General features: G+C 31.5%; 3 protein-coding genes and 1 non-coding gene across 9 annotated transcripts; 3 read left to right on the top strand and 1 right to left on the bottom strand.

Annotated features, from left to right (window-relative positions):
• The first annotated feature begins 120,689 nt into the window (after positions 1-120,689).
• On the top strand, positions 120,690-229,837 carry AstC-R2 (Allatostatin C receptor 2). Of its 3 annotated transcripts, none has more exons than XM_085958414.1 (2): positions 120,690-121,326; positions 228,068-229,837. In XM_085958414.1, the coding sequence occupies exon 2, from the start codon at positions 228,138-228,140 to the stop codon at positions 229,332-229,334; it is 1,197 nt and encodes a 398-aa protein (XP_085814540.1). In that variant the 5' UTR covers positions 120,690-121,326; positions 228,068-228,137; the 3' UTR covers positions 229,335-229,837. The 3 variants fall into 3 exon arrangements, with proteins under 3 accessions (XP_085814540.1, XP_085814542.1, XP_085814541.1); XM_085958416.1 differs by lacking the exon at positions 120,690-121,326 and adding an exon at positions 222,969-223,154; XM_085958415.1 differs by lacking the exon at positions 120,690-121,326 and adding an exon at positions 222,969-223,313.
• TRNAD-GUC (transfer RNA aspartic acid (anticodon GUC)) lies at positions 130,065-130,136 on the top strand. The gene has a single exon. It is a non-coding gene; the product is annotated as a tRNA-Asp (tRNA).
• A 14,183-nt stretch (positions 229,838-244,020) lies between the features above and the next one.
• On the top strand, positions 244,021-260,321 carry LOC147064514 (queuosine-tRNA galactosyltransferase-like). Of its 4 annotated transcripts, XM_085957546.1 has the most exons (9): positions 244,021-244,329; positions 246,911-247,136; positions 247,553-247,683; positions 249,648-249,811; positions 250,435-250,587; positions 252,557-252,839; positions 254,252-254,331; positions 256,541-257,096; positions 260,185-260,321. In XM_085957546.1, exons 1-9 carry the CDS (start codon positions 244,297-244,299, stop codon positions 260,263-260,265), a joined length of 1,707 nt encoding a protein of 568 aa, XP_085813672.1. In that variant the 5' UTR covers positions 244,021-244,296; the 3' UTR covers positions 260,266-260,321. The 4 variants fall into 4 exon arrangements, with proteins under 4 accessions (XP_085813672.1, XP_085813674.1, XP_085813675.1 ...); XM_085957548.1 differs by lacking the exons at positions 254,252-254,331; positions 256,541-257,096; XM_085957549.1 differs by lacking the exons at positions 254,252-254,331; positions 256,541-257,096; positions 260,185-260,321 and adding an exon at positions 258,203-258,908.
• LOC147064513 (uncharacterized) lies at positions 260,018-266,326 on the bottom strand. Its single transcript, XM_085957550.1, has 5 exons — positions 266,044-266,326; positions 263,590-264,165; positions 262,253-262,538; positions 261,790-261,895; positions 260,018-260,923 (listed from the first exon to the last, which is right to left on the bottom strand). Exons 1-5 carry the CDS (start codon positions 266,259-266,261, stop codon positions 260,790-260,792), a joined length of 1,320 nt encoding a protein of 439 aa, XP_085813676.1. The 5' UTR covers positions 266,262-266,326; the 3' UTR covers positions 260,018-260,789.
• Positions 266,327-266,806: the final 480 nt, after the last annotated feature.

Raw genomic sequence — 266,806 nt, 5'->3', positions numbered from 1 at the left:
GTGTAAATTAAACAAAAAATATTTTTGGCCGATTTCATCAACGTTATTTGTATATTATATAGAAATTTTATATTAACTATTGAAAAAAATTCCAATCCCGAGACCAGTCCCGGGATCATCAAATCGTAATCCTGAAATCCCAGGATCAAGATTTTGGCTCGGGATTGGATTCACTAGATGTCAACACACCACACATATAAACGTTCATGAATTTGAATTATTTTTACACTGACCAAATTATGCAGATTGTTTTAAAATTAGAATTCTAAATTTTAATTTAGCATTGCCAGTACAATTTAATGTAAGTATGGTTACCACCACTTAATGTTTTTAACGCATGATGAAAAAAAACACCGCGCAATTTTTTACGAAGATCAATTTACTATTCACAGCCAAAATAATGTTGACTTTAGGTTATATAAGTTAAATTTCGTGAATGAATGACATCTATGAAATATATAATTATAATTTTCTAGTTGAAATTCTGTGTGAATTTAAAAATCGAATGTTAAGCATACTTTTAGTAACTAACAAACGTTGCCCATTTCATTTTCAAAATTGTCTGACAAAGTATTGTGCAGACTGCATCCATCTAATCCTTTTAACTGATACAATATTTAGTGGATGGACGTATGCACTGTTCCAAGAACAGCGCGCTTTTGTGAACGGCTGACAGGAAAATTTATTACCTGCTCGTATTTTCAGCGTGTGATAAATAGAAGAAGCGTTACAAATTATCTTTGCGATGGTGTGGAAAAACCATCAATTAACCTCCCTTATAAATGATAATTCTTACTTGATTTCAACAAAAACTTTACATAACCAAACGGCAACCATACTTGTTAAAAACACTAAATATCATGCAAGGTACAACATCAGAAGATTTTATTAACACACTCTAATATTGCTGTATTTCTTATCTTTCACTGAGGTATTACATATTTTCCGATCGTATATATTTTTTTTAATTGGTATGGTTAAATCTCAGATTTAAGAATAAGATTAACTATTATTGTTTGTGGAAATCGATATCGACAGCTTAATCTGCAAACCAGCTAACTGCACTTTTGAAGAAACATGAGATTTTAATGGCATTTTATTATAAAGCATTTTTTCTATGCTCACACAAAATTTCAATCTCCTAAACATATAAATAAATGCGTTATCTTTATTCATACAAAACAGCCAACTGCAGATGCCAAATTTCCAATATCGTAAATGGAACAACTCGGCTCTTTATATAAATTTTATTTATAATATAAAAAGGAATGTAAAATAGTGTATTAATTCATGGTGCAGCTTATTTGTAAAAAAAAAATCCATGTGTATTTTTGAAATTATTGTTAAATCTCGCTCGATAGTTAAATTACCTATTAAGTTTTTTCTTCTCCTTTTTCTCCTTGCAGATTAAGCAGTCGATATAGATTTTTTTTATTCTTTAAATATTGTTTTTGAAAATAAAGATATCACAGTAAAACTTGAAACACGTCAATAGTATTACGAAATTTTCAGTTATATACTAAATTAAGTTCCTGGCTTTACACAAGGTCGCTTCATTGATCGATAGATAGACATGTTTATGTCTTACTCAAACAAAACAAAAATAATTATATTTTTCAATGTCAAAATAGTTATGCATTAATATGTCAAAATGAAATAATTCTCACAACAGTAAAGATCAAACAAAAGAACACTAATTTAAATTCGAACCCAAAATATTCAAACTTTATTTTATTATATGTGGTAAAAACAAACATGCTTTGTATTGTAAATACATATTTATAAATTGACGTTGAAAATACCTACATGAGTCTAAATCGAAGGTATGATGTATATCGTATCCGGAAATTTGTACGTAAATAGTTCACCACAGGACACTTATTTGTGCGCCGCAGTACGTGAAACATGAGTTCGTGTAACATTTAATCAAATGACGAGTTCTTCGTTGAACATTTCACCGTGGAGTATATTTGTACGTATGCTACAACATGTGGCGAATTTTATGAGATGTCTTTACTAGATTAGGTTAGGTTAGGGTTAATCTAATTGGAACAGTACTATTTGCAAACTATCGCCGCATTTTGTAAGATACGTACAAATGTATTCCACGGTGAAATGTTCAAAGAAGAACTCGTCATTTGATAAAATGTTATACGAACTCATGTTTCACGTACTGCGGCGCAATAATAAGTGTCCCACAATGAACTGCATACGTACAACTTACATGTAACCGATATATTTACATAGTATTCACATACCTAAGTGTTCTTATTAGGGAAGTCCAAAAGCATAAGGATTCTAATTTTGGGATTCTAAAAAAACTACGGTTTAGTAAAAAAAAAAACGCTAAAAATGTCACTTTATCTATTGTAAATTCTTTCGTTAAACCTATGTTTAACTTTATGTATGGTATAACTTTACTATAAATGTTTTTTTTTAATAAAATTCAACTCAGCCTTTGTTTTGTCTTGTCCAAAAAATGTTCTCAAAAATTCACTTTACTGGAACATATTATGGTAATGATATGCAATATAGTACAATATACCGAATAGAATGTAGCTGAGAATATACAGATAAATATTTTATTTAAGATACTTAGTTATTTTTTTCATTTCAAAAATATATTATCATCTTATTTATACATGTTTTATAATTTCACCGACCCCATAGACAATTAATATAATGGGAAATTTCACAGCTTGCTTCTGTTTCGATCTTTGTTGCTCTCTTTACCTTTTTCCATTAATTTAAAATTATATTTATACTATTGACATAGGTACTTAATAACTTAAAAGTGTTGTAATAATTTAAACAATTGATAAATGGTAATTTTAAAAATATCACCTTAGAATACCTACCTACCTAAAATACGTACGAAAACACATTCGAGCACATTTACGCAAATCCAGTGATTACAGATTCCATTACAGTCCCGCCGATCGTCCTATTTTTTTCAAAAAAAAAAATTTATAGTACCAACGTACGAGGGTGGGTCAATAATTCCTTAGAAAAAAGCATTAAAACAGGTTTTATTTTTGTATTTTTTTTTATTTCTCAACATAATTTCCTTGGAGCTCAATACACTTGGTTAGACGTTTCTCATTTTTTTTAAACCGTCAGAAAAATAAGTTTTCGGAAGGTCCTCAAAATAAGCATTTGTCCGATCGATGACTTCTTCATTTGAAAAAAAACGTTGTCCACTTAGCCATTTTTTTAAGTTTGGGAAAAGGAAAAAGTCACTGGGGGCTAAATCTGGCGAATACGGTGGGTGGTCGACCAATTCGAACTTCAATTCTTCAATTTTAGCCATTGATCGTAAACATGTGTGAACACGGGCATTGTCCTGATGAAAGAGGATTTTTTTTCCTGTTTAAATGAGGCCGTTTTTCTTCAATTTTGTTTTTTAGCTGGTCCAATAAAGATGCATAATAATCCCCTGTTATTGTTTTTCCTTTTTCCAAATAGTCAACGAAAATAATTTCACGTGCATCCCAAAATACAGTAGCCATAACTTTACCAGCTGATTTTACGGTTTTCGCCTTCTTTGGACATGGTTTGCCTTCGCAATCCACTGCTTTGACTGTTCTTTCGTCTCGGGAGTATAGTGGTGTATCCATGTTTCATCTACAGTCACAAAGCGACGAAAAAATTCATCCGGATTGCGTTGCATGAGCGACAACAGGGCTTTAGAGGCCACCACCCTACTGCGTTTATTGTCGACTGTGAGCAAACGCGGCACCCATCTTGCAGAAATATTTTTCATGCCCAATTTGTCATGTAAAATAGAAATGACGCTACCTTTTGAGATCCCTGTAACCTCAATTATCTCACTCAATTTTAATCTTCGGTCACTTAACACCATATCGTGGATTTTATTGATCATTTCTGGTGTAGTCACCTCTACAGGACGTCCTGAGCGTGGTTCATCCTTTGTTGATGTACGACCACGTTTAAATTCATTTAACCAGTTATAAATAGTTGCAAGTGAAGGAGCAGATATGCCGTGAACTAAATCCAACTCATTTTTTATTTCCTTTGCTGTTAACCCTTTTATATTAAAATGTTTAATAACAACTCTAAACTCAATTTTCTCCATTTTCCATTTTTCCATTTTCCACAAGCAATTTTTTTTTAAATGTACGAGAAACACACAACAACCCGACCAATCTCATTGAAACTTCGCAGCATACTGAATCGGTAGTGCCGCTGCATGAAAACAAACCGCTTGCAGTACTAGTCGCGCCACCTGTCGGCTTTTCTAAGGACTTATTGACCCACCCTCGTATATTATAATATATGATGTGTTTTCAAATTATGTATATTCAATATAAAGAGTGTTATATTCTCAAATCTTTTGATTTATTCGTTGAACAAAATAAATAATTTATTATTTTTTGTTGTTTTTAATTTTAATATAATAAATTAATTCATACAAAATAAGTATTAGTTGTATTTAAAAACAAAAGTTATGTATTTATTTAAAAAAATATATTTTCAATAATTCATTGACTATCGGTATTCCTTGTCATGTACATTTTAAAACACTTTTTAGTGTAACATATCTAATATATAAAAATGAATATTTGTTTGTTTGTTTGTTAGTATTGTATGCGCTGCCATACCGTTCATCCGATTGCGATAAAACTTTGTTAACTTATTGCTTGCACTTCCGCGAAGAGTATAAGCTATATCTTATATATAAAAATGAATGTCTGTCTGTCTGTATGCCTGTCTGTCTGTCTGTCTTTCTGTCTGTCCCGTATGCGTTCCTATACCATTCATCCGATTGCGATGAAATTTTGGTAAGTGGTTGTATGCACACCCGCAAAGGTTTCTGAATTATAAAAATCATCATCTTCTTCTTCTTCATCATTCTATTTTCTTTTATTCGTATGGTTCCTATACCATTCATCCGATTGCGACAAAACTTTCTTCAGTTATTGTACGCACACCTGCAAAGGTTTCTAAACTAGTGTTACATAAAATACAACGTTTGTTTGTTCCATGCAATTTTGATTTTTTTTACTGCATATTAATAACATTAATAACGTTTGCATATTTTGGATTCGATTTTAATTTAGTGGTCTTTTGTTTGACCTTTACTTCTATTAGAATTATTTTCATATTGTCATATTGTATAACACAGATATTTTAATATTAAAAAAATAATTACCTCTTATTATTTTTTAAATATCTTAGATAAATATAACCACAAAGCGACCCTGTGCGAAGCCGGGTACTTCAGCTAGTTATTTATAAAATCCTCCGTTACAGGAACGGCACTGGGTTTTATGATGCCGTATATTATGCGGTTGATTTATTTAATATTTACTAGTAAGAAATATTTTTTTTTTAAATAAAAACACACATAATATTAAATATTTTACATTAGTAACTCAGTTCTGAGTTCAGTTCAGTTCAGTTTACTATGTACTATACCTAACAGGGCTATTGATTAAAACCCTCAAATTGGTCTTCATTATTTTCTAGATTTTCACAAATTTACCGCCAATCATATTTACTAGGTACTTATATTCTCAATAAAGTTTTAAATGACAAATTTAATGTTTTTTTATTAATTGAGTGATGTATCGAATGTATATAAATATAAATATCCGACCATGTCTGATCCTAATAGGATCATATGGGCCTCCACAGAGTAGAGGTTTGGATTAACAGATGTTGTTTTTTACGAGAAATGGATGTCAGCCACTTGCTCAACCTATTAGGTCCATACCCTGACTCAGACACAAATTGAAAAACAACATGTGTACTTGCCAGACCCAGGATTCGAACCTGGGACCCACGGCGTGATAGTCCAACGCTTAAGCCGCGCGGCCACCGTGGGTGTAATATATACCTACTTATTAAACAAGTTTCTTAAATCTCTCTTTTAATTGACAAGAATCTTTTTACATTATCGTTATATTATAAAAATAAATGTATGTAGGTACATGTTATTTTAAGCACTCTCACGCTTTATGATAAATCCTCTCATGAAAATATCACAATATAAAATGAAATGACAGTCCGCTCTTCCTTTCACATAAATGCATTTACCACATGCACTTAGCTGTGTAAAATCGTTGACAAAGCTCTCATCCTAGCTGTGCTATGAGTATCCTTCTACAAGGCTTTTCTGTACTTCTGTTACTATACATATCTATGAGGAATTTCACCAGTTAGTTCGAACATGCTCTTTACACGGAATTCAATTCAATTATACTTCAAATATGCCAACAGTAGTATCATGTTACATTACATATCGTAAATGTAATATTCTACTAATAAATTCATTAGATACAGCAGATAAATGCTGAGAAACCAAATTCTATTGACTCTACCATTGCATAGTTTATAATAAATACTTTCAGTTATTTTAGTATACAAATCCATTACCTGTATAATATTAATATGTACACCGCTAACATTTACTTTTTTTTTATTAACGTTCACATTTACAAAATATTATGTGACAATTTTAGTATTTTAGAATTTTTAGATTTTCAACATTTGAAAGAAATACAATCACTTCAAGATCTTTAAAACAGGAAACGATTTTTTTAATACTGTCACGACACCACAAAAAAACGAAATTTACTATATTATACTTCAATACATTAGAATTATTTAATGTAAAAGTTTAATTTAAACGCAAAACTTTGCTTATATGGGAGATTATTATTATTTTGAACACACATAATTTTGAAAACACTTCTGAGCCAATAGAAAAATTCTTTTTGAAGAAAGGTGTCTTACTTTTTTCAAAAAGATTTTTTTATTGGCTATATTATTATATTAGAGTGTTTAAAAAATTATGTATATTCAATACTTAAAATGTTGCATTCTTAATTATTGTGAATTATTTGTTGAATAAAAGAAATAGTTAATTAAAAATATATTTTTTTTGTTTTGCCTCTTTAAACGGAACGAAAAAAAAATAACCAATTACTACGAAATTGAACATTTCTATAAAATCTATCGATCATTTGGTATTTTTAGCATATAAAAATAAACATACATATTATTGTCTTCACATAATATACTTTATCAAGTATAAGATGTGGGTAAGATTCTTGAGTTTATCAAATAAAATTATTGTCAATGTTGTGTAGTAAAAAGGAAGAACATGTATGGATAGATCATTTGAGAAACGGACAGCTAACTTCCAAATTAATTTATAGAAACTTTGGTGGAAATCAATTAGTATTTTTCATTATAAATTCCCGACAAATTTAATATTAAATTTAAATTTACACTGTGAGCAAAACACGACAAATGAAACATGAAATTTTCGAAAATAATAATTTCATCATGTGAGACGACGATATTTTAGGTATCAACGATATTATTATTTAATCACTATATTTACCCGATCATTATGAAAATGAACATATAATAGTACATATGCAATGCTTTCACTCTATATTATGTATTATAGGTCAAGAACGAACATTGGCATTTATGAGGGTAGTATAACCTTCTTCGTTTATGAAAATCTAATATTTATTTAGGCTTCGCTTGCACGTATATATACCAACTTTGCACACTAATTTAAAATATAGTAAACATATGCCCAGTTAACTAGATATATTACATACACATATACAGCATTATATCTAAAGTATATTTAACTAATCAAATGATATATCATTGTGTTTGGTAAATTAATTTGAATCATTTTAAAAACAAACATTATATATGGCACTGCAACATTTGAGTGATCATGTCCTATTGTATTTTTGTTCTATTCTGAACAATTCAGCTGCAAAACTTTCCAGTTTCTTCCACTTGACTGATGCAGAGCAGTCTTCATTTTCATATATCACGTGATCGTTTTCTCTTTAATAAAAAAATATATAGCCCCCAATTTTACCTTAAATCTTCTTTAATAGCCCAATATTCTTCTCAGGATTTAATACTCTCGAATATGTCAATCTTTCTCTCATCTTGTTTACTAAATGGCCGTCATTCTCAGCGATACGTTAATGCAGGGTGCAGGAAAATTTTATAAAGAGTGTTTGTTTTGCATTATTTTTGCGTTAATCGTGTCTAAAAGAATGTACATAATATGCAGTTGGCTATATCATAGTTCACCGTGAGATATTGAATGAACCAATGGTCAGATAACATTGAAATTAATTGCATGTCTAAATACTTAAAAATACGTAATAAAAATCACCAGAATACAATGAAAAGACAAAAGAAAATAGTAAGGTAAATTACTTAGAAATACAATCATATAGTTGTGAATTATTCAAAATGGTAATATGGTATATAGGTAGTCATGTCAAGATAATAATGACAGCGTTATTATCAAATATGTGATACCAATCAATGTCAGCAGGGCTTGAAATGAACCGAAGCGCACCGTAGCGCCGTTCCTGTTCGTGAAATCGGTAAAATTATCACTCCGTCTCGTGAAAAAAGTAATTTGACCGTCGTATGGCTAGTTAGCCATATAAAATAAAATCTGACCCACTTATTTTTATGAAAAACTCATCAAATTTGATAACTAGGTTAATATCTTCAGAAAACTGTCGAACGCTACGGTTCGTGATTATTTCTATTTCAATCACTGCGTCAGATTAATGTTTTTATTGAATATAAAATTGGAATATGACTATTTGCAGTGCTCCAAGAAGAACGCGTCATTTTTTAATATCGCCGCTATACGCAGTTCTCGCTATTCTCTTTCCGGTAGGATATCTCACGGTAAACTGTGATATGTACAATTTACATGTAACCCGAGGTAAAACAGACGACGAAATAAGTCGCTGAAAGACTTTTTCTCCAAATACATAATATAATTTTACAATAATTATGATAAAATTTTACTAAAAAAATGCAAAACCCAATAAAAAATAATACGGTGCTGAAAGTTCTGAGAAATACTAACAAGATAAAAAGAATTTTTTATATACTTACCACGTTTTTAAATTTTATATAAACTTGACAATTCTATGTATTAATAAAAACTTTTTATTGTACTTGACTAATTAAATATTATAGAATACAGAAATGTCATTTTGACATTTCATATTGATTTCCATAGTAACGCACGTATAGGTATATTAATAATTTAGAGGCTAGGACCCACTTAGCAACCAATAATAGTGGGTAGTAAATATTACTTTTAACATTTTTTTTCCGAAACATACAAAACAGAATTAACTGAAAATGAATTCAATTCTGCTTAAAGATGGCCAAAAGTATTAAAATAATGCATTGTCGTCGTGTTCTGATATATTCTAAGTTATAAACGTGTATAAGTTTCAAATGTCTAAATAGTCGGGAAATTAGTTAAAAATCTTGGACAAGCAAAAAAAAATTTGTACAGTACAGTTCGGTTATGAGGAATACAGCGGAAAACGCATTTTGAAAACACCCGATATACTAGATTATTTGTTAGTTTGGGTTAGGTTAAGTTGGGTTAGGTTAGGTTAGGTTTGGTTAGCTTTGGTTAGGTTAAACTAACAAATAATCCAGTATATCGGCTATTTTCAAAATGCGTTTGTCTCTGTATTCCTCATAACCGAAGTCTACCAAAATTTTTACTGCACAAGAAAAAATCTGTACCGGACAAACAAGAATACGAGCTAATAAAAACGTGGTAACAATATTGGATACAACCTATTTGCTTACTTTGAAAAATCTTTTATCTAGCAATTTGTGTGGCTAATGGACAGTAACGTTTACTCTACTTTTATATTAGAACTTTGCGCACCAAAATGTTACCGAACTATCGTAGAATGATTCCTACAACATGTTATTTAGTTCACCTTAGAGTAACTGTTTCACGTTTATCGGATGGATATAACGATAAAATGGATCGTTTACTGCTAAACGACTTTAACTTTTAGCCAAGAATAGCTTTACCTCTATGTTTCGTCAAAGTGAAAATATCTTATGGTTGAACGGTGACTCACCTATGCGTATTTAACAGATAATTTCCCATAACTTTTTGCACGCATTACAGTTTATTTATTCTTATACATTTTGTAAAATTCAAAATTACTTAATCATTCTGATTCAATATTAATATTAAATAAACATGCCACATTTTTTATGTAATCTCCTGGCGACGTAAACGTACAGCTGTAAAAATATACAATATAAATGTATTTAGTAATCTTGATTTTTTTATCCTTTAAATTAAAACATTCTGTCATCATTTTTAAATTTTTCGAGAATGCGCAGAATTTTTAGTCATGTTATTAATTATAATTACAATTAAACACATAAAAATGTAAGATATAAAGATAATGTGATGCTTTGCAAGATGTATCCCGTTTGATGAATCTGACAGACGATTGATACGATGTCACACAAGGTGACTTTATAATAATTGACAGTTATTGTCAATCATTGTAAATAGTCGTGCAATTTGCAATCATTTATGTATCAATAATCTAATTTTAAAATACATATATAACAAACGAAAAAGGTACCTATTTAAATTGTTTAATATTTAGACGGTATAGTACAGTCAAAGAAAGTTTATGGCATGCGTTTGAAGAGAACAAATAGGTACTTATAATAATGATAAATGACAAATCGCATTGTATACTAAATAGCAGTCAAATACTCTTTAAGAATAAGCATTACGTTTAATGTAAAGGTACTGTTCGGTTATCAGGAATACAGCGGAAAACACATTTTGAAAATAGCCGATAAACTAGATTATTTGTTAGGTTAACCTAACCAAACCTAACCTTATTTAACCTAACCCAACCTAACCTAACCTAAACTAACCCAAACTAACAAATAATCCAGTATATCGAGTATTTTCAAAATGTGTTTTCCGCTGTATTCCTGATAACCGAACAGTACCAATGTAAATATATAATTATATAGGGCGGTCTTTAGGCTTTTTGCCTAATATATAATATTATCGCACTAATCTCATCAAGCGGCGGGGGATGCCGCACCGCAAACCTCTGATTTTGATCGATTTGCAATGCTCGAGACTACTGCAGCGTGAGAATGCCTCGTCTGGTCGGAGCAATTCTGATGTCGATTTGTGCATAAAAAACCAAACTAATTAATACATTAACAAACAATAATTATATTAATTCATTTATATCCTCAACAATGGCTGCTTCAAGTAAGAAACAAAGACTTGGGGGATCTATTAGTGGCAATTCTGGCAGACAGTTTCAAAATTGATGGACCGAAATGTATGGTGTAATCGTAGTCGAAAAAAAAATCCCCATGAAAAACTGTTCGACACGTCAGACAGTTAGAAAATAATATTTGGGAAATTTTGGCACGCGTACGTAAAAAGGTTCGCCAACCCTGGTATATTAGTTATAGAAAACTATGATTACCATTTTTATTTTTCCAATATCTCTACGCAAACTTTTAGTATTTTGTTTAACATGGCTTTTAAATGACTTAATAACTAAGTAATCACATTAATATTTAGCGAATAGTAGCAAATAGTTAGTTGCTATTCACGTAAATCTTCTTTTAATTATTGTTGAGTTATCACTTCAACGCGAAGCATCTGCACGCTCTTTTATTTATACCTTTATGTTCATTGCTGAATGAATATTTGAATTGGCGATACGTTCTTCGCCACTAGCCATTGGGTCGTTACACTGAATTACATTAAAAAAGATACATTTTTCCTATAAAGGGGAGTCTTCAGAACCGGCCGTTCTAATAACCAGGCTACCGTAAATACAAACGGGTGGGGGAGATATATTTACAATAGTTTGCCGTTTAAATTGTTTCTTAATCTATATATTGATTAAAATATGGGATTCTTATTGTACAAATAAAATTGATGCAATCGGAAATTATTTTTATATGAAGATGGTTTTGTCTCATTGTAGAGTACTTGTTTTTAAAACTTTTTAATAATTCATTGTTGATCAAGCGTTCGTTCAATATTTAATTAGTTAGCAGGTATATATATTTTTATTAATATATACTTTAATTTCTATGGTTCAACGATACTATCCTTGTTTATTTATAATAATCGACTGTGTTTAGGAAAAAGGGCGTAACCCTCGATTTTTCGAAAAGTGTTTTTATGAGATATTAACAATGCATACACCTAGGCGGCTCTCGTGGTGCAGTGGGTAAGGCGCTGGCCTTCCGCCCGAGAGTTTTGGGTTTGATTCCCTATGAGGATACAATATTTATGTGTTTTTCTCAAAGCCTGGGTGTTTGTGATTGACCAAAATTACTAACAACCACCTTGTACGAAAAAGTAAAGAAATGGTTATTAATAATTCAAAAAAAAATGTATACAACTAAATATGCGTTCTTTAAAAAGAAAGTAAGCCTCAAATGCCAAATTATTATCTAAATTCTGGTTTTAATTGAGCTTTAATTAAGTTTTAATCGAAGGAAAAAAGCATTTACACTCAATTTTAATAAATTTTCTATAATAACTTCTTTAATTATTGTTAGATCGAAAAGATATTACACCAAATCATCAATCATCATGCACCCAATATATGTGCTTATTTAAAAAAATTAAAATATTAAACCAAATTATTCAAAAAACGTTTTTTGCCCCTTCTGTAAAATTTGTTCTGTGAGGGTTACGCCCTTTTTCCTAAACACGGTCGAAATTAGTATGGTTCTCAGAGAAATAGTTCACCAAATAACTGACACGTGTTTTTCGTAAACCTACACTCATTTTTAATATACAAACCATGGGATCGCATATAGATGACGTCACTTGATTTCGGTATTTGAACAGTCTTCCTTCCTTCATCATTTTTTTACATCTTTCTCTAAATTACGTCAGATTTTTGAACGCTCCTCCCCCATTCGTTAAAAATAAATTCATGTAACATTATCGACGTCAGTATAATTTTTTTAATTGAGTATGTATTTAATTTTTAGAAGAAAAATATATATTTTGTTGGATTCAAATCATTCAAATCACAAATCATCACATTATATCAGAATTATTTACCTCCACTCGACGATGTATCACCGATCTCTATAACGTTATTTTTACAGGTTAAAAAATAATAATATTATTCGCAAACATTTATTGTCCCACATACCGACACATTATTTTTTTAAATGAAACGTGGACATTAATTAATTAAAAATTTTAAAAATAAATTTCAACCTCAAAACATTTATCAACAAAGGGACGTAAATTATTTGTTTTGGACCATTGTGTGTATTTTACGTTTTTATATTGAGCTTTGACCGCTGACAAAATGAAACTTGACTGCGTAGTATATCAAAAATCTTTCCCTAAAATATCCACAGATGTTGTTAAATATGAGTTCGTATTCGTTCAATTGAACCGTTTGGGAATTTCAGAAAGCTCTTAAGAGCAAAATCTAAATGAAATAAATTAAACAATTTGAATATTAAATTATATCTCATCATAACCTTCCTCATTCATTTCAAAATTAATTAAACGTATTTTAGTTAGGGGTTCATGAATATTCTCTTTTCAAGCGTATTATTTATATCAACCTTTTAACTGTACAATTTATTTTGACTAAGAAAAAGCCAGCATAATAGATTGTATTTATACACAGAGTCGCACCAATGCTTTATACGTAACAAAGGGCAACGAAGATTATTTAGTAATTTATATTATTGTCATTGTTTCTAGAAGAATAAAATATGAAATAGGTCCTTCATGCAAAACTGTGGTCGTTATAAAAATAAATTATATTTCATTATAAATGTAGCAATTATTAATAATAGCACTAGAATTTAAAAAAAAAAACTCCATGTCAATTTTAAAACCTACTGTTATGATTTATATAATGACAGAAATGACGATGCTAATTCTATTTCGACCACTACATCTTTCATGGTACCATCTTTGGAAAGTCGACATTATCTTTCTGATCAGTATTTTCTTTACAAAATTATCAATGGTTTTGTTAACTCGCCAGACCTACTCGAAACGGCGGATTTCCACTGTCCATCAAGATTTACGCGAAACCGAGCTTTATACCATGTTGTCGTAGTGATTCAAATTATGCACAAAACTCCTTTATTCGGCGCTCTTCTTTAAATTACAATATGTCTTTCTCCACCGTTGATCCTTTTGTAGCTGTAGTATAGTAGCGATCAAATATCTATTGTTTAATGTATCAAATTATTCTGCAATAATATATTCCCAGCGAATCAATTTCCAGTAAACAAATCTTAGCTAGATCAGCAAGTTGATTGGCGATATTGGATACGGTATATTATTACAGCTACATATCACAGCACATTATATCATTACGGTGTATTAGCCGAATAATCATTTTTCATGGTATCATATTTTTTTACGACTATAATAATAAATAATATTTCACAAACTACTCGATTTAAAACGCTGAATCTATAATTAGTCCAATATGATTATGAACCAGAATTTAATGTTAATGTATTACTTTTTAGTGTATAAATAACGAAGAATAATTTATCTAAATATCACTCGAATCCAAGTACCTAGTTCGTAACTATCTCAGTAGATTATATGTACTATCATTGTATAATGTACTATTGTACCGATACGCTGCTAATAAATCTCACCCTGCTACATCGTAGACTTCATTATCATCATCCTCAACCCACACACCTCAACTCACCACCACAGTAGTGACCCAACACTTTCAATAATACATCTGTTTCGTTTAAACGCACTATCTCACAATACTTTAATAATCATCAGAACTGGCGTCGTCCGCTTCAATAAGACTGATACAAAGTATACATTTTATAGCTATTTATTTAAACCAACAAATTTTAAAGATAACGATATTTATCGAAGATATTATAAACAATATTAAACACAAAATTCTAAGAATTTCTCTGTTCAATAATAAGCCAAGTGATGAATTAACAGTTAAAACCATAAAAGGAAAAGAACTTATAATGTACTCGTAGTATCATATAATAGCTAATTGTATGACTATGTATTTCTTGTTAGATGGATCAAGCGTCATGCATGATAAAAAATTACCGTTCGCGCTATTAACACAACAACGCTTCATTTTACATAGTATCAAAAAATTACTCCCTAATATTTATCACAACATACATTAGGTATATTTAACCAGGGTCAATATAATCATTAACTAATAAAATTTTATCTGTATGTGCTATTCATTGTTGATTGCATAATCTTTTGTTTGAAAACAACATCGATAGGGTAATGGAATTATTTTAATTTCAGCATGTATTTGAACTTTCTATAGTATTTGAATCCCAGGTATCAAGTATGGAAAAATAAATTACTAATGTATTTTAATCATGATTTTTTTTATCAACTTTTCTTAAATCTAAAAAATATATATAATTAGTTGCACGAGGTATATTAGTAGTTATTAGGAAAACGATTAATGATTATAAATTTTATAAGTATGTTTATAATAATACTGATATATCAGAATAGTTACTTGACAATGCGATCAACCAGGAAACAGAAAATATTGAATGATTTTTCATTGACCACAAGACAAGAATATTAAATAAAGTGGGTAGGTATATATTAATATAATCTTGTTGCTAAATGACCTATGAATATATAATTGAAACTGAACACACTCATAAATGTAAGAAATTATGAATACTTAAATAATTAAGATGGTCTTCTAAATATTACAATAAATAAGTTAATAAAATGTGTAAGGGAAACTCGACTATGTTGTTTATAATAAATTATATACAATTTTCTACAAGTATTTGGCTTGGGATTTCAATTAACCTTGTATAAAACTCCAAATAGCTATAATGCTTTAGGTTTATAAAGAAACATACTATATGTATCTACATTAAATCAACTCTTGGAATATCAACGGCTATAAGGGACAAAAGTATTTTTTACGGAACAGGAAATACTAAAACATTAATCTTGATCTATCAGTCAAACGCAGGCAATTGCCATTGACCGTGGAAATAGCGTGACCTTGTGAATGCCCTATGCTCCGATACATCGCAAAAGGGCGAAAAAGAATGAAGGCAAGAGTTCGCCGTTTTAAGAATATTAATTTCCAAAACAATACAGCGATAATAATTTCTGTGATTAAAAGTATAATGTATTAATAATTAATATATTATGTGAAAAATATTTTAGTATTGCCATTTATTGAGATTTTTTGAGAGATTAAACGTTTATATAAAATTTTAATTAGAGCCCACGTACTTTCGAATACCTCAAAACTAATCCCACAACCATTACAAGCCCTGTCATCATAGTATGTGTAGTATCCCGGTTCGGCGGAGTATAGGTATTGAAGATGAAAGATGGTAGTAGTTGCAGTGACGTCCCTAAACAAAATGCCGCCCCTAGGCAGTGCCAGAATTAATACCGTTACATTTTATATACAGTACTTTTTATCATCCTTTCATGACTCCAATATCTAAAAAATGTGTTGTATGTTACATTACTAACAAGATATAGGTATACCACTTAATCTAATTTAAATGCCATCTCTGGTTCAATAGACAATATTGCGAGTCTACGGTTTCAGATAGGTACATTTAAATATACACTTGACAACTTCCAAATTCACGAGTGACTGGTAAATATATTTAGATAAATTTTAAATTAGGTATGCACGTGTTATTGCTGTTCACTAAGAACGTGAAGTCCAAGGACAACGTAAGTAAACTAGACATCGCGAACCCGACAAAAAAAAATACCTCATTAATAAATTTTGTTTCCAACCAGTGAGCTGAATTTTTTAATGGAAAGATATTTCCGTTATTACTAAGTTTAGGTAGCTATTTCTATATAGGTACTTAATGAATCTCCTCGATTTGCCACCCTTTGGGTAACTGACGCTCCCAAGCAACGCTCATTCTGCCTACCCCCATGGGACGTGACTGAGTAGTTGTTCGTGATGATGGAGGAGGCGAGAACTTATTTACTGTTTCAAATAACTACAAGGGCACAAACGATACAATATAATAAATATAACGTTAATTCGGTGCGATGTGTCTTTAGCAGAAACTTTTAATAAGATGTCCAATTGATTTTGACCCGCTATTTATTGACCGGCGCACTATGAAATAATATGTTAAAATTATTATGAAATAATATTAATTCGTAATGTTATGAAATTGCAGATCCGCTATCTCATAACATTACAAAATCTTATTATATTATATTGGTACTGACTGATTGTACGTGAAAAAAATGAATATTTAATAAATAATATTATAATTGAGTTCTGGGTTACAGGAATCTGATGACTTCCAGATTCCAAGGTGATATAAAGAAAGCTACATTCTCAAATATATTATTCAATGAATATATTTAATGTATATTATAGTTGGTAAAACATTTTGACCACACATTCCATTCTATTAGAGCGCATTTAAATTTCATAATATATAACTGGAAAAAGGTATTTTAAAAAATTTATTTCCATCAGTATAATATTAATAGCAAAAAGAAAGAGTTTTTCATCGTCTGCTATTTTTGTTGTAACATCATTACGTGCATCCTTATGAAGTTTTCTACAAGTTTATTTTAGAGCGCGTCCTGAAGAAATTTCTTCGATGCTTTTATTTTGAGACATATTTATTCATGAAACGATTATTTTCCGACTCCCTTTCCACAAGACACGCTCGTTTTTCACTCTCTTGAATCTCGTAGTGCACTTTTGCTCTTGAGACATTTTTGCTTGCTCTCGCGGGAGATGGTTTCCAATCCTGATATTCTAAAGAATTTGAAGTTATATGCACCTGTCAATTGCCTACGCTCTGACATCTTCTGGATCAGAACTATTTCCTCGTGTCAGGCCTATCAGGAAAAATTAACGACGGCCGCAAGCATAAACATGTTTAGTAATGTTGTTTGTGTTTTATTTTTATTCTCTCTTGTTTAAGATAATATTTTCTATATTATATTAGATAGGTATGCATTTTTATTTAAAATTTTCAATTTTAATCTCATTTTCTGAACGTTCTAATTTTTGTTTTTCTATGCCATTGTTTTCTAATAAATAAATTAATATTTTGGACGCTGAAGATGCACCTGGCGCGTAATGATCAGGCGGCCGATCGTTGTTTTTATTTTTTAAGTAATAACTGCCACTATGACGTTTATTAGCTTGTTTACCTACGTAAGGAATAATTATTGCAAATGGCCGACAACAATAAATTCGCTGCCTAGGCAACGAAACAATTCTAAACTATAATATTATTTTTCTATAATCGTCACGATTGCAGTATCAAACTGTGGCGTAAAGGTAATGCGTTCGGCTGATAACCGAACAATCGGTGGTTCGAATCCAATCGAGTGTGTTTTTCACGCGCCAAAAATACACTCTGATCTGATTTTACAAACGCGCCTAAAGAAGTATAACTTCAAAAATTGTATATGCTATACAGCTGTGTATCTTTCCATGATGATTTGCCAAACAATATTGAATCAAATGTCAATTTTGGTTGGAATCTCAGAATCTAATATGATCATAAGGTAATGATATGTATCGTTTTCTCTTATTTAGGTGCTGTCTTGTTTCGAAGGTTGGTGACCGAATTGCAGTAGGTACATCTCTCCAGCCCCTATTCCAGCCCAATATGATCAGATCACCAGTGTCTTTGAAATTAAGCCACTTAGGGAAGTTACTCAGCTATTTGAATCACGTTTCACTTATGTATCAGGTGCCTTATACCATTCCCAATGTTATAAGTTATAAGCTGGAGTAAATTGTATTTTTTACTGTGGAATATATGTATATACTGGGCGCTTTTGTGTTTGGTGATAAACTATAAATTCTATCGGTTTATTAGTTTATATTATACCATCTTAATTATAATCATCTCTTCAGAAATATTATATCGTTATGAAATTGAATTTTTCCACGTAAATACTATCTCAATCAATTTATTTAATTTAATCTCCACCATTTTTTTTTTAATAAAAATGTTATCAAATGTAATTTAATAAAAATTTTAAAATGTTATGATATTATTTTAATTAACTAGAAATAATAATCATGCTCATAATAAAAATAGGTAAAAGGACGTCATAACATAAGACGTAGGTAGTAAATCTTTTCATTACTAAAAAGGTAAGCTACTGATATTAACGTATCATACACGTTTTAGTAATTCCGCACGTTTTTCTAACATTTCGAACGAAACACATTATGACGAGATAAGCTTCCTTATCCATTAATTACTAGAGGCCTAAAAGTTGCGTTGATAACATTTATATTGAAAATATGATAATATTATATGCTACACACTATAACTACTAAACTACATTATCTATATATTATATATTAGAAACTTTTTAAATAGGTTAATAATGAAATTAAATTTTAAATATTATTTGTTCTATAATAATTTTATAATATCTGCACATAACTTGAAAAATACTCAGAAACATACGTATTTTTTTAGACTTATACGGGGCGTAAATGTGAACTCTGCCATTCTTGGTGGTGTTGGCTTGTGTGTCTCTGATAATTACCTTAGGAATCGAGGGCATCCGTTGTTTGTTCTCCCACGGTGCAGAACTAACCTGCCATTAGTAATGCCAATTGGGAGGGCAGTAACCATGTTTTATAAAATCGCTTCGGATATTGATATATTCCACTTACGTGAGGGTGAATTTAGGTGGACGCTGTTTTATAAGTTTTTAAGATAGAGTCTATCAATGTTCACTCTGTGTGCTTCCATCTACTTTTATTTTGTTACTTATTTTACTTATTTTCTTATTATATTTCTTATTTTATTTCTTATTCTCTGTATTTTTATTTTTAAAAATTATTAACACTTATTTAATGTCATGTCGTGAACGTTTTGAATTTATAATTTGTTATGTTCATTATATGTAAAATAAATAAATTTGATTTGATTTGATATAAAAAATGTTGTTGTATATTTTTAACAGGGTTAACAGGATTTGAACATACTACATAATATAACGCTTACGGGGTAAGACGTGAGACTTCTGACCACTATGATGCTACAAGGTCATCTATCTTTATTGTATTTGTATTTTCTAACAAATGCAATATCTCTAGTGATTTAAAATCCGTAAAATGTTTTTATTTAATTATATTTTAAAATATGTATCCATTGATATTGTTGATATTACAAATATTTGTAATTGAATATATAATTTTACATTTTACTATTTCACCATAGACCAATTTTAAAATGCAGCTACATTCAAAGCATGGAAGGCATATTTTTATGAAAGGCATACCTATAGAAATGCAATTTCAATGAAATCTTACAATGGAAATATTATTTACAAATACATAAAATTACAAATGGAAAATTGTGCTGCCTTTTTCAACTTCCGGAGCGACACCCTGAAGACTTAACAAGACGAATAAGATATGTTGATATATTATAAGGTTTCTCTATAATTTAAATATTTCTCATACTGTATAAAAATCAGCTGATATATAGCGTTGACGTCAGCAATATTATCTATCCACTTTTGATATAAAACGGTTAACGTAATATATATATATATGGATTTTACTAATTCCAATATGTACGATATTGGAATTAGTAAACCAAATACCTATATCAGATCGGTGTCTTTGATTATTTAGTGACACATATAAACCATGTTGTAAAACAGACTATTTTTTTATCAATTATATTATTAATTCTTTATTTTTTCAATGATTTCATCATCTGGAGGTAAAAAGATTATAATGTAATAGATAACATTTCTCAATAAATTTATAAATATCGTAATACTAAGTTGAATTTCATATGATGATCTCTACGTAAAACGGTAGGGGTATAAATTTAATATTAAATAATGCAGTCGCGAACAGTGGAGGTCAATTATTAATAGTGCACACTTAACATTGTCAGTAATATTTATTTGTTTTCAACCAACATGATACCAGGAAATTACGTAGAATTTACATTTAACAGAGTGATACAACCATAACAGCTTCACCTGCATTGTATTTTTTTTAAAAAGCTGCACAACTCCACACTTTTCACAGTAAAAATGTGCTCCGAAAAGATAAGAAATGTGGGTTCACTACCAAGCTCTTTGAGCTTGGACTTGTTACCTGTCCGACATGTCCACGCGGCGGAGAAAAACAGGATGCATTTCACATCCTCTGTGAATGTCCGAGAATGTGCTCCGAGAGGGAAGAGATGCTCAAGTCGGGTCCAACCAGCTGTTGAGCCTATCAGCCCATCCGACTTGGATGCCACATAGGCCAATTATTTTTTTCATGAATTTGCGGCGTCTTACTGCAGGCGTGAAGATCTCTTCTCATAACTTTTGCTGTCCGTTTTGATAGCTTCATTTATTGCTTTACTTAAACCAATTCTTTTCTTTTTTCGTAATTTCCATGTGCTTTTTGCACTTTGCTTTAGAGTAACTCTTTAAACTCAGACAAAGCTCACTTAGAGCGTGGCAGCCTCAATCTTGGGTATCTGCTCCCGGGACATTACCAGGCGAAAAAAACTGCACAGATGCCTCACATCGCTAACGTAATGTGCCTCGTGATACGCTCGACTAATCCCGAGTGTGGTGCGAGGCGGGTTGGTTGGAGGGTCCTTTTTTTTGGTACAACTGTGCTCCCACCAATTACCACTTTAGTCGAAGTGATGGATGAAAAATGCCTATAACACGTATCGAAAAATCAAATATCATATAATACTTACAACTTATCGTGGTTATAACGATCGAAATTGAAACTGAATTTAATCCGATCTCCTTTGTTACACATAATACCGCGGAGTCAGAACAGATGGAAAAATAAGATTACATTGATAACAAAATGTTTTGGAAGATAATGGAAATACTTCATCAAATATATTATAAGTTATATTTTCAATTAATAAATTCGTCGCTTTCGATAAGTTTGAATTACATACTTGCGAGATTGATATTGCGGTATTCATTAAATCTTTGAATCATTTATTCATAAAGATAACATTATTAATCCACTCTAATACATTAATAATTACGAGATAAAAAGAACTTTTTACATACCACGTTTTTAAATTTTCTGTTGAATCATATACAAATGACAATTCTATGGATTAATAATTTAGGACAAATAAGGCAATTGTCAACTAATCATTTTGTTGCTGTTTTGCAACAAACAAACAAATATAGAATACTGAAATGTCATTTTGATTTCCATAGTAACGCACGTATATATTAATAATTTAGTTGCTAGGACCACCCCCTTAGCAACCGATAATAGTGGATTGGATTACGGATTTCTTCCAAAATAACTTTTCATACAAAACAGAATTAACTGAAAAAAATATTTATTAATTTTACATCAGTTTCACATAAAAGTATTTGACTACTAAAAGTACTTTCATTCTAATTTTGTATTAAAACATTTGATGGAACGTTTTTAGTTAATTGATATCTAAGCAGAAAATATTTTACTTGCTTGATATCGATGATAAACACAATTGGCATATTTGTGATTGTTTATTTAAATATTCTCTAAATACCTGCACATGTTATGCTGAATGCGTGAATAATTATGATATTGAGAAGTTATTTTTGTTGATTTATTTTTTAATCAATCATTTCATAATAGAGCGTGTCTGACATTTTTTCTTTCATTGTCCTCGCATATTGTCAACCATGCGACTAAAATTCTAAACTATAAGAATTCGGCAACTTCATTCATTTAAGAGTTAGAGAGATAGAGTCAAGTTAAGAATCCAGTCCGTCAAACAAGTAAACGTACTGCTGAAAATATCGATGTTGTGAATCAGTGTGGATGAAAATCCAGAACAATCAATTACACGTCGTTCTAAAGTACTTGAACTTTCTTATGGCATTTCTTCTTCTTCTTATTGTGCCATCCCCTAGCGGAGGTCGGCCACCATCAAGGCCACGAAATGCGGCGCCGTCGTCTGCTACGCTTCCCATTGATCTTTCCTTGAATGACAAGTTGGGGAATGCTGTATTTTTGTCCTCTCATAATGTGGCCGAGGTATTGTAGTTTCCTGGTTTTGATACTACGTAGAACTTCTCGGTCCTTCCCCATTCGATTGAGAACTTCAACATTTGTCACCCGGTCAGTCCAAGGAATTTTGAGGATGCGCCTATACAGCCACATCTCGAAAGCTTCAAGTCTCCGTGACATCTCTTGGTTTAGCATCCATACTTCCATAGCATAGAAAAGAATTGAGAGAACATAACAACGTACCATACGCAGTCTCAGACCTAAGTTAAGATCTCGATTGCTAAGGAGGCGTCTCATTTTGAGAAAGGCGCTCCTTGCGATCTCAATTTTAGTTTTTATTTCCTGAGACTGGTCCCATTTCTCATTAACCCATGTACCTAAATATTTATAATGGGTCACACGTTCGATTGGTTTGCTGTTAATGACAAAACCTGTGTTGGTGTCTGGTGTCGCTATTTTTGATACTAGTGATAGTTTTGTTTTCTTGAGGTTCATTTTTTAACCATAAAAATTACTGACCTCATTAACCTTTTCTACCAGTTGATGTAAACTCTTTAAACTATTAGCAATCAGCACAGTATCATCGGCATATCGTATATTGTTAATATGTTTGCCATTAACCATAATACCCAACGATTCACCTTGTAAGGCTTCCTTGAAAATAGCTTCCGAGTACATGTTAAATAGCAAAGGTGACAATATACACCCCTGTCTTACACCGTGACGATTTTTTACCTCTCCACTGATTTCGTTTTCAATCTTAATATTCGCTGTTTGAATCCAATATAAGTTAGCTATCTACGCTACCTTACCTATGGAATATTTTTCATAAAAATTAACATTTTTAGACGTACGAAATACATTAACACAATAACTTAAATAGAATGACCATTTTATGTGCCGAAATTCTGCTGATTGGGCTTTAGAGCAACTTGAAACTGACCCATTATATCATGAAAAAATCATCTTCAGCGATGAACCTCATTTTTAGTTAAATTTCTTCGTAAATAACCACAATTGTTACATTTGGAGTACATAATGAAAACCCATATGCTATTCTTGAAACACCTTTATATCCACCATTAACAGTTTAGTGTAGTTTATGGTCTGGAGTTGTAATTAGACCGTATTTTTTTGAAAACGAAAATGGCAATGCAGTTAGGCCCGTTTCAGACGGGACACCGGTGTCGCGTTCGATATAATATAGCAAGCCTTTGTATTCGAATAAAAGGGTCTTTGTATTATGTTTATAAACGCCCCAGAGCTAATGAGTCAACGCATAATTTCGCGTTATAAATTAGAAGATAAAATAAAAACAAGTGTATCGGCGGCTTGAGAATGTAGCGGCCGACGGAAAAATGTACCGGACACGCGTTGACGGGGCATTCATAAACATAATACAAAGGCCCCTTTATACGAATACAAAGGCCTCCTATATTATATTGAGTGCGGCACGGGTGTCCCGTCTGAAACGGGCCTTACTGACAATAGAAAACGCTACAGAAACATAATTACTAGTTTTTCCTAGTATGAATTAGATGATTCGTATCTTGTCAATTTGTGGTTGCACCATCTTGGTGCAACATGTCATATAGTTTGTGACACAATCAACTTATTAAGAAAAAAAAATATATTTCAAATTTAATAACCCTTTATTTATTAACTCAAGTCCATTATTCAGCCCAATTTTCATTATTATACATTGGCTCCATCTTCTAAATTGTTCTTACAGATCTTTCACCCTGCCACATAACTGTCAACATGGCCAACAATAGTGCTAAGATATTGCCAACAAAATTTATTATTTTAATTCCCATATATTTTGATAAATCCGTAATATTTGTAATACACCATATAACCATATAAACAGCGCATGCTAATTATATTTTCAAACGTGTACCTACGCTTATTCCGTATGGCGTATGTTGAAAATTGCACGTATGACATCTTTTATCTAAAACACTGATCACTGTATTGTATTAACCTAACCTAACGTACTCGTATTATCATGAAAGAAAATTGTATGTTGTTTGTAAACATTCAGAGTATACTACTGCATTAATAACTAACTACACAATAATAGTTGTGCTTTAGTTAGACATATCCTACCAAAATAAAAATAAAAAATTAGAAAAAAATATCCTTCATCATATAACTACATAATATTTAACTCAAGTGAATCTAATATAATAATATTATCTGCCTGAAATAACTCCCTATGGGAACAAATTAGGTTTTATGTGAGATTTACTTGCTGATAGTGAAAAACAATATTGGTGTTGTGGAAATTTCAAATTTTGGTTGCATTATAGATACCGTCACAATGGCCCAACACCCCGGTTTATAATGTCATTATTCTTCGTTTTTTGTGTTCTTATCCGTGTGATTGTTAAAATAATTTTAAAACACTAACCCCGCCAATTTTCGTTGATTTGTAAACTGGGACTGATATGCAGCCACCATCTTAGCTAACCTTCCGTAAATTATTGAATGTGTGTTGTATTATTAAACTCTTAAATTACGTTGAAATTAATTTTTGGAGCCCGAACGTATATAAATATATTATGTGTTATAATATAACACTTAGTTTTCTGCCGCCCATTCTTACGTAATACAAAACCCAATAATTGGTCACCAAGCAACACAATATTTATGCATATTTTTTTTAATATTTAAATAAAACTTATATACATTCACTACCTACTGAATATATCATCATAATCAGCTTGAATCTATCCACTGCTAGATGAAGGCCTCTTCAAGCTGCTTCCACTTCACTCGGTCCTGTGCGTTGCGTTGCCACGTTCTTCCGCAGAACTTTATCATTTCATCGAGGCCAGCGGCCTCTAGGTCTACCTTGCGGACGTTTTGTACTTCTTGGATACCACTAGACGACTAGATTTGTCCAATAATTGTCTCTTCTTCGAGCTGTGTCCAGCCCATCTCCATTTAAGGCTTTTAATAAACTCTATTACATCTCAAACCCTTGTCTGCTTCCTTATCCACTCATTCCTCTTTTTGTCCTTTCGCGTTATGCCCAGCATGCACCTCTCCATACCACGTTGTGCTACTCTAAGTTTCTGGATCTCTCTTTTACTTAGGGTCCATGTTTTACACGCATATGTGGTCACGGGAAGCACATACTGGTTGCACACTTTGCGCTTTATGCATAGTGGAAGGACACTTTTGAAGACATTATTTAGGCGGCCAAAAGCACTCCAGCCTAGCTTTAATGATGATTCAATATATACTAGCTATCATATTTTTTTTATTAAATTATATCAACTTTACATAGAATAATCGTGTATTATTATTAACACTTTTCGACACAATACAATTTTCTTGCAATTTCCTACTCTTTTTTGTTGTTTACCACGCTTAGATTCGTGTAATAAATCATACGTTTTGAAATGGATAGGTGAACCGAAGGTATCTCAAAAGCAATAAATCAACCCGTCTGCTAGCCAATTTTTCATAAGCTTTACATATATTTTCATTTACAACTTTATTCGTGATCTCATACAAATCGTTCCAGCACAACGCTGCTTTTTTACACTTGAACTCATAAATAAACACATTGACTCTTTACGAAAAGTAATACTACAAATCACATTAAAACAGTCATTTTTCATTCTTTTTTTACATGATAATAAAATTATTATCAGATTTATTCGAACCTTTGGTAATTGGAGAACATCATTTTTTTTAATTCAGAGGTGTTATTTTAAAATATCTTTTATACTATACCTAAGTTTTTTTTAATCAATATTTTTTTAATTGTTATGATAATTCAGCAATTCTCACAGAACAGATAATAAATAGAATACCGATAGGCAATATTCAATACGCCGCATGTTGAAGCAGGCTTTTGAATGTGTGAATGTCCTACGAAAATGAAGCACGCATTATGCACGTGCAATAGTGTGTGTAATACACCAACATTAAATGAGCGGAAATGCATAAACCGAGAGCAGTTTTTAGTATTCGACGTAAAACGTATTCTTAACACGTGTGTAAGTTTAACCCGGATTCTTCCTTACTCGAGTCGGTTACCTGCTATCGCCTTACCCGTTGTGTATTTCAGTTCCCGTTATTTCTGAGTTCCCTGGCCATTTTCGTAATATTAATAAATTCTGATAATAAACATGAAAACAAAAGTATAAAAATGACTAAGTATAATAATAAATTATAGTTGCAAGAAAATATAAAATATGACAAATGAAGCAATAATAGAGATCCCAATTTACTTCTTTTTTTTAAATACTACTAGTCCCTTCTAAAATTCGCCTCCAAGAATCCCTGCCTTGCACAATTTCCATCCAGTTTTCTACTCACAATATTTTAAAGTCACGTTCGGCATTATCTATCCAACTTGTACAAGCTCTGCCAATACTTTGTCTTTCATCTAGTTTCCGAAATGTCAGTTGTTTGCCACGCGTGACTGATCCATCCTGTGTGTACGGCCCAACAATCTGAGACGTCTAATGCTAATAGTTTTGACGATTTACAGCTGATTCTTCTATAAATTCAATGCGCATAATTATATACAGTAGTCTAATATATAATCCACTGGGTTCTGATCCGGGCGATCCGGGTTTGATTTCCGGTGAGATCACAATACATTTGTGTGACTTTCTTAAAGTCTTAGTGCTTATGTGATTGTTTCACTTCTACTGCTCTAATCATGGTCCCCATAAGGCATGACGGGTCGGCTTCATAAGTAAGATAAACACACATCACAATTTTTCCCTAATGGGGAAAAAAGACGCCTGCGGCGCTATTTTATTTGCAGAGTCTTAAAATTTTAAAATGTCTATTTGTGTAATGCATTTTTTTATTACTGTATGTCAATATTCGCAAACCCATAATTCAAGTGGAGTTATTCAAAAATACAAAAAAATCACTAAAATACACCTAATATACATATATATTACCTGTAACGACATTTGGAAAACGATTCTGTAAAGCGTCTAACTGCCTTTAACTCTAGCGATGGGTAGGGGGCACTCCAAAGATCCTGGTCAGGGGGCCCCCTGCAAGATATGGAGACCATGGATGCAATGCTGTAGTATTAAAAAAGTTAATAAAAAATAATGCAATTTTTAATCCTCTGTCTGCATGATGTCGCGAGGTAAGTAGACCTAGAAGTAATTTGGTGAGAAAAGCCTTTTTTGATTAGTTTTCGAAAAACTATCTTGAAAAACTTCTCAAGAGTAAAAATGAGATTGAAGAATACATGGTGAGACCCCAAAAATACTTTTATTTATTTTTGAAAACCTTGTTTCATATAATATTCTTGAGTATGGATCCATTATCTGGAGTCCTTATGCAGTTTCCTATAACCTTGTTTTAGAGCGTGTTCAGAAAAAAATTCTTCAACATCTTTATTTTAATGTATATAATTATTTTCATTTTGATAGCTTCTCAAACGAGTATTTTCTGACTAACTTTCTTCAAGGCATGCTCGTCTTTCATTCTCTTGAAGCTCGTAGGTCACTTCTGCTCTTAAAGCATTTTTCCCTGCTCTCACAAGGTATAGTTTCCAATCCCGATATTCTGGTAAATTTAAATTTTTTGCACCCGTCAATTACATGCGTGGTCACAGCTATTACCTATTTTAGGTGAAAGCTGTTTCCTCGTGTGAGGCTCACCAGGCACCAATGGCGAGGGCTGTGCGGCTGGTCAATGCACTCCCTAGAGATGTAGACATTTTTAGCGATGCATTATGTATTCTGTTTTTAAAATTCTATTTTATTGTATAATTTGTATTTTTTTTTAATTATTGCTGTTTTTTTCTTCTCTAACGTGTTTTTTCTCTAGTTCATTTACTTGTACTTTTTATTCTGTCTTGAATTAATAATTTATTATGTGCTCAACGTGTCTTTTTTAAATAAATAAATAAAATACCTAGTATATTTTTTCACTGTATAATATATGCCATATCCTAAAAACTGTAGGTATTATAAAAGAGTAATAATATCATGAACGACTTCAATATTTGAACAAAATGTACGCATTCATCGATTTCAATCGCGTCTCATATTCTTCAATAAAACCAACATCGATCATAAAAGTATTGAAAGTTTTTCATTGCCTGGAAATGTTCATGACAAATCGTAATCCATTTTATCTCGAGTTGTCTTATGAGATATACCCGCCATACAACTTGAGACAATAGCTTGTTCTCAAACGTACGTAACCGCGTTCAGACAAAATGAACCGCAGACGTGGATGACTATTATTATTGATATTTAAGTCAATACATGTATGAATGTCTAGGGTCGTACTTACAAATGTATGGAGATTTATGAGAATATATTATGTCTTTATTAAAGCATAATACAGTCGCTATTTAAAATATTACGGTATATTTTTTAAAACACTTATTCGAAAATAGATATTTTTAATTTCACAAAAACTAAAACAAATCACTTTATTTTTCTATTTCTTTTGTCTTTGTCCTAGCGAACGGTGTTTTTATTATTCTTCACTCCCATGGTGAGGGGTGGAGGTAGACTGTTAAGATCTGACATTAATACATACTTATTTGTTTTCGTTGAACTAAGAATACAAATTGCACATGGTACTGGTTAGTTTTTAAAATTGAATTAAACCCTGCCTAAACCAAACCCTGCCTAAACCAAAGCCCACGGTGGCCGCGCGGCATAAGCGTTGGACTATCACGCCGTGGGTCCCAGGTTCGAATCCTGGGTCTGGCAAGTACACATATTGTTTTTCAATTTGTGTGTGAGTCAGGGTATGGACCTAATAGGTTGAGCAAGTGGCTGACATCCATTTCTTGTAAAAACAAAAATCTGTTAATACAAACCTCTACTCTGTAGAGGCCCATATGATCCTATTAGGATCGGACATGGTCAAAAAAAACCAAACCATAATAGTTTAGGAGTTAGTATGCTATTGGCGATCCGATAAAAATTGTACACATTTTTTCAGTCATACGTATTTATTTTCGTTGACTTAAGGCTATAGGACCTCAGCTGAGGCATGGTCTAAAAAGATCGTGACTAGGCGATGCGCAGAATGCGGGTCGCGGGTGCAAATGACGGAGGCCGAACGAATTATAATTTGTCATAAAAGTTCAACATGCGTTTTTTTATGTTATGTTTATTATTATATTCGTAATAATAATAGTATATTCATTGGCATGTTTTCTTTTTTAAGTACATACTTAAAGTTTTTTAGTCTTCTTTACACGATTTAAGAATATTTTCATCCGACGCCATGACAAAACGAATTGACGTGCAGACGCCTCAACTATCGCTCTCCGAATGACAACGCGGCCGTAATTTCGTTATACATACAGTTGAAGATTATTTGCCGTTTCACTTATGTACGCTCTTAAGAATACATTCAATATGGTGTTGGTTAGTTTTTTTTAATTCATGACCTGTTTGAACCAAACCATATTATTATATCTACAGAATAATATTATCTAACATTATATATGATTTATTGCCATAATTTTTAGATATTTTATAGACAGCCAAATATTTTTTGACTATTATCAATTATGGCTTGGTTACGCAGGGTTTAACTGAATTTTAAAAACTAACCATCATTCTCTGCAGCTTGTGGCAAACAAAACAGACAAAGTTCAGTGCGCACTATGTATGTCGGATTTTAATAGTCTATCTTCACCCTTCAACTCTTCTTCACGCCATCCCATAGCTTCCTACCTCCTGGATTTCTAACGAGGACTATTTTTGGTAATCATATCTCTGGCATTCGCTGTAGGTATTTGCCGACAACTTAACCTTACTTTACCTAACCTAGTTGCATTCGTCCCAGTATCACTGTAACTTGTTATATGACTAGCTCTGTGATTTTGTTTTATAATTCTTCTAGACTTTAGAATTGGCAGCAGCAAAAAGTAGGACTTGTTTACGGTAGATATTTTATATCACTAATTCCATATCATCATTTTTTCATGTATTATCTCTTATGTACGACTTAATTTATAAGACTGATTTCATCCGTTCAGTCAGATATATTTAACTGAAACGAAATAACATAATTTCACATGTACAATATTTAATAGTCTGTTTCAAAGTTAATTAAGTTACTATGATGTCCAAATTTATTTTTTGGATTTTAGAAAATTATTTGGATATTAATTATTCCTGAATAATTTCTGTAGTGAACAGAAACATATTATTAATAATTAATTATTAATAAAAAAAATTATTTGCATTGTTCAATGATCTAATCGAGGTTTGGAGTAAAGTAAATAAATATATTATATTTTGTATAAAAGCAATATTTTCATAACATTTATGATTTACCTATCATCTGGTGGCAAAATTACAAATTAAATAACCTTTTTGATATTGTATTTTTAGCAAGCATTTTCCACCCTCAGCGGAAGCACGTCTTCTCAAAGGAAATAATATGATTATAAAATACGTTGGTGCGCAATATTGTGTAACGCAAAATAGATTCTTTATATTACTTACGTTAGGTTAGAATCATTATTAAAAACATCAAATAAATTAGGTAGGATTCAAGCCTCACATCTTTCACTGTCCTGGTGAATGCCTTTTTTCCTTAAGCTATCTTATCTATAAGTATTGGGTTAAAATTATTCGCAGAGCTCAGCATCTGCACTTTGTATGTCTTTCCTATATGTCTGCCATCCACAAAATGAAAATGCGCTGGAATAGATTAAGGCCTCACTTGTGATTCTCTAGTAAAAATTGTTTATGGACAATGTGATTTTATGTTGATGACTGTGGTTTGGTGTCTGTATTATCATTTAAACTTTGCCATCATAAAATGTAATGAAAACTATAGAGTTTCAGTCAAGTTGATGTAATTAGCTTTCAGTCATGCAAAAAATGTTAATTCAAATATCATTACTATTGAATTCAAACCCATGAGTTTTGGGGCCCTGTAGTTCTTTAATGGTTTTTAGGTATCACTGTACGATATTTTTCATTGGTTCTTTTTACTCGCCATGTATCATATCCAGCCCAATTATATATCATCACTTTCCTTAACTCTATTACATCGCATAAGTAGTCTTATCATCCGTATCCATAGGTTTCTTTTGTAGTCTTTCTGCGTTATACTTAACATGCATATTTTCATACACAGCTAGTTTCTTAATCTATTTTACATTATGGGTTCATGTTTCATAATCATACGTGAAAACTGGTAGCGCACATTGGTTGAAAACTTTACGCTTTTGCTTCAGCGTAATTTATTATTTTATATTATTCAAGAAATATAAACATATTATTATAAACACGGAAATGGATATTTAATATTACCTACGACGAAATAATATTCAAATGGTGTTATATATCAAACAAATTAATTTTACAAAATTTCACATAAGTATCTTAGTAATACAAAATCTATTGAGAAATAATAATATTGTTATTTATTCAACAGATTTCTCACATATTTTGTACTGTGAAAGGGGCATCATAATTATTATCCTCGTAATCTATACTCGGATATCCTCTTGAGACATTTTGAGATGAACATGATATTAGATTTAAATTTTCACAATTATTTTAAGTAGGTATGTAAGAAATATTTCAAAGCTTTATTTGAAATAATAATATTTATTTATTTAATTTTAGTAATTATTTCGCTTAAGTGGTGATTTTACTTATACGGTGATCACATTGTATTTCAGGCAATGTCTTTAATTAACAGATCACCATCACCTTCGACGTTAAATCACTTACAAAATAATGCTACTGTTTTCTCTGCATTATGACTAAATACTGTCTTATCATTGCACAAAACATTGCAATATAAACTTTTTTATGTTTGCTGGTAGCTGTAAGGCGCTCTAAGCGTATTTGATCCTATTAAAACTTTTTAATTCGTTATAAAATCCTCATCGTAGCCTATACAGCCATGTATCGAAATTCTTTTATCTGATGGTACGTTCCTTTAACGTCCATATTTTGACTCCGTAAATAAATACGTATATAATGAAGTACACAGGTTCTTGCCTCAGTTGCAGAAGGAATGTTTCATATTTACCATTTCGAATCTGAACTTGATCTCGCGGCCTGAACTCTATGTCTATTTGAAGACGGCAATCGATATATTTTACTTATTCTGTCCTTTTTACTGGACCTTCTACAATTTATAGGCGGACATTTTCAAATCCTAAACCATAATCGCAATAAAGAAAGTTATTAAAAATTCGCTCTGATATATCTGTAGTTGCCATAATATGTATTAAAATATGAAAGTCATATCTAAAATATTGGTCTTTTTCTAACCAACTTAACAGAATATTATCTACTTAATCAATTATTCCTTTAACAACCTATTGAGTTCCCAAATTAAATTGAAAAAAATCAAAAAAAAGCAATGGACGGTTGCATTACAATGCATATACGATTCGAGTGGTGATTTTACCAGATAGATACTGATATGGAGGGGTTAATGTCAAAGGGTTTGTTTTGACTTTCATTTCAATCTGCAATTTGTTTTAATTTTATTTTTAAAGCATCAAATTATTCGGTAAGTATACATATATGCAAAAATAGCTTAATAAAAAATGGCAAGTATTTTATTAAAATAGTGGCAATTATTTAATCAATATGAAAGTATTTAAATAAGCATAGGGAATTGTTTATACACTTATTGATAATTATAAATATCTGTTTGTCAGAACAAAAATCTGCAGAAATAGCTTATTTAGCAGCTTTCATATCATGTTAAATCTAGTAAGATAGTATTCTTCTTGTTTGGCTCTCTAGAACAGGTTGTGCCTTGTCTATTACTACTAGAATATTATTTATTATTTTTCTCTATTATCTTATCCCCGTCCATCTGGTTGATGTTTCCATGGAATTATGTAAATATTGTAATATTATAAATAATATATAATTTAATACATAATCTTTATTAAATTATTAAATTCCTTAATTGTCACGAGGTTCATTCAATCATGATTCAATAATACCATTGAAAACTAATCCTACTTTCAATGGCATTAAGTAATCCAATTAATTGTATATTAGTACTTTCACACAACTAAAAATTATTCATATTTTATGAACATAATAGGTACATACTTAATATTATAACAATTGAAATACTAAATTCCTTGATGTTTTATTTTATATACTTACCACTTATTTTGAAACTCTCGTGCTTGCGGCGAATTACTATATATATTTTTTTAAATATGTAAAGAAAGGATTTTTCAATTAAGATAAGTGTCACATTATTATAGGTACATTATTGTTTTCGAAACTTCAATAGTTTTTTTTTGTAAAATTAAACAATACCTACTTATTGGCATTTTTATTCATACGAACTTCGTAATATTTGTAATAGAATACATGTTTGATCAATTATTAGTGTTGAATCTTTAATATGCGATAGAGGTTATTCGCCTTTCATGTATAAAATGTTCTTCTAGCTCTTTTTTCTGCACCTTTGCAACTTCTCAGTTGGTCTTCTATTAATAAATTTAATCATAAATAGTTTGTTTGAACCAGATATTCATGAATATTGCGTGCGAGCATAGACTAATATACTTTATATGCGAGGTTGGTAACCCTAAATTGCTGTGCGCCGATTGAATATTTTTTACTTCCCATACTATCAAAATAATAATGGATATGTGTTTAATCTATTGGCATGTCATGTCATTTACATAATGAATATTTATTTTTACAACTGATTTTTTAATGTTTTTAATTGATACAACTATATTTTACATTTAACATTAAATCTGGCGGTTTTATACCGATACTTTGAAATAAATACTTACCATTTAATAAAAATTCGGACCATTAATATTAAAAACGTTTTTTAAAGTATCTATTAATACTTGCTTCAAAAATTCACGCATTTATTAACAAACTAATGGATATCATAATTCACCATCATTTTCTTACATCCTTCAAAAGTCCTTTTATAACATTTAAATAATATGACAATATTCATTTACATTAATTAGTCCTAAAATACTCGTAGTATATTTATTTATTTAATCAAGAAAACAAAACCTTGTGAACATAACAAATCTAAATTCAAAACGTACACAACATCAGATTTACATTATAACAAATAGTACCCTCACAAGAGAGAAGAATATAATATTGAAAATAATAATAATAATAGCAAAAAAATCAAAACATCCTTAAGTACAGAAAAATAAAATTTTGAAAACAAAAAAACATACAATTTTATACAGAAAAACATAGTTTCAAAAACAAAATGCAAAGTACATCAATAAAAATGTATATGTCTTTATGGAGCGCATTTACTAATCTTTCACCCCTCGCTAATGGTGCCTGATAGGCTTGACACGAGGAAACGGTTCCGACCCAGAATAAATCATGACTGCGACCACGTAGATAATTGACAGCCGCATGTAAATTCAAATTCATTAGGACACCAGGATTGGAAACCATCCCTCGCGATAAGAGGCGAAAGTGTTTCAAGAGCACAAGAGACCTACGAGATTCGAGAGAGTGAAAAGTAAGCATGCCTTGAAAGGCAGTCGCAAAATAATCATTTGACAAATTATCGAAAAGAAAATAGTTAAATGTCTTAAAATAAAGACAACAAAGATTTTTTTTCTGGATGCATTCTAAAATAAGCTTATAGGAAACCTCATAAGGATACCAGATAATCGTGTGTATATATATATATATATCGTATCGTATATTATATAATATATTTTACTGACACCTAGAAATAATTTTGTGCCCGTTATCTCATTCATACAATTTTAATATGTAAAATAAAATTACTTTCTATAGTATAATTTTTTAAATTATTCAACATCATTGTCACTCTGAAAAACATCGCAAGGAAGTTTTACCAAAATTATCCACGTAGCAACTTCAAAATTCACTTCGGTTCAAAATGAAATTTTGCCAACAGTTGTATGCTCAATTTATTTCTTACAAAGGAAATTATGATGGACCACTTTGACATCGTTATTATTTTAATGAAAAACAACCTCATTCAAATTTTATTCAAATCAAAGCATATTTTAAGGGTCACCGTTGGAGCATCAAATTCGTTACGTCGCCTCATAAAAATATTTCATCTTACGAGTATCAAGGGCTTATCATAAGATAATTTTGTGCAAACTAAGTAAAATTCTGACTTCGTATTACCATAATAAATGATTTAATTGGCTTAATCAAAATCTTTGTGTATGCTTTAATGGAGTTTATTGAAATAATGTTTTCATCAACAATAGTATTTTCGAAAAATAAAAAAAATAATTGAATGCTGTTATTTTTATCCCAAATTTTGTTTCTTATCTTTATGATTATTGCATTGATTTTGATACAAGCAATAATAATACTAATGTAATAATACACATTGACTTCTCTCCAATACAATATATTATTCTTATGTTTTTTCTTTACAGTATAATTAATTCAAACAAATGCACTAATTAATATACCTAATATAGATTAGTGACTATTTTTTCCATTGCATTAATTTGTATATGTTATAAGATTATATTTAATTCAAATCAATGACATTATTAATGGACAACGCACTGAATACAATAGCTAGAAAGTAAATTCGCGCATAGCGACATTCGCACATGCATAGGTAGACGTCACGCAATTTTCATTATGCGATATCACGCATCGGAAATAGCAATATCACCTTTATTGTAATGGCATTAAAACAGATTATGCCATTCGGCAGACCCGACAAAAAAGTGAGTGTCATTTTTTTCCAGATGCTTTGTCCATAATAATTTCATTGCTTCAAATCAATAAAAATAAAAACAAATATTATAATTATTTTTGTGAAATCTCTCTAGTATTTTTTGATATTTATATAATACTAAGAGCAGTTTCAACTTGCGATGAATCGGTCACAAATAGTTTGATTTTATTAAGTATAAAATGAATTGATTAAAAATTACATTTATTATCAAATAGCATACGTTTACAAAATAATTACAAAACTCTGAATACTTTTTAGTGATGCTATAATTTTCATATAAAAATCAAAAGTATAATATTGCTTACTATTATTATATAGGTACATACTTATAAAAATGTAGGTATTATTTCGAATTAAAAAACACAATTGTAAATGGTTTTATTTTTAAATGTTAAACTTATCTGCCTATTCTGATGTCTCTTAGAATAAGAACGGTGAGGTTGGACTGTTACATGAACTGTCATGGTCCTTGTTTTGGTAAAATTAATATATTAACCTATATATATTTAATATATTTTAATTACCATTAAATATGTCATAAGTAAAAATAACGTAATCGTTATTAATGCTTTATAAAGCTTCATAATACGAATTACCAGATACCTACGATAAATGTCAGCTTTTACACACATATGTTGCCCTTTGTTTTGCATACCTACGGCTTGCGAATATAAAAAATGTTTTAGGTGGATATAAAGAAAAATGTAATTATAACTCTCCTGCATACGCTTTGTTTTCTAAATCTAAAGACAATTGCACCATATGACATTTTTTTAATCATCATATAATGAGTTTAAAATTTAAAATATACGTGTAGTAGCCAAAAAAGCATTCCAATTTACAAGAAAGTAATTTTTAAAAAAGTATTTTCTTTTGTTGTCATAGTACCTATTACATTTTTTACTACAAGTCTGCCAAACTTGATTCTAACTTCATCGCGGAATATTTCTTCCTGACGCACTTTTGTTAGATTGAGGATAAAATTCTTAATAATTTATCCTAATAAATAACTAATTTCGCCAAAACGTCCCTAACGGCCTTTTAGCTTAGTAGAGAAATGACAAATTCTTCTTGCACTGCGGTCACGACAAAATCATTTTGCAATGGTGTTAGTGACATTTGAAAGTAACGATATCAATTAATACCTAAATGAGTCGCATACACTGCCAGAAGAATTTGACACCATTCTATCTACAAATTATTATAATATAACTTAGGTACACACATTTTTCTTCTTATACATTGCTCAATAATTATTTTTAATACTAAATTCTAGTAGCTACATTATTTTTGGCTTTTTTACAATTCGGTAATTAAAGATGTTAAAATAGTCAATAAGAAATACCTAACACAATGTAATATATTATGTACATATCTTCTTTTCTATTATTTAAAAAAAAAATAGTATAAGACGTACTTAACACAAATATCACAGCTGATAAGTATACGATTACAATTATATACCTACATATTTAATTTTCATTTGATTAAATTTTATGTTTTTTTGAAATGCAAATACTTAAAAAAAGAGAAGAAACCCAATTAAATAGTCGACGAGATTCAATTTAAAAGTTGGTAGTTAATATTATATTTGTTTACTCAGAAATATTTGAAAAGATTTATTTTATGAAATCTTTTAAGCAAATCGGCGTATTAAAGGGAGACTTCACCCCATCTTTAGCATTAGGGGCATTAACAGCAGAATTTAGTGCTTATTTTTATTTTGCTGAAACCGAAAGATTTATTTCCTTTTTGTTTTTTTTTTATGTCTGCAGAGGAATTTAAAATGCTAATTTCTAAATACAAAAGTAATCAGTGATAATTAACGCAGAACCAAAAAATGTTTAATTGAAATTGCGTTAAAATACTTTTTCTTATTTTTATGACTTACGTAATCACCAATATTATATTTAATACTTACGTAATACAAACTAGATACTACGAGTAGGTATATTAACTTTTTATGAAAAATTTTAGTACTTCTTATATTTTACAGCGCACACACGATAATACATAATATGTCATAAATATCATATAACATACTATTTTTTATGTAAAATAAATTGGATAACCAATGATATTCAGCAAAACGAATACAGCGATATTCTAAAGAAATTTAAATTTTATTAGTTATTTATTGAAAACTCTAGAGCAACTAAATCAAATATCAACTATGTAATCTTGGTTGCATTCACAAACACAGGAATGATTAAGTTTGTAATTATTTCATTTCAAGTATATTATCAGCTAGTATATTTTTTATAAGAATAAATATTACAAAACATTATATTATATCATTTAAGTTTTATTGAAAAATGTCACTCTTACGATGGAAGAGTGGTAACGTGTCCGCTTATGAAGTCGTGAGTCTCAGGTCCTAATCCTGGGTCTGGCAAATTAGCATGTTTTTTTCGAATCCATCGCATGAATCTAATAGGTTGAGCAAGTCGCTGTACAAAACACAAAGATCTAAATCGGATTATTGAGCCAATGAAAAAGGAGACAAGTGGCACAGGGATGATTAATTTTGTAATAATTTTGATTATACAAGTATTTACGTAATATTTATTTCAATTAAACTGGATAGGTATACTTTGTATAAAACTACGTGTTACATAACATGGGTAATTTAACTGTTATTATAATTTATCACATTTTTTTATATAATGATGCCTATTTCATACTAGGTACCCGTAGCGAGGAGTGGAGGTAGGCTTTTAAGATTCGACATAAATAGTGCACACTAAACTTTGTCAGTGATATGTATTTGTTTTTATTGAACTAATTATACAATTTGCAGATGGTGCTCGTTAGTATTTCAATTTCAATGAAACCCTACCTAAAACAAACCATAATAGTTTAGGTATGCTATGGGTGATCCGACAAAAATAGTGCACACCTTATCAGTCATACTTATTTATTTTCGTTGAATTTAGAATACGTACATACGAATATTAAATATGGTGCTGGTTAGTTTTTTTTTTAATTTAATAGCCCTGCCAAACCAAACCACAATCGATTAAAAATATTCTTATAATAATATCTATAAAATATATAAAATGATGTATGCTTTAATGGTATTTTTGGCCATCATTTACTATGGCTTGGATTAGGGAGGACCTAATAGAATTTTAACTAACAAACACTATCTACATAATATTTTAGTATTAGTTCAATGAATACAAATACGTTTGACTGACAAAGTTTAGTGTATACTATGTATGTCGGACCTTAACAGCCTACCTCCACCCTTCGCCACTGTTATGTACATATACTGTCATCATCAATATCAGTGGGTGGGGTCGATCCACTACTGGATTAAGGTCTCCCCTATATATTTCCACTCTTCTGCCACGTACATCGATGAAAGTTTGATTTCGTCTCTTCAGCGGATTTTAGGGCGTTCTTGTAGTCTTTTAGTGTCTCGTGGGTACCATTGTATGACAACATTTGTCCAGCAGTTATCTACATGCCAAGCGATATTCAAAGTTATTTCCATTTAATTCGCTTATCAACCTTTATTACATCGCATAATCTTGTTTGCCTCCTTATACGTTGATTTATTTTGTGGCATTTCCACGTTATGCCTAACATTCACATTTCCATGCCACGCTGCGCTACTAATTTCTAGATTTCTCTTACATTAAAGGTAAACGTTTCACACGTATACATGAGTAATCTCGTCATCACCGTCAGCGAAGGGAAACAAAGAGTCGCATTCAAATTGCCAATAATCCTGAATACTTTACCCTTTGCAAAACCCTGCGTAAAAACATACAAAAGGATTTGCGTAGATTTCATATGAAACTGGTTTAGGCAAATTATATAGGCAGGTGGAAGCTTGGGCAAAAACAAACAACGTCTGGCAATAGGGAGAAGAGAATTAGAGGCACTAAAAGCGCAAGATGTAACTATTGTGAGAAACTGGAATCACTTCTTGGGTAGAATGGTAGAATTTTATAGCACTCTCTATAATGACGAATAGAAATGCGACTTATAATGTCTGTAGTAAGATGGCAATCCCCAATATGTCCCTTTTTTAAATTGTTTAGGAGGGTAATTTTAAACTTTGACGGGCTCTAAAAATCAGAGCTTAAATTTTGAAAGCCTTACTTTATTGTTAAATTTGTATAAAATAGTTGTTTGCAGAGGGATATTTTTTAAATTAACTATAGAACAAATGCTGAAATTTTTCAAATATCTCCAGGCTTTCATGACATATCATATTTTACCATCTAATTAAGGTGGCAAAACATGATATGTGTCGCTGAGTTTATAGCGTTTCAAAACGCGCTATAACACTTTTTCATTATGTTGAGAAAATCAATAAAAACTTTTTGAACTAAAAAGGTTTTTGTATGTTTTAGTGGTGTTATAGCGAGTATTGATAGACGCATTGATTTTGTTTCATAAATGACAGTTAATCGTAGCGGATTTTGAAAGAGGCGATAAAATTTTCATGTAGAAATTTTAATAACGAATCCATCGATATATATATCTTAATTATTTCAAAAAAGTATTATAACGGGTTTTGAAACTAAACGACACATATGTCATTGATATTGATCAAATTACATAGTTGTTTATTTTATTTTTAAGTTGTTTTTAAGGTTTTTTTAAAAAGAAAGAAGATTGCATGTTCTGACAAACATATAATTTTATTGTAATAAAAAAAAAACATTGTATAACGCGGAAGACACAAAGTTTACAATTGTTTTACATTAAACATCACCACTGGTTGGATCTAAATCTTCTAACTCGTTAAACCCTGGAGCCTCTTCCGTTGCGGGTAGCTTTACAGGGTAGTGAGTACAGGCTTAGAGACATATCGTATTCTTCCAAATTGAGAATTACAAAAATGGTGACCAAATATGATATATTATCATACATGTCATAAATTGCCTTTTTATCTGGGATAAAAGTGTAAAAATGTAGGAAGCTAAAATAAGTCACGTCATGACATATCATAGTTTTACATCTTAAGAAATTCAAATAATGGCCAAATCACATATTAACACAGATTATTTCTCCGAACATATAAGACCTAGACATACCATATTTTGACAGCTTGTAGATCTCACCTAGACGAGTCTGGTAGTATACATAACTCAATTTCCCAAAAAAACGGACATATTGGGTTATGCCATCTTACTACAGATGTATAACGTTAAACATCACTGAGAATTCAATAATTATATTGAATTTGATTCTAAAAAATCATTGATGTTGATAGAAACTACACAAATCATTTTGTAAAAATTGTTGGATAATAAATTCTAGGGACTGCAATACCGAATGAAATTACCAATATCGGTATTTCTTAATTTCCTATTAAATGTCGGTATTAAAACCAGTATTCGTGAAATACATAGAAGACAAAACAGAAGTATCTACCAATAAATATAGATATAAAAATCTCTTTAAATAATAATATTTTATATCAAAAATATCCAAACAAGTAGGTGCATATTTTATATTTAAACTTTTAAAAATAGGTACAGGTAAGAAATGGTAGAGTTGTTGATGTTTACAAATACCTAGTTGTTGAACTATTGGCAATGCCTTCATGATTATACAAACGAACAGTATTTAATACGTTCGGATATATCTACTTAAAAATACACCGGACAACTTCTAAAACCCGCAAACGACTGGCGAAAATATTTGGATAAATTTAAAATTACAGAAGCAGGTACCTACCCACCTTTAATGGAAGTGTATTTTGCAAATCTGCACGTGTCATTGCTAGTCAACAAGAAAATCGAAGAATAACGGAAGTAAACCAGACATCGCGAAACCCGACAAAAATTACAGCCTTATTAAACTTTTTATTTTAATGAATACATTTTGTTTACGATTTTCCGATTTTTAAAACCGGTATTTCAGTTTGAAAACATACTTGGATACCAATTTTGAAATGCCGGTATTACAATCCCTAAATTATTCAAATAAGTAAGCACGCAATTACATCTGATGAAATTCTACATATTGTATTGAATTTAAAATCTAAAATCTAAAGTATTGAATTCTTATACTTTGTAACTTGTTTCGATATAATGTTTGTTTTGTATAGATTATAATTATTTGGTACTTAATAACAATCCTTTAATGAATGTAAATTTCATAATAAATATTCTGTTTATTTTAAACATACCAATGATGCTGGTAAAAATTAATTCATTTCAGTTGTATTCATATATATTTTTTTTTGTGTAAAATGCGTGTGCAACTCTGTTTTTCTGCTACATTTTTCATTAATACAAAAATATTACATTGCATTATAACTGTTTTACTTTCGTATGTTGTTAACTCATAAAATTGTTTCGTCTTTACAAAGGATTTTTATGTAAATATCCGTTTACAGCGTGTGTCAAATTTTTTATTGCAAAAGGATTTCAAAAAATATTTCATAATTTTTCGTGCGTGTTTCTGACAAAACCACAATAGGTATTATCTAATTGAAATATTTCCATTTGATAAAAAAGTATTTTATAAAGTAATAAGTAATGCGAACATGCGTTTTATTTTTGTCGTTTTCCTTTGACCTTCTTTTGTCACAAAATGTCATATACATATTATATTAAATAACAATTCCATGTAAAGAATTAAGCTTTCAATATTAAGTTCATAAAGTGGTTAACATTGTGCAGAAGTGATGTTATTTATAATGATACCTTTTCGTAAACCCGATTTATACTTCTTTGACTACTTAATATAATGAATAACTATAATTTGTGTTAAAATCAATATTTATTGTAAGCTAATTTATTCACAGACAATGTTCTCCGTATACTTACTTATACACACTTCTCAAAATTGGTATGGTATCTTCAGTGAAATTATAATCTAATAAATAAAATATACAATATTTTTCCTACTAATAATAATTTTATTTTCTGATAAAAAAAATCACTAAGCAGCTGTATGTAGGTACAACTCGCAAAATTTGTGTTTATTACTACTTTTCTTTTTATTGTCAATATGCTATATCAGTTATCGTCCGTCTTCGATGAGTTCAATCATTTTAGCATGGATACATGCTTTTGTGTTGACCTTCCGGGCGGATTCGTTACAAAAAATTGCACAAGCGTAAGGAAAAATCACAAAAATAGCGCGGCCGCAAGAGACTCCAGCAGTGTTGCCATGTCTACTTAAGTTTCAGTAGATCTACTGATATATGTGTTTTACATAATTGTAAGTTAACTGATAATTATTTTAATAATAAACGTGAAATGATTTACGCCGTTTTTTGATGTGTGACACTTCTACATTGACAAAAAAAAACACTACCCAAGAGCGCCATTTTACCCACTAACATAATCATTGTTTATAAAAAATGAATATTATTAGTTATTCTTATTAGTCTTAAATCATATCTAATATACTACTTTTTCCAAAATCTACTGACATTTTAAGGAATCTACTGAATTTTTCAAAATCTACTGAAATTTTAAATTTTGACTTGGCAACACTGAACTCCAGTCTGCCGCGAACGGCGCTTCGAGAATGACGTGTAAACCCCCCCCCCACCCGCAATTTATTTTATTTTCTTTCAAATTTGGACAACCAGCATTCAGAGAAAGTAGGCAAAGCATGTTCCACGTTTAATAATTTTAGCCGTCAGGGTTTTTTTCACTATCTATCATCGCTTTGAATAAGTACGGAGTGCTGAGCTCCATCCATTCCCTGAGATTCTTATGCTAAGGTCTTTTTCTTCTTCCAAGGCCTTGCTTACTGGAGATCTTCCTTTCAATGAAAATATGCAGAAATTGATATCGTTCGGAATTTTGCATGATGCAGCGGTATCTATAACTGTCAGTTTGTTAGAATTTAATTAAAATAATGTATTAATGTTTTGTTTTTAAAAAAGTGAGAGAGATTTTCTTATGTTTGACTTGATTGATTTTTCCGTCGGTCATCTATATTCGTGACTTCACTTTACCCGTACCAACATACATCGAATACATGATGGACATAGTGCACAGCTCTCGGCATTTTTGATTTAGTCGGTTCATCTATTCATGTCCATCAGTTTATCATAGAGCCGGTTTCCAACTCATGGATTGTGACCCCCTGGGAATGCACAATGTGATTTCTAGAGGCTGACGAAACAAGTAGACAGCTGTTAACCAAAAAATATTGTTTTTTTTAATGTAAAAAATTATAAGTTTACATTTCGGTTCTTTAACACTGATGGAGAATATAATATGTTACGTTTAGCCACTCTTTTAAACGTCGAATTTCGAGACTCGGGAAATTGACATTCCAATAACTTTATTGGCAGAAAATCAGATAATTCGACTAACAATAGTAGCAAATACTTTCAATATTAAATTAATAAAAATGTAACAAACGTTCTATCGACAAACAAAAGTAGTAATTTCCGGTACAAAAGATATTAATTGATCATCAAAAACTTTGAAAATTTATAATATATTATGACAGTTATCAAACAGAATCTAGTAAAGTGAAGACAACTCATTTTTTAAGCTCAATAAAAAACAGTGTAATGTTGGACAATAAGTTTTAACAATATATATCAAAGTGAATATAAATGTGATTATTATACACATAAAAAACTATTACGTAAGAAAAAAATTGATGACGTCCACGAGACTCTCAACATTCGTCTCCTGCACCACACTACAAATGCCTCTAGTGATATGTGAATAGTTGGCTACTAGATATTTTCTATGCGATAGTATGACAATTCACAATACGCTGTACCATATCTTAATCTCTGAAAGCAAATACTTTTTACATCGTTATTTCAATTATTACAGTACAAGAAGTACTGTGAGTTTCGTAAAAAGAAAATTACTATAAACAAGATTGTATTATGAAACTAAGCCACTTTTTGTTTGTCATTATCTATATTTTTTCATTGTTTTCACATACATAAGAATATTGACAATGTTGTCAAAACCGAAACATCTAAAGCGTCGATGACATTGAGCTACTTTACAAGCTGCTAATCGGCGAGCTTAAAATCGGGCGAGTCAGTTAGTGCGATTGTGATGATGACACACAAAACTTTCCACTCGTTCAGAAGCCAACAAGCTAGCGAGTTGAAACCGTCATTTTTGGTACTATTTGATAGTACGTATTGAGTAGTCCGTTTTTTCACCGGTAGGTTCGCCACTATCGCTCTACTGCGCAGACGCAGATTGGCCCACACGCCATCGAGTAAACTAGCCCGGCTTTCAACTTTTCTCGGTATATTGTTTACAATCTGCTTGTTAGCTAGTCCGATGATGACACTGGGTGAGTTTACAAGCAGATTGTAAATTCGCGGCTTGTAGCTTGTAAGGTAGCTCAATGTCATCGAGCCCTTAGTAATCAGATAAATTAAAGAACTAAATTCTAAAATTGAATGTTGTGAAACAATTTGAAAATAGAATATATATATAAGTAATATAAATAATGAATGGATAATAATTAAATTACATGAATACATAATGTCTTTTCTGATTCTGATAGACCAGGCCCTCGCGACTGCGGCACCGTGACCTCCTCCCTTATCCTGTAACAATTCTATAACAGTAACATATTCGGTTCAGAGAGGCTTCTTAACATGGCACTAGACTGAAGGAAGTGGTCTAATCTTGTTCTTCCCTTATGCTTTGAGGTTGAATCGTGAGACGATAAAGTAAGCTAGCTTTGACTATTTTTAGTTAATTTGAGACATTTTTTGTTTAATAATACACACATCCGAAAACTACCCATGTTAATCTTGTATTTGCATACGAGTGCTATTTAACCACCCCGCTAAATCCACTTTTATTCTTAAGAGGTTTAACATCCCAACCCTTTCAAATTAATCGCAAAAGTTTTGCCTCGCACTGCTTTTACTAGCTATTATCATGAAGAATGTCCATTATCCGGAAAGTTGGAAATGATGCTTCCATGCTCTGGGCCACTTATTACCTACCAAGACAACTAAAAACCACCGCGATAACTTTGACTTATTGCATTCCGGAACAATTTCAAATTAAATACAAAAAGCCTTTAGGATTTTCTTTTTTTCCTTCACATTGGATGTAATACTTGTACACACATTATAGTATGATTCATAAAAAGGAAAATATTTCAATATTGATATACACGACAATATACTCATACCTCGTTTATTTACATATCACAAAATTTTCGAATTGTGTGCACAACCTTACCTAAGTGTATAAATGTTTATCTGTAATATCTATTTTAAAACCACCTTTTGGTTTACTTTATATTTTTTTTTATTTTGACGTACAAGTTTTTCGTTTATAATATCAATTGCACCAACACTATAAAATCACAAAAGTAAATAATTACAAGATAAAAAGAACTTTTTATATACCAGGTTTTTAAATTTTCTGTTGAATCATATAAACTTGATAATTATATGTATTAATAAAAACTTTTTATTGTACTTGCTAGAGATACTGAATAAATATTATACAATACAGAAATGTCATTTTGACATTTCATATTGATTTCATTGATATTAATAATTTAGTTGCTAGGACCCACTTAGCAACCAATAATAGTGGGTAGTAAATATTACTTTTAACGATTTTTTTCCGAAACATACAAAACAGAATTAACTGAAAATGAATTCAATTCTGCTTAAAGATGGCCAAAAGTATTAAAAGAATGCATTGTCGTCGTGTTCTGATATATTCTAAAAGTTTCAAATGTCTAGCTAGTCGGGAAGTTAGTTAAAAAATTTGTACTGCACAAGAAAAAATCTGTACCGGACAAACAAGAATACGAGCTAATAAAAACAAACGTGGTAAAAATGGCGACATCTTGAAAGATAAAGATACAATAAATTACAACAAGTGTTATTAATTTAAAAGTTATCATGCTATAACCAGAATTTTCATTTCCAGTATTTCAGGAACCTATTCATTTTTTGAGATAAGTTTTTACATGGTGAACCTAAGAGGAATATATTTTGCCAAATAATGAAGTTCGATTAAAAAAAATGGTTTGTTTATAAATAAAACCTTTGAAAGCCCTTCCAACCTTCCAACTTTCATTAGATTACGGGATCAAAAAAAATGTATAACTATTTATTATACAGAAATACATATAAAATACTAAATTATAAATCACTAAAATAGGGGGAAAATGTATTAATTAATCGCTGCAGAGCTGATCACTACAATCTTACAGGATCTTTAGCTCGGTTAGGTATAACAAACTACATGATCCTAAATGGTATGTAATGCGGAAGCAAAAACGAAGATATAAATCATGTTGTTCTGCAATTTCGACTTTATGACGGCCAATGACGAAGGTTCATTGAAAATATATTATCAATTAACACTTAATCTTGCGATGTTTATAGCTCAGCCAACATCAAAGAGTTCTTGTATATCTATATGTATTTGAGATAATGTAATCTGCGAGTATAAATTAAGATATCATACTTTTGAAAATAACGTGTAATATTATGTACCTACCTAAGTACCCATTATTAATAAAAAAAAAAAAATTTATAATCATTAATTTTATATAAATGTAATAATAGTATATAATAATTAATGTACAGGTAATAAGGCTCAGCTAATACTTCTATCTAATACTCCTTAATAAAAAAAAATATGAAAATGGCAATGAATTTGTTAAAATAAATTCGAATTATGTTCTTGCTAATATTCGAGGGAAATAATATTGGTTTTTATTTGAACCTGGGATGACGAGATTGAAAATATATTCATTCCCTTATCCCTATTACCAGCCTGTCAATGTAACCATAAAATTCTATCCCAATGCTGAAACCCACGGTGACAACGGGAAAATATACTACATTTTAATAAATTGCACAAAATACCTCACAGTAGGTAATATTTTAATCCACATTATGAAAACATACGTAAGTATGGATTATACTTTTTATTATAGATAATTTAGCGTAAATCAGAGTCAACTCATATTTACTGATGATTTACTAAAAAAATGTTATTTTCCTTTATAATTATATAGACAAATAAAAACTAAAATATTCTGTATGTAGAAAGGAAGTATATTGTAACATCGCGACCATTTTTTGTAACACATTTGAAAAATGAAAAATGTGTAGCATGTTTATGTTAATAGTTTTGAAACTTAAGTTAAGGAACATATTTAGTTAAAGAAAAATCATTGCCAAGTGGTTTATCCTGGATAATTTTTGTATAACATACTTTTACCGCCCACTACATCGAAAACTTTCACTAAAGCAAACAATGAGCCACTTTTAAACCAGTGAACGCTAACTTGGAAAAAAGCTTTTAAATTAAATTGAAGATAAAATTATTTAAAAAAAATGATTAAGAAAAAATGATAAAAGAAATAATCCCATATTTTATAATTTATCGTGGAAGATAATTCAATGCAAAGCAATATAGTTAAACAAATGAAAGCGGCCAATATTTTCTGTCTTTCTATTTTATTTATTCATTAATATTGCACACGAAGAAGCTATAAGTTATTTTTTTAAATTATTTTCACTATTTTCACCGATAGCATTATAAAAATTGTATGATCTTGTTAAGTTGAGTAGTTTCGATATAATATATCTGATATATTAACATCTAAATGTCCAGTAAATTATTTTAAAATTTATATTTTTTAAACCATTTTCTATCCTAAATAGATAATTATGGGCTTAATTAAATCTAGTTTTTTTTTTGTTTTTACAAGGATGTTAGCCGTTTGCCTAACCTATTAATCCCATACTCTTGGTTCAAACACACATTGAAAAACAAAGTTTTTTTTCTGGATTCGACCAACCCACGACATTATTAGGTGTGCAAATAAGCGATATTAACCTAATACCAACTTCAATGTAAGTTAAAAGGTGTTAAACTGAAAATTGAATACTTAACTTAGTTTCAAAACCTACCTACCGACGTTTTTTTTTAAATTTCGATGCGAAATTGTTCTCTATTTAAATATCTTCACAATAAATACCTATTTTTTTTATTCTCGTAACACACTCTAAATATACACGTAATATATTGTATTTAGTTTCAAAACCTACTCAAATCCAAAATGATTTAGTTTCTCAATACCGTAATATCCATACAACCAATAAGGTGAGGAACAAAAATTTTCTGTTTACATCGAATTAGTGTCAGATAAGAAAACTTCATGATACAGGATACATTATTTGCCTTCAAGATAATTTAAATCCACGTGGGAGATTCACCCTCAAAACCTACTCAAATTCTAACGTTGAATTGAAAAACCTATCTAATCACATTTTTAAACACTAAATAACTTTCACCTTAAGCCCGGCAGAAACGGTGTTATTATTAATTTCTTTCTTTCATTATGTAATTGATTTTATCTCATATTTTTTTAATATTTATAGCCTGATAGCTTGATATATATAATATTCAAACCTCAGGCAGATGTTAATATTTCATTAAAATTCTATAGTTGGTTTTTTCACGACCTGGTTTACACGTTCATCTAATTACTATTCTTGAATCTTTACGAAAGTAACATTATAAATAATTACAAGATAAAAAAGAACTTTTTGTATACCACGTTTTTAAATTTTCTGTTGAATCATAAACTTGACAATTATATGTATTAATAAATACTTTTTTTGTACTTGATAGAAATACTGAATAAGTATAGAATAGTGATTTCCGTAGTAACGCACGTATATATTAATAATTTAGTTGCTAGGACCCCCTTAGCAACCAATAATAGTGTTTTACTTTTTACGAATTTTTTCCGAAATAACTTTCCATACAAAACAGAATTAACTGAAAATTAAATCAATTCTGTTTAAAGATGGCTAAAAGTAAAGGATGCATTGTCATCGTGTTCCGATATATTCTAAAGTTTCAAATGTCTATCTAGTCGGGAAGTTACTTAAAAATCGATTGCAAGATTTGGACAAACAAGAAAATTTTGTACTGGACAAACAAGAATACGAGCTAATAAAAACGTGGTAATAAACAATCTCAAAATCTACCACAATTTTGTGAAAGTCACTCATAACCCGCTTTTTCTTGGTACATATTTCAAGATCGTTTCTCATTAGTTACGTCATTGTATAAGAATGAAAAAAATTGAAATATAGCATAGCAAATACGTGACATGGGTGTCATAATGGATAATAAGATGAATTTTAACGCACATATCAATGAAACTAACAATAAATCATTAAAATTACTAGGTTTTATTCTTCGGATCTCTAAACCATTCAGATCACCTGATGTTCTGAAGGTACTTTTCTTCTCATATGTTAGATCCATAGTTGAGTTTGCTTCTGTCGTGTGGAATCCACAGTACGTTACATACATAAATCGTCTCGAAGCGGTACCAAAGCGATTTCATAAGTACGTCAATTTTAGAGCTTACTGTTATGATTTATCTAATTCTATTTCGATCACTGCAACTTTTATGGTACCATCTTTGGAAAGTCGACGTTCTATATCTGATCAATATTTTCTTTTTAAAATTATCAATGGTTTTTTTGACTCGCCAAACCTACTCGAAAGGGTGGGTTTCCAATGTCCATCAAGATTTACGCGAAACCAAACTTTGTACCATATCAGTCGTAGCGGTTCTAATCATGCACAAATATTAAATTATGTAGAACGTTCTAATTATTCATATACATTAATTAATAGATAATAGTTTTTTTTTAAATGTGTTTTAACTAAATTATATCTTACATATTTCAAGTTCTTACTTCAATATTTTATATAATGGTATTTTTATATTTTTCTCCAGTAATACAAAATAAGTAAGTATACAAATATATAAAAAAGTTAAATAAGTGAACTACCTTACGATTAAAAATTCTTGACATTTATTCAAAACGTTTATCTCATGGAAAATAAATTTTGTGATTGGCGGACAGCTATCAGCTTCATAAAAAACACTTTGTGCTTTTTTCATTTTATTTGTAAGTCTTTCGAGCAAGACAGACAAATTGCCTCGCGTCAAGCGAAATCTCCGAAAGGCAGACGAATTTGTCTAAGCAACTGATATCCTTTATCAGCCTTAGCGGTTTTTTGTTCACTGGAATACCGAGCCACGAGTACTCCCTATTATTTAAAGAACACCGTGTCCAGGCATTATTTTAAATCAAGTTTTTTTTAGGCGCGGAAAGCTCGTTGAGACTTAACTTGAGTTCGGAAGCTCTTGTTAGAATACTGAGGTAAACATTGTTGTATTTCAACTACCTGAATAAGAAACATGTGTTGTAAAATATGCATAAATATATTTTTTTAAATGTATTAAATGTGGTTGTGTATTATATATTATTGATACTACGATAACCGACTTGGTAGAGAGACTGTCTATAAAACCATCGGTCGTGGGTTCGATCTCGCCGCTGGAAATAAATAATGGTCTTTTAACTGTGGGTTTGATTCAGTACATTGCCCAAGTGCAGGCTTTTCCAAACTTTTCCTGCAATGGAATACTTTGCAAATCCTTAAATTTTAACAGAACATCTTATTTTTACTTTGTATAGTACGTACATAATCATTGTTTTTAAATGGAAAAAAAAAACAAAAATTATTTAATACAAAACTATAAGAGAATGAAGTTCTTAGTGACATCGATGGTTTTGGGTCTTTGGATTGCAAATCTTCTTAATATCGGGCACAACATTAGAAAGTTGAATTCTTATATTTGGTATGGCATCAAGCATTCCTGCACTCTGAGTTCGTTGAAGCATAATAAGAAAATCCTACAATATGTCTTAGTAAACGAAAGTAAAACAATAATAGGTTGTTTTGACACACTTACTGTTCTGATAAATAAAATTCGCCTAGAAATCATTCAATGGGTGATCTTATATTTTTGTTTTAAATCAGAGTCACTGATTAAATCAATTAGATTTATGTAGTCACTTGCACTAACTGTCATATAAAATGGATTCCAAGCCCTGGAATTGTCCTTAATAGTTTTTGGAAAATTTTGCAAAATATTTGTTATGAAGTTATGTAAATATTCTTAAGAAACTTCTTTATCTACTTAACAATTTAATTCAATTAAGCATTCATATAAGTCGAAAAGATAGTCCTTCTCTCTAACTTGCCTGTCTATATGATGTCAAACATGTTTGAATCTGCCGTTGCACCATATAGAACCATTCCACGGTTTCGCGGAACACCTTTTCACGTCTCACGAAACATTGTTTGGGAAACCCTGCCCTAGTGGATTTGCTGAAAAAAAAAACTTTTAATGTAACCTTCACTTCATGAAGGCTCATATGTTTTGCTTACTAACGAAATGTTAATTCACGTATAATTGTGATTTATTTTTTTTGTACCATCACGTTTCGGAGTTTATCACTTTGTCGACTTCTAACCGGAACAATTCATTAACAACCCATTAAATTCATTTAATTATAAAAAAATATCTTATAATGTCGCAGTTTTTTTATTAATACAATTATTATCGTAAGTGACACTTTAATCACCGTTTCTAATGTTATCACACTATAGTCACTATACAATCGCGAAACCATTTTTCGACGACACAGACGGGTGGGACGTTTTCACATTGAACTATATTATTTATTGATTATTTGATTGCACCACAACACTATTTAAATATTTTAATTAGATCCATAGATATATATTACTTATTGCATTTTTATTGTTTCAAATATTATTTTTTCGGGTAATCAGAAGTATTTTAAGAATATTGAAGGCAATATTACTGCATATAGTAATATATTTTTTACGTTACCTTCCTAATTATTAGAATAATTAAAATTATTCGGACTCCATGAACCGGTTTTCAGTCCTTCAAATAATGACGATGCAATTGACTTAGATATGAATGAAATAAATAAGATGTTTCAAGAGATAAATAAATTGCATAGAGTCATATATTATTCTATATATATCCATGTTTATATATTTTGAATTATGCTGAGTTTATTTAATACAACAAAATATTTTTTCTACAAAAACTCAGACAAGATATACAGTTTACTGAATAAGTAATTAAAGTTATCTTTCAAAGTGAGTCAACTGCAGTCTTACTAGTAAGAAATACGTTTATTGAAATCTTTGTTTGCAGATTTTTTGCATAGTGGATTTCACAAAAAGGTTAAAATACTCTTTAACGCCTTTGGCTATTTGTACTCATTTAATTACTTTTTATTTTTTACCTTACTCTACTGCTAATACTAAATTGTATTTTTTTCAAAATAATGGTTTCTATTACCTATTAAGATAACTATCATTTGAATTAAAATATAGCTATACTAGTAAAATATCTATTTTATACTAAATATTAAAAATATTTTGACACTGACAAAATAATTTTAAAATACCAGAGCCAGCTGGTAATCGCCAACTGTTCAGCCAAGTCAAGCAGACAGCTTGGCACCCAACTACATTGTGGTGGCAACGCTTGAAATTTATGCACTTATGATTATATAAAAAAAATCGTTTTTTTTAGGTTTTTTTGTTATTTATAATACTCCGTTTACACGTGCATGGATGTACCATGCACAGTAAGAAAGTGTATGGGGAAACATATTGTATTATCCTGCAGTTGGCAAGATTGCGTGCATAAATCAAACAAGTTTTGAAGCTTCCGAATTGTGATGATTTATTACGCGCAAGTAAGATTATTTTCGATCTGCGCCTGCGTAGTAGAGCGATAGGGGCGTATAAAAAAACGAACTACTCGTTTTGAGCTTAACCGATTTTCCGAGATAGTAGTATAAAATGACAACCTCGCTTACTCTTGAAGAATGAGATTAGAGAGACAGTCAGCACCTTTAGGTGTAAACAGTTATTGTCATGGTAGTTTAAAATAAGCATGATTGCCGACAGTAATTCCATGCACGTGTACAGGCACTATAATCCTCAGATGGTCATATGGATTAATAATTGTCTTTAAACTTACTGTACAAAAATGATGTCAGCGCCGCAGGCATAAAACGCGTTTTAAATATTATCCATTCATCACAACATAATAGTGCAACAAGCTTCTTATATAAAATAAGATAATATTATAATTACTTTACGAAATGCAATATTCGTTTTTTCTACAAGATGGAGTGATAATTTTGGAGATTTCTCTATCCGGTGCGCTCCGCTCATTTCGAGCGCTAAGTGGTTGATTTTAATATAATTCTGAAATAAATCTAATAAAATAATAAGCGTTGACGGTTTTTCTTTTGAGACAGATTTTCGGTTAGCCCAGTCAGTTGGACATGTTTCTGATGTGTCACTTTTGCTTTTTACGATGATTTTATTTCTCGTACATTCAGATTGTTTCAGTATATTTATATATATATATATATAATTATATATATTTATCGCAGCAAAAATATGATGGATTGGATACACATCTAACAACAATATCTCATAAAAGGTTTTTAATTATAAATTCGATTTTATAGATACTCATTAAGGGAGATGGTATAGCGATGAAAGTCGAGATTGGAGGTTGCTCCGATGAATGGAGGAGCAAGTTTATTGCTGACGAGTAAATAACTACAATGGTGAAATGATAGGGCAAAGTTATGATACTGTTTCGAGGTCCGAAGCTAAGTGGACGAGAATGCTGTCCGGAGCGACTGATACGAAGACTACTGACTGGAAAGATTTAGACTGACTAACTCATCAACAACTATGACCCGTTATTTATATACATGAATATTCGGTAAATTGCTAGTCATTGCTGATATAGTTTGAAATTAAGGAATCTGCTGACTCTTGCACTTCGAGCGTTTTGACCCCATCGAAGAATGTCACGCATGTAGAATATGCTGACGGTAGATTGGATGATTTTGCGTTGACTTACTAATTTTTACTATAGTGTTGTAGTAATAATGCTGATAAGGATCACATTTCATTATCAATCAGAATAATAGTAGTATTATTAGAGATATGAAATTGTATTATCTTTAAATGATTTGTACATAGTACCTACATATTATTATTATTGCATCTTTTTAAATAATATGATAAATTATTCCACATTTGAATCTCTAATATATAATATTAGGTAATATTAGAAGGTTATGTACTTAAACTTAAATATGTGTATCATTTTAATGTAAAATGTAAAACACAAATAAATAAATCAATTTAAATGTGTATAAAAATCAGTAAATCTGATTGAGAAAGGTTTATCAAAATTCCAGGATTTCGTCTTGAATAATCTATTATAAAATGTTGCACACGTCATGTCAAAAATATATTTTCCATCTTGAAATGCATGGTAATAATATTTATATATTGAATAGAAAATCTATGTGCATACATAATATATTATTATGCACTCAATTTTCAGAATTCCGCAGATTTTTATTTGAATTTAGAACGCTGACTTATTCAATTTTTTAGTGAAACTTTTGAATATAATAAGTAAGTTATATGATTTCTTGCCAACTTAAAATATCTCTAAAATAGAACATACATAATTTGAAAACTTATCATGCCTATAAACACTAGAAAAAATCTAGTTGAATATAGAATGTTACATTCTTGAATCTTGTGTAATATTCGTTGAATAAAAGAAATAGATTATTAAAATAATATTATTGACTATGAAAGTAATCAAAAAAATACATTTTTAGTAGTTATATAATATTTTAAATTTCCATTTCCCAAATAGGACCTGAATGAAACTTATACTTTTCCGTTTTACTAGAGCCAAATGGTAAAAATATATAATTAATTATAATATTTTTGAAAGATTAAAACTGAGGTGGTTAGATAGAAGGAAGATGAGACATGGCCAGCATTCAATTGAATTGTAGTATATAATTTATGTTTGTTAGAAATTATTATTTTATTTTAGCATGTGAATTCTTAGTCTCTTAATGCAAAGTTGTTAAGATCTTCCATGTATTAAGTACCTACTTAAATAAAAAAAAAAATTCAGTATGTTGCTATTTAACACCATTTGGCACTTGGCGGAATTTACGAGTTTTAGAAAACTGCGTCGTTTCCGGAAGCTAACTGTTGACCTTCACGCCCCCTCGAGACGTCTCGGAAAAGTTGTTTTACTAACACAAAATATAATATATTACATTGTATTTTCTCTGAGTCGAAATGTTATCGGACAGAAACCTTACATTTTTTTTCGTTCAATCATAGCTTAGTGTTTATTCTACATGACAGACGAGATCCAGCTGTCTTGCGATTAGTAAACAATAATTAGAAGTGAAGAATCGCCCTAACGATATACAAATTATTTATACAGAATTTTTAGAAAATGTTACAGACGTGTCGTCGAGGAATTAAAATTTTCCATAGCATTGGGGATGATGGATGAGTTCAGTAAAGTTTTTCAACAGAATTTGGGGGTGAGCATAAATAACGGATCCTCGCTCAGATGTGATGAGGCGATATGACGGCAGTTCGCAGTCAAAGCATTAGTATAATTATTAAAAAAAAAAAAATGAAACGTTAGTTATAACTTAATGTATGTATATACCTACTAAAAATTGGAATATTTTGACATCAATGGCGTGTGGTCTATCATAGATGCTGTGTTTGCAGCCCATTTCTAAATTATTACAAGATTTTAAAATATTTATTATATCTTTAAAACATAAGAAATAACTAAAACTGATGTTAATCAAAATCATTGAATTAAGTTAATAGTTTAATAACATACTGTAGCTGTCAGTATATTATTGATCAAATATCTATTTTAATGTATCAAATTATTCGACCGCAATAATAAATTCCCAGCGACTCATATACCGGTAAACAACTGTTTATCTGTATCAGCAGATTAATTGGCGATATTAAATACGGTATCGCAATGGAAAATTAGTCTAATATCCATTCCCATAGTATCATATTATATTATGACTATAATAATAAATATAATTCACAGCTACTCGTATTTAAACCGCTGACTCGTTCAATATAATTACGTACTGGAATATAATGTTTAGGTATTACTTTCGACTGTATAAATTACAAATAATGATTTATCAAAACGTCACTCGAATATACGTTTCCAGTCTGTTACCATCGCTTTGCCTAACATCTGATTGTACCGCGATGCGGACCTCGGATCCGTACCTATCATAAGTTAAGTATTGTAACATAACCGCTGTAACATACTATTGTACCAACCGTTACGCCTAATAAAATTCATACTGCATACATCTTCGACTTCTTCATCATCATCCTTAATACTATAACCTATGACACATCGACGACTCCCAATGTGATCACACACCACATCGAATACAACACATTTAATAATATATTTGAGATACAAAACATCGAAAGACATAACGTTTATTTATCTGAAAGTCAATAAATAAAATAGTTATATTATGATTAGTGCTTTCAATCAGTTAACAAAAATCAAGTTTCCCAATAAACTCTTCTGCCGTCTGTCAGTGACCATAAAATTCGATCCGTAAACATAAAGCAATATTATTTATTACTATTCGATGTCAATGGCCATTCTCCTTCTTTTTCTCGTATAATTGTTAATTCGACTTTGGATTTTCTTGTATAGGAAGAAAAATTGCTTTTTTATTACATTTTTTATTGAAAGTTATTCGAGTTTTATGTTACAAATAGTATTGATTGGACTCAGTCTCTTGAAGTAGGTATCGACGAAGAAAAACTTCCAGTAATCTGTATTAATGGTGCTATTTACTTTTCGATATAACTTTTCCAGTTACTATTACTGGTCGTTGTCTTAAAAGGTTTATTTTAACATTGCATAAAATTTATAAATTTAATATAAAGTATTTTTTTTCAACTAAAAAACAAACATAAAACTTTTATTGAATACACATAATTCAGAAACATTTAAAAAAATCTATTAAATAAAACAAAATTAGGTACAGGTCAAATTCAAATCTGTATACATCGGATTGCGGTAAATGTTATTTACCAATAATTCACCCACCTGCAACATACCTAACTACGACGAAATTACTTAATACCTATCCAACTAAGTTGTTTATCAAACCTTCCATTAAATTCCGAATACGTTGCCATTGTTTACCCAGGATTGTCAACTTTACACCTCTTGAATGTAGAATTATTTATTTTTTTATTATCTTATGATTTATTATTAGAGTTTTGACAATATATAGATAAGCATATTGATTATATTATAAGTTATAGGAGGTTTTTACAAACATTTCAACTATTCATAATTTTTTTTTTAATCATGATCATGATTTACGGGCCCTTTTAATCAATTTTGTAATTAACTTGTTAATTTGCATTTGAAAAGTAATTAGCAAAAACACAATTTTGTGCGGCCCGTAAGCTATGGGTTAATAGGTAGATTACAAAGTTTTAACCTGCTTTATTGTATTAATTTATTATATAAGTTAGAATTAACTGTATTCGTTGTCAGTGTGTATTTACCTTTTGGTGAGTGCACATGGTGCTTTAAGATGCCGGAAGGCGAAACCTAGGATACACAAAAACCGATAGTCAATAATAACGCAATTTTAAGCATTTCATGTATGACCTACTAGTTTAAATTGTCGTAATTAGATAGGTGGCTCATAGCATAATTGGTCAATGCACAGATTGGCGCGACACCAATGTACGGGTTCAAATCCCGTCAAGTTTTGTATTTTTTTCAAATATGATTTTTCTAGTGGGTATATTATATCTGAGGTGTTTTCAAGTTATCTATGTTCAATATATTATATTATGGAATGTTACATTCTCAAAATCTTGTAAATTATTCATTGAATAAAAGAATGGTTTATTAAAACATTGAGTGTTTGAACAAATTGTCACACCGAAGATTTTAACACCTCGCCGACTATATGAAAATTTTTACAGTAATTCGACAAGACATTTCCATTGGCTTTATTTCAAACAATGACATTATTAATGGACAACGCACTCAGTACAGTAGCTAGCAAGTAAATATAGCGTAGCGACATTTGCACATGTATAGGTAGACGTCACGCAATTTCCGTTATGCGATATCACGCATCGGGAATTTATAGCAATATCACCTTTATTGTAATGGCGTCAGAACAGTATTTCTAGTGTAAATATTCATTTGAGCGAATCCGTTCGAACCGAACCATTCGGCAGACCCGACAAAGAGCATCGGGAATTTATAGCAATATCACCTTTATTGCAATGGCGTTAGAACAGATTATGCCATTCGGCAGACCAGACAAAAAAGTGAGTGTCATTTTTTTGTCTAGATGCTTCGTCCATATTAATGTCATTGATTTCAAACCATGCTTTCTTATTATATATAGGTGTAAAATCGGCCATTCTCCATTTTGTATTAATTCTCTAGAGTATTAATAATGGGCTATTCATAACGTATTAGCAATGACATGGCTTTGTAGCACTGGCAATAGACTTAATAATAACAATTATTAAGTTTATTCACCAATACTGTATCGTGCGGGATAGAACAAATAATTTATGTCTGTCAATACTTACTTAGATAACAAGTTGATTAAGGTTTGCTTTTATACACAAATGTATAATTAATGGTTATAATAATAACCCTGATCTATTTAAGTTATTTATTTGAACATGCTATATTTGAGATGGGGTGTACATTAGAATTATTTAATACACACTGTATGACCGTTCTCCTTCCTGCATATCGACTTCAAACGTACGTAAGTACATATAGATTCTAGTTGCTGTAAAATTTCCTAAATCACACTGTTATAAAAGCTTTGTTACAGCAGATGATGAACATATTTATTTAAGAGCATACATAAGTGAAACGGAAAATAATTTTCAACAGTAGGTGGAACGAAATTTCGCAGTCGTCGCCAATCGGAGACTGACAGTCGAGGTGTGAGCACGTCAATTTGTTTTGTGATGGCGTCGGAGGAATATATTCTTAAATCGTGTAAAGATGACTTAAAAGCGTTCCGCATGTACTTGAAAAAGAAAACATGTCAATGAATATACTATTATTATTACGAATATAATAATAAACATAACATTAAAAGGACGCATGTTGAATTTTTATGACAAATTATATTTTGTTCGGCTCGCGTCATTTGCACAATCCGCGCATCGCCTAGTCACGATCTTTTTAGACCATGCCTCAGCTGAAGTATAGCCTTAAATAATACGATATGTTAAATATTTCTTTTCGAGTGTTAATTTGACCAAAAACTAAAATATTTTATTACTTATAAAATTTTAGAATATTTCTAAGCATATATATTTTTTGAAGTACATCCACAATTAGTATCTAATAATATAATTATTAAAAATTTTCTACTCACCACTTGAATAAACTTGGTTAGTAAAATTCTAACATTTTATTTGAATTCTTTCACTAATCGTAGAGAAAAGTATGTGGCTTCTATCACAAAAATCTTACTAATAAATGTATTCTGAAGCAAAGCCAATATTTATACATTTATTCACAAACACCATGATGATTTAATACTGATTGGCTTATGTGCCACAAAATACAGTTGAATCAAAATACGAATTTTACAATAAGTACCTATAATATGTACTGAAAATGATAATACATAGAAATTAATTATGTAATAGAAAATTACAAATAAAATAAGTAATCAATCAATAGGTATAATCTATTACTCAAATGTTTAACAGAAATAGAAAAATTAAGTACTCTAAATAATCGATCAACATGAATGTTGCTACCCAAACAGATTAGCTGTTTAACTGTGCGATAGACAGCATCATCCAACATTATAATTCATACTACGATGGAATGTTTTAAAAACCATGACGTTACGAGTGATATTGGTGGGAACATGAAAATAACTACTTCTTAGTGTGGAATAATTATTGTAAATGAAACCACGAAGAAGTCGCGTGTAAGTACACCTTAAAAGAATAAAATATCTTTGGGTGGATAAACATTGTACCGTACACAAATAGAAAAAAACGTATGGAAAAAAATATACTAATTTATCATGCCGTAATAGTAAATTCATGTTTTAAAAAACTTAAGTAACATTGAAAAAGTTAGAAGACAACAGTCAATTGAATTTAATTTATTGAAATAATTAAAGAATACTATATAATAATATTGATTCAATTAACAGTTGCTCGATAAGGTGTATTATAAACCTATATAATTTGCAAACAGTTCTGAGAAATATATAATCAATAGAATAAATCTTTTTTTTTTTAAATACGACACCCATTGTGTGTTCAATAAAAAGAATGTTTCATTCTTAAATCTTGTAAAAAAAATAATAGTTGATTACACAATCACTGCTGACCTTTTAATTACCTTTTAATTACCACATTTAAATAACACGTTAATCATATCTAATGGCCAAGTACTCCAAACGTGCCAGTCGCGGTGTTAGCACTAAATGAGTTAAAAAGTATTAGCAAGTTCAAGTAAGTTACAACAAAAAATCTTGGAATGATCCGTGACGTTGGTTAATAATGGTAATTAATACTTACTTTGATTTTAAATACAAAAACCGATTGCCAATAATAACTCAATTTAGAAAGCACTTCAGAGAGTATTGTAAGAACCATTAGTTAAAATTCGTCGCAATTAGATAATATAGCACTGTGGTCAATGCGCGTGGGCGCGAATCCCGAAAGACGCAGGTTCGATTCTGGTGGGTGACGTATTTTTTTCATAAAAGATTTTTTCTATTAGTTATATATTTCGATATTTTCAATAAAAAAAATGTTACATTTATTCATTGAATAAAAAAAAAAGTTAATGTATTATAAATGTTAAGAGAAAAATAATCCTTTGGATGTCACATCGAAGACTTTGCATTCAAATAAATTATTTTAGATGTACTTTATGTTGTTTACTTATGCATAGTATTTTCTTATTGATATACTTAGATTTATTATGCCTTTACAGTTTTTGTTAATAAATTAAATTTCAATCCTCTGACTAAGGTGTGAAATAGACTTTAATCATACTTCATAATACATTTCTCTAGTGTTATAAAAATACAATAAAAGTATCCGTATAGTATTATATATTATAGTGTATGTAATAAAGAACTATTGGCGTTTACGTCTTCATCTTTTACCTGTTTCATAGAAGTCCCTTCGAGGGCGATTTATATTTTACGAGCACACTTTCAAGTTTTATTTTCCTGTCATTTCAAATAAATTTTGTGCTTCATTTGATGCTTTATTATGGAGGCCCGTTGCCATTTTTGATAGGCATTTATTTTATTGATATGTACATTTCTAGAAAAATATTTAACATATGGCCAGTTCTTTTTTATAGGATCCCAATAAATAATAACACATCTACCATAACTCGCCATCAAAATGGTATGTATAATTTATTTAGTGTTTTTATAATAGTTGGTATGTTGTATTTATTTTCAACATTATACGAAAAAATACTTACATCTATACTATAATTTGAAGAATATATTTGGATGTTAATAATATGTACCATCGCGTCCGTTTTTCTTTATGCAAATCCACACGCGCAGTCGGATTTAGACAATACAGAGTATACAGGACAGTAGACGGAGGGCAACAAGCCGGAGTGCGTGGTTGGAGTCTCGAATTTCAGATTTAACCCGTTGCAACCCCGGGACAGTTTTACGATTTTTGCGGAAAAAGGCCTTGAAACGCGGGAGTTAATGTTAGAACCCCCATTGTTTATTAAAAATACCGCTAAAATGTGTACATTTAAAAAAATTGGCTTTTATTTCAGCTCGATCGGAGGTCAAATGGAAAAGTTAGATGCAAATAATTGTGTTATTAGAATCTCTAATCGGTAGGGAGCCAACCGAACCGGCGTGGCGTGGGTAATGCAGTACTGCCACATTAGATCGGAGTGCTTCACTCACGGACAATTCTACATAGCGGAATCAAGAGTAGGGAGTAGAAAAAATCTATATATTTTGGCACCAAATGGAAAAGCCACAAATATTAAACATCGAAAAGCCCTGGAATGATGGATTGGATATTTATATTATATAGAAAAGCCTTAAAATAATAAATTGAATATGTACTACTTTTAAGATATTTAAATGCATACTGTATTGTGTTAAAAATAAAAAATCTCTGATATTATATTTTTTTACTTTTTTAAATTCAATCAATTACGTATTAAATTTAGAATTTTTATTTTCAAATATTAAACCATTCCACTCCTGGGCAGCGTCGGGTGATACTGCAAGTAAGTAAATAAATGTAAATCTTTTATGTTTTAAAAATAAAATTACTTTTATTTGTTAAATGTGTTTTACCCAACTTTTGCATGGTATTTATTCGCAATTCTTATCTAATCTAAGAAATCGGACGAACCAATTGTTTGTTTGAGCAAGTTTTACTACTAACGAATCACAGGAATGAACAGTATGTTATAATTTCGTAAATATTATGCTATGGTTAACTAATATAGCAGTTTTACTGTATTTCACACCATCTGTTTTATAGTGTTTAGTTAAAAACAAGCATTTTTTTTTAAATAAATGTCATGTGAACGCCTTGAAATAATAACTTCCAAATTTAAAATTAAAATAAACCTGGTACCTATGTTCTAAAAAACTTTTTTATACTAAAGTAACAAAAAAAACAAATGAACATTCTTCTTTATATTCAACATTAAAAGCAGGTCAAATTTGAATAAAGATAGCTAATTCGATTAAACGAAGCTTTTGTGTCTAGACATCTCTTGAGGACGCAAAATTTTTCAATTTCTCAGAAAACAAATTGTCCTACATATAATATATATAATTACTTATCATTTCATTATTCAAATATTATTAATTATATATAATAATATATTCATACCTACTTACTTATGTATATGATTTATCGGTGGCGAAGGGTGACTTTTGGAAAGAGGTAGGCTGTGGAGATCTGATAAAAAGAATACACTTGTCAGGTATACTTACGAGAAATAAGAAGATAATACGATATTACTACTAATGAATAGGTACACACTAATGACTACGACACACTAATTTAATGAAACTTCAAAAACTCACTGACGACATTAAATTAAGCGATCAGTTTAAATTGAGTACGTATTTTTTCAAAACATTTATACAAATCAAAAATCATTAGATAAAAATTCTTTTTACTTTTAAAAACAGTCTATATTTATTAATATTCGATTTAACACCATATAAATTATTTTTTTAAATTATCTAATTATTAATTGTTTAGTTTTAGGCTCTGCGATCGGAGCTCACCTTAGTTCATACAATTCGATAGACTGAGCGGGCTAAATTATTTGAAACATAATCCGACCTTTATTTACGTCAAGACAGATGGCGCGCTGTGGTATATTTTTTTTTAAATCTTTGCAGATTGTTTTGTAATTATTTCTGTAATACATTCCTATACATACGGCATCTCTCGTTGGCAAAATAAATTATTTTATAGAATGTATAATCATGTGATCATATTCAATTAAAAAATATTTTTCTTAAGAAGGTAGGCTTCAAATAATCGCCTAGTATGGAGTCTTCGCCACTTTGAGTTATCACTTATCAGGTAGGTATAATATAATATTTCCATTATGTTAGCTCGTTTCCGAAACTATTTAATTTCAAGATTATATTTGTTCATACTTATTCGATATCACATTATAATTTATTTACTGTTTTCAGATATTTTTAACATCCGTCAAATCTGTCTAAAACAGTTACGAAGAAGGCATATTCTGTCAAATAGACTCTTTATAACGGTATTACAGCCTAAATACAATAATATATTGACCATAAAAACTAACTTGTGGAATTTAATATAAATAATAGTAAAGGTAAAATGTTTGCATTTATAATAGACTGACAGAGGACGAAACGTACAGTATTTATTAGTATAAGTCGGTATCAAAGAAAAATTTAAAGGTAAACTATCAAAGGATGACGCCGCGTTTCGTGGCTTAATGAGTTCCGCGATAGGTACGAGTGAAGTCCACTGAACTGTCCCGGGTAGCATACGATAGACCGACGATTATTCTGGTGCTGGCTGACCTCCGACAGGGGATGTCACGAGATTAAGAAGTCTAATAGAGCATCAGCAATCATATTGGAAGCTCAAATATAATAGTATAATGCAAGTCTACGTCTTATCAAGATGACGTGACTTCGCAATAACACATTAAAATATCCTGTATCAACCGTGTCATTAGGGATTGCAATACCGAATGAATTTATCAATACCGGTATTTCGGTATTTATTATTGAATACCGGTACTCTTCAAAACATATAGAAAAAATAAGCACCTATCAATAAATATCACTATTAAAATATATTTAAACACAATTTCATAGCAACCTAAAGTACATACCTACATGTATTATGTTGACGTTTATAAATATGTATAGATTATAATATTTTAAGACTGCTAATTTTTACAAATATTATAAGTCCGGGTACAGGAAATCTTTCTCATATTCAACGTTTTTTGGATGTACTATCAACGTTGGATCAATAGTTATAGAATAATTGGAAATATTTGCAACGAATGTTTTCTTTTTCAAAATATTATATTATGTTAATTCATAGCGACAATTATATTAATATATTTAAAAGATTTTCTTTTAATGTTACTTAACTTTTATTGGTTTCAGTCAATATTTTCGTTTTGTACTGTAAAACTGTAATAATAAGAAATTTATACTATATTCTTGGTTTAAATACTTACTGCATTGTTTCTGTTATTTGAGATTTAACGTAATTGTTCACCAACTTTTGAAAAATTCATACTAAAATTGAAATATTGTTAGGTATATTAAGTTATTTGTATAACTTAAAATTATAGGAATATATTTTAAAGAGAAAATGTTTGTGCATTCTTGTAATCTAACTATAAAAATTTACCTTACATGAAATAATACATATCGTGCATTGTCCAATGCATAAGGCACTGGCTTCTCAACCGTGGATTTAGGAAATACATAATTCTCAATAAGGACAATACATACCTAGGTATATATAGCATGAGATATTCTAAAACTGTTTATTTTTGTAAATGTTTCACTATTAATATCTCTCTACTTAACTGCTATTAAACATCATGGCTGTTTCAGTTTAAAAAAAATAACTACTGTTATTGCTAGAACCAACTTATTGAATGATGCTAGCCACTTCCTCCCCTTTCGATAAAAAAATATAATATATAGTAAAATTTAATAGTGTTCTAAAATTCAATGTACGAGGGTGGGTCAATAATTCCTTTGAAAAAAGCATTAAAACAGTTTTTATTTTTGTATTTTTTTTTTATTTTTTAACATAATCTCCTTGGAGCTCAATACACTTGGTAAGACGTTTCTCAATTTTTTTTAAACCGTCAGACAAATAAGTTTTCGGAAGGTCTTCAAAATAAGCATTTGTCCGATCGATGACTTCTTCATTTGAAAAAAAAACTTGTCCACTTAGCCATTTTTTTAAGTTTGGGAAAAGGAAAAAGTCACTGGGGGCTAAATCTGGCGAATACGGTGGGTGGTCGACCAATTCGAACTTCAATTCTTCAATTTTAGCCATTGATCGTAAACATGTGTGAACACGGGCATTGTTCTGATGAAAGAGGATTTTTTTCCTGTTTAAATGAGGCCATTTTTCTTCAATTTCGTTTTTTAGCTGGTCCAATAAAGATGCATAATAATCCCCTGTTATTGTTTTTCCTTTTTCCAAATAGTCAACGAAAATAATTTCAGGTGCATCCCAAAATACAGTAGCCATAACCTTACCAGCTGATTTTACGGTTTTCGCCTTCTTTGGACATGGTTTGTCTTCGCAATCCACTGCTTTGACTGTTCTTTCGTCTCGGGAGTATAGTGGTGTATCCATGTTTCATCTACAGTCACAAAGCGACGAAAAAATTCATCCGGATTGCGTTGCATGAGCGACAACAGGGCTTTAGAGGCCACCACCCTATTGCGTTTATTGTCGACTGTGAGCAAACGCGGCACCCATCTTGCAGAAATATTTTTCATGCCCAATTTGTCATGTAAAATAGAAATGACGCTACCTTTTGAGATCCCTGTAACCTCAATTATCTCACTCAACTTTAATCTTCGGTCACTTAACACCATATCGTGGATTTTATTGATCATATCTGGTGTAGTCACCTCTACAGGACGTCCTGAGCGTGGTTCATCCTTTGTTGATGTACGACCACGCTTAAATTCATTTAACCAGTTATAAATAGTTGCAAGTGAAGGAGCAGATATGCCGTGAACTAAATCCAACTCATTTTTTATTTCCTTTGCTGTTAACCCTTTTATATTAAAATGTTTAATAACAGCTCTAAACTCAATTTTCTCCATTTTCCATTTTTCCATTTTCCACAAGCAAATTTTTTTTTTAAATGTACGAAAAACACACAACAACCCGACCAATCTGATTGAAACTTCGCAGCATACTGAATCGGTAGTGCCGCTGCATGAAAACAAACCGCTTACAGTACTAGTCGCGCCACTTGTCGGCTTTTCTAAGGACTTATTGACCCACCCTCGTATAACAATCAATTTTTTGTAACAAACTCAAGTAGGCATAGTCTGTGACATTTATCGAAAGTTCAATTATTTAGCTCATTCTGAAAATAAGAATTTATACAGTAATTCTACAATATTTATCTATATTGTTTTGGTATCTAATAATACTATCGTATTATGATAATTCTCATAACATTATATTGCAATCCATTATTACTTTCTCTTTGTGATTGCAGGAGAACATATTCGCTAAAAGGTGATATTTCGGAAAAATGCCACTCGTGAATCGAACGAGAGACTGCATTAAGACTGATCTATTTTTCTGTCTCTTCTAATGTAATTTTATTCGTTTTATTTTCCTCTCTTTTTTCTCCAGTAGCATTAATTCAAGGACGGAATAAATTCTTGCGAGATATCAATAGCCAATTTTCGTGACATTTTTTACGAACGCTAGGTTATGGATCGTATTTTAACAAAAATTGATCAAATTTATAAAAATTATGTACATATAAATATTTACAGAGTTTGCCCTGGAGAAAAAACAACGCCACTTATAAATAAAAATAATAATATGCATCATATGCTGTACGTTTCAATTATATTATATATTTTTGTTATAACATCTGCATAACAAATTTCTTAAATATTATTAAGATTCTCTATACATTACTTATATTTTGATGATTATAATAATAATTATTTTACAATTAGAATTTTTCGAGTAATTTTTTCGTTGCAATATTTTTATATCAATTTCCCTACTAACGATATTACTTATACGAACGGTACAATTTTTAGAAATCAAACAATACAGATTAGTTATAAATATTCTTTAAAAAAAATATCAACTCTATAACATCATTCGAATTGGTCTTAGATAATGAGAAAGTACCTAATCATTCGACTACTGATAAACAAACTGAGATATTATGTCACAGAAATTTAGCATATACTCAGTGATAATTTACAATAATTTATAATATGTATTTAATATTTTAACGTAAAGTGCATCGACGCATCCATTCTATACGCAAGGCTGCTATCAGCGGCTATCGATAGTAGTTTATCATATTTATATATTGAGGTATTATAATTATTACAATAAGTTAGCCGTCTAATATGTCAAAACTGTCTATCTCGCTCTAAAAGTAACACAGCCAAGAGAAGACAGACAGTAAACAAAATATTCTAAATTATTAACATAAAATAAAATAGTATGAAGCAATAAGCATTTACAATAACATTTTGTTATTTCTTTGTATTAAAGTATAGATGGATTTTTAAATGCTTTAAAATTAGTTGAAATACGTACCTACCTCAAAGAATGTAAACTTATCTTATATTTGATTACATATAAAATACTTGTATAAGAAAATTGTATAAGAAAAAATATGTGCCTCTTTATAAAATACAAGAAAATACTTTTAAAGTTATTCACTTTTGAAAATTTTATTACAAAGATTATACAATTTTCCAGTTTACAGCTCTATGAAGAAATTTATGAATCTCTTTATTGAGCATTTTAACTAAAGTCTGTGAACTAGAAGCTTTTGCCGTAGATAATTGAATTATTTTTAAATGGCCACATAAAAGGTTATCTTTTAAATCTTGACAAAGAAAAGTGTGACATTAAAAAAGAAAAAGTCAATCTCCTCTATCCCTTCAACAAAGCAATATTATAAAATGGTAATTAACAAGTGATTCATTTAAAAAAAGTATCAACATGATCGTAGTATTTTTGTGTTAATAGGTACTTATAATAATTAAAAACCAAATTATAGGAACACTAACTATATAAAATGTATTTATTATTAACAGTTAAAAAAAATACAGTTTCCATGTAAAAATCACACGTAGAATATATATTATTTTAAATGTATACTGCTATTTGAAATGCTAAGGCAAACTATTACCTATTTAGTTGTATACTTGTAGATTTCTTCTATATCGTGGTTATAAATAAATGTAAAATTATCATTGAACGCGATGTTGACAATAGCGTATTAGTAATGTAACGTGACTGGCAATATTTATAACCTAGATCTTCATTTAATATATAATTAATACATTCATATAAACATTAGGTAGTCTTTACATTACAAATATAATATGTCTCGATTATTAAAATGAGTGTTTTAAGTAATTCGATCAATCAAAACTAACGCATACCCTTAACAATTAAAAATATATAACCACATTTTCATATCCATAATTTGAAAGCACTTCGGAGAAATATAACCAAAAGAAAAAAACTTTTTTGAAGAAAATACGACACCCAGCAGGAATCGAACCTGCGTCTTTCGGTTTTTGCGTCAACGCGCATTGACCACAATGCTATAGGCATCTCATCCAATTGCAACGAATTTTAACTATTGTTTCAAATACTAGTATGAAAAATCGTATGTTCAATAAAAAGAATGTTATATTCTTAAATCTTATGAATTATTCGTTGAATAAAAAAATAGTTAATTAAATTTACCTATACTTATAAAACTTTATTTAGATACAAAGAAACATTCATCTCCTTTGAAATGATATATCTATAAATCCTGAGGATTGAAACTGTAGGTATATGAACGACATACTACATCGTAGAGGTGAATATTATTTTTAAGTTTAATATGATACTTGAATTAATAAACATACAATATTTACAAGCGCGCAGTTTAGCTATACCAAAACTAGCACTAAAGTATGTTGAGTGAGGGTTGTCATAATACCCCCCTCGTAGTGAAATGCTTTTATGATTAGTAAAACGCATAAAAAAATGTTGTTGTTGTAGCATCTAAGAAGGATCGTGACAGTATATAATATGGTTATGTGCATGAAAAGTGTTGACAGGTTGACGGAAAATTGTAAATAATAATATGTTTTTTTTTACAGTTGAAAGATTCTTTTTATGTATACACTCTGAATTTTATTGATAAATAAGTAGTTGATTAAAGATTATTAGCAAGTTCAAGTAAGTTACAACAAAAAAATTTATAAATTAAAGTAATACCTACTTTGATTTAAAATACAAAAGCCGATCGCCAATAGTATCTCAATTTGGAAAGCGCTTCAGTGAGTATTAAAAGCAATTAGTTAAAATTTGTCGCAATTAAGTATGACTCCTTTAGCATAGTAGTATATGTGCGTGGGCGCGATACCTGAGAGATGCAGATTCGATTCCTGCGGGTTGTTATAAATGTCAAAAATGATTTTTCTTTTGCTTATAATATATTTTCTCAGAAATGATTTCAAAATTATGTATATTCAAGTACTTAATTGACGTCTGATGATAATTATTATTAGTTTTTGTTAATAGATAGTATTAAAATGAATTTTATTTCATATTGCATTTCAGTAATAATTAACAATATGCAATTGATTTACAGTAAAACTTTGTACATTTAAACAATACTCTAATATTTGATTAACAACATGTAAAAGTAAGGTAAACTATAAAAAATAATCGCTCATGTGTTTAGAAGTGTTATCTGTACAACAAACATACAGCGCTTTTTTATTTTTCCTGGACGTGCGATAAAACCGTGAGCTCTCTACCTCTTTTTATTTGTTATTTTTCCTATAAGGTATTCCCCCGATGGCAAAAGATCAGTAAGTGGGTCTCCCTTACCAACCTAATAGGACTTTTTTCAACGAGATGGTTCAGCAATCTAATTTAGCAAGATATGCTCGCAGCGGCGGAAAGCATAGAAAATAATGTAATGAGATCTAGCAATGCACACTTTTCTGCTAAATAGGTAATACAAAATATCTTTAAAAAAAATATTCCCTTAGTGGAGTTTAGTCAATAATTTTATTTTTTTTATCATTCAATTGCCTAGTGCTCTAGTAGATCATAATAGTACACTATTGGTGGGTGTCCTATAATAATATCCATACTTATGTCATATCTTTCCTCATTGTAATAATAGTCAGATAAGTCAGCTGGGGCACGGTCTAAAACGATCGTGACTGCGCGACGCAAAGATTATGGAAACGACGCGTGCAGAACAAAACATAATTTGTCATAAAAATTCAATATGCGTCCATTTAGTGTTATGTTTATTGTTCTATTTGTAATAATAATAATATATTCCTTGAATTTTTTTCTTTTTCAAGTAAATGGGTAACGTTTTTTAGTCATCTTTACACGATTAAAGAATTAATTCCCTGGACGCCGTCACAAAACAAATTGACGTGTTCACAGCTTGACTTTCGCTCTCCGATTGGCAGCCAGTGCGAAATTTCGTCGCACCTATAGTTGAAAATTATTTGCCGTTTCACTTAAGGGGCCGCTGAAGAGCTCGCCGTTCAAATATAATTCAGTATAAAAAGGACCTCGGCGTCGTAACTACGTTAATTTAAATCGATCTTTTCGCAAAAATCACTAATCATCGGAGATTTTATTTCAAGAAATATTATTATTATTACTGATAATTTCTGCCGCGGAGCATTATTATTTTTTTAATGAACACCTGCTAGATGTAAAGCCGATCAGAAAACAGGGCTGTCAAAATAATATTAAGCATTCATATTTTTTAAATGTTAATTTCATCATAGTTTTTAATCAAACCTGTGCAAGTACGTACTGATAACTTGGGTGGATTTTGTAGCAAACATACTATTGATATATATACGGGTATATTATTATTATAACCCAATTCAAATTGAACATATGTTGATACTCAAATACTATTATAGTATGTTTATGATTTCGAGAAAATAATACGATGGTATAATTAATCCATATCAATTATTTGAAAACATTACATTCGCACTTTGCACAAAATTACAAACACATTCGAAGTTTGCCGCACACGTACAGACCACGTGATATTTGTTTACGCAAAATCGTCGCTTTTCAAAATGGCGAATTTGATTACCAGATTTTACTGCGATGAATCAGTATGTTCCTTTTTGTCTTTTTTTATTCGTAGGTTTGTTCACTATGTACACCGAGAAATTTCCATTTATAAACTCGGAAACGATTTTTACAGAAGAGTTTTGGAATATAATGCAACCAAAACTGGAAAAAATTCTATCATGGGTGTTGACTTCCTGAATTAGCTAACCCCAGGTCCATGCCACTACGTGAACCACAGTGGATATTAAGCCATTTCCACACTGGCAACAAGTTGCTGGCAACCTCATTAAATTTTACGATACTTACCATAATTGCTTAAGAAATTTTACGATAATTATCGTAAAATCTAACGAGGTTGCCAGCAAATTAACTTGTTGCCAGTGTGGACCCGGCATTAGATGCACAAAACTTAAATGATATATATTATAAATAAAAATTAAAAATTATTATGATTTATGTCTTAGTGTAATGTGAAATATGAGTCGGATCAGTCATAGAGCAAATTTATTGACACAAACAACTTTCACACGACCTTTTTATATTAACTAGTAGACCAGATATTATGGACCACATGTTAAAAAATCATATTTTCAATTCTCAAGGCCAATTCTGTAGAACGTCCTCTTAAGTATGCTCTTAATGATTTCATTAAACAGTAGTGTTTTAAACCATTTTTGCATTGAACGACAAAACTTAAGAAAATATTAAATACTATAGCCAACGTAACATAAATATTGTACACCCACGATGGCCGTTCTCTGAGCCGAGGCTTATAATGTGGTGGGTTCCGGGTTCGAATCCCGGTCTATTAAAAATTTACATATAACAAGTGACTAAAATCCATTTCCCGTAAAATAAAATATATTAAGAAATCTCTTAATATACTTAATCACTTGATATGCGACCCAGATGCACATATTATATTTAATAATTGTAGAACCGATTATTATATATATTATTGTAAAATATACAATCTCTATTTAAAAAATCGTCGATTACTCGAATACAATTTTTTAAAAACATATTTTAGTAAATAGCATGTAGTAAAGACTAAATTAATAAAAAAAAGACTTATTTAAAAAACTACAATAACCGTGAAATATAATGAAACTAAATATGGCTTCAAACGAAATGTTAGGGCCAAACCACACGGCGAGTGGCCAAACGATACGTGAGAGGCGTCATAATCAAGTGCTGTTTAGGCCCCTTGCACCGTGCGCACATCGCACGGCTTCTTGCAGTGTGCTGAACGAAATAGTTAAAAATACTTATTTTATGCCATTTTACTTTATTGACAATCCGTATGGACATCTATCTACAGAGGTTTTATGTACATTTTTTTGTGAAAACGGCACGAAAGTTTAATTTATAACATCACTGGATTTGCGGCTCTTGTGGTGCAGTGTGTAAGGAGCTGGCCTTCTACCCGAGAGTTCTGGGTTAGATTCTCGGTGAGAATACAATATGTATGTGTTTTTCTCAAAGCCTGGGTGTTTATGATTATTCAAAATTACTAACAACCACCTTGTACGGAAAAGCAAGGACATGGTTATTAATAACTCTAAAAAAAACATCACTGGATATTTTTTTGTCAAATTAAACCCCTACTATAGTAACACAATGGTTCAGATGCCTTACCGATTGATTAAGAGATATGTATTTGGTAACGCTTTTTGTAGTGGACTTTAATTTATTTTGATAAAATGATTGTGGTGGTGGATGTGAATGTTGGGGAGGGGGCTTGTTAGGATGCCAGGCACCGACCTTTTATGCTGTTGAGGCTGGCTCCATGGTCAGGTTGCACTATCACTTGGTCGTCACAGATAGCTTAGGTTATAAGTATAGGAGCGCACGGTTGATGAATGACAATTACCGGTATCACGGCTTGCCAGGTATTCAGAATTATCGCTTGTACTACGGTCACGCTATACCAAGTTGTCCCTGTTGTGGTCTACGAATAACTTTTGAATCAGTCTGTATGCGCTTTGAATTACTCGTGATGGTATAGCTTTAACGAGCCTTGACGCACCCGTTGTCTTGAGATAACTAGAGTTAACTGCCATGTTTTGTAATCACGGTCGACTGATGACCCGTAACTATTGGTCACCTGGACTTGCGACAATAACTGAGGATTTGAGTAGAAGTTGAGTAGGAGTAGAAGGGAAATATAGGGATGAGGAAGACCATAATTGACCCAACCAGTATCTTATCAATCAAAATTTCTGCTCCGTTAAGCAAATCCCTGGCAGAAGAAAAACTTCTCAAGAATTTCATATCGGTTTGAGCTCAGCATTCTACCCCTGCTTAGAACAGTGACAGACAGGAAATAAATAACGAAATTAGTTATCGACGCCCGATAAAGGATATGAAACAGTAAGAAGAAGATGAATTGATTATTTCGATATGATATTCATAGTCTTACACGGTTATCTTATTTTCATTGTTGTGCATTTTAATTAAAATTCAAAAGTTTTTTTCCATTTCAGCTTTCATAAAATCTAACTAACGAACGATTCTGTATGTAAGTAACCCTACCCTGTCTACGTAACATTATCTCAAACGTAGCTAGTACAATCTATTCATTTCTCAAACTTTCTGCTTGCTTAAGTATTGTTTTTGCGATAGTCTACCTTTTTCTAACTATATAGAGCACATAGCATCTTAGACCACACAGTATTTTTTTCTTCTATTTGTATCAGGTACGAAATTCAATAACCAATCTTCATATTTCCGATTCTTAAGAACTTCTGCAAACAATAATTTATTTTACCAGTAATATCATCGTATCATATTCAAACAACTCGATAAATAATCCGATCGAAAAATATTATTAATTTTCTTTCTAGCAATAACATTATCATTGAGTTTATTTAATAGATGAAATAAAATTTATGTAATACTGCGTAGTTGAAAAATTAGCAATTATTTCTATGTTTTTGAGGGGAAAATCCTTTGGAAAATTTAATAATTTGATTCGTAATTTTGCTTTATGCTTTGATGATACGTGTATATATCTAATAGTTATAATGCAAACATATATTATATGAGTGATTCACAAGCATAGTGAACCAAGTCCATTCTGGTTATTTTTGAGTAAGCTAGGTTCAAACATAAAAATTTACTATTTCTAATGCTGTAAGAAGGTATGATTATAATTCTAAAGTGTTTTTTTGAGTACATTTAAGTTATTATGTAAGGGAAATCATACCCTTAAAGAATAATAAATACTCAAAAAATATGTTTGAACCTAGCTCACTCAAAAATAACCACTCACATGTAACCATCGACATTTTTCACGCCCACAATGGCCGAGCGGCTTAAGCGTCGGCCTATAATGTCGTAGCTCCCAGATTTGAATCCTGGGTCTAATACGCATATTGATTTTCAATTAGTGTTTTCAGTCGGAGTATGGACCTAATAGATTGAGCAAGTGGCTGACATCAATTTCTCGTAAAAAAAAAAACAAAAATCTGTTAATATAAACCTCAACTCTGTGGAGGCCCATATGATTCTATTGGCATCTGACATGGTCAAAAGAAAAAAGATGATCAACATTGCTAACCCAATAGGATAGGATAGGTGATTAATAACATTATGGTGAAAAATACTTATTTTTTGGGATTAATAGAGTTGGTTTAACCAGAAATGACGCCATATAATGTTAGGTATTTTTTCACCACACCACCCCATTTTTTACATTTCATGACAAAATCTTTAATTACCTTTCTATTTTAAATTACATCTTGCTTTGGAGCTCTCTTCTTCAATTGGTTACGATAATTTTCATACCGATTTTTTATTCTCAAAAAAATATTAATATTTGTTTTTTTAGGTTTTTTATCGATACCCTTGCTATATCTTTCATCACAATTAAAAGATAACATTAATAATAATTTTTGATGTGGGAGTTTATGACGAAGTGAATAAAATTCGTATTTCAAATAATTGTCCTCTATAGTCGTAAATTGTCACTTACACCTTTTTGGCGGAGTAAATTAGATATATTTTTTAATCGACATTAAGCATCATTAGTGTGTTTGGTCATTAGACCAAAGGGGATGAACTACTCACTGTCAAAAAACTAACCGCCGGAGAAAAAATGTGTTTTGAGATAGGTACCTCTATATTACAGAGGTTCATGATATTCTCCATTTATAGATTTAATAGCGAAATTCCGTCATTCACTTTGAGGTTTATATATTATAAAAGTAATAACAGAAGCGAATTGTCGATACTTAGTCTTTTTTAATAATGTTGTTTACCTTGACACGTTAAAATAATTTAAATGCAATATAGAATACCTACAAGCTACAAGGTATTGTCATGAATAAGACGAATCGATCTATTCATTAGTACCTAATTAAATAAATTATGAAACTAGCAGTAACACATTTCGACTGCTTAATCTTCAAACCGGCTAACTCCATTTTGGCAAATTGTTCAGAGAGGAGAAAAAACTTAATAATTTAACTATCGAGCGGAATTTAACAATAATTCCAAAAATACACACGGAAATTATTTTTTTTACAATTAAGTTGCACTATGAATTAATGCATTCTTTTAGCTTCCCTTTTATATATAAATAGCGGAGATGTTCCATTTACGATATTGGAAATTTGGCACCTGCAGTTGGCTGTTGTGTGTGAAGAAACGATAACGCATGTATTTATAGGCTTAGAATTTTTTGTGAGGATAGAAAACATGCTTTATAACAAAACTCCATCAAAATCTCATTTTTGGTCAAAAGTGCAATTGGCTGGTTTGCAGATTAAGCAGTTGATTTCTGTATTACAAAATTATTGGGCATGTAATAGTAACTTATATTTATTTTTATTTGTATGAACATATTTGATTACCGCTTCACTTTTAATGAATCAGAAACATCAGTTTTTTTTTACAGAGAGATAATTTAAATAACCTAAATATATTCAGTTTATTCTGTTATCTTATTTCAAATAAAAGATAACAAAATGACACTAATTTTTCGACGTTATTGTATAGCGCAAATGTATTAAAGCATATTGATCACTGTTTAAGTACCTATGTGTAGTTCTTCTTATGTTTTCGTCCTGTTATAATCATTCAGCTCCGTCTAAGAAACAGTCTTTGTCAATTGTTAATCTGAGTGATCCGTTATAGATCATATTGTAATAAATATAAAAACGCATTACCTACCCCATACTGCTTCATATGTGAATGACAGTGGTATGGTGCGGGACATTCCAGTTGATTTGAATAAGCTCGTCTACTCCTCTCTAAGCAATAACAACACAGACATAGACCCCTCCAAACCAACCCACGCCGCACCACACTCGGTCTTAATCAAGCGTATCAAGAGGTCCTACCTTTGGATATGAAGCATCAGCAGTTTTTTACGCCTGATAATGTCTCAGGAACAGATACCCAAGACTAAGGTCGCCACACTCTTAAGTGAGTTTTGACTGAGTTGATTTAAGGTAATAAAAAGTGCCATATGTGAGAAAATCACGGAAACTAACATAAAAGAATATTAATCTAATTATAGATATAGTACAAAAACCAAGCTACGGACATACAAAAACTATGTGAAGAGATCTTCACGCCCGTAATAAGACGCTGCAATTTTTTAAATGCAATATAATTGGCTTTTGTGGCGACCAGGTTGGACGGCCCGATGTGGCCAACAGCTGGTTGGACCGACTTGAGCATCTCTTCCCTCTCGGAGCACATTCTCGAACATTCCCAGAGGATATGATTTGCATCGTGTAGTTCTCCGCCATATGGACATGTTGGCCGGGTAACAAGTCCAATTTTGTAGAGCTTGGCAGCGAATCCACCATGGCCAGTCAAAAACTGATTTGTGTAGTGGTCAGGAGTTTAGAGGGCTAAGAAATAACAGAAAATACTAAATGCATTTATTAAAAAAAAAAAAAAAAATCTTCGAGTATCAAATAGAAAGAATGTACTTAATTATTGGTATGTACATAACTTCAATATCCGGCTGGACATAAAAGTTTACATTGTTACATCTACACATGTCTGAAAATACTTCATATGATTTTAATATAATATATAATAATTATATAATTATGGTATTCTTATAAGTAACTACATACAATACAAAAAAGAATGTCTGGCATAACGAAGTCATTATTTTTGCCAAAGGCTTATTCATAGAAAGGTTCATAGTAGGGATTGCAATACCGTTATTTCAAAACCGGTATCCCAGGACTTTTCGATACCGTAATACCGGTTTTAAAAATCAGACAATACCGATATATTCGGTATTGAAAGTGGAAACAAAATGTATTAATTAACAGAAAAAGTTTAGCGGGACCGTATTTTTTTTGTCGGGTTACGCGATGTCTGATTTACTTCCGTTACCCTGCGAAATACCAACTACAGAATAGTAGGTTTCTACTTCCGTAATTTAAAATGTATCCAAATATTTGCGTCAGTTGCTCGTGGGTTTTAGAGGTTGTAAAATGTATTTTTAAGTAGATATATCTGAAATTCCGGTTAAATACTGTTCGTTTGTATAATCACGAAGAAAGTGCAAATAGTTCAACTACTAGGTATTTATAAACATCAGCATCTCTACCATTTCTTAATCTTACCTTTTTTTTAAAGTTTACATATAAAATATGTACCTACCTACTTAGATATTTTTGTTATAAAATATTTTAAAGAGATTTTTATAGTTATAGATATTAGTTGACTTCTGTTTTTTTTTCCATATACTACACGAATACCGGTATTAATACCAGTATTCAATAGGAAATACCGAAATACCGGTATTGCTATTTTCATTCGGTATTGCAATCCCTAGTTCATAGGTATAATATTTCAGATGGATTATATAAGTAATAGTTACTTTAAAAGTGAATTAATGTGCCTTATTAAATCGCTATGGTGGCAGACGTTGGATGATATTAAAATTAAATAAAAAGTAGAAAACGTTTAATATAAACTTTTGAAATTTATTTTCAGTCAAATTAGACTTCGGTTGATAAAATTTCGAACGTGAATCAGATACGTGCAATTTGGGTCATGCCTAAATAATATTATTCGTTCCGAGAAATATTTTCATTAATGTTCACTGAAGCGAAATAATATATATTTATGTGCCCCTTGCTTTCGGTAGCACATCACCAAGTGACTTAAGAAACACCTGTTATTTTCAGATCCACCGATGTCAAAATAAATCAAACGAAAAAAGTGAACTTTCAGAACATCGTATAATTTAAGTAAGCTTTGATATGGAAGCTCCAAAGGTCAACTAGTCAATAAAATGTACCTCAGTTCCAATTTGGTATTTTATAAAATATGTTACTCGCTCTAAATGTATGAATTTCTTTTCAAAGAAATCTCTCTTATGAAATGTTAATAAACTTGCAATCGTGGGTTACTTGGTAGTCAATTTTATAACATCTATATGCTTACTTGTTTGCAAGAATATATCGTCTCTGTTCTGGCAGAACACACTAACTGGAGAATACTAGTTTTGAGTAATTCGACTTTGAAGTTGTTAAAATGTTTGAAAAATGGTCTATCATGTGAGTTTATTAAGTAATCGTAAAAAGGATGACTTTAAAATAAAGACTTTATTTATTAAGAAGGTTTCCAGACGGTACAGTTTGAAATAAGAAACATTTTGGTATAACTAACTCAATATGTCATTTTTTCGAATTAGTGTTTTCTGTCAGAACAGTGACGATATTATATTTATACATCTAAAACTACGAACAAAAATATTTGTTAATATAATCGATATCCTCTTTCTTTGCAATTTCAGCTTACGTGAGAATCTTTCTATAATTATAATTGTCACGTTAAGCATTTCTTGAGTGTAGAATAATAAAAACGAGACATCGAACTTTGGCCCAGTGATTAGGGAACTACTGTCAAGTATATCCCTAGTTTTTTGTTATTTGATAAAAAAAAGACACAGAAAATGTATCTTAATTTATTAAATCGCATGATGGTTGCTATTATATATTATAAACATAATCTTTGTAAAATATACACACACATAATCAATAATTTAAACGTTATGTGAAAAAAATTAGTCGTTTTTATCTCTGTCGAACATAATATTAGTATTATGATAATGTGTCAGCCAGCTAAGAGTTGTTCGAGATTTTATTAAATATTTCAATAGTTTCTTACCTTGGATGGACATATCCAACTATGTGTATGTGTATATTATTTGATGAAACTATACAATTATATGTCATTAACACTATTAAAAAAACAAAATTTAAATTTCCCACACTCGATATCTACGAATTCGCAAGCAAACACGGTACCACTCAGCCATCCCGGGCATTAACGAAACGAAATATCTTTCCGCCAAAAAACAGATTCTCGTAATTCACAATATATACTGATTTATATGTTTAGTTTTCAATCATGCGTTCACTACCCTTTCTGTACCTGGTATCCCTAGGAAATATTTCATTAGCAGCCGCACCCCCCAAATGTTTTTTTTACCTCAACATCAATAGCTTTTTTGCCCAGAATAGGGGGTTTAATTTCATTTTTTCCTCGATACAATCAGTTTTCCACATAATTCCATTTAGAGTCCAAGTGCAGGATTTTTTTTTTCTTCGATGAATTCTTTCTGGCACTCTTACAGTCAATCAAATTTATTTATTTTACATACAATGAACATAACAAATTCAAAGCGTTCATGACATGATATAAAATAAGTGTTAACAATATTTTAAATAAAAATACAGAGAAACATGAGTTAATAATACAATATTTAATAAAATAAGAAATAAAATAAAATGACAAAAATAAAAGTAGATGGAAGCACACAGAGTTAACTATTGATAGACCCTATCTTAAAAACTTATAAAACAACGTCCACGTAAATCCACCTCATGTAAGTGGAATATATCAATATCCGAAGCGATTTCGTCAAACATGGTTATTGCCCTCCGAATTGGCATCACTAATGGCAAGTTAATTCTGCACCTTGGGAGAACAAACAACGGATGCCCTCAATTCCTAAGGTAATTATCAGAGACATACAAGCCAACACCACCGAGAATGGCAGAGTTCACATTTTCGCCGCGTATAACAAGGAAAAAATATGTAGCTAAATAAAGATCCCTTCTAAATTTTAAGCTACAGTATGTAAGCTTACCTAAGAGAAAGTCAGTCGGATAGATCCACTGATAATATACATACAGCCGAAAGTAACGGAGTCTGCAAAATTTCTTTTGGACTCTCTCCACCATACGGCCGTACTTAAACTGATGCGGGGGCCAAAACGATAGACCCACTCTCACGTCTACATCCCCTGTGGTACGTGCACCTCAGGTTGGAAGTCCTTGGAGTAAAACAGACGCCTTAATTGTTCATTAATCAATTCTGCATTAATTTTGTCAGTCAGTTTCGATTGATAGACCTTAGTATAATAAATTCTGAATAATTTTAAATAATAGTAGAAAGCAGGAAAATATATAATCTAATTTAGGTGAATCTTTTATATATCATTAAAATGCTTGTATTTAGACATATGACGCTCTGCATTATTGTGGCATAGTTGCGGAGATTCCCTCTCAAACAAAACAAGCTCTCCTTTACTCTACAAAAGTGCTACAAAAGCGAAATACCCTCCGATGGTCTCACACGATGAGAGACGTAGAACATGGGAATTAACCGGAGAATTTGACACAATCTTGTACCACAAAGTACACACATACTTGATAAATAATATGAGCCTAATGTGCTCATATTTTTTTACGATATAACTAAAACTCCCTTAATACACACATTCAAACGAGAAACCGCTAAATGAAAGGTATTCCCACATGTCTTATTAATTGACTTAAATGTATTATCTTATATTATATCAAAAATAATTTTGTTATACTAATCCCGCTTATGCTCTGAATAACATTATGCAAAATTCATTCGCAGAGCTATTACTGTATGCAAATTGCCTCATCACATAATATCTAATACAATATTTTCGACACTGACGTTGCTTAAATGAGACGAATTATTGATATGTAAATGAAACGATTTAAAATTAATCTCTGTGGACTTTTCAAGCTTTACTTTATTACTAATGGATATTGTGAGAATTTTTTTTATTGAGAATTAAAATTCTTTATTGAATAACTCGCAACATACGCTAAATAAATGATCACAATTCAAAGTGTTTAATTATCTCTAAAACTAGATCGACGACAACCATTTTTTTTTCATTTCCATTTTACGTGGAAACTGGAAGTGGTCATGAGGGCATCCCGACAAAACCGCCCGGACATTGACGCATTACCATTCTCTACATCATTTTAAATTACCTCCTTAATATCTTAATTTTGTACATATTTCACTTTCCGGGCGATGACTATTAAACATTAATCTACCAGTTCAACTGGTCTGCTTGGGAATAATTATTGATGTTAATATTATTTTGTCAACAATTAATTTTCTCTCCTTACGCTTGAGTAGTGGCTGAAACCTCGTGATTAAAGTCCTGGGTGCGGATTCAAATCCCGCATGTGCCAAAAATCACATGTTGTTTTTGATCCAGAGCAAAGACCCAATGGATTTGGCGAATGTTTAATAACCATACCTTATAAAATAATGATGACATACTTTGTGGTGATATAGGTATTTTACATTTCTTTCATTATATACAATAAATTTGAAGCAAAAATTTTACTACTTACTTTCAAAAATCTTACAAAATGTTCACATCTAAAATTCACCGTTGTCAATTTAATCCATTTAATAAAAAAAATACAATATTTTATTTATAGTTAGAGCTTTTTATTTTATTTATACGAAATATTAAGTATTAGTTATACTTTACTTTATAATATGATTCAATGCGTAATATGCCAATTCTATACTATTGTTTAAATAGTTACGTCAATATATTATATTGAAATACAATTAATTATTACTATGTAGGTAACCGTATGAATGCTCCATTGAAATCCATCGAATGAAGCATGGTGGCCGTATTATGTAACATTAAGTAAGTCGAAGCTGATATGGTTGCTTACATTTCTGTATTAATTAATGTAAATTCTGTATTATTGGTGGATAATTTAGAATCACAATATTCTAATTACTCAATATGTCATAAATAATATGTAAATGAAATATGCATGGTGTAATTTTGGCTATAAAATTGATAATAAATATTTGAATAAAATAGGGGCGAGAATGTGTGAATAAAAATATAAATTGTAGAAATTGCAAGTTAAAGGTAGAGCATGATTAGATTTAAGCGTGAATACTAAAATCGGATAATTGAATTATTCAGGGCCATGAGATCGCGCTGACAAATGTATGTGATTATCAGAGAACTAGCATCTATAAAATATGTAAAAAAAGGAATTTAAATAGACTGAGAAACTATGTATAAAAGAGACTTATAAGTGTGTGATAAAATTGAATTGATAAAAAGGGCGCCAAGTGCTGTCTAAGTGTGTACATAATTAAATACCATGTAAACAAAGAAAACACTAGATTTAGAGATAACAATAGTTTTTTATTATAGGCAAAAAAAACATTAAATTTATTTTGACAAGTATAACAATTGAAATTAAGGAGACTCGGTGATCTTTTTTATGCGAAGACATGCTATTCTACAAGAAACATTATAAATAAAAATAATAGGGTACTCATCTGCTCTGCATCCCTTCAAATTGTAGACACTGAATTTTAGAAATTAATGTTAATAAAAGTTCAATAAAAGTGAAAGAAAAACTGATTTTTATGTGTGGCCGGCGTCCCGTACCGGCCGTTCACAAAAAGTAAGTTAAGTTGAAAGATCCATCCAGTTGAGAAGTCAGGGTAAAAGTGAACGAGATCGATAAAGGTGCAACCCTCCTGTCCGCCAAAGTACAAGTAGGTATCAGCAACGGCCGCAGGGTGGGGGTTTGTGTGAAAGAGAATTGATCTTGCTTCCTCTTCTATCGGTGAGAATTTACCCACTCTCAAATTACGTATAGGTACGTATCTACAACGTGACAACACCCCTTTTCCACTCAAAGAAAAAAAAGATTGAACTCCTCCCAGGGTTTCTATTGGCAGTCAGCTGTTCATGGTGTGACTTATCGTGGTTGAATTTGCCCACGGCTCGTCAGCATCTCGACCATTGAAGTTCAGTTGCCTCTGCCAGAGTAGCTAAGTAGTAGACCATCGTGTGATACACTGACCCAAGATCAGTAGTGGAGAGCAGTTCCTCATCTTGCAGAGTGGTTTGTTCCAAGGGCTTGTCTTTCCTCGAAAATCTTTGAGCATCGTTTGAGAAAAACACTTCGCAACACAGGCGTTTTGTTCACTCTGGATTTTTTTCACTTAAGGAAATTTCGTTCCTTATTTTTTCACTAAAGGAAATTACGTTCCTTGTTTTCACTTTCACTGAATGTTTCTTCAAAGGTAAAATTGTCATTTTCACGTTGAAAAAAAAAAATCTTGATGTTGATGATAATGATAGCAAATACCAGAAAGTAAAATTGATCACGAAGTCTCAAAAAGTCTCAGAAAAAATAATAAAATTATACAGTAAATATACAAAAATTCAAAAACGTATGCTAAACAATACCAATACAATTTATACATGTTGTTAGTCTTCCAGCATAGCAAAAAAAATGGTTTTAAGTTTTCAAATAGAAAACATTTGCAAAAGATGATAAATGATTCGTCAATAATAAAAAGCTTTATGAAGAACAAGCAAAGATAAAATTAAAGCGTAGTAATAAGTTATCAAATAAATGAAAGAAAAAGATACATAAGCAATTTAAAATAACATCTATCAGTATGTCCATTTCCAAATTAAAAAACTACTAGCAAAAAGATACTATTTTTAATTCAGTCTTCAGTTTAATACCGTTACGTGATATCGAGAACAATAATTAATTTATCTTTAAGCTTGCCATAGTTTATGACATTCTCATTTAATCGAGTTGACATAGCTTTTTTTAAAAAAAGAGGAAAATATGTTTACAATTCAGTAAACTGATTTGACAAAATAGCTTACCTTTTAATGGTAATGCTTAGGTAAATACATTACATTAAGTAGACAATGTGATATTTAAAATAATACAAAATCTAGTATTGCACAAGCAACATCATAATAATAATGACTTATACAACATAAAAGTTTAAAGATGTAAAGTATCAAGTTACAATTCTTTGATAATATAAGTAATATTTTACAAAGAGAAATGCATAGATAAAGATAAGATAACTCTTGGGAAGTTGATTTAGTGAGATTTAGTGCAAAAAAATTGTGTTGGTATAAAAGAAAACAGAAAGCGACCAAGTCAATTATTGCGTTAAAGATTAGTTATTAATAACCAGTAGATCCTGCGATAAGCACATAAGGATAACAGGTGGAAAAAATAATAACATAAAAGATTGAAGCAGTACAATGAAATGCATAAAAAGAATACAAGCCACTGCCACAAATAAAATTTCTACTTCCCATGAATTTCTTAGTTGCTGGAATGGTGTTCACTTCAAGGTTTTCACTCAACGGTTATAATACTATCTCACTGTTTGTAAGCAGTCCGTACATTTATAATTTAAACTAAATACAATTGAAATTTCAGATCAGTATGCAGACTTTTCTGTTTATCCCATGAGGATACTAACCCAGCGTGATAATGCGTGGAAATCTTCTACGAAACGTTATTTAGAAAAATGATGCACTAAGAAATATCCAGTCACAAATCTGTCTACCATGATTTCTCTACATGAATCTACTAACAAATAATATTAGGCTTATTAGCGAACTAATAATAAAGAAAAATTACGATTACTCTTGACAAAAAAACAAAAATCTAATCAAAAAAACTCTGGCTTTAATGTCTGCTATTTGCGTTTCAATGCTCTCCTGATGCCACACCTCAACAATTCTTTCTTCAAGGGTACACTAAGTTTTATACAAGTCACATAACTGTGAATTATTGCTCATTGTATATCCATCAGAAGTTCCATGCACAAATCATTTGACATGTTACATGAGACAACCAAGGGTAGGTTCACATTTAATTCTAACTTAATTACTGCAAGGTAGAAGTGGACATCAAGCTTGCAAAGAAAAACAAAGAGACTTCTCTTATTACGACAAATATGCCCTTTCTTGGACTCATTTTTTTACTAACTAAAATTAACCTAATGTGAGACCATTCATGAACAAAAATGTGCGAGAATTACAAAATAAACGAATCTATTAAGAAATCATAATAAACGAGAGCTGCAACACAGCCACATCAAAAACTACATCGTAAGCTAGTGCGAAATTACTGTTAGATACCACCAACGATATCTATAGATAATTACTAATTTAAGTAAAATCCATAACAAAACAAAGAATTTACTCATGTTTCGAGAATTAAGCTAGACAAGCCAACCACTATGCTTTCATGCAAAGAAAACATTCTGAATTTAGAGCCCGTTACGTGACAAATTCATTCATAAGATCTGCTTCTTCTCAACCTTAAATAAGAATAGTAGTGCAATAGCTTATGAAACTCATGCCATAAGACTAATGACTAAATAGAGTGATTGGGTAAAGCTCCTCACTAAATGTTCCCGACCCAAATCAAAGTATCTGTGAGCGACACAGATAAACTACAAAGTAAAGGACCAATCCTAAATGTCCGCGACTTGGCAGTTAAAGAGAGTATGGAGATGTATGAAAATTAAAAGTTTTGCATAGCAATCATCCACAATAGAGTAAGATTGAAGAAAAACTAGACCTCTGAACTTATAGTCACTAACACTTACTTCCTATCAAATACAAGCTCAATTTTCATTTCACAAAATTAATTAATAATACTAAGAATAAAAAAAATATAACCCTAAAGTGAAACCAAACCATTTTGCAGATTGATTTAACAAATAAGATAGTCAAGTAACAATAAATTACAAGAAAAATTCTGTACACAGTACAGTTGTAAAGAGAAATAAAAAAAGAAAGAAAAAACATGTTTTAGTTTGAAAACTGAATTGTCCTTGCAAGCATTTGCGTAAAAGCCCTCATGACCACAACCTAGCAAAACTTAAGATTGAAGATGTTGAACGTCCTCAACCATAAAGTAATAGACACAATTAAAAAAAAACAGGATTGCATTTGGCTGTTGACCACTGGAATACTGCGACACAAATCTCTGCAAGCCGACTTGCTTTTCATCCAATAAAAGCTTTCAGTGTTGTAGTTGTGAACCTTGAATGAGATAAAACAATTATGTAGATTAAAATTATCACAACATATTGAAAGAATATTTGAAAACATATAATATAATTTGTAAGATTTTGTTTTAATCTTAATTTTGAACAAAAGAAATCTCGATATCAGATGAAACGTATAAGACTAAAAGATAAAACTAATTGGAAAAGAGAAAAAAAAGTAAATGTCATACGTCATTTAAGTATATTATTTACAATACAAAATTACAAAATCATCATACCTAATTTAAACACAAGTTTTATAGAGTAACAAATTTGTAAATATCAGTTTCGATATATAATAAGAGCATAATTAATCATGATTCATGAAAATTTGCAAAAAAAAAAAAATATATATGACATTAGAATCATTAACATAGATATAGATTGAAAAAAACTTAGTTTCTAGACATGCTAATGGATAGAATCACCCCCTTCGAGATGAATTTGAAAAAAAAAGAATGAGTTTGAGCAGAATATTTCCTCATTTCCAAACATTGAAAAAAAAACAAAGGTGTCATCAAATTGGGTCATATTTTCTATTGTCTTTGAGTGACAATGTTAATTCCAAGATTAATTAATGCAAATTAAGTGATTAGCTTACTCAAAAGTAAAATTATGTTGAAAAAAAAAGAAAGAAAATGGTAGCAATATTAACAAGCACAATTAAGTAGAATCTCAGCTTTTAAGAAAAAAAAAATAATGTAAAGTAGTTTGTCAAAATCATTTAAATTGTATTGTACAATTTTAATAAAAGTGAAATTTAAAAGTAATGTGCAATTAAAATAAGTTATATTTAGATTGAATGAAAAGATTAATAGTAATTTAAAAAATATTATGCTGATTTGGCAATATCTTTAATATGAAATTTCCCTATTGGTTTGAGATTTTTATCTCCAAGCAAGTAAATTAAAGGCGAAATTTTCTTTAAAACAACGTTTTCCACGAATCTCGGCGCCAATTTACTAGAAAAATAATTAGCTGCCGATGATTGCACAAAGTTCTTCCTGTATACAGTATCTCCTTTGCTGTATTGGATTGATTTCCTCCTGAGATTATAACGTTTGGCGTTTCTAAAGAAATTAGTAAATAATTCTTCCTGTACTATATCAAAAATAAATGGGAGTTCGAGTAATTTGTTAGTAAATTTATCTTGCTCGACCATGTTTGGTTGACCAGAAGTTGCATGAGTTGGTACATGGTGAGGAAAATGAAAGCGACCATCAAGAATGATGTCTCTTCCATGTAACAAAAAATAAGGGGAAAACTTAGTGGCAATATTTACTGTAGAATTCAGCGCTGTTTGTACATGAATCACATTTTCTGACCAAAGACGCTGATTCTTACCAACTAAAATGGCTAGAGAGGTATTTATGGTTTGATTATAGCGTTCCACTGTATTACTCTGTGGAGAGTAGAAGGCATTTAAGAACAATTTTGGAACGTTATATTTAGCTAAAAAAACTTTAAATTCTTTAGAGATGAATTGCTTACCATTATCCGCTAAAATACAAAAAGGTACGCCGTGCTTCAAAAAAATTTCAGACTCCATAAATTGAATGATAGGTTTTGAGGTTGCCTTTTTCAAAGCCTTTAACCAAACGTACTTTGAAAATACATCAACCACGGAAAGAATAAACATAGCTCCATCCATAGCTTTGGGGAAAGGTCCAATTAGATCAATCGACAGCGTTTGTAGCGGTCGATCTACTATTTTAGGATTTGTCATCAAACCTGAAGGTGGTTTGGTGCAATGTTTAAATTTCTTACAAATGCTACATTTACCAATGAAGTTAGTTACATCTTTAAAAATTCCGGGCCAATAATAGTATAAAGCAATTCTTTTAAACGTTTTATAGATACCTAGATGAGCTAAATTAACATCACAATGAAATTTATTAATTAAATCTATCCTGTCAGGAAACTTAACACATTCCTTCCAGTTTTCATCGCTAAGTGGAAGATCACCTGCTTTAAATCTGAAAAGCTTATTGTTAAAAATTTTAAAACGAGGGAACTTAAGAGGATTTGTACCACATCCTTCGAAGTTAAAGCCATACCAATCGTCTTCAGATTTTTTGTTTAGTGCTGCGACTTCCGCCAGCTCTAATCGCGACAAGACGTCTGGTACGGTGTTTAACCTACCCGGTCGGTGTTTAATATCAAAATCAAGCTGTAAAAGTTTAGTAGCCCAGCGCGCTAGCCTACCTGACGGATTATCTAAGCTAATGAGCCACTTCAAACTTGAGTGATCTGTGTAGATAGTAAAATGGCATCCATCAATATACTGTCTGAAATGGTGTACTGATTCTATAATAGACAATAACTCTCGTTCGGTTACTGTATAGTTACGTTGAGATTTTGATAGGGTTCTAGAGAAAAATGCAATCGGATGCTCGCCATCCTCAAAGTTTTGAGTCAGGACTGATCCAATACCGTATGCACTTGCGTCACAATGTAGAGAAAATTCCAATCCAAAATCTGGGCAAGACAAAACAGGTGCTGTAATTAGAGCCTGTTTCAGAGCCTCAAATGCTATTTGAGCCTCCGATGACCATTGAAAATTTGAGATGCCTTTCTTTTGTCCTGTTAAACGGGATAAAGGGGCAGATATAGAAGAAAAGTTATTAATAAAACGTCTATAATAAGAACATAAGCCTATAAATGATTTAATGTCCTTTGAAGATTTTGGAATTGGAAAATTCTTTACGCTCTCCAGCTTCACTGGATCACACTGAAGACCGCGCTCATTTACTACATAACCTAAAAATTTCAATTCAGATCTGCAAAATTCAGATTTTTTAAAGTTAATTGTCAATCCTGATGAGATAAATTTTTGAAGGACTCTTTCTAATAAAATTAAATGGTTATCAAAATTTTCCGAAACTATTAAAATATCATCTAAATAACAAAATACTCTTGACTCAAAATCCGGTCCAAAAAGACTATCTGAAAGACGCTGCATGACGTTACTACTGTTTCTGAGACCAAAAGCTAAAACATTGAATTCAAAAAGTCCCCGTCTGGGCACAACAAAAGCAGTCTTTTCACAAGACTCTGGTGACAAAGGTAATTGCCAGAAGGCTTTAGAGAGATCTATTGAAGAAATAAACTTTGCATCCCTAAGATGGTCCAGAATCTGCGAAATATACGGTAGAGGATAATTATCTGATTTTGTGACGCTGTTTAGTTTTCTGGAATCGAGACAAAGTCGTCCTGTTCCATCTTTTTTCGGTACAATTAAAATAGGATTTGACCAAGCAGAAATTGATGGCTTGACTACACCTAAGGCTAGCATTTCATCAAGCTCTTTTTCAACTAGCTGCTGCTTGACTGGTGACAAAGGGTAATAACGCTGTTTAATAGGCGGGCCAGTTGTTTCAATCTTATGTGAAACCAGATGAGTTCTACCTAGTCCGACCTTTTCAAAAGATATTGCATAAAATTTTTCCTTTAAATTTTCTAATTTAGTATGCTGAGTGTTGGTTAAAACAATTTTATTCAATGAGCAAACAGAGGAAACAGTATGTTTGTTATCCTGCTGTTGCAGTGATGAGAAAACATGAGGTGCAATACTGAAAATTTTCCAAAAATCTATACCTAGTATGAGCTCTGGATGAATGTTATTTACTACTACTAAAGATAAAATAAAAGTTATATTATTAAAGGTGACAGGTACCCGCAACTCTCCTTTCGCGAGTTGGGATCTACCGTCGACTGTTTTAATATACATACTAGAAGGTAATAATTTATAGCCTATTTTTAATAATTTTTCCGATTCTTTTTTACTAATGCAACTGACGGAGGCTCCCGTATCTAATAAACCTATCAACTTAACATTATTTACAAATATGTCTGCAAAAGGCCTTGGATCGTCATGATCACAAGGTAACATAGGGGCTAAATAAGAAAATTTATAAAAATCGGCGACTACTTTCAGCCACAATTTCCATTCGGCCTTTTGTTCGATTACGGTTGGGCGGCTTCCGAATGTTTGTGCTCGTTTTTTTGAGCTTGCGCGACCGTAGGTGTCGAGCAATTTGGGCACTTCGCTGTGATTGTCTTGCTTTTACGACAACGAAAACATAAAAGATGAGTAATAGTCCTGCAACTAGAATAGTGATGCCCTGTCTTTTGGCACTTCAAACAAATAATATTTGCTGCTTGAGTGGCGATCGGTTTGCTGGTATGCCTATTGGAAAAAGTTTTATTTGCTGTAGATGAGGGAATGCAGCTCTGTTGAACAGCCGCCACATTGCCTCTATGAGGTTTGGTTCTCGTATCCGCCTGCGCTGTAGTAGTTCCGGTGATACGATCCACGTTTTTGCAGCAAGCCGATAGTTCTGTAAACGACTTCACTTCCCGAGCTATGACTACCGCCTGGTATTTAGGCAGTAGGCCTTTCTGTATAAAAATTAACACCTCCTCGTCTGTGTACCTGGTTCCTAAGCGGTTGGCAATTTCCTGCATGCTAATAATGAAACTCGTAACTTTCTCATCGTTACGCTGCTTGCGAGTTTGAATTTTGTTCGCCAAGTCAGTGAGAATTGCCACATCCTCAAACTGTAAATATAAAGCCGCACGCAATTGCTGCCAGTTTTTAAATTGACCCTTCGTCATGCGAAACCACGTCAAAGCCTCTCCCTTCAACAAGTCAGGAAAGCACGCTAACAGCATGCTGTTAGGAGTGTTGCGACTCTCTAACAGCTCATCTATCCGCAGCACGAATTTGTGTACGGAAGATTCCCCATCGAATGAAACGTTATACGATTTGAGATAAGACTGGTAAAAATTGTGTGAGCACGCCTTTTGCTGAAATTCTGGATTGTCCTCTTGCGAGATATCTGAAACGATCTCCGTGTTCTTCTGTAGCTCCTCTCTAGCTGCAATAGAATCATTCCACGTTTGCGCCTGATCTTGCATCAGCGACAGTTTATCCGCTGGTTCCAGACCTCTCGCAATCAGAGCTGACCTGAGAGTGCTAGACTTCCATGACTCCGCCATGCTGATTGGAAGCTGTGCAACAGTATCCTCCATTGTTTAATAATAAAGTATACTTGAGTATGTAAAAACAATCAAACTGCTAGACAGGGAAACTACACACGAATGTGAGAACACGGGCGAAGACCACAACGAAAGTAGTTGAAAACAACGAAAAATAACTCACAACAACGAAAATGATTCACAACAATGAAAATAATTCACCACAATGAAAATAATTCACACCAATGAAAATAATTCACACTAAAAATAAATGACAACCCCTGTCAAATGGGAATACAATCGCCGAACTAAACTTAATATTGTAATAAGTAAATCTGAAAGAGTTAAATAAAAGCAAATATAGCTTGAAATGCTATCTATTGCGAAAAAAAAACAAGCTGTAAACAAAATAAAAACTAAGTTTCCAAAAAAAAACTATAAATCTGTAAAGCAATTGATGAACCTTCGACGCGTTTCTTGAAGATTGACACACTAAAAGTTAATTACTGCTGACCTATCAATAACAATGACATATGAACAATCAAATTTAAAAGAGACACTTAGCTTTTGCAAAAATCCTCTGCGATGTATTGAAGGTGGGCGAAATATGGTGATATCCGTCCTTTCTAAGTCAAGAAGAATGATGAAAATGATGTAACTTATTTCTGTAGCCCTCTTCGAGGTTTAATTTATCTGAAAAAATATCTAGGTTATTTCCTTTCTAAATTGACTAAAAAAATAAAAAAAGTGTGCTACTGTAATAATGTTATAGCATTATAGCTTCCCATTTGAGAAATAAACTAGAGCAAATTAAAAAATTAAATAAAATGCTTGTGTTTTAAATGATAGTTAATGAGTAAGCAAAGAAGAATAACTCATGACAATCATTGTAAGCAGAGTATAGTGGTTACAAAAAGTAGGTATAACCACTGCATAATATAATTATATTTTTGTAATAGTAATGAGAATGCTTGAAACTTTATACTGAGCAGTTTCTATTGAACAGTAGGTATATATAATATAACCATTAGCTTATTTTAAGTTACTAAAGTTTACAAAAAACAATTTAAAATCTACTAGGAATAATACAAAGGTTTATGTATTCACTAGGTAGGTAAAATTAATGTATTTTAAATGTAAAGACATTTGCTTAAAAGAATATTAATAAAACATTAACAAGAACTGGGTTTTGTAAAAGCCCATAACATCCATTAGGATCGAATATGGTCAAAAGAAAAACCGAATGCCTAAATAGGGGTAATTAAAAAAGATCTAAGTAAACAATATAATAAAATATCAGATACCTAGAACTAAGTGGTTCAAAACAATAAAAATGCAGCAAATTTCTCCGAACTGCAATAAAAAAAATACAAAACCAGAATGCTAAAAAATACCCGTAATAAAATCGAGGGTTTTAAACATTGAGTTAATGTGTTTCTGTGCAAAATAAACTGCATTTTAAATAAAAACACATCCGTTTCAAATATTTAGAGAAAGCAATAACAATAAAGTTGTAAAAGTCCCAAAACTAAATTGGGGTGCAATTAAGAGGGTCTAGAGCTAAATGTGACAATAGGCTAATAAAAATAAACCCACTACCTAGAAATGGTAAAGATTTTAAATAATAACAAATAAATGCGGTGAATTCAAAGAATTTTTCTCCGAAGTGCCGTAAATATAATTGGAAAGCAGATAAATAATATTATTTAAGTGAGAGATACAAAAACTAAACAATTGTTAAGTGTGGAAAAAAAACCAAGGGTAAAATACATAATGACGGTTTCAAATTACTCTGAAATGCATAAAGTAGGTAACGACCTTGTTTACTATTTTTCTATAATTCTATTTTGTCCCTGCCTAACTACTTGCAACAAAATGTTAAGAAGGTTTTATACCTGAAATGGGTTTTTGGAAGTAATAGGAATATACCTACATGAATGTTTTCATAACTACACATTTTGACAAAAATGACGGTTATTAAATTTTAACATTGCCTTAACAACAAAAACTTTATGAAAAAATAGAATGAGATCTACGGAAATAATTTACGCGGGAAAATAAATTCATATACCTACCTACGTAGTTTATCTAAAAAATTACAGTCGAAATAATAAGAGAAAAATAATCAAAATGAATTGACAATCCGCCATTACAACAAAGCTATCTAACTATGATATTATATTAATTAAAGTTTGCGATGACAATAATTCCTAATATAATTAAATGTAGACAAATCTACCACTAAATTGAAACTTACTAAAAAGCAAATTAGAAACATTTGTAACAAATTGGATATTTAAAAAAAAAACATATTAATACCTACTGATTATGCTCTATAATAGAATATCAGCAAGAAAAGATAAAAGACCATGAAATTAATTATGTTTATAACCTCATCTAATAGTTAATTGAGAAAAGACTAGGTCTAGTAGATATTCTTATCTGCAAATCACTAAACAATACCCTCACTGACGCTAGAATTGATTAAAATATTAATAACTAAGTTTTAATTGAAATTTTTAAATATTAAACTTATTCAAACAGAAGATTTATCTAATTTAATATGACATTCAATAATATAAAACAATCACTGATTTAAAATAATAACTAATAACCAGAAAAATAACCACCAAGCAGATTTTGCAATGAACAATGCCGCAAGCTATCTACAAACCATACACTTTTTATGAAAAATAATTACTGAAAAGAATATAAGTTCAAACATAAGATTAAAATAATAGTTCAAAAACTTACCAAAAATCAAACCACTTGTAGACACTAAGCACAATGGAAGCTAGTATAGAAAATATATTATAGAGTAGGTATAGATAGTATAACACAATTAACTTCTGAGATGTTGACACTTCGAAAAGTAAGACTGAAATGAAAGATGGGAACTGCCCCTTACCTAATATACAGTAAAAATGCAGTGCCATGTAGAGAAACTAAAAATCTAATTCGAAGCATCTACGGCCTCAACAAACAAAACTATATAAATTTCGCCAAATTATTGATATCCTCTATCAATATTTAATTGGATGTTAGAAAATAAACGAACAATGTAATTAATATAAATAATCAAGCGAAGATAATACAAAGCACTAACTTTAACATAACATGAATTAAGTATTTTTGGCTAAGAAAAAATATATAAACCTAGCATTATTTATAGAATTCAAACTAATGCATCTATAAAATAGTTTCTAACCAAAATTTGAGAAAACACAGAACCAAAAACTATGTTTAGATAGGATTTGCGGTCAAGCATTTCATTTTTCAACGGACATTCATGATATTCATAATTCTAACAATTCACTAAGAAAAAATACTATAACAGATTTAATAACTAGAGTCAAATGCCGTCGGACATGAAAATTTTCTGACTAACAAACCTAACAATATAGATTATAAGTCTCCTTCTAAACAACAATATTCCCAACAAAATTATATATACACTGTTCAAAAACTAATATGATGATAAAATGTAATAATGCATTAGTAAAAAAATACAACATAGAAAATATCTAAGCGAAAAAATTAGCACTGCTGAAATAAATATACAAAAATATAGATTACAAAATAACCTAACATAGTAATTAAAATATCTATCTCCGCAAGCCAAAGATCACGTATAATCCGTTTTATAAGAATGAAAGAAATAATTTAAGAGAATAAAACAATTGAGAAAGCCTCAATTAAATTAAATACAAGTTCCACTGAAAAATCACACACAATTGACAATCGATGTTAAAATAGTTCAACAATCGGTCCTAAGTTGTAGCGCCAATTGTAATTTGCGATAAAAATGGATTATAAAATATGTGGATAAAATAGAATACCATGTAAATAAAGAAAACACTAGATTTAGAGATAACAATAGTTGTTTATTATAGGCAAAAAAACATTAAATTTATTTTGACAAGTATAACAATTGAAATTTAGGAGACTCGGTGATCTTTTTTATGCGAAGACATGCTATTCTACAAAAAAACATTATAAATAAAAATAATAGGGTACTCATCTGCTCTGCATCCCTTCAAATTGTAGACACTGAATTTTAGAAATTAATGTTAATAAAAGTTCAATAAAAGTGAAAGAAAAACTGATTTTTATGTGGCCGGCGTCCGTCCGGCCATGTACAAAAAGTAGGTTAAGTTGAAAGATCCATCCAGTTGAGAAGTCAGGGTAAAAGTGAACGAGATCGATAAAGGTGCAACCCTCCTGTCCGCCAAAGTACAAGTAGGTATCAGCAACGGCCGCAGGGTGGGGGTTTGTGTGAAAGAGAATTGATCTTGCTTCCTCTTCTATCGGTGAGAATTTACCCACTCTCAAATTACGTATAGGTACGTATCTACAACGTGACAATGGGTTTTTGAATACTGCACATCTTCTGTCTGGTATAATAATTTATCGCGAATGCTAATATTACGGTAAAATTGACGCAAATAATTTTCAAGACAAAGATGGAATGGGGGAAATAATTACCACTCTTGATTAATGGTAATTCTCCGGCTTAATAAGGTGTAATTGTATGAAATAGAAGAAGATTTATAATTTACCATGCCTCCTTATAATTTATGACAGCCTGATAGATACTTAGCGAGTACTTAATAAAAAACAGTAAGTATTCAAAGGATATTTTTTATTTTCTTACTTTATATTGATTTTGTTTCTGCTTATGTAATAAATTTAAAAGTTATAATAATTCTAAGGCAAATATGTTACATAATATAGGGATTGCAATACCGGTATTTCAACAACGGTATTCAATTATTAATCGATACCGAAATAACGGTTTCAAAAATTCAAAATACCGCATTTTCGGTATGAAAAAAATCATACACGTGTATGTTTTTTGAAAATGAACTTAATGTTATTTTTTCATTACTTACTACTATTGTATATTAAATTTCTTCTTCTTCTTCTTCGAATTCGCTACAGCTCAAGTCGAGCCATGGCCTCCTCCACCGCCATCCTCCAGCCGGAATGGTCCTCAGCACGTCTTTTCCAGTTCATGATTTTAGCAGCTGGTTGGCATCTTTTGTAATGTTATCACCCCATCGTGTGCGTATATTAAATTTAGTGTATAAGATTAATGCTACCAAAACGCAAATATATTCACTGAAATCAACAAAAGTTAAATATTAGTAAAATTAAATGCCTTAATTATACTTATATAATTATCGCTGTCTAACATTATTTCGAAAAAGAAAACATTCGTGGCAAATATTTCCAATAATTATTCCATAACTATTGATACAACATTTATAGTGCATATAACAAACGTTGAATTTGAGAAAGATTATCTTGTACCTGGACTTAAGTATTTGTAAAAATTTTCAGTTCTAAAATATTATGATCTATACATATTTATAAAAGTGAACTTAATAAATGAAGGTAGGTTCTTTAATTTGCTATAAAATAATGTTTTCAATATATTATTAATAGTTGTATTTATTGATAGGTACTTTTTTTTACTATAATATTGTTTGACTAATACCGGTATTCAATAAGAAATAACGAAATACCGGTATTGATATATTCATTCGGTATTGAAATCCCTAGTTACATAATATAATACAGCATGAAGTTTCCTTTAAGGCTATACTTCAGCTGGGGCACGGTCTAAAACGATCGTGACTACGCAATGCGAAGATTGTGCAAATGACGCGTGCAGAACAAAACATAATTTCTCATAAAAAGTCAACATGTGTCCATTTAATTCTATTACTAATAATAGTAATATATTCATTGACATGTTTTCTTTTTAAGTAAATGGGTAACGTTTTTTAGTCATCTTTACACGATTTAAGAATTAATTCCCCCGTCGCCATCACAAAACAAATTGACGTGTTCACAGCTCGACTTTCGGTCTCCGATTGTCAGCCAGTCCGAAATTTCGTCGCACCTATAGTTGAAAATTATTTTCCGTTTCACTGAAGTACCGTCTTAACAATATAGCTGAAGCAAATGTCAGTTTGTCTTATTTTCCATTTGAAATGCAACAAATAAACTAGGTAGGTATGTTATTTTGATATTTAATTAGTAACACTATCGGCTCTAAATATTATTTTTTCGATGTATAAAGCCCAGTGGCGAAGACTCCATACAATGCGATTATTTAAAGCCTACCTTCAATACAATAAAAATATTTTTTAATTGCATATTGACTTATTTATATAATCACTTGATTATATTATAAAATCTATAAAATAATTTATTTTGCCAACGAGAGATGCCGTATGTGTAGGAATGTATTACAACATAGATAATAACAAAACGATCTGCAAAGGTTTTAAAAATATACCACAGCACGCCATCTGTCAAGGGCATCTGGCAAATAAAGGTCGGATTATGTTTCAAATAATTCTCAATTTTTTTCATAAGGACTTTACGTCACGTATCCCGCCCAGTCTATCGAATTGTATGAACTAAGGTAAGCTCCGATCGCAGAGCCTAAAACTAAATAATTAATAATTAGATAATTTAAAAAAATAATTCCTATTGTGTTTATTCGAATAATAATAAATAAAGATATGTTTTTAAAAATAAAAAAAACTTTTATCAAATGATCTTTGATGTGTATAAATGTTTTGAAAAAATACATACTTAATTTAAACTGATCGCTTAATTTTATGTCATCAGTGAGTTTTTGAAGTTTCATTAAATTAGTATGTCGCTCTCATTAGTGTGTACCTATTCATTAGTAGAAATATCGTATTATCTTCTTATTTCTCCTAAGTATACCTGATAAGTGTGTTCTTTTTATCAGATCTCCACAGCCTACCTCTTTCCAAAAGTCACCCTTCGCCACCGATAACTCATATACATTGGTAAGTAGGTATGAATATATTATTATATACTATATTAATAATATTTGAATAATGAAATGATAAGTAATTTCTATCTAATCTTTCCAAAAGTCACCTTTCTCCACTGATAAAGCCCAAAGGTGCCGTAAGACGAAACTCGTTTCAGTGAAACTAATTCAAATGCCAACTCTTTATCGAACATTGTCACGTTGTGGATACGTACCTATACGTAATTTGAGAGTAGGTAAATTCTCACCGATAGAAGAGGAAGCAAGAGCGATTCTCTTTCACACAAACCCCCACCCTGCGGCCGTTGCTGATACCTACTTGTACTTTGGCGGACAGGAGGGTCGCACCTTTATCGATCTCGTTCACTTTTACCCTGACTTCTCAACTGGATGGATCTTTCAACTTAACCTACTTTTTGTACATGGCCGGACGGACGCCGGCCACATAAAAATCAGTTTTTCTTTCACTTTATTGAACTTTTATTAACATTAATTTCCAAAATTCAGTGTCTACAATTTGAAGGGATGCAGAGCAGATGAGTACCCTATTATTTTTATTTATAATGTTTATTGTAGAATAGCATGTCTTCGCATAAAAAAGATCACCGAGTCTCCTTAATTTCAATTGTAATACTTGTCAAAATAAATTTAATGTTTTTTTTGCCTATAATAAACAACTATTGTTATCTCTAAATCTAGTGTTTTCTTTATTTACATGATATTTAATTATGTACACACTTAGACAGCACTTGGCGCCCTTTTTATCAATTCAATTTTATCACACACTTATAAGTCTCTTTTATACATAGTTTTCTTAGTCTATTTAAATTCCTTTTTTATTATATTCTATAGATGCTAGTTCTCAGATAATCGCATACATTGGTCAGCGCGATCTCATGGCCCTGAATAATTCAATTATCCGATTTTACTATTCACGCTTAAATCTAATTATGCTCTACCTTTAACTTGCAATTTCTACAATTTATATTTTTATTCACACATTCTCTCCTCTATTTTATTCAATATTTATTATCAATTTTATAGAATATTACAATTGGCGCTACAACTTAGGACCGATTGTTGAACTATTTTAACATCGATTGTCAATGGTGTGTGATTTTTCAGTGGAACTTGTATTTAATTTAATTGAGGCTTTGTCAATTGTTTTATTCTCTTAAATTATTTCTTTTATTCTTATAAAACGGATGATACGTGATCTTTGGCTTGCGGAGATAGATATTTTAATTACTATATTAGGTTATTTTGTAATCTATATTTTTGTGTATTTATTTCAGCAGTGCTAATTTTTTCGCTTAGATATTTTCTATGTTGTATTTTTTTACTAATGCATTATTACATTTTATCATCATATTAGTTTTTGAACAGTGTATATATAATTTTGTTGGGAATATTGTAGTTTAGAAGGAGACTTATAATCTATATTGTTAGGTTTGTTAGTCACAAAATTTTCATGTCCGACGGCATTTGACTCTAGTTATTAAATCTGTTATAGTATTTTTTCTTAGTGAATTGTTTGAATTATGAATTTTATGAAAGTCCGTTGACAGCAAATCCTATCTAAACATAGTTGTTTGTGGTGTTTTTTTTTTCAATTTTTGGTTAGAAACTGTTTTATAAATGCATTAGTTTGTATTCTATAAATAATGCTAGGTTTATATATTTTTTCTTAGCCAAAAATACTTAATTCATGTTATGTTAAAGTTAGTGCATTGTATTATCTTCGCTTGATTATTTATATTAATTACATTGTTCGTTTATTTTCTAACATCCAATTAAATATTGATAGAGGATATCAATAATTTAGCGAAATTCATATAGTTTTGTTTGTTGAGGCCGTAGATGCTTCGAACGCAGATTTTTAGTTACTCCACATGGCACTGCATTTTTACTGTATATTAGGTACGGGGCAGTTCGCATCTTTCATTTCAGTCTTATCTTTCGAAGTGTCAACATCTCAGAACTTAATTGTGTTATACTATCTATACCTACTCTTTAATATATTTTCTATACTAGCTTCCATTGTCCTTAGTGTCTACAAGTGGTTTGATTTTTGGTAAGTTTTTGAACTATTATTTTAATCTTATGTTTGAACTTTATATTCTTTTCAGTAATTATTTTTCATAAAAAGTGTATGGTTTGTAGATAGCTTGCGGCATTGTTCATTGCAAAATCTGCTAGGTGGTTATTTTTCTGGTTATTAGTTATTATTTTAAATCAGTGATTGTTTTATATTATTGAGTGTCATATGAAATTAGATAAATCTTCTGTTTGAATAAGTTTAATATTTAAAAGTTTCAATTAAAACTTAGTTATTAAAATTTTAATCAATTTTAGCGTCAGTGAGGGTATTGTTTAGTGATTTGCAGATAAGAATATCTACTAGACCTAGTCTTTTCTCAATTAAATATTAGATGAGGTTATAAACATAATTAATTTCATCGTCTATTATCTTTTCTTGCTGATATTCTATTATAGGGCATGATCAGTAGGTATTAATATTTTTTTTTTAAATATCCAATTTGTTACAAATGTTTCTAATTTGCTTTTTAGTAAGTTTCAATTTAGTGGTAGATGTGTCCACATTTAATTATATTAGGAATTAATATCATAGTTAGATAGCTTTGTTGTAATGGCGGATTGTCAATTCATTTTGATTATTTTTCACTTATTATTTCGACTGTAATTTTTTTAGCTAAACTACGTAGGTAGGTATATGAATTTATTTTCCCGCGTAAATTATTTCCGTAGATCTCATTCTATTTTTTCATAAAGTTTTTGTTGTTAAGGCAATGTTAAAATTTAATAACCGTCATTTTTGTCAAAATGTGTAGTTATGAAAACATTCATGTAGGTATATTCCTATTACTTCCAAAAACCCATTTCAGGTATAAAACCTTCTTAACATTTTGTTGCAAGTAGTTAGGCAGGGACAAGATAGAATTATAGAAATATAGTGAACAAGGTCGTTACCTACTTTATGCATTTCAGAGTAATTTGAAACCGTCATTATGTATTTTACCCTTGGTTTTTTTTCCACACTTAACAATTGTTTAGTTTTTGTATCTCTCACTTAAATAATATTATTTATCTGCTTTCCAATTATATTTACGGCACTTCGGAGAAAAATTCTTTGAATTCACCGCATTTATTTGTTATTGTTTAAAATCTTTACCATTTCTAGGTAGTGGGTTTATTTTTATTAGCCTATTGTCACATTTAGCTCTAGACCCTCTTAATTGCACCCCAATTTAGCTTTGGGACTTTTACAACTTTATTGTTATTGCTTTCTCTAAATATTTGAAACGGATGTGTTTTTATTTAAAATGCAGTTTATTTTGCACAGAAACACATTAACTCAAGGTTTAAAACCCTCGATTTTATTACGGGTATTTCTTAGCATTCTGGTTTTGTATTGTTTTTATTGCAGTTCGGAGAAATTTGCTGCATTTTTATTGTTTTGAACCACTTAGTTTTAGGTATCGATATTTTATTATATTGTTTACTTAGACTTTCTTTAATTACCCCTATTTAGGCATTCGGTTTTTCTTTTGACCATATCCGATCCTAATGGATGTTATCGGTTTTCACAAAACCCAGTTCTTGTAAATGCTTTATTAATATTATTTTAAACAAATGTCTTTACATTTAAAATACATTAATTTTACCTACCTAGTGTATATACATAAATCTTTGTATTATTCTGGTTGATTTCAAATTATTTTTTGTAAACTTTAGTAACTTAAAATAAGCTAATGGTTTATTATATATACCTACTGTTCAATAGAAACTGGTCAGTATAAAGTTTCAAGCATTCTCATTACTATTACAAAAATATAATTATATGCAGTGGTTATACCTACTTTTTGTAACCACTATACTCTGCTTACAATGATTGTCACGAGTTATTCTTCTTTGCTTACTCATTAACTATCATTTAAAACACAAGCATTTTATTTAATTTTTTAATTTGCTTATAGTTTATTTCTCAGATGGGAAGCTATATAATGCTACAACATTATTACTCGAGCACATCTTTTAATTTTTGTCAATTTAGAATGGAAATAACATGAATATTTTTTCAGATAATTATTATGCCGCGTGGGCATACATACCTACTGACTCGATTGCATCATATGGGATTCTGATGAACGCTTCAAAGAGGATTTAAAAAAAAAAAAAAAATCAAGATTGTCTTCTTCAATCTTGGGAGGACAATGTCTGGTCTTCGACATACCTTCTTCAATATATCACAGAGGATATAATTGAAAAGCTAAGTAACTGGTTAAATCATCACTATTTCTTTTCAGATGTTATAAATTCGTTGCCAGTGATTAACTTTCACTATGTTAATCTTTAAAATAAAATAGTCGCCGTTTTAATCTTAAACCTGGGATTCATCACTACTTCAACGACTATTAAAATAAATACTTACTGTAATTTTATTACGTCTGCTTAATTTTTTGAATATTTTCATCTTTTGATTAAATTCTATTACAAATTATTATTCGTCATCTTTCATACTTGACTTTGCTCATAATTTTACCATAATTATTCTTTCAATTTCAAGTATCGGAGATTATTTTATTTACACCTAAAGATTCGTAAATTTGACAATTTTACGTATTATTTAAATATTTTTTTAATTTTTATTGATTATCTCGATTTTTATTTTTCGACATTAATCGATTAGAACCTCGATATAATTTTTCAGTAATATTTCAATAATTCATTTTTTCTATCTAGATTTTCATCATTTCACGGCGATTTTCAATTGTCTAGGAGCGAGCTCAGTATTAACTTTCTTTTTCAGATTTTTTTATTTTCGCACATTTTCTTATATCTCTACAAGCTTATCTTGTATATTATTTTGTTTTTACTCTTTAGCACTCTCTGTGCAATTTTAATATTTTCACGTAAAATATGGTAGAGCTCAAATCGTAAAATTTGAAATAACTACTTGTTATTTGTTTATAAAAGTTATATACTTATAGATTAATATGAATGTCCACTCGTCACAAAGAGACATCATATACAGGAAGAACTTTGTGCAATCATCAGCAGCTAATTATTTTTCTAGCAAACTTGCTCCCAGATTCGTGGAAAACGTTGTTTTAAAGAAAATTTCGCCTTTAATCTACTTGCTTGGAGATAAAAATCTCAAACCAATAGGGAAATTTCATATTAAAGATATTGCCAAATCAGCATAATATTTTTCAAATTACTATTAATCTTTTCATTCAATCTAAATATAACTTATTTTAATTGCACACTACTTTTTTAAATTTCACTTTTATTAAAATTGTACAATACAATTTAAATGATTTTGACAAACTACCTTACATTTATTTTTCTTAAAACTGAGAACTTATTTGTGTGCTTGTTAATATTGCTACCCTTGTTTTTTCGTTTTACCAAAATACTTTTACTTTAACTTGGCAAATCACTAAATTTGCATTTATTAATCTTGGAATTAACATTGTCACTCAAAGACAATAGAAATTTTTTTTTTCAAACTCATTTCGAAGGGGGTGATTCTATCCATTAGCATGTCTAGAAACTAAGTTTTTTTCAATTTATACCTATGTTAATGATTCTAATGTCATATATTTTTTTTTTTTACAAATTTTCATGAATCATGATTAATTATGCTCTTATTATATATCGAAACTGATATTTACAAATTTGTTACTCTATAAAACTTGTGTTTAAATTAGGTATGATGATTTTGTAATTTTGTATTGTAAATAATATACTTAAATGACGTATGAATTACTTAAAATATTGCATTTAAGATAATACATTTACTTTTTTTTCTCTTTTCCAATTAGTTTTATCTTTTAGTATTATACGTTTCATCTGATATCGAGATTTCTTTTGTTCAAAATTAAGATTAAAACAAAATCTTACAAATTATATTATATGTTTTCAAATATTCTTTCAATATGTTGTGATAATTTTAATCTACATAATTGTTTTATCTCATTCAAGGTTCACAACTACAACACTGAAAGCTTTTATTGGATGAAAAGCAAGTCGGCTTGCAGAGATTTGTGTCGCAGTATTCCAGTGGTCAACAGCCAAATGCAATCCTGTTTTTTTTAATTGTGTCTATTACTTTATGGTTGAGGACGTTCAACATCTTCAATCTTAAGTTTTGCTAGGTTGTGGTCATGAGGGCTTTTACGCAAATGCTTGCAAGGACAATTCAGTTTTCAAACTAAAACATGTTTTTTCTTTCTTTTTTATTTCTCTTTACAACTGTACTGTGTACAGAAATTTTCTTGTAATTTATTGTTACTTGACTATCTTATTTGTTAAATCAATCTGAAAAATGGTTTGGTTTCACTTTAGGGTTATATATTTTTTATTTTTAGTATTATTAATTATTTTTGTGAAATGAAAATTGAGCTTGCATTTGTTAGTGTTGGTGGCTATAAGTTCGGAGGTCTAGTTTTTTTTCAATCTTACTCTATTGTGGATGATTGCTATGCAAAACTTTAATTTTCATACATCTCCATATTCTCTTTAACTGCGAAGTCGCGGACATTTAGGATTGGTCCTTTACTTTGTAGTTTATCTGTGTCGCTCACAGATACTTTGATTTGGGTCGGGAACATTTAGTGAGGAGCTTTACCCAATCACTCTATTTAGTCATTAGTCTTATGTCATGAGTTTCATAAGCTATTGCACTACTATTCTTATTTAAAGGTTGAGAAGAAGCAGATCCTATGAATGAATTTGTCACGTAACGGGCTCTAAATTCAGAATGTTATCTTTGCATGAAAGCATAGTGGTGGCTTGTTTAGCTTAATTCTCGAAACATGAGTAAATTCTTTGTTTTGTTATGGGTTTTACTTGAATTAGTAATTATCCATGGATATCGTTGGTGGTATTCAATAGTAATTTCGCACTAGCTCTTGATGTAGTTTTTGATGTAGCTATGTTGCAGCTCTCGTTTATTATGGTTTCTCAATAGATTCGTTTATTTCGCAATTCTCTCACATTTGTGTTCATGAATGGTCTCACATTAGGTTAATTTTAGTAAGTATGAAAGTGAGTCCAAGAAAGTATATATCTGTCGTTATAGAGAAGTCTCTTTGTTTTCCTTTGCAAGCTTGATGTCTACTTTGACTTTGCAGTAATTAAGTTAGTTTTTAAATTTTGAACTTACCCTTGGTAGTGTCATGTTAATGCCTTTATCATGTACATTGTATAAAACTTAGCGTAACTTTGAAGAAAGAACTGTTAAGGTGTGGCATCGAAGGAGCATAGAAACGCGAATAGAAGACATTAAAGCTAGATTTTTTGTTTAGATTTTTTTTTTTTTTCCAACAGTAATCGTAAATTATTATTATTAGTTCGCTAATAAGCCTAATATTATTTGTTAGTAGATTCATGTAGAGAAATTGTGGTAGGCAGATTTGTGACTGGATATTTCTTAGTGCATCATTTTTCTAAATAACGTTTCGTAGAAGATTTCCACGCATTATCACGCTGGGTTAGTATCCTCGTGGGATAAACAGAATAGTCTGCATACTGATCTGAAATTTCAATTGTATTTAGTTTAAATTATAAATGTACGGACTGCTTACAAACAGTGAGATAGTATATAACCGTTGAGTGAAAACCTTGAAGTGAACACCATTCCAGCAACTAAGAAATTCATGGGAAGTAGAAATTTTATTTGTGGCAGTGGCTTGTATTCTTTTTATGCATTTCATTGTATTGCTTGAATCTTTTATGTTATTATCTTTTCCACCTGTTATCCTTATGTGCTTATCGTAGGATCTACTGGTTATTAATAACTACTCTTTAACGCAATAATTGGCTTGGTCGCTTTCTGTTTTCTTTTATACCAACACAATTTTTTGCACTAAATCAACTTCCCAAGAGTTATCTTTATCTAAACTTATATATGCATTTCTCTTTGTAAAATATTACTTATATTATCAAAGAATTGTAACTTGATACTTTACATCTTTAAACTTTTATGTTGTATAAGTCATTATTATTATGATGTTGCTTGTGCAATACTAGATTTTGTATTATTTTAAATATCACATTGTCTACTTAATGTAATGTATTTACCTAAGCATTACCATTGAACGGTAAGCTATTTTGTCAAATCAGTTTACTAAATTGTAAACATATTTTCCTTTTTTTTTAAAAGCTATGTCAACTCGATTAAATGAGAATGTCATAAACTATGGCAAGCTTAAAGATAAATTAATTATTGTTCTCGATATCACGTAACGGTATTAAACTGAAGACTGAATTAAAAATAGTATTTTTTTTTTCTGGTAGTTTTTTGATTTGGAAATGGACATACTGATAGATGTTATTTTAAATTGCTTATGTATCTTTTTTCTTTCATTTATTGGATAACTTATTACTACGCTTTAATTTTTATCTTTGCTTGTTCTTCATAAAGCTTTTTATTATAGATGGATCATTTATTTTCATCATCTTTTACAAATGTTTTCTATTGAAAACTTCAAACAATTTTTTTTTTGCTTTGCTGGCAGACTTACAACCTATATAACATGTATTGGTATTGTTTAGCATAAGTTTTGAATTTATGTATATTTACTGTATAAGTTTATTATTATTTTTTCTGAGACTTTTTGAGACTTCGTGATCAATTTTACTTTCTGGTATTTGCTATCATTATCATCAACATCAAGATTTTTTTCTCAACGTGAAAATGACAATTTTACCTTTGAAGAAACATTCAGTGAAAGTGAAAACAAGGAACGTAATTTCCTTTAGTGAAAAAATAAGGAACGAAATTTCCTTAAGTGAAAAGAATCCAAAGTGAACAAAACGCCTGTGTTGCGAAGTGTTTTTCTCAAACGATGCTCAAAGATTTTCGAGGAAAGACAAACCCTTGGAACAAACCACTCTGCAAGATGAGGAACTGCTCTCCACTACTGATCTTGGGTCAGTGTATCACACGATGGTCTACTACTTAGCTACTCTGGCAGAGGCAACTGAACTTCAATGGTCGAGATGCTGACGAGCCGTGGGCAAATTCAACCACGATAAGTCACACCATGAACAGCTGACTGCCAATGGAAACCCTGGGAGGAGTTCAATCTTTTTTTTCTTTGAGTGGAAAAGGGGTGTTGTCACGTTGTGGATACGTACCTATACGTAATTTGAGAGTAGGTAAATTCTCACCGATAGAAGAGGAAGCAAGAGCGATTCTCTTTCACACAAACCCCCACCCTGCGGCCGTTGCTGATACCTACTTGTACTTTGGCGGACAGGAGGGTCGCACCTTTATCGATCTCGTTCACTTTTACCCTGACTTCTCAACTGGATGGATCTTTCAACTTAACCTACTTTTTGTACATGGCCGGACGGACGCCGGCCACATAAAAATCAGTTTTTCTTTCACTTTATTGAACTTTTATTAACATTAATTTCCAAAATTCAGTGTCTACAATTTGAAGGGATGCAGAGCAGATGAGTACCCTATTATTTTTATTTATAATGTTTATTGTAGAATAGCATGTCTTCGCATAAAAAAGATCACCGAGTCTCCTTAATTTCAATTGTAATACTTGTCAAAATAAATTTAATGTTTTTTTTGCCTATAATAAACAACTATTGTTATCTCTAAATCTAGTGTTTTCTTTATTTACATGATATTTAATTATGTACACACTTAGACAGCACTTGGCGCCCTTTTTATCAATTCAATTTTATCACACACTTATAAGTCTCTTTTATACATAGTTTTCTTAGTCTATTTAAATTCCTTTTTTATTATATTCTATAGATGCTAGTTCTCAGATAATCGCATACATTGGTCAGCGCGATCTCATGGCCCTGAATAATTCAATTATCCGATTTTACTATTCACGCTTAAATCTAATTATGCTCTACCTTTAACTTGCAATTTCTACAATTTATATTTTTATTCACACATTCTCTCCTCTATTTTATTCAATATTTATTATCAATTTTATAGAATATTACAACATTTATAATTTAGCTTGTAATAATATTATTAGTATTTCTGATGAAAAAAATATAATTAATTTTGTTTTTAAATTGTATCTTATGTATTATCATTTATATGCGTTTCATGTCTGAATTGTAAAATTTGTAAGATTGACTCGTAGCTGCCTTAATTAGTAGACCACGTATCGTTTTTTTTTTTTGCTTAAATTTCATAAATTCTATCTCTATAGACATAGACAAAGGTATTTTCAACATCTTTGTTAGATGGATATTATGTTATGGAATCTAACTGAAACATTAAACTTACAACCTTGTAATAATTATTATTTACTTGTATTTTAAGGCTGATTTGTCTATAATAACGGTTTAAATCAAAATTGAATTTAGAAATAATTATATAAATTTAAACAATTATTTTCACTAATGATTAATAATAATTAGTTACAGGTATATTTTCAGTATTAAATAAGATATTCGAATTTGTTGAAAACAGTAATAAACCAAGGAATTAATATTAAGTATAAAATATTATACTTACACAAAATTTTCAGTAACAGATATAATTAGAAGTATCTAATATTAATTAAAATAATACCAAAGGAATTAAGAGGACAGAAAATTATAAGCCGTGTCTTATAAATAATTATTATCGAATCAATTCGATAAACAAATATATTTAATAGCTAGTATTTTTCATAAAATGATTCAGCTTTAACTTGACTAAATTTGAAAAGATTTTTTTTAAATAACAGCAATGACAAAAAGACTAGGTAGCTTGGAAATGTTATCCCTTCAGCCTTCTCACAGTATAAAGCTCTTTTTGTATCACCTTTTCTCACAGTTGACAATAATTAAATTGTCACGATAGTTTAAAACAGCGGTCCCTAACCGATGGTCCGTGAGAGAATTTTGGTGGTCCGCAGAGTAATTTGAATATATTTGCAATTTTCATATTTATTAAAAAGTTTCAGTTTATTTTTATAATATTTTTTTTACAATTTTAGCCTTATTACGTCGTCAGCCCATATTCAATGTATTAAAGAAGAAATAAATTGAATAAAGTTTGCTGTTCGGGCTAAAATAAAATTCAAATATCGACAGACATAATTCTTGGAAACGCTACCATAATTTTGACGTTTATGTGAAACAGAAAGATGTCAACCTACAGATAAGACCGACAGAACTCTTCTTTGACAGCATTTACAGTTGCTCACTGACTCTTTCTGTTGTTACTATCTAAAGGACGAGTATCCCAGATACGTAAATACGTGGATAATAGATCCATTTACAGCGAAAATTGATAATTATAATTTTGACATAACATAAAAAGAAAGCCTTATTGATCTGTCATCTGACGATGGTCCAAAAATAAATTCCACTCGTCTGTATCTAGATCTCATTTTTGGCTTTTTCTTAAAAATGAGTACCGAGTGTTGAGTGAAAAGGCCTTAAAATATTTGATTCAATTTACAACTACATATTATGTGAAAAGAAATTCTCATCGTTTACGGCAATTAAAACCAAGTACGGCAGTCAGCTTGAAATACAAACGGCTCTCCGTGTTGCAGTTACGTCATCGGAACCAAGAATCCAACAGCTTGTTTCAAACAAGCAGCAACAAAGTTCACACTGATTATCTTTCCGTTAGCTGTAATTAATCTTATATTATGCACCTCTATGTCGACGTAGAATTAATATTAATTTAATAATAATAATTGTATTGATTCTTTTTTAATAAAATGAAATTTAAAATGTTTTTTTTTTGCATTCTTCGTAATGAATATCTGTGTTAATAAGTGTATCTATTATAATTCTTTTAGCATATTGACATATCGAATTTTTAACAAGTGTGGAAAAAATACGTGGTTGTGGTTCGCGGGATTGAAGATTTTCAAGATCGCTGGTTTAAAATACGCACTATTGCTGCCAGTAAATTCATGCACGTGTACAGGCGCTATAAGCCTATTTAAAAAAAATCTAATTTCCAACCACTCGTGATATCATTTCACGAAATTTTCATTTTCCTTTATTCCTGATGTTTTTTTCTGAGCGATCGTGATAATGTATTTTTTTCAGTGAGCGACATCAAATCCCAACAACAAAGCCCGACCTGTCTCTGACACACGCTGAAAGGCAGCCTTGTAAAATCCTTGTTAAATAATAAAGCGATATGGTGGTCATAAACCACCTTTGTAATATCAATCAACGGTATCCGGATTACGTTACAACCACACCAAATCTACGCTCATGATTTCACCTACTGGCTTACATAGCTCGCTAGCTAACTACACATACCTATTATAGTATGTATACAAACATAATATCTCCGTGGTTTTATTTTTATATTATCACATTTAAGGAACGTTTAACTTTAATTGAAGGGTTTAAAGTCTATAGGGTCTAAGTGCCAAAAATGTGAAACTGAGATATAACAAAAAAAAAACCATACATTTTTGAAAACTAAAGTTACAGACATCAGTATAATATGATAAGTTTATACCATTTTAAAGATAAAATAAACAAAGGAAGAATACAATATTTAAACATGGACAATATTGAAACGTTCTATGTAGAGGGGTATTTAGGGGCACATAGACCCCGCCCATATTTCAATGTATTTTTGTGACAAAAATGGTAGAGTTAGGAACTTAGTCCCTTCGGTATATCATTAGGTTTGGCAAATAGATTGTATTAAGTTAAGTCGGTCCAACCAGCTGTTGGGCCCATCGGGCCGTCGGACTTGGTTGCTACAAAGGCCAATTATCTTGCTTTTAAAAAAATTGCGGCGTCTTACTGCGGACGCGAAGATCTCTTCACATAAGTTTTGCTGTACGAATGATTAGCTTCGTTTGTTACATATACCTTAAACTTTTTATTTTTGTAATTTCCATGTGCTCTTCTTTCCGGCATTTCGCATTAAAGTAAATTCTTTTAAATCAGTCTAAGCTCACCTAGAGCGTAGCAACGTCAGTCTTAGGTATCTGTTCCCAGGACATTCCCAGTCATACATTAATTAGATGCTCCGCATCGCCACTGTAGGGTCCCGTGATACGCTCGATTAAGACCGAGTGTGGTGCGGGGCGGGTTTGGTTTGGAGGGATTAACTTCAATGTATTGAAGGAAAAAACTTGTTATAGAATCTTTTGGTACTTAAACCCTATAGACTTTCAACCATTCAATTGACATCGATATATTAATACAATGGACGCTAAAGACGCGCCTAGCACGTAACGATCAGGTGACCATTAGATATAATTAGCATGTTATTTAAATGTGGTAATTAATTAGTAATTACCCAGTCAGAGGTCAATGTGTCAATTTTTCCTAAATTATTGTCTAAAATATAGTAAATATCACCAAAAGTATGCTAACAACTTTGTCCCACAACCAATTTCTCTAATGAGTCCATATCGAAATTGGCCGCTTTCAAGTAATATTGTGACAGTTAACGGTAGCTCTATCTAGTCAGCCAATTTTGACCAGTCTTTTCTTTTGCGTTTTATATTACACATTACCTAGCAGACGGAGTCTACCAATCTTAATTGATTGACCTCAATATTACAGTATCGTCTTCTCCAAATCGTTGCCGTTCCCTATTTTTCTGCAAATGAGGTGGACATTTTTTCTTTTCAAAAATGTTTACGTTACTCATCTATTTCGTTAATGTTAATATCCAGAATCTCGACGCATATTTTAAATTAATTGTTCTCTGGCATGATTATTTTGTTAAAATTTTAAATTTTTTTCGGTTTAAATTTTTAATCCTGATGATACAATGTCAATATAAAATATTCGACTGTATCAAATTGTACTGTACATACACTGACGTCAAATTTTGTCTGTTTTTCCGTGCTGTGATAACGACGAGTTTATACAGTTTGTTTTGTTTTATATTATTTGTTCGCCCATTCAGTTGGCTGATGCTTCTAGTGGTGTGAATGAAATTTTTAACACCTAATTTCGCCGATTCTAATACAGCAATAGTACATAATTACGTAAATTTTAAAGCTTACTGTTATGATTTATCTAATTCTATTTCGACCACTGCAACTTTTATGGTACCATCTTTGGAAAGTCGACGTTCTATATCTGATCAATATTTTGTTTTTATAATTATCAATGGTTTTGTTGACTCGCCAAACCTACTCGAAAGGGTGGTTTCCATTGTCCATCAATATTTACGCGAAACCAAACTTTGTACCATATCAGTCGTAGCGGTTCTAATTATGCACAAAACTCTTTTATTCGGCGCTCTTGTTTAAATTATAATATGTATTTCTCCACCGTTGATCCTTTTAATAACTCACCTGTTTCATTTAAACGCGCTATCTCCAACATTTTGTATAAATAGATATATATATTTTTATGTTACCTTTTTTGTGTATAATTCAATTATTCATAATTCTTCCTCATTTTTAGCATGTAATTTTATTATGTAATTTCTTTATATTTATGTCATTCTTAATCTCTATCTTGTTAGGCTTAACTATATTATAATGTACCTATACATGGAAACTTTGCTGGTTGCAATAACTTTTCATTATTATATTTTTAATTTTTGTAATCAATATTTAACTGTTTGTTTCCTTAATAAATAAAATTAAAAATAATAATAATAATAACAATGAATATTAACTTTTGTAGTAAAAGTCAAGAATGGTATTGAGTACACACTATGGATATGTGTAGGTATGTTTTCCGGGTGCGGTTGACTGCGATTGGACCGATTGGGCCCAATTGGATGTCGCACCGAAAGTGACACAATAAAAAATAAAAAAATAAATAATTACAAGATAAAAAGAACTTTTTTTATATAACGTTTTTAAATTTTCTGTTGAATCATATAAACTTGACTTGACTAGCTTAAACGACCAAAAAAATTTGTACTTAATAGAAATACTGAATAAATATAGAATACTGAAATGTCATTTTGACATTTCATATTGATTTCCATAGTAACGCTCGTATATATTAATAATTTAGTTGCTAGGACCCCTTAGCAATCAATAAAAGTGTTTTATTTTTTACGGATTTCTTCCGAAATAACTTTTCATACAAAACAGAATTAACTGAAAATGACTTCACTTCTACTTAAATATAGCTAAAAGTATTAAAAGAATGCATTGGCATCGTATTCTGATATATTCTAAAAGTTTTAAATGTTTAGCTAGTCGGGAAGTTAGTTAAAAATCGATTGCAAGATTTGTACTGGGTAAACAACCACCGGACAAACAAGAATACGACCTAATAAAAACGTTGTAAAAATAATGAAACAATGTATTAAAGTTGTATCGGATATATTACACAATGAAGATTTCATATTCATAAATGAACGCAAATAAACTATTCACAATGATTAACATCCCTTTCACATCGTTAACCGTTTTGAAGATGAAAATAATATTCTTACCCCGTACCTAGGGGTCTCGCGCTGCTCTTCAATCAGGCCTTGCACTTATTAAGACCGGTGTTTACTTAGCTACTAGTTTTAAATTTCAAATTGTAAATACTTCGACATGTAATAATATTTGATGATAAAATCATGGACCATCAGTAAAAGAGTATGGCATGGATTTTGTAGTGTTGCATGCTGGGCACAACGATTAATGAGAAAAAAATAGAATAATTACATAAAAGATTACACATGGGTATACATTATAATGAAATTTACAGACCTAGTCATCTTAGTAGGAAACGTCCAAAAGAGGGCCCTAGATTGAGGAAATAAATAAATTTCCTTATGATAATGATAATAAAATGAATTTTTCAACTCATTTTATTCTGGGTATGCCATCAATACAAGCCTTGTTCACCCGAAGAGTGATTACTCTTCTAAAGCATTTCTTTTTACTTCTTCGTGGGTTCATTTACAATCCGTATATACTGGCAAATACTAATTTTCATGTTCCCACCAATATCACTCGTAACTCTACGGTCTTCATGATACCCCGCCGCAGGACGGATGTGACGTTTCATGAAGCTGTGTATCGTTCGATTAACTTATTTTATTTCACCATAAAGGTTGATTTATTTTTATTAACTATATCATGTTTGTGGACGTGTTAAATAGGTTAAATTTATAATTGCATTTATCATTTTACTTTAATATCTACACAAGCACATACTTTCTTTTCTACTTTCTTATTATATTGGTTGTTATTTGTGATTAGTCATTTTTATAATTTGTGATTATTATGTATTATGGCGCAATGGTCAATCGCTGTGATGCCATAAGACTATTTTCTTAATAAATAAATAAATAAATTAGAGTTATGAAATCACCTTGTAGATGCCTTCATCAACCACTGAATCCATCTAAGCCCAATGATGATGATATTTAATGGCACATTTTGTTCTTTTCCTTAAGATATTTTATATAACCAGGAAATTATTTTATGCCCGAGGAAAAATGTGAGCAATTTTTAAGGGTAAATTATTATTGTTCCAGTCGATAACTTATGTGAAGCGACCACGCCAACTTCATTGCATGAATAATGGTCGATGATACCGCCCATATACGACTCACATTGCCCCGGAAGGGATGACTGTCGGCCAGCTCATATAACCTTGCCCCTGAAGTCTTAACGCAAATGAAAAACTCGCAAGGCTTTGATCTCAGAATATTACAGTTACTATTAAGCACCAATTTCCTCAGAAACGAACCTACGTAATGTTAGCCTATTATAAAATAATGAACCTGGGAATATCACGAAAGCATTGTCTCAGTCACGTGGTGTTCATAAGGTTATTCTGAATTAAAATCGTTATACTCTCAAATTGCTTTATATGTCAATCGTATTCAAAGTTATGCGTAAACTTAAATTAATAAAACATTAGGTACTAATTTTTATCACTAAAACTATTAATCTTCTTTAAATATAGATTTGTTTTGATGTACTAGTAGGTATATAACGTTTTAACGTTGTTATTCGCTCATCTAGTGGTGTCTTAAGCCGGCTATACATTAGAGCAGGGGACAACAATATTTATTTATTTATTTATTTAGAAAAAACACATTGGGCACTTAACAAATTATTAAATTAAGACATTCACGACATGACAATTTTGAATAAAAAGTTAAGGTAAATCAACTCAGTAGAGAAAAAACAAAGCAAAAAATAATAAAATTAAAAAAAAACAATAATAATTCAAGAAAAATACAAATTAAACAATAAAATAGAATTTTAAAAATATATATGTAAATATATTGCATCGTTAAAATGTATATAGGGAGTGCATTGATCAGCCGCACAGCCCTCGCTATTAATTGCTACCTCGTGAGCCTGATATGAGGAAACAGCTTTCACCCAAAATAGGTCATGGCTACGCTGCGACCACGCATGTTATTGACGGGTGCATAAAAATTGAAATTTTCCAGAATATCAGGATTGGAAACTAGACCACGTGAGAGCAGGGAAAAATGCTTTAATAGCATAAGTTACATACGAGTTTCAAGAGAATGAAAGTCGAGCATGCCCTGAAGAAAGTTAGTCGGAAAATACTCGTTTGAGAAACTGTCAAAAGGAAAATATGTATATACATTAAAATAAAGATGTCTACGAAATTTCTTCTGAACACGCTCTATAAAAAGCTTATAGAAAACCTCATAAGGACTCCAGATAATCGACTCATATTCAAGAATACTCCGTACTAACGACAATGTAAAACATTTGGATACTTGAATGCCATGGTTTGTCTTATGGCAAATCCTAGAAGCTTGCTCGCACGCAATGCCGTAGAAGCGATGTGTGAGCAAAATGACAAACGTGAGTCAAACAATATGCCAAGATCTATTTTACATATTATAGTTAAAAATTAATATAATTGGAGATATTGGTTTCGTATAGTTAATATAGACACACTTGTCAGTATTAAATTCGAGTTTTTTTTTCGACCAAGTTCTAATTAGTTGAGATTATTTTGTAATATATGACAATCTAATTCGCTGCGAATTGTTCCATATAATTTTAAATCGTCTGCAAAGAGTCAGAGCTTGAAATGAAACGGAACGCACCGGAGCGCCGTTCCGGCTCGTGAAATTTGTAAAATTATCGCTCCGTCTCGTGGAAAAAATATGTTGACCGTCTGAGCTAGATAGGCCATAGAATAGAAAATCTGACACACTTATTTTTATAAAATACACATACGATTTGATGAATATGTAAATATCTTCAGAAAAATTGTCGAGCGCTCCGGTTCGTAAACTTTTCCATTTCGAGCGCTGCAAAGAGTAAAAACTGGATTCCATGTATAGCATTGACAATGTCATTAATGAATATAAGGAACATAATTGGGCCAAGATTTTGATCCTTGGAGAATACCTGAATAAGTTTCAAAGACGTCTGATACACGCTCCGCATACTCTACCATGTATGTATAATGCATAATATTATACTTGTTTATATTTTACTGATGTTAAATTTTAAACATCTTAATAGAAAATTTTTACATAGTTGTATGTGTACTTTTCGATTCAATACTACAGATAGTGACATGGAAGGGTTTATATTGGAGGATTTGTTTCAACTTAAATTAAAACCATTGATGACGGGGAATTGAATATTAAATATGATGTATGTTTTTCTTTTTACACATGGGCCATTAAATGTTGATGGAAGTAACCATTGATATACTACTGGATGAATCATATGCTTCTTAAAATGACGCCCGATTTTCAGCGACTCGGCCTTTGTTAAAACTTACTGAGTAAGCCCGGTCTAGCTTGCATCTTACTCTAACTAATAGTCAGCGCACGACGACTTGCTCTGTCTGTTTTGCGTTGCAGCCACCCTTATGTTCACTATTCCAAGAACGCAAATTTAGTTTTACAGCCAGGGCAATACGGGTGAAATTCAGGAATCAATGTTAACGGTCTTAACGCATTATACCTACAAGGAAATATTATAAGACGATATTCGTAATATCTTTTGTGGTACATTTTTAAAATGACACTTGTATGGGAACTGCTCATCTAGTAGTATATCAATGGAAGTAACAAAAACATATGTGAAAGTTCATGTGATAACAGTAATTGAAAATACTTCAAGGGTAGTTTGTCATTATTAGGGATGAAACACTATTTTATTTGTCTATGCTCCGGTTAATACTAATTACGCTAACGATGGCCGAGCAGCTTGCGCGTCGGCTTATAATGTCGTAGGTTCCAGTAGCAAATCCTGGGTCTGGAAAATTCACATCTTAAGATTTCCATGTTGTACCTAAGAGATTTTTGAATAATTCATGTTTTAATATTTTTTATATTTATTTTAAAAAACATCGATTTTTATAAAAATATAAATGTGTACCTATAACTCGAAATCCTTTTTATTTATATGAAATCTTATTTAGGTATGTCCCAATGTTGAAGCTCGATTTGTACAACAACTCTTAGGTACAACTTAGAAAACTTAATAAACTAAATTTTAATCATAAATTTAATATGACCCTAAAATATATTATGTAATAATAAGATGGGGTCCTTCGACAAATTCACAATTTATAAAAAAAATTACAATTTATTGTAAATTTATCTTTGACTTAAAATAAAAAAATATTTCTCTTTTTAATGTTTTCAGATACATCTATAATAGTTGAAATTGTAAATTTTCAAAAAAATAAAAATCGGTGTGTGTACCTGCGTATGTATACACGCGTGTGTAACGTGTGTGTACACGCGTTAGAAGTTATACTTCTTTGGCGTAACAAAATTTTTGATAAACTAGATTCTTTGACTAGCTCTGAATTATCTTGTTAAATTACACACTCAAGAAAAAGTACCGCTTATTGGAACGCCGTAGGTTTATTTCTATACACTTTAGCTTATATTACTAAATTATATAATGGTTTCTCGTTGTTTTTATTTTTAAAGTACCAACTGTCACTCTGACGTTTAATCGTTTGTTTACGTAAAGAATTGCCAATGGCCGAAAATAATAGATTCGCTGCCTAGGCAACGGAACAATTCTAAACTATAATATTATACTGTATAATCGTCACGATTTGCAGTATCATACTGTGGCGTAAAGGTAGTGCGTTCGGCTGACAACCGAACAATCGGTGGTTCAAATTCAATCGAATGCGTTTTTTTTTGTCGTTTGAAAAAATAAATTATGTGTTACATATCACACGCCAAAAATACACTCTGATCTGATTTCCCAAACGCGACAAAAGAAGCATAACTTCAAAAATATCTAAAATTGTAAGCTTCGTATTTTTCCACTAGGTGCTTATGATAGGTAAAGACATCGCCTTAACGATCGAGTATTTAAATAATTTTGTTCTTTTAGCACTTTTTGCTAGTCACCTTGGTGACATTTTATCTGCAATTGATAATATTACATTATATTTTCACCATTAGAAAAATATTATGATTCTTTAATAATTATAGTGTATTTAAAGAACATTTGTGACGCTAATTCTTTTTATCGTTTTTACGACTGACGGTTTGTATTCATTATTTTAGAATACAAGTTAATAAAAAGTAACTGACTATAATTAAGCTAAGTTCTCTCGAAAATTTTCCATTAATGTAATGATGCAAATTTTTCAGATCAATAACATGGGAAATAAAAAAAATGGGGAGAACGCCATGTAGAAACTTGTATTTTTATTTTTAAACTGTCTATGACGTAGGTACGATAGTGTTATTTTAATAACTAATAATTATTAAAGGGAAAGTTTATGTCATAAAGGCCTCATTAAACTAGTAGGTTGCCATTCGACCAAGCGTGGTTCGCACATGGCCGACTCACCTGCGGAGCGAAAGCTCTGCCATCTGAGGGCGGCAAAGCAGGCCGCCCACGGGCGATGCGATGTGGGCGGGCGGGGCGCCGGCCGTTTCCAGGGCGGGGATCTCGGGGATCATGCATATATACGCCGCCGCCGAACAAGTGGCCATCAGTACTCTCGCTGTCGCCGGCCGGAACAGACGTCCTTTTCCTCGCGCCCATTTTAAACTTTCCCAGCGTGCTTTCGCTACGAACTAACATGCGGTGAAAAGAAACTTTAAGCGCCCGATTAAATCTCCGCTAAGCTCATTAAATCATAATCTTAAAGCTCCGAATTTATGACTGTGAAATATACTTAAAAGTAAAAAGTGTATAAAGTTCACAAGAATTATTTCCACTTACTGTTTTATACAACAACAAAAAAGTTACTCTGTAAATTAATAGACATTTGAACGCTTTTTACAAATCGCTTAAGTTGAGAGACAGATTTTGTGCTGGGAAGATTTTAATGATATGCGTGAAAAAAAAACAAGTCGATCCTATTAAAAGTGTAAGCACGTGCCAAATATTTACGCTGCTGTGTGACAGTGATTAAGCTCAACATTATACGCGATTTGAATCAGCGTATGTAAAAACATTGCGTGTGCGAGCCATATATTTAAATGAGCAAGTCTGGCCTAGAAAGACAGAATTTATTTGCCCTCATCGATGTGTTGATTTGATGCTTCGCGGTCGACGTGAAATGAAAGCCATTTAGACGTCTCCGCCGCGACGCCTGTCAGTGGAAGGCGATCTGCACGCACGGCGGCGAGCCGGTACGCTGCCTCACTCCACGTCGGAACGTAAGTTTATAGGTTTTATAGCATAATGTTATAGCACTGGTAATAAATATTAGCCCGCCCTTTCCGCGGTGAGTAATGGACTTCATTGTTTCGTCGGTGCGACGGTTTTATGTTGCTCTAAACGCGCCGGATTAATTTGTTTTCCGTATAAATTTTAAGCCTTCGGAAATAAACCAAACAAGCGGCTTTCCGGAATGCCGTTAATCTTATTTCAATGAATTAATGCGACCGTTTTAATTAGTACACTCGCATTTGCAATATTGAATCACTTGATAACTTTACATTCGAAATGAATAAATTATATATGTACATCTACTTCATTGTCAAGTGAATAAAGATCGCCAATCATCAAGTCGCGAAACAGCGACGCTGGGCTCTTATGAAGTTCTTCAGCTATGATCTTTATCTTTTACCTGAACCTCGTTTAGTTCTCCCATTAATTTACTTACAGGAGAATGTATTTTACATCACGCAGCATGCGTCCAAAAGAATCCAGCTTCCTGCGCTATATATTGTGTAATAATAATTATAGTTCCAGCTGCTTTTTTACTTGCTTTAATATCATTTTTATTTATTTTTAATTGTCTTTGCACGATATTTTAAGCATATTTTTAGACACTTAAAACTCTTAAAACACAATACTTTTGATTGGAAAATGTGCTTTAAACATCATTAGCGTGTATTATTAAAAAATATTTATATCCCTTTGCAAAGCCCGACGGTCACTAAATGCAAAAAGACACAGTATTCAGGTCACTGTAAAACTACTCCCATTAATTAAATGGCATGCCGTGCGAAATTAATGCCACTGGTTTTACTAATTGAAGCAGTATTTGCCAACTACAAACTAATCTGTGTTGCCAGTAATGGGATGGATGTACTCAAACTTGTCAGTACTGTTTAGCAAATTTGCCGGAATAATTAGATTTTAGCTGATCACTACCCACTCCAAAAAGCTATATATCTATCAGGACTGTAGGAAAATGAATTTAATCAAAATGGTATTATATCATATGATAAGAGAGAAGGACATGCATTTTCTAACGTATGTTCATGCTATATTTTTACGTTCATAAAAAATACATATTTCTAGATAAATAAACACTCGTTTTCAACTGGAAAACTGTATTTTTCAATGAAAAGAATTAAACCCTTCTTCATCGTGTATTAATTGGTAATACAAAATAAATATAAATTACATACCATATATGGTAATTAATTTATTTAATTAGTGAACTACATCGTATTGTGATTACCCCTAAACCCGCGGATTGAAATCCCATGGCTAGATAAAATTCGTATATGGTAATATCATAAAGTAAGAGGCCATGAAGGTTTAGGGAGGATTGGGAACAAAAGGGAGCGAAGGTTAATGCCCATTCCTTGTAGAAAAAATACTAAAATTACTTCTGAGGACTTCAATGTAACAAATGATTTTTGTACCCTAGAATAAAATTTTCTTCATAATATACCTACATGAAATAATATTTTTTTAATAGTGTTAACTGTATATTTTTGGTGGGAAAATATTGTACAAAATAAAATAAAATACAGTTGACAATGTTTCAGTGAAGCGGACGAAACTAGGCCTAATTATTATTAAATTATTAAGTACTACATACATATTATTGTTTTATATTGTATTTAATAATAATTATTATAATGAATCTGTCGTAGCGACAAAAAAACACAATCTTGAAGCGGGAAAACTATCTCTTTTTTTATTCAACAAATTTATTATTCACAAGATTTTAGTCACATTCTTCGTTTGAAATTTATGATATATTAATTTAACTGGCATTTACGTAGTAGAACTCCATTATTTTGGTTTAGAAGCAATGTATTTTTGGTAATTTTACTTTAATTAATATAAAATTAACAAAAAAATATGATGATAAATATTATTATAATGAAAAATGCTTAATAAAATTCACAAATAGAGACAAAACATGTACTAATTAAAATAACCCGACTGTTAAAATCTTAAAGTTATATGAAAAATTGTATTGTTTGCAGTAAATATGTATATAAAGAGTTTCATCGCAATTTTATATTTTTCCAAGTAAGTATATATTTTTTAAATCAGAAATTTTTGTTATATTTATTGTTTTAATAAAAATATACTAATTTCTATAATAACCGTACAAAAATTAATCCCTGAAATCCCGGAATTTAACGATTTTCGATTTCGAGATGTTTTTATAAAGAAATCAAATGCGGTTTGATTGTAAAGCTTAACTATGATAAAATGAAAATATTATAATACGTATAATATCATGTTGAATTTTAAATGTAGTATTATTCAAAATGTGTCAAATTGAATTGCACAACCATACATTTTAATAATAAAGGTATTAGAAAATTCTAGGGGAAAACAATGTCCACGCCGCAAAATACATACTTGCAATGAATTAATTAAGTATTCATAAATGTGGCGGAAGCTAATACACCCGTGCAAATTTTTAATGCATTCGCATTTTTTATGCAAACACAGCACATTTATACTGATGTAATCTGTATGAAATACGATATGGTGCAAGTAAATCAGTTCACCCTTCATACTCTGTGTAATTTATTTCAATTAACTTTGTAATTAAGTGAACATTCTCCAGTTTCTTTCGAAAAATGTCAACCTGTATTGTAAGAGGGGTAAAATGAACTGTTTACACAAATTTGACACAGGTGTAATTAATACTATGGTTGGAAAACATCAAATTTAATTATACTACGAAAATATGTATTTTGTAAATTTTGCCTACCAGTAGCGTAGTTTCTTAAACACCCGTCTTTGATGATGTGGGTGCGGATTTGATCTCATGTTATAATGATTTTTTTTTATTCAATTTATGTTGATGTAGAATAAAGGCCTAATGGATTTGATGAATGACTAACAGCTTCTCTATGCCTATATGTGTATGTGCTTATAATATAATTTTGTTTAAAAGCGAATAATGATGGTTTACTTTAATTAATAAAAATTAAGTATATCGACTGTAGAGTGGAAAAAGGACGTAACCCTCAGTTATTTCAAAATAAGTTTTATTGGATAATGACGTTGTACACAACTAAATACACGCCATGTCCAAAGGATGTAAGCTGCAAACGCCAATTTATTATCTAAATTTAGCTATCAATTGAAGAAAAAGAAAGAAGTGAAGTGATAAAAACGACTTAACCATAATATTTTTTCGTTTTTTTTAATTATCCTAATAATTGATATCAGATTATGAATATAAAAACCAAATTATAAATTAATTATCATGTACTTTAAGGTTTTGTCTTTTTTGTATTTTAACTTGTCCGAAAACCATAACAAAAACGTTTCTGTGCCTCCTGTAAAATTTGATTTGTGTGGATTACGTCCTTTTTCCTTTCTACAGTTGATATGTTTAAAGAAATAGCAAACAATATACATAAATACGGGTACCTAGATGTCTAATTATAATGCATTTTCTTATAACTATATATTTATCTTGGATTGTCTATACTATAACACAATATAAAAAGACTTATTCAACATAACGCTCCAAATTCCAAATTCGAAAAATCATAAAAACAAAAAAAAAACAAATGATATTCTCATAAAAGTTTGACAGCTAATTCTTACAGTGTGGTAATAGCATATTTAGTGATTAAAATGTCGAGAAATTAGTGTGTTATCCAAGAGATTTAAGAGATATGGTGCTGTAACCTTCTGTAACATTAGAACATACACAATCAATTAAAAATATACATAATATTATTATGGATGAGAAAGAATCATCAGTTAAACGTTGCCGCTTGACAAATGAACGGGTTCAGCGATGGTGTGCTCGGAAAAGTCATTGCGCCAGGCTAATGAAGCAGCTTGCAGACAAATAATTGAGTCTGAAACACCAGAATATAGACAATAAGACAGAGCATATTCGTAAATGTATGCGAGAAAGGCAGACTGGTAGAAAACGTATCAGCCAAGTATCGAAACCACCTGGTAATATTTGCTAGACATTAATAGTCAAGTAAGGTAGTCAGATGCCAGTACAGTATGGTACCAATATACTATCGACACTATTACATCTAGGGATTTCAATACCAGTATTCCAGCATTTATCAATACCGAAATACCGGTTTTAAAAATTCACAATACAGGAACTTTCGGTATTAAGAAAGCACACTCGTTTACGTTTTTGAAAATGAATTATAAATTATGTGCTGCTAAAATGCAAATATATTGAGTGAATCCAACAGAGGTGAAAAAATAATAAAACAAATTTCAAATAGTTATATTATTTCTAACCTAACCTAATTGTCGCGATGAATTATCATAATATTATTTCGAAATATAAAACGTCCGTGACGAAAATGTTCAATTATTCTATAATTATTGAGCGTTAAATTTAAGAAACTTTTCCTGCAACCGGACTTATTTGCATTCAATATATTTAAATTATTTGTAAAAAATCACTAGTTCTACAATTATGATCAATACATATTTTGTAATTGTCAACATAATAAATGTAGGTATGCAGGTTTTTGCTATAAAATATTATTTTAAAAAGATTTTAATACCTATATTTATTTATAAGCACCTACTTCTTTTATTTTTGATGTTTAAGAAATACCGGTATTCAATAAGAAATACCGAAACACCGGTATTGACATTTTCATTCGGTATTGCAATCCTTAATTACATCTAATAAAATCCACAATGACGATGATGATGATAAAAATACATTTGGTAGTTTTTTCCATACTTTTATCTGGTGACGTAGGTGCAAATTTAACAATTAACACTAAATCGCCCTTCAGATTTAGTTTAGTATTCAAAACGTTGTGTCTGGAATACCAAAGAATATACGCGTTATCATGAGCGTTATCAGCTAATAATTAATAATATATACGTATGTAGTACCAAACCAGGAAAGCCTTACGAATAAATACAATAGATACTTGAGACATAGAGTTAGAATACATCCAATTAAATCAAAGTTATCAAAAATTATTTTTGACAAATTGCTTCCTTAATCAAACTATTTTTTATCTACTCCAGACCAGTTAAATTCATAAACATACACTGGTTAGGTAACAATGGCGAAAGATGGAGGTAGGTTGTTCAGATCCGACAGAAACTAAACTTTATCAGTCAAACGTATTTGTTTTCATTGTGTGTTAGTTTTTAAAATTCAATTAAACGCTGCCTAATCGAAGCAATGGTAGATAATAGTCAAAAAGTATTCGTTTATCTATAAAATATCTAAAATTATGTCATTACACCACACATAATTTTATATATTTTATAAATAGAAGAATATTTTTTTATCGATTATGGTATAGTTTAGGCAGGCCTAAATGAATTAAAAAAACTAATCAACACCATATTATGTAATACGTATTCTTAATTCAACAAAAAAACAAATAAGTATGTACTATTTTGGTCGGATCGCCCATAGCATACCTTATCTATTATGTTTTTGGTCTCGACAGGGTTTAATTGAAATTTGCAAATTGTCTTCTTAGTTCAATGAAAACAAATAAGTATTAGGTATTGACAAAGTTTAGTGTGCACTATTTATGTCGCATCTTAACAGCCTACCTCCACCCCTCGCCACTGTTAGGTAGTGTTATTTAATTGAGAATTCTACAAACAAATACGGCAGTTTCCATTTTCGTAAATTGTTGGTAAATCAAGAAAATGTTTTCTTCAATTTTCCTTATATACTAACTATATACCATTTTAAAATATTTTTTTCAGAAATTAAACTTAGGGTGGCGCATCAAAGAGTGAAATTTTAAATCTTTTCCTGCAATTAAGATATTGTTTTGTATGACAGTATGACAAGTAGACCACCCATCCTGCTGGAATCACTGCTGCTGCTGCTGGAAGTTTGAATCATGTCACGATAGCGATTTTCATTGACCGAAATTGTTTGACCATGCTCATATTCAAAAATATATGATACAATAAGCCCTCCACATCAAACAGTGACATGTTTTGGATGAATCGGCACTTTTTGAATTGCCCATATTCGGCAATTTTGCGTGCTTATACAGCCATTCAAGTGGAAATGCGCTTCGTCGCTGAAAAAGATTTTTTTTAATCCTCATCTACTTCAATGCGTCCCAATTACGAATTCACAAACTACGGCGCAGTTGATGATCAGCAGGCTTTATTTCTTGAATCAATTGAATTTTAAACAAAATCTTTTTGCAAAATTTGTTGTAGGTAACAAACGTCTAGAAATGTTTAATAATTGTTGCGAACGATGTCTAGTCGAAGTGCTTAGTTCATTTGCAACACAGTCTCTTACAGCATCAATATTTCTCCTTGACCTAACTTGCCGAACGATGCCGAATTACTGTTTGCTTGTTTTGAACATAACCACTTTCATTGAATTTCTCACATGATTTAACAGCGCGTATTTTCCGAAGCTGACGTTTTCACCATATTTATAATAAATTTTAATAATTTCTAAGCGTTCTGCAATCGTGTACTTCTGCATAATTAATTTATAGGTTATGTAGATTACGTATGTTCATTATAAATATTAAACATTTGACAGCTGAAAAATGGCGGCAAATTTAAAATTTAAGTTCTTATTGTGCCGCCCTATATAAGAAAAGAATGAGACATATATTATTGACTTTCCAACAATTTTTGAAAATGAAAACTGCCGTTTTTGTTTGTAGAGTCCTCAATTGTGTAGATTAAAAAAAGCATTTCTAATTATTATTTTTCACCGAAAGTTTGACTAGAATATACATGTTATTTATCTAAATTTAATTGATAAGAATACTCAAGTTTTCAGTAGATTATCTGTCTCTTATACCTAATGCATTCCTCTTTAAGTAACATACTTACTTTCTCCTATCACGCTCCAACATCAAAGCATAGGACAAGCACAAGGTCATGTCATTTTCATTAGTCCAATCTCACATCTTGCACCACTTGTCATGTCAGATCCACAATTATTACGATTTCCGATACAAGAAAATTTATATGATTATGCATAATGAAGTTTAATAACGTTTAATAACGAAGATTTAAGAATGTAACATTCTTTTTATTGAACATACATAATTTTGAAAACACTTTCGAGAAAATAAGTAGCCAATAAAAAACCCTTTTTTGAAAAAAATACGACACCCGGCAAGAATCGAACCTGCGTCTGTCGGGATTCGCGCACATGCATATAGACCACAATGCTATAGGTATTAGGTACAATATATAATTGCGACAAATGTGCGTATATGTATATATATACATACATTGGATTCAGATACACATCAGCCCAAAATTAAAATACAAGAATCTAGACGAAGGAATTCGAACCCATCATCGCTACACACCTGTCTCTTTTCACGCTATGCAGCAAAAAAACTTGACATTAAATGTATTACAATATTATGTTTAATATGGAATTATAATCGATAATAAATTGCCCTAAATAAATATTGGGTAATAAAACAAATACTCATTTAGTATACATTTAATTAATAGATTGCAACCAATATCTTCTGTTATCAGAATATTATGATGTTGATTTATTACAGTAATCAATCTCTTCTCGTATTTACTAAATAATTAGAGTAATGTAAAATGGATTTTTGATAATAAAGCATGCAATTGAATAAAATATTCTTTAGTTTGCAAGTAAACAAGTCCGGAAATTTGCAAGTAAACAGTTTACCGCAGGACACTTATTCGTGCGCCGCAGTACGTGAAACATGAGTTCGTGTAACATTTAATCAAATGACGAGTTCTTCGTTGAACATTTCACCGTGGAGTATATTTGTTCGCATGCTATAACATGTGGCGAATTTTATGAGATGTCTTTACTATGTTAGGTTTGGTTGGGTTTGGTTAGGGTTAATCTAATTGGAACAGTACTATTTGCAAACTATCGCCGCATTTTGTATGATAGGTACAAATGTATTCCATGGAGAAATGTTCAACGATGAACTCGTCATTTGATAAAATGTTATACGAACTCATGTTTCACGTACTGCGGCGCACGAACAAGTGTCCCACTGGCGTTATGCCTCAAAAGCCTGGATATTAATTTTTTCAAATGAATATCAATCGAACACAAAATTTTTGAAAAATAAAACTCTCCAATCTCTTGTCCAATCAGGAAGTGCAAAAATATTTTAGTAGAATATACATTGCTGAGATCTACGGTCTATTAAATAAATTCATAATATGCACCGTATATAAATGATAATTAACAGCAAAGAGAAATTATTATCGACTAAGCAAATAATATGATGCAGAATAAGAGGCCAGAAAACTTAGCTGGCTACAGTAACTGGCTATAGATAGACTATAGATATAAATGAGTACTGTATATCTGGATTATTGAACAGTAAAATACCTACCATAGAATTATAGGATTCATGGTCGTCTAAAGTCAGGTCGCGGCACTAAATTGCGATGTCTGATGGTAGTGCTAGTTGTTGGTTAACTTCAAATGCAATGCGGTAACTTGTTCACATTAAAAAAAATCTCACTTAATTTTTTTTACTAATTTATTATTATTACTATTTCTCTATATAATTATAAATTATCAATTCTCTATATTATTCTTAATTCTAATATAATCGGTAGGTATGTGACTGTTTTTTTGCATCAACTTATTTAATCAATATAATAAAAATATGTATTATGTTTTGTAAAAGTGAAAAAAAAAGTTAATAATAGTAATAAGTAAACTTAATATAAACACTTTTGGAGAAACTTTATTATGTCACGATAAATATATTCCTCGGTAGTATAGTGGTAAGTATCCCCGCCTGTCACGCGGGAGACCGGGGTTCGATTCCCCGCCGGGGAGATTTTTTTATACATTCTTTTTCTTTATTGTCACCTTCGTGACTGAGTATCACGATAACTGGAGAATGGTACTACAGGATATTCTGGATCGGTTTCTTTATCTTTTCCTAGCATCTGAAAGTTTTGTGGACTGGAGGGATGCCATTGATCTTTTAACGGCACACTCCTCAAAACGAAGGAACAATACGACACACCAATGGTTTGCGTCATCATATCGATACTTGTAGGTCTATTCTATACACAAGGCTGCTATTGGCGGCTATCGACGGTAGTTTATCATATCTATGTATTGAGGGAGTTAATTGTTACAATAAGTTAACCGTCTAATGATTTTAGGGTGCATTTTTCGTTTTAGTTATGTGATTTTAGGTACGCGTTCCTAATAGGTTTGGAAGTCTTTTGTAAAAAAAATCAGTTATGGGATAAATCACTATTGAGTGGTAAGTATCTAGTTTGTTTTACATTTGATGCGGTGCTTTTTGTTTTTTAGACTCTGTCTTTCATACTTTCATACTTTCTGACGAAGCGACTGCCTCGTATCGTCCGTAATTTTCTAAAAACACGTATCTCAATTTTTGTCTGTTTTGAGTTGTTTGGTGTAATGAATTTAGAATTTGAATACGCACATATTCCATCAACAAATATCTCAAAACATACTTTATAACATAATAGATTTAAGCAATTACAAAAACTCGTATCACAATAAAAGACTTTTATAAATATTAAAAACTCGTATCTTGGGTTACGTGTTTGTAAGTATACAAAATACTGAACTCCGACAGATGATTATACTGAAGCTCTTTCTCGTAAGTCAAGATACGTGTTTACTGCAGTAATATTCACAGTAAAGTTGCAACGCATTCTCGTATCTTCGACAATATGACTGATAGGTCGAAAGTATAGTGCGATAAATTGAAGAAACATAACATTTCTTTCATGAAAATATGTGTAACTATATAAATGAATATATCATAGAAGAAAAATTATTTCTAAATTAAAAACTGAGAGAATAAAGTTGTTATTTGCCTCTTCTGAAAAGTTTTGTTTTTTGAGATACGTGTTTGTAGAAAATTACGGACGATATGCCGCATAGCAAACCGCAACACGGTAATAATATTACAATGGAACTTCAAACTCTAACTAACTGATGGCTGAGCAGTAACGTATCGGCTTATAAATTTGTGGATCTCGGGTTCAAATCCCAGGTCTGAAAAATTCACATATTGTTTTTATAACCTGAACTTAATAGATTTATTAAGTGGCTAATATCTATTTCTAGGAAAATAAAATTGTTTCCAAACAGGATTATAGTGCCAATAAAAAAATATTTCGTTAATATTAATTAACGAACCTATTATTACTATTTTTTTTCAATATTTAATAATCACCATTTCCTACAAACTATTAGATTATATTCGAATTGTAGCAGTAACTAGCACTACGATAGAAATTCACAACTGCGTGCCGCGGCCTGACTATAGAAGGTCTTAGATGGATTCAGGTGGATAGGGTGTGCGGATGCCAAAATTTACTTGAGGATGTCGCACTTCCGATGATGACAAATATTACTTACAGAATACAGATACATTTGGCTATTATAATTAATTATATTTATTTAATAACATTTCCAAACACCCACCAGTAGTCTTGTCATTTTTTTATATTAGTTATTGGATGTAAAAATTCTTCTGACATTGCAGCCACGGCGAAATCACTTTGGATGAGTGTTAGTGTCATTTGAAAGTACGATACCAACACATTAATTAGACTTCTACACTGCCAGAAGAATCTGACACCATTCTATTGCATCAAAAAAATGCGGCGTCTTATTGCGGACGTGAAGATCTCTTCACGTAGTTTTCTTTGGCCGAATTGTTTAAGCTTCGTTTTTTGTATCTTATACTTCATTAAATTCATTCATCTGTGTCTTTCTCTCCCATGGCACTTTTTATTAATGTATGTTTTCAGTAAACTCAGTCAAAGCTCACTTGAGAGCGTGGCGACCTCAGTCTTGGGCATCTATTCCTGAGACATTTCCAGGCGTAAAAACTCCTGATGCTACACATCAAATGTAGGGCCTCGTGATACGATTAATTAAGACCGAGTGTGGTGCGGGCGGGTTGGTTTGGAGGGTCTATATTTGTGTTGACACCATTCTACCTACCTACATATAGATAATAATATCCTAATATATACAGGTACATTATTTTCACAAAACGATGATGATATAATAATTCAGTAATAAAGTATACGGTGATCAATCAAATAAGTTTAATTATACAATAATTAATATATTTTATTGATCTAAACTTAAAATAAATTACAAGATAAAAAGAACTTTTATATACTTACAACGTTTTTAAATTTTCTGTTGAACCATATAAACTTGACTTGACTAGCTTAAACGATCAAAAAAAAATGTACTTGACATGTCATATTGATTTCCATAGTAACGCTCGTATATATTAATAATTTAGTTGCTAGGACCCCAGACCTATAGCAACCAATAATGGTGTCGAAATAACTTTTCATACAAAACAGAATTAACTGAAAATGAATTCAATGGCTAAAAGTATTAAAATGGCATCGTGTTCTGATATATTCTAAAAGTTTCAAATGTCTGGCTAGTCGGGAAGTTAGTTAAAAATCGATTACAAGATTTGTACCGGACAAAGAACCACCAGACAACTAATAATACGAGCTAAGAAAAGCGTTGTAATGATTAACTACTTAACTTTTTTGTATCAATAATCGGATATCGAGCCACACGAACATTACTTGCGTAAATATTATTTCGTTTATTTTTTAGATTACGCCTTAAAATGCTGCGGAATTTATTCGTAAAATGTTATGACAAAATTGTTTTTTTTCCAGTCATCGTGATAAAAGTAGCTATTTATACATACATCTTTTCTGCCATACATTACACTTTATAATTAATTATAATTCAAACCATTAAAAGGCATAATGAACAAACTCTTTACAAAATAAATGATAAAACATATTTTATAAAAATTATCTTGGCATTTTATAACAGTTGTCATTTAAATGCGTCCGTAATGTAATAATGGTCGACCACCCGCCTCTTAATCCGTGAATCACGAGGACGACTCCTGCGTCTGAAAAATTCACACGTTTTTGTCGACATTTGCTTGGATCCAAAGTAAAGGTCAAATAGGTTAATCGATTGTCAATGTCACGTTTCAAAAGAACTCCATAAAAATTCCTCCACATGAGATGCCCAAAAACCATTCCGTTTTATGAACACAATAAAGAATCAAATCATTTTTTAATCACACTATGCTTCTTCTTATTGTGCCATAGCGGAGATCGGCCACCATCAAGGCGATCTTATCTTTGTCGTCTGCTACCCGGAACTGTTCAGTGGAGCTGCACTCGTACCAATCACGGAGGTTCTTAAGCCATGAAATGCGGCGCCGTCCTCTGCTACGCTTCCCATTGATCTTTCCTTGAATGACAAGTTGGGGAATGCTGTATTTTTGTCCTCTCATAATATGGCCGAGGTACTGTAGTTTCCTGGTTTTGGTACTACGTAGAACTTCTCGGTTCTTCCCCATTCGATTGAGAACTTCAACATTTGTCACCCGGTCAGTCCAAGGAATTTTAAGAATGCGTCTATACAGCCACATCTCGAAAGCTTCAAGTGAACACTTCAAGTCACTCTGTGCTAGTTAATACAAAAAAAAAAAAATATTAATAATGTAAATAATAATCATATAATACAGAATTATCACGAATATATCATGCATGGAATACGAGCTTATTTATAATACAAATAGTCTGGTTTGAATCTGCACTAGTAGTGATATTTTTTTTCCAGTACCTAATTAGGCCGGTGGTTAGGTTGAGGCAGACCGCCTGATTTCAGCGTTGCAAATTTCCACACACATTTTCGCGTGACATTTCACATTATGAATTTTCAAAGAGTAGGTATGTTCTGCCAATAAAAAAATTCGTTAATAATAAGTACCTATAGGATGTTTAATAAGTTTTATATTATAACATATATATTGGACATACATCATTTTGAAAACACTCATGAGAAAATATAGCCAATAGAAAAAATCTTTTTTTTTTGAAAAAGGTAAGACACCCGGCAGGAATCGAACCTGCGTCTCTTGGGTATCGCGCCCTATGCATTGCCACTATGCTACGACTATGCTTAATTGCGATTAATAGTTAAAATTTGTCACAATTAAGCGAGGCAGTCGTAGCATAGTGGTAATGCACAGGGAGCGATACCCAAGAGACGCAGGCTCGATTCCTGCTGGGTTTTTTACTTTTTTCAAAAAAATATTTTTTTCTATTGCCTATATTTTCTCATGAGTGTTTTCAAAATTATGTATTTTCAATAATTAGAATGGTACATTCTTAAAATCTCGTGAATTATTCGTTGAATAAAAGAAATAGTTAATTTATGTTGGGCTTTGAAAGCCCTTGAAAGCCTCGTAAAGTCACACAGAAAAAATAGCTAAGCACTATGAAAATCTGTTTATTTAATTATAAGCCACCTAAAGCCACGTCCAGAAAATTTTGAGTGTTATCTTTCGAGCCTTGAGGTGTTTATTTTCCCGTCACTGCTTTAATTGTATGCGCAGCTCGTCGAGAATAAATTACATAATTATTTATATTCCGAAATCTGTTTCAGTATCTGAAAATGGCCGAGACCGCGGTCTGACCGCAGGATTGACTGATTTAATTATCCTTTCTCAATTTTATTTTCCCCGGATAGGAATTCTGTGTGAAATTTTTCACGCCCCGCATTCTGTAGCGGTAATGGCATTAGGCAACATTACGTGTTTCGCAGATAGGCCGTCAAATTACGTTTAATTCCGCCAAAAAACCATTTGTTTTATCAACTTAACACTTCCTAAGGAAGCATATATACTTAACTCAATATTCAAAGCTCGCATCTGCTTACCAATCAAAGAAGGACTACACTAGATAAGTTGAAAAAACGGGTCTAGGACGATTCAGCGCTGGGACAACCGGGCGCCACACAATCAAATAAAATATTCGAAAATAAATAGACGTTCATGAATTATTGGTTCTTTTAAATATATATATATGTACTTAATATTATTGTTTATATTAAAATTTTATAATTATTTAAATATGTACACGTAAATAATGATATAATCGTGCATACCAACAGAGGCACCTAGGGAAAAATACGAAGCTTCCAATTTGAGACATTTTTTTGATAATTTACAATTTATTTATTAATATAATAAATATGTATCTAACCACATTAAAAAGAAAAATATTTTTTTAAAGTCAAAGATAAACTTACAATTGTAAAAAAAAATCTGAATTTGTTACATATTTATGTCCACAGTTACGTTATTATTACATTATATTGTATGATCATATTTATTATTAAAATTTACTTTATTAAGTTTTCAATTTTTTCTCATACAGATTTTTGACTAATTCATTGTTTTAATATTTTTTATATTTATTTAAAAAACATCGATTTTTATAAAAATATAAATGTTTATAACTCTAAATCCTTTTTATTTATATGAAATCTTATTTAGGTATGGTCCCAATATTGAAACTAGATTTGCTCCTTTTCATCTTCAGTAGGATTATTAAGATTTTTTTTCTTTCGCATCTTTGGTTTAAAACCAAATCAAATAATAATTCAATATAAATTAAAGTGGCACACGGCATTACTTACTACTGCGGTAGCTTCCGTTAGGCTTAGACAATCAAAATTGTCTAGGTATATTGTCTTTATTAGTTTGTTATTTTGTTTATAATATATAATCCGCTAAAAATACAAAGCAACTTGTCAGCTTCCGGCAATAGGTTAACCCTTGTACACATTTAAATACTGTTGATGCAAGCTGCGCCTTTTATAGATGTGAACGAAATTCGAGGCCTGTGTTATTAAACCAAACTCCTTTCTCTAAATGCGATTAAACCCTCTTAGGTCAGTCTGGCCACAGCCCGATCAATTCCTTATCGCCCAAAAGATATCACCTAATAAAGGTCGCAGGGATGTGACGTAACAGAAAAGAGGTTATTCTAGTCTTAGCATACAATAAAAACGCACAAAACCTGTCCGAATTCAATTTAGTTCGCATCTCTACAGGACTTTCAACGGTCGTGAAAGTGATGTAGGCTGGCGTCTGAGTATGACGTGTGTACAAGTAGACTGAACTTAACTACAAACCTACGCCCTTTCTCAATTATCTGTTAGTAAGTTGTTATAAATAATCTAGTTGTATTAGGTATATTATAATGACAGCATTGACCTTGTGAAAGTGAATAACTTTGACATTCAAGTCTAACTACATACTTACTGTGTATGCTATTACATCATTGTTTGGATAAATGCTTGGAACTTTGTTTATATAATATTGGCCTTGCGCAAAAACGTTTAAGAAAGCCTTTTTAGATATAGGCGATATTCTATGACAATGATCTAGGGCAGTGATGTTTAAACTGCGCCGCTGCGTCCTGAAGTACCAAAATAATAATAATTTCAGAAAATTTTTCCTACTTCTTTTTGTGACCTCTAAAGCTTCACAGTATAAAGTATTATTAGCGATATTAATACTGCCCTGATAATAAAAAGTCAGTGTTTTTGGTTTTAGTGAAATGAGAACCCAAGTGTTAATTTAATGTTTCTCTTATACCTAGTATATACAATTTTTGGATCGTTTTGACATAAATAGACAGTGTTTATTTAGATATTATGATAAAACAATCCAATAATTTTATATAATATAAAATAAAAAATGTAGTTTAAAACTTGGGTTCGAATTTCACTAAAACCAAACACACTGTCTTTTTACTTAGCAGTAGCACGTTATATTATGTCACCTTAACAAATAGCTTCAAAAATAATTTTAAGAAAATATTATGGAAAAGTTTTTCTGGATTCGAAATCTGATAGGAACGAGGGTAGGCAATGTTCTATATGGCTAAAAGATTAGACAATGCTTGCAGTTGTAAAATTAAGAAAGAAATGTAATTAATAAAATTTTGAAAGAAGATCCCGTGAAGAAAACATTTTTTACCTGCGATGCCAACGATCTACGTACCAGTGGCGTACCCAGGGGGGGGGCAAGGGGCCTTGCCCCCCCCCCCCCCAAAAACATTTAAATTGAAAGCCAATAGATTAGACAAATAAAAACACGGCAAAAAATTGATTTGAAATTCTCCAGCACCCTCTAGAAAAATTTCTTAGATTTTAATTTCTAACACAAAAATTTCGAAACACTATTGTCGGGTTTTTTTTAGAAACTCAATCTCTAATTCCGAAGTGGTGTAGGTCATGGCTGGGGAGGGCTGACAGGGCTCTAGCCTGGGGGCCTGGGCTGTGGGGGGCCTGGCGTGTCGGGTTGACCAGATAAGTGAGATAAACACACATCATAAATTAGCTTTAATAGTAAAAAAAGTCGCCTGCGGCGCTATTATACTTTATGGCCATAAACATTTTCAATTATATAATTGTGCAATATATTTTTTGATTATTATGTGTCGATACTCGACAGCTCTATTATTAAAGTGGATGTATTGAAAATCGCCAATAATTCTTATGTATAAGTACCCTTAATTTGAACTAAAACACAATTTGACACTGCCTTTAATCTTAACGGTAGGTAGGGGGCCCGCCAAATATCCTAGCATGAGGGCCCGTTTCAGGATATGGGGACCATGGTGTAGGTACACCGAGTGCAATAGACAACGAGAAATTAGGCTGTGAAGAAGAAAAAGAGCCTATAGGACTAATTTACGTTCTCCTCCTTGGGCCCCCCCCTAATAATAAATCCTGGGTGCGCCACTGCTACGTATATATCAGAATTTGCAATAATCTGTACATGCATATATCTAAAATAATGGAAAAAAGAGTAAAAGTATGACTTTTTATAAAATTTGAGGTTGAAAATAATATGGGGTGGCATTTTGAGTATTCTTAATAGCAGCGATAATTTTCCAAGGCTCTGGGCACCTATGTCCAGTTTGATTCAAATACCCCACCCTTAGACTATAGATACATCACCCCACCCATTCAAATAATTGGGATTTTTGGTTACTTGTAAATTGTACGTATTACATTTTACCATAGCTCGGTTCTGGAAAGAGATGGCCATATATCATTGAGATCCAAAAAATCACGTTATTCATAAATTATTGCAGAATTAATGTTTAAATAATTGTAATAGATACAATAAGGCCATTCATTTGATAACAATCGGTATTATATCCCCAATTCTTAAAGTTGTAGAATACTTGTAGTTTTTACTTAAATGTCAGGAATATGCGGCGATAATCATTAATAATTACAAGATAAAAAGAACTTTTTATATACAATGTTTTTAAATTTTCTGTTGAACCATATAAACTTGACTTGACTAGCTTGAACGATCAAAAATTCTAAAAGTTTCAAATGTCTAGCTAGTCGGGAAGTTAGCTAAAAATCGTTTGTAAGATTTGTACCAGACAAAGAACCGCCGGACAAATAAGCATACGAGCTATGGAAAACGTTGTAAAAATACGACTTACGAGCTATGCTAACTTGAAATGATTTTTTAATATGAAATTGAATCGTAATTACCATTATTATGAAACTTCGGTAAACGCATATATTATTATCCGTATCTAAAGGTCAAAGTATAAACAAACCACAATGTTCTACCAACTTACAGAATATTAATTTAAATCTAGGTTATTATAATTCAACCGCACTAACACACATAAATGACCCAGAACTCCTATCAATTTTGTTAAGTTGATATTTCTTCATATATATATAGAGTCATTCTTGTTATAGTCAATCTATTTGTAACAGAAACCTGACATTCCATAAAATATATTAAATTGCGCTTTCCCGAAAGTATTCATTATACGATAGACTGGTTCACGTGTAGGTACAGATCTAATGAAAGATAGTTGTGTATTATTTTTTACCGATCTATTGTAGATACATTTTTAACCAAAATGTAACGATGAATGGGTAAACATAAATATAAAACACCATAATAGCACCGTGAAATATGCTAACAGTATGCAGTATGTGAGCTAATGTTTACTTTATTCAGTTTCCGCTTCAGTTGTCACCACGTCAAGTCAGCCCTCGAAAAAGAATCCGATTTTTCAACTCGACGAAAGTTTACTTTCAGCTAGATACTATGTTTGAAAAAATAAAATAAATACCCTTGGTGAAATACTTATCCATTTAAAACACCTTTGTTTATATTACCACTCTATTGGAATGTATTCAAATATTTCTGTAATATTTACATAATTTTATAAGTGCGTCGATATTTTATGCGTATTCTAATTTACTTAATTATTAATTAAAATTATCTAATAATTTTATTCACCTCGTGTAAAAATTATGTAATACGAAACGTGTTTCGTGCATATAGCAACCATTATCAAGTATGATAAGTTTGCGATGTAATCAAGTTCGCTAAAAATCGCAAATGTAAATGGGCTGCACACATAGCTCGAAGAAGGGACAATCGCTGGACAAATCTAATCATCTAGTGGTACCCAAGAGGTACAAAGCGTCCGCAATGTAGACCTAGAGGCCGCTGGATCAATGGAATGGTTAAGTTCTGCGGGCGTACGTGGCAAAGGACCGAGAAAAGCGGAATCAGCTTGGAGAGGCGTTCATCCAGCAGCGAATAGATTCAGGCTGATGATGACGATGACGACGATGACGACGATGATGAAGATGCCCGTAGCTTAATTGAAAAAGCATACTGACGCGAATCCAGCAGATACAGGTTCAAGTCCAGTCGTATTTTTTTTCTACAAAATGATTTTTTCTAATGTGTATATGCATGAGATGGTTTCAAATTATGTATATTAAAATTAATTATGATTACTAGTCGTAGGTAGTTAATAAAAAACATATTATAACCAAGTAGGCGTTAAAATTTAAAAAAAATACAGATCACATTTTTTAACTATTCAACGAACAGTTTACAATATATTATGTACATTTGTAGAAAATATAGCATTCTTCACTTCCACAGTAACAGCTTTTCAAAGTCAACATGTTTTAGCACAGGTTTTGAAGCTGTTTGTCATAATTATAAAAACAAATATATTATTACCTAGGGTACAGCAGATGTCATTAGAAATAAAGTTATTGTTTTTTTTTTAACATAATGATAATGTCGAGAGATTGCCGGGTGTTGCCATTTCCTCAGTTTCCATTGCAGAATGATGTTCTCGTCAAAATATTTTACGGCTTTATTATCCTATAAATGAAGATATAAATCGCGACGACATTGACAGTTCATTTCTTTTTTTTTCTCACAATGCTCATAAAAACTGACAACAGTAAAAAAGTAATATCAGGAACATTCACTTTTAAAGCTATTTTTTCCACCCGTATTTTACGGTTACTGAAATGTAAAAATAATGACATTTTTTTTGAATGTCTGTTAAGATTGTTTCAACCCTAGTTGCTGTTTTTACTTGTCGATTTTCAATGGCTTCTTAAAACAGTTGTAATGGAAATAATACAGAATATTCCTTCGTCGAGAGAATTTGTAGAAAACCTTCTCTACATAGACGAACACTAAATAATGAATTATGAAAGTGTACATAAAAAAATACTGGTAATAATGACTAAAACCACAAATATCTTAACACAATTTTAGACTCACAGTCAATTTTATAAATTACTAGCTGAAGTACCCGGCTTCGCACAGGGTCGCTTCGTGGATACATTTATCTTAGATATTTAAAAAATAATAATAAGTAATTATCTTTTAAATATTAAAATATCTGTGTAATACAATGATGCAATATGAAAGTAATTCTAATAGGAGTAAAGGTCACTGACAAAAGTTTCATCGCAATCGGATGAATGGTATAGGAACGCATAAGAATAAAAGAAGAAGATGATTTTCTAATTCAGAAATCTTTGCGGGTGTGCGCACGATAACTCACCAAAGTTTCATTGCAATCGGATGAATGGTATAGGAACGCATACGAATAGAAGAAGAATATGGTCGTACTAATTCAGAAACCTTCGCGGGCGTTGGCACAATTACTGATGAAAGTTTTATTGCAATTGGATGAATGGAATATGAACCATACTAATAAAAGAAGATAGAATGAAGTAGAATAAGAAGAAGATGGTATAGGAATGCATACGGGACAGACAGACATTCATTTTTATATATAAGATATAGCCCATAACCTTCGCGCAAGTGGAAGCAATAAGTTGACAAAGTTTTATCGCAATCGGATGAACGGTATGGCAGTCCATAAAATACGAACAAACAAGCAAATATTGATTTTTATATATTTGATTAATTACGCAGATATTATCCTGAAATGTTATTTTTGTTGTGAATCGGTGGATTTGTTTAATAACTACATACAAATAGAAGAAATTCTTCTTCTATGACCATTTCCGCTCCTCATTTGGGGCATATGAACAGGTTTATTAATAATTGAAGGGTCAGAACAACAGGAGAGCAAAAAAAATTGTAGAATCTCTTTCTTGTAATTATGATTTTTTGTTCTTTTGATGTGATACTACACAATATGTGCTTATTTTTCAATGAGAAATAATAATCATTAGAACTTTTAAAGTATCTATCAGAAAAATATGTAATAGACATATGTCATTTTACTTAATTATTATGATGTTATTTGTAGAAACTCTTTTGTCAAATGATTTTTTTTTTGCTGAATTAAAAAAACTTTAACAGCTTTTAACTCGTGTTATGTGCTGTTTTTGAAAGTACGGTAAATGAGACAACATTTAAATAAAAAAAATGACATATAAATTTCAAATATGAAAAAAACTGACATATGTTGTTTTTGTAATCCATCCTTTAATTAGTTGAGTTAATATTTAATTGACGGAGTTTATTTTTACAACAGTTTTAATTAAAAAATACATAGGATTAAATTTAATTTTTTGGTTGATAGTAGTCATTTTGGCTGTATTTAAAAGTAGCGTTAACGAGTTGCCACTCCTCAGTTATATAAATTACGAAATCTTCCACCTCACTTCCCCAAGTAATTAATGTAAGTTTAATATTATAATGTTATAATTTGAGAGTTGCACATCACTATCAATTACTAAATTAATTATCTGACCGAGTGAGATGGAATATCTCGAGTCTCATCTGTCAACCCAGTCGGTTACTGCTCTGGATCAAATACACATTAAAAAACAACATGTCATTTTTATCGATGCGAGATTCGAACCCACTACTTCATCGTGGGTCAACACGATCAAGGTCAATGCTGTGGAATTATTATAACTATAACAAATACAAAATGATAATATAAAATAATAAATGATTATTTTGTAAAATGGAATTCTGCCAAGTAAGCGCTATATTAATATACGAATCTGTTTTCAGTTATTATTACTAATGAATGCCATTTTTTCTCTGATGTAAAAATAGGAGAATGCAATTATTATTTCAAAGCACTTAGTAGGTACTTAAAATAATCTGGGAGTTTTTTTTCTGTATTCGGATTATAATTTAAATCCTTTTGAAAGCTTTCAACTTGTTGCGAGATTATAAGTATATAATTAAACCGATCTTCAACAGTACTTTCCAGCTTTTATTATATTATTAATAATATTAATCATTTTTATAACCCCCCCCCCCCGACCATGTCCGATCGTAATAGGATCATATGGGCCTCCACAGGGTAGAGATTTGTATTAACAGATTTTGTTTTTTACGAGAAATGGATGTCAGCCACTTGCTCAACCTATTAGGTCCATACTCTGACTCACACACAAATTCAAAAACAATATATTGCGTACTTGCTAACTAAAAAGTATGTAACTTTAATAACTTATTATCATCGTTTTAATAGCATGGCTTTATTATTATGATTATTCCATATAATTACATAAAAAACCGAGAATTGTAATTCAAAAGGGCGTCGATGACGTAATAGTATGGCGGCAACAAATTTTTAAGTTAAATTATTCAGACTATCATTTTTAACGGCCTAAAAGTGCGTCAGCAAGACGTATATTTCCGTTACGAAATTGCAATTACTTTTGTCAGGGTAGTAAGCAAAAAATGACAAAACCAATAAAATTCTTTCTAAATATTCCAATGTATTTTTCTACTTCTGTCGTGTTCGTGCATGAGATGGACCATGACCTAGACCAGGGGTAGGCAAACCGCAGCCCGCGGGCCGCATGTGGCCCGCCGGGTATTTTTTTGCGGCCCGCCATCATTAATTGTACTTCTGATTACGAATAACTTTTTTATAATTTTTTATAAAAAAATTATCACCTGAATTTGAAAAAATGTACAACAGTTTCATTCTTCTCATTATTTTTTTTGGAATGTTTATTTTTCGTGATAATAAATAGTGTATATCTAAAAATGGTATTTTACTTGCGGCCCGCCGCTCATTTTGAATTCTTGAATTTGGCCCTCCATCCAAAAAGTTTGCCCCCCCCTGCCCTAGACTTTTCTTAATCATACCTTAGCCACTGTAGTGGGTAATGTATTAAAAACTAGACTAACTATCAAGCCTGTGGGATAAAAATATATTGAACCTGACTATTAAGAGAGTAAACTTACCAAATCTCAGTTTTTTATATTATATTTAAACTTTAAAAGTGTATTAGGTATATTAAAACTATGTATGGTGATAGTGATTTTTTGTAGAAATTGCACCTTTATAATAGACCAAAATTAAATAATAATTTTATCGGTTTGGTGGATAATGTTATTAACTAACGCCCTACCAAAAAAAGTTTAACTTTCCGAGGGAAATTTTGGGATGCTAATAATCAAATTCTAAATAATTAATTCAGATAAGTAAATTCATTTTTGTTACAATGTTGTTTACTCCCGTCTGTCGTAGCAACTATATAATATATTTAGTTTTACACTTGCAACTTACAACTTACAATATTGTGTAGTGAAAAAACTTCAATTAAAATAATTATAAAGGTATTATTTCATAATCTCACATTTTTTATTTATGGATGTCAGATTTTTGTCACAGTACATTGTGTTTTATATTTTGTATATTAAAGTGTAGTTTGTTAAGTTCTTTAGAAGGTGACAAAACTATTTTTAAATTAAATTGCAGATATTTAGGGAAAAAAAACGCCCTAAATAAGGAAAAAAATGTAACTGGCCAAATTATTGCTCGACCTGATATGCTGACAGTGCGAATTATCGCGGCCATAACAATAAAATGCGCGTGTAAACATTTGTATTATCACGTAAGTTGCAATAGCATTCATAAATCAAAAAAGTTCGGAAGCTTCTGAATTGTAACACTTGGGATTTGTTTGGTTTGACATCTACGCCTGCCCAGTAGAACGATTGTAGCAAACCTGCCGGTAAAAAGCGAACTACACCGCGCAGATTCGTTTTGAGGTTAACCAATTTTTACAACCTGTAAAATAGTACTATAACATGACTACATTGCGTCTCGCATACTCTTGAAGAATAAGATTGGCAAGACAATCCCCACTTTTACGTGTAAACAGTTATTATCGCGATAGTTTAAAATGCATACTATTGCTGCTAGTAAATCCATGCACGTATACAGGCACTATTAGTTTTGAAACTATTGTGCAGATTGGATACCATATAAGAAATTTTAAAATGTTAAGTAAATTAATTATCTATACTGTATATTAAAGTATTTCTTTATCTATGTACAATGTATCCATCGAACTATATTATTGACTACATAATTCACTGCATAAATTTTAATTGCATACATACTTACGCACAAAATATTTTAACACGATTTAAAAGTTTAAAAGTTTTCTTTAATGAAGAATCTTTGAATTTTATATCCGTCTTTATAAGATTAAAACGCAAAGAAATACGCCTAAGGCAATTCCTTTCAAATGGACATGTCGTCGTAAAACTTTTGAGCGCGAAATAAAAATCGCACCAGTAGGTGTAGGCACCTACTCCAATCACAGAGTGCTATCAAAATCACGTACTTAATTATTTTTTAACAAGTAATTCGTAATACCAGATGATAAGTAAGGTAATTTACAACTCAATTAACAAATATAATTATTATATTAATTAAAATGGAACAAAATATATCGAATTATTCACATAATTTGTCAACCATCAGTTTCGTCCGATTAAGTGCCGGCTAGACGCTCATGCTTAATCACAAGCTTACCTGCGCAAACCGGTTTGTATCGGGAAGCCCGTGTGTATGGTCGGGAAAACTGTAGCTCGCGCAAACCAAAAAGTATTTTGCCGTCTAGCCGTCGCATTAGAACTACATTGTCATCTCACGTGTATCCGAATGATTTTCTAACCCACGGGTAATCTACCCAACCCGTAATCGGCGACATCTAGGCCCTAGGGGGTCGCGCGGAGTTTTCTAGAAGCTTGACCACTATAGTGGAAAAGAAATTCTTATCCACGTATTAAAACTGTGAACTAACAATCCCCTCCAGTGCAGCTAATCGCACTTCTTTTTTCAAATGAAGAATTCATTTTACGCTCTCGTAGTATATGGATCTATCAATTTTCCTAATTTGAAGGTTTTTATAATAAAAGTACATCTAAAACTATCAGGAGTGATGTTAGAATTATTATTAGTAAACTTTGGTTTATTGCAAATAAGAAAGAGAGTCGCATCTAAAAGGAGAGCCGATACATTATTTAAACACGTCTTTAGCACACGTTGCCGCCATGACGGATACGTCACTGAGAAGTCTTCTATAAATATGTGACTACATCCTATTATCGCCGATTTATAGTTGTCGGACAGTAACTAATAAACTGATAATAATATTGACAATGTTTGACTAACTTTGAAAGAAATTTCATTTCGGGACATTAACCATCAATTAACCTCGTGTACCAAAAACTTGAGAATTGGGCGGAAACAGATTCAGTACACAACCAAGTAAAGTGCAACAAATGATACGATTAAATACACAAACAACACAGTGATTTACCGGTAGAAACGATACAAATTAGTCTTCAAAACGTGTACTTACTGACGTAAAACGTGTACGTAACCTAGAAAACATGTAATATTTGGCAGTCAATACACAAACGCTGTCAAAATAAATAAAACGCGATAATAGTTAATCCAAATGGAAAAGCAGTAACATGAAAAAATGTGATCATTGCGAAGTTATAGATAAAGAGTGAAATTTGATTATGCAAAGTATTATTTTATGATTATTATTTTTGTATTTTCTTCACTCTAACTAGTCCAACTAGTACTTCATTTGTACATGAGTTGCGGAAGACAGGGAAAAAATATCATTTCCTAACGTTAATATGGTAACTAATATTGTTCTTCTTCTTCTTCCACCCTGTCACGACCCAGCATTGGGGCGTAGGCAAAGCAGAAGTTCGCGCCACTTCCCTCGGTCCATCGCAAGGGTACGAAGTATTGCACTCTTTGGCGGCATCCAGAACACGTGTCCCGACCGCGTAAAGCGTCTCTTCTATAGTACATGTAGTATAGTTACATGGTACAAAAAAAAGAGTTGAAATACGACAGTAGTTATATTTAAATATTCTACATTTATACTCAAATACATTCTAAAACAGTGGTTCCCACGTGAAATTTAACTGCGGCCGCACAATTGACATTGAGAGTTCTATGGAAACGTCTGGTGGCCGCACCAAATTTCACTTTTGTTGTGGTTGAAATAATTAAAGCTAAATTTTATTTACTAATGGATCAATTTATTTATAGACAAGTCCATTTAATGAGATATTTGAACATTTTAGTACCTACATATCTATTTACTTAAAAATAATGCAAATGGAAATTCCTCAATACTCCTTTTTTCCAATGCGAGCCGCATGGCTACTTCTAAGTTTGAACATGTACCTAACCGAAAAAAAAAATATTTTTTTAAAAACGGTACATGTTCAAACACGCGCGTTACCATGATCTCACTCCCTACTTCATTTATCGTTTGTCAATGTATGGCTACGGCCGTATGTTGTAGCTTAGCCACTGGGAAATGCCGATAGAAATGGCGTATTTCAAAAAAATACTACCTTATTCTTAGGTCAATAATTATTATAAAGCAAACATTATTCGTAGGATGTTTATCACATTTGAATTGTCAAAGACATAGCTTATAATCTGTATCTTTAGAATTATCTTCAAATGTGTTAATCGTGCCCATTTTTTAATAATAAAATGCCTAATTCTTGTCAAATTTGGGATCAAAAAGATTATAAAATATTATTTTTTATCGTAAATATGTCACCATATAATGTTACCATTAATTTTACTAATGGTTTTGTAAATGCGTTTAAAAATTAATAAATCTAAAAAATCTTAACACCACTGCACATGGACGTACTGAAATATGACTATATTCTAAAACATTAGAGCGAGACGTTTAAAAGAATACTATTTTATGTAATAAAAATACTTTACGCAGTCATCAAATGTTTAAAATAAATATAAACGATAATAAGGCTTCAAAATTATATAAATAGATTATCTTCAACGTTTAAGGAATGTCCAGGGTTATGCTCTGAAAATACCATAAAAGCTCCATTTTGACCTACGCTGAGAATGTGGGCCCTTAACTCGCTTCAAACTTAGATAAGCGTTGTTATATGTATTTCAAAATAGTCCATGGTTTTATTTTAAGCATCAATTGTTTTACGATTGCTTTATTCACCGTTGTGTAATTACGTAAAGAAAACACAATATATTTCATCAAAATGGTTAATATATCCCTGCAATTCATTAATAAATACTGACTGCTTGAAAATAATCAAAGTTACTGTTGGTATTTGTATTCAAGGACTATCTCTGCACAAAGTTGCTTAATAAAATAACACAAGCCGATCTCCAAACAAAGTTGAGTAAATACAATAGTTCTGATAATGAAAATCTTATTAGATTACACCAGAACGATTCTATTTATCTCATGGCCAACATAGCCAAACTGTGTACATTTTAGCTACATTGGGCTGTGCAAATGCCAAGATAATAATCTTTCGATACGACCTCAGTGGAGTGTCTTGACTGGAAAAGTGACACGTTTTTTCGATTGCCTTAGTCAAATGTTTTTTTTTTTGTTCTTTTCTTATTCTCGTTAAGGAAACCCACGTACCTATTCAATAATAATAATTGAGATATCGATAGACTTTGATACGAATCGTGACCAAAAGAACTTGTACCTTTCACTGCCGAATATAGATATACTAACTTGTACCTTTGCCAAACATAGTACATCTGAATGTATTGAAATTTAATGACTTCTAAAATAACATGACTTTATGAAATATAATACGGTCCTTAAAAAAATAATGCTGTTCCATATAAGCACATCATTAGAAAAATTACAAATACTTTTGTCAACAAAACTTTCACTATTTTGTTTAGTTCGCATACTGAGACAATAGTATAAAAAATCACATAAAATAAACAAAATTCAAGGCTTGGTTTAATAAATAAATTGTTGTTACAGCAACTGGTAAAAAATACCGGTTCGTGAAATTTATCTAACTCTTTTTACTCGAAATAAAGATACTTAATCCAAATATAAATCCTAAATGTGAAACTGTGACAAATTATTTTCAACAGCATTATTAAATTAATGTATTTTATTAAAAACTATTTATACCATTCTTTACAATTTAAAATAAATGCGACAATTATTGTCATTGCGATCACTTAAAAATAATATTATATAGGACATAGGTATTGTTAAAAATAATTTCTATCAATACAATTTTGTATTAATATCTTTTACCACTGATTCGATGGTTACCGATTTGAATACCATGGAAGCGTCGAACTCTTGTTATATTATTGACATAGTACATGAAAATTAAAACCCCCACATAAATAATGAACCTACTGATAGACATGCTCATACAATTTAATTCATTCGTAAACAGATATACATATCAATGTGATTGAAAAAATATCTCAACCCAAATTTGCATTGGCACAAAGCTATGTGTATTTATAAGAATATTGTTCTATGCTGCTCACGCATCTGCAGATGTTAACATATTTTATTATATTATAAGACATGCTTATCGATAATGCTAAATCAAAAGTGAAAATTTGTATCTTTTTATGGTTTTATTGGTTTCATCATATATTATTCACCTACTACATAAGTAAAAAGATGCCGTTGTAACTTCGTCACGGAATAACTCTTGCTGTTTTTGCTTTGCTGTATGTAGTTGAAATTTCGACTCAACTCCCGTAGAGTAAGGGTGACTGCTACCCACGTTGGCTTGGTTGGTGGAGCGGCCGTGTCTGAAGTAGAGGTGAGTTGGAAATACTGTCACCAGTTTGTGTACTCAAGTCTCGGATGAAACTACGCATACTCAGTATGTGTGACCCAATAAACTTATTCCAAAAAACTTGGTACAAGTATATTTTAATTTATTGGTATTTAGCCTATGCATTCCAATGACATAATCTTATGTATGAACAATAGGTCATAAATTTAGTGTCGCAGCACATTCCCTTGGGAATATGATGAGATGATGCACAGGCTTGTTATGACCGCTCAAAACATGTTTAAAATTTAAAAATTAAACCTTTTTTAAATGTGTTTAAAATTTTATAGTAAATAGGACATTTCGAAAAGCCGAGCTCAGTGTATTTTTAGCGATTCTATTGAAGCCGATATTTTAAATACTAATATGGAGTTGGTTTTAATTCCAGTTGAGTATGAGACTTATGTCGCATAGGCACGCCAAACGCTCTATATAGTATTCCAAATACTAGTAAGTATTCTGGAACAAGTTTCGATTCTAAGTATTTTTTATACTGGTAGCAACTATACCTAGTCTTCAAAATCGACCAGTTTTCCCACTTCTAGTCTGAAACCATGGCTGGCCACAAAAAATGCATATTGATGTTCAATGTATTTACATGTATATTTCTTTTATAAATTTAAAAATAAAAAGGTTGACCAATAGCCAGATTTAATTTTGTATTAAATTTTACAATATTTTACCAAAACTGCTACAACTTTTTTATTATACAACGTTTAATTTCAAAATTTTGTTTAAATTGTAATTACTGAAATATTTCAAATTATATTTGTCTTAGAAAATATGTGTGTATAAACTTAAAGAAAATGACCAAGGACAAGCAACGCCGAATTGGCACCGATTGTCCATGATTCACTTGGTCAACAGCGGCATCAAATTACCACCTATTGTCTTACCTTCAATCTGTGGAGATCCATAATATGCTTTGTTCGGAGCAAACATGCTAATGTATTTGTATTACAAATTCTCGTTAATGCCTGTCATAGGTCAAAGGCAACTAACTTGTCCACTTTGATATTTAGATTTCGTATAATCATTTAATTTTATTACCATTAAGAGACTACAATGAAAATTACATTTTTAATAAGGGTATACCCATCACTTCCTGGGCCTAATGAATAATATCAGCATGTATGTAATGGACAAGATTGGCCAAATTGTAGATTAATAATAAATTTATTTCCGGCTTAAATCTATTCTAGTTGGTATATATTTGAAATAAGCCGTATTTTTCATTAGAGTCTACATTTTATTCGACAAATTACTTGTAACGGGTGTCTTTCAGGAGGTGTTTTAATGAAAGCTAAATTTTTAATACGGTTAGGTCAACACTGTCGACAACAGATCGATGTTTATGGCTCCGAAGCGGATGGGCGAGGCAGGCCAACGGCATTTCGCCTTTTTGCTGACATCGGTTTAATTAGTTGGCGACCGGCCTGTCATTCGCATTACGCAATTTGGATGGCGATAATTGATGACAGAATTTCTAATGAGCCAGCTTCTTAACGTCACCTTGCCCGCCATGGAACTTTAATACGCGCGGGAAAAAAGAACTCGATAAATTTTCAAATTACGTAGGTTAATTAAATCATCCGGTTTCAAACTGTTCGCATTATGATAATTTTTGATTATCAGATTAATACCTTTATTTAAACCGTACTCTGGCAATATGTGCGACAGACGGCTCTCGTGGTGCAGTGCGTAAAGCGCTGGCCTTCCACCCAGACTTCTGGTTGCGATTCCCGGTGAGGACACAATATGTATGTGATTTTCTCAAAGCCTGGATGTTTTTGAATGTTCAAAATTACAAACAACCACCTTGTGCGAAAAAACCAAGACATGGTTATTAATAATTCTAAAAAAAATTGTGAAATATGCATTATACAAGGGCGAACAGCACTCGAAATAGAAAGTTTTACGAACTGGACCGCACAATAATTTTCCGAAAATATTAACATTAAGATAGAGTTTAGTATCTAATTTCATGTACATTTTATAAAAATAAAAGTGTTCGATTTTTTGCGAGATAGCGTTTCTAGCTGAGACGTAAAATTATTTTTTTTACGAGACAGATCAATAATTTTTCAAATTTCATAAACCGGTACGTCGCTCCGGTCCATTTCGAGCCTTGAGGGCAACTGAACTAAAGAGAACGCTGAAAAAATCAGTTTTTACGTTATTTTTTCATTAAGGGGGTACATGCTCGTCGAAGGTCAAAATTGAGTTTTTATTGTATATTCAAACCATGATCCTGGACACTCCTTAAACGTTGTAGATGATCTATTTATATACTTTTAAAGCCTTATTATCCTTTATAGTTATTTTAAACATTTGATGACTGCATGAAGTATTTTTGTTACATAAAATAGTATTCTTTTAAGCCTCTCGCTCTAATGTTTTAGAATATAGTCATATTTCGGTACATAACTGTGCAGTGGTGTTAAGATTTTTTACATTTATTAATTTTTAAACGCATTTATAAAACCATTAGCATAATTTATTACGAGATAATTTATGTAAAATATTCACGATAAAAAATTATATTGATAATCTCTGTGATCCCAAATTTGACAAGAATTAGGCATTTTATTATTCAAAAATCGACAAGATTATCACATTTCAAGATGATTCTAAAGATATTTATTATAAGCTATGTCTTTGACCATTCAAGTGTGATAAACATCTTATGAATAATGATTGCTTTATAATAATTATTGACCTAAGAATAAGGTAGTGTTTTTTTGAAATACGCCATTTCTTTTGTCATTCCCCAGTGGTTAAGCTACAACATACGGCCGTAGCCATAAATTGACAAACTATAATTGAAGTAAAGAGTAAAATGATATTGACGCGCGTGTTTGAACATGTACCGTTTAAAAAAAAATAAAAATAAAATCGGTTAGGTACATGTTCAAACACGCGCGTTAACATAATTTTACTCCCTACTTTAATTATAGTTTGTCATTTTATGGCTACGGCCGTATGTTGTAGCTTAACCACTAGGGAATGACAAAAGAAATGGCGTATTTCAAAAAAACACTACCTTATTCTTAGGTCAATAATTATTATAAAGCAATCATTATTCATAAGGTTTTTATCACACTTAAATGGTCAAAAACATAGCTTATAATAAATGTCTTTAGAATCATCTTCAAATGTGTTAATCTTGCCGATTTTTTGAATAATAAAATGCCTAATTCTTGTCAAATTTGGGATCACAGAGATTATCAAAATAATTTTTTATCGTGAATATTTTACATAAATTATCTCGTAATAAATTATACTAATGGTTTTATAAATGCGTTTAAAAATTAATAAATGTAAAAAATCTTAACACCACTGCACAGTTCTGTACCGAAATATGACTATATTCTAAAACATTAGAGCGAGAGGTTTAAAAGAATACTATTTTATGTAACAAAAATACTTCATGCAGTCATCAAATGTTTAAAATAACTATAAAGGATAATAAGGCTTCAAAATTATATAAATAGATTATCTACAACGTTTAAGGAGTGTCCAGGATCATGGTTTGAAAATACAATAAAAACTCAATTTTGACCTTCGACGAGCATGTCCCCCCTTAAAGAATTACAATTTTTAACGGTTGATGACTGACACCCTTCAAAAACTATAATCACAGTCAATGATCTAGCAACAGAATACCATAAAATATAAATAACTATAGCAATATATCAAGTAAAAATAAATCATTTTAAATGAAGTTATCCAATTTGTAGCACGAGTGAAAAATTATACTTATAGATTTAAAATAAAATACTAATAATATATTCTGAACTAATTAAATCATAAACTCCATCCTCCTCCCATTCCATACCCAAATACTTGTGTATATGGTTGTATAGTTTTTTTTTTGTTTTTGCTTTAATGAACTTTACCTGAGACCAAGTTTGAGTTTTTTTTTTTTTTTTTTTTTTAATAGATACCTGACAGGTGGCTCTCGTGGTGCAGTTGGTAAGGCGCTCGCCTTCCACCCGAGAGTTCCTGGGTTCGATTCCCGGTCATGACAAAAACATTTATGTGTTTTTCTCAAAGCCTGGGTGTTTGTGATTGTTCAAAATTACTAACAACCACCTTGTACGAAAAAGCAAGGACATGGTTATTAATAATTCTAAAAAAAAAAAAAAAAAATAGATACCTGACATGTTAAACAGAATATTGTAGCTGCTACGTGTTCTACTAAAAACAATTTTAACTAAGTAATTATTTTTATCACGTCGTTTTTATATTTTAAGTTAGCAATCAACTATTCGTCAATTGTTATAAAAATAATATTTGATCAAATCGTGATAGTAAGGTCAAAGATAGAGAAAACAGTAGCGCGTGCGGTCCTTCAGAAATATTGAATATGGTAATAAAACGAAATATATTCCAAAAACTTCTCAAAACATGGCCGAGAAAATAATTCCTTAAATTACTTTATTATTTCTGAATGTATTTAAGCCTGCGAGAATCTGTTCTGTGACGATTTCTAGAATTCATGAATTGTAAAGCGTTCCTAGAATTCCTTACAAATCCTCTAGATGGCAATCACATTCGTCTCCATTTGACATTGCCATAACCCCAATGCAATTGTTGTACTTATCAAGGAAAGTCATATGAAATTTGTACTGAATAGTAGGTACTGAATAATATGAAAATCTGCAGAAAGAATAATGCAACCAGACTTTAGAAAATTAAAACACATTTATTTGAAATATGCAAATCTTCTTTCTCTTCCTGTTTTACCTTCAAGCTGCAATTCATTACCAGTTTTCCCAAGATATTACCAGAATGTAATAAATGATCTATGGTTCTTGAAAAATTCTTTATGCTAATCAGATATATGACTATTCGTATCAAAATTAGGTATGTATACCGACTCTTGGCATATAATATCGACATAATTATAATGATCGACGTAAGTTACAGATAAAAATTCGTAACTTTTCTTATAAGACATCAGATACAATACGCCATCATTAGTTCTGGTAATTGTATATTATATGTATCTACATCAGTATTTATTCAATATTACGTCTTATCCTTAAAATGAGTCAAATCAAAGGCAGCCAACTCTCATAAAAGAAACCTTTACACAACATCAGCAAAGGTTATGGACATGAATGTTAATAGGTCCCATTAACCAAATATAAAATATAACATAATATTATTTCAATTCGATGAAATGATATATCATTTTAATATTTTTTTAAGTATCAAACGCACGTATTTTATGTATTTTTCTCTTCCTTCTATAAATAAAAAATAGTCATCTCTTTTAGGTACAATATGCTATGATACCCAATTACAGTAGTTTAGCAGTGTCATAAAATTTCTTGAGATTTTTAATCACATAATATATTATGTATTGTGACTTCACCAAGAATCTATTCCGGAACCTACGAGAGTCATCTTGAAATTTGGATGAGACGGTTAGAACAAGTGATAAACAGCGACTAGTTGCATTTTAAATGGAGTCTCTCCAAGTCAAATGAATAAAAAAATATTATCAACTCCAAATCGTAGAGACAGACTTTCACTGGTCTTTCTTGACCGGACTCTTCATTTTTGTCATATAGCCTCGTACAATTTGGTCAAATCGAAGGTTGAAAAGGACGAGTCACGAGAAGCTCCTTAAATCCTATATTATATGGACGGACTAATTCAAAAATAAGATGGATTTTCTACAGTCGGTATGTGTCGCTTAATGACAAGAAAGGTAAAGCCAAATGGCAAAGAAGGCTGTCACATGGTCCCCGGTCTTAATAATCTTTCATTACATTTTTAAGGAGATTAGCTAAATAGTAATTATATTAATTATCAGCTTAATTTTAATTTCATAAAATGATACTTACATAAATTGTTATTTCACACCCAATATTAAACGTGTCTACAATCCTCATAGGAACCGTTTTATTGAAACAGCTGTGCAGTAGTTAGTAAAAAACTTCTTCGACATTAAATAATAACTTGCCCAAATTGAAACTGATGACCTCGTACTTCCCTTAATTTTCTAAAGCTATGCAAATATCTATCTAGCCGCACCTGTCGATCAAACATCGTATTTTTTACCCACAAACAATACCTACATAAATCTACAAAATTACGCTAATTTGTCAGTTTGGGGTGGGAGGCTGGTTGAATAGATTACGGAATAATCGTTCTATTATAACTGTCAAAATTGATAGACGAGAGAGATTATACACAAATTGTTTATCTATTAGGATACGTACGTGGTAAATTGTCGTAGAATTGATTTACTTTTTTAGTTTATTTATATTAACTTAGTTACTCCCTACGTCATGGGCCCCACAAGAGGGGGACTGACCGGGCTCTAGCCTGGGTACCCGGACTTAGAGGGGGCACTGCATGGCGGGTCGAATAGTTAAGTGAGAAAAATACACCAAATTGATCGAATAGTAAAAAAAGTTGCCTGCGGCGCTATTTTCCTTGATAATTATTAACATTTAAAAATATGTGACTGTGCGATGTAATCTGATGTAATGTGATGATTGATATAATTCAATGATGATTCACGTAGTATAGATTGTTACTTTATAATTATTTTAAGTGTGTTTCTTGACTTATAAAATGGCTATTTATCCAATATGGTAAAGGGTTGCATTTAACTTGGCTATCACAAAAGGATGTTGAGGATGCGATCAGTGCTTCATAATAATATGCCGAGTGCTGTCAACTCAATAATAATAAACTAGATTTATTTAAAAATCACTAAAAATACACGGAATACTCTTAACCCTGGGTCCCATGGAAACCACATAGAAAATCACACTGCCCCTAACCTTAACGATAAGTGGGGGGCGTCATAGATCCTGGCCTGGGGGCCCGCTACAGGGTACGTACTGCTGGATGAAGATCTCTCCATTGTGCCGGAATCACTATTTTTTTGTTGTCATGTAATTCTGATAAACTTGTTTATGTTATCAAATTTTAATATTTCTTTGGTACGATTTGATTTGATTTGTCCCAACAACAATATTATCTTCAGGTAATATGACCCATCAATCTCTAGTTAGAGAATTGAACACATTGTAATAAATATCTGTTTCAGTACTATTTTTTCTGTTTCCTTTGTATTTCCCGTGACATACGATACACAAATGTGAAATCTGTGACACATTCTGATAAAATTTGAGGGTGCCCCAGTACTCCAAACGTAGATCCACATACAACGAACAAAGACATAATAATTATAAGTTCCAAAACTTTAATAAAAGAGGAATAATAAATACACAATGTTTGTTCTTAATAATGAGCAAAACTTTTAACTTTAAGCACGTTATTGTTTAAACTTTAATTGTGCTCAGAATTATAATATAATATAATATATTATGGGAATGTTTCGTTATAAAATAAAATTAAAACAATCGCCAATTAATATCATAATATTTATTTACTATGGGTACAGTTCACAGAGAAGTATGAATATGAGAAGAAAGACAATATGAACCAAAGTGACGGTACTGAGACAGTGCTTCTGCTCAGACAATATCTCAATTAACATGCCGAAGGATTAGTTCACTCAGTAGGGATTTTTTCGATCTGCGCCTGCGCAGTAGATCGATATTGGCGAACCTGCCGGCAAAAAAACGAACTTTTGAGGTTAACCGATGTTCACTACCTGTCAAATAGTACTATAAAATGACAACATCGCGTCTCGCTTACTCTTTAATAATGGGATTGGAGAGACTGTCAGCACTTTTACGTGTAAGCAGTTATTATCACGATAGTTTAAAATACGCAATATTGCTGCCAGTAAATCCATGTACGTGTACACCAGGCGCTATTAATCACTGCAACCAGAAAGTGAGAGAGTAACGATAACTGAGTGAAACAAGGGTTATAATATCATAATCCAACGGCCAATCGTGGGCTTGCACCATATTTTGTGATTCGCATTTTGACGTAGTCGTACGCGCTACAGATGGTAGGTATATATCAAACAAATTCATTTTCCTTGACTAAAAGTTCATTATAAGTGTATAAATAACCCGTCAGTTTTCATCTCGATAGCTGTGGGGGGAATGGGACGACTGGCCTCCGGACAATTGGACGCCGCACTATCGTAGACACGTGTAGACGAGGTATTTTAATCAGTTTCTATCTACTACTTAGTAATTTGAATTCATTTTACTCTTAACATAATGTATTCTTTATCGCGGATTGAAAATTACCATGCCTAAGGCTTTATATAAAATAAAAAAACTCTTTTTTCGTTGGAACTTAAACAATTTCACGATTAAATCATTATTTACGTCTGCATATTTTCATTCTCACCAAATATTAAATCATAATTATAATCATTGAAATATAAATAATAATATTGAATATTTTTTTTTAAGTACCTATAAGTACCTAACGTCTATTTATTTTCGAATTTCGTGGCGTCCAGTTGTCCGGTGCCAAATCGTCCTAGACCCGCTGTGGGGGGCGGGTTCAAAATTGTTGTGTGCCAAAATTACCAAATTATTTTTTCAATGTATTTTTTAATGGATAGGGCAAAAGACTAACATCCATTCCTTGTAAAAATCTATTATTATACTTCTACCCTGTGGAATCCCATTTTATTTTATTTAAAATCCGTAAACATCTAACATCTTTATAATGTTATGGATTCTTCTGGATCATTTGGGTTATTCGCTGTATAGCCTTTATACTCAAGACTACCTTTCCTAGTTAAATTCACAGCTTATAACCTTTTACTGTTGACGTCGTTCTTTTTAATTTTAAAAAGATTTTCTTATTCCTTTGGGATTTTAAAGTGAATGTTGCCTGCCGGTAATGTCCCAAATACCAAACTTCAGGATCCTAAATACTGCGAATTTATTTCCAACCTAATTCGAATGAAACTTTGTGTAATAATAATAAAAGTCAAAGAGCTATATAAAATGTGTATTTATTTGCCTTATATTGGACTTTAAAGATACTGACCTCATTATTCTGTGAGACGTTATTGCAAAATTATCAACTCTGGGTTAAGAACTTTTCTTTAAAACCTACTATAATCTAAATATATCTTACTGTTTGAGTGATTATTTTTACAGTGTGATATTTTTAGATTTCTGTTTCGACTGACATACGAGTGTGCAACTTACTTAAATAATAATATTGTGTTCACTCGTATAGTGTATGTTACGCCGAATGTACGAAATTTACTATTACATGAAATGGGCAAAATTTTGGCTAATTCATGCAATTTTCAAGCCCGTTGCCTTATTCATGAATTAGGTAAATTAGCTGCCGAGTACGTGAATTCACCAGGGTATGGAATTCTTAAACTGTCAACATGACGGTAGAAAAGGTAAATTTAATACGGATGGTTTTATTAGTTATAATTGGACATAATATAATATTATTATTATTAGGTTAGGTTAGGTTAGGTTTTGTAATTCTGAATTCAACTTAATGTCCATTTTGAGGTTAATTAACAAGTGTCAACAAACTATCACAAACATACAATCGACTATTGAACGATTGATACCCAAGCACGAATCAAATCGCGAAAATACCTTTTAATAAAATTCTTCCGTTATCATATTATAGTTCTAGATTTTTTAGGGCATAGTAAATGGATATGAACGTCATTGTAGTTATTGATTGGTATATTTTTTATATTATAATCAATGACATTTGACATATTTGGTTAGTTTGATTAGTTGCAGAAAATACCACCGGAGCGCGACCATCTATTTTGACCATAGATAATATACGTAATTTTTGACCAATGAATGAGCATTTGACACATTTAGTTTAGTTGCAAAAAACACCACCGTAGCGCTACTATCTAATTTTTCCAATGCATGAACTAGGCAGAAAAATTACTGCCGAATTCACGCACTCGGCAGATATTTTGTCTAATTCATGAATAAGGCAACGGGCTTGCATTTTTCATGATTTAGGCCAAATTTTGTCCATTTCATGTAATAGTCAATTTCGCACATTCGGCGTAATATATACATATTCTTTTTAATACTATAACAGGCCATGACGCCCAATGATAATAGTTCGTAATATATGTGAAACAATTCCAAATACCCAGACTATTAAAATCACATAAATATATTGTGACTTCACCGGGAATCGTACCCAGAGCCCCTGGATGAAAGGTCAGCTGAGTTCATCTTCAATACTAATTCGATAATTTAGTTATTTAGAGTTAACAACGGATGATGTGTCTATATAATAATATAAATATATATGCTAGAAAAAAAAAACAATGTCATTCGATATATAGAACATCCACATAAAGCAAAAAGAAATTAGCATTATCTCTAATTTTCTAAGCCATGTCAAACTTCAAATTTCAATTACGCCATAACATGATTTCGAGACTTACCAACTTTTGGCAGTAACCCCACGAATGTGGACTCTATCTATATAGAATAACGTCTTTCACATTCCAATAATATTCTATATGCGTAGATATATTATATTAGTGGGGCTCCGACCCTTGACTACCTTAACCTGTCACCCGAACTCACATACAGAGTGTGAGCACCATCATCTTAAAAAGTAGATTGACAACACATATTTCCTTTTACATTTATATGACCAATTCTTGCTTTTTTTATTTACATTTTCAAAGAACATTTCGGCTCTGTTCTGGCAGAACACACTAACTGTAGAATACTAGTTTTGAGTAATTTGACTTTGAAGTTGTTAAAATGTTTGAAATGGTCTATTATGTGAGTATATTAAGTAATCGTAAAAGGGATGACGTTAAAATAAAGACTGTTTATTTATTAAGAAGGTTTCCAGACGGTAAAGTTTGAAATAAGGAACATTTTGGTATAACTAACTCAATATGTCATTTTTTCGAATTAGTGTCTTCTGCCAGAACAGTGACGATTTTATGGAGACCAATGTTATCAAACTGCCTCCAATCTGTCTTTGTGTATACGAAAAATAGGCGAAAGGCGGGACAGAAAAATGATAAAGATGTTTGCTTTTATTTTAATATTATAGAGTAGATAGATAAAAAAAATGAAGTAGGTAGGTATCACAAGCTTAATATATATTATAATAAAATGGGACGAGTGTAAAGCTGTATAAATAATAAAACATTAATCTATACATATATGCACCGATTGTTCACAAGGATGATTGTATGACCGTCTAATAAAACTTCCCAAAAATAGTCTCAATAAAACATCGTGGCCGTATGGCACGTGTTTTTATATCAGTTCTATTTTGAATTAATAATATCACGTTACGTTCAATCGTGCTGTCACTGACTGTTTAATTAAAGTCCATTGTATGTGATATATTGAAAGATCTGACGCAAATCTCTCACCATAATATATAAGGTACATGGCTTCCCTGAAAAGGCCTAAAAAACACAGGTACGAAGTAAAAGCTAAGTCTTCACTTATTGTAAACCACAAATATCTCACTGAATTGTAAAAAAAATTTGACGTATTAAGTGTGTAATTGTAGAATATACTATATTATAGTGTTTGATATTTTTTGGTAAATATATAATAAACCATCTGTAAAAACAAATATTTTGTAAACTATTTTTATTATTCAACAAATAATTCATAAAATTTGAAGCTGTAACTGTCCTTTATTGAACATATATAATTTTAAAAAACCTCAGCGCATCTATTCTATACACAAGACTACTATCGGCAGCTATCCAGGGTAGTTTTTCACATGTTTGTATCGAAGTATTATAATTGTTACAATAAGTTAGCCGTCTAAACAGTCAAGACTGTCTATTTCGCTCTAAAATTTACCTCGCCCAAGAGAGGTGCTATTAAAACATAGCACTTATTGTAACAATTCCATTTAACTTATTGTAATTGTTACAATAAGTGCTTATACTTCGATACAAAACTACCCTTGATAGCTGACGATAGCGACCGATAGCAGTCTTGTGAATAGAACAGATGCGCAGATATTATTAGCAAGTGAAAGTAACTTGTAACTAAATTTTAGAGACACAAAATTTAAAACACAAAGTCCGATTCCTAAAAATTTACGCAATTTATAAGGACTTCAAAATGTTAAAACTACTAATTAACTTCATCGTAATTAGATAGGACGCACAAAGCTCAATTGGTGAAGCACGTTGGCTTTTAAATTTTTTTTCTGTAAGTATATATTATTATTTATATTGTGAGATGTTTGGTTTTTTTGTATTATAATTTATTTGACACGATTTTTGCTTAAAATTTGACTCACTTCGCACACGCAACGCACAAAGAGCAGTGACGTCCCGTGGGGGTAGGCAGATTGAGCGTCGCTTGGGGGCGGCAGTTACTTGAAGGGCGGCAAATCGAGGAAAATTATTTGGAATATATAGAAATAGCTACCTAAACTTAGTTATAACGAAAATATCTTTCCATTAAAAAAATCAGCTCACTGGTTTTATCGGGTTTGCGATATCTAGTTTACTTCCGTTGCCCTTCGACGTACTTGGTGACCAGAAACGACACGTGCAGATCTGCGAATAATTAGTCTGATATTTTATTAGTATTGTATCCATACAACACATTTGTTAGATATTGGACTCATGAAAGGATGATAAAAATACTGTATAAAAAATGAGGCAGCTTTTTGGTACTGCCTAGGGGCGGCATTTTATCTAAGGACGCCACTGAAAAAGAGTTAGCCAGCCCTGGAAGGCTAGAATATATTATGAAAATATTTTTTTTATAAAATAACAGCAAATGTCACCCCAAAAACATGAAAATAATAATTTTGTCATTTTATTGTAGCTATACAGAGTAGATACAGTGTTTTTACCATACCCTGAATATTATCGTCCGGATACTGTGCATCCCCAAAAACCTCCACTTTTCTACGTCTTTAAACATACAATGTGACCTTAAATAGATACCGTAGAGTACTATATTATTTGCGAGTATAGTGCCAGAGTCATAGTCATAGTTTTTATTTACATGAAACATGTACCTAATATGATACAATGTTTTATAATATAAATTAATCAATTTAAGAGTGTAGTAGGTATAACTTCCAATTCTTGGCAAAAAGACATTGCCTTAATTTAAATAAAATACAATATAATATAATATTAATTTATTCCACGTAATTTTTTACATGGTTTCGGTAGATCAGTTGACAATGGCTTGAACATGATACGAGGGTGGGTCAATAATTCCTTAGAAAAAAGCATTAAAACAGTTTTTATTTTTGTATTTTTTTTTTATTTCTCAACATAATCTCCTTGGAGCTCAATACACTTGGTTAGACGTTTCTCAATTTTTTTTAAACCGTCAGAAAAATAAGTTTTCGGAAGGTCCTCAAAATAAGCATTTGTCCGATCGATGACTTCTTCATTTGCAAAAAAACCTTGTCCACTTAGCCATTTTTTTAAGTTTGGGAAAAGGAAAAAGTCACTGGGGGCTAAATCTGGCGAAAACAGTGGGTGGTCGACCAATTCGAACTTCAATTCTTCAATTTTAGCCATTGATCGTAAACATGTGTGAACACGGGCATTGTTCTGATGAAAGAGGATTTTTTTCCTGTTTAAATGAGGCCATTTTTCTTCAATTTCGTTTTTTAGCTGGTCCAATAAAGATGCATAATAATCCCCTGTTATTGTTTTTCCTTTTTCCAAATAGTCAACGAAAATAATTTCACGTGCATCCCAAAATACAGTAGCCATAACCTTATCAGCTGATTTTACGGTTTTCGCCTTCTTTGGACATGGTTTGTCTTCGCAATCCACTGCTTTGACTGTTCTTTCGTCTCGGGAGTATAGTGGTGTATCCATGTTTCATCTACAGTCACAAAGCGACGAAAAAATTCATCCGGATTGCGTTGCATGAGCGACAACAAGGCTTTAGAGGCCACCACCCTATTGCGTTTATTGTCGACTGTGAGCAAACGCGGCACCCATCTTGCAGAAATATTTTTCATGCCCAATTTGTCATGTAAAATAGAAATGACGCTACCTTTTGAGATCCCTGTAACCTCAATTATCTCACTCAACTTTAATCTTCGGTCACTTAACACCATATCGTGGATTTTATTGATCATTTCTGGTGTAGTCACCTCTACAGGACGTCCTGAGCGTGGTTCATCCTTTGTTGATGTACGACCACGTTTAAATTCATTTAACCAGTTATAAATAGTTGCAAGTGAAGGAGCAGATATGCCGTGAACTAAATCCAACTCATTTTTTATTTCCTTTGCTGTTAACCCTTTTATATTAAAATGTTTAATAACAGCTCTAAACTCAATTTTCTCCATTTTCCATTTTTCCATTTTCCACAAGCAAATTTTTTTTTTAAATGTACGAAAAACACACAACAACCCGACCAATCTGATTGAAACTTCGCAGCATACTGAATCGGTAGTGCCGCTGCATGAAAACAAACCGCTTACAGTACTAGTCGCGCCACTTGTCGGCTTTTCTAAGGATTTATTGACCCACCCTCGTATAATTATGTAGAATATGTATTACGAGTATAATACATACATATAATAAATGCAAAAAAAACATTAATACTATCGACCGAGGGTACTTTATGGAATTTAAAGTTTAATTCTAATTGATTAAAGCTTTTTTGCGACCCGGGTCTCGCCTTTTGGCAACGTCGGGTACCATGCGCACTCATCAATAGTAAACGCACATTGACAACGAATACCGTTAATTCCTATTTATATGATAAATAAATACAATAAAATAAAATAAAATAAAATAATGTAAAAACTTAATTGAGTTTTTATTGTATTTTCAAACCATGATCCTGGACACTCCTTAAACGTTGTAGATAATCTATTTATATAATTTTGAAGCCTTATTATCCTTTATATTTATTTTAAACATTCGATGACTGCATAAAGTATTTTCGTTACATAAAATAGTATTCTTTTAAACCTCTCGCTCTAATGTTTTAGAATATAGTCATATTTCGGTACATGAATGTGCAGTGGTGTTAAGATTTTTTACATTTATTAATTTTTAAACGCATTTATAAAACCATTAGTATAATTTATGATGAGATAATTTTAGTAAAATATTCACGATAAAAAATTATATTGATAATCTCTGTGATCCCAAATTTGACAAGAATTAGGCATTTTATTATTCAAAAAATCGGCAAGATTAACACATTTGAAGATGATTCTAAAGATACTTATTATAAGCTATGTCTTTGACCATTCAAGTGTGATAAACATCTTATGAATAATGATTGCTTTATAATAATTATTGACCTAAGAATAAGGTAGTGTTTTTTTGAAATATGCCATTTCTTTTGTCATTCCCTAGTGGTTAAGCTACAACATACGGCCGTAGCCATAAATTGACAAACTATAATTAAAGTAGGGAGTAAAATTATGTTAACGCGCGTCAATATCATTTTGAGACTTTATCGAGAGTGTATTGATGTTAATTTGCGTCATTTTTCACTTCAAATAAACGTATTTTGGGATGCCAAAGTATTTATGTAATAAATAAGAAATTTAAATTAAAATCTTCAAATAACTCCTTGACTATCAATTGCTTTTATGCCTGGATTAATTAAGTCTATATTTAAATTGAATACAATTGCTTATTAATATTATAAAATTATAAAAATAGTAAAATTATTATTTTTGCCCATCGAAATTGTATATACTATTTACTATGTATATAAATAATTAAAACCTCCTCTAATAATAGTATAATATTACCATACTGACTAAAGTTGATAAACTCAGATGGTCAGGCCACATAGCAAGAATGGACAGTACCTACCTACAATGCGATTTATTCTAGTGATTTATATTAGTATTGTTATAGTTGCCATCGTCAATTTAATTTATAGCAATCCTATTATATAATTTTCTCTGATTCTCTGTTCCTCTCAATGTGTCTTGTTTGTGGAAAAGCTATCGAATTTCGTCTTCAAATGGTCGCAGTTCACCTGGCACAAGATAGTGTCAGCAAAGATGCTGAAGGCTCAGATACATATGAGGCACAGATCCATGATAAGAGGAGATGGAGGATACTCTGAGAATACTACCAATGATGAATAAGTTCCAAAACATACATGATCTGTAATATTAGAAATTGCAATTGCGGACATAAGTACATTTGTAATCACGAGATACCAGACTAGTCGGGGATAAATTGAATGTTGGCACACAATACTATATTTCCACCAGTATATACTTTTTACATAATATTATTAGAGAAAATCTTTCAATACAACATCCACTCTATGGAGGCCTATATGACCTTCTTAGGATCGACATGTTTAAAATATATATTATGATATATATTATAAGGGAAAAAATCCGTACAAAAAATACATTTGGAGACTTTGCTTTATGTGATTGAATGGAAAAAAATTTATAGTAATGCCATGTAAAAACTAGATACCAGTCCCGCAATCTTAATGAAAACAAATACGTATATATGTTTCAAAACCTTTTCCGTAAAAAAATCCCCACTATCATGATAAAGGATAATATTTTCCACTTTATAGGGAAAACAATATTAGAAAAATTGACTCGTGAAATTCTAATTATCGTCAAGTCAGCGATTTTTTTAAAAATCTAAAATTATAATAACCTAAATCGCGATTTAAATATTGTTTATATTAGAAACTAATCATTTCTTATTATGTATTTTTTAGATGATGAAAATACGGTATTTTGACATTATAACACCAGGGATTTAGAAATAAATCAAGATTGCAAATATATATTATTTTGCCCCAAATAAATGGAGAAGAAAATATATATGAATCGTAAATTAAAATAACTATTTTCATTGTCCATGAGTTATGTGTTATTTTACGTGAGGAAACAATTTTTCCGCGGATGGGTCAAATGGAGATGGGTCTCAAACATAATGTGGTGTTCTCAGTAAAAGCATTTAAAAGTAAACCATTTAAATATAGATAAGATCATGCGAAAGCCCTTTTAAGGGTTTTTGTTAGTAAAAAGCTCGGCGTGGTTTCTTTATTCTACTTTAATGTTAAAAGGTATTTCCACCGGTAATACACTCGTAAACTTTAGTGTTTCTAATACGGACCAAAACATTTTCTTCTTATTTTTTTATATTTCTGACCTTACTAGATCTGTCCCGGATGTACACACAATTTCATAATGGAGGATCAAGTTACGTCAGAGATTTGGTCACAATCAAATTGAAAGGTTATCAGATTGTAATGGAAAACAAATATTTTCCTGTATCCGTAAAGGTTGGAAAAGAAAACATGTAAAAAAAGTATTGTTTAATAATAATATTTGCTTCCCACCAAGTTGTTTTTCATCAAAGATCAAACGTTAAGTATGCTAAGCTATTTGTTTATACTGTTAATATAATATATACTAATATATAACCACATGCAAACTTTAGTATAGAAATAATTAATTGTATACTGTCTTCGTACACCCTAAGTTAAATATATGAACGGAGATCGTAAGTATTAACTTTCAAGTTAATACTTAATTTCTTAGAACTCCAGTAGTACCAACCTAATATTCTTATATTCTCAGAATTTCGAGTGATTTTAAGTTTTCAAAGCTTATAGCACTGGATTCATTGAATATTTTAAACCACATAAAAGGGTAAAAACAACCATGGTTATCCATATTAATTCAAATTCAAATTTATTTATATGAAAGTAAATTACTATTTCTGAGTATGAACAACGTACATAGTAAGTTATATCAATATATCCATTCTTCCAAGCCATTGGGTTCTTCCATTACGACTGTTATATCAAACAAACATTACGTGTATTATATAAAATCATTTTCATTAATATAAAATCGAGCTTTAATACTGTAACCATGCAAGATTCGATATAGATAAAAATGATTTCAAGTTAGGTACATACATTTTTTTTAATAAAATTTTAAGTTTTTTTTAAATAATTATAAAACACATGAAAACTATTCATTTTTCAAATATATAACTTGAGAAAACTTAATGAACCTAATATTAAAATATGATAACTATAGCCAAAAAATAAAAATAAAATTAACGAATTTACATTTTATATGTTTCTTTTTAAATTATAAGTCGACACTTGACTTTAAATAATATTTTTTAATGTTTTTAAATACGTATCGAATAATTAAAATACTCTTAAACGTAAGTTATCAGTAAATTTTCAGCTTCGTATTTTTTCGCTAGGTGCCTCTGGTAAGCGAAGCATTCACCTTAACCTTAACGTGAATGCTATAAATGTAAAGATTCGATAGTTTGAGAGGGTATTAACGGAATGCAGACTATATGTTACAACAGGAGAGGTGTAAATACTGTCAGCGATAGCTACCACAGACAATATTCAACTGTGACGTATAGTTACCTTAAATTTAATATTTTTTGAAAATTTCATCGTTATAACTTTTAACACATTTTGTAGAATATATTTTGCATAGTCATTCATTTTATTTGTAATAAAAATCACGCGGTTAGAAATTATCCATTGAAGAGCAATATTTATTCAAATGATTATTCAAGAATGAAAATGTCGGTAAACATTTATGACTTTGATCGATGTTGCCATTTTGTTACGCGTTCATAATATGTCAAGGTGCTGACATGCCATCAAATCATCTTGGGGAAAAATCATTTTGTCAATTTTTGATAAAAAGCCCGCCAAATAAACCGATACATTCCAACCGATCCACAATGTCAAATTGCCTTTGGATAAAACTCCTTTGAGTGGTGACATGGTAATATCACATTTTTAGAGGACCTTACAAGAAATAACGTCCGCCCCAATCTATTTACATCAATATGGAAGAAACAGTTTTGTTTCATTGATTTTAAATTCATTGTATTCTTTTATATGTATTATATTTTATTATTAAACCTCGTCCTGTATTTCAACTATATACCGTATTTTCTATAAAAATATTTATAACAAGTACCAACAATTTAATATCATAATTATCTAAGCTACTTTCGATCCACTGTTGGACGAAAGCCTCTCCCTGATGTATATACTACTTTTTACAACGTTTTTATTAGGTCGTATTCTTGTTTTTCCGGTGGTTGTTTATCCAGTACAAATCTTGGAATCGATTTTAACTAACTTCCTGTCTAGCTAGACATTTAAAACTTTTAGAATATATCAGAAAACGATGCTAATGCATTCTTTTAATACTTTTAGCCATCTTTAAAAGTAGAATTGAATTCATTTTCAGTTAATTCTATTTTGTATGAAAAGTTATTTTGGAAGAAATCCGTAAAAAGTAAAACACTATTATTGGTTGCTAGGGGTCTGGGGTCCTTGCAACTAAATTATTAATATATACGTGCGTTAATATAGAAATCAATATGAAATGTCAAAATGACATTTCAGTATTCTATATTTATTCAGTATTTCTATCAAGTACAATTTTTTTTGATCGTTTAAGCTAGCCAAGTCAATTTTATATAATTCAACAGAAAATTTTAAAACGTTGTATATAAAATGATCTTTTTATCTTGTAATTATTAGTCACTAATCTTTCAATGCCACGTAGTTTCTCTATTTCTAAACTTAATTTAAAAAAATAATAAAAATATATATTTTTTAATAATATATAAACGTATCAGAACTAAATACAAATAAAAGTAAATATCAATGCTAAATAAAAATCATTTAAATGCGATGTTTATTCATAAGCATAACGTATCACTTCTATAAAAAACTGTAAATTTCTCAAACTGGAACAAATTGACAAAACTGGCCAAGTTTTCGGGACCCACTATCAAACCAGGATAATCTTGGTCAAATAAGGATGTATAATTAGTCTAGCTTCATGAATACGACATTATTTTTATTATCATTACTTTGCTGGCATACTGATATCAGTGCATGAATAATATTAAAATAAAACGGTAAAAACTAAATGCCATTTGTTTAACGCTTGCGCATTCTTACAGTGCTACTTTACAGTAGCGATTCGTGGCACATTACAAAGAGGCCATCCATAAACTGAAACCGTGGTTTAGAACCGTGTACCACACTAAACTTATAATTTCTGTTCATGGAAATATATTTTCACAAAGTATATTATAAACGGATACGATCAGATGCTTATACTTAATGGATGGCCTCAAAAGCTCGTATCGTATGCGATGTTTCGCGAATAGATAATTGCGGCGAATAATGAGTATAACCTACTTTAAAAATAGAGAATGGAAGGTAGACCATTCATCTTCTCGTCACATCAAAGCTTAAACGTGTGACATTGAATCTAACTCAGCTGAATAGTCTCAACCTGGCTTATCTCTTCTCCAAGCCAGCTGGATTTCGGAATCTTTGAAGGCCACCCACACGGGATAAACGATAGCGCGACAGGATGCTATCATGACATGGGAAATCGTCTTGTAGACGTTAGACTTATTATGCTCAATGTACAATGTACATAATATAGCTAATAGAGACAATAAAAAAATAACATGTAAATATAAAAAAAAATATTTGCGCTACAAACATAAAGTTGAATATACATTTTGTTATATGAGGGGATGTGGAACAGAAATATTCCCAATTAAAATGACATCAACTGTGAGTTTCCTCGTTATTCATGACACATTTATACTGATTAATTTAGTAAGCACCGCTAGTTCAATCTGGGCTCCATAAATTTCCTTGCGGATATGAAGCAAGCCATTTATTGTATTAGAAAATTTCTGCAAACAGGCCTTTCGCTTCCTGCGCAAAAGAAAACAATAAAATTACATGTCGACTTTTCACCGCTGAATTGTAAATATTCAGATTTTTGAGGTTGTATTTTTGGAGGCATAATAATAATTATTACCATAATTATTTTTATGACCACAATAATATCCCAAACCAGCCATAAAATGCAAAGCCATAATCATTAATGTTTTTTCAATAAATTACAGAAAAACATATTTTCTCTTTTGGAATATCTGGAATAATATATGTTTGTAATTGAGGTCACAAACTAAAAATATAGATACCTATTCCAGATATTTATCATTAAATTTTATAATAAATCTTCATCTTAGTTTTAATTTAAGACAAGCTTTTTTTTAAGCTTAAATTTAATATTATTAGAGTTTTGAGTCAATTCAAAATATAGCAATATGAATACAATCTAAAAATACACAAATTTGTGACAGTGAATAGCATCATTTTCTTTATGACAAAACATTTTTCTTATTCAGTTTTTTTTTATAATAACTAGGAGCGGAATGCAGAAACATTTGTCATAACTAAAATTTCCTTAGCAGAAAACACTATGCAGAAACACTGTCCTTAGTTAAGATCATTTTTATTGAAAATAATTCCATATTTAAAAATTCTCGTTAGGTAAATTAGGTAAATTATTTTATAATCGTTAAACGATGACAAAAATATGACAACTGCATTTTATAAATGCAATAACTATAAATACATATTAATATTTAATTATAATACTCTTATGTTTCCGTTATAAGTCATTATACGTGATTCCACAGGCACCACAAGTTTTTTTTTAACATGGTAACACTAGCATCAAGTGTCATTCTTCATCTGGTATTTTGTATTTCTGCGGGCTGGCGTATAAAAATAAAATAATATTCTGCAAGTACATGCCAAACGAATTAACACTCTCAATATCCATATTGAGATACATTGTCAAATGAATTTGAGTGTATGGACTGTGTTATAGACATGCGAATTTATTTTGACAGCAGCTGTCAGTGGTAAATGGTAATACAGAAGGGGGCGTGTTCATAACAAAAGTAGTCTATGGTTAAGGATTCCTTAACTCTATACTCAGGATTGTCTATAGTTAAGTCATCCTTTTCGGCGACTTATCCTTAGGAACGAAATCTTAGATTGTGCATTCCGCTCTAGGTACATAAAAAAATATTATTATTAACTGAACCGTGAATGGGTTATTAAATATACTTACTCTTCTCTTCTTCTTCCACGGTGCTAGATCCCGGGGTGGGATTTGGCCTCCTCCACAACCGCTCTCCACTCACTCCGGTCTCTCGCCACACTTCTCCAGTTACCGGGTCTTCCTATATGAAGCCAGTCCACTTCTACGGCGTCAGCCCATCTCCTTCTTGAACGGCATCTGGGTCTCCTCCGTTGGGGTAGCCATTTCGTCGTGATCCTTGGCACTCTAACTTCAGGCATTCTCTCCACATGTCAGGCCCATCGTAGTCTTTGGGACTTACAGTATCTTATGATTGTATTATGTACTTATGAGTGTATACCTACTTATCTTTCTGAAATTTATTAAAATGTATTGTTTAGTAGTTACAAAATTACAAATACCCACTCCAATATGCATAAAAAACAGTATAATTTAAATTGAAAAACGTAAATTGAAAGTCCAAATTATTTACCTTACTGCAATCTTCCAGAGTTCTTTTTAAGTGTCACAAAAGTTATCTCCTTAATCAATCAATTACAGTTATCCGGATTAAAAAAAAAGATTTCCGTTTGGTTTTCCATCGTATACTTTTGTTAAATTTTCAATTTTATTTTTTGAAATGCACCATTGAAATATTATTTCCGAACTCTTAATACATTTTTCACGCTTGTAAATCAACGTAAAGTTTTTATCACATAAAAGTTCCTTTAGAGAGCGGTTTTCTGACATTTTAATCTTGCAGCATGTCAAAGTGTAAGAGAAACATAACAAATGGGAAACTTTTTTCAATACAACATAAGACAATGCATTATTTCAGCGTTCATGTATTATCTCATAAATCTTTCCTCTTGTTTTTTCCATAAACATCTTTATTTTTATCGCCATAAGGACCACGACAACTCAGAGAAGTACCCGGCTTCTCCAAACAACTTTCTCGACCTACACGACCTATCTAATAGTGGCCATTTTATAGTTTAATATCCCAAACATATGTCTGTCATCGTAATGTGTATCCAGCCAAAAAAAAATTGTCTGCTTTTTTTCTGGCCAATGTCCTTTAGCAATTTAATAATCTACATGCATACTAATAACGTCAAAATTTAATAACAACTCCGCAGTCGAGGTGTTATATAAATTCTGTTAGTATGTATGGCTATCATTTGTGATTTTTGAATCAAGGCATCTTATTTTGATTCCTTGATCCAAAAAATAGTTCAATTAAAAATCAAAAATATTTTAATAAACAAACTTTCTACAATTACAGTCAGAATCTTAGTAATAATAAAATAATAATTCAAAATATATATCCGTTTAATAAATAATATAACTTTCACGAGTTCAAAAAACAAAAGCTTCTTTTAAGATTCTTGGAAAACACAATTATGAACGTACGTTTGTCATCCTTGGGATGATTTTAATTATATTCAAGCCACTTAGTTTGGGGGCTATTTTTATAGCAAATTAAATTATAATGTAATACACCAGAGTAAGTCCATTCCGTAATGAAAACCTTAGCTTTCCACAATTTTTATTTAAGTAGCTACTCACTTACCAAGTTCATACTGACATAAATGCTTGTCCACAAAATTATGAATCGGTACGGGGGTGTAGCAATTTTTTTATTTATTATTATTTTTATTATCAAAAATACGCTTTAAAATGCAGAACTAGTTTAATATATAGGTACATTTTGAACAAAATAATTTTTCACTCTGATATAACGTTGATGGTTTTGAAACATAGATAGACCATGAGCCCCAATGTTAGCAGTGTAGTGAAATATTGGGTTACTTAATAACAGAAGAAAAGCATTCAGAAACACCCAGGCTTTGAGAAAATCACATACATCTTGTGCTTTGCCAGCACCTTACAAACTGGACTGCGAAGACCGCGTCTACTTCTGCTTTAGGTAAGATTACCACAAATAACATTATCATAAGTAATAGATTTTGTATTTCCACCGTGTGTACTTCTTCCTTCTTTCCTCGATGTTTTGGGCTCGTTGCAGAGGCCCTTATCAAGAGATGTCTCTGACCCACTGATTCCAAACTGGACGCGCTAACATCTGCTCTGAAAAATTCATGTATTTCATGGTGTATCCAAGGCACTTGAAGCAAATTTATGTGAACTGATACATATTTAAAACTCGTGTTAGATATTAATTAAATGTTCATAAGAGATTCTCTTGATAATGGCCTCTGCAATGAGCCCAAAACGTCGAGGAAAGAAGGAAGAAGTATAAACGGTGGAAACCCAAAAATCATTTACGATAAAAAAAAAACAACCGTGAAAGTCTCAAACATTATAAAAATAACTTTGTTTTAAAACCATTACGGTTCGTCTTAGGTAAGCGCGTTCGGCGGCGCGTTGAGCGGCGCGCGCAACTCAAACATATAACCATATAAACGTATAACCAAAAAAAGACTTTGTCTACGAACATTCATTTTCACACACGGTTATACGTTAGAGTTGCGCGCGCCGCTCAACACACCGCCGACTTCGCCCACGTAAGACGCCCAGTTAATAAAGCCAATTTAATTAAAATTATATAATAATACATAATTACGTTTTTGGTATTTGAACAATTACAATCACTTGTCAACACTGTACTTAAACACGTTGTTAAAACTGTATAAAAAATATAGACGAGTCCTAAATACCTATTTGAAAACTAGAAAAATGATTATACGTTGAACATAATTTTATACATAATATTTATTTTATATAACCATTTTCCATACTGGAGATATTTTGAAATTGACGTTTGGTTTCAAAAACAAGCGAAAACTTTTATCTATGAAAATTCTTTTTTTCCGAATTCTTTGTTTTTCTCGCTACGCCAGCAAGTCATAAAACGTTAAGCAAAGTTTAATATGCGGTAGAATAATGTGAAATGCCAAATCATGCATAGATAGAGCATGTAGACATGTATTATCGACTTGTTGGCTATAAGAATAGCTTTCATCGGTTTATGTCGTCGCACTTTATTCTGTATTCCGATAATACAAAGGTTAAGTTTATATATCACGGTTAAAACACTCGTAATATCCAACCCCGTACAGTATGATTTATAGTTTATCTTTACGTCTCATAAAATAATATTATATTTTTAAAAGAAATTCATATTTAGATTTTTCCTTTAAAGTTCATTAAAAATGTAATTCATCTATGTAAAATTACTTCTAATTTTCCAGAAATATTTTTTAATAATATAAATTCAGAAACTTTTGACTTTGACAACTTTACTCCTTAAAATGGTTGTTTTCGGAATATTATAATATACTTAAGGCTATACCTCAGTTAAGGCATGGTCTAAAAAGATCGTGGCTAGGCGATGCGCGGATTGCGGGTCGCAAGTGCAAATGACGCATGCCAAACGAAATATAATTTGTCATATATATTCAACATGCGTCACGAGCGGAGCTGTTTGCCAGGGTCCGTCCTCACACGGGCCCAATTGGTCATGGAGATCTGGTAGCAACCGAGGCCAACTTTGCGGCATTTGAGAAATTTGCAGCGTCGTATGGGGAGCGGGATAGTCCCGACTCTTCTGTAGACTCATCCATTTCAATTCGTGACACTCAGTATGCGGGTACACAAAGCGCTTAACGTCAGCGGACAGCAGAGCCAGTCCAAAAAACAAAAATTTTCTTTCTTAGCTTTCTTCTTCAAGCACTACGGTGCATGGTTGCAGCATCAGTCCCGTGCGGCTCCGTCTCGGGACGGAATGAGCACTTAAAATCACTTCTTTCAGATACGTTTAAAGCGTCATAGAAAGCGGCCGTGCATATCCACGGTTGTGCATATATGACGGGTGGTGGTGAGCACTTTAACGTATGTTCTATTAGTAACAATAATAATATATTTATTGACATGTTTTCTTTTTCAAGTAAATAGGTAACGTTTTTAGTCGTCTTTACCCGATTTAAGAATTAATACCCCCGTCGCCATCACAAAACAAATTGACGTGCTGTCAGCTCGACTTTCGCTTTACGATTGCCAACCAGTCCGAAATTTCGTCGCACCTATATTTGAAAATTATTTGCGTTTCACTGAAGTACCGTCTTAATATTCATATATTAATTTCATTAAAATGTAATTCATTGATGTAAAATTACTTCTAATTTTCAAGAAATATTTTTTAATAATGTAAATTCAGAAACTTTTGACTTTGACAACTTCTTAAAATGGTTGTTTTCGGAATATTATAATATACTTAATGAAAAAGTTTTAATACCGAACAATCGTCATTAATTTTATAGTTAGTAGGTATAATACATTTTCAGATGTTTTAGATTATATTTGTCTTCAGTGATAATGTATTTATAAAACTAATAATATTAACTTTGATACTTGTCGGAAGTTAAATTTAAACTTTAGTTATCAGAGCTATGTACGAATCCACAGGAATCGATTTTAGCGACATAGGTTTCGACTTTTGGCACTTTTGAATACTTTCGGCATTTTTGTGATAGATTAGATTATTTTATGGTTTATATCTTCTTCTTCGTCGGGACCTCATGACTAAGGACCATGACCCAGATGATTTGACCGTTTGACAGCCATATCCAGGACTTTGTGGTTACATGTAAGTTGTACGAATGCAGTTCATCGTGGGACACTTATTCGTGCGCCGCAGTACGTGAAACATGAGTTCGTATAACATTTTATCAAATGACGAGTCTTCGTTGAACATTTCACCATGGAATACATTTGTACGTGTCTTACAAAATGCGGCGATAGTTTGCAAATAGTACTGTTCCAATTATATTAACCCTAACCTAACCTAGTAAAGACATTTCATAAAATTCATCACATGTTGTAGCATACTTACAAAAAAATATACTCCACGGTGAAATGTTCAACAAATATTACACAAACTCATGTTTGAGGTGCGTACTGCGGTGCACGAATAAGTGTCCTGCGCTGAACTGTTTACGTACAAATTTCCGGATACGGGACTAAGTTCCATCCCTTTCGACATTCAGCGGCACGCTGGATTCTTTATCAATGTAAAACATGTGGTCCTCTTGATTTGGTAAGTCAACATTATTCATAAATAAAGGAAAGCTCAGGCATAAGAAAGCCTCAGGTGTTAACTTCTTTAATAATTAGTTAGTAATGGGCTTTCTACTATTTCATATAATTCATTTATACTATGTTTGGCATCATGAGTATAACTGATGATATTGATGATTTTAAATGACATTGTGTATAGTAGATGGCTAATTTTAACTACCTTATTTGGTGAGACATGTCGCAGATTCTCGAATCAAAGCACATATCTGGGAAAATAAAAAATCTATGGATTTTTTGAACTACATGGCAAATGCTTGTGTGGGAATACAATACAAACCGTATAGGAAATTCGGTACCGTGTCTGCATGCAGTATAATAAATATCCTCGACCTTGCTACGATGGTATTATAGCAATCTACTCGCTGCAAAAATAGCTACTATAACAGTAAGCACAGCTATTGACGCTGGCCCGAGGAAAACTACATGAACGTATGCTTGACTTACGCTCCGAGGTATCAGTGTGATAAGATCAAATAGCTTAAAAAATATTGAATATTACCAGTAGTTAAACTTTCATTCTTTAAAATTTATTTAAATTTGTAGGTACCTACTTTTCTTGTTTCACCAAATTGTAAAATCCAATGGAAAGTTTGCCGAATATAAAAGGTATAATTCACATATTGACAAAATAATCATTTTAAAATTTGTTATAACCACGGACATCTGATGAAGGTACTAAATTTTATTCTCAATTTCAATTTACAATAATATCGTTTCATTATAATGATAATATATTTTACATAATTATGACACTTACATTTTTCCTATAAAGTCAACAGATTATGCACATAACTTCCAAAGATATTCCAAATTTTTCATTTTAGAACGTGATGCGGCACCTCGGCTCTTAACATTTTAGTAAAGTGTGAATTTTTTCCTCATAAAAATAAATCAAAAAAATTAGTAACTATGGCGTTTGCTTAGATTGTTTTGTCACGCGAATGTCCAAAGCACAGATCGCGAATGATTGATGCTTATTATAACTATAAAAATTCTGTGGACATATTTTCTGGCAAACATTTTCAATTTTCTCTCGTTTCAAATCTGTCGCGGTTTTGTCATTAACCCAAATCTCTATCCGCGTATAATATTTCTTGTCATTGTTTTGTTTTAAACTTTAAATAAATCATTAAAAAAATATTTCGCCAACACGTCTGGCATCTTTTGAAACACTGGCATTTAGACATTTTTGTTGTTTTGCGAAAACTTCGTCATTTCTAGACAATGTATATTCTTCTCGGTGAAAATAATTTTAAAATTAGTTCCTCAATTGATAAAATCACTCACTTTAAATTTTAAAATCCAGTTGACCTATTTCACTTTAACATTATAATGATAATAGCTATTTACTCCAGCTTCAATGACCAATGACAACGAATTTTTGACAGGGGTCTCAATTTCTTTTATGGAAATTAGGCTTCCAGATATTACACAATATGCCATATTATTTCCGTGTTTTATTCGATTTAATAATCACCAAAACCTTTGAAATTCAGTATTATTAAAACAAAAAAAAAATCATCTTCATTTTTGTCTCTACAACGCTTCCCGGAACAGAGGCGGATTTACTGGTAGGTACTAACTTTCGTGCGCGCAGGAGTATAATAAATGGTACTATGGTGACAAGGCATCTCAAATTAAAAAAAATATTGACTAAAAAAGCGTTCCGTAAATATGTTATTTCTCTTAACCATTTTTAACAAGTCCACAAAAAATCTTATATATTTCGACGTGGCAAGGATGGGTACCGCACTACCCCTAGTAAGATCATTTACTTTGCTTCCCTGGAGCTATAGCTACGACCACCAGTGTCTCCAGGTTATCCGGTCCACGTAGAACAATAATATAAAATACTGCAGAATGCTTCTCAAACATATTGTCGAGAACCGTTCCTTTATTTGTTGTCTCAGGGTGATTTTGACTGATGCTCCTGTGCTCAGTTCAATAAATACGAAGCATTCGGTGATAACACCACATTTTTATATAAAGATCCAATATTTATAATTATTTCACTGACGAGAGAGGTAATATAAGAAATAATAAAAAAATAGTTTTAATAATTTTAATTACAGATTTCGTTCACCTCAGAGGGACATTTTCAACTGATATAAAATACAATATACTTTTAAATTGTATTTTATATCAGTTGAAAATGTCCCTCAAAGGTGGACGAAACTGGTACCTACAATCATGTAATATAAAAAGTGAATTCAGTACAAAAAATAGTTTTTTATTAAAAATATTAATACAAAGCATTTCCACCATGAATTGAAAGTGAACACAATTAAAGAAATATGAATACATTGATCGAAAATACCGAATTACTCCGGACGCCAATTATAAATCGTGGTAGTAATATCATTACCCAGATAATAAATTACAAATGTGGTAACCATTTATTGATGGATTTTGAAACCTCAAATATGTAGTTCACGTATGGCTGCGAGATGTGGACCCTCAACATGAGGGATGTCCAAAGGCTAAGAGTCGCACAGCGAGGCATGGAGAGGTGTATGTTGGGGATCACGCGAAAGGACCGTAAGAGAAACGAATGGGTTAGGAAGCAGACAGGAGTAAGCGATGTAATAGATGTTGCCAAGCAGCTGAAATGGAGATGGGCGGGGCACATTAATCGTCGAAAGGACGGCCGCTGGACAAAAGTCATCCAGTGGTACCCAAGGGGCACGAAACGACCACAGGGTCGCCCTAAAACCCGATGGATTGACGAACTGATAAAGTTCGGCGGAAATACGCGGCAGCGAATGACACAGGACCGAGAGAGTTGGAAGATGCTTGGAGAGGCCTTCATCCAGCAGTGGATTGGCCCTGGCGTTTGATGATTAACAAAAATGATAATTAGATCAGTAGTATAGATCTTGCTGCAAACACCCGAGTTTTTAAGCAGACACAGCAGTCTTCGGTAATTGAGGTAATCGCGAAGAGACGCTTTACGTGGCTGGGACATGTGTTCCGGATGCCGCAAATTGTGCGACAATTCGTACCCTTATGGCACTGCCTCACCCTGCAGCGGTGCTACAAAAGCGATCTATGCGCTGTAGTTCTGGCATGGCGGGAGGCACAAGAGTTGGCGATGGACCGAGGGAAGTGGTGCGAACTTGTGTTTTCCCTATGCCCCAAAGCTGGGTCGTAATAGGGTGAAAGAAGAAGAAGTTTAATGGACCTATTGATCATACTCGGCTTAATTTTTTTCTTAAAAGAAAAGAAATTTTCTGAAATTTAATTATGGTCATTAAATTTGATACTTATTAAATATTAATTCAAATGATCACAACGACATTATTCTTGTCATTTTATTGAAAATGACGGCAACGCTAATAAATTTCAGCATTTGTTATTACTGAATATGTTTTTAAAGCACTTAAGGCAACAAATAGTCGTTCCCGCCAAATATTTTACTGAAGAATAAATTTAAAGGGTGCTGAAATAATGCTCGTGTAAAACACTCGCGTGTTTATCTTACATAGTCATTAAATTATATTTTATAACATGTTATACATTAGTCGGCTCTTATAAATCGTCATAATATTATTATACGTGTAAACACATTCTGACACTGTATATTTATTCTTATAACGACGAATATAAAGTAACGGCTTTTTAAGTAGATTTTTATAGTTTTTCTTGCCTTTCAATTAACATCGACTGCTTTTATTCAATATAACAAAAAAAATGTAAGAAACCTGTTAAAACTAATGTAATAACGAAACTTTTTTATATTTTTTCTTGCAAATTACCTATTAGGCAGGGGGGCAAACTGCAGCCATTAGAATAACTTTTTTATATATTTTTTTTAAATATTGACAATAGATTAAAATTTGATATTTTGTAAATGTATTATCTCAGTACGTCTTCCTTGCGTCTCGTCTCACACTATGTAACCACTATTTTCTACGGTGAACATCGATTTCAATAGATATTAATAGTGTGCCGACAGAGCTACAACTTGAGATTATTGATCTGCAGTGTGACACTGATTTAAGAGAATAATTCAGACAAATTCGACCAACATAAAGATTATGGAAGAAAAATCTTCGTTATTTTTAGATCAACCTATATAACGTGAACAAACATTTTCGATCATGAACCTCAATAAAAAATTCTTTACGATCAAATATCTTCGATGCCCATTTACAAGCAGTTTTGAGAATATCAACTATAAAATTAACACCTGAATTTTAAAAAAAAATGTACAACAGTTTCATTCTTCTCATTATTTTTTTTGTAATGTTTATTTTTCGTGATAATAAATAGTGTATATCTAAAAATGGTATTTTACTTGCGGCCCGCCGCTCATTTTGAATTCTTGAATTTGGCCCTCCATCCAAAAAGTTTGCCCCCCCCCCCTGTATTAGAGTTTCCAAGCCGGGTATAACCGAAACCGGATAACCGTTCATTCTAAAATAACCGTAAAACCGTTAATTTTACTTAGTTAGCCGTCTATATTATTGGTAGGTATAATATAGACCAAGAAACAGAAATAGATATATTTAAAAAAGAAATATCTACAATTTATTTTGCAGCGTGGTGTGACTATTGACAAAAATTAAATTATTACTTACTTAAATTATTTTAAAGCCTTCTAAATAACTAATTTATCTGTCCTTTCATTATTATGCTTACTAGTGTCCTGGCATAATAGCAATTAAGGCGATTAGTAATTTACCGAGAAGCAAATAATAAAACTACTTTTTGCAATGCAGACGTGGATTGCTGGCAAATAGCCACATGTAATTTTACTATTAGGTAAAATAAGCTTACCTTCCTCTCGTATTTCAAGCTCCCGGGTTCGATTCCTAGTATGGTCAAAATACATTTGTGTGATTTTCTCAAATCCTGGAACTTACGTGATTGTTTAAATTCTCCTATAACACTATATTATATATGTATATTATAATATTTCTTATTATGTTTAGTACCCAGATATTATGTTTTATAATAATAATTAATTTCAATTATATCAAAATTTAACTGAGTACCTAGGTAAAAAAATAATTACCTTTTTATAATAATACAATATTTCTTTGTGTTATTATTTAATTGAAAAATATTTAAACGGTAAATTATATAGTATTTTCACCCCCGTTTTGTATGCTCTGGTACCTACTCATTACGTTTCAGTATTATTTTCAGTTCTGATGCATGTTAATTCAAAGGACAAAAATAGCTGTCATGTCATAATATTTTTGTTTTTAGATGGAGAAGGAGATTGGGTGAGTTCTGGTATATTTTCTTCGACTTCTTCTTTTTCTTTACAAATTGGAAAACAGGCGATTCAGCTGCTTCTGACCTGTTTTATTGATTTATTTTTACATTTTTATTATATATTATTTTTATTATTTATTATAAATCCTGAATAATTTGTAGTAGTCATTACTACTAAATTGTATTTCTTTTATATTTCTTCTATTAACGATCATTCAAAAATTATGGTGATTTTAATGTTACTAATTTACAGTTTGAAGTATAGATAATACGATGAGCAGTAACGCTAACTGACCTAAATTATGTTGATGTCTGCCAGATGTACTTATAATATTTTTAACTTTCGTGGAACTTTTAATAAATTTTACCTCACAGAATAATTAATTTGAGTATCGCTGACTTACGCTAATGTCCACCGTTATTTATAGTAAATTGATAATTGCTCAGTTTGCACCATCGCAACTAAACTGCCACAATCCAAAAAACGTCAAATAGAGAAAATCAGCTTTGAAGTTTTTACCTTTCGCATTTTTGTACTGTGTTTTTGAAATATGTTTAGATATTGAATGAAGTTTTGACTTGAATTTGATGACTTAGATATATGAAATTTTCGATACATATACTATGAACGATAGACAATGAAACTTAGTAATTAACTCAAAACACGTAAATTTGGACTTGTGGCGGTTTAGTTGCGAGGGTGCGAGTTATGAATATTGCAAATTCGTGGTGACCGTGATAATTATACAAAACATTTAGAATTCAATACTAAGACCTCAGAAACAGACAATGAATATTCAACATGTGATATTAGGCATTTTGAAATATGCACAATACCTATACCAAATTTTAAGAATATTCAAACTGGTTCATATGCATTAACATAATGAGAAAATGTTCAGGCTTTATCACGAAAAACAAACAGTAAAATGGAAATTCTATCCAAATAATTTAGGCTAATACTCATCATTGGAATGGTATTATAACTATAGCTGTTGGTAAGTAAAGTGTCGCTAGATTTCAAAATCAGCCAAGTCCACCTTTAGGTATGTTTGACTTTTTTGTGAATTGCTGAAGAACTACTGCTTTCTAACATTTCTGCATTACCAAAATGTGGAATTTATTAATTTTAAATATTCTATACTCGAAATAATACATATAAGCTTTCACCCTTGTGACTGTGTATTTGAGAAAACAAAAAGCTGTTTTTCTCCTATTCATCTATTATGGACTTGGCTGAGTTTGAAATCTAGCGACACCAATTTGAAGTGCATAGTTGGTTAAATTTCATATAAGTATTTGTCGAAATATGTTATAAGTGCCGTTTAAATGTTTATACCAGAATTGTAGTAAGTAGGTACACTGTGTGGATGTTTCCTATTTTGTTTGCACTGAAAATTACGTAAAATTAATAACTACATGCGGATACTGGATAGTTACGCTATGTAGTTCGTCATTAAATTTGTTTGTTATGGTACAGGTACTAAAATAGCGTATGTGTTTTATTCAAAGACAGTCTTAATTAGATACGTATGTACTTACGATAAATTGATAAATTTAATAATGAAAATATTTTCTCTTCTCTACTTTGAAATTTTCCGTTGAATTATTTTATAATGAAATCAATACAGCTACACTTTTAAATGTAGATACTGGCAACATTGAGGTAAGTCGGCACAAAATATATTCAATATATTAAATTATTATTGATGAGTTTTCTTCCTTTCGCACAGCACCTTGACTAAAAAATCTTTCTCATTAAATTGACAATGTACGCATATATTAAAAAAAATAAACACTGACTTCAAGAAAAGAAGAAGTCTTAAGACATATTAATATTAAGGCTTGAAATAAAATTATGTTTTCAAAAAACTGTTCTTATATGCCAGGATGGCGAGTGCGTCGTCGCGATCGACCGGTCGATCGCGGACATAATAATAATATTGTACTATTTCTTGTTCAAACGAGTCAAAACTAATCTATATTGAGAAAGAGCTGCAGCTCTTAAAATCCGCCAGTTCTTATCTCTTCTCTTACATATCATTTATCAAGAAATACACTCATGCGAAAAGAACACAAGTGATGAGAACTTGGAAGAAATTCAGGAAAACATTAATAAAATAAATAATGTAAATTCCTATCCTTGCAATATGACGAGTCGGTAGATTACACGGATATTGCACAACTATGCGTTTTTATTCGATTGGTTTTTGAAGACATGTTTTGCTTCAGAAGAATTAATAACAGTTTTACCAATGGAGGAACGATACAAAAGAGAAGATATATTTAATGCATTTAAGTCGAATATTAATCGTACTCGACTTCCTATTTATAAACTAGTATCGGTAATGACTGATGGAGTTCCAGCTATGGTTGGGAATCATGTTGGGTTTATTACTTTATGCAAAAGTGAGGAAATAACAAAATTTCAACTTTCTGATTGCCTAGTGTCCATAAAGTTCAGCTATTTCTTTAGACATTCTATTTTTTCCAAAACTACAAGCATGGCTGGGATCACAATCCAATGACATAAAAATAAATAATTACAAGATAAAAAGAACTTTTTATATACCACGTTTTTAAATTTTCTGTTGAATCATATAAACTTAACAATTCTATGTATTAATAAAAACTTTTTATTGTACTTGATAGAAATACTGAACAAATATTATAGAATACAGAAATGTCATTTTGACATTTCATATTGATTTCCATAGTAACGCACGTATATATTAATAATTTAGTTGCTAGGACCCACTTATCAACCAATAATAGTGAGTAGTAAATATTACATTGAACGATTTTTTTCCTAAACATACAAAACAGAATTAACTAAAAATGAATTCAATTCTGCTTAAAAATGACCAAAAGTATTAAAAAAATGCATTGTCGTCGTGTTCTGATATATTCTAAAAGTTTCAAATGTCTAGCTAGTCGGGAAGTTAGTGGACTGTATATTGACTGCCTCACGAAAAGGGTTCATAACACAATATGTTATACAAGACATGGATGTAGGCCACTTACTCAATCTATTAACTAGATCCATTTTCTAAACAACATATTTTGAATTTGCTAAAATCGTAAACGTCTTTATAGGCATTACCACCCATCCACTGCGGGTGATGAACGAATATATTTACGTAATGTAATAGTATAAACAACAAATAAATTGTTAACTGTCTAGAATTCTAAAAACCCATGCTTAAAGATGATATATTTTCCCTAACAATGTTAAACGTTTCTTCGTATTGAAAGAAGTTGATATAGACACCTTCTGGAAATCTATTATTTGGTTTGCCCCTATTAACCCTTTTGCGGATAAATCAATTTTCACCCGATGAAACTGGCCATGTAATTGTTTAAGTCTGACTACATGCAAACTAATGCAAATTATTTTGCATGACGTCAGGACGTCTACCTTTGACTAGATTAACTTCAGCGTATTTTCGAAAGGCCATAAGAATCTAACAGTACCTAGTTAAGTGGGTTAAACTGAAAACAGATAATCCATTATGGATTTCATCACACACTAACTGTAGACTGTAGAGTAGGTATTGTAAAAATGTACGAGGAAAATTTCTGATTTTTATTGTGAATTAGCTATGTTCCATATGCATAATTAATAAGTCTAGTCCAAACCAATATAAATCTGCCCGTCCACAAATTTTAATTATCCCTTTGTAACTTTTGCTGCTACACAAATCCACATGCACAGATATTTTTTTTTATAATTCACCGCATGTCCACGTCTGAAAATATTATGTATATCAAATTAAATGTAGTTGTAGACAGTGCACATCGTATATATTTATGCGCTTTAATGAAAACAACATTCCACGATAGGTACTATGCCCGATGAAACCATAAATAAACTTGTTGTTTGTCAGTGCATTTTCAAATGTTTTCTATTAGCGGCATAATAATATTAAAAAGTTCATGGGCATTTGTATAAAAGAATATGCAATGGTTTTTGAAGTTATACTTATTTTGGGCGTTTGGTAGAGAGTAAAATTGAGAGCTGCGCGTGCACACCGTTACGAAAGTGAGCGACAGTATAAAGTTAGCTGCGAATCAGTCACCTGTATACAAACACAAGTTTGATAGTAGAATTGTTCCGTTACCTAGGCAACGAATTTATTATTGTCGGCCATTTGCCATTCCTTACGTAAACAAACGATTAAACGTCAGAGTGACAGTTGTTGTAAAAACAACGAGAAATAATTATATAATTTAGTATTGTAAGTTAAAGTGTATAGAAATAAACCAACGGCGATTCAATAAGCGGCCCTTTTTCTTGAGTGTGTAATTTAACAAGATAATTAAGAGCTAGTCGAATAATCCAGGTTATTACAAGTTTTGTTTTTGTTTTGTTACGTGAAATATGTATAACTGCTAACGCGCGTACATAGGTACACACACACACACACCGATTTTTTTTATAAAAAATGTTTGAAACATTTTTATTTGTTTGCGCGCAGATGTATATCGGATCGGTCTGGACAATGCATTATAATGTAATCATACACAAACAAGCGCAACGATGTTGTAAAACTTCTATTACGTTTACCATTCTTATCTATAACATTACAGATAAGTTATATTTACATACTTACCAGACAAAAAAAAACTAATACAATATTTGATTTCATTAATGCGTGTTACATTATTATTCTAATTTATGTATGAATGATGGAACATTTCTGAACAGGATGGGGATTGTAACATTGTTCCCTTCTCGTTTCGTCTCTGTTGAAAAAAAATACTCATTTGTATGAAAGTCATGAAACCCAACTTCTTTTTTTATCTGTAGGATAGGAATTATTGACAATTAATTATAACCTCTACAGGAGAAAACTTTTGAAAAGAGGTATACACATTCTTTTATAACGACAGTGGGGCCCCAGGTTTCGATACGTCACGGATCAGCTGATTGAACCAATTGAAGTGTAGTAGTTTTGTGATGGAATTATGAGAACTTCATTCTTTTCAATTTACTAAAAAAAATACTTTTCACACAACAATATTTGAAGAAACAATATAAGACAAAGATACTTTTTCGTCATACAAATCAATTTCCCGCCAAACCGGGTAAGTATTATTTTTGTTAATAATTGCAATCACTAGATAAATTAAAAAAGCTTGTCACCACAATAACGAGCTTCCATTATATTTATATAAGTAAAATGATTACGAGTTACAAACAAATTTATTTAGAATAAAATTTATGATTATATTTGGCGGAAAAGACAGAATTGGCGTTTCCGTGGTAGAACTCTACTACAATGTGTTTTAAACCACGTTTTATCCTTATTTTACAATAGTTTTCCCTTTACTGCATCATCTTGCATAATATATGCTACAGATTATATTTTAATTCTGTACTTATAATGACACCTATTTTTCCAATGACTAGTGATATTTTATTAATAATAAATTTTAAAAACTAACAAAGATAATACTAGCCCTGAATTATTATTATGTCAGTTTAAATTTGATATGTATTAAATTTGGATTTTACACTTTATTATCTGAATAAACCATTTTATTTTCGTTATTATAAAACTAAATACAGCAAAAAAAATATTTCCATTATCACCCACTTTCATATTATAATTTATAAATGTATATTTTTACGAAATATATTTTTATATGCACAATGTATCATAATAATATATGAAACGACCGGTTTTGTTTTAATTTATTAACTATTTTTTTTATTCTTAAACACCTATTTGAATGACAAAACATGTAGTACCTATAACTAAAAACAAAAAATCATGCATTCAACGGTTAAGACTTTAAACTTTGTTTTAAAACCATTATAATTCTACTGTGAAATAAATAATAAAAATTCTAGTAACATCTAATTAAATTAAAGTGTTAAAACTCCGTTACAATAGTTTTAAAAATCTAACAAAATAATAAGCAAACATTATAAATTATAAACTTTAACTCAACGAACGCACATTATTCATTATTTTTTTAAATTGTTATTTAAGGTTAAAATTGTATGTTTCATAATTCCGCCACTTGTGACTATTAATGTCAACACTTGGCCTTAACGATACGAATAGTTAGTTGCGAAATGTATAACTTAGTAAATGCATATTATTTTAATTTAATATAACATTGTAACAGTTATAATTAACAGATGTAGCGATAAGTGACGATAAGTGACGTACCTATGAATACATAACACCTGGTTTATTTTCATGATTAATCAATATTGTGGATAAGATATGATAAAACCAAAACAATATCGTAATAATATATTGTTTTTGCCCTGTACAAACGATATCTACACCCATTCTCATGTTATATTCAAATGATCTGTATCAACAATAGGGCCGACGACGAGGTCATGTGATAATTTCCAACCTCAATCAACTAAGGGTTAATCTCACGAAATTCTATTGTGATGTTGTTGAATTGAAAATTCCTTGTATTAATAATAACGTAGCCATTCGAAAATTTATTTTACGTCTGTTTATTCTCAGTCAGTACCTATCTTTGTTTATTATTCATCTCCGCCTAACATAATATGTTTAATTAATTATGCCAAATTTATATCACTAAAATAATAAACACTATTAATAATTTAAATATCTCGGTATCTGCAATACCTCAGACACATTAGAGAAAAATATTGTAACTAATTCCGGCGAATGTACAATTAAGCAACATATTATAAAATACAAAATTTGCAAAACAACTATGCATCCAAAATTAACGACTATAGGTAGGACTATAAGGTAATGGTCAATAGGTACTTACCTTAATTTCTAGGTGGCGATTTCAGTTGTAAGGAACTTTAATCGGCTAATAGGTTTTATTTAAATTATGTTTTCATTAATGAATAATACAAAAGATTTAGAAATGTGAATATTAAATGTGATGCAAATCGTGAATGTTCAATAGCGAATTTTACATGATTCGTTGAATAATCTAATTTATGTATCTTTCTATCGAGTAATTATATGGAAATGATAATTTATCATAAAATATGGTAAATGTGCCGCAGCTGCCGTCAGGAGATTCTATTTAGACCAAACCAAACCTAACCTAACCTAACATAACCTAACCTAATCTAACCTACCCCAACCTAATATTACCTAATATAATCTTAATTTGTGTTAGGCGGCTCTCGTGGTCCAGTGCGTAAGGCGCTTGCCTTCCACCCGAGAGTTCCTGGGTTCGATTCCCGGTAAGGACACACAATATTTAAGTGTTTTTCTCAAAGCCTGGGTGTTTGTGATTGTTCAAAATTACTAACAACCACCTTGTACGAAAAAGCAAGGACATGGTTATTAATAATTCAAAAAAATCTTAGTTTGTGATAATGATACATCAAAATGTATGAAAATTTCAAATTTTAAATTAACAATAAAATTATTGGATTGAAAAGCTTATGCGCCGACAGAAAAAGGTATTTATTATAATTGTCTACATGGGATAAACTCATGACGACATGCGGCACAATTACCTAAAATACTTATTTTATTCAACGAATAATTCATAAGATTTGAGAATGTTACATTCTACATATTGAACATGCATAACTTGAAAACACCTTAGACATATACCCACTAGAAAAAATCATATTTGAAAAAATACGACATCCGACGGGATTTGATACCGTATATCCACTGGTATCGCGCCAATATGCTCTAACCAATTAAGCTACGATAGATTAGTGGGCTCCAAAACGTACCATTGTTATAATCTCACAAGTATCTTATAAAATAATCACCCAAATGTGGATTTCAATCCAATGTGTCTTAATAGTATTTATCAAAAGATCTAATTAAATTTCAGTAAGCTTAGCAACACTGTGTTGAATGTTGTTTTGACGGGTCATAAAATACATATTGCAAGACGGGAAAAAATTAACCAACAAAATTATTGATTGTACAAAAATAGAAATAGTCTGAAAACTTAAATTAAAATATTTTACGTACCTACTTAGTAAAATAATAAAATTATGTCATGACAACATGTTTTATAAAAAATGCTCTTAAAAATCTGATAAAATATCATCAATAGTCTAACACCGGCGTCAGTTAATATTCTCAATAAATAAATATGTTATAATATAATATAAACTGAACAAATAGTATGTTGTTAATATTATTCCAAATGTTAAAAAATAAAGAAGCATTTAAATAACTGACATTTACACTCGAAATAAAGTATATAATATCTGTGTTGTATGTGCACTCTCAATACTTCGCTGCTCGAAATATTCAATGACGACAATGGGCTTTATAACTCGTTCATGAAAAATCCTTCTCAATATGTAAGACCGATTTTCATTCTATAAGAGCGCACTACAGTATAATAGGGGACTCGTATGACTTCTTTTCTTATATTATGAACAACTAAGGTTTTCTTTAAATGTTTTTTTACCACATATGTACACACATACTTCAGACACATAGTCGAACTTTTATTTGAGTGTATTCTTATTTGCGTAAAATGTTTGTAAAAAGAATAGTCTTTTGTCAATATACTTAGTGTTAAATATATGTTTTGAATCTGTCCATAAAAATACTCTATATTTCTTTATATCACATATTATATCGCACACTGAAATCTATAGGGTCATAACTGCAAAAAAAACCACAAATGACTTATAAATGCAGTTCGATAGAAAAAATCTATTTCTATCTAAATCTATGTTTTTTAATACTATATGGGAGTGCTCCGCAGCCTTTTCTCACCCACAGCACACTGAAGGTCTTCCCAGAATTTCGCGGCACACCACACTTTAAACAAGTATTACGCCAAAACATGGACTCCATGCCAGAATCTTTGGCGCCCCCCCCCCCTACCTATTGCTAAGATTAAAGACAGTGATACTTAAAAATATAATTTTTCAAAATGGTGTTCGAGGTAAAATTAATCGTATTGATCCTATGTTTAGCGATTTTTTGTATTTATTAATACATCTACTTGAATTATGGTTAGTTGTCAGGTTAACAATAATTATTTGTCGTGTATTGACACAATTATAATAATTGTATCCCACAATCGTATGTGTCAAAAATGAAAATGTCAGCGAAGTGAATCTGCAATTTTTCTGTTGCATGAGCAAATTTGTAATTTGCGTTTATCTCACTTATCTGCTTAACCTGCCACGCCCCCCTGAACTTGTCCCACCTTGCGGGGGACACGTACTAAAATTACATTACATACTTATTTGATAAATAATTAAATATACACAACACACGACGAAGAACTAAATGTACATATTCCTATGTATTATATTATCAATAAAATAACTAATTAAAATTAAAATGATCTTGTTTCAATGAACGTAAAAATTTTTAGCCTTAGTTTGTTAGCCTTGTCAGAAATACGAGGATATTCTTTATTAACCGAAATCCAGCAAATAGCATAGGCGCTTCTATGGAATTTTCGGCATTGGTTGCAAAAGGGTTTTTAATCCAGTCGTATTGATTGTATGAAAGTTATGATGGAATTTCTTTTTAAGCAAAGTTAAATGTTTTTGAGACGGATCCAAAATTAATTGCTTGTTTTCATTGGTGGTCTGGTAGGTCCTTTTGTACATTTGTAGAGATCCTTGTATTCTCCTTCTAATTTATCAGATCACGTCAATATATTTTCATTCTGACCTTGCATTGTTTTATTAAGTTCATGCAGGTGCTCAAATGTATTAATCAGCCATGTACGCAAATTTGGCTATTAAGTAAGCATTGTATAATATACAACATTATTTGTGTTTTTTTGTAACCAATGCGTCGCGGCACACCTAGCATCGTCTCGCGGCACACCGGTTGCGGAGCACTGCTATATGGCATTAACTGCTACTTGGAAGCAGTGGCCTCCTACACAAATGTGTCCATGGTTATTTTATATAAAAAAAAAAAATTAGAGCTATATAGAGGCATTATCTTACATGAGGCCCTTTTGCCTAAAAAATATTTCATCTTTGGTACAATATTTATTGTACTAGACCGCCGTATTTTTGAGCAGTCTACTGCAATTAATTAAATTGTAGTTAATTATTTAACATTCAAACTTAAATTACTCGAGATCATGTTATTTGCAGTTATGACCCTATAGATCTCAGTGTGCGATATGCTAGCTGGATATTTTATTTAATTAAAAAATGTTTTAAAACCTAATTTTCAAAATAACATAAAGGTTATAATATTATAATTTGTATTTTTTTTAAATAAAGATAAACAACTTGAACATCCATTAATAACAGCCAATCAATTTTATCCGGGTAAAAATTGTTATGTATTTTTTTAACAATCTGAGATTATAATTCCTGATCTTTTGTACATAATATATTTTTATATGTTAGATAATAATCATTAGTTTAACAATGGAGATTGCTGGTTTTGTATTACGAATATTTGGACTTAAGGAGCACACTCACTGGTGAGTTTAATTCGCAGCTGCAAATGTTTCGCATTGCTCAACCTATGATACTCGTATCGGCTTATAGGAAAAAGCAAACTAACGTGACCGTATTGCGCCTAGCAGCGAAAAATTCGGTGCAAATTTCTATAACGCAGACTGCTTTATTCGCAGCGCACAGATATCGCGATGCGAATAAAAATGGCGACGTCTGAGAAGCTTATCGAGTTGGTATATAATTATTGCATGCTTTACGATTTGTCGGATAGGGATTATAAAAATATTCATAAAAAGATGACATTGGGAGATAAATAATTAATGAAAGTTATCTGTATGTAGTCATATTATATGAAGACAATTAGTATTATGCTGAATATTGAACATTCTGTCTTCTGTCACTTTGATATTTGAGTACCTTGGTATCAAAGTGGGACATAAGCCATTTACAAAATTTTACAGGAGACTCACAAACATGTGTGAAAAGTGTCCGTTTTTCATATAACATACCAACTTTAAACTCAAAAATCTCTATGAAAACTACCGTTTTTGATACTTTTGGTGGATTTTTTGAAAAGAGCATCACTTGCACTACCATAATCAATTAAAACATGAATTTAGTGGGAGGTGGCGTTTGTCCCACTTTGATACCAAGGTACTCATTTGTATTTAGTCTATGACTTCAACCTGTACTGCCATCTCTTTTTTATAAAATTATAATATATTTAACGTGAAGTAGAAAAGTTATAGTAATTTTTTAATTTTTTTTTTATTGATATTAATTACTATTTAAAATCTGGCGCAGAAATAAAATAACTTAGTCTATGGCTGCAAAACTCACGCATCTGTATATAAATCTGTAATTGAAATTCACATCAAATACAAGCGCAATATTTTCGGTAGCAGTTGCGTTGCGAGACACCAGTGAGTGACTACCTTTAGTCATATTATTAATTGTGTCCAAAGTTTATGCGATGACTCATCCGTAACGTCAGTGGCTCATAAACTCATAAAACATAACACAACTACGATAAATTAATTGAAATTAATAATTTATTTTTCAGTATAAACAAGATCATAATATGTAATTACTTGTTATTTATTATTTATTACTTTCACGCACAATATAATAACTTTGATATGCATCATATAAATTATAAATAATCACATATTTTTTAATTATGTCGATGTCTGGGATATTCTGACAATTTGTTGAGTGAGTATCTAGTAAAAAAAGTGTATCAGGGGCCCGATTTCCTAACTATCGTCTCGTGTGGCACCAGACGACATGACGTAATTGTGACGTCAGCCAATACACGCTCGAGCGGGCGGCATGTAATACACGAGACGATAGTTAGGAAATCGGGCCCCAGTTCTGACACCGAGTCGGGTGTCTAGTCGAATGGTTGGTCTAATGTCAAGTTTAGTAAGACGTAAAATCGTATGTCTACGGCTCTAAAGTACCTACGTCAAATCAGATTGAAGAGCCCTTTATCCAGTAGTGGATTACTCCAGGCAGATTACTATGATATGTAGATTGTAGACCCTTCATTTTTTGTATATAACAGAACAATAAATATATCTATTGTATATATACTATTTATATTTATGTATCTAAGCATATTTTGTTGTAATAAACGAAAGAAATTGATACTAGCATATTTTTTTCTGTCAATTTTGCGTTTGATATTGCTATCGCAAAGTAAGCATATTATTAATAATACGAAGCCAATTTATATAACAGTAGAAAATATAGCATAATAGTTACAATAAAAACTAATACATACTTGCAAAAAACTTCATCGTCTGCTCCGTGATCGCCGACGATCAAATTATCCCATTTTTTATAACTCCTGGGTTTATTTGGTATAATATGTAATAGGTATATGAAAAACTGTTGCAAATGCGAAGAATAAATCGATTTTTAGACAAGCCATTGCGTTTAATATGACTTTTTATGTTTACAATAACTATATTTAAGGACTTTCGACGTATACAAAAATCATTTTATATCTGAACTTGTATAGTAAAAACTGTATAAATATATTAAACATGGCCCCCACAAGGGGGGACCAGCGTGGCGGGTTGCTGAGTTAAGTGAGTTAAACATACACCACAAATATTTTCTAATAGTTAAAAAAAAGTTGCCTGTGGCGAAATTTTAGTTGAAGAATATTTACATTTCAAACAGTGGCTGCACGATGCAATTTGATGGGATATGATGGTTGATATAATTAAATGATAATTCACGTACTTATAGAATTTTATTTTGTAATTATTTGTAATGTGTTTGCTGGAATATTTATCCACTCTTCGCCATGAAGAGTCGCATGCAGAGTCACCACAAAAGGGAGTCGCGGTCAGTACTTCGCAATAACTCAATAATTCAAGTGGATTTATTTGCAGCTTCAATATTGGGACCTTACCTAAATAAGATTTCAAGTTGTACACATTTATATTTTTATAAAAATCGATGTTTTTTAAAGTAAATATAAAAAATATGAAAACTATGAATAGTCAAAAATCTTTAAGGCAGTGCTCCGCAACCGGTGTGCCACGAGACGATGTTAGATGTGCCGCGGTGCAATAGCCAAATTTTCGTACATGGCTGGTAATATATTTGAGCACCTGCATGAACTTAATAAAACAATGCAAGGTCAGAATGAAAATATATTGACGTGCTCTGATAAATTAGAAGAAGTCAAAAATAAAATGGAACTTTGGCAGAAGGAGTAAAGACAAGGATCTCTACAAATGTTCCAAAGGAACTACCAAACCACCATTGAAAACAAGCAATTAATTTTGGATTCGTCTCAAAAACATTTAACTTTGCTGCAAAAGATATTTCATCAATATTTTCATACAATAAATGCGACAGGATTCGAAACCTTTTTGCAACCAATGCCGAAAATTCTATAGAAGCGAATTTGTGGAATTGATAAACGACGGGACGCTAAAACTGAAGTTCGCCGACTATTTTTCTGGATTTCGGTTAATAAAAAATATCTTCGGATTTCCGACAAGGCTATCGCAGTTCAGCTCCCACTTTCGAGTAAAAAAAAAGTCGCCTGCGGCGCTATTTTACTACGCTAATAAGTATTAATATTTTAAAACATGTGATTGTAGGACACAATTTATTATTATTTTATCAATACTCCACAAATAATTATTCCTAACCCGACAACTAACCATAATTATATAAATAGAATATAACCATACACAAAATCGCTTAACATAAAATCAATACCATTAATTTTATCTCGACCACTATTTGAAAAACGCTATTTTATCTTGGGCTGGGGTCCCCCTTCAGGATGTGGAGTCCATGTTTTGGTGTATAAATTGTTTTACGTGTGGTGTGCCGCAGAATTCTGGGACGACCTTTGGTGTGCCATGGGTTGGAAAACGTTGCGGAGCACTGCTCTAAGGTACAACATAGAAAACTTAATAAACTAAATTTTAATAATGAATATAACCATAAAATATAATATGTAATAATTAGATGAGGTCTTTTTAAAAATTCACATTTAATCATTTTTTACAATAATTGTAAGTGTATCTTTGACTTAAAATTAAAAATATTTTTCTTTTTAATGATATCTTTTTCAGATACATAAATACAGTTGAAATTGTAAATTATCAAAAAATGTCTCAAATTGCAAGCTTCGTATTTTTCCGCTAGGTGCCTCTGATAGGTAAAGCTTAATTATGTATTATGAAATATTAATATTCAATTTCATTAATTTTAATTTTAATTGACAAAATATTATTTAATAGATAATTCAATGCATTGGTAGATTATTTGTGTCACCTTTTGAATTTTGCTTTGATAAATGTGTTGTACAAAGATTATTTAGTTGAAAATGTCTCTCTGAGGCGGACGAAAGCGGTCCAGATTTTTTTTATTAAAAGTGAAAAGGTACCAAAAAAATGTTTGCGTTTTATTAAATTAAATTATATAATACAATGCATTTCCACCATGAATTGACAGTTAACACAATTAAAGAAGAAAAAACAGATGTATGCCTATTTTTACCACGTTTTTCTTAGCTCGTATTCTTGTTTGTCCGGTGGTTGTTTATCCAGTACAAATCTTGAAATCGATTTTTAACTAACTTCCCGACTAGCTAGACATTTGAAACTTTTAGAATATATCAGAACATGATGCCAATGCATTTTTTTAATACTTTTAGCCAGGGCTTTTTTTCCATTTAACGCGGTGGAACGGCGTTCCGGCACCTTTTTTCACGGTTTTATTTCAAAATCAATTAAACGAAAAAATATTTGCGCTTAAGTAATTACAATAATAATTCGTTAAAATGATAAAATAAGGTACAGGTGGAAGCCATTTTGAATGTTGGCGTGTTAGTGTTAGTGAAGTAACCGTATAGTTTAAATAGCAAACATGCGTATGTAACTAGCTTCATACGTATGCTGCGTATTATGATTTTGACAGTTTGACGTTTATCGCATGGCAGCATCTGCGTATATTGTTATTTACGTTTGTTTAGTCAGTTTGTGTTACGATTACGTGTTGTGCAACTATTTTATATATTATTTAGTGCAACCCCAAGTTTTAATATGAAAAAAATTTCCTGTTACTTCTCAACCACTGGCAGCGGCGCCGATTCCGCAAATAAAAAGCTCAAAACAGAAACGATGACAGAAGATATGGAAATATCGGTACATGTAGATGTTCCTGAATCATCTCTAGCTGATCTCGGGGATCAAGGTCGAACTCAAAACGATTGGCCAGACTGCTGGTCATTAGATCAAAAAAACGATTTTTGCTCAAAAAACGAATGGTTGAACGTACACAAAATGAAACTTGGCTGCACAATTTGCAGAAACGTTGGAACTCTTGGAACTGAAACGACAATGGGAATGAAAATATCCAAAGAATGGGCCAATAATGAAATCACGTATTCTGGGAAAGAGAGGAAGCTACAATTGGGGTCACTTCGAAAAAAAAATTTCGATCACAGAGGATCTATTGCACACAAAGCAGCGTTAAAAATCATTTCTGAAGCCAAAAAAAAGCAGATTGAAAATACTTTTTTAAAATCGTTATCTCGCGAAAAAGTAATAACAGCAAACATTTTTCGAACTGCATATAAAGTAGCTAAGGAAAATCAATCATTCAATATGTTTGAAAGTGAAATTAATCTCCAAGAACTAAATGGGATCGAAATGGGTCATATTCTCCATTCCACTAACGCATGTGTTAACATTGTAAATCATATATGTGATGAAATGAGAAAAAATGTTTTCAAAGAAATTGTTCAATCGAAAAATATAATTTCTTTGATAATTGATGAGTCTACCACCATAAGCCAAAAAACCACCCTCATTGTGTATGTTCGATGCTGTATCGAAAGTGTTGGAATGAATTCACCAATTAATTTGTTTTTGGATTTGATTGAACTTAAAGACGTAACGGCAAAAGGAATATTTGAATCATTACTCCAATCTCTTGATTTATATGGGATGACAGAAGAATATTTAAAAAAATATTTAGTTTCGGTTGCATGCGACGGCGCTGCTGTGATGTTAGGTTCTAAAAATGGAGTGAAAAAATTGCTGACAGAAAAATTTCCTTCAATTATAGTTTGGCATTGTACTAATCACAGATTAGAATTATCAGTAAGTGATGTTGTAAAAAAATTTTCAGGGATCAATAGATTCAAATCATTTATTGATAAACTTTATGTTTTATACCACGCGTCGCCGAAAAATAATAGAGAGTTGCATTTATGTGCAGAATCACTAGGCGTTGAGGTACTGAAAATCGTAAGAGTTTTAAGTACCCGATGGGTGGCATCTAGTTTTCGTTCAGTTTCGGCTGTGTGGAATAATTATGAATCCCTTGTGCGTCATTTTGAAGAAGCGATGAATGACCCTACAAGAGATAAAAATGACAAGTGTACTTACAGTGGCTTAAAGAACAAAATAACATCAACAGCATTTTTATTGGATCTAGCATTGATGTGCGACGCTCTCCAAGAATTGTCGGAACTTAGTTTGGACCTACAAAATCGCAATGTGAACCTTTACATTGCAAATCGAAAAATAAATGAACTCGTTCAAGTTTTTGAAGAAAGAAAACAGAATTTTGGACCCTATTATAAATGTGCTGCAGCTGCTATAAGCAATCTGCATTTTCGTGGAGTTTTACTTCACGAAAAAGTTTCTAAAAATGATCCTCCTATTGATCCGAAAATATTTTATTCCACGTTGAAAACGTCAATTGAAAAAAGGCTGCTAGATAATAAAGATGTTGAGTTTGCACTTTGGGCTCGCGTACTTGACCAAAAATATTGGCCTGAAGACATTGATAATCGGTTGACATTTGGAGAGATGGAAATTAGAAACATTTCGATCAGGCTACAACTAGATGAACGAGAAATGATTCGTGGATTTCGCGAATACATTCTCGAAAAGACATATTCTGAAAAACTCTTGCGTTTGGTATATGCTCTGAATTCTATTCCCATTTCTTCAAGTGAATGTGAACGGGGGTTTTCGCAAATGAATCTTATTATTACCCCAACAAGAGCTTCGTTAAACACTAAAACAGTTTCGGCACTCTTGTTCATCAAACTCGTGGGACCACCCTTGACACTTTTCGATCCTTCAAAATATGTTGATAGGTGGTTACTTAAAGGAAGACATTCGGCCTTAGACTCTAACACTAAGAAAAGGAATCGAGATGATGTATCAGACGAGAATTGGAAAAAACTTTGGAAATCACTCTAAACTTTTATTCAAGTTCATAAATAAATACATTACATATGTATTTACAATTATATTTTAAAGTTAGTCTTATTTAGTCTTATTTGTACAATATATTTCAAATATAATGTATGTATTTTATTGTTTCTGTAGCTTTGTTTTGACTAAAATAAAAAATTATCGTAAAAATCAACCTTTTTTTGTTCGCTTCGTGGCATAGCTCCTTTAAATTTCATTTAAGTGACATTTGAATATAATTTTATTTAGTAAAAAGCTTGACATGAAGTGAGTTCCGGCACCTTTTTTTTTAAAAAAAAGCCCTGCTTTTAGCCATCTTTAAGTAGAATTGATTTCATTTTCAGTTAATTCTGTTTTCGCGATTAAGAAACCGTAATCCAATCCAATATTATTGGTTGCTATGTCCTAGCAACTAAATAATTAATATATACGTATGTTACTATGGAAATCAAAATGACATTTCAGTATTCTATATTTGTTTGTTGCAAAATAGCAAAAAATGATTTGTTGACAATTGCCTTATTTGGCCTAAATTATCAATACATAGAATTGTCAAGTTTATTTATGATTCAACAGAAAATTTAAAAACGTGGTATATAAAAAGTTCTTTATATCTTGTAATTATTATTACATAAATTTAGTAACATTAAAAGTATATAATTAATTAGAAACTATAAATAATTAGGTGTTTACCATTGTATCTAAAACTTTGAGAGCATGAAAAGTTAAGATAGGTAACTAACATCACCTCGAAACTATACGAGACGCACATACCTACTATGTTTATATTTCCCGTTCAAGTGCGGTTTACCGGGCTTGTAAAATTATCATTCAAACTTGCAAACAAAGTTGCTGTAATTTATGTAATAATTGGATGCGAGGTTTCCTTGTTTTCATATTATTATAAACCCACGTTCGCCGAATATCGGTTATATACATTCATTGAATAGAGAGGAAATAATATTTTTGTTATATTATCTATGTATGTGTCTGAGCTTTCTTCCTTAAAACTGTCAACGTTAAAGTTATCAGGAAAAGGGGAAATCATTCATGTATATATTCATTGTAATTGAAAATTCATTATTGAAAATAGCACTATTATTTACGTAGACATCTGATTGTCGAACAAGCTAACTAAAATATATTTTTTTACAAAAGGTCAATGATTTGAGTTACCCCATCTCTACCCGCCACGTGGCCGCCTTGCATGATGCTATAAACGTGTCAGAATGAAAAGAGTTTAGTGCCACAATTCCTTGTCCCAAAGCGATGCTGCACGGGACTGATGTAGCAACCATGCACCGTAGTGCTTAAAGAAAGAGTTTTAGAAAATAAAAAGAATCTTGACTTGCTCTGCTGTCATTTATCTTTAATGACATGGAGTGTTCTCTGTACCCGTGTACTGAAACTCTGCCGAAACAGAGGAATTAGGAGTTGAAAGTGGTGAATCTCAGGAAGGATCGAAATTATTCCTTCCACCATATGAAGCAGCAAATTTTTCAAATGCCGCAAAGTTGGCCTTGGTTGATATCAAGTCGCCGTGGCGAATCGGGCCCATGTGTGAACGGACCCTGGCAAACGGCTCCGCTAGATCAGTATCAAAATTAATATATTCTTCTTCCTGGAACTCCAACCCATCCAGATATATCTAAAGTTGTTTTCCTCCAGTTTTGGACGCCGAAGGTCTTTAAATCCAACTAAACATTTTCCCTCCATCTTGTACAAGGTCGACCAGGTCTTTGTTTGCCTTCCGGCTTCCCGAAAGTCAGTTTCTAAAATTAATATAATACTTTCATATTAACTACGCCCGTCAGCGCACGCGATGGCCGAGCTGTAGTGTGTCGGCTTATAGAGTCGTAGATCTCATATTAGAATTCTGGATTCGGCAAATTCACATGTGTGTTTGGACCTAGACCATGTACGTAATTGAGCAAATGGCCTTTAAAAATATATTCGTTGGACACCCAATATCCACATCGGATTGTATAGAAAATAGAATATATTATTATTATATATAACAAGCTGAAGTACCCGGCTTCGCACAGGGTCGCTTCGTGGATACATTTATCATTATTAAAAATAATAATAAAACTATCCTTTTATTATTAAAATATCTGTGTAATACAATATGGCAACATGAAAATAATTCTAATAAGAGTAAAGGTCAAACAAAAGAATACTAAATTAAAATCGAATCCAAAATATGCAAACGTTATTAATAGTATTAATATGTAGTAAAAAATTCAAAATTGGATGGAACAAACAAACAACAAACTTTGCATTTTATATAATACTAACCTTCGCAGGTGTGCGAACAACAACTGACAAAAGTTTCACCGCAATCGGATGAATGGTATAAGAACGCATACGAATAGAAGAAGATAGAATAGAAGAAAAAGATGAAGAAAATTGTTGTACTAATTCAGAAACCTTGGCGGGTCTGGGCACAACAACTGACGAAAGTTTCATTGCAATCGGACGAATGGTATAGGAACCATACGAATAAAAGAATATATAATGAAGAAGAAGAAGAAGAAGAAGAAGAAGAAGAAGAAGATGGTTTTACTAATTCAGAAACCTTTGCGGGTGTTACCACAACAACTGACGAAGGTTTCATCGCAATCGGATGAATGGTATAGGAACCATATGGATAAAAGAAAATATAATGAAGAAGAAGAAGAAGAAGCAGATTTTTCTAATTCAGAAACCTTCGCGGATGTGCACACGAAATTTCATCGCAATCGGATGAATGGTATAAGAACGCATAGGACAGACAGACAGACTTTCATTTTTATGTATAAGATAATTATAGCCTATAATCTGCGCGCAAGTGCAAGAATTAGTTGACAACGTTTTATCGCAATCGGATGAACGGTATGGCAGCGCATAAAATACGAACAAACAAACAAACAAATATTGATTCTTATATTATAGATTTATAATATATTATAATATATAATATGTTCGGTATCAATATAATAATTAAATTCTACGTTGACACCCGTGCGTAATAGATAAAAACAATGCGGAAAAGTATATATAAATATGCTATCAATACTAATTTTATAGTTTGATTCAACGTGGTTACAAAAAACAAAAATAAAATTACATAAGTATTATATTTTGTCATAGCGATAAATTCTTTATTTATTTTGATGTATTCATTTCTAAATAATTTACAATTATTTAAGTACACGTCTTGTTAATTAGGTACCTATGTGAATTAAAAAAATTAAATAATAATATGTAGGTAGGTACTAATAAAAACTCCAGTATTCCAGTACGAATAATTTCATACCATTAGAATACTACAATTTATAAAATGACACTTGTTTCGTGCGTAACGTGACTTTCTCCACTGTTATGAGTTACTAGAAATCAGGCTGTCAACATTTTTGAATGTGACTATATGCTAGAAAAAAACTGCACTGTCACTATCTGTCAAAACTCAAACTATTGTAATTGTTTCCTACCATTTGTTTTCTTTCACGACCTTGCGTGTCAATTTATTTTTCAAATTTAGAATTTGCCTTCACGTGTATGTTTTCTCTAACCGTGTCCTTTTTAAAACGTCTTATTCCTATCTTGCTCTCTTTACCCATTTTTATATGTTTTTTTTTCTAATTCGTTACAGATAGATATATACATAAATATATATTGTAATAGTTTTTATTAACAATAAATTGTATTTACTATCGTCTCTGTTCTGGCAAAATACACTAACTGAAGAATACTAGTTTTCAGTAATTTGACTTTGGAGTTGTTAAAATGTTTGAAATGGTCTACCATATGAATTTATTAAGCAATCGTAAAATGATGACTTTAAAATAAAGACTGTTTATTTATTAAGAAGGTTTCCAGACGGTAAAGTTTGAAATAAGGAACATTTTGGTATAACTAATTCAATATGTCATTTTTTCGAATTAGTGTCTTCTGCCAGAACAGTGACGCTATTATTTATTGATAGAAGAACATCACCGGTAAAAAATAACAATAAGTATACTTATGTGGCTATCGTCAGATTCCTGTGACCCAGATCTCATTTTTAATATTATTTATTAAATATATTCATTTTCATGTAGAATCAGTCAGTATATAATATAATATGATTTCGTATGAGACAGCGGATCCGCAATTTATTGCATAATCATTTCAACATATTATTACATAGTCCGCTGGTCAATAAATAGAGGGTTATAATTGATTGGACATGCCACTCTATTATAAGTTCCCGTTAAAAACACATCGCACCGAATTGCCATTACGTTTATTATATTTTATCGATTGTACCCTTATAATTATTGAAAAAGTAAATAAACTCTCGCCTCCTCCATCATCACGAAGAACTACTCCCGTTGTTCATCTCCAATACCTATCCACCGCCGAAGTGGAATACTTAGACATATTATGACATTGTCTGTTTTATTTTATGATTGATAATAATATGGTGTCATGAAACCGGTCGTATATTTAATAAATAGAATGTGGATAAGTTCCTATATATAAAAATATTTAACAAGTATATTAATGAAAATTTGGTCACAGCTACACTGGTAAATAAATTGTAGGTAATTTTACTGTATGCTGTGTCAGTTGTGTATCTGCTACCTCCTGTGAGGGTACATAGTGACTGAAGATGCCAAAAACGCGGGGTCGCAAAAATCGATTCAAATGGAAAGGCACATAGTTTATATCAAATTATATTACCTTCAGTCGTTTAGTATTAGTTAATACCTATTATAATAGTAATCAGTTATTTTTTGAAATTTATAAAAAAAAGTGATAAGTACCTATATGGGTCTAGGATGATTCGGCGCCGGGACAACTGTACGAAATCGAATGAAATTCGGAAATAAATAGACGTTTGTGAATTATATGTGCTTTTAATATACTTATATATTATTTAATTTTTCCGACCATGTCCGATCCTAATAAGGTCATATGGGCCTCCAAAGTGGATGTTTCTATTAACAGATTTTGTTTTTACGAGAAATGGATGTCAGCCGCTTGCTCAACATATTGGGTCAGAATTGAAAAACAATATGTGTACTTACCAGACCAAGGATTCGAACTTGGGACGCACGACGCTATAGGGCGACCCTTAAGCCCCGCGACCATTTTGGGTATTACTTAATACTTGGTGAGAAATTAAATATTCATACGTAAATAATGATATAATTGTGCATATGTTTAAGCTCCAACGAGAAAAAGAGTTCTTTTATTACCACGTTTTTATTAGCTCGTATTCTTGTTTGTCCAGTACACATTTTTTCTTGTTTGTCCAGTCCTAGCAACTAAATTATTAATATATACGTGCGTTACTATGGAAATCAATATGAAATGTCAAAATGACATTTCAGTATTCTATATTTATTCAGTATTTCTGTCAAGTACAAAAAAAGAATTTATTAATACATAGTCAAGTTTATATGATTCCACAGAAAATTTAAAAACGTGGTATACAAAAAGTTATTTTATCTTATAATTATTTTTATATAATGCCTTAGGAATGATAATTCTCAATCCGTAATAAAAGAGCAAAATTAATTAAAATTACTAGTAGAAAAAACTGATTAAAATTCCTTCTCAACTTTCTGTATAAAATCGTAATAAACATCTATTTATTTCATTCGACAGTGCGGCGCCCAATTGTCCTGGCGCCCATTTGTCCCATCTCCATATATATATATATATATATATAATATGAAAGATGGTGAGGAAAATGGGTATCTTAGTGAGTTATCAATAATAGTAAATAAATAAGGTACGAGTATCTAATATTTATTAGATTGATTTTTTTAAACTCAGATTTTCCGTTAATCTTCAATTACTTAAACATAAAATCTTTTTTTGAATATATAACAATTAATTGGACCAGATCTGTGTTTCCCAGTCACACTGTCTTACATCTCCAATGGAGCAAGTAGTGTGAAAATATTTGGCATGTTTATTTTATTTTTCCTTGTTTACTGCATAGACCTTGTTGTAGGAAACTATTCTAGTAAATAATGTATTAGAAATAATGTAACACAGCAGAGTTGGGCTCGACCCAATCCAGGGATACGTACAATATACCTACTCGATATACTGCCGTATTATACGTGTGCAATAACATATATGAAAAATAATATAAATTATGACCAGCCGCTGTCACTCGGCGATAACGCAACCATACAGCGATCATAAGGTGTTGGATTAAATCCCAAATGTGCTATATTTTACGTATAGTACAGGTAGAAAAACCGAATTCGTATATATAATTATAGAGATGCATTTTCCTGTGTAATTCGTATACTTGAGACGATATTATATACGAAAAATCATGGTGGCAGCACCGGAAGTGGTCGTGGATCCAACTCTTCATCCCTAAAATTACAATGGGACTGCGTGAGTGCTTTATGTTCGTATATATATGAGAGACGGAATTTGACTTTGGCTGCAAGAATATGCATGGTGGCAGGGCCTGAAGTAAGAACACACTGTGTATGTGTACTAGTATTTTTAGATAAAATAAAGTACTATTTTTATCATAGGAATCTACATAATATTTTTTATAGGTAATACATTATATTTCCGAGACTTTAATTAGACAGGCTTTAATATATATTTGGGTCTCGATATAGGGTAAATCCAGTTTTGTCGTTATTAGAATTTTTCTTCGACCATGTCCACCTCTTAACTGGAGCATTTTGACATCATACGGCGCCTCCAATAATCTCAGTCGCTCCCCAATCTACTTGCGGCATGCCAGTATCCCATAGTTTCGCCGTATATACTATGTGCATAGCATAAGCTGCCTTCCACTATACTGAAATTCGATTAACTCCAATAACTACAATAATTCTAACAAGTTCTTTTCAGGCAGCACATGGCTGAGCCAGGTCCAACGTCGCCTTTCACTCTGATGGTGCGTGTTGAAAGGCTGCCTGGTGCACTATCTTAACTCCTCATTACTGATAAAGCACACATACTCAATATCTGTTGCAAATAACTGTTCTCGAACAGTATAAGGTTTTTTTTAGCCTTGTTTTATTAAATTCAATAAAAAATATGACCATTCAAAGTTTACACTAATATTCATATTAACCGAATGGATAGATAACAGTTTGTCCTATTTATTGATTTATCCACAAAGATTTGTAGTTGTCAATGACTCCGGGCCTTGTCAGCATTATTTTGACAGTGTAAGAATTAGCAAGTCATTTAAACTATCGTACAATCGTCGTATCAACAGTGAGCATATTCTATACGTGTGACATTATTTGGTGGGATCGAAACGAAGTGCAATAATGCAGAGACCAGCAGATTTCTCAATTACAAACTTCATCAACAATGACTCGCAATTTACCGAATATTCGTGCATATAATTAGCAGGTCATAGCTGATGAGTTAGTCAGTCTAAATACCTATTAGTATCAATCTTAATCTCAGTCCGATCAGTAAGCTTCATGTCAGTTGCTCCGCTCAGCATTCGATTCCACGGAGTTCGAACCTCGGAACATATCATAAGTATTCAGTGACGTCCCTAGACAAAATGCCGCCCCTAGGCAAGGCCAAAATGCCACCCCATTTTATGTCATCCTTGAATGACTCGAATATCAAAGTTGTCTGTTGTATGGATACAATATTAGGAAAATATAATTACCACTAAATCTAATTTTATTTAAATGCCATCTCTGCTTCAATAGACAATATTGCGAGTCCACGGTTTCAGATGGATTTAAAAATTCACCTGATAACATCAAAAACTCGCGAGTGACTGGCAAAAATATCTTTGGGTATATTTAAAATTAGGTAAGTATGTACCTACCTATAATTCAAATATAATTCTCAAATTTGCACTTGTCATTGCTGGTCATCAAGGGCCTTACGTCCAAGGAAAACTGAAGTAAACTTGACATCGCAAACCTGACAAAAAATACTGTCCTGTTAAACCATTTATGTTAATTAATACATTTTGTTTCCAACCAGTGAGTTGATTTTGTCAATGGAAAGATTTCCGTTATTACTAAGTTTTGGTAGCTATTTCTACGTATACCTCGTAATGATTTTCCTCAATTTGCCGCCCCCAAGCGACGCTCAATCTGCCTACCCCCACGGGACGTCGCTGTAAGTATTGTAACATAACGCTCTTCTATGATACTATTGTACCGACTGTTTACGCTGCAAATAAAACTTGCTCCTCCATCCATCGGAGCAACCACCAAATCTCGACTTCTCATCTCTCCTCCTGACGATTATCCATCTACACCTCCAGGTCATCCACAATCACAGCGGTCTCATCCACCAACAACAAAACCCCGCAAAATATTTAATAATATTAGTCAAAGAATACTATGAAGCCTGATTGTAAACTTAATTTATCAGTATTGTTGTGAAGTGTTTGTAATATCGTAATCTCATTTTGACGACTCGATTCATCAATCAAAGCAGACTTAACAGATAACAATGATAAAATAATTTATTAAACAATTCAATCGATGAACCTTCATATCTAATAGCATAGTAGAATGAGTATTTTCCGTAATATACTATATTATATATAACGCTACGTGCAATCTAAGGACAGACGTGATTTCATCATTCCGAATTCCATGAATATAAATTAGCATAGCATCTGAGATATTTAGTAATTGGTAAATTTTGAGATTTTTGTCGACATCAAAGAAATTTTCTGAGAAATCTATGTGTAGTATTTTGGGAACAATTATTTAGGAATGTTTTAGGAAACTTATGTACAGATTTTTTGTAATTGAGATCTAAAATATATAATCGAAGTTAAGTGCTCTATATATGACTTTACATCCAGGGACGGATTAACGTTTGTCAGGTCTCTGTACTATTATATATTTGTGGACCCAAAAACTACCTATTATTTTTAATGTTCATTTATAAAACGAGTATACTCTTTCGCCTATTTTTAGTATATTCAGAGATTTTAAATTCGGTACACATGTTGCTGGACATTATTATTCATAATAGTCTGTTTATACCGTATTTATAAGTATAGGACAAACAACTAAAGGTAAATTCTAACGTAGTAAGTATTAACTTGTAACAATAACTTAAGTTACCATTCAATTGGATATTGGATGGATAACACTATCCCTCCACGTGTTGCGGCATTCAAAGTTGACTACACAAAGTCTGATAAAGAGAATACATCATAATTTAGCTATACTTATATTCTTTATATGGCGGACTTCAAGCAAGCTGTAATTTATTATCTGGCATGAAGTTCCTAATCCCCCACCCACGATGGCCGCGCGGCTTAAGCGTCGGCCTATAATGTCGTGGGCCCCAGGTTCGAATCATGGGTCTGAGAAGTACACATATTGTTTTTCAATTTGTATATTAGTCAGAGTATGGACCTAATAGGTTGAGCAAGTGGCTGACATCTATTTCTCGTAAAAAAAAGCAAAATCTGTTAATACAAACCTCTACTCTGTGGAGGCCCATATGATCCTATTAGGATCGGACATAGTCGGAATCAACACATGTTCTAATTTAGTGACAATACATTTGATTCAAATTTGGTTTTCCAAACATCCCCATACAATTTTCATCCAACAAAGATTTTTTTGTTTTTGTTATTACAGATATGAAGTGATAAATTAAGTATTAAAATATATATTACCTACCATAATTAATTGAACATCTTATTTAGTAGAAATTGATACTTACATAGTATTGTTTCATCAAAATCTCTTATCTTTCTGATCACCTGGAAATTTACTTAGAATTAGTCTTCCGTCTTTTGGAAGTCTTTATATTTCTTCATGGTACCTAATGGGTTCAGTTTATTTATGAAACAAATGTCCATACCAATTTGAGGGGGCATATGTTGTAATATTATATATGTTAAACCCAGCACTACTTAACTAATATAAGTTATTTAAAAAATCTAATACGATGTTAAAATACCTATCTCACAAAATAGTGTGTAGGTACGCGTATTTTTAAACAAAACAAAAAACTGAAATCTGGCACACGTCTAAAAAGAAGATCACTTGTAAATTAAGAATATCTAAAAAAATCATAACTACCGCGATGCGAGGTGTACTATTAATTGATCTGGTTTTATTTTTTTTTATATTCATAAACAACAACAATACATTTTTATAATAATTATAATACAAACTTGTTCGGTCAGCTAAAATTAAAAGTATTTTTAGCGGATGTTATTTATATACTTACAAGACATGAAAGTATGCCAAATTTCAACATTCTAATTTGTTAAAAGATTTTTCATCATTTTTGTATATCTTTAATGGCTTCGTCTGGCCTTAATTTAATAGTAGGAAGTGTATTCATGTTGAATGTCACTCTTATAAAAAGGTGTACTTACTTACGCATTTCCATCTAAAAATAACGTAGCTCGATCAAACGTTACAATATCGTGTAAGAATGTCAAGAAAGAACAATGCCCTACTCCAAGAATTCAGAAACCCTTTGTATTTCGAGACGAAAATCAACAACCCTATCTATTTTAGTAGCTTTTTAATACCTTATAAAGATCAAGGAAATTTTCCCTTCATATTATATTTTTTTATTATTCGTCTATAAATGGGGTAGATCCATATGATGGCCTCCCATAGCTCCGTCCATCCAACCCTGTCGTACCACTTACGAATTACGGCTTCTAGTCAGTTTAAGACGGTACATCAGTGAAACGGAAAATAATTTTCAACAATAGGTGCGACGAAATTTTGGACTGGCTGGCAATCGGAGAGCGAATGTCGAGCTGTGAACACGTCAATTTGTTTTGTGATGGCGACGGGGGAATTAATTCTTAAATCGTGTAAAGATGACTATAAAACGTTACCCATTTACTTAAAAAAGAAAACATGTCAATGAATATATTATTATTATTAGTAATAGAACAATAAACATAACATTAAATGGACGCATGTTGACTTTTTATGACCAATTATGTTTTGTTCTGCACGCGTCATTTGCACAATCTTCGCGTCGCGTAGTCACGATCGTTTTAGACCGTGCCCCAGCTGAAGTATAGCCTTAATCGCCTAGCATAAATTTAAGGAATTTCTAACTATTTTTACAATACATATAGTGGCAACGAAAATAGATTCATGCTAAATGAATGACGTGTTAAATGTTAAATATTCTTATACTACATCCAATCGAATCACAGTGTTTTTTTCATAATTTTCATGATGGAAAAAATACATACTGGAATAGTCTTTTATTCAAATGCAAAAATTGAGTTTTTAATCATCTTTATATAATATTTACTTTATAATTTTACAATCAAAATGCTTGAAAAACTGTGATACAGAAGTTTTGTCCCACATTTGATCTCGATACAACACGACTCAAAGATTTTATAAATGTTTTAATATTATTACGTATATTATAATAATTATGCAATAATTACCATTTTTGACGATATTTAGATACTACATCTTTATTTTATTTGAAGCGGGTTTCTAAAAAAAAACATCTGACAGGTGGCACAAAAGTATTTGTATTTATTTTACTATTCACTGTAATGAATCGATCTTTCAAAAGAGTTATTTTTGTTTTATCCATTAGATGTTGGCTACACAAAAAGTGCTCCCGAAACGGTGCGATTATTTACGTTTCACTAAAGCTTGTATTGTGTAAAATTAAATTGTTTTTTTTTGTATGCTAAAAAATAAAGCAAATTGAAAAATTTGAAAAGACCCGGGAAACAAAGCAATATTTCAATGAAATGCGGTCATTTACGTGATCGATGTACTCAAAGATCACGCATTCGGAAAGGAAATGCTATCGACAAAGGTCAATCAATACTTATACCAGGCAACTTTATGAAATCCAATCTCTGTTTTTAAACATTTTTTATTATATTTATTAGACGCATTAGAATTAGAAATCAATGTTATTTTCAGATTGGCAACATTGTATTTAAAATTCGATTCAATTATCTATGGCTATTTGTGGCGGTACGAGTAAACTTTGAATGATAATATTTTTTCGTTATTTGGGTCAGTAACAACTAGGCCAAAGCAGTCACCCGGAAAGTGAAAGACGTGAGTATGAATCTCACTCTGACTAACTTTTTCTATATATTTTTTTTAATTTGTATGTTTATGAGGTATTTCTATATTGCGTTTTTTTTCAATAGTAAAAAATCTGTAGCTGATGAGATTAGCGCGATAAAAGTATATATTATGAGGCATAAAGCCTAAGGACCGACCTATGAAATTGTATATTTACATTAAACGTAATGCTTTTTCTTGAAGAGTATTTGACTGCTATTTTGTATGTAATGCGATTTGTCATTTATTATAAGTATTTTTTTCTCTTCAAACGCGCGCCATGCATTATCATTTCACGTGTCATTTGACTTATAACTGCCTTAACAACGTGCATAATAATTTGAAAATGGGTATATTGACCCTTCTGATAAATAAATAGGTTGTACACTACTGGTCAATAATAACAAGAAAATGAAGAAGACTACATATTATCAAGTTGAAAAAGGTCAACGGTCACATTGTCGACGGGAAGTAAATAAGATAGATAACTTGTTAATTAAGCAGATGAGTACATTTGTCCGAAAGCTCTGTTTGAATTATATCGAGAAAAATGTATCCATCCGTTTTACGATCGACAAAGTGGCGTGCTAACTTTATGGGCGGCGCTTGATAGCCCATAAAACGTTCAATTTTGACATCGGTTTCCTCAATCGAGAGACATCTCATGGCGGAGAAATTTTATTGTCTAGCTAGAAGAACGTATAGAATTTTATATCGACATTTCTGTGCCACACATATTCCAGTTCGTCAACGTCTTTCCTGTCAAGTGCTGCCCCATTTAAGCACATTTCCCCTAGATTGTTTATTCTCGTTATACTTAGTATGTTTCTCAGCCTTTGCTGTACAAGTGTACATGCAATATAATATTATAGTTGCCGTAAAAGAGAGAATAGATAAGTAGACACTTACGGAATCTGCTCAATCACACATATGCCTCAATCTACATATTATTAATAATTACAAGTATTGTTACACTTAATTTAATTTGGAGACGTTTGAATGATTATCTCGAAAATCCAAATTTCGAAGTGTGAAATCCCGAAAAAAAAAAATTTTATAATGGGTAAAAGGCATAAAATTATATCATCAAATTTAGTAGATCACATAAAAGAAGTTTAATATGACTATACGTCACACTATAACCGCCCCTAAAAGGCAAGTAAAATAACTAGGAGCAGTTTTTATATGATCGCATATTTATTTATACGTGAAAATGGATTCAACGATATAGTGGTAAAATGAATTCAATTCTACTTAAAGATGGCTAAAAGTAGTAAAAAATGCATTGACATCGTGTTCTGATATATTCTAAAAGTTTAAAATGTCTAGCTAGTTGGGAAGTTAGTTAAAAATCGATTGCAAGATTTATACCGGACAAAGAACCACCGGACAAATAAGAATACGAGCTAAGAAAAACGTTGTAATAATAATTATAATAAAGTTCATTAACATATATCTACCTCAATGATTCCTTAATCAAAATATTTACATGTATGTAACATGAAGATAATGTAGACAAAGCTTTTTTAATATTGATTTAAAATATTAATAAGATTTATTTAAGTAGGTATATGTCATATGTAACCTATAAGTTTGCTTGCTTTATTTTATGAGTTAAAATAATAATTTTGTTCTAGTTGCCGAGTAACTAAATTCTACCTTATTATTACCTGATATTATGAAACCGTTTTTAATTTTCTTTTATTTGAACGATTTGAAGTATTGAGCTGGAAAGGGTTAAAACGATAATTATCCAGAATTATTATTGAACTATATATAGTATTTGGGGACTAAGAAACCAAGTTAAAGGTTTCTTATCAGAAGATACATATTTGTTCATCGATACGTACCATTACCATCAAGGAATACGTTAAATTTTCATAATTATTTATTTTACTAATATGTATTTGGATAATCTTATGCAAAGCAATCATTGAATAAAGCATGTCCTTAGTGATTTTGTTATTTCCCTTGTGTTTATAATTTCCTGTCAAGTCCATTTCCACGTGCGACATGGACTCATTACATAATTACTATTGGGAAATCTCTCTCACTCAACCAATACTAATGATATAATAAACACAACTGACTTAGTGCTCTTTACTTTGAATAAAAAACATTATTAATAAAGTATTTCTTCAAAGAAATATCAGGCGGCTATTTCCTAATATAATTATGCATTAGAGGTGTTGATTCAAATTCAGTTAATATTAGCGGCTATATTGTGTAATTTTGTATCAAGATATTAACAGCCTGAAAAAACGTGAATCGGGTCGAAGGTTAGAGAGTCGAAGAATATAGGGAGATATCCAGGTGGATAGACCAAATCAAGATTGCCCAAGTTGTCAGATTGACGACAAACCTGCGTGCCGCTGAATACCGAAAAGTATCACACAAAGCTGTGGAGAAGGCTGTCAGATGACCAAATCATCAGTGTGACGATCCTCAATCATGAGTCCCGACAAAGAAGATTCCCAACTTAGGTACTAATTTTGATTCCTATACGGCATCTAGATCTTTCCAATTTTTAACTAACCTATTTGTATTGTATTGTATCTAAACAAATAGGCTTCCTCTATTTGACATATTATCATGAGGTTTTCCATTTATGAAAGTGTAAAAGTGTTCAATATGAATCATTCTTTTTGTTTACTTTTCCAAAAACTTATGAAGAAAAACCACGAAATAACTGAAATTACAATACGTCATAAATCGTCTGTAAAAAGCCGTAAACAATACTGAATAACGTAAAAAGTTTTTACGACAGTCAGAAAGTGTTCCACATCCTCATATTATATTGTATATATGATACACATGAAAAAAGGGCATCACAAGTTATAAGCAAACAAAAAATTCTATATTAAATTTCTTTCTATATACCTATACATTGTTTACTACATTTTCGGTTCAAATTATCAAACGATGCATATATTATAACATACGAAAGTATTTTTCGTCATACTAAGACAGATTTTTCTCTTATTTTTCTAATAATATCTTGGCATAAAACATCAAAGAGATCTCGACAATGTTTGATTTTTATTTTGCTACATATTATATAATATTAAATTTATATTGACTAATTCTGTAACAAGTCGTAATATGTTTGTAATTCTTCGCGAATATCACTTATTGTTATCGACGCCAAGATGGCAAGTCCTGCTGCCAATCCGGTGACGCAAAATCGTTCTAGTCTAACACTGGATTGATTTGAGCATTCTCTATTCTTCCTATTCACTAAAAAGCAGTCATTATTTATTTCATTACATCACCCACTGAGATAAAAAGCCTTCATACCTTTTGCGTATACTTTTTTAAATAATGATTCATATTAAAAATGAAATATCATAGAGTATTTTTGAATTCATAAAATAAAGCAGTTTTATTTTTAATTTATAGCTGACTTTTCCCTAAATTTGTAGTAAAATTTCAAATATCCATATCTTCCACATGAAAAACTTAAGAGAGGTGTAAAACTGCTTATAATGATTTTTTTAAATATAAACGTGACTACGTAAACAATTTTTTACAACTGAGAAATGAAATATTATATTCCTGTAGCAAAAAGAATATTTTTTTTAATTGAATAATATTATCGCGAAAACTAATAGAAATAAGAACAAGAGTTTTTTTTTAATTTTAAATTTAATAAATGAAAATAATTGTTAACATTGAAAATAGCTTTTGGGAAGAATTAATTTTGTTTTTATGTATATAATATATAGTTTATATTGTACCTAACTGAGGCATTAATTTACGATTGAATACAAGTATCTTAATTGGAGGTAGTGTCCATACTATTTACACAGATGTAACTTTAGTATATTATTATGCTTTTGTTCAAAGTCATTCGACTGTGTCTATACGTTTAAGAAACACTGTCATTGGCAGACTCGTAATTGGATAACCACGTAGACACATTGGGTCAATCGAAATGTATATTGCTTAAATTCCATCTGCTCATTCAATATAGATAGAGTATATAACGGAACACATTATTGGATAGATTTTTTTAATGATTGGAAAATGTTACTATTATTAATTTCATTGTAGAGTTGCAAGAAGTTTATTTTATTATTATTATTACAACGTTTTTATTAGCTCGTATTCTTGTTTGTCCGGTACAAATCTTGCAATTGATTTTAACTAACTTCCCGACTAGCTGGACATTTGAAACTTTTAGAATATATCAGAACACGATGCCAATGCATTCTTTTAATACGTTTAGCCATCTTTAAGCAGAATTGAATTCATTTTCAGTTAATTCAGGTTTGTATGAAAAGTTATTTCAGAAAAATCCGTAAAAAGTAAAAGACTATTATTGGTTTCTAAAGGGGTGGTCCTAGCAACTGAATTAATATATACGTGCGTTACTGTGGAAATCAAAACGAAATGTCAAAATGACATTTCAGTATTCTATACTTCTTTGTTTATTATTTACTTCATAATATCAAGTACAAGTTTGAGCATAATAATTCAATAGAAAATTTAAAAACGTTGTATATAAAAAGTTATTTTTATCTTGTAATTATTATTATTCATTTCATGAAGCTACCTACAATATCAAACTTTTTACAATCGAAATTAAAAATAAATACAAATAATTTATGCAATAATTCTTTACACATAAATTTTATCAAAACTTAAAATATGACTAATCATAAACATATTTTTGTAATATATTTTTGGGTTACCATCGTGTGTCTTTCCTTCGAGTTGCAAAGGTCATTCTCAAGGGATAATGTATTGAATTGTGCTCCTGCGGTGTACGAATGCGAACGCCGCTCTAAGTTTGTTCATAGCGATCCGTTTAAAATTTTCTCTTCACATCGGAACGGTTTCGACGTAACATAATATCAGGTTGGAATCTATCAACTATGAACAAAGATGAATTTATTGTATTGATGGAATTTTCAAACCGATAAATAAATAGTTATCTGAGTAATTATTCTGGAAACAGACGATAACGTCACCGACAGTTTAAAACACACATATATTATACAATAAGTATGTCAATAAAAAAAATAGTTAATTTAATAAATAGTTAGTAAAAAAATGTCGTGTGACTTGATGGTAACTTATATTCCATGGTATTTAAATTCAAATATATTTATTTTTACACAATTTTAAGGCGTTCACAACATGACATTTAAAAAATACAAATAAATAGTATTAAACCGGTATAAAGCACAAATAAATATATTATGCATTATTATAAAAACAGTGTAAAGAGTGAATAGGTACAAAAATTTACAAGGAAGTACACCGAATGAGCCATATTTTAAGAATTTATAAAACTGCGGCCACCTATACTCATCCTCACGTATGTGGAATATATCAATATCCGAAGCGATTTGGTTGAACTCCTTGAGTTATTGGGCTCACAATTGGCATCGTCAATGGTAGATTAGTTCTGCACCTTGAGCAAACGACCAACCGATGCTCTCGATTTCTAAGATAGTTATCAGAGACACACAGGTCAATACTATCAGTAATGACCGAGTTCTCAGTTACACCGCGTACTAGTCGGAAAAAATACGATACCATCTAGCGTTTAAACTACAGTATGTAAGCATACCTTAGAGATAGCGGAAATATTAACTTTCCCAGTGAATAATAATATAATATGTGCTTTGTTTATTATTTTTGCTTTCGTTCATCATTTTATAAATAGACTCAAAACACGAGCAAATATTGATACTCATTATTCTCTTTTGCCTGAGTACACCCAGTGTTCATAATATTATATACCCTGATTTTAGAACAGTGGAGTTTCACCTCACTTTTCCGGCGATATTAAATTATTATGTGCCAAATTTTTAATTTTAATTAAATCTTTCCAACTTCTTTGATTTTTTTATCCTTAGGCCGTGTGTAAATATCAGTTTAACTTTGTCGCGTAATAAAATGGTCAATAAAATGAATGTTTAAAACTCAATCAAAAATCACTGACAAATAAATTTAAAACTCACAGATGTGGGTTGCAGTATGCATAGTGTAAACTTGAGCTTAGGAACAAACATACATAAATTACGATCAATTTGATTCTAATCATTTTATTTTCCGATAATATTTGAGAAACCTTCTCGAAATTCTCGATTATTTTCATTGACATTTACAAGTTTAGTAATAATAAAAAAAATACTCCTCCAAATATTTACCCATTACATATTTGCTACGTTCGTCAAAGGTTAGAAGCTTTATGTGAGTTAAAGTTGTTTTGAATTCATTTTATATTTACTCAAAATACTTTTGGATACCATTCAAGAATATCTATGCCTATGTAGTTATGTACAATACGTTTTATATTAAATGTAGCTTTTTATTGAATGACATATTTTGTAAGGCTTTGTATACATAAGCATCTTGTCAATAATAATTCTATATACGCAGAACAAATAATCAAGTATGAAAAATTACTATGAGGCGGGTCAAAGGGCGGGCAGGAAAAGAATTTGAAATAAAGACTGAATTAATCTTACTTTTGGTTGAAAAGCTCAGCTGAGATAAAAGGCTAAAAAGGTGTGTCTAAACAGAACAAAATGAAAAGCCTTCTACCAGTGGTCACACCCTAATGGTGCCGGAGCGTTAAAATAACTGTGGTGCTTAAAAGCTTCTCTCCCAACCTAATTGTGTCGTATATTGGGAAATCCGGTTGATATGGGTGCTTTTCTATATTGGATTTCGGTGAATATGTTGAAAAAATAGAACCTTCAGGCAGTAATATGATGTTTTTATCTACATGAAAAGGTCGATTTTGACTAACAAGACATCATTAGTTTTACGTATTACGTACATGCAAATTTATGTCGATATTATTGTGCGTAGGCATCTTAAAAAATATTTACATTACTCTTCTTCAATGTTGTGTTATTTTATTCACAACATAATTACTTTCTTTACTTTCCAACGGCTGGTAACATCACAACGCCTCCTCAACAATAAACTTAAGTACCACGCTTATATAAGCAAAGCAAATTAAAAATATATGAAATATTTGCCTAAAATAAAGACAATAGCTACCTACCACTATGGCACCCACGTCCTGAAGCGGGCCCCCAGACTAGGATGTTTGGCGAAGCCCCCAACCTATCACTAAGGGTAAAGGCAGTGTGACACGCTACATTACCGTGTTCTATTGTGTACGCGGTAAAATTACCCCCGTTTCAGACGGGACACCGGTGTCGCGCTCGTATATAATAAGCAGGCCATTGTATTCGAATAAAGGAGCCTTTGTATTATATTTATGAACGCCCAGAGCTAATGAGTCAACGCATAATTTCGCTATATAAATTAGAAGATAAAACTGGCAGCGGTCATAAAAACATGTGTATCGGTGGCTTGAGAATGTAGCGGCCGACGGAAAAGTGTACCATACACGTTTTGACTCATTAGCTCGGGGCATTCATAAACATAATACAAAGACCCTTTTATTTGAATACAAAGGTCTCCTTATTATATACAAGCGCGACACCGGTGTCCCGTCTGAAACCGGCCTTAAGGTGTATTTTTTTACTTTTTTTTCTGTTAGAGCAAATTTGTGGTCAGTGTTTGTCTCACTCATCTGGTCGACTCGTCACGCCGGGCCCTTCCTGAACCCGGGCCCCTAGGCTAGAGCCCTGTCAAAAGTGCGTAAATTGTGCAAAAAGTGCGTAATAATTGTATAGACTACATTTTAGTAGATATGTGCTTAACTATAAGCATACTATTAAAGTTGAAATAAATGGCACGACCTACCAAATGTTTTATTTTTTGCTTGCTTGTATTGATCCAATATGAATACATAAATACACTCAATAAATAAACATCTTTGAATTAACCATTTCTTTTATTCAATGAATAATTCACAAGATTTTGAGAATGTAACATTCCATATATTGAACATACATAACTTGAAAACACCTCAGATATATACCCACTAGAAAAAATCATATTTGAAAACAAATACGAAACTCGACGAGATTTGAACCCGTATAACCATTGGTTAATGCATTTAATGCAACTTGGCGCGACATGGAAATTTCGAAAATTATTTCCGACGAAAATAATTACGTATATGTAATCAAAATAATACCAATCACTTTACTTACACACACGCATCACTAAAAAGGTATTTTGTTTTTCACTTGAAAAAAACAAAAATTTTACAGTTCATGCACTATTGAAAAATGATGTGAAAAATGTTTTGTTTTGGTACCTGTAAATTTGACTGTATTTAGGGTTTTTAAAAAATTTTGGCTCTCATGTTTTTTCAAATATTGCATATTGGTTAAAATAACAAAAAATATAACTATTGATAAATAATATTATAATCTCTTGTTTTTTAATGATTTGGGTTCTGTAGGTAGATACATAAGCTAGATAACATTAAGATCTTCGTTGTTTTTTAGGTTTGCATTTATCAACAAAAGAATAGTACAAAACAGGCATAATCTTCACTGTCTGGAAAGCCCACGAAAATACTCTTGGTATTCCTCTGGTATGTATTTAGCGTTGTCACTAAATCACGATATTTTAATTTAGAAATATGATTTCTTTGGATTCTTAATTATTATAGGTATATCTGGAACAATAACAGGAATTCTTTCTATATTTCGTCGTTAACCAACTACCATAAAATCATTTTCTTCAAATGATGTTTATATAAAAAGAGTCTCTCAAAATCATCTCTTCAAACGTGAAACCACGCCATATTGTATATGGGAACTATTTTACCACACAATGTTTTTTTGTAATATAAATTAAATGGTGCGTTGGGTTATCATATTTAGATGCGAATGATTTAAAAACCTGAAACGTCATTGATACAATGAATTTCCGCATTCTTTGACAAAATTACACCAGTCATTGAATGTGAAAATTCTCATCGTAGACAGTTTTTTTTTTGCTTTATTATGCTTTGGCCATGGTCCCCACATCCCGAACCGGGGCCCCATGCCAGGATGTTTGGCGTGCCCCTTTACCTATCACTGAGGTTAAGGGCAGTATGATGTTCTACAGTAGTATTCCCCATATTATCCCTAAATGATATTCCGTAGAATCCCAGGGTTTGGCGAGGTAAAATGAATGGTATTCTGTGTATTTTTTGTAATTTTCAAATAAATCCACTTGAATTATTGAGTTGTTGGCTTGGTTGGATCGCGACCCCCTTTCATGGTAACATATTAACATGCGACCCTTCTACATATTGGATAAATAGCCATTTATATTAGTCAGGAAACACACTACAGATAATTATAAAATAAAATTCCAAATGTGAATTATCATCAAATTTAGATAATTTATTATATCACATAAAATTGCATCACATACATACAAATATTATAAAATCTTGGGTCAAGTTGACGCTAAGGTACAGATTTGTATTTCGCGTTATACATATTTTTATTTATCTAAAAAATCAAAAAAATGAATTATTCAAAATCATTTGAATTTGTCCTGCACAAGAGAAAAACCAATAATCATAGGGTGAAAAACATAACCATAAAATAAAAATTAATAATAAGATGGTATCATTTCACAAATTCAAATTGTATGGTTATTTTATTAATATGTAGCTTTTAGGTGGAGAATTTATATTAAAAAGTTATAAAATAGTTGGGGTGCATCGAAAAGATTAACAGTAGGCATAATAAAAGAATGATTTAAAAAACGCCAAATATGAAATTTAATACAGTTCTAAAATCTAAAAAGTTTTTATGAATAAACACGGCATAAAATGAGAATCTCGTAAAATGAGTAATTTTTCAATTATTAGTAAACAAAAAAAGGTAGCCATTGTTTAGTGGAAAAAAAAATAAGCCCAAGCAGTACAGTGGTCATAATGCTATGTATTGTTTTTACATGCACTTCACAAGATAATTTTATTCATACAAAATATTATTTGGTAGTATGGGTGCCACTGGCACTGGAGACATATTTATAATTGCCGAAAAACTAATTAGAATTATTACAGTTCACACCTTCATCTGTCTTCTCCAATAGTATGTACATATCCCTGGTGTGGACGAATTATTTTTTTGCATGTACCTACTTACCTTAATAATTAAGGCACACCACACCGTACACCACTCATGTAAATCATTCATTAAGGTACAATACCTATCGTCTAAATCATTTCTAAATACTTTTATTCATGATTTTATCAAGATACCGACTAAAAAGATATTTTTCTTATCGATAGTCAAATTTCATTTTTCAAAGCAACAAACTCATTCCAAAATATATCAACTGTATCAACTTGGTTTTTTTTGTAAATGTTCAAATACTTATAATGTTAGTACACAAATTTTAATTTTATTTATTTTTCTAATATTATTATCTTGTAATTTACATTCAAATATAAAATGGTCTTAAAAACTCTCATCATAACAATACAACAGCTGTAAACATTAGTTGAACAAAGCTAGCTCTCAAGATAATTTGGCAACGTTGCATGAACGAACAAGTGTGTTGATCAAAATGATCAATGTAGAGACATTAAAAATAGATGATATTTTTTTGGGTATAAACATAATATTTATAGTTAAGTGATAGCTGACCATGTTTTAAATATAACGAAAAAGACAGCAAGTTGCTACCTCATCCATGTCATTATATATGACATGTGAAATAGTGATCGACGAAGGTCGTCTATTCACACATGAGCCGCTAAATGTGGTCGGATATAAATATATATATATATATATATATATATATGTATATATATATATATATATATATATAAGAGTATACTTTGCAGATTTTACTACACTGACACGCCTCTTTGGCTGATTATCTCGCATAAAATTAGATCAAATGATATTCACTTGTATTAAATTAATATATGTGGTATAGGACAGGATGGTTTATTTATAAAATATAACCACTTTTTTTAGTATTCATTCAGAGTTCACAGAGATTAATCAACAATAACAGAGAATACTTCAAACGGTACACAAAAAAAGGTTAACAAGATAAGATGACTCGCTCGACCAAATAATCAGATGAACTTGCCAAAGAATTACTTCAGTTCAGATAGGTATCACATTTTTGACAACTAGATAACCACAGTTATCACTAGAAACGAATTTCGATAGTTTAAGGTATTTAGTTTCAAATTAGAGGACATGTATGATCAAAAGGGTCAGAGCTAATCAGACTAAGCTGACTGGCTGTAAGATTGTGAGTAAAAATAACGGAGTTAACATAGGGTTAAATCCTATTTCGTCTACATAACGCTTGCGTCGTCCAGTCAATGGGCAGCGCCATCTGTGGGTCTCTTTTCGAAGTCACGCCGCTACAGTAGTAATAAATAAACAAAATAAAAATTTCATCTTAGAGCCGTAGTGCAAAGTTATGAACTGGCTGGCTACTCTACTTATCGTAGTATAATAGAGAAAAGTATTCAACTCAACATATCTATTGGATTTTCAAATGGATCACAAATTATTGTTATTCTTATCGATTGTACCTACGTAATTACCTATAAAATAAAGAATGTAATAAACGTCACTAAACCAATGATAATATGGTCATAGGCTCTAATTTTGCTCGGTAATGGTATAAATAACCTCTAAATAAATGTAGTTACACGGCAGTACCTCACGGTTACATGACAGCCAATCTTCTCGATCGACGAATTGATTTAGTTCAGCGAATATACGACGTGACGATAAAAAAAATTATATTATCGGAGCTATACGAGGATGCTTGCGTCTACCAGTAGATTGCGCCCGACTGACAATATTGATAAAAAAACATATTTTCGATAAAGAGTCTAATATCAGATAACGATTACACTGATCCTGGTCTGTATCTAAGGTGACCATCCGTATTTTAATTTTAAATGACAGTCCTTTAATTTAGCAAGGTGTCATGGAGATATATTTTTATTCTGAAACTATTATGCAGTTTAAATATAACTACGATTTTTTCCAACCCGAGAAAATATAGTGAAGGGCATATCTGGGGAAAATTATTTTGTGGAAATAAAGAAGGAGAAAAATAAATGGAAAATCTTTTTTTGACGAAATTTTTGTTATTGAAAGAGTGACCTGCATTTTAGACTGATTTTTTTGTAGAAAGCTTATTGCACTGAATAAAAAATGGGAGCTAAAAATTAGAGTAGAATAACAAAAAAAATCAATATGTCTTTTATTTTCACCTAAGAAATATGGTTACCGTATCTATATCTCGAAATAATATTGGTAGTGGGGGTGTGCGGTTTTAAATAATCACATCTAACACAAAAGTACCGATTTTTTATTTTTGTGCTCTATATAGACTGGTTGCTTTCAGAATAATTACGTTCAATTAAGATTAGATTATAGCCAACTCCTTTTGTCTGCTTACTTAAATGCGTTAATACTACGTTAATTATCTTTGTCATAACATATTAAAACATGCTACGATAAGTCCGTGGATGAATTCAAAATAGTGAAAAAAATTATAGTGGGTTTCGTAAATTTGTGAAAACTGTGTGCGAATGTGTTTCAAGGCTATATGAACGAACGACGTGCTGTCCTCTCGCTCAATCAACGCCCGCATAGTTCGCGCCCCTTTGCAGCCTACTTTGAATTTTAAAGCCAGTCTCAGGAATCCCCGTTATAAGTACACCTACCTACCACCTCTTTATACTCTCAAACAAGCCTTTTAAGTTTTAATTTAATAGTATAATAAAACTTGCGAAGGTCGCCGTCGTCACTTTCTTTGAACTTTTCAATCACGCGATAATTGTTCGTTTTTTATGCGTTTTTTATAGAAAAGTGAGTCATTTTTTCATGTTATTAAATTCCCTGTTTCAAATTCATTTATACCAATACTTCTAAAATATATTATTAGTTTATTTGACAAAATGGCTGTATCGCAGGTAGCACTCACTAATTCCTATTAGATGGAGAAAAAAATAAGAAAACTCCGGAACTCATAGGAGAAAAGGAAATTCACAGAAATTAAGTACGAGCTTATCATTAGGGATTGCAATACCGGTATTTCAAAACCGGTATCTCAGTATTTTTCGATACCGAAATACGGGTTTTAAAAATCAGATAATACCTATATATTCGGTATTGACAGTGGAATCAAAATGTATTAATTAACATTAAAAGCTTGACTCATTCGCTGCTGACTATATAATGAGATAACACCTTTAAAATGCACGTTAATTACATCGATCGGCCGCCTGGTCATTACGCGCATGTGCGTCTTCAGCGTCCAAAGTATTAACAGGACTGTGTTTTTTGTCAGGTTATGCGATGTCTCGCTTACTTCCGTGGCCCTTCATCGTCCTTGGTCACCATATTTTAAGGAGATTTTTACATAATATATAATATTTTACATAATATATATTATTTTACATTTATATTAATACCGAAATACCGGTGGAGGTATTTCCATTTCAATCCCTACTTATGATGGATCGAGTACAAAAGAAAATTTTGAGACTTATTTATTTAAGGTTTATCAACATATCAACATTCTCTTTTTTATGCTTAGATAATATAGTCTAAATTCTAAAAGATATCTATATTTGGCCAAAATAAATCGAGAGCACCAGTTGTTCGTTCGCCCAATGTGCATACATAACTGCCGTTGATGATGCCAATTGGGAGCCCAATAATTCTGTTCAACCAAATCGTTTCCAATATTGATATATTCCAAATATATGAGGATGAGTATTGGTGGACGTCATTTTATAAATTCTTTAAATACGGACTACTCATTCGGCATACTTCCGCGTACATTCTTTATAATGTTTGTATTCACTCTTTATCCTCTTTTTAAATTGATTTCTTATACTGCGTCTTATAATGTGAATGTCTTGAATTTGAAATTTGTATTTAAATTTTAAGAAATATTGTGTTGCACAAAAGATCCACTGTCGTCCCAAAAGATAAGAACATAGCTGGATCTAAGCTTGAAATTTGAAGAATATAAACAGACGTTATGATCTACAAGTTTAATATGAAGGACACACAAAGACAATATTTTAATATAAATGCCTTATTAATACTCAACTGAAATTGCAATACATTGTTTCTATCCTTATTATTAAACTCTGTTTGATTTTATTTTATTCTGTTTTATTAATCATCAAGGTTCACAAAATGTCTTTAAAAAACTGTGAACCAGCTGAAAAATTATAGGAAAAAGCATATTTCATAGAAATTATTAATGCTCTTTACGGCTTTAACCACTAAATTAATGTTATTTATTTTTTATTAAGCCCATATTGTTGTGTTATGTTGGATATAAAAGAATATTTTGTTTTGTTCGTAAATGGTAACATTACCTCTTTATTTTAATATTGCAAGCACACTGTCTGAAAGCCTACAATCTCGACAGAGTTTTCCTAATATTACCATTTGGCGAACAAACAAAGCTTTCTGTGTGTTGAAATAAAAGAAATCTTTAAAAGAAAATGTAGTTAATAATTAATATGTAGGAAAATTTCTTTTTTTCAATTTCACGTCTATTGTAATATACCTTCAATATAAATCATGCAAATACCAACTTTATTAATTAACGTTAAATCATCATCATTTTAAATGTCTTAGTTGACAATTTTAGTTAGGATAGGTTGATAAAGTAGGTATGTTCCCCAAACTTTTCGCGTCACGATACATACAATATTTAATTTATAAAACTTTTAAGGGGCGCTGAAGAATACTTACGCAGCTACCTATAATTTTATCTGAATCAAATTTTAATATTTTGCGCATTATAGATATATTATACCACAAAACGTATGAAAATTGCATTCTTAAAGCCGTATTCTTTAATTATTAATTATATGGTGAATAATACTTCTAATTATCAATAATAATGAATTTCAGTCAATCGATTCGTTCAATAAGATATTTATAAAAATACAGCATTTCGCATATCCATATCGTTGTTTGAAAGAGCTACTCATAATTCCCGGTCATTTTTTTAACTCATTTAATGCTAAAACCGCAACTGGCGCGGTTTGGAGCAGTTGGCCATTCGATATAATTAACGTGGTCTTTAAATGTGGTAATTAAAATGTAATTAAATCTTCAGCAGTGATTGTGTTTTAAACGATCTTTTTTAATCCTTTATAATGGTGAATATCAACGAAAAAGCATGCTTACCTTGTTTTAGAGACAATAAATTTAATATCTCTTTTAAGTACCTACGTACACATACTTATTTAATTATTAATTCTACTTTTTAAAATCTTTAATTTTCGTGTCGCACCTAAGCAGTGCCTGATCCGCCTACCCCTACCCTCACTACATACATAATAATAAAGTAGAGTAGGAATAATGATAGTCGTAATCTTATATTTTATTTTACGTATGTATGTGTGTTTGTTCTCCTGGCCCAAATATAAAAAAAAAACTTTTATATTAGTAACTACGTGAGTTGCATTTGTAATGTTTACTAAAGGTATAGGATGTAGTAATTCTACTGTACTATATATTCTAATACTGCTTGGCGTGTTCTATAAAGCTCTGAATAATTTATTATTACGTAAGCAAATTGTCTTAAATAAGATTCATTCAATTCAAATCTGCACCTCAACTGAAAATCGTGAGATTTATATCTCTCTCTCTGTCTCTTTACGAAATGTTGAGTATTGCACAACAATAACACTGTACCTACAATATCCATAAATCTTTCGAGAGGCAACCTTTTGTTTTTGTCATGATCAAAATATTATCATTAAAACCAGCATTGCAAAGATATTTTCTACGTTATACAAGTAAATTATTGTTATCATTCTCTAGATTGATATTTTCGAAGTAATACTAAAATAGATTATATTGTAATAATGTTAAAATTTGTTTCGTATATTATTATTTATAGCTATTGGTACCAGTAGCGAGGGGTGGAGGTAAAAAAAAATAGTACACACTTTTTCAGTCACACTTATTTGTTTTCATTTAATTAATAATACATATTACAGGTGGTGTTGGTTAGTTTTTTTTTATTCATTAAGCCCTGCCTAAGCCAAAGTATAATCGTTAAAAAATATTCTTATATCAGCTATAAAATAACTAAAATTATTTATGGTTTAATAACATAATTTTAGATATTTATAGGCAAAAGAATATTTTTTGTCTATTATCGACTATGGCAGTGTTTAATTGAATTTTAAAGTCAAACAAATACTATATATTTATTGTAGTGTTAGTTCAATGAAAACAAATACGTATGACTGACAAAGTTTATTGTGCACTATTTATGTCGAGTCTTAATAGCCTAACTCCACCCTTCGCCAATAATGGGTACTAACCAGCAGTCGAAATGGAAAATTATTTTAAGTGCGCTCGATAATTGAACGCATTGAACGGACAAATATAATGACAGTCCCTAAATTCCTTACATCTGATACCGAAATATACCTACTGTCAAAAATTGTATTTAATTTTTCATCCTTTATCTCATAATAATGCTCAAACGATACTTGCATCTTATATTCTAATACAATTTAAAATAGTTAATTGGGAATTATTGAATACATGCCTTGAATGTATGACTAACAATATACTTGCTCAGGAATGGTTGAATGGGCATACATTTACGAATAATTAAGAATTAAGTTAATGATCATTACTCTTCCATCTACTTACGTATCGACTTTGGAAAGGAAAAAAGGCGTAATCCACACAAATCAAATTTTACAGGAGGCACGAAAACTTTTTGTTATGGTTTTCGGTCAAAGTTAAAATACAAAATAAACATAACCTTAAATTGATAATTTGGTTTTTATATCCCTAATCTGATATTAATTCGCACTATGAGTACTTTAGTGTATTAAGCCAATCATTTTGTAGTTAACAGTGCAGTTTTATTCAGATTTTTTTGCTTTATTTATTGCTTTAACGTAGTATGTAACTCAAACAAAATGTGAAATGCGTTGTAATTGAGTTACTTCACTAAAGTATTTTGAAAATATTTTAAGAAGTTGACTGCTTTATAATATTATTAAGATATACTATGGTAATGCAGTAATGTGATGTATATTTTTGGTGCTACGGCAATGCATCAGTTACAAAATGATTTTGTAACTTCAAACGTTGATATCTCAAAACTATACTTTTGGAGATAATACACTAAAGCACTTATAGTGCGAATTATTGAGTTAAATAACAAAGACAACAAAATTATGGTTAAGTCGTTTTTCCCACGTCATTTCCTTTCCTAGCTAAATTTAGATAATACGTCATTTGGACACAACGTATATTAAATTTAGTCGTGTACAACGTTATTATACAATAAAACCTATTTTGAAAAAAAACTGAGGGTTACGCCCCTTTTCCTTTTACAATCGTTATATTATGTAGCGTACTTTTAATGAAGTTTATTATAAATTTTGCTTTTTATTTTCTTTTCAGATGCCGCATAGCTGAAAACATCCATCGACGTTGAAGGCAACTGAGACCAATTACAAGAAAAGCCTTCAAAATGGATGACTACTACAACTCGACCGATACGAGTATATACTATCTCAACGGTTCCGGAAACGACTCCCATCCAAACTGTCCCAACGTAAATTTACCAGTGGTCTACCTGGTAACCCAAGTCCTGTACGCTATCGTCTGCATAGTAGGCCTCCTGGGAAACACTCTCGTCATTTATGTCGTCCTCCGATATTCAAAAATGCAAACCGTCACGAACATGTACATAGTCAATTTGGCAATTGCCGATGAGTGCTTCTTGATAGGTATACCTTTCCTTATAATCACGATGTCTTTACAATTCTGGCCCTTTGGACAGATTATGTGCCAGGCGTACATGATTTCGACGGGGATAAACCAATTCACGAGCAGCATATTTCTCTTCATCATGAGCGCGGATCGATACATCGCTGTCTGCCATCCGATCTCTTCGCCCAAAATGAGGACTCCGTTTATTTCCCGCGTGGTATCAGCAATGGCGTGGACCGCGAGCGTGCTCTTCATGCTTCCCATATTCATGTATACTACATTGATCGAACAAGATGGTAAACTCAGTTGCAATCTATTATGGCCAGAGAACGGCACCATGCAAGGACAAACGACGTTCACTCTATACTCATTCGTGCTGGGATTTGCAATTCCGCTTCTTCTCATCTTCGTGTTCTACTGTTTAGTCATTAGAAAATTGAAAACTGTGGGACCCAAGCATAAATCCAAGGAAAAGAAACGATCGCATAGGAAAGTGACCAAGTTGGTTTTGACGGTTATCACTGTTTACGTCATGTGCTGGTTACCATATTGGATCTTCCAAGTGGCCCTCATTTACTCTCCGCCAAACGAGTGCGCATCTCGCATCACCATCACCGTGGTACTGATCGCCGGCTGCTTCAGTTACTCTAATTCTGCGATGAATCCGATACTGTATGCGTTCTTATCCGATAACTTCAAGAAAAGTTTCCTGAAGGCATGCACGTGCGCGGCCGGGAAGGACGTCAACGCCACGCTGCACATGGAAAACAGCGTGTTCCCTCGCAAGAACAGGGCGGCGGGAGGCAGAGGCCCGCCCCACGTTACGGAGGGCGCGGCGCTGGTCTCCCGTTCGGACCCCTCCACGGCCCTCACCGTAACCTCCCGTTCCAACGCGGCCCCGGACACCCTCAAAACCACGCCGATCAAAAACGGTCTCCAGCGCACGGAAGTGTAACTCTTCGATGCGCAATTATCGGTGTGAACTAACAATACCCCGACAGATACACGTGAAATTATATCTATATAATATAAGAGTGTTTATGACATTAAATTTTATGATAAATTAATATCAATATACAACTGGAGGTAATTTATCTTCCAATTACTGCCAACCATAAGAAAGCGGCCCAAATATAAATACGCCTAATTCACATGATAAAATAGCGGACGGATTATGTAGGTATCTATGCAATACAATTAGTATTGATTTATTCTAACCTAACATTTCGGCCGCTTTCATAGACTTACAGTGATTTTATTCAGAAGAAACCAATATCTGTATTGGTACAAAAATTCCGATCATACAGTTGTCGTGTTTTTGCAACGGTAGATTTTACATATCATAATATTTACAGTGAATTACAATTTCATTTATGTAAATAACAATAAAACAATAAAAAATTTAAAAATAGCATAAATACGGAAACGTTAGCAGTGCATCTTTAGTCTTTTATAAAACAACGATGTTCGATATTTTTAGTTATTTTTTTTTTAAATATTGATTTTGTAAATTATACTAAGCTATTTATTCTGATTATGTATAAATTAACTGCAAATAACACTGTGAAATGTTTCAATATAAGAGTAAATGTCTGTGGAATATTAAACCATAATGGTGTAAAATGATAAGATTTTTTATGAGCCCAAAAAATCTTGCATTAGATATCATCATTGAAGTATTTTCTCTATTCTAGTTTATTTTTCGTTGCTTCCTAAAATAAATATTTCTTATATAATAATAATTAATCTGTATGTTATTATTGATGCATTTCGTTAATTATACCTGTGATAAGTAGTTAGATTAATATAATAAAACTAGCTACATAATTACTATTAACATACTGTTATTAAATTATTATTCCTATAAAATTAAAGTGCTTTGTAAAAAACCTTTAATATTTTATATTAATAAAACTAATTATAGTTATTATTTTTTTTTATTATTTTTGTAAACATATTTATTTTTTTATAATATTCAGTAAAAAATCTTGTGAATTATGTTTCAATGTGTATTTTTTTAACTGACAATTATTCTTTCTTGATAAATTTATGTTTATCCTTGGATGTCTTCGAATTAAAGTAGAAAAGTAAATATATATTTATTAAAGCATTCCCTTTTGTTGTGAGAACTGCTTGTATTATCGCCTAGGTACTCTGTAAAAATAACAATATTCTGTAAAATGTAAATCATTAAAGTACTTTACATAACTGTTTCACTTGTATCAATATAATCACCCTAAGCCGGCTCTCACATCTAAACTCGCTCGTCTGCCGCACAGCCATAAATCAACACTTCCAAGAACGTCAATCCGGTGTTGCATATGAATACCGCGCACATCTACCTAGCGACAATCGCGCGTAACCTTTGAAAAGTATAGATATTTGGATGCAGCGGTCGGCAAGCCGTATAGGAATGACCAATCCGTAGGTGTTCGTATCCGTTCTGGCATCTTCCACTCGCAGCCCGAGAAGCATGCAACTTGTCGATTGCAACAGTAGATTTTTTTTTCAAACTAAAAAGTCGCATTCGACCAATTTGCGGAGCTCAATTTGGCAACGTGTGTTTTGTGAATAACGATGACGTCACATCGACATATTCGACACGTTGCAGGCGAGACGAGTTTTGACGTGAGAGCCGGCTAACGTCTATATCCGCATCCATGATAATATTTCTTTGTTTTTCATTTTCATAAAAATCATATTTTTTTTATTTTCTTGCATTGGGTTCATTCGTCATCGACGCCACAAACCAACGTGACTCTTAACATGAGCATTTTTTCTTGTCAGATCTAGCATGTTTATGCATCTAACTAAATCTAGCGTTTTTCGACAGTTTCAAACTCCTCTTAGAAAGCTTGATTTGCTTGAAATCACCTACGTTATCTTACCAATAAAATAAATATTACATATCGGCTCTAGAAAGGAAAAAGGGCGTGACCTTATTTTTTTTTCAAAATAGGCTTTATTGCATAATAAAGTTGCACACGACTAAATATATGTGGTGTCGAAAAGATGTAAGCTCCAAATGTCGATTTATTAACTAATTTTTGCTAACAATGTAAAATATAAAAAAAAGGAAGTGACATGGTAAAAACGACTTAACCATAATTTTTATTGTTTTTTTTAAATAACTTAATAAGTAATTAACGTCAGATTAGGGACATAAAAGCAAAAAATTATTAATTATTATGCATTTTAAGGTTATGACTATTTTGTATTTTAACTTAGACCGAAAACCATAACAAAAACGTAAAATTTGATATGTGTGGATTACACCCTTTTCCTTTACATAGTCGATATATAATATTTGACTGATAATAAATTCTGTACTTGCATTAATTTTTGACAATCAATGACAATACATTTTCTTCAATCGTTGTTCTCGTGAAAACAATATTCATAATTACGTATTGTTTTTTAGTACTATGTAGTTGATAGACACTTTTTTTTAATTTTGAGAAAATCTATCATTTTTTTCTGCTCTATTCTATGAATAACAGTTAGCGACATTGGTTTTGAATGCTTGGGACTCAGTCTCTACTCCCCAATACCTACCGCAATCTCTTGCCATTACCGTAATACTGGGAATTTTGTGTACCATTCAAAACACTCCGACCACCTCAGTTTAGATCTTCAATCCTTCATTTTCCCTGGCAGTAAGGCAATGGTGTAAGTATGTATACCTTATATTTTCCTCAAAACTTAGCAAATATATTCGCCCGAGTATGTATACCTCATTATATATCCACATATCGAGAAGCCTCAGTGAGTGGAAAAGGCACTGTGCTTAGCAGTAGTATCGAAAATTATCTGCATGAGCTTGAGACAAAGTACTTTTTCATCAAAATAATATAGAATACCGTAAAGGCTCGCTGTCATTACACCAATTAGGATAATAATGAATGAATGAATTAAAAAAAAAACTAACAGTTTTTGACATTGCTGTAAAATGCAGGATATCTCAGGAATCTTTGAAATTGTTCATTTAGCAACTGGACGCAAAAAAAAACAAGAGTTATGTACATGTTTTTATTGTCAAATTTAATATTGATTTGCGACTGTTGTAAGTCATTCACAACGCGTCGTCGCCGTTTATCATTTGCACACACTGTACCGAAATACTGTTTGATTTCGGTGTATGGTTATTCAAAACCGTCCACAACGCGTTGGGGCTACTTTTTTCGCTTTTTCATGTTCAATCATTATATTGGAAACAACACAAAGAAAATTTTAATGTTTTCTTTTACATTCCTGGAAAAGCAATAGAACCTTCTTCGAGGAACAGCCAAGTACATACCTACACAATTTTGTTACTATCTCAAATAAAACATAAAAACACAATAAAAAAATATATAAAATAATCATATTGTATTTATATAATGTCAGAGTTCAGTTCAAACACAATATAACATTAAAATCAAAAAATTATAAATTCGGATGAAAAGAAAACACAATATAATATTAAAAAATGTTTATTTATTTATCTAAGTGAGTACTACAATGATATTATATTGTAAGTAACTAAAAACTAACAAGTATCTACATGTTTATATATTAATATTTATATAAACAATTGTTTTATTTCGGGTTTGAGTATTTTTCGAAATTGGAATTTTAATAATCTCGACGTCTAAATCGTACAAAGTAAAAACTGAATTCAGATACAGGAAAACAAACATGTGGGAAATAATATGTGCTATAAAAAAATAATGACTAAACTCGTTTTTATATTGGGAATTTCTCTATTCGTTTGTTTTTTTATTTTTTCCGTAAATGCTAAGAGTGTAGTTATATCCTCTCGATTTCATGGACGTGAATCTGATTGTAGCGGTGACTCCTCCAATACCCCCATCGATGACGAAAGCTGAGGCACCTTGAGAAAGACCTTCCTCCATGGCAGAAATCTGGGTGATTTGTACAGCGAAACCGTTATATACGATATCCTGTGAAGCTACAGCATTGGTTACAGAAAGACGAGTTGCATTGGATCTGTAGAAAAGAAACAAAAAATTAGTGTTTACGCAAATTAAACAGTTCCAAAAATGTACCATATTTTTAGCAGGTAGGTACTAACCGGTCACTAGTGAACTTTTTAGAAGGAGACGTTATATTTGAACAATGCAATTGCAGCGAAGCAAGCGTTTCAAGTATTTATGTTGGGTTTTCCGGTTATGTTACCAATACTATAGATTTTTTTATTAATAAATAAATATAAATAATAACCATAAAATATATTGAAAACATACGTAATATTTTTAGTTTATTTAAGTCCAATATATATATATATATATTATATTGTTAGTGAAGTGTACCAAAAACTCATCTCATCAATAATGGTCATACGAATGATCAAATACGATGTCCAAAAATTAATGAAGCCTTTTTCAAATTCATAATTTTGAAAAATAAGGTTTATTTAGACATTCAAAATAAATACTACAGCCAATTCTATTGACGTTTCTCAGTCACTGGAGCAGTAATTAATTATTTTTAATATATATTATTTATATATCACAAATTTTCTACTTTAAACATTTCCAAGAAAATCCCGAATTTTAATCAGAGTAGCTGATACTTTTTGGAAAAAAAGTGAACAGAGTAGACAAGGTTAAGTCACGTTACACAATATCTTTAGTATTATGTATACTATATTTTATAAACTGATTTTTAACCATGTCTGATCATAAGAAGATCATATTATGGACCTCCACAGAGTGGAGGTTGTATTAATAGATTTTTTTTTGTTTTCAATAGTTAAATAGTATGAACTTAGTCCTTAGTTTATCTCATAATCCAGCTATTCTTAGAAATATTGACAAAATAAATGATAAGTAGGTAATCATATTAAATTTTTAATTTATATGTATTACCAAAACCGCAATTACCATGTTAAAATTCTATCATATTGTAAAACCAGAGCGGTAGCGCCATGCGACGAAACAGGGCAAATCAGAATTTATTAACGCAGTAAACGACAGGTTAAAAGAGATTTTCTCGGGTAGATAAGTCGACTTGGGTATATCTGTGTGTGGTAAGTATTATATGACACATTAAATCAAGTAGGTTAAATTTCTAGATTAGAGTTAGTCAGATATACGATTTTGTTACTCTTTCTTTCTGTTCGCGTAATGAAGTTAATTTAATCTGACCAAGAAGCCCTACAGTCAAGTAAACAGTGAAGCATCCAGAGAAAAAATAATGATGAGTATGTTATCTTATGGATGCCTCTGAGAGACGGTACAATTTTCGAGTGTAGGTAAATGGAATAAACTTAAACACGTATTAAAGAATGTGTTATTTTCAATAGTTACATATGTATCATAATGTGGATTAAATTTTATCACACAAACGATACGTTAATTCAATATTGGTAATATGTAAGGACACTCAACTGGCTGACGTTACTATGTCGGGCGGGACGTCATTCAGTCATAAACCAAAGCTTGCTTCAAAGTCTTGGTCTATAACGACTGACTCTCACATTTCTATTTAATTAATATGTTATGTGAGAGCACCAGTCTCTGAATCTATATTTACCCAATCTGTTGAAAGAATCATGGTTAACAACCATGGCCCCCACATCCTGAAACGGGCCCCCGGGATAGGATCTTTGGCGGGGCCCCCTACCTATAGCTAAGGATAAAGGCAGTGTGACGCTCTACTGTAGCGTTTTCCAAATGGTGTACGCGGTAAAATTAATGTGTATATTTAGTATTTTATGAATATATAACATCCATTTGAATTATGGAGTTGTCGAGTATTGATACACAATTAAAAATTGTATCGTACAACCACATAATTTAAAATAATATTATCGGAAGGAAAATAGCACTTTTTGCGCAAATTTGCACAAATAGCGCGGGCGACTTTTTTTACTATTAAAGCAAATTTGTAATGTGTGTTTATCTCACTTATCTGGTCGACTCGACTCGCCGAGCCCCCAGGCTAGAGCCCTGTCAGCCACCCCTTGTGGGGGCCATGTTAATAACTATTCCTCGTAAATAAAAATGTTAGTTAAAAATATACAAATTCCGTAGTGTTAGTAGGTAAATTAAAACACAGGACACATCTAATTACTTATTAATATGTTTATCAGTACAACACTAGAGATGATACAACATTCAGGTAACTGAATTTCCAGGTAAGGAATTTCCAGGAAGACCACACTCAACCTGATTTTGAAGACCAATTTCAACACATCAGTGTTGTTGTTTTTATTTAATAAAACGCATTTTTTGTAGTACTTATTCCATTTTTAATCAATAGATTAGGACCGGTTTCGTCCGCCACAGAGGGACATTTTCAACAGGAACATTGAGTTGAAAATGTCCCTCTGGGGCGGACGAAACCGGTCCTAATCTATTGATTAAAATTGGAATAAGTACTACAAAAAAAATGCGTTTTATTAAATAAAAACAACAATACAATGCAGTTCCACCATGAATTGACAGTTAACAAAATAAAAGACACACCAGCGTATTTAAATTATGGAAACTATTTTTTAAATGGATGTTACGACTTAAGTGCTGAATTTAACCACTATCCATTTTGTCTGTGTGGTTAGGGCAAAGCGAGTTTACAATAATAATAATGTTTAAGTTTCTGTTAATTAACAAGTTTTAAAAATTTATTTCTTATGTTATTTATCATAGTGCATATTATATTATTGAATACGATATATAAATTAAATTAAATTGTAGGTGTAATGTTTTCTGTTTTTTTATATATTTCCTTAACGCCCCACATGCTCAGCGTAGGTCAAAATTGAGTTTTTATTGTACTTTCAAACCATGATCCTGGACACTCCTTAAACGTTGTAGATAATCTATTTATATAATTTTGAAGCCTTATTATCCTTTATATTTATTTTAAACATTTGATGACTGCATAAAGTATTTTTGTTACATAAAATAGTATTCTTTTAAACCTCTCGCTCTAATGTTTTAGAATATAGTCATATTTCGGTATATGAATGTGCAGTGGCGTTAAATGTATAGTGCAGTATATAAATAGATTATCTACAACGTTTAAGGAGTGTCCAAGATCATGGTTTGAAAATACAATAAAAACTCAATTTTGACCTACGCCGAGCATGTCCCCCCGCACTTCCCTTCCCCTATAGTATAATATCTAATATAGTAACTTGAGATTTCACATACCTGTACAGCAAATAATCTGATGGATCCTTATTTCCAATAACGAGGTTAGATCTGTCCATTGAACAATCGGGAATTCTAAAAAGTGCAGATTGTGCTTGATGCACTGCCGAAGCTGCAAGTATTAAAGATATTAACTGCACCTTTGAGATTGCCATTTTTGATAGATTTTGAGTATAATAGAATACAATAGAATATTGATTAGTATATTATATTTAACTGACGTCTTCGCTGCAGTTTCATATATATATATACGATTCAGGTATCACAGTACCGCCTAGTTAATAGTGTTGCTCCGATTCTTGAGAACCGTTTGATGGATCAATGACAAAATTATTAGCCGCAGATAATTATTATTATTAATCGCGTGAAAATGCACGGACGGATAAATTGACCACGCATATATTAATAAAAGGAATAATTGCAAGTAAAAGAAAATAAGTTGTTTACCCTAAATCAACAGTATTGAAACTTTTGTTTCATGCTACCCTTCGTGTGTATTTATTTATTCAAGCCGTTACACGTTGCCTGCGGCGCGGGTTTTGTTTGTTTTGATCGCCTCTTTCTTTTTCCCCTTGTAAATTATTCGAAGAAACAGCTTTTTTTACCTATATATTCTAAAGTATTTCGCTCAATAATGATTGGTGATTTGATTTTAAAGTATCATTCGATTGTGACACCGTGCGTAAAGTGCACAATAAGAGAAAAAAATCAAAAAATCAAACCGTCACAACAGCCTCCGGAGCCTTTGGGATTACAATTTAACCACTACCTTCACTTAATAAGCACGGCATGCCAGTCAACAGTCAGTATAACGTGCTAACTATTCAAATCTTAAACAGTTGATAATTATCAAACTTGTATCATCGTCATCATCAGCCGGGGTCAATCCACTGCTGGATGAAGGCCTCCCCAAGCTTTCTCCAACTCTCTCGGTCCTGTGTCGTTCGCTGCCACGTATTTCCGCCGAACTTTACCAGTTCGTCAATCCAGCGGCTTTTAGGGCGACCCTGTGGCCGTTTCGTACCCCTTGGGTACCATTGGATGACGGCATTTGTCCAGCGGCCGTCCTTTCGGCGAGCAATGTGCCCCGCCCATCTCCATTTGGCTGTTTGGCAACGTCTATTACATCGCGTACTCTTGTCTGCTTCCTAACCCATTCGTTTCTCTTACGGTCCTTTCGCGTGACGCCCAACATGCACCTCTCCATGCCTCGCTGTGTGACTCTTAGCCTTTGGACATCTCTCGTGTTGAGGGTCCACGTCTCGCAGCCATACGTGAGCACGGGTTGCACACATTGGTTGAACACCCTACGCTTAAGACATAATGGTAGGTCACTCTTGAAGATACTATTCAGACGTCCGATAGCACTCCATCCCAGCTTTGTTCTTCGAGCAATTTCATCGTGCATGCTTCCGTCTATGGACACCTGTGGGTCTATTCTATGCTTATCGACCGCTAAAGTGATAAATATTATCAAACTTAGGGTAGGTTTGTATGAAAATATTAGCACTTATTGTAACAATTACACGAAGCTGGTTTTTATTGTTGCAATAAGTGCGATATTTTAACAGCAGCAAGATAGGTGCTGTTAAAATATAGCACTTATTGCAACAATAAAAACCAGCTTCGTGTAATTGTTACAATAAGTGCTAATATTTTGATACAAACCTACCCTAAGTTTGATACTATTTATCAATTTAGTGTTCGATAAGTATAGAATAGACCCACTGCTGTCCGAGATAGACGTAGCTGCTGACTTGCTCGAGTTGGGTGCCATAATAAATACAGAAAAGCAGTGAGAGTATAACAATATCATCTGCAAAGCGCAGGTGACTGAGGTGTTCTTGTATAAAAATAGCATAATAGTTTTATTTGGACTACAGTAAATTTATAAAAAAAACTCAAAACATATTTCTGCGCATTATATTATATTCTATACACAAGACTGTATCGAGGGTAGATTTGTATCGAAGTATTAGCACGTATTGTAACAATTACAATAAATTAGTTGTAATTGTTACAATAAGTGCTATGTTTTAACACCACCTCCTTGGGTGTGCTAAATTTTAGAGCTAGATAGACAGTTTTGACTGTTTCGGCGGCTAGCTTATTGTAACAATTATAATACTTCGATACAAACATATGAAAAACTACCTTCGATAGCTGCAGATACCAGTCCTGTGTATAGAATAGATGCGCAGGTATGAATCGGCACGCACCAAACAACTAGGAAATGCAACCAATTAAATGATGTCATTAACACAGTGAGTTACCGAAAATCTAATTAATACTTGAGCCATGCCATGTGTAGTAATCAATGTGAAAGGTTTCTGAAGGGTCGTGAATACTGCGTGGCAGAAATTATACATGTATTGCGGATTGCGCCAGATCATATCTAAAATTATCTTGTTGTTTAATTTAATAAAACGCATTTTTTTGTAGTACTTACCTATAGTTGAAAATGTTCCTCTGAGGCGGATGAAACCGGTCCTAATTCATTTATTAAAAGTGGAATAAGTACTACAAAAAATGCGTTTTATTAAATTAAACAACAATACAACGCAGTTCCACCATGAATTGACAGTTAACAAAATAAAATAAATTTAAATCATCTCCCAAAAGTACATTTTTTATCGAATTTAATATTTTTTGCTACTCTGTTTTCACTACTATTCTATTATATAAAATGAAAATCTGTAACAATTTTCTGCCACGTTTTTCAGTCCCCCTCAAAAGGCATTTTCACTTATATCCCGTCACTCAGAGGCTTACAATTTCGTACATTTGAAGAAGTGAAAGTTGAAATGTAAAAAAACATGGTTGTCGTCTATATAATTTTTGAGGTAATGAAATTTAAATAATTCATTTCGAAGGGAGGGTTCAGGTGGAGGTTGTACTATCGTAGGCGACCAGTGCGTGGAGCCCAACTAGTTATATATATATATTATGATGAAAACAAATTGAAAACACGTTAGAAAACCCTTATTGTGACGCAGTAAAACGAATTGAACGAGTGTAGTCCATGCTCGCTACAGGCATTGTTTACATCAACTTCATTACGTCCTATTGATAATAATAATTAGCCTACGACATAGTATTATTGTCGTTGGCGTAAGACCAAGCGATACAAAGCGAATGAAATATATGGAAATGTCCAGGAAAAACAAAAAATAATGTCTGACAAGAAGATCTAGGCAATAACTGGAGCTGGAGTCGAAGTGCGATTAACTAAATAGGAAGGGCTTGTTAGTTCACAATTTTAACACGTGGACAACTCGTCGATAACCGGAAGTCGTTGCAGTCAAAGTTCGGTTAAAAAGTTTTAAAACAGTTTTAACACGTTGACAAGAAGATCTTGTTCGATAGTGGGTACGTGGGTTACCTTTTGCATAATTCCAATGTGGTTTAGCAGTATTTAACAGGCTATTTTTAATGATTTATCGGCCGTTTTGCTGGTATTGTTAACCGGTAACTAGAAAACTATTAGTTTGTTGGTCACGTTTAATAGAATTCCGCAAAAACATAATTGTGGGGGTGGAAAATGCTCTTCCGCGATATTGCATTCACACCTATAACATCACTCAAGGTGAATAAAAATTATAAAATAACCAATATTATTAATAATTAGTAATGATCGTAATATATTCTGTCCACATCATACAATAATATGACAACCTTTTCGTCTTTAGTGTTTATAAAAAACTGGCCACAGAAATTTACTGAACGTTTAGTCTCAATACAATGTCATTATTACAACGTTTTTCTTAGCTCGTATTCTTATTCGTCCGGTACAAATCATGCAATCGATTTTTAACTAACTTACCGACTAGCTAGACATTTGAAACTTTTAGAATATATCAGAACATGATGCCAATGCATTTTTTTAATACTTTTAGCCATCTTTAAGTAGAATTGATTTCATTTTCAGTTAATTCTGTTTTGTATGAAAAGTTATTTCGGAAGAAATCCGTAAAAAGTAAAACTATTATTGGTTGCTAAGTGGGTTCTAGCAACTAAATTATTGATCCTAATATATACGTGCGTTACTATGGAAATCTACATGACATTTCAGTACTATTTCTATCAAGTACTTACAATTTTTTTTTGATCGTTTAAGCTAGTCAAGTCAAGTTTATATGATTCAACAGATAATTTAAAAACGTTGTATATAAAAAGTTATTTTTATCTTGTAATTATTTTCAATGTGTTTTCAAAATGAAGACAGTCATAATGATCACCAAACTTCGGGAGGAGAGAAACTAAAACAACAAAAATAATCTACAATTTAATAGACTAACTACTGTCTGCAAGAAGTACAAGTTACTGATAAACTGTTTTTTTTATATTTTGCCGAACCAGTTAATGATAAATAATAAATTATAGGAACACCATTATTAAGTAAGTACTCCAGTCTGATTCAGTGCTCAAGATGAACAGTGATAAATTTATCAATTTAGTAGTGATGAGATGTGATAAGATATAAAACATAGTAACAAGATGTATATTTTTTTAATTTCTTCAAACTTTCCCACAATGTCAGGAGAAAGTCCAAAGTTAAAGATTTTTCTAGATTAGAGCAAATAATTATTATTATAAATAATAAGTTAATGTCTGAAGAAATTTTAAAAAGAAAAGTTAAAATATTCAGCCATAATCGTGATTGTGATTGTAAGAATTTATGGTTGGTTTCATTTTCCTATAACAATAGGTACATATCCCTATATTTATTGGGTAAGGTTAGTAAATAATGTAGAAACGAAGTGTAAAGTAATGAAAATTTTGAAAACCGGAATGGAAACCGTCATTCAAAACGTATAAATGAACGTAGAAAGATTACCGTCTATCAGGTTTATAACGATATCAGTTCATTTTAGTCGTGCTTGTAGGCGTATACGGAAATTTGTACGTAAACAGTTCATCGTAGGACATTTATTCGTGCGCCGCAGTACGTGTAACATTTAATCAAATGACGAGTTCTTCGTTGAACATTTCACCGTGGAGTATATTTGTACGTATGCTACAACATGTGGCGAATTTTATGAGATGTCTTTAATAGGTTAGGTTAGGTTAGGGTCAATCTAATTGGAACAGTACTATTTGCAAACTATCGCCGCATTTTGTAAAATACGTACAAATGTATTCCACGGTGAAATGTTCAACGAAGAACTCGTCATTTGATAAAATGTTATACGAACTCATGTTTCACGTACTGAGGCGCACGAATAAGTGTCCCACGATGAACTGCATACGTACAACTTACATGTAACCGCTTATAGGACACGTGTTTTCATCGAAACAGTAAACAAATGGGATGATCCCTCTTTAGGGTATTCCCTAAAGCACAACCACAACTCTTGGACCGTGGGTAATGGGTTTGAAGATAAACTAGAGTTCGCAATCCCGCTCGTCTTCTTAATACCAAAATCCTCTGATTTTTGGATTAGATTGTTTAGGATTTTTGTCAATAGCATATATCTATTCCTAACGTAATATATTTTAAGGAATAAGCAAATTTAAACAATGTGTAAAAAAATGTAGAAATTGCGCTTTTTAATTTTACAATTTTGGTCGATAAGTATCATACCTATCATATTATGTTTTGTTTTATCTGTTAATATAAAGTTTAGTAGGCTTTATTACTTTTCATCATCATTTTATATTAGCGAGTTTGGCTTGAAGATTGTGTTAAGCTTATCTGAAAAAAGTTTTTAAAAAGGGCTTGAAATGGACAGGAGCGCACCGGAGCGCCGTTCCTGTTCGTGAAATCGATAAAATTATCGCTCCGTCTCGTGGAAAAAATAATTTGACCATTTGAAACAGATAGGTCAAAAATAGAAAATCTAACACACTTATTTTTATGACATACCCATAAAATTTGATAACTATTGAAATATCTTCAGAAAACTGTCGAGCGCTCCGGTTCGTAAACTTTTCCATTTCGAGCGCTTTAAAACAAACGTAAAAATATTGATTTTCTCTGGAGTATAGATCGGTAACATTTTTCAAATCAAAATTTTTTTTCCCTACTCATTTTAATAGCATATAATATATTAATATGTATTAGAAACCAATGGCGAAAACTCTATACTAGATTTAAAACCAACCTTCTTAAAAAAATCAGTGTGTGTACTTATGTACGCGCGTTAGAAGTTATACTTCTTTGACGTAACAAAACAAAAACAAAACGTGTGATTAACTAGATTCTTTGACTAGCTCTTAATTATCTTGTTAAATTACACACTCAAGAAAAGGGACCGCTTATTGGAACGCCGTTGGTTTATTTCTATACACTTTAACTTATATTACTAACTGACGTTTAATCGTTTATTTACGTAAGGAATTGCAAATGGCCGACAATAATAAATTCGCTGTCTAGGCAACGGAACAATTCTAAACTATAATATTATTATACTGTATAATCGTCACGATTACAGTATCATACTGTGGCGTAAAGGTAGGGCGTTCGGCTGATAACCGAACAATCGGTGGTTCGAATCCAATCGAGTGCGTTTTTTTCGTGTGAAAAAATAAATTATGTATTACATGTCACACGCCAAAAATACACTCTGATCTGATTTCCCAAACGCGCTGACCGGCTGACAGGGCTCTAGCCTGGGGGGCCGGGTTCAAGGGAAGGGTCCGGCGTGGCGAATCGACCAGATAAGTGATTTAAACACACATCACAAATTCTCTCGAATAGTAAAAAAAAATCACCTGATAAACGTAAGTAGGTAAGTAGTAAGTAGTCGGCGCTATTTATCTTCAATAATATTATTATTTTAAATTATGTGGTTGTACGACACAATTTTTAATTGTATATCGATACCCGAGAACTTCATAATTCAAATAGATGAATTAAAATATACAAAAACACTAAATATACACATTAATTTTACCGCGTACACCATTTGGAAAACGCTACTGTAGAGTGTCACACTGCCTTTATCTTTAGGGATAGGTAGGGGCCCCGTCAAAGATCCTAGCCTGAGGGCCCGCTTCTGGATGTGGGGGCCATGGCCAAACCCATGCCAAACCAGGATATCAGTACATCCCAGTATTCTTTGGCACGAATTTTGCCACGCGCTCATACCACCTCTATATAGAATGTAATGCCAAATCCTACTTAGCTTAGAGAAAGCTTAAAAAATAATGTATGATAAACATAACCATAAAATAATATACCTGGTCGACTCGACTCGCCGGGCCCTTTGTGAGCCCGGGCCCCCAGGCTAGAGCCCTGTCAGCCCCCCCTTTGTGGGGGCCATGGACACAGTACCCATATATATAAATATGACACTACCTTCCTACCTATTCCATATCATTTTTGTGGTTGATAGGTACATCGGTTGAGGTGTTTAGAAACAAAAGACCAAACCAAAACCTAATGCTCCTGCTCCATTGACACGCAATTCAAACGATTTATAGTTTTTAACATCTTGACGGCAATTTTTTTTTTCGTCGTACGGCAACATTTAAATCATAGACTATCAACTGTCAATTTGACGTGAAACATCATAATCTATGATCATGATAATAACATTGAAAATATTGCCCGGTAACCTTTTACAAATTCACCCAAGCGTTTATATTTTATAGTAACTTCATAACAAAAATGTTATTGTGTAAATCGCCTCTGTTTCAAAAATGCTTGAGCCAAAGTGAATATTCCATTAAAATGCTAATGTTTCCTGTGTAATCAATGAAAAGTTCAAAAGACGTGCTACCATAATAGATTAAATAAATACTACTCGTGCTACCATGCAAAGTAAACACATTTCAAATACTGACATTGTGAGTATTATCTGCTCTTGTAACTACACACCCAACGTTATGGTTTCACCTAATTTTTATGCTGAGAAAAGTGTACTCGGTTTGTAATCTCTCTCTTTATTGTAAGAAAGTAGAGGGAATCAACAATACCGAAAATCGTGTCACGTCATATATGGACAACCCCTTATTTCATTATCAAACACAACGCAGTGACTATTATAATATACTCTATTTAAGACATGATTTGAGAGTGACCCGAGCGTTACTACGGTTCGTGAAGTACCTAGTCAAGATTTTTGCTCTGAAATTTAATATTTTGTTCTGGTTCGTGCATTATCAAAAAGTAATTAAATTCATTTAAGTGCCTTATGAATAGTGTTTTTTAAGTTTAATATGAAACTTGTCTGACTCAAAAAATATTTTTTTATCACTTGTAAACTCCATTTTTTGCCTGCGTGGTTGAAAATATTTGCATACCCTAATCTTACATGCCGTAAGTTTAAAAACCGTTATTCTATTCGACCGTCTGAGCTAAATATGTATGAAGTATAACAAAAAAATCCAACACTTATTTTTGTATAATATACATAAAGTTACAGAAATGAGTCAGTATTATTGTAAAACTATTGAGTTTGAAAATTTTCCATTTCAAGCGCTGAATTAAGGGTATGATATCTTCTATATCAGGGATGGCCAGTGCGTCGATCGCGGACATAATAATATATTGTACTATTTCTTGTTCAAACGAGTCATATCTACTCGATGTTCCAGCTCTTAAAATCCGTTAGTTCTTATCTCTTCTCTTACATATCATTATCCAGAAATACAGTCATGCGAAAAACACAAGAGATGAGCTTAAACTTGCAAGAAATTCTACAGGAAAACATTAATAGAAGAAATTATAGAAATTATTAAATTAAGAAAAGTCGGTAGATTACACGGATATTGCACAACTATACATTTTTATTCGATTGGTTTTTAAAGACATGTCTGCTTCAGAAGAATTATTTTTATTATTATTTTAACAGTTTTATCAATGAAGGAACGATCCAAAAGAGAAGATATATTTAATGCATTTAAGTCATATATCAATCATACTCGATGTCCTATTCATGAACTAGTATCGGTAACGACTGATGGAGCTCCTGCTATGGTTAGGAATTATGTTGGGTTTATTACTTTATGTAAAAATGAGGAAACAATACCCACTTTTATCAGTTATCATTGCATTATACACCAGCAAGCATGGCTCCCACAAGGGGGGTATGACAGGGTTTTAGCCTGAGGGGGGCCTGGCGTAGCGGGTCGACCAGTTAAGTGAGAAAAACGCAAACCACAAATTTGCTCGAATAGTAAAAAAGTCGCCTGGCGCTCTCAAGGGATTTTTACATTTAAAAATATATGACTGTGCGATGCAATTTGATATGATATGATTATTGATGAAATTAAATGATAATTCATGTATATAATTTATTAAGTATGTTTCCTGGCATAGGGTTGCATGTTATTTGGCTACTACAAAATTTCTAATATTCGATATACAGGTAAATTGCGTAACTATGTCGAAATTACAGTTAATGTGTACCTACTTAATTTTTTTAGTGGTGAAAGATATAATAATATTATATTGTCGTTATTTCGATTTTTTTGTATCGTTATTTTTTATATGTTACCTATAAAATATCTGTTTACAAAATACATCGATACATATTTGAATTATGAAAAATGGGTTTTTATTGTTCTCGCATGATATAATTTCAAGTGATATCAGTCGATCGCCATAAATATTTTTTTTAACTAGTCGATCCTGGGCCCCCCTTGTTTTATATCAACTATGATTCTGAAATTAATTTATTGATAATAAACTGACTTCCAGTTCTATGGTACCCACAGATTTCACCCGTTGAAGGTTGGTATTTATCAGGGCTTTTTTTGTCATGTAACGCTGTGGAACAGCGTTCCGGCACCTTTTTTCATGGTATTTTTCAAAAACAATTAGCCGAAACACATCACATATTTGCTCTAATCATAAAAAAATATTGCCTGCGGCGCGGCACTAATTTCCTTTAGGCATTTCATTTTAAGATATATAATTACATTTTTTGGTTAATGTTTGTTGTTACACTGAGTACCCTTAATTTTACCTCGAACGCCATTTGAAAAACGCTACTATAGAGCGTCATACTGCCTTTAACCTTAGTGATAGGTAGGGGGCCCAACAAAGATCCAGGACTAGAGGAACGCTTCAGGATGTGGGGGCCATGGAAATCACTATATATTTTTATTCAAATATTTATGATGTTTTTACAATTTTATTTTTTACAACTTTAGTTGTTTTATTTTTTTATGCGCTTCGTGGCATAGGAAAAGTTGCTTTAAATGATATTTGAATATAATTTTCTTTAGTAGGTAAGAAGTTTGGCAATTAATGAGTTCCGGCACCTGTATATTCATAATATACAGGGTTGCCAACTGTGTCTCTGAAAACCAAACAATAACTTCTAATGGTATCATTCTGATCTATCAAATAGGATAGATTATATTATACATGAATCTTGCCTTCATTCTTGAAAAATGATCTAATGCCAGGATATTTTTTCAGTCTATCATTATTCCTGTACTGAATGGAGAAAAATGGATTGACTCATGCTTTAAGTCTATATTATCACAGACCGGATTAGAAAAAGATGTCTCCATTGAAGTTTCAATATACGATGACGCTAGCTCTGACAATACCAGTAATTTACTGTTGTCGTGGAAAAATATTTTTACAGAAAATTCCACAATATTTACCATTACTACCAATTTCACTGGTTCGCCAAAAGGAGGTATTTACAATACAATTCATCATCATGACTACTATCATAAATTTCACTATTAATGTAAGATGTAGCAATCGAAACAGGACTGCTCTGGTGTATAATGAACTAATTAATTTAAATTTCACTATTAGAAATACGAATATAATATTTATTTTTCTATCTTGCACATTATGTCAAACATGCATCTCTCCATACCGTGTTGTGTTTAATTTATTGAACCTCTTGAATTTAAGGTCCAACATTTGGACCCGTGCATTAGTACTGGAAGAACACATTTATTAAATACTAAGAATCTAGATTCAGCTTTTCTGATTAATTCTCGATCATAGCCTAGACACCATAAATAAATAATATTGGTTTGCTTCAATATGAAATCGAATTAGAATAATTATATTTTATCATTTTTTTTTATTATGTTCCAGCTGGATTCGCTAAAAATGCAGCAATTGCAGCTAGTAATGGAAAATTCCTCTGTTTTCAAGATATTGATGACATTATGATGCCAGACCGAATATCAAAACAATTTATTGTAGCTCAAGAAAATTTAACAGCGGTTAGAAGAAATTCATTATATCAATTAATATTCTGTAACTAGAGCTTGTGATTTCTCAACTTTTTTTGATTTCTTGAGTCATAAAATTGTAGTCAAATTCCTTTTTTATTCAATTTGTGTTTGTATCCGGTATGTGCATCCAATGTGTTGAGTTTTAAATGGCTAAGTACAATTCGTCATTAAAAAAATCTGATAAAATAGTTTCAAAATATTAAATTCGGTGGTGCACAACCAGCGGCTCTCCATGCTATTTATTGCAAGCCAAATACTAAATAAAGTTTCCAAAAATATTTCTTACCATATCCTAATAATTATATGGACCAAACTTTCAATAAAACATGCTAAAATGCTTTCGACTGTTAATCTATATTGCACTGCAACAGATATCATTGATATAAATGCAATGATTAGAGCAAACAATGCCACAGTATCTCATCGCAAATTACCTGTGTACACAACACTTATTGCATATCAATTCATTATTCACCAGCAAAATCTGGATGCGAATAATCTGACTTTTCACTTTTCGACAAAATCAAAATGTTTCTTGTCGATAAAGGTGGCTAACATTATTTCTCATAAAAACAAAATCTGTCAATACAAAACCTTCACCTGTGAAGGTCCATATGATCTTATTAGGTTCAGACATGGTCAAAAAAGGTGTCAGCTGTCAGTACTGACACTGAGTTTCATCTTGTAAATATGTATATAATTCAGACTGCAACGACTGGAATATCTGGTCTATACCTATTTATTTAAAAATAATAATTTATCTACTCGGGAGAGATGGTATTATTATCTACACCACTTGTTCCCATCCATTTTCACATTTAACATATATAACATTTAATATTTTTCTTGATTATAATTCTATAAGTTTAGTACTGTTGTATGTATATTCATAAAATATCATATCCAGCTCTGTTTGTTGGTTAAATAGAATTACACAGGTTGATTGCAAAGTCGTCTATATTCATCAGCTGCCATTTTTTTTGATTGTATAATTAATTCTTTACATGATTTTTCATTCATTTTAATGACATTAAGGACATTTTATTTCGTTATAAATGCTTTTTCTAATAAAATCGTTTAACAATATGTTCAAAAAAAGAAAATATTATATTATTATAAGAAAATAAATAAAAAATATGCTTGGCGGTTTTTTTGCAATTATCTGAAAATGGCAAAATATCAGTAGCGAAGGGTGGAGGTAGCCTGTTAAGATCCGCCATAAATAGTGCACATTAAATTAAACTTTGTTAGTAATACATATTTGTTTCTATTGAACCAAGTCTACAATTATTTACAGATGGTATTGGTTAGTTCTTAAAAATCAATTAAACCCCGCCTAAACCTAACCATAATAGTTAACGTATATTTTGGGCGATACCACGAAATTGTACACACTTTATCGTTGGTTCATTTTTTTAAATTCATTAAGCCCTGCCTAAACCAAACTATAATAGATAAATATTATTCTATCTATAAAATATCCAAAGTTATGTATATTTTGATTGCATAATTTTAGATATTTTATAGATAGACGAGTATTTTTTTACTATTATCTATTATGGCTTGGTTTCGCAGGGTTTAATTGAATTTTAAAATTAACCAACACTATCTGTAAATTGTAATCTTATTTCAATGAAAACAAATACGAATGACTAACAAAGTTCAGTGTGCACTATTTATGGCAGATTTAATAGCCTACCTCCACCCTTCACCACTGCAGAATATGGAGGTTAACGACTTTGAAATAACAGCCTCAATTGATGAAAGGTTGTGCATTACTGAATGAACCGAATATCAAATGAAACCACAAATTATCATTAAAAAATTCACCATTAATTAGGATCAAATAATTGATATAAAATGACATGATTGGTGATAGAATAATCAAGTATAAACACTTTCAATTGACTTATAATTTATATTACATGAATCTTATTCAATAAAATTTCTAGATAATAGGATGTAAATTTCATAGAGATCCTCCTTCATCTACAGAACGCTACACAAATTGGGCCAACAACTTATCCCAAAAGCAACTAGGACTACAAATCTACACATCACATGGTCCAACAGTGATTATGCCGACGTGGTTTTGCCACAGAAGTGTTTATGATAGGTAGCAGCATATGTTATTTTTCCCTATTTATAATATTACTTTCCAAAAACCTATTAGGTACATACATTTCATTACCTATAATGTTTTTTTATTTAATGCCGCATTCTCATGTGACGATTTTTCTTGCTTGACTTTATATTGAATATTGAAAAAGAAATTGAAAGGAATGTTCCCTCATATCAATTTTAGTTGAATCAATAGTCATAACCAAGATGGCGTTGAGTAAATTTGTTGGTTCGTTAACGTCATTTCACCAACCGCTTTAAAACTTTTTTGGATGAAGGCACCATACTTAATTTAGAAACTATAACAATAACATACTGTCACCCTATAATCAACTATGCTATTGCATGCAAGTTTAATGTGCCGATGTGAGTTGTTATCACCTCGATTACTTTAGGCAACCAGTTGAAATGACTAAAAATAGAAAGGCCTGAACTTTGTTCAATTCAACTTACAAGTTGATCAGCTTTGTTGAAATATGGTTCCGACCTATCAATTGACTTTCAACCGTCATCATTCAACGAACAACAACAATCGTTGTGAGAACACGGCATAACATTGAAATTCTACAAATCCGGCAGAGCATATTGTTAAATAGACATGTTTTATACATTTTAAAGGGTCGGTTCTTTCTCTGAAGAAGGTAAAGGTACTCCAGAAGATCTTATTTTTTTTTATAAGCATATTGATGCTGGAGGTCCGATTGTGAGGATTGATGACTATTTACTGACATATACTTATCATCCAGACGCCACAACTTTTACTATTTTAAGGTGAGTTTTATTAAGTTTTTTAAACCTGAAAAAATTTTCAATGGCTCAACATCACTATTCTAACTATTGTATTTAAAGAGTATCCGTTATACTCCTTAAGAAATCCAAACCATTCTTGGCCAAAGGAGTGCTCTAATACTGTGTTTAAACATAAGCTACAAACATTCACACTAATATATAGAATGTTTCAATTTCCACCAGAGGGGCGTTTGCGAAACCATGCATACTAGAGCCATGTTTCTTGCGCTATACGTTCAGTTCATAACTAATGCATGTAAACTTTTACATTTGAAATGAATACTACATATCAGGGGTGGGTATGCTGTTAAGATCCGCCATAATTGGTGCACACTAAACTTTTATCAGTCTTCTTTCATTGAAATAAGGTTACAATTTTGATAGTTAGTTTTTTAAATTCAATTAAATCCTGCGAAAACCATGCCATAATAGATAATAGTCAAAAAATACTCTATAAAATATCTAAAATTATGCAATTAAATCATAAATAACTTTGAATATTTTATAGATAGAACAATATTTTTTTCTAATATAGTTTGGTTTAGGCAGGGCTTAATGAATTTAAAAAAATGAGCCAACAATATGTGAAACGCTTACTTTTTAGCGGCTAAAACGGTTTTTTGAGTTGGATATATATTTTGATAAATATATTTGTCTACCATAGTATGGTCTGAGTTTCAATTTCAAAACTAAGGCTAAATACGTCGATATTGATTATTAAAAATCTACCTTTGTTTCAAAATCGGCTGAAACGGTAGTGAAAGATAGATAAATTGAATTAACATATTAAGGTATTTCAATTTATCTCAAAATTGCATAAAACCGTTTTAGCCGCTTTTGAAAGTAAGCGCTTCATGTGTAATATGTATTTTAATCCAACGAAAACAAATAATATTATGGTTTGGTTAAACAGGGTTTAATTGATTTTTAAAAACTAACCAATACCATATGTAAATTATAATCTTAGTTCAATAAAAACAAATACATATGACTATTATAGCGGATCTTAACAGCCTACATCCACCCTACGCTACTGCTACATATTATATGAGGCATCTAATTCCAAAAAGCGATAAGTCCACATTTGGTCAAAATCGAGAAAAAAATACCCACGTATTCTTTGTATAATTTTACACAATATGTATTGATCTATAAATTCCAAAACGCGACATAACCCTACGAAAAAAAATATTTTAAGTCTCGATTTATTACAAAAAGCGCCAAGTCCGTGTTTCATATTATTTAAAGATTGGTTGATTTCGCGCGTGTTTAAGTCAACCAATAAGGGAACGTTCAATATTGAAAATGACTACTCCCATGCTGTATCATCTGGTAAACTTATGACAGTGCCACGGAAATACGTGCCTTATGCGGGATAAATTAAAAAGTGAAGTACAAGTAGCGCTAAGTCCAATTTTATTTTGCCTATATTTATTACATTTAAGAGTTTATCGGCTAAAACAAATTGCCATTTGGTTCTAATTTCGATATAGAATACAACGGGAAAAAAAATCTCACGTTAAAACAAATAATTGAAGTTAGAAACATAATAACGTTGTTTCCCGATTATATTGAATTGTGGACTTGTCGCTTTTTGTAATTAGACGCCTCATATTTAAGATCTCGTTACCTTACTTTGAAAAGGTTCTAATTGCACTTGACCATGTTTTGAAATTTGGAATGGTCATATTTTCAATATAAAAAGACATGTAGATAGAACTCCAGCATACCGCTAATTCCCATATTTGACAATAGATGACTGAAATGAATGTATATGATAGAATATGGCTAATGGAACCTTTTCACACCAAAAAGTCATTTTAGGCCAAAATGTCAGTTAGAACCTTTTCAAAGTAAGGTAACGAACGCCTGTAACATGAAATCAAATGGCGCATTGTATTAATAAATTGCTTCCTGAATGAATATTTTCATGATTCTCATATATGTCCAGTGACACAATATGGCATCTACGGATGGAACAGTTTCTCAAAGATTATTTGCCAAAATGGAATCATGGGTTTACCGTTTGGAATGGCGGCAAACAAGGAAGGAAGTTTATCAAATCTTTAAATGAACAGCAAAAAGGACTCGTAAAGGCCTTATGTGATGTCGACAGAAAAAAAATTGGAAAAGATTATGAATTATTTTGTCCTAAAAGGAGGAAAGTCACACACAAGTTTCCAATGATTCACTTTAAGGAAGCAACCCCACCGCTCGTTATCTGTGTCAAATTGGTTAGTATTATACCCCGTTTACACATGTATGGATTTACTGCTGGCAGTACGTGTTATCACTGCCATAAGAAGAAAATGTATGTATAAACATGTATTATCCTGCAGTTGCAAGACTGCATGCTTAAATCAAAAAAGTTTGGAAGCTTCTGAATTTTCATGCGGCAGTTGGGATTTTTTTCAATCTACCTACGCATGCGCAGTAAAACGATAGTGGCGAAGCTGCCAGCAAAAAATGAACGATTTTTTACGACCTGTCAAATAGTACCATAAAATGACAACATCGCGTCTCGCTTACTCTTCAAGAATGATATTGGAGAGACAGTGAGCACTTTTACGTGTAAACAGTTATTGTCACGATAGTTTAAAATACACATTATTGCTGCCAGTAAATCCATGCACGTGTACAGGCGCTATTAGTATGTTTATATACTTAACAGTAACTAATACTATTAATGTGTGGAACAAATAATACATCAGTGGTAGCCTGTGGAGATCCGACTTAAATAGTGCGCACTAAACTTTGACAGTCATACTTATTTGTTTTCATCGGACTAAGAATACAAATTACAGATGGTATTAAAATTCAATAAAACCCTGCCTAAGGCCAACCATAATAGATATCAAATAAAAAATATTGTTATATTTTAAAATATCTAAAATTATACCAATATATCTTAAACAATTTTAGATATTATTATAGATAGAATATTTTTTTCTATTATGGTTTAATTTAGGCAGGGTTTAATCGAATTTTAAAAAATAACCAACGCTGTCTGCAATTTATATTCTAGTTCAATGAAAACATAAACAATTATGACTGACAATATGTAGTGTGTACCATTTATGTCAGATCTCCATAGCCTACCTCCACTCTTCGCCACTGATATACATGGCGTTTTATTTTAATTAATACATTATCTTTTTACCAATAATTGACATTTAACACCATTAAAGAAAGTAATTAATACCTCAAATGTCCAACTGTTAAAAGGCTGAGAGCCAATTTTCACTAGACTGCATTCTCCATGTAATTTCACACATGCGGCACTGAGTTGCTAAACTAACTCCTGGCGATTTTTCAATAAAATTAGTTTTGAATGCACATAGGTGCTCTATCGATAGATCTATCAACTTTTCCAGTTGAGAGTTACAATTTCCTTCTAATTTCGTCAAAAAATCAATATGAATACTGAAGTGAGTCCCCAAGCGCGCTCTTGAAAAAAATAATGAGTCGCTAAATTGTCTCTTCATAACTGACCAATCAGACGCCACCATTCAAATACTGATTTTAAACGTACGTTAAAATCTCTATACAATCGCGTCAAACCGTTCACGTATGTATAGTGAGAAAGTCTTGATTTTGCTTTGTCTATTTGATTGTTTTTATTAATTAATAATGGATGTTTCATTAGTTAGTGGCTCAACCAGGAGAATCAAGGAAGCGTTTGAGAAATCCGGCTGGGTGGAAATGTGATGTGTTACGCCAAGAAAGGTATTTGAAAATTGACATTCCAAATCCATAGTTGTTTCAATAATTCAGTGGTGTCTCATATTAATTTTTTGTTTCGTATGTGTTTTTTTAATTATGCCGTACATATTGGATATTTACGAGGGTGGGTCAATAATTCCTTAGAAAAAAGCATTAAAACAGTTTCTATTTTTGTATTTTTTTTTTATATCTCAACATAATCTCCTTGGAACTCAATACACTTGGTTAGACGTTTCTCAATTTTTTTTAAACCGTCAGAAAAATAAGTTTTCGGAAGGCCACTTAGCCATTTTTTTAAGTTTGGGAAAAGGAAAAAGTCACTGGGGGCTAAATCTAGCGAATACGGTGGGTGGTCGACCAATTCGAACTTCAATTTTAGCCATTGATCGTAAACATGTGTGAACACGGGCATTGTCCTGATGAAAGAGGATTTTTTTCCTGTTTAAATGAGGCCGTTTTTCTTCAATTTTGTTTTTTAGCTGGTCCAATAAAGATGCATAATAATCCCCTGTTATTGTTTTTCCTTTTTCCAAATAGTCAACGAAAATAATTCCACCTGCATCCCAAAATACAGTACCCATAACCTTACCAGCTGATTTTACGGTTTTCGCCTTCTTTGGACATGGTTCGCCTTTCGCAATCCACTGCTTTGACTGTTCTTTCGTCTCGGGAGTATAGTGGTGTATCCATGTTTCATCTACAGTCACAAAGCGACGAAAAAATTCATCCGGATTGCGTTGCATGAGCGACAACAGGGCTTTAGAGGCCACCACCCTATTGCGTTTATTGTCGACTGTGAGCAAACGCGGCACCCATCTTGCAGAAACTTTTTTCATGCCCAATTTGTCATGTAAAATAGAAATGACGCTACCTTTTGAGATCCCTGTAACCTCAATTATCTCACTCAACTTTAATCTTCGGTCACTTAACACCATATCGTGGATTTTATTGATCATTTCTGGTGTAGTCACCTCTACAGGACGTCCTGAGCGTGGTTCATCCTTTGTTAATGTACGACCACGTTTAAATTCATTTAACCAGTTATAAATAGTTGCAAGTGAAGGAGCAGATATGCCGTGAACTAAATCCAACTCATTTTTTATTTCCTTTGCTGTTAACCCTTTTATATTAAAATGTTTAATAACAGCTCTAAACTCAATTTTCTCCATTTTTGTAAACAAGCAAATTTTTTTTTTAAATGTACGAGAAACACACAACAACCCGACCAATCTGATTGAAACTTCGCAGCATACTGAATCGGTAGTGCCGCTGCATGAAAACAAACCGCTTACAGTACTAGTCGCGCCACCTGTCGGCTTTTCTAAGGACTTATTGACCCACCCTCGTAGCGTGATGTAATGATTAAAAGATCTTTAAGTAGGTACAGCTTTTTGACATAATTTAGTTTGTGTCAAAAAATATTATTATTGAGACCCTCATTAATTGAACATTATTTTTGAATCACTTGATGACTTTCTAAACGAATCCATAATTATGATAAATTAATTAACATAACCGCTTTAAGGTTCTTTATATATTTACATATCTACGTACAGTCGAACTTGGTTATTACGAGGAAGATGGGACCGAATGAATTTGCTCGTTATAAGCGTTACTCGTTATATCAGAGAATAGGTATTTTTAAATGAGCGGTCACATAACACAAAAAGTCGAAAATAAAAAATCTGAAAACCATCGTAAAAATCCCCGAAACAAACATGGCATTCATAAACTACAAAAGAAGTTGTTTTAGGTTATGATCGCTGGTAGGTACCTACTGACTTTACAAACCTTAGATTTTTTTACTTATTTCAACCATACGAGTGGATACTTTTTCAATATTGTCGGCGAAAACATCAATTAGGTAGGTACTTAGACACTTAACTAGTGTCATAAACGTAATGCGATTCCGACGGCATTATATCCTGTCGGATTTTATTGCTTAGGGTCGAAATGTTTTTAAACGATCGACACATTAACAGTTTTAAGAAAATTTTTGATGATATTTTAGCTCGGTATATCCGATAATTTGCTCGTTATAACAGTGAATAAATGTATGGAGAAAATCATAAACTAAAATGTCAACGAATGTTTCCTCATTACATCCGAGATCTCGCTATATCCGTGATCGTAATAACCGAGTTTGGCTGTATATTAATTATTTTAGGACTTTAAGTTAATAATATATTGTATTTTTTATAATTTGTTGCAGATATTCATCTAAAAAATTACCCGAGTATCCTCAGTGTAATCATGACAGTAAGAACTTCAAGTACCGTACATTAAATGGAACTGATATTAGAAATTTCCATACTGCATTTTATGAAAAGGCAGTGAAACTGGCACAAGATACATTTTTAGTGAAGTGTTGTAAAGAAGTTTCAGTGATGTCACACAGTGGGGCTGAAGGAAAAAAATCTTTCAATATAGAATATTATGCCCGAAAAAGTCAAACGGGTGCTAAGGTTCCTGTATGCCAAAAAACCTTTTTGGGTATTTTGAACATTAAAAAAGGTGGAATCCAAGGTGTTGTGAAGCTCATTCAAAATAGCGCAGAAAAACTTCCCACCGAAGGAAGAGGCGGAAATATGGCACATGCGAGTTTTATACCAAAAATAGTAAGTGTTGTCGCATTTATAAAGGAGTTAAAAGGCAGTGAGCCATATTACTGCCGGACTAAGACGCAGAGTCGGATATATTTATCGGCGGAACTAAATATCATGAAGTTATGGAAAATGTACAATAGCGGAACCCAAACAGAATTACAGGTGAAGTCAAAATATTTTCGAGACATTTTTAATAGAACGTTTAATTTATCGTTTGGGTCCCCGATGATAGACAAATGCTCTACGTATAGTGAATATAACGAGCGACTCAAAAATTCAACAGACGCTAAAGAAAAAAAAGACGTAATTATACTTATATCCACCGTCTCAAACACAAAGGCTTTTATTCAATTTTACAAGAAGACGAGACAGATTTATTAACAATAAGCTTCGATTGCCAAAAGAATTTATCTGTGCCAAAACTGCCCGACCAGATGGCATATTTTAGTCAAGAGTGGAGTTTTTACCACTTCTGCATCGTCACCGGTAGTTCTAAGACTTCATTAACACCGGAAAACGTCCATAGTTATGTTTGAAATGAAATTGACAGACCAAGGAGATCAAACAAAATAGCAAGTGCGGTATTTCACCATTTTGATACCTGCATCACCAAGTTAAGGCTTGTCGTTGACGGCTGTGGGGGTCAAAATAAAAACACAATCGTTTTGTGTATGTTGTCGAAATGGCTTCAGAGTCATGCGCTGCCATCTCATTTAAAAATTGTGGAACTAGTTTCCAGTTGTGGGCCACTCATTCATTCCTCCGGATAGAGTGTTTGTTAGGTTGGAAAAAATTATAATAACGAGAGAAGTCATTTCTAACCCTCAACAATATTTTTCCATTTGGAAGATGTCGGGTACAGTTGAACCTGTGTTTGGAGGAAAGGTGAAAGGAGGCAGGAAAAACCAATGTTTTTATTTGTCCAAAACGTCAACTAATAAAATTAAAATACAAAGGGAAGCTACATATCAAGCCGAACTCTCAACACCAAAATTTGTCACAAAAAGAAATTGTTTGACATCCTCAATTAACCCTGTCACTATTTCTCGAGGAAAAGTGTCAATAAATAAAAATGAATTGAAGAACTGCAGGTAGTTATTCTACTATTAGGTACTAGTACTATGATTTTCAAAATGTTTTTAGACACTTTAGTTCATATTATGTTGACCTTAAAGCCTTGGCCATTTGTTTATATACCATCATGTGTATAGTTTTTTCTTATAAATCTGTATAAATAATGTATATGCACTTGTGTCCCTTTTAAACAGGAAACGAAAAGATGATCACATTAAGATATGATGCCAGTGTGTGTGTGAATTTAATAAGTTAATTTAATAAGTTATGTGCATAGTGAAAAATTTACGTACATATATTGACTGGTTGCAGAATATATTTCCATGGATCTTGATTCTTTTTTCCATTTTTGTTCCGAATAACCATCTCACCAAACCTTGTTATTGCTGTCTATCTGTCAATTATTGTTGATATCTGGCTCTATTTTTATCCAGTCTTGATTGCATTTATCCTGTACCTTTTTATTTGATTTATTTATTACCAGAACTTCACAACCGGTGTCGCAGAATTTCATTCCTTTTCCTTTATAAATCATGTAAATTAGATTAAGTATATACCTATAATTTCTATTCTGTTCTCTTGCTTATTTAAGATAAGTTGTTTCAAAGCTACACATTTACCTTGTATAATTACTATATAACCGTATTTAAAATCGAATTCTTTTCTTATACATACTCCTGTGCTTTAGTTTATTTTATATAATTTAAATTTTATAGTGACCTACCTGTTTCTTTTCTTTTTAAACTAATTTTAATTCCTCTCTTCAGTGTGTAACAACTAGATTATAAATAATTATACTTTCTATGTATGTGTTATTGGGACCATCACTTATTCACTTATTTGGTATATTTCTGTAATTTCTTGCTTGTTCTTCATTAATAAATGATTCATTATTCCGTAAAAATGTTTTTTTTTCTTTATACATACCGCTATAAATGGTAAATAGATGCAATGTAAAAAAGGATTTACCAGATACAATATCGTCTCTGTTCTGGCAGAACACACTAACTGGAGAATACTAGTTTTGAGTAATTTGACTTTGAAGTTGTTAAAATGTTTGAAATGGTCTATCATGTGAGTTTATTAAGTAATCGTAAAAAGGATGACTTTAAAATAAAGACTGTTTATTTATTAAGAAGGTTTCCAGACGGTAAAGTTTGAAATACGGAATATTTTGATATAACTAACTCAATATGTCATTTTTTCGAATTAGTGTCTTCTGCCAGAACAGTGACGATATGTAGTAGGTAAGTATGGTTAGAAAATATTTGTTTGACAAAATAAATTCTAAAATATCTATATTAATTGAAATAAATACGCGCCACTACTGTACTGTCATTTCCGGCCGATCACACGATCTCCAGCAAGTGCCAAACTCGACTCTATTGACATGTGTGAGACACAAATTTTGCTCCGTGCAACAGCGGGTGATTCAAGTCTGCTCTGCGGACAATTAAAATGCATTTATTTGGAATATTGCCACCTCATATAAATTGAATTTGAGGTTTTAGTTTACTTTTCCGTATAAACCGGAAGATACAAAGTAACTTAAATTACACTTAAAGTTATCACACTGCCCATAACAGTTTTTCATGAATTACTCAAAAAAACCTAGGAGCTAGTTTAACGACTCAGCGCCTCACATACCTAGATGATGTAATGGATTCGCCAAAAATATACAAAAACATGTTTCAACATTTCAATTTTATTTTATGTATTTATAGCAATAAAATGGTTATATCAACTAACAAAAATGAATATAGATATATGTAATTATTCTAATTTTAAATGTAGAACTTTGATACAATTTCATTATCTAACCCAGAATCGACAACACTTACTTCATCAATGCACCCAATTGTGAAATATAATAAATAATCTAGCCGTGAATGTATTAGTGTTAACCCTATTGCGTTTAATTATGGTCAAATCAGAACTACCTATTCCTGTGTATTCCTTATTTAATTAATACATGTTTCAGCAGAAAGTGATCAATGAAAACTCAAAAATCGGTCGACTATATATTTATTTAGAAAAATATAATAAACATTTAATTTTTTAGTTCAACTTAATTTATTATTAGGCATATATTTATGCATGCATTCACATCTGTAACTACATAAATGTAAGAGTACAATGAATATAATTTTAATTATATTTGTTTTTTTTTTAATAGGACTTGACGGATGGTTATTTTGAAACAAACCTTCAATCGCTTAATTTAGAGGAAGGAAAAGATTACATCATATTTAGCTGAGTTGTACTTACAGTCCTACAAACTTATCTGAAGAATGGGATGGGGGAGCCACTGTCAAAAACTACCCAATCAAGACTCGTAACTGGACAAAATCTGACATTCGAATGAAATTTTCAAAGTGGCGTCCTATGGTAGTTCGTAGTTCCATTTTTGGCCATTCTACAGATAAGTTTGTAGGTCTGTAAACACTTTTACATAATACATATATGAGGAGGCAGACAAGGAGAAAATATTGACAGCCGGATTGCCGCATTGTGATAAGAAGATTTCCCTACATTATAGAATGACCAATATGTAATTTTATATATAATATATTATTGTATCTCAGTAACAAAAAACCGTTAAAATCTAAAGCTAAAATAAACTTCACAAATATAATTATTCATCTTATCATAAAGATATAATGATTATGAAATAAATTTTATAAACAAACTAAAGAATAAAGAAAATTTATTAATGTTTAATTGACTTCTTATTTATTTTTTAATGTAAAAATGGGTTTAACAATGCTTCAATCATTTCTTCTAATTACATAATCTCGGTTCCAAAACTTGGCTCCATTGGATTTCAATGGTATTTTGTTGGTTGTTTGTTGTATCAAGTGTGTCTTCTTCAATCTCAAATTTCCCAGATTGGTGAGCACATTCTTCAAAACCCTCTGAAATATTCAAGAACACCGATCAATTTTAAATGATTAAGTCACAAGACATAATTTTTTTTTTTACCATTTAGATAGAGAGAGAAACTCGATTATCCATACTATAGTGAAGTTTTTATAGCATGTCACTTGCCAAAATGAATATTCTAATAATAAATAATGATTAGTTTTAATGTCTGTTTAATGATTTCATTTTTATTGCTCATTATTATTTGTTATTATATTAAACAACTCGTATCTCAAGCCTGTATCCTATTTTGATATGGATGACGGTATGGAAAAATATCAAACAATATTGTTAATAGTGCAACACTAGATGACAATACACTGGTATGCAATGACCTCAACATGTATTCTGTGAATATTAACTAAATTGCACAGATAAAGTTGTTGACTGCGAACGCGTGAGTCTGCTTATTTCACTAAAGAAAAAAGGTTTACAGCAGCCCTATGACACTGCAAAGTTGTACCCTTATAGGGGAAACCTGGTTTTGTAGTGGATAAATCTCTCGCCAATTCTTTGGCTAAACTGGCAGGTCAAAAACCTCTTATCAGTAGAGCTTCGATTTTACGTGTCCGAAATTCAAGCTCAAAATTTAAAATCCAATTTGTTCGAACATACATTGAAATGAAATCGAGACGCATGTGTGCATTCTACTTATTAATATCATGACTGCAGTGCCCGAGACCAACGTTATACAATGTGATTGTTTAAATGTGCTGTTTGCTCCCGGCAAAGTAAAACATTGTCGCTTCAAAAGAAAGGGAACATTCTCAAAAAGATGAAAGAACACATTGACACATTATGCTCTGAAACAATTTGCATGATTTTTGATTTAAAAAAAAAAATAATAATAAATACATACCTAAAATCACTATCTTCAAGAGACAACTGTCCTCATAAATTTGCATGACTCTGCCCACGATATATTTTGATATCACTGGTGAATAATTTTCATTCATTTGTAACATCTGCAATACCAAATATCATATTTCATCTAAATTATCATTAGAAAGAAATAGAACGAACAAGTTTATACACAATTTATTTTATACTAGGTCAAAAGTCCTTCGAAGGATGTAAGTATGAAAAAATATCCTTAATTCTTGTTAATTTATATTAGGAACTTTATGCTGGCATCTATCGCTGGGTACATTTGGTCTTCACAGCATACAGCCTTGACTTTCATGCGACTCCGGGTTGGCTGAATGCAGACCCTGCCACATCTATAATTATTCAACTTTCTCCAAAAAGAAAATACCACCACAAAATAAACAATGTCTCCAGACTTTGAACTAGACGTTAAACTTTAGTATGTCGATGAATACCTTAAAAGCAATGGTATCATTTTCCTTAGGAAGTTCATTATGACTCAATAATGGTCGGTGTTCAACAGTTTTAAGGAGGCAGTCTGATTTCTCTGTGTTTTGTTCTGTAGAGACATGATCATGTTTAAATGATGCATCATAGGAAGTATCACAAATACTCTCGGACACCGACATATTTTTCTTTGGTGATAACGCTCTCACAATTCTTGGTGAGTTGTCAAAGTTTTGTGAATCAAATTGGTTTCGTAAAATAGCAACCGTAGTCTTTTCAGATGGTGCAGGAAATCTGGAATGTGATAAAAACGATTAATACAATATATTATTGTATATTTATTTTACAATAATTTCAAGACAAGCTGTTTGCTATGTTTTTATTGTGCCTGATGGGTAATTTCAAAGAGCATAAATAAATGTATTTTTAGTAGAAATATGCCACATTAAAAATGTTCAGAATCATTAGGTACTACCCTACAGAAAACGATTGAAATGCAAGCCTTCAAAGCAGTGATTTTGAACATATTTTATTAGAGTTCCCTTTATACACCTGGAAACAGTTCGTAAAATCTCATGGAAACCCTACATAGCACTCACATTTCTTTCATTTCATAGCTAATAAAAATTTCCACTTTATGTTTGGCTAAGTTGTTACAAGAAAATATTATGAATCTAATTTGTAATTGTTTAAAATTATTCAATAATTTTGGTCCTAAATGGATAATATGGGCTGTTATATTAACACTGTTTTAAAAAGAATGGTTGTTAGCCATTCGTCAAATTTGTTGCATTGAATCAAACCCAGATTCATAGACAGCCACTGTAGATACTTGTTTTATTAATAGGCCATGTGAAAACCTATATTTTATTTTGACAAGTTTTTCGTTACCTTTTGGAAATTTTAGCAGAACGCACAAGTCTGACCCCGATTGAGAATTATTGCAACAAAGCAATATAAACTTAATCTTTTTATATGCCCCTGTAGTCCAATGTGTATGACACTGGCTACTCATCAAGGGTATTCATGCCCAGTGAAGTGACGATACATTTGTGTAAATTTTTCAAAACCTGGGTGTTTTTGTAATTGTTTGACTCCCACCCCACACACCACATTAATGTGATGATAGTTTTTGCATGAAACAAGATACAATCACCAGGTGAGAGAAACCGATTCAATAAGTAGTAAGTATAGTTGACAATAGTAACCATAACAATAATCGTATTTGCTGTGAAATCCATCCAAAATCCATATTCATAGTAAAATCTACTATACTACTACTAGTATACTATCGTCATTGGACCTTATGGTTTATAGTAGTGTTAAAAAGGGAAAAAAAACAAACCTTTTGTGAGAATTTATTTTTCCAGTCACTGAAACAAAGGAGTCACTTCTTTGCGAAATATTATTTTCACCGTCTGACAGGCTAGAGAGGTCCACTTGATTATTCTTTTTTCCTTTTCTGATACGTATTCTTTTTCGTTTTTTTATGCGCCCATCACTGACACCATTTATGTTTGTTTGAAAGTGGTCTTTGAGAAGACCGAGCGCTTTGGTCTTCATATTTTCAATTGCATTTTCCTCGTCATATTTAGTTACATTCAGATCTTCAATACTTTGGCTGTTATCAAGAGAAACATTTTCAATCTTCTTTGATTTTTTATTAGCAAGCTCTGGTGTTGTAGGGGAATCAATGCCCTTATTATTATCGAGTGATGCGGAAATATTTTCTTTATTACCAACTTTATTGCAAGCGGAATTTTTCAGGGAATCATCGTGAATCAAAGTTTCATCAATAATGTCTTTATTTTTCTTACGCTTCTTCTTTTTTGCTTCTTTTTCTGTTTCATTTTCGATTACTTCGTTAGCACTTTTGGATTTTTCAGCAAAAAATTTAAAGTTCGTTGTCAATGGTATCACCCTGAAATAAAAGAAACAATTCAAAGTTTCACTTAATATAAATACCCCGTTTACACGTGCATGGATTTACTGCTAACAGTATGTATTATCGCATCCATAACAAGAAAATGCATGTGTAAACACATATTATTGTGCAAATTGCAAGATTGCATGCATGGATCAAAAAAGTTCAGAAGCTTCTGAATTTTCACACGACAATTGGGCTGTGTGATATCTGCACCTGCGCAGTAAAACGATAGTAGCGAACCTGCTGGTATAAAAACTAACTACACCGCGCAGAGACTCATTTCGAGGTTAACCGATTTTCATAACATGTCAAATAATACTATAAAATGACAACATTGCGTCTCGCTTACTCTTCAAGAATGAGACTGTAATAACACTAATGTAAACAGTTATTATCGCGATAGTTTAAAATACACACTATCGCTGCAAGTAAATCCATGCACGTGTACATGCGCTATAAGATAGTAACTGTCACCGTCTGTATTAGTACTGTAGACCAGTGGTAATGGGTACCTGTTGAAGCTAGGTAGGCTATGGTAGGTAACTGAAAAAAAGTCCTAAAACAGCCATATTTACAGGACTTGAATTTGATTTTTGTTCGTCTTCAGTACTTTACTGAACAAAAAATATAATATTTAACCATTTTATAATAGATATTTCATGAAAAACGACAACAGGCACTAAAATATATATTAAAGAAGTAAAGTCTTACGTAATGCGAACTTGGGCTACAAAATTCTACTGTTACAATAGTTGAGCATTTTGCACACTTAAAACCCTTTCACTGCCAGATACGAGATATCTCGGTAGTACTAATAATTCAGTGAAAACAAATAATTTCAAAATAGGACACATACTGACATCTATCGGAATGTTCCTAAAACATTTTACCATATTACATAGTTAATGATTTTACCATCGATTTACCTTGAATTTTGTCAAATATTTTAGAGATGTAATAATTTTTTGATTTTTTTTTTTGCAAATTATATTTGGCATGTAAGGTACTGCCAAGGCATTTATATCAAAATTTAAAAAACAAATACTTAAAACAAAATTAATAAAATCATAAATATTAAATAGGATATAACAACGGAGACGACACAAAATTCAAGTAAATTAATGTATATATTTACAAAAATTGCATTGCTGTTAGCACTTTACACTAAAATACCTACAGCCTCAGGTCACGTGATAGTGAAACTGGTTTTAACATTGTGTGTTTTTTTACAATACGTATGTAACCGTATGTATGTGTTGTATGCATGAAATATTCGAAATTACTTGTGGCCTTATTTTGATTAAATTAGTGCCATAGCTGGTTACGTATTAGTGTCATGTACGTATTAGTCTAGTTAGACAAGCGAATAATCAATTTATAATATATACCTACAGCGGACGTCATTAGCAATATTCCCTATATAAATAGCAAGATGTGCCTTTCTCAAAATGAGATGCCTCCATAGCAATTGGGACGTGAACTGCAGATGGTTCGCTGTTAAGTATGTCCTATCCTCCCAATCCGTTTTTATGACATGGGTGTATTGACGCTTAACCAGGAGATATTACGGAAAGTTGAGAATTTCAATATGTGGTTGTATATATTACATACACAAAAATCGCCAGACTAACAGGGTGACACATATTAACGTTCTCCTCAAAGAACTGGGAACTAATTCTAACAGTCCACGTTATGATTTTTCGTTCATCAAAAAAAAAATTAAGTGGAGAAGCAGGAGTCAAACATGACCAAATTTATTGGGGTAGGCCTCCTCTACAATCTACATCATTATAAAACCTACAGCAGTGGCGAAGACTCCATGAAGTTTACTTTCTTAGGAAAAATAATTTTTAATTGCCTATTAATACTTACGATACAGTTTCATCGGTTCTTAGTAGTGCAATATTTTCCGAATTAGGTAGAAGGCAACTATCTTTCGTCAAACAAAACTGTCCATCTATTCCAAACAGGTCCCTTAAATAATCTTCGAGATCGCAAATAGATTTATGACAATCGTTTACATAAACATAACTAAGTGATCTCTCGTCAGAGAAATATTTAAATAAACGAACAAGGATTCGAAAACCCATGTTTTCTTAACTTTTGCGCAGACACCAATCCCTTGGATTCAGCTTTGGTTTGGTTGGTTTTGACCAAAAAGTATATTAGTCTATGGTTTTGACACATTCGAATTCCAAATGATGCCATAATTAAATAATAACTAATTTTAGTGAAATTAATAAATTTAAAAAAAAACTCTATTGATTTAATCACAGTGATAATCCAACAAATTGAAAAGGTATGTACCTATAATGAAAAGAGTTTTACCTACCAATAAAACTCTTATTATTCATGTTGACTTTGAAGTCCTTGAGATAGGGTTTGCTCTTTCTTCTTCGCGTGAGGTTATATTCTACTAATTTATTTTCCTTTTTCTTGTCGTTGGTCATTCCTCAGTTTTTATTTACTGGTCATACCCGCGTGTCTATTTTTTATGTATGGAGTTTGGGATCCCTTTGTCTTCATTATGATATGACTCAAGGAACGAGGTAGAAGTTACCTGGACTTCAAAGTCAACATGAATAATAAGAGTTTTATTGGTAGGTAAAACTTTTCGAATTTGACTTTGAAGTCC

The sequence above is a fragment of the Rhyacophila brunnea genome, unplaced genomic scaffold, assembly GCF_057557595.1.
Source record: "Rhyacophila brunnea isolate RB1 unplaced genomic scaffold, BYU_Rbru_1.0 scaffold_7, whole genome shotgun sequence".
Lineage (NCBI taxonomy): Eukaryota > Metazoa > Arthropoda > Insecta > Trichoptera > Rhyacophilidae > Rhyacophila > Rhyacophila brunnea.
This window is presented reverse-complemented; position numbering and strand designations above follow the sequence as displayed.

Bases quoted from the DNA above. Each gene is read 5' to 3' on its own strand.
- AstC-R2 (XM_085958414.1), top strand. From the start codon at position 228,138: ATGGATGACTACTACAACTCGACCGATACGAGTATATACTATCTCAAC.
- LOC147064514 (XM_085957546.1), top strand. From the start codon at position 244,297: ATGCAAAGTAAACACATTTCAAATACTGACATT. The intron at 249,812-250,434 runs GTAGCAGCATAT...TACATTTTAAAG, and splicing joins CACAGAAGTGTTTATGATAG to GGTCGGTTCTTTCTCTGAAG. The intron at 250,588-252,556 runs GTGAGTTTTATT...ATATATGTCCAG, and splicing joins ACAACTTTTACTATTTTAAG to TGACACAATATGGCATCTAC.
- LOC147064513 (XM_085957550.1), bottom strand. From the start codon at position 266,261: ATGGGTTTTCGAATCCTTGTTCGTTTATTTAAATATTTCTCTGACGAG. The intron at 264,166-266,043 runs GTAAGTATTAAT...CTTTTATTTCAG, and splicing joins AGAACCGATGAAACTGTATC to GGTGATACCATTGACAACGA. The intron at 262,539-263,589 runs GTTTGTTTTTTT...ATCACATTCCAG, and splicing joins AAAATAAATTCTCACAAAAG to ATTTCCTGCACCATCTGAAA.